At 34.8% G+C, this 288,358-nt stretch overlaps 3 protein-coding genes and 1 long non-coding RNA gene across 9 annotated transcripts; 2 read left to right on the top strand and 2 right to left on the bottom strand.

Annotated features, from left to right (window-relative positions):
• Window positions 1-9,524: 9,524 nt before the first annotated feature.
• Window positions 9,525-92,330, bottom strand: GCH1 (GTP cyclohydrolase 1). The gene is made up of 6 exons (XM_074290761.1): window positions 91,699-92,330; window positions 36,531-36,640; window positions 21,885-21,940; window positions 15,579-15,610; window positions 13,380-13,464; window positions 9,525-11,736 (listed from the first exon to the last, which is right to left on the bottom strand). The coding sequence occupies exons 1-6, from the start codon at window positions 92,117-92,119 to the stop codon at window positions 11,610-11,612; spliced, it is 831 nt and encodes a 276-aa protein (XP_074146862.1). The 5' UTR covers window positions 92,120-92,330; the 3' UTR covers window positions 9,525-11,609.
• Window positions 92,331-110,898: 18,568 nt separating this feature from the next.
• WDHD1 (WD repeat and HMG-box DNA binding protein 1) lies at window positions 110,899-226,721 on the bottom strand. 5 transcript variants are annotated; one of them, XM_074290754.1, is made up of 26 exons: window positions 226,529-226,678; window positions 225,369-225,484; window positions 207,347-207,458; window positions 206,419-206,570; window positions 205,072-205,183; window positions 204,811-204,861; window positions 203,651-203,746; window positions 202,726-202,818; window positions 197,270-197,376; window positions 196,999-197,140; window positions 195,944-196,160; window positions 192,990-193,165; window positions 172,039-172,223; window positions 171,398-171,639; window positions 170,104-170,241; window positions 159,437-159,593; window positions 149,123-149,237; window positions 148,427-148,558; window positions 129,418-129,629; window positions 129,213-129,328; window positions 128,530-128,592; window positions 127,672-127,709; window positions 126,753-126,920; window positions 115,594-115,721; window positions 113,066-113,204; window positions 110,899-112,725 (listed from the first exon to the last, which is right to left on the bottom strand). In XM_074290754.1, the coding sequence occupies exons 2-26, from the start codon at window positions 225,443-225,445 to the stop codon at window positions 112,531-112,533; spliced, it is 3,363 nt and encodes a 1,120-aa protein (XP_074146855.1). In that variant the 5' UTR covers window positions 225,446-225,484; window positions 226,529-226,678; the 3' UTR covers window positions 110,899-112,530. The 5 variants fall into 5 exon arrangements, with proteins under 5 accessions (XP_074146855.1, XP_074146854.1, XP_074146856.1 ...); XM_074290753.1 differs by having other exon boundaries at window positions 225,369-225,488; window positions 226,529-226,670; XM_074290755.1 differs by having other exon boundaries at window positions 129,213-129,325; window positions 225,369-225,488; window positions 226,529-226,669.
• A 37-nt stretch (window positions 226,722-226,758) lies between these two features.
• On the top strand, window positions 226,759-249,097 carry SOCS4 (suppressor of cytokine signaling 4). 2 transcript variants are annotated; one of them, XM_074290759.1, is made up of 3 exons: window positions 226,832-227,065; window positions 236,029-236,161; window positions 246,357-249,097. In XM_074290759.1, the coding sequence occupies exon 3, from the start codon at window positions 246,452-246,454 to the stop codon at window positions 247,757-247,759; it is 1,308 nt and encodes a 435-aa protein (XP_074146860.1). In that variant the 5' UTR covers window positions 226,832-227,065; window positions 236,029-236,161; window positions 246,357-246,451; the 3' UTR covers window positions 247,760-249,097. The 2 variants fall into 2 exon arrangements, with proteins under 2 accessions (XP_074146861.1, XP_074146860.1); XM_074290760.1 differs by lacking the exon at window positions 236,029-236,161 and having other exon boundaries at window positions 226,759-227,065.
• A 15,152-nt stretch (window positions 249,098-264,249) lies between these two features.
• On the top strand, window positions 264,250-275,086 carry LOC141556529 (uncharacterized). The gene is made up of 2 exons (XR_012486551.1): window positions 264,250-270,432; window positions 274,640-275,086. It is a non-coding gene; the product is annotated as an uncharacterized LOC141556529 (long non-coding RNA).
• Window positions 275,087-288,358: the final 13,272 nt, after the last annotated feature.

Below are 288,358 nucleotides of genomic sequence, written 5' to 3'. Positions count from 1 at the left end.
ATTAAAAAATAAATTTTGAAAACTACACATGTACTTAAGGAAATAGCATTCTATTAAAAATTTTTTAAAAATTAATTCCATCCTTACACAACAATTATTATATAATTATATAACACACAATTATTATTCAGGATAACCTGGGTCTCCCAGCAAATGGGCCCAAGTATATGGGAGATGTCCCAGTCTAGAAAATTAGAGATTCCCCAATGAGTGTAACAGAAAACTGAGGACTTCCCAAAACTAATCACTTGATAATTCCAGACCCAATTTCAAAAGTCATTAAGATGTTGGGAAGAAGAACAAAGACTTGCTCTTCTGCAAGAAATATCTGATTCCTGAATCTTAATGACCTGGGGACATTCCAAGAGGTCTATAAACTAGGTAAACTCTATTTGTTGAGGAAGCCTGAGGTAAACTAAATCTCCTTGGCTGCAGGGATTCCAAGGGAAGGACTCACTGACTCACCAAAACCACTGGCAAAGAGTGATCTTTGCCAAGAGATTGGAGCAGGAGTACAATCCTCTTTGATCATGGGGAAAGTGCAGTCGAAGTCCCCAAGCCAGGAACCAGGTAAGGAAGAACCAGCCATTAGTCCATTAGGGAATTGGTTGCAGAATTGGAATAAATTGCCAAGATATGGAAAGAAAAAGAAAATGATAAAGTATTTTGTTTTGTTTGGGATGGACAAAATTTAGGTGGAGGAATAATTTGGCCAAAATTCTATTCCTCTAATAATTGGACATGTCAACAACTAAATTAGTATGTTAACGGGAAAAGTCCCTTCAATCTAGAGGAATCAGCCTATGCAAACCTCTGTCTTTCAGAGATTAAAAAAAAAAAAAAAAAACCCAAAAATTTGTTTCTAAGCCAGGCAAAAGAGGTGGAAGAAGGGCCAGAGACTGAGAAGATCCCATCTCACTCCTGGGATCCACCGTGTATGCCCCCTCCTCAGCCAGTGGTACCACAAGTACCCCCAGCTGTGGAGGCAGAACCAAAAAGGCACAGCCACCCTTGGGGCTAACCAAGGGGCAGCAGGGAACTAGTATATAGATGTTTGGAAAGAGAATTAGAACAGCTGAGGAGAGAATTGTATATCTTAGCCACTCTGTTCACTCCAAAAGAAAAATCAGCTATTAGAAAGTCAGCTATGGAAGAGTGGGAGGAACATCATCCCCTTTCAGAAGGAGTGAAGGCTGCAGAACAAAAGTATCCTCTAGTAAATCCAGAATAGGATAATAATATTCAAGCATGCAGGCAGAATATGCAAGATTTAAGGGATCTAATTATTACTGGACTAAGAATTCCTTTCCCAAAAGACAAAATATTAACAAGGCCTTAGAGGTTAGACAGAGAAAGGACGAATCACCTTTCAGATTCCTAGAACGTCTCAAAGAGAAGATTCAAAAATATTCGAGATTAAACTTTAAAAATCCAGCAATAGGAAGTATGTTGAAATACAAAGTATGTTTGTCTTCAATTCATAAATAAGAAATTGCAAAAATTGGAAGGATGGAATAATGTCAATTGGGGAATTACTGAAAAAAGCAATGAAGGTAAGTAAGGAGAGATTGGGAAAGAAAAAAAGAGAGAGTCAAAGACTCAAAATGCTAATTCAGACTCTACAAGCTGCCCAAGAACAGGGAAAAGAGTGGAGTAAGTAAGTAAGTAGAGCAAAAGGGGTCAACAGCCAAACACAGGACCCTCTGACCTGTTGGATTTGTGGGAAAACTAGGCATGTTTTTAAAAATTGTTCCAGGAGAAGAAAGAAAAATTATTAGCAAGTTTGCTCTCATGGAATTAGAGAACAGAGAAGTTAAAGAGGGCTAAACTCGGGAGGGAGAATTGGTAATTAATTGTTTGTCTGCAACATTTGATTAAGAATTTGGGGAAGTTAATTTATTAACTTTATTATTATAATAATACATAATAAACTTTATTATTATAATAATATATAATAAAATATAATAATAAACTTTATTATTATAATCAAAGAGGTAGTATAATTTTAAAATTGGGGAAACTAATTTTACTGTTGCCTTGCACATGCTAGATTTATTCTGAGTATAAAATCTTAGTTGTTTGAAAATTGAGGCCTTTTATAAATGAAGAGAAAAACTTTTTTTTTTTTTTTTTTTTTGCTATATTTGGCTGGACTTCAAATTGAAATATAGACTATTAAACAAAATGCCAGTAGCTTACCTTAGGGGAGTTTGTGTTTGTATCTTAGATAGTATGTTACTTTCTAGAAGTATTGGGTAATTTGTGGAAAAAATTCTGTCAGCTCTGCTGAGCATGTATATGGCTTTTATGGAGTTATTTAGCTATTCATTGTGCTGTGAATCTTTAAAGTTTTGGGAAAAAAGGAAAATGAAGGTGATTTAAAAAGGATTGATTAGTAGGAGCAAATTGAAAGCTTGAATGATTTCAAGAAGGAATCAGTTGGAAAAAGAAAGAAGAAATTGGTTGGGAAGAGCAGTCATAGAAATACAGAGATGGGATGTGTTTTGGGGGAAGAGAAACAGAAAGAAAAGTATGTAGCAAGAGAGAAAAAGAAAGTTGGGAAGGTGGTGGACTTGGAAAGATACTTGATTGTAATATTCTTCTCTAAAATATGATGTTCTCTGGGAGCAGGTTTCTTGGGGGACTTCTGGAGAGGCAGCCTTCGTTTCAGTCCAAATCCTTTATTGTCTCCTTCAAAGTCTTGTCTCTTTTCTTGAGGCCCAGTTAGCTTTCTTAGAGGCCTATCTCTCTACTTGGTTCTGAGAGCTCCTGCCACTAGTCCTCTGTCAGCTTTTGCCTCTAGCTCCCTCCGAATGTCTCTTGTGGAAGCTCTTTTTGTAGTGGCTAGAAACTGGAAAATGAATGGATGCCCATCAATTGGAGAATGGTTGGGTAAATTATGGTATATGAATGTTATGGAATATTATTGTTCTGAAAGAAATGACGAACAGGAGGAATACAGAGAGACTTGGAGAGACTTACATCAACTGATGCTGAGTGAAATGAGCAGAACCAGGAGATCATTATACACTTCAACAATGATACTGTATGAGGATGTATTCTGATGGAAGTGGATATCTTCGACATAGAGAAGAGCTAATCAATCCAATTCCAATTGATCAATGATGGACAGAATCAGCTACATCCAGAAAAGGAACACTGAGAAATGAGTGTAAATTGTGAGCATTGTTTTTTTTAGTTTTGTTTTGTTTTTCTTCCCAGATTATTTTTACCTTCTGAATACAATCCTTTCTTTCCAACAGCAACAACAAAATTCGGTTCTGCACATATATATATTGTACCTATAAGATATTTAATATGTATGGGAATGCCTGCCATCTAGGGGAAGGGGTGCAGGGAAGGAAGGGAAAAATTCGGAACAGAAGGGAGTACAAGGGGTAATGTTGTAAAAAAAAAAAAAACAAAACCTATGCATATGTACTGTCAAAGAAAATGTTATAATTATAAAAATTAATTTAAAAGAAGAAAAAAAATAATGATTTATTCTCTCATATTTAATAAAAAAAATAAAAAATTACTTTTCTTTAAACCATAATGAATTGTGGGGAAAAAAATTTGGTGAGGGTGGACGTGAGAATTCCCCATGGATCTGGGCATGCAATCTGACCCCTTTCTGTGATGCATGTACTTTGGTCTTTTGCTGAAGGACATTTGTGAAACATTAACTTCTGATTGGTCTCTGTGCTGTGGGTCAAAAACAATTTGCAACCAAGCCAGGAAAAGTCACCTACTTGCTACACTACAAAAGAAACAAGGAGAACATTTCTATTTTATACACATTGTTTCCTGCTTTTTTTTTCCCTGAGGCAATTGGGGTTAAGTGAGTTGCCCAGGGTCACACAGCTAGGAAGTGTTAAGTGTCTAAGGACAGATTTGAACTCAGGTCCTCCTGACTTCAACTGGTGCTCTAGCCACTGTGCCACTTAGCTGCCCCTTCCCTGCTCTCAAAAGCAATGATGGCCTATAACTCAAGCACATGATCATGAAAGCACATATTTGCCAATTGGTCCTGAGTCCATAACTGCTTTTGCCTTTGTGTTCCTTCCTTGAGCACAGGTCTTTAACCAGCAATCAATGATCTAGAAAGATGGATATTTTCAGTTTAGCATGGATTTGGGCTAGGTCTCAGAGAACATAATTACCTGTATCACTTCTAAGCCTATATCCTGCTGAGAGAAAATTGGTTCCTTGTTCTCACACTTGTTGGCTCATTAAATTCTTACCCTGGCATCCTGGGGATGATTTGTTTATAGCTCTCAACTAATGTTTCTTTAAAAAGGCAAGAGTCACAAAAATGGTGAGGATACTCTACAAATCAGGCATGAGATAGGAAACTTATTTCTGTATGGAAAGCTATCATAGACATAAAGAGAATTAATATCAACCAAACAATAGAAATAGAAGTGAATTATAAGGTACTAGTACAATCTGCTGGTTTTGTAAGAATGTTAAAATGGGCATTTTACCTTTCACTTCAGCATTAGACAAAGTGCACTTAAATAGACACCTTTGGAAATTTTTCCAGTGGCCTCTGTCTAATCTAGATACTTCTACTGTCAGTTAGTTCCATTCTAGGGATACCAAAGCCAGTGGCACTGAGAGGCCTCCCAGTTCTTCATTATCTTTCAGAACTCCCAAGCATTTTGAAGTTAGTTTTGAGGTTGCAACTTGGTAACTTCAATAATAGAAACACAGAAAACAGGTGTTTTGCCATCCCAGGAGCAGGCTTTGCCAGGCCACATATATGTTTATGGCCCTAAAAACTCAGGTACAGGAATGAATCCAACTGTCCTCCCCACTCATATATTGGAAAGACTTTCAAAACAGTTGTCACATTTTAAAGCCAAAGGGAAGAAACTAGTTAGAGGGGTGGGATTTCAAGATTAGCTGTTAATTGGAGAAGTTTTCATCACAAGTCCCTAAGCCATAAATGGCTGCAAGTAGACTCCCTTCATATTTCCATATAGTTATAAGGAGCGGCAATTGAGCCTTCTTCAAAGAGAGAAAAGTAACTACTATACAGTCCTTGTGGTGAAGGGACCCCAAAACTCTAAAACTCCTTGAAGGAGAGATTCTCTTTGAACCCTGTGTTTGTAGGTCCTCACCCGAGGGAAACATGATAAACAGTTTCATTCTGTTCTCTAAGTGGGGCTAGTTGAGTCTGGAGCTGGAGTATTCCAACCCTATTGAATTTAAAATTAGTTTTTTAACTCAATTTAACTCAATTTTCAATTCTATTCAATTCCAGCTCAAAATCTACCTATCAGCCCCCACTGGGAATTGCCCTCGGCTTGTAGCCAAGGCTTCTATTATAAGAACCAATCTTAAACCCTCTCCTTGCAGAGGACCTAACATGCCATGCCATGCCAAGGAAACCTCTGCCCCACTGGGATGATATTCTCTTTCAGTGTTACCCTCTCTTTATCCTCACCTAAGACTTTATATCTCTCTCTCGGGATTTCTCTACTAGAAACTTTACTTCTCTGTGGAGACTTTGCCACTAAGGTATTCAGCCTTTCTATTCATGCATAGCAAAGGCTGACTTCCCAGTGCCTATAATAAACTTCTTTTTATTAGTCTAGCTTTTCGGGTTCATAAATTCCTTTACGAAGGACCTCTGCACCACCAGAAGAGGGGGTATTCCCAAACTCCCTACCCATGTACCAAATCCCAAGGGTCTTTAGGGGAGCCAAACCTCTTCCCTGAATCCTGAACTTATCACTAATCTCATCATTTAAACTCTCTGACCACCAGGAACACTAATCTCATCATTTTGGTTACCTGAATCAAATCTCATCATTTGGTTCCCTGACCAGGAATCAAGGGGAGACTACTCTGAATCTAAGCTCATTACTTGGGCCTATTTCACAAGAGTTTCTGGGAACTTGAGTCAACAGCAGCTACCCACTAGGATATTTCCTGTCACTACTCCATTGCTTGGAAGAGAACTTTGTTAGGGACATAGACTGCCATGAAAGTGGTAGTGAAATTGATAAATTTATTCACCAAAACGTGCTTTTGCCTTTTAGGGAGATTATCTTTTTTCCCCTCTGTTTTTGATGTAGGCAAGTTTGCCCTTTTTTAAAAAAAATTATTTATTTTAATACATATTGATTTATGAAACATGTTGGGAAAGAAAAATCAGAGCAAAAGGGAAAAAACATAGAAGGGGAAAAAAAAAAAAAAAACAGAAAAAAAGAAGTGAACATAACATGTGTTGATTTACATTCAAGCTCCATAATTCTTTTTCTGGGAGCACATGGCATTTTCTGTCCAAAGTCTATTGGGATTGCTTTGAATCACTGAACCAACTGAAAAGAACCAAATCTTTTACAATTGATCATTGCATATTTTTGTTGTTATTGTGTATAATGTATTCCTGGTTCTGCTTTTTCTCTCAGCATAAGTTCATGTAAATCTTTCCAGATCTTTCTAAAGTCAGTTTGTTTGTCATTAAAAAAAAAAAATAGAACAAGAATATTACATTATCTTTACATATCACAGCTTATTCAGCCATTTGGGGAGATTATCTTAATGGTAATGGGTTATTGTTTTATATTCTCAATATTTATTAATGCATGGTTATAAGTCTTCTATGTTTGGTTGAGGTAGAAAAATGGTATGATAGATAGAATGTAAGACTTGAAGCCCTGAGTTCAAATCTGTCCTCAAACACTTAATAGCTGTGTGACCCCACAACAAGAAAGACCCTAACCTCTCTCAGATTCAATATCCTTGTGTAAAAAAGTGAGAATAATAGCACCTACTTCACAATGTTGCTGTGAGGATCAGATGAATATGTAAATAGTTTGGTAAATCTTAATGCTATACAAAACTCTGATTATTATTATTATGTTAAGGAAATAAATACCTACATTAACTTTCTGGAAAGGTATCTCTTAATCCCTTTTTTTGGAGACCCTAGACATGAGCCATTGGAGTTCTTTTCTGAGATGAGGGACATTGTGGGGAATAGAGGGAAAGAATGACAAGACAGAGAGTGAAAGAAAAATCTGATTTCCCTTTCTGAGATTAGAGCATACTCAGAATGAATCTGAGTTTCATGGTAAGCAAAGGTCAAAGGTCTTTTGTGTGAGGTAGTTTCCTGATCCACAGAAAACACAGATAATCAGATATAATCCATGCTTCAAGTTTCTCCCCATTCAGCTCATCCTCCATTCAATTGTCAAACTGAATTTACTAAGGTAGAAAGGTCTAAACATGTCACATATTATCTCTCATTCCATAAACTTCAGTAGTTCCCCATTATCTCCAGAATCAACTAAAGTTTCCCTTTTGGCTTTTAAAGTTTTCATAACTTTGCCCCTTCTTACATCTTACTCTATAAAACTGCCCTCTGAAATAAACTTTCCTCACATATCACTCCATCTTAAAGCTTCAGGTATTTTCATTGCCTCCCCCAATACTATGATCTTTTCGCCTCTCTCTTTCCTGGCTTTCTTGAATTCTTTCAAGTGCCTACTTAAATCTCATCTTCTACAAGAAGCCCTTCTAAATTCCCCTTAATGCTCGTACCTTCCTGTGGACTCTCCATCTAGTAACAACTGACCTCTTGGCACCCACAAACCGGAAACTCCATCTCTCCTCCAGGCATGTTCTCTGGCTATCCCCCTTCTCCTCTCCACTAGTGACTTCCCTGGCTTCCTTTAAGTCCCAACTAAAGCCTCACCTTCTTCAGGAAGCCTTTTCTAACCTCTCAATTCCAGTGCTTTCCCTCTTTTAATTATTTCCTATTTATCCTATATATAGTTTACTTTGTACATATTTGTTTGCATGTTTTCTCCTGTAAATTCCTCAAGGGCAGGGACTGTCTTTTGTGGGTTTTTTTTTTTTGTTTTTTTGTTTTTTGTTTTTTTTTGTATACCAGTACTTAGCATATGTAGGGGACTTAATGTTTATTAAATGAATTATTATATTTGTTTTAAATATTGTCTCTCCCCTTAGACTATGAACTCCATGAAAACAGAAAATGTTTGCTTTGGGTTTGGGTAGGGCATTTTTAAAAAATATATATTCCCAGAATTTAATCCAGTGCCTGGTACTTAGTAAGAACTTAATAAATGCTTCCTGACTTGAAGTAAAGAAATATTAGTTGAAAGTGTGGATTAATTTAGTTTCTCTTCCCCAATTATTTAAGTTTTTTAAAAAATGTTTTTGCTGATTTCATGCTTTAGCCTCAGGAGTTCTTAACTCAGGATTTATTAATTTTTATATATACAAATACAAACAAGTTTCAATGCAGTTTTAAACTTTAATAATTGTAGAAGTATAAATGCTACAGACTTAGAAAAACAACATTTGAAAGGTTGTTTAAAATTTTAAAATATTGATGTTAAGAAACAAAATATAACTATCTTGTGGTATACATGATTCTAGTTCATTTTCAAACTTTATAATTTCATGAGTTTAGTGACTAAAATGATTGTATTTGTAATCCTAATTTGTAATCAGAGAACAAGATTTTGATCCATATATAAAGGTTTTGACATGACTTTACAAGAAAAGGTCTAATTGAGAGATCAAGTGACAGAAAGTTGGTCACAAATTCACTAGTCATCTAAAGACTATCACAAACAGCATAATTACAGCTTGTTGTCTTGTTGACAACTGTCCTTGTTGAGATTACAATTTAAAATGTATTATCAAAAATTCAAAAAAGCAAAATTAACTGCAAAAGAAATTTAATTACCTTTTCAAATGATTTTTATAAGTTTGTAGCATTATTCTTCTGAAGTTGCTAAAGTTTAAAACACCACATATATGTGACTATTTCAATATAATTGGTTTCCTTTCATAATTCTTTTTATTTTATGCATTTGAAGATCTTATTCTGAGAACAATTCCATAGGTTTCACTAGACTATCAAAAGGGTAGCCAAGACACGCAAAAAGTTAAAAACAATGTCTCAAAGTTACTGCTTTGAATTTAAATTTTCACTATACAATACCATGGATCCATGGAAATGAGAAAAACAATAAACTACTCAATTCAACCAATATTAGGATGAATCTGCTGACCCAGGACATTCTCTAGAAGCTTGTTTTTACCTATAACATTTGCACTGAAGCTTGTTATCTAAGTCACCAGGGAGGGTGAAGCTGAGGAAGTCTTGAGTTTAGGAGTGGGCTGTGTCTATTTAATGTCCATACTAAGGTCAACATCATAATGAATCCCCAGAGGAGAGATGGGGGAGAATCCACAAAGTTATATAAGGATCAGCAAACTCATTTAGATTAAAAAAAAAAAAATCTACTCTTATGTGGGATCAAGCAGTGAATAAACACCATATTTACAGCTTTAGCTAGATGGAAAGACCTAGTTTCATTAAAAAGCAAATCAATCAATGCTTTGCAATTTGCATATTTGCACAGTGATGATTCTGACAAAACAGAAGTGGTTCAGATAGACTCAGAACTTTACTACTTAGCTATTTCCTTCACTGTCAATTCTTATTACATTTACAAAAGCACCCAAGCAGCAAGTGAATAGCAATACTTTAATATTTTAAATAGAACCAACTTTAAATAGACACAACATATAAACAAATACATAAAATTTAAACAAGTTTCATTTGAATCAAATATATAATATAGTAAATGCATCAAGTTCTAAAACCCTAACAATAAACACAATTTAAGGCCAAGGAAATTAAGAGGTATATTCGAAGGAAGGTTAATAGGAAAAAACAAACAGATAATCATTTTGACAGTACCACTGAGAGACAGGAATAGCCTGTGGCTTTTTTTTTCCCCCTATGGTCCTTCAGGAAAACTCTGAGAGGACATAAACAAAAAGAAAAATGGAGTTCAAATTATTACAGCAAGAAAATTTTGCTGCTAAAGATTTCTTTGGTCTTCCAATTCATATGGTATTTGCTTTAAAATAGTATCAAACAATTCAGACTTGGCTTTTGAGGCTTTGATATCCTGCTTTTAAAAGTTAGATCAAAACACTGAGTGAAATAACTAAGAAATAATTGTGTGAGTTTATGGGAGAGATACAGAGGTACACTAATTGAAACAACTGATTTGGGGGAGCCTAGGATTTTTATTTCAATTTGGCTACTAAAATCAGGGGAAAGAAAAATTTTATTACTAGAAGTAGAGATTTTTTTTAAGTCTTTCCTCTTACCTTTCAAAAGTAAAATGGGATGAAGAACAGAATAGCCAGAATCTGGCTATGCAAGAATAGACTAATAGTTCAATATATAACTAAATACTTGGTTTTAGATTATGAAAACAATTTTTTTTCTTAGTAATGGGATGTATTTGAAGAACAAATATTTAAGTTTAAAAAAGAAGACAAAAACCTATAATTTTTAAAACCATAATACGTTAATGACATCAACAAATGAATCTTTTTCAATTTGTGCCCCTTCTGCCCCTGTAATATCAAATTCAAGTTGTCCATTAATAAAGAAATACTTACTTTTCTAAGCTAAAATAACCTCCACCAAACAGTGAACAAAGGTTTGCTTGGCTCATCTTAGCCATACTGAAGACAAAATATTACTACCATACATAAACAGGAGTAGTTCTGACAGTGCTTTTACAATGACCATTGACAGGTTTTCATTAGAACATTGGCTATTGACTGATTCTATAGACTTGGAAAATAAAAAGATAATTCAAGTTTCCTGGAAATATTTATAAAAATATTTTGTGAAACTAATGACTTGTAGACAAAGAAAAGTTTTCAGTGTCCTACATGCAACAAACTAGTTAAATCCTAAAGAGGTTTCAAAAGATAAATCAGTGTAAACTATTATTTACAGTCTCAATAACACTACATCTCTTTCTAAAAGTTGTTTAAAAATCAATATTACTACAAAGTAAATAATGTGATATTCTCATCAAGGCACAGAGAGTTAAATGTATAAATCCCTGCATGTTGTCATGAGAATATATTAGTAAACAATTCTAGGAAACAATTCCCAGCAATTGAATAAGAGAAGTTAGATATCAATGTGTTTTTATAACTAATTCATAATAAAATCCAACATATGGATCTTTTAAGAATTTATGACCAAAAGCACAATTTGGCCAAAAATAAGTAAACACAGGAAAATGTTTTAAAATTATTATAAATGATAAATTAATTGATACAATAAAGTCAGCATTGCTGAGCTGTCAATTAGTACAGCAGTGCCATAGCATATTTAGAATTTTTTAAAGCACTTTGAGAACTGGCATCATTTTAACTTACTACAATCAATATAATTTCCCCCAATACTCCCTACCTGGTGCTCACATTTATTGTGTCATAAATAATCAGGCTATTCTGATAAAATAAATTCTCAACTGTGTCCTAATATCTTCAGTTTTTCTGAGTGATGATTTTATGAATTTTAAACTTAATGGGCAATTTTCTTTCCCATTACTGCTAAAAAGATAGCAATGACATAAACCACAGAGCTCCTCTATTATTTTTTATTTCCTATAAGTAATTTTCAGTGACAGTTAATGACCAAAAAAAAAAAAAAAATCATCTCACTATTGCAACAATATGTACAAATAGACAATGCCAATAGCATACAATCTTCAGATCATGTTTTACATGCTTTCAATTCAATTCTTAATGAGTGCTAAGAATTCCTCCCGGGTCTTTGGATCTTCCCGGAATACGCCCAACATTGTGCTGGTGACCGTTTTGCTGTTCATTTTCTGTACCCCTCTCATTACCATACACATATGTCTGAAAAATAAAATGACAAAAATGGTTTATAAGAAAAGGTAGTAGTTTGTCTTTAAAATAGAGTGTGCCCAAATATTAAAAAAACAAAAACAGAAACTAGATAATGTTATTTCCTTCTCAGGCAAATTCTGCCTGAAAGGATAATTTAAAAAAAGAAAACAAAAAAACAAAACACTTTCATATTAATTGTGATTATTCTGAAATTTCACAAATCAGAAGAAAAAAAACTTATCAGGATGCATTTTGTAAGAAAGGAAAAAAAGATTTTAAGTAAAAGTAGTATAAATGACTTATGGACTAACTAACTTACATACAACTTAGAAATTAAGTCAGGGGGGCAGCTAGGTGGTGCAGTGGATAGAACACCAGCCCTGAATTCAGGAGGACCCAAGTTCAAATCTGGTCTTAACACTTAACACTTAACACTTCCTAGCTGTGTGACGCTGGGCAAGTCACTTAACCCCAGCCTCAGAAAAAAAGAAAAAAAAGAAATAAAGTCAGATTTCTCAGGGAGATTTGAATACTTAATCTGGAGTCAAAGGATTTGGATTCAAATCCTATTTCTGTTACTTAACAATCTTTGTGACCTTAGAAAAATCATTTATCAAAAAGCAAATCTCAATTTTTTCATCTGAAACATAAGATATTGGAACTAAAAAACCTGTATGGTTCCATCTAATTCTAAATCTATGTTCCTGAGACCTTTGCTTCCAAAGTACAGGTAATATTATACATTGTCAAATGCTCAGAGTATTTAATAGTATGTCTGTATCAAGTGCATCATGTTCATAGTCAAATAGTTAATATAAATCATGAGAGCATCTCAGGAAATATCTGTGAAGCACATTATTATAATTATTTGTTATTATCAGATGCACTGATTGGAATACATGCTTATAGAATATTCTGAAACCATATTGGTAAAATCTTAAACTCTGCTCTAACTTGTAAGAAAAATGTATAAATGGCAGCTAAAGAAAGCAAAAACAGAAAAATGATAGTAGTGTATATAATGCAACAGCTTAGTAACATAGAATAAAATATTCACTATCGCATAATTGAATACTAGATGCAAGAAAATACTGTCCTTGAGAATATGAGTATTCTCCCTAGTTACATAAAAGTAAACAAATAATTTAACAACTTATATGCTTTCTAAAAATGAGGATTACTCCTACCTGTTATTGATTACCATAGAAAAAAATTAAAAATATTAGTAAAATTAAAGATTAAACATTAAGAATCATGCTTTTGTGCATAAATACAACTATATGTAAATATTTAAAATGATATTATCAATGTGTGTTGAGTATTCACTCAGCTCAGAAAAGGAGTCAGTATTGGCATTAAAAATAAAGCTGAACGATAATTGTATAAATATGGATGCATATATTGGATTTAACATATATTTCTACAATATTTAACATGTATTGGTCTACTTGCCACCTAGGAGAGGGTGTGGGAGAAGGGAGGGAAAACTGGAAGGAAAGGTTTTGCGAGGGTTAATGTTGAAGAATTGTCCATGCATATGTTTTGAAAAATAAAAAACTTTAATAAAGGGGGAAAAAAGCAGATGCTGTTGTAGTCAAGGCAACAATCTTTTAGCAGATTATGACATCATAAAAGAACAGATATTAACTTACGTTGCTTCAACAACCACTCCAACTCCAGCTGGCTGCAGGGCTTCTGTGACTGCTACCGCAATTTGTTTTGTAAGTCTCTCTTGAACTGCAAATGTGACAGGGAATTCAATTTAGGGGGTGGATACGAACATTTTATTCCTGGCTATAGTGATTCATAAAATGCTCTAGGTAGGAACACTGTAGATAATTTTCTGATCTTAAAAACACATGAGATACCTGTTAAGATTTATTTTTAGGGGTGTTTTATTGAGATACACAGCAATTTTTTAGAAGTTTTTTTTGATTTATAAGTCTGAGGCAATTACACAAAGAAGCAATACAGCATTTACAAAGGTTTTAGAAGTGTTTGTTCAAAGAACAAAATTTGGTACCTTTATCTATGCTTAGCCTTCTTCATCTTTAAAGCATTTATTTGTAAAAACCTTCAACTTGAGTTTGCTGAGATTTACCATGGCAAAATACAAAGTCCAGTACTTTACATCATAAATTGATTTCAGTTTAGAAACAGATTTGGAACTTTAAAAAGCCTTTAAAGTTAAAAGTCAATGTCCCTTGGTTTATTTAGAGATGAAAACATTCTCCCCAGTAGCACCAATGGTACTTAGTCATGGTGCCAGGGGGAACTGGTAGAAACATGCCACAAACTCAATATGCTGGGGCACAGCCAGCTACATGGCTCCTTAGATCCCACTGCATCTAAGAAGACACTGTGGGGAATCAATCATCAAACATTTATCAAATGTTCACTACATAGCATTGTGCTATAGAAGTGGCTACAGCATTAACACATTATATTAACATATTATGAGTTCTGATCTTCTACCTCCCATATGCTTTGGATCCTTTAGGAATCTGAGATTGTTTCTGCTTTCTACCCCAAAAAGGGGCTGGATGAATATTCTTTCTCAGGAGTGATCATTGGTACCTGAACCAAGTGTCAATTTTAGAATTCACAAGTATCTATATTAAGAGGGTTGGGAAACAATCTGTGAGTCTTCTGCCTGGTTTAGAGGTGATGGAGTTGGATCAATCATGATGAATTTGGACTTGATACGTATTTGTCTTAATTGGCAAGAACCATTTCCACAACATGGTACACAAGAAGAAAAAAATTAGAGTCTGAAGTCCCAAAAGATATTATATTATACTTAAGGCACTGACAATAAACAACAAATGGTTATGAAGCACCTACAACAATCAAAGCACTGTAGTAGATACTAGAGATACATAATAAAAGCAAAATAATCCCTGCCATTAAGAAGCTTTGATTATACTGTATGCTTAATAATATAATCTTTATCATAGTTTCACTAAATTACCCAAGTCAACATTAAGACATTTATAAATACGATTAATTAAGCAGCTAAAGCAGTGTTTATGTTCCATATTCATCTACACTCATCAGATTTTTACATAGACATATATAATAAACAAATATACATTCATGTACATCCATATATTTTATATATAGTTCTATAATGTATGTATAAGTATAGAAATTGTAGAGATATGTATACATATCTATATATATGTATTCAAAAATATTCATTGTAAATATATTTTTATTTATGGGTACATAAATCTATATGTAGATTATTTTGTATTAAATATATTTATGTGTACATTTATTTATATATTTATATATTTGTATAAATATACATGTAGGAATAATAGATATAAAATGCAGATCTATGTATGCATATGTAGATACACACATGTATATATCTGTGCAATGTACATATGTACACACATACATATATAGATTTGGACATTTTCTAGGCATGGAGGTAAATAGGAATCTACACATACATATATATGTGGGTATATATAGATATAGTTGGGCATATATGGTATTTTTATGCTATGTTTAGATATATATATATATAGGAATCGATGCCATAGATACAGAAGATCCTTACTAAGGGGCTCAATTATAAGTGCTACACAGTCTCACCATAAATATAAGGAGGCAAGGGTGCACTTAATAGATTGAAAAAAATTTCATAATACAAACCTATTGCCTATCACCCTAATATTATTGAAAAAAAATCTATTGTAAATATATTACTGAATATCTAGTATCTTTCTCACATGTCATTAATACAAATCTGTGATATAAAAATAGAAAATCTTGACATACTTTAATTCAGGTAATTAATATTTCAATTCATGTAAAGAAGAAAAAATTAGACAGTTTACCTTGTAATCTTCTACTATAGATTTCCACAATCCTAAAAAATAAAGATTCATCTTGATGATTCTCAAAAAGTTTGAATGAAAATCTTATATCATAAGATAGAGATCTCTTTATATGATAAAACTCTCTGAGACAATGAATGAACACTGAACAGACAGTACTGTGGGAAAATGTAATCCTTAGGGGCTTATGAAGTGGCGGATATTGTAAGCAGACCAGAGGAGATTAGTTAAACTAATAAAAATTATGAAAAAAAACCCTCAAGTGTTTTATTCATTAGGTACAAATATATTTATTTATTTCAATTTTTTTTTCAAGGAAAGTTTCTGATGGTAAAAATTAGTAGGCATAAATAAAAGTTAAATGATAATCAAAACTGAAAGCTTCCCAATAAGCTTGAAAGTAAGATCCAAGCATTATAATTAATAATGATATGTAACAACTCCAGCTATAAGTTAAAAATTTAAAAATGGTTTGTTTACTAATTAATAGCAGCCTATTCTCAAGCAAACCAACTAAACCTATTAATACAATCGATTTGAGCCAATTATACTTGATGAGGAGAGCTCTGAAACACTCTCCTTCTCTGACTTTGGGGGAAATGTTAAGCTCTCCCCTGAGAGACCCGCCCCAGGGAATCAAGATAAAGTGGTTTCATACTGTTATCTGGGTGGGACTAGTTAAGTCCAGGACCACTTCTATTTAGCCTGAGTTGGAGATGAGATTTCTATCCAACTCTACTGATTGCAAATTAGCCCAGAGACACTCATTCAATTCCAAGATTCTCTATTCTGATTCTAGCTCAAACTGCTCCCAACCCCCATTAAGAGCTACTCCCAGCTTGTAGCCAAGAAAACAGCTGGGTGCACTCCTTTGTAGCAGAGGACCTAACATGCCATGCCAAGAAACCTCTCTCTCTCTCTCTCTGTGTCTCTCTCTCTCTCTCTCCTTGGCATAACTGCGACTTAATGACCACTTTCTCACCTTTTCCCTAACTAGACCTTATTTACCTCTCTGCTGGGATTTCTCTGCTAGAATTAACCTTCTCTGCTAGAGGATTTCTCTGCTAGATCTTTAATAATAAACTTCTTTTGCCAGTTTGACTTTTCAAGTTCATAAATTAATTTATGAAGGACCTGTGCTGAACAGAAGGGAATTCCTACAACTCTCTGACCTGTGCCAAACCTCATCATACTCTCTCATTGACATCTCTTTTATAAGAAAGATTTATAAAAACACTTTTAATTTTTCACAAGCTTTATGATATTAGATTATGTCATGAATTCCTCAAGTCAACTCCAAAAAATGGGTGTGAAAAAAGCTATGAAAGCTCTATAGAAGAAACATCAAGACATAAATACATCTTTTACAATGAGAAATATGACAAAATACTGTATAGTAAATAAACAGTTTTGATGTTGGGTTTTTTTTTCTTAGTTGTTTTTCTTTATCACAATCAAGACAATGACAAATAAAAGGCATCAGTAAAACATTTTGTAAAAAAAAAATATGGTCAGAGTAAACAAATTTAGGGAAAGCTAAGGTCTTAGGTTCATGATACTATATGAAATATCATGGGTACATTTGGGAGTTCTTTTGTTACCAAGTACTAAGTTAAGATATTATCTAAAACAATTATTTTTAATATTTTTTTTGCATGTGTCATGAATTCCTTTGGTAGCCTAAGGAAGTCCCTTATAATGTTTTTAATGCATACAATAATATCCTAATTACAAAGGAAAATAATTATACTAAAATAGTTATCAATTAAAAAAAAAATTCAGAGCTTCCCAAGTTAAAAGCTTCTAGTTTAGCCTTTAGAAATATAAAAGGATATAGTTATATTTGTTTTGAAAATACAGAAAAAGAAAGTTGGAATTTGAGACTGAACATTGGAGACAACAATAAAAACTGTAAAACAAATAAATATATACCCTTTTGCAAAGTTACACTGATGATCTGTCAATTAGAAAACATCTTGAATTATAGAAATAAAAATATTGTATTTAAGAATAGTATTGATGAGGTAAATATGAACGAAATGATGAGGTAACATGATGAGGTAAATACCTAATAAAGAGGTATATACTTCAATAGGATTAATTGAGGTCTAGTGGCAGGATTCGGGGCACAGGGAGTCACAAGGAGCTCCCTTGCAACCCCCTTAGGATTGGCAGCAAGAATCCCCTGTAAATGAATTTACAGGCCAAAAACCTAGATGGGCAAAAGATGTTTATTGCCAGGTTTAGAAGCAAGGTTAAGGTCTTGTTAGTAAAAGGCATTAGATAGAGGAAGATATACGCAGAAAGAGGCAGCGGGGACAGAGAATCTCTGATGCAAGCATCTTGGCTGGCATCTTTAAAATCTCTGACCAAAGATGATTCTAGCTTTGCTCTTTTTATCTGCTTGAAGAAGTAATGGGCGGATTCCTGATTTTTGGCAGGCTTTTCAGATAGTTGGGGGTTGGGTTATCCAAGCCAGTTCAGATCTGGTGGGGGGGCTGGGTACAAGCCCAAACTAGTTTGACCAGATCTTGTATCAAAGGTAGATCAGACAAGGAATCTTAGAGGGGCTACACCCGCAACAGTATGCCTAGTCATTAAAAACTCCCCATTTAAAATGCCCTTAATTCAACATATTTTGTTTTATCTTCTTTGCTTTGAAGATAAAAAAATAAATACAACAACACTTTCAAGTATGTTTTCTTGGTCTTGTAAATCCTTACACATGGAAGGTTCTTTCCAATAAGAGTAGTCTTTTCTTCTTAAAGTTGGCTACAATCTACCTTTCAAGCTTTACTTAACACAACTTTCCTACATGAATGCCGTCTTCATTGTTCAAGTAACTCACTGCCTACTGCCCCCAAACAGCTTTTTGCTGACTCCAAGCCTTTGTTCATAAAATGTCCCTTACCTGAAATATATCTCTTTTGTTTACTGTTTTTGAAATCATTCCAGACTAGTGTTTTCCCTCCTCCTAACTCTGAGAGTAGCTATTTCTTCTATCTTGTCCATCCTCAATTAGATCGTGAACTCCCTAACTTTGAGAACTGCTTCATAATAATCTGAATTATGCCCCCTCCTTCAAAATAGGTGCTCAAATAGTGATTAATAATGCTGACTGGAGGCACTACAATATTCTAAATCAAAGGAAGAATCAGAAATGAGACTTATGAAGACAAAAACAAACCACTTAGCCCTCTATGGTTTGCAAAGTTTATTCACAAAGATTTATTTAGAACCATCTTTGTAATTAGAATTGCAGATATAATTGTTTCCTTTTTACAGATAAAGTAGTTAAGATTTAATGATGTTTACTGGGCCAATATATAGTAAATCCAGCTGCACCTGAAACGAGGTTTCTATTCTAGTCTATGATTCTTTTCCACTACCATCATATTGATTCTCTGATAAAGAAGCTGAAAATAGTATTTCACATTTTTGTTCATCTAATCTCATTCCTTGTAAGTAGCAAGAACTGGATACATTTAACTGTAAGCACTACTTTTTAAAAAATTACTTTTAAAAATACTTTCTATTACTGCACATGTTTAACCTATATTGGATTACTTGACCAGGAGCAGTTGGGGGAAAAGAAGGGAGTAAAATTTGGAACACAAGCCTTTTCAAGAGTTAATGCTGAAAACTATTTTTGTGTGTATTTTGAAAAAGAAAAGGCATTACTTTAAAAAAAAATAAAATTTATGCAGCATTAAAAATTACTTTCTATTAATGAGAACATAAACTATTGTGTTGATCAGCTTCTCCTTTAATCTTTTAAAAGCTTTTCTCCTCTAAATAACAAAGTGGATTATCCCATCTTAACCCAGAATTAACATTTACTATTTATTTACTCTTTGATGGAACATAAGAGTTTCTAGATCTTTCTATCTAAAAATTTTCCCTTGTAAATATTCCTCCTACAATATAACAAGTTTTGATTGTTTTGGTTTTGGTTTTTTTTTTTTTTTTTTTTTTTTAATTAGAGAATGTTTAATTAGAGAATGATCAAGGGAAAACTATAAATACTTATTACATTCTGTTTCATTGAATGTGAGATTTATCCCTAGGAACTATTATTAGGCATTTATTTATTCTATGCCTACCATGTCCTAAGAATAAAGTATATAGACTCCTCTGCAGGTCATTAACCTAAGTTTAGGATGGTTTTTTTTTTTTTGAAGATTTACTAAGGAGATTGCAATTCTTATACTATCTAAACTCAATGACAATAAATAGAATACTATGAAGCTATATTGACCTGAATGACTGAACAAGGTCTTTTGAAAGGGAAAGGAATTGAAATGATTCTCCCTTCTTAATTCATTCTCTTCTACTTCTGAAGAAGAAGAAGAAAAGTAAAGCAGAGGTAGCTGGAGAGAATGGTCAAGAATGGTTTCTACCCCCATTCATGAAAAATAGAATTAAATTATAGTATCTTTTTAAAACAGACCAATCCAATTAACCAGAAGATCCCTGTCTCCTGAGTATTCTGAGTAAAAGAACATCTTTTCTTCAGTAATCCTCTTCTAAATCCCTGAATTGATATTAACAAATGGAAAGGGTTTGTTCACAAAGTAGTCTTATAGAGAAACTGTACTGCCCTACTTAGATGGTACTGGGAATGAAGTCAGGAAAAACTTGAGTTTAAATCCAACATTGGATAGTTAATTGGATATCTGTTAACATGTTAACTATGTTACCCAACTGACTCTACCTTTAATTATAAAATGGAGACAATAATAGCATCTACAATTTAGGGTTGACATAAGAATTAAATGAAGTTGATGAGGTTTAGGTTTTGGGGTTCCCTTCTGTCAGGGAACCAAATGATGAGGTCTAGTAGCAGGTTCGGGGTTCAGTGAACCAATGAGGTTAGTCCCCCTTGGGATCTGGCGCATGGGTTGTGTCCCCTTCTGGCGGCACAGAGATTCTTCGTAAAGGAATTTACAAACCTGAAAAAGATAGACTGAGAAAAAAGGTTTATTATTGGCATTGGGAAGTCAGCCTTTGCTATGCAAGAATAGAAAGGCTGAGTTCCTTAGTGGCAAAGTCTGACAGAGAAGTAAAGTTTCTAGTAGAGAGATCCCAACAAAGGGGCATAAGTCTTGTTAGGGACATAAATGAGAATATAGAGAGGATAGCGCTGGAAGAGAATATCATCCCAGCAGGTAGAGGTTTCCTTGGCATAGCATAGCGTAGCCCTAGCATGGCATAGCATGGTCCTCTGCAAAGAAGTGAGTTCCAAGTTACAGTATTTATAAGGAAATCTGAGATAGAAGTTTCAATTGAATGAGTTTCCTCAAAGCCGTCACTATCCCCAAACCTAGATGAGATTATTTACTGGGAGTGGTTGAGTCAACAGTAGGGGTAGAAAATCTTGGTATTGTATGCTTCAACTAACTAGTCCCACCAAGATAACAGAATGAAGCTGTTTCCCTCGGGCGGGGTTCCACAGACACAGGGTTCAAGGAGAATCTCTCCTTCAAGGAGTTTTAGAGTTTCGGGGTCCCTTCAAGGTGATATTTGTAAACTTAGTAATATAATAATGGCTTAATAAAAGCTTATTTCCTTCTGAATTAAATAAGGTTGTCTGTTCTGATTGTCACTATTGCTCTGTGACCTCATCTCTCTATATGCTTCTTTATTGGTTCATAAAAACCAATTTTTTTTTTTTTTTGAGGCTGGGGTTAAGTGAGTCTGAGTGCTCTATCAACTGAGCCACCTAGCTGCCCCCATGTTTAGTTTTTGACATTTACTTGCTGTGTGAAGTTGGGCAAGCCATTTTGTCTTTTAGGCACTCTAAGGAATTCTCTCAGATTATATGTTGTGGAGAAGGTGCTGAACCACACTGATAGAAGTTTCTTCAGACAGAACTGTCTTATATCAATGAAATTAGTCCTAGGCCCTATTATAATCCTACTACTTGAATTTGGCTTAAAAATGTAATGAAAAATAGGGGCAGCTAGGTGGCACAGTGGATAGAGCACCAGCCTTGAATTCAGGAGGACCAGAGTTCAAATCTGATCTCAGACACTTAACACTTCCTAGCTGTGTGACCTTGGGCAAGTCACTTAATCCCAGCCTCAGGGGAAAAAATGTAATGAAAAATAATGTTTTATTTATTTTAATAAATTTGTAATAATAAATTGAGATTTAACTCTAAATTTAAAAATTAATGTGATAACTATTGCAAAAAATATTATTCAAATATGACTCACCAAATGATAATTATTAAAAGGTAAAAATTCTGTAAATATTATAAATATAAATATTAATAAGTATCATTTCCAAAACATAAGTACTTACCTGGCAAGTTTACTGAGGCCAAGAAGTTGTTTGTTAGGAAGATAACCTATATGAACCTGTTGAGTAGAAAATCATTAATTAAATACAAATATGCAAATAATGAACTAGTTATTATAAAGTATAAATGCATGAAAATACTTAAAATTAAACTAAGACTAAAAATCTAGATTACCTAGGAAGCCATGTAGTTTTGCAAATACCAAAAAAATTAGGATGGGGGAAGGAAAGAAATGAGAAGAACAAAAAATAAAATCAAGAATTCAAGTCTTTCCCTCTTCAAATATGATGATCCTATCTTTGCCTTGATGTTAGAATTATAGGGCATTTTCCAAAGAGTATTTTATATCCATAAAACTAATATTTTTATATATTTGGGAACAACATAAGTAACAACAAACAGTAAGTCCCTTTCTTTTAAAAAATATTAACTATATCCATTCTGTTTAATACAGTAATCTGTGACTAGACAAAGCTATTCTTTCACTGAATGCTACCATATAATGTAAATAGGGGATTTGCTTCCCATTTTGCCATCTCTCCTGGTATAATCACAGAATATTGTCACTGCTTTTATGTTATTCTTTTGCCCCCCCCCCAAAAAAAAAATACCTTTTTCTGAATTAGAAGTCAGCAATATCATTAGGCCAGCAACAAAATTAGCCACAAAACTATAAGGCTTTAGAGAGGTGATCTGTGCAGTTTGGCCATTCAGGATAGCCTAAGATATAACCACCTGTCAAGGAAGAAGCCTGTCACCTATTGATTTGGGGCAGGAAAAAACGGGATTTTCTTTCATTCGCCCTCCCTCCTAAGAGCCATAGTAACAAAAAAAAAAAAAAAATAGCACTATTTGTCTAGAGACACCTTACCTAGGAGTTGGAAAATCATTTCTAAAGAGTTTGAGGCACAATTGAGGAAGAAGAGATACATGCTGCTCCAGAAAATCATCCCAGACTTGGAACTATAGCTTCAAAGAGCTGGACCTCTTCAAGAGGATCCTATCCCTAGCAATCAAGAGTCACTCTTTAAAGAGGAACAGACTCTGGGAGCCCACAGATGAGTTATTTGCCTATTAGAAATATGTTTACTAAGGAGAGTGTTGTGTCCAGGCTAGTCAGGATAAGCAAAAATCCTTCCCCAACTTGGGGGCCTGTTGTCTCTCAGTTGTAATTCTTCTCTGGGAGGAGGTTTCTTAGGATGCTTCTGGAGCCTCCAGCCAAGGCGAAGGTAGAAGTGGGAATGAATCAGACTCTGCCTCCAAGAGGGTGGGATTGTGGGTTTCCCAGAATTCAATCCTAGATGTGAATCTCCCAGAAGTCCATGAGCAGGCTTTTCCTTTAGACTTGTGAATCTGCTCTTGTCCAAGTGTCCCCAGTCAGCACCACAGTAGAATCTCAAATCCTCCTCTTCCTGAATCCTGGCTCCTTAAATTCTCCCAGAGAATGGACTTGTGGGAACTCTTTAAGGGGCCAATGAGCAAACTCCTTTTAAAGGTGTGAATTAAAGGTGTGAATTCTGAACTAGAGAATTGTTAAGTACCTACACCACCTGTTAAGGAACCTAACAGGAGAGGTACATTAGGACTCCAAAAAGAGAGAAAGAAGCAATGAGCATCATTTTCTATCTATATTCCCTACATATATGATTCACTTGGTATATATATACATATATATATATGAGAAATGCAGAGTAGTTGAAAGGTGAGCTTAGAGGATAAGTCTTAAGGGATTATGGAGTAGGGAAGGACTTATAAAGACAGGGATACTTGAACTGTACCTTTAAAAAAGTTAGTGATGTCAAGAGCCAGAAGTAAGAAAGGAAAGCATTTCAGGGATGGAAAATAGTACAAAGGCAAAAAGAAAAGAGTTGAATGTCATACAAAACAACAGTAGGCCTACAATGTAGCTGGCTTACAGTGTACACAGAGGATATTTAATGTGATTGACAGAAAGGGAGGAAGGAACCAAGTTATAAAGAGTCTTAAATACCACAAAGAGGACTTAAATTTGATCTTGGAATAGGGAACCACCAAAATTTTTTGAGGTTTACTGAGGAGGGTGGGGAGTAGTAACATGGTCAGATTTATACCTCAGAAAATCCATTCTGACAGATGAACAAAGTATATAGTTGGGTGGGAAAATTTTGAGTCAGTGACAAATGAAAAAGTTATAGTAATAGCTTAGGGGAGAAATGATGGGAGTTTGTAATACAGTTGTGCATAGAGAGAAGGGAACATATGTGAGGGATATTGAAAATGATAAGATTTGGCATTGGATTGGCAATGTGGGAATAGGATAGTGGTGTCCTCAACAGTAATGAGAAAGTCTGGAAGAGAAGGAAAGGGAGACATGAGTTCATTTTAAACATATTTAGTAAGAGATATCAATGGGACATTAATTTGGAACTGCCCAGTTTGGTGATTGGAACTTAAAAGAAAGACAATGGCTAGATTGCAAGATTGTGAATCATCTGCATAAAAATGAGAACTTATCCCATCTATGGAAGCTGATGAGATTATTAAAGGTGATAGAATAGAAGGAAAGGGACACTTAATAGCTATGTGATTATGTCTCAATTAATTCACCTTTTCTGGACTTTCATTTCCTCATCTATGACCTCTAAGTCCCTTTCATCTCTAAAACTTGGATTTCTGTGACTATGAAAAGAGAATGTAGGACAGAACCACAGGAAATGAAGAAAACCAAGAAGCAGTGTCACAAAAATACACACAAAAAAAGGGACCTAAATGAGAAGGTGATCAACACTGTTCCTTCTCCCCTCTGTGGGTATTGTGGAAGAATACTTCAGGTTTATGGTGGGAATGTTTTACAGCTATATTCCTATGTCAGATTAGTCAATTTCCTTTTCTAGGAGCTGATTGCATCTAGGAGCTGATAAGGGGAAGGACAACAGTAAAGATTTCTGAGTGATAGGTTTTTTTTGTTTGTTTTTTTTCTTTTGCTGAGGCAATTGGGGTTAAGTGACTTGCTAGGAAGTGTTAAATGTCTGAAGTCACATTTGAACTGAGATCCTCTTAACTTTAGGGCTGATGCTTTATCCACTGCACCAACTAGCTGCCCCAAGTGATAGGTTTAGAAGTGAGCACCCAAAGGTTTCCCCATAACCTGACAGTAGTAACCACAGTTACAGTTAAAGTTTTGTGGCCTTCTTTTGAATTAAGAAAGCAAGATTAACTTTTAACTACTCTTTATGAATACAAGTTCTATCCCATGTTTAAATTTTTACAGGAGCTGGCAGGGGAGGGAGAAGTGTGATGTACTGGTTAATGTGCTCAGCTTGGAGTCAGGAAGACTTTGCTTCTTACCTCTACCACATAGTTAAACTCTGGGAGAACCACTAAACCTGCAAAAATCCATAGGTATATTTGATTATGTACTTAGTAAAATTTATTTTTATGTTTGGTATTAAAACAAGTCAGTTAGATCAGGCTTCTTTTATTGGGTAGAAGAGAGAAGGAGGGAGAGAAATTTGCAGATAGTCAATTAGAGAGAATGAATAAGTATATTAGCCCCTGACTTCAATTATGTTGATTTTCATACTTAGCATTATCTGCTTAATCTAATATTAATACTCTTGGGAAAGGTATATACTACTGGCTGCAGCAGCCCTTGGTATAAAATCCCAAGAACCTCTAACATAGAAGATTCATTCAAAGGCAGTCATTTGGCTAAAGAGGGTTAATCCTAGGATTCAGCTAACTATATAGTCTAGTTCACTTCTCACTTACCGGCTCAAAGTGGAATCCCAATTCCTTTAATGTGATAGAGAATCACATCTTAATAATCTTTTTGGAAAAGAGTGTGTAATCTATTTATTAAATCAGTGTGCAAACTATCAGTAACCACTCTGGTTAGCTCAATGACTTGTGGCTTTACCTACATTCCTCACAATCTTGAACCTAACCATTCTCTGAATGATCCCTCTCATAGAGTTAAAGAAAACACTATTTTGCTGTTCATGTAAAGGATAATTAGTTGACCCAAGAGGTTAACTGAGCTTTTTTATTCCATAGATATGTTCACAGAAATAATAGACATATCTGATTACATCCTGCACGATATCTTAAAGATCACCTAGTCCAAATTCTTCCTTTTACAATTCCAGAAAATGAGGATTTCAAAGGTTAAATGACTTACTTGCTCAAGGACATACAAACAGTAAATAATGAAGATAATATTCAAATTCAGAACATTTAATAGCCAATTAAATGCTCTATTCATCCCACCATTTTGCCTCTCAATATAAATGTGCTCAGAGAAGATTAAGATCCATTCATTCACTTACCCAATATTTTATGGTGTAATTTAGGTCTAGTCTAGTTTGATCTCTATTTTATTCAATCCTCAAAGTGTTAGATATATCCCTACTTAAATATTCATTACTACTGCCCTTTTTCATTCAGACAACCAACTAACTGAAAATTAAAAAGACCCAAATTACTAAGGAAAACAAAATGTTAATATTGTTGTTGTTTGTTTTTGAAGGAGACCAATGACATCATAATGGAGTCACAATGTAATGTACTCAACTGTGGCTCATCAGTTCAAAATGAGTTTGGAACTACCACAACCAGGTGATCTTCAGGATCTTCCTGAGACAATTCCAGTGAAAGCAGTTCCGTTTCCTGATATGGCATTGAAAGACAGTACAGGTTTCACAAGGAAACAACAATGTAGCATCATGATTCTGTACACTTTCAATCTGGCATGCAGCTCTCCTACACGTTGTTTTGGAACCTCCCAAGCTCTGAACAAGCTTGGTCAACTCATGCCTCAACCTCATCACTTTATGTGGATAGTCCCAGAGAGTATACTGACAAGGTATATGAACTTAACCACAGCATTTAGATTTTCTCTATTTATAATGGTTCTAAAAATGACTGGTGGAAGATTCCTGTTTTCTTGATGTTGATTGTCAACCCAAAATTAGTATAAGCACCAGAAAATCAATCCATACTCTGTTACATTTGGGCCTTAGAGGCTATATTGAATACACAATCATCTACAAATAAAATCATGTACCAACTCTCTCTGTAATTTGGCCTGCTCTTGGCTTATAAGCATGTTCAAGTTAAATAGTTCACCATCAGTGCAGAAGTTAATTTTCATCTTTTTTGAAGGTGTCTGATGACATCATGGAGGGCATCATGCCAAGTAGCATGGGAGCAATCACCCAGCCTCCACTAACCCAACAACAACCCAATTCTGTCATGATTTTTCCACAGGCCCTCATGACTGACAACTTCAAAGGCTTGGGTCAGGTTGACAAACATTGTATACAGACCCTTGTTCTACTCCTGGCATTTCTCCTATAATTGCATGGCAAATAATATGGTAACTGCTCCACAGTCCTTCCTGAAGCCACACTAGCTTTCAGATGTAAACTTCCAGATGATTAATCAGCCTAAGGATTACTGGCCTGAATACTGCTGTCAATGAGTAAAGAATAGAGAAAGGTCACTCTGTGATTGCCACAGGTCAGCCTATTTCTTTTTCCTTTCTAAAGATGAACCATGGGGGCAGACTTAAGCTCCTGGGGTATAACTTCCTCTTGCCATATAATGCAAAAAATTTGTCAGTTTCCACATACACACAATTGGACTCTTTGCCTTGTAGATCTCTGCTGGGAGGGAATCAGCACCAGGTACTTTTGTCACACAAGACAATGATGGCTTTCAGTATCTCTTCTTCAGTTGGAGGTTCATCTAAAGAAAAATGTTTCAGCTTCAATTTAATTTAATTTAATCAGTGGCTTCAGAATTGGTTGATGATGATTTGTTAAAAAACAACAACAACAAAACACTATGGAAGTGTTTGACCCATGTCTCCAAGATCTTATCTTTGTCCTTGATCGATAAGTGCAATACACCAGAGTCTTGGCCCATATTCTTCAGGGTGTCATAGAAGTACTTGGGATTACTTCTGTAACATAGAGATGAATCTCATCTTCCTTTTTGTAAAAGCAAGAATCCTGGACGTCTCAAGTTTCACTTGCATTTTTTTAATGGAATTAAATGCTGTCAAACTTGTTGATAAACTCTGTGGACTTCATGTTTTTCATTTCTCTTTTAGCAGCTTCTAAATTTCCCCATAATTTTCATCTATCAATTCTGAGGTTCATGGATGTTTTGACCCAAATGAGCAAATGCCATGCTATACATAAGTCTCTGAAAGCTACCTACATTTATTCTGTTCCACTATTGCTGACTCAGATTTCTTTCCACTTCAGCAATTTAATGTTCATGTACAGAAGAATGCTCTAGCTTATTATTGTTGAGTCTCCTGGCAGTCATCTTCTCTTGGGACTTCTATTTTTCATTGAATATGAATGTTTAGTGTGGAGAAGATGCATCTGTGGTTGGTCCAGCACTCTGCACCACTTATCACCTTTATCACTCTCACATAACAATGTGTAATTAGGGTGTGAGGAGTATTCAGAGAAGACCAGAACTTCTGATGAGAGTTTGCTGAGCCCTTTCAGGGCTTCTCATCTACTTTAGGTGTCCATCTGTCACCTAACACTCACTTGTGACTCTAAGAAGCTGTAACATGCGCAGTGGTCACATCTCCATAAAACTCTCTAAGCAATAGGTCAGACCAGGCTGAGGGTAATCACCAGGTTTCAAATCTGTCTGTGAATTTGGGGGATATCCATCCAAGTAAGACTTCTCCAAAAGGAATGGATGAACTAAATTAATTTTGTCCCAGTGGCCACAGTGACTAAAGCAGACACTGTGGAGCACTTAAGAGTTTGGTCAGACATAGAAGACACCATGGTCATCCACTACATTCCAGGCAATCATGAGTTATCTTGACTTCTGTCTTGCCACTGGACATCCATCAATAATGTCCAAAAGAGAGTGAGCCTCAAGACTTGGTGCATCTCTGCCTCATTTAAATCAAATTCATGTACGAGTAAAGATATCATCATCTACTGTTTCATCCACTTTGAAGTACTGTGGCAACGGCCAAATTCTGAGCTGCTTACCTTAGCAGAAGGGGATCTCACCATGAAATTGAAACAAAAGCTTTTATGAAGATGATTCCATTCATCCTTGGTACATGGAAAGTGTGCACACTTATAGGCACATGAAATCTAGTAGACCTAAGAGACAAACAGTTCTAGTTGCTAGAGAAGTCATCAAGTATTGTATTCAATTAGCAGCCCTGAATGGAATAAAGCTGGCAGATGAAGACTAGCTTAATGAAGCTGGAGGTAGATACACATTTTTCTAGAGTGACTGCAGCGGTGAAGAACACTGTGAAGCCAGCATAGACTTCACAATCATATCCAATTTAATCAGCAATATTGCATACCTCCCAAAAAGAGTCAATGAGAAATAAGCCCATGAGAATGCAATTGCCACTTGCAGTAAAGAATCATCAGTGCATATGCTCCCACCATGACTCCTCCTTTAGCTGGCTTTTAACACCTTTCCCTTTTTTTTCAGGAAGCAGATTAAATCCCACCTCCTGAAGATCTTTTCCTGTCCCTCATATAACTAGTACCTTCTCTCTGAGGTTACCTTCTATTTGTATTATATGTATATATATTTATAGTTACTTAGTTTTTTTTCAGGTTATCTTATTCATTTGAATATCAATTCTTTTAGGGTGTTTCTTTAACTTTCTTCAGATAATTTTTTTTTTTAATTTCTTATCTTTGGTACTTAGTATCAACCCCAGCACATAGCAGACATTGAATAGATGCTTATTTACTGATTTGTTAATAAATAAAATGAAAACAACCCCCTGAAGGAGCTGATATTACACTAGGGAACATTTATAGACAGAGCTTCAATTCATTCTTCTGTTTATTTGATTTTATGGGACATTACTCTTATTAAAAAAAAAATCATTATTTTATAGATTCAATTCAATGGGTAGTGGTTGAAAAGAGACATATTTAGGCTTGATTTCAGGAAAAAGTTCCTAAATATTAAAGCTATCCACCCCCTCAAAAGGTGGTATTCTCTTCGTGTTGAAGATTTTCAAGTAAAGTCTCACTGCCTACTTGTATGGTGGTCCAGTATGTTAAGGGGGGACTCCCTTTTGTGTATGAATTAGACCAGATGTCTGCTAATGTCCCTGCCAACTCTCAAATTCTGCAGTTCTGTAAAGCTAATTAGCTAATTGATCATTTCAAACATTATACCTTAGCTATATAAAATATTTTAAGTGCACAAAATTAGTATAATTAGTATAATAACAGTGAAACATAGGAAAAAATTGAAATTAAACAAAAATGATAGAATAGAAAGTACTGTAAAATGAGAGTAAGGAGATAGAGTCAAATACTGATTCTGCCATGAACTTCCTATATAATTGATATAATATGATTTCTTGGTCCCCTGATTTTGTCGGGGGTAGGGGGAGAGGGGTAGATTTTGGAAAAATTTTATGGATGGGACAGCTAGGTGGCACAGTGGATAGAGCACCAGCCTTGAATTCAGGAGGACCCAAGTTCAAATGTGATCTCAGATACTTCCTAGCTGTGTGACCCTGGGCAAGTCACTTAACCCCCAGCTTCAGACACAAAAAAAAAAAAAAAAAAAAAAAAAAAAATTATGGCTTTTGACAAAGATGGGACTCTTTCTTATCATTTTGTCTGTGTCTACATCTCTGTGCAGAATGTGTCATGTTTGTTCTGTGAGCTAGATTTTGTTATGTGAAAAGATTTAAAATGCAACGAGTAAGAAAAAAACCTCTATGCTGTAGTTAGAATGCTGGAATAAGTTTTTAAAAGCCTAACTTTTTCTCTGTTAGACTTCAGCTCTGGCCAAGTTGGGGGCTACATAAAAAAAAAAAGTTAGTTAATTAAAATTAAAATAATACGTTAGTAGATTTTCAAAATTTTGAAAGCAACAATTAGAAGTTTGGCAATTAAATATTAGAGATAATTCCAGGAATTTACCTAATTCTGAAAGAAAAAAAAAGAAAAAACAAACTAGGTAAATAGCAACTTTTTGCTAACCCTTCCTTGACTCCTATCTTATCCAGAGTCCCACTCTGCTTCTTTGAGAAAGCACCCCAGAAGGTATTAAGGGACCCTTTCCACTCCACTTCCCAGTAAATTTAGAGTGGTCCTGAATGTACCTGAATGTATTTAAGCTATGGGGCTTGATAACAAGATCAATATATCAAGATCCTCATCTTAGATCAGATTAAAACTCAAATTCTGCCTCACCTGTAGAAATAGGGGAAGTAGCCATGGGAACCCCACATAATCTTGCCCAAACAACTCCCCAATCCAGCTTTGGGGAATGGGGATGGATTGGGGGCCAAGCTCCATAGTCAGCATTCCCTGAGCCCTGGCATCTGAAACTACCATATCCTAGCACCTGGGATCTGCTTGGGAAGAATTAGAGTATCTCTAACAACACCCAGCATAGTAGTGTAATGTGAGAAAGCCAGTTTGCCCCTACATTTGGTAAGGCCACCATTCTCTGTTTCAATTGTGGATTTGTTTTAGCTATGTAATTTGTAGCAAATAATTTTATCTCTGCCCAGTTTTCTGATTTGTAAAGAGAAATAATAGTTGTAAAAACCACATGACTGCAAAAGTGCTTAGCATAAAACATGCTATATGAATATTAACTGCTTTATTGGATATAATTGCTTCATATTTGATACCTTTATAGGCTTTTTTTTGATGTGAACAACAGATAAATGATTTCTATATGTGTGTAAAGTAATTTGGAAATTTGTCTGATGTGATAGTGTTAACAGAAAAGTTTTGGAACTTTAAGAAAACAGAAAAGTAGTTTGCCACTACTTTAAAAACTCTAGAGTGACGCTTCTGAGAGCCCTGTCAGTAAAAACCGGTACCTTAACCCTTTTTCCTGGCTCACAAAAAAGAGATGATTTTCATATATTGAAAAATAACCAAATTGCAACTCAGTTTATCCAGGACATTTAATCAGAATCTAGAGAATCTCATTAACTAAAGTTAAGTCAATTTTAAAAATCTGTTCTATCTCAATTTTAAGAATGTCTTGTTTTCTCCCTAAAACAAAAGGGAAACTCATTTAAGGCAACAGAAATTACATCTAAGATTATTTGGTTATTACTTAGGAAATTCTAAAATTGTTAACTAAGTTGCTTGGAGTTATTGTCATCATGTTAAACCTATCAGTTCATCTCCAAATATGAGGTATGCAATACCTTTTCCTCCTTAAGAATGTCTTGTTTTCTCCCTAAAACAAAAGGGAAACTCATTTAAGGCAACAGAAATTACATCTAAGATTATTTGGTTATTACTTAGGAAATTCTAAAATTGTTAACTAAGTTGCTTGGAGTTATTGTCATCATGTTAAACCTATCAGTTCATCTCCAAATATGAGGTATGCAATACCTTTTCCTCCTTCACATAGTCGGGGGAGTTATAAAACAGCACAACTCATGAAAACACTAAGAAGAGCTGGGGTGGGTAACAGCAAGCTCGTCTCCTTCCCTAAGGTCTCTGTCAACTCCCCTTAATGTGTAAACTTTCTAGTTTTATTGACACCACCAGGATAAACAAGGTCATCAACCCTAAGAATTGAACCTATTTAGGATTTATAATTTCTAAACAAAGGAATATGTTTACTAAGAATCTATAAGGTTGTTAAATAAATGATCTTTTACACCAGGATAAGTTTAAACATATAAAACATGTTAAACAAAATCTCCGATGTGTGTAAGTCATGATAAACTTTTTAAAAATTATTTTTAATTTTTTATTAATTTTTAAAAGTTAATTTTATAATTATAACATTTTTGACAGTACATATGCATAAGTAATTTTTTACAACATTATACCTTGTACTCTTCTGTTCTGAATTTTCCCTTCCTTCCCTCCATCCCCTCCCCTATAGATGGCAGGCATTCCCATACATTCCCATACATATTAAATATGTTATAGTATATCCATGATACAATATATGCAGAACCGAATTTTTTTGTTGTTGTTGTTGCAAAGCAAGAATTAGATTCTGAAAGTAAAAATAACCTGGGAAGAAAAACAAAAAAAGCAACCAGTTTACACTCATTTCCCAGTATTCCTTCTCTGGGTATAGCTGATTCTGTCCATCATTGATCAATTGGAACTGGATTAGATCTTCTCTATGTTGAAGATATCCACTTCCATCAGAATACATCCTCATATAGTATTGTTGTTAAAGTGTATAATGATCTCCTAGTTCTACTTATTTCACTCAGCATCAGTTAATGTAAGTCTCTCCAAGCCTCTCTGTATTCATCCTGCTGGTCATTTCTTACAGAACAATAATATTCCATAACATTCATATACCATAATTTACCCAACCATTCTCCAATTGATGGGCATCCATTCATTTTCCAGTTTCTAGCCACTACAAAAAGAGCTGCCACAAACATTTTGGCACATACAGGTCCCTTTCCCTTCTTTAGTATTTCCTTGGGATATAAGCCCAGTAGTAGCACTGATGGATCAAAGGGTATGCACAGTTTGATAATTTCTGGGGCATAATTCCAGAAGTCCTGATAAACTTTTAAAATAAGCTGTGAGTGGTAGAATTTGCTATTAAAGATAAAATTTTTTGGGACTATGACTGATACTCTTTTGAGTTCTAAATTTGATTGCTTGATCATTAAAAAAGTAGTAGCCCACTATTCAAGAGAGAAATGCCACAAATTACTTAGAGAATGCCTTCCTGAAATATGTAGGTGAATAATTTATCTGGGCAAAAGCTGGGAGGACACAACCTCAGCCTTTGCTTAAATTACATGACTCCTTCTGACTGTTTCCCAGTTCTCTTTCTTTATTTCCCACCTGATTATTTCTGAGTCTGGCTACTTATTACTGCTTTATTTGTCAAACAGCTCTAAGGATGTTTTATCCTCTCATATATGTGCTCTCAGGCTGAGGCCTGAAGGACCTGTTTTGATGCCATTATAACTGCATCCCTGCTTTTTCCTCTTATAGCAAATTCCTATAATTAGAGCAAATGGTCAGTAGAAGTCAGGAGCCCTATACAAGTATCCCAAGGGACAAAATGAATTTCCTTTTTCTCCTTGAAAGGGCAAATCCAGGAGAACTTTTTTTTGGTCTGCCCAGCTCTTTGTAGAGTGATGATGACCCAGCCTTCACTTCTCAAATAAGGTTAGCTTTCTTTCTTTCTTGTTATTTTCCACTTTTTTCAGGTATTCCTTTAACAACACTATGAGGATGAGAGCTTTGCTCCTAGTATTTTATCTAGCTGTCCTGGTGTCATTCTCTGGGTCCCCACCCACCCCACCCCCACCCCACCACTCTCTGTGGTCCTCAAGTGGGGAGATAACTCCTCAGTCCTTAGTTAGGGGAACTCTGTGAGCAGGGGGGGCATTCAGGATTTTTGGGTGGGCCATCAGCATCTTCAAGATAGCCCCAGATGGAACCTGATGCATTATTTGCAAAGGCCCCATTTTCCCAAATGTCACCATCTTCATCCTGGATGCCACCCCATTTGTACTAGCTAAGGGAACTAGCTAACCTGACTAAAGGATCTCTTGCCCACATAATTGTAGGATATTCATTCCAAGATCATCCTGGAAAACTCACTCATAATGCTTCTACACCATCTTCCTTGAAGCTTCTTCATAACCTCCTGAGAACTAAAATTCTGATTGATATTGTAATTATCATTATCCTTGGGGACAACTAACTAGGAAGATACTACAAAACTTGATCTCAGGTACCATATGTACACCTAAGGGTTATGATTTTCTTTGTAAAATGGGTTTTAGATTTTACTTTGATGTTTCTGAGGGACCTGTTATGGTGCTTGCACCCCAAGTCATCTGAGTGTCCTTTCACTGTATATAATACCATTGTTTCAGACACAACTCCCACCCCTTTAAGGAGACAAAAGTGGGGATTTGGGGAAAATGTTCTTTGGTATTTATCCTAAGAAAATCTGTTTAGATTCATGATAGCCTCATTTCCCCCCACCTACCCCTACCCCAGCCTTCCTCTGGATGGGGTTCCTGGCTATATTATCTCCACTAACCCCTATACTAACTCTACTTTAAATTAATTCTTTTTTTTTTTTTTTTTTTTTGCTCATATTTGGACCCTGCATTCCCACCCCACCCCCACTGAAGCTGGGGTTAAGTGACTTGCCCAGGGTCACACAACTAGGAAGTGTTAAGTGTCTGAGACCAGATCCAAACTCAGGTCCTCCTGAATTCAGGGTTGGTGCTCTATCCACTGCGCCACCTAGCTGCCCCTTGGCCCCTGTATTTTTAACCTACTTGTGAGATTTGTTCCTTTGTTTACTTTGAATACCATTGGCTAACTGATCCTGACACCCAGCACCATCCTAAATGCTGCTGCCACCATCTTGCCTCCCCTCCCTGGTCTGGACCCCACCAGGCAGGGACAGTTCTATGCCACTTATTAGCATGAAGCAGCTTCAGAAGATGAGATCTCCATCTCTTTGTCCCAAATGAATTTGGGGTACAAACTGCTTGAGAGGGAAAAATTATGTAATATGATTTTGTGGTCCCCTGATTTGGGGGAAGGGGCTTCTGTTCTAACAATAAGTCAGTAAATCTAAATCTGGTTTTGGAGTCTGCCTCAGAGACTTCCCAAACTCCCTATCTACGAATAACAATATGTCTGATTCTAAATATATCATTCCTCAATTCACTCCTGATTGATAACCTTTTCAGTAAGAACCAAATTCTGGAGACCACTTCTCTCTTATCTCTGGCTCATAGAATTAGCATGACAATGATAGAAAGCTGGATAAATGTGTCTCTTTGCTTATATTTCCCTGCTAATTTGTTTTGGAATTAGCCTGCTTGTTAATGGCATTACAATTACAATAAATTTTGCCCTCTGACTTGCAATGGGTTTAAGCCTGCAAATTCTTTTGAGATACCTCACGTGACCCCAAATTCTCAAATTCTCAAAACAAAAACCATTCTCAGATTAAACATATTTGGGATGTGGAATTCAAAGGAAGCTTATATCTCAACTGATCACTGAAGTTGTCTTAGATTCAAGTTGTTTATGTTAGATTAGAACATTGTATATGTTTTCTTATGAGAAATAACATAAATGTGTTGTGAACTATTTTAATCAGAATATGAAATTCTAGTAATAAATATGAAATTCTGCGTCAACTCTAATGCTGCGTTTAAAGTTAATACTGCTCTCACCAATGACCTTAGAATGCAGTATTAAACATTCACTTTGGATCATCCATCGATTAACCAGAATAAAGAGCAGAAATTCACTGAGTCACTGCAGTTACCTTGATTAAAGTCCCAATGTAGCCTTTTCAAATCTTTGTTATAAATAGCAAGACTACTAATGAAGATGCTCTGATTTAATACCAAATGTCTGTGCTGGAGATTTTTTGCTATTCTATGAAGTGCTTTGAAATCAAATGTCAGAAACTATTAGATTCATTAGTTGATAAAGGGAGAAGAAAGGATACTTTCTAAATATCATATATATGTATATATGAACATACACACACATACATAAAGGGAACTTTTATTCTAAAAAAAAAAGAGAGAGATGAACTTAAAAGAAAAATTTACTTTAAAAATTGCTAACTCCAGAAATAAACAAAGATAATAAAAATGACAATCTCCTTCGAGTAAGAATCAACATTACCTTTCCAACAAATGGCACTAAGTGATGTTCACACATTGAAAACATGTCTATGTCCTTTACAATCACCATCTCATCATGGTCTTCATCAAATATAGCATCATTCAGGATATCTGAAATTAAATGTTTGTTTTAGTAATCTTCCAACTTTGTAAAAACATTGTTAATGTCAATTTATCATGTTTTAATTAGCATTCCTATGACAGAGACAGAGTTTTATTATTAACCCCTCCAAGCCATGGTTTTTCTACAGACATTTTAATATTACGGCTTCAGACCTTCATTCTAACCAAGAGTCAAATTTCCCCTTGAATATAGTTTTGAAGAACTACATTGAAAACTGGTTTGCACTGTCTCTATCTAGAATGCTAGATACACTGCCAAGATGCCTGGTCCCTACTTAGAGAAGCCAAAAGGAAGTTTCAGGGATAGGTAAGAGTCTACTGGAACCATCTCTAACCAGTTTTCAGAACAAGTTATTAAATCATCAGTAAAATATATAAATATATTGTATGATATATTAAATATATCATATGAGGTTATTAAATTTATCAATATAATTAAATTATCATATTCTAGAAATAATTAATTGCTACAAATTAAGATTTAATTATTTGTTTTATGGATTGTCTAGACTTGAGAAGATAATGTACATACTCCTTCTTCAAATCCCAGTTGTTAAATATTTATTACCATACCCCTTTCTTATTCTATAAACATTACTTGCGCTCAAAAGGTGTTCTGTATAGGCAGCTTAAATCTCTGAAATGAACTCATTACCAGACTGGTTGAACACAGGATAAATATGATGATGGTGAGTATTATGTAGTATTTCAAAATTAGCAAAGTGCTTTATATTCATTATTTTATTTGAGGTAGAATAGAAGATGGGAGTAACTGTCCTCTTGAAGACAGGATATTTGTTAAGTCACCAAGAAGATGATTCCCTTAGTCAAGCTCCCCACTGGAACCTTGGCTCTAGAAAAGATTAATGACTTCTAGGCACTGAATAAGAATTAAGTGAAGGGTGTTATCCCTACAGCCAAATTTAAATATGTTATCTCAATTCATTAATGTGATTGTCAGGATAATTAAAGTTGTAGTGTTAAGATTGCTCACTAAAAACCAGAAAAGAGAAAACTGCATGAAAAGTCAAGCTTTCTTTTGTAAGGAATTAGATTTTTCCATTCTAAGTATTCTACCATAATTTTTTTTTTTAAGTCTAGAGAGAAACATCCTCCAAAATATATTCTGGATTTAATACTTTTTAAAATAATCATGACCTAAAAAAACTTTAATCAATTTGAGAATCTTCTGAATATAGAAATAAAAGAACAAGTTCTTAAATAACAAGAAAAGGACTTAACTTGTCAAATAAAATCAAAGCTACAAAAAGTTTTAATTTTATCTTTTCAGGAACAGAGAATCTCTAGCATTAGTTCCGGCAAAAAAAATCTACTACTTTAGTTAGGAAGAAGTCTCAGTAAGTGACATATACAATGAGGATAAAAAAGGGGACATGACCCACATGTGCAAAAACATTTGTGGTGGTAAGGAATTGGAAACTGAGTGGATGCCAATCAATTAGGGAATGGCTGAATAAATTATATATGAAGATAATGGAATATTATTATTTTATTTAAAAAAACAAACAGGCTGATGTCAGAAAAGCCTGAAAAAAATTAACATGAACTAATGCTGAATGGAATGAACAGAACAGAACACTGTACATAGTAACAGGAAGATTAAGTGATAATCAACTATGTATGATGAACTTAGCTCTTCTCAGCAAAACCGTAATCCAAAACAATTTCAATAGACTTGGGATGGAAAATGACATCTGCATCAAGAGAGAAAACTATGAATGCGGATTGAAGCATACTATTTTCACCTTTTTGTTTGTTTTTTCTTTCTTGTGGTTTTTCCCTTTTGTTTCACAATGAATATAGAAATATGTTTAGAATGATTGTACATGTACAACCTATATCAGATTGCTTACTGTCTTGGGAAGGGGGAGACAAGGATGGGAGGGAAAAAAATTTAGAACTCAAAATCTTACAAAAATGAATGTTAAAAACTATGTAATTTACATATAATTGGAAAAGCAAAATATTATTAAAAAACAATGAATACTATTGCTATTCAAACAATCAACCATTTATTATGTGCCTACTATATACACTGCCCTAAAAGGGCATACAAAAAGATACAAAGACAAAAAAATAAAGAGTTCCTACCCTCAAGAAGTTTATATCATATCAGAAATGAATACATATACAGAAAGACACATATATATCTATACATATATGTACTTTTGTGTATATGTATATATAGACATAGAGAAAAAGAGAGAGATGGATGAATGGATGGATGGACAGATAGATAATATACTTATCTCCAAAATAAATAAAAGGGCTACTGGGGAAAGACATCAGGTAGATCATATAAGGCTTCATTTAAAACTGGTATTTAAGCAATCTTTGAAAGAAAGAATTCTCTGTGGCAGCCCTCTTTGTAGTGGCCAGAAACTAGAAACTGAGTGGATGCCCATCAATTGGAGGATGGCTGAATAAACTGTGGTATATGAATATTATGGAATATTATTGTTCTGTAAGAAATGACCAGCAGGATGATTTCAGAAAGGCCTGGAGAAATTTACATGAACTGATGCTGAGTGAAATGAGCAGGACCAAGAGATTATTATATACTTCAACAACAATACTATATGATGATCAATTCTGATGGACAGGGCCACCAATAGAGTAATAATGAATTGAACCAGCTAACCCAGCGAAAGAATTCTGGGAGATGAGTATGAACTACAAAGAATTCCCAATCCCTCTATTTTTGTCCACCTGCATTTTTTATTTCCTTCACAGGCTAATTGTACAATATTTCAAAGTCCGATTGTTTTTGTACAGCAAAACAACTGTTTGGAAATGTATACATATATTGTATTTAACTTATACTTTAACATATTTAACATGTATTGGTCAACCTGCCATCTGGGGGAAGGAGTAGGGAGAAGGAGGGGAAAAGTTGGAACAAAAGGTTTTGCAATTGTCAATGCTGAAAAATTACCCATGCATATATCTTGTAAATAAAAAAACTATAATAAAAAATAAAAAAGAAAAAGAATTCTCAGAAGTGCAAATGAGGAGAAAATGCATTTCAGATTTAGGGGACAGTAAATACAAAAATGGAAGATGGAATGTTGAGTATGAGAAACAAGAAAGAAATTCATTTGTTTGGACCAAAGAATAAATGAGGGAGAGTGATCTACAAGATAGGTGGGAAGGGAAATTGGTACCAAATTGCAAAAGGCTTTAAATGTTAAAAAGATAAAAAAACTTCTATTTGATCCCAAAGACAATGGGGAATCACTGAAGTTTACTGAGTAGAGTCATGATATAGTATCACCTGCATCCTAGGAAAATGTCTTTGTGGAAGATGAATTAGAAAGGGGAAAGACTTAAGGGATATAATTAGGTTTCCGGAGAATTGGAGGTTATTGCAATAGTTTCAGGTTAGAGGTGATGAAGACCTGAATAGAACAGTATCTATGTGAGTAGAAAAAAGGGGAAATTTTTCTGTGAGAGAGAATGTGGAAGTAGAAATGAGTGGGAGAAGTCAAATACCAAAGTTGCAAAACCTTGGTAATTAGAAGGATGTGGATAATTACTCTGAACAGAAACAGTTTTCTATTTCTCAGAAGTAAGGTCGTTTTCTGGAGAAACACAATGAACTTTATGTTGTAAATACTGAATTGGAGATGCCTATAGGAAAACAAGTTTGAAATATCCAGTAGACAGTTGGTAATGTGGGACTGGGATTCAGGAGAGAAAATAGGGCTGAATATATTAATCTGAGATGATATTTAAAACTCATGGATGGAGTAAGAGAGTTGGTTACTCATATCAAAACCATTTATGTATAATGACATAGCAGTAACTTTTAGCAACTAGCTCAATGTTAATGGGATCCCAATTTTTTCATGAAGTTTCATTTCATTGATCCCAATTTCAATATCTAATTAGGTTCATTTATTCAAGTTATTATTCTTTAGCAGTGAAGTTTTCCATGCCATATTTACTTACATTTTACTCTAACATATATATACAAAAGCTGCCATCTGTAACTAATAAAAACAAAACAAGATCACAGATTGTTTTAATTTCCTGCCTGCTACCAGCACTGAGTAGGTAACCCTGGAAACCAGGATTTGAGATATCATTTCTTATTATTGATTATAACCAACAAAGGCCACAGAAGTCATCCAGAGCACTCTCCAAGTTAAGGGTTTGTTCAAAATAATTCAAATACATCATCTCCAAGTTGTATATTTTTAATTGTCATTTGTTGTCATTATCTTAAGGAGGAAAACAAGCAAAAACCTATGATATATTTTGCTATCCCTTATTGTTTTATTTTAAAGTCTCCTTTTGAACATGCAGTATAAATTATGGGTCCTTAGGGATTACCAGACCCTGAACTGTGAAGTAGTATTCATCAAAGTCATTCGGTAATTGCTAAAAAAACAGAAAAGGAAATCAGTGGAATATTCCTGGTAAGAAAAAAAAAAAAAAAAAAAAACTAAAAACAGTAATTCAGTATCTTATAAAGACAAATATATAAATTACTGTGAGAACTATTCTTTTTAAATAACTACTTCAAAAACTAGAAGGCAGTCTTGCTGAAATTAGGTTTAAAATAACATCTTACTCATTATAACCATAGTAAGCTCAATTGTATGCCATATCTGTCCTCAATACAAAGGATTATACCATTTAAAATAAAATAAAAGTGAGATCAGGTACCTTTCATAATTATTGGTCTTCCTAAATCTTGACCCCATATTTAACCGGTTCCACATTTTGATTATCTTATACTCATGAATCCCTTGCCCGACCCAACTCTGAATTATTCACACTTTCTATCGTCTCTGTTCCCACTAATACAGTACATAATGATACTAAAAGAAGGCAGGAAACTGAATACAAATTTTATATCTAAGCTCAACTGGTCCCTCAGTGAATCAATACAAACTTTTTCTTCTCCCTTCTACCAAATAGATTTTCTATTCCACTTCCCAGACTGGTAGTTCTTAACTTTTTCAGTCTCTTCTCTGGACTCCCATACAATACTCCCCTGACTCCTTCAATTGAGAAAAACAGAGCTCACTCCCTGTGAGTGCCCTCTTCTCCCCATCTTTACAATTTCAGTGCTCTTGATATCACCACTCTTCTCACTTTTACTCTGGTTTCTTTATTTTTAATTTTTTGTTATAAGTGGGCATCAATATAAATAAGTACTGGAATTGATCAATGTCCATTTCAGGAAGTTTCTTCTCAGAATCTGGGGAAGTATTTGGATTTATAGTCTTTGCAATGTCCTTCTATTGAGTCATTCTGTTCATCTTTATTAAGACAAACTCCTAGACATCCTTCCATATCCTCCCATCTCTTTCAACAAATTACCCCCATAATCATCCCTTCTTGTTCTCTAACTTTTAAATTTTCTTTCCTACTGTCTCCTTTCCTTCCACCTTAAATATGTATTATAGTCTCTTTCATTTTTAAAAATCATTTGGCCCTACCATTTTCTTTAGCTTTTTGAACTATTTTTCTCTAATCCTTCTAAGCTGCTCATCCAGAAAACACTATCATCATTGTCTCCATTCTCACTCTTCAAAATTATCAATGATTTCCTTATTGTTTAATCCAAAACCTAATCTTAATCTTCATTTGACACTGTTGTCTCAACTCTCCTCCAAAATACTTTGTCTTCTCTGTGATTTCATAACACTGCTCTCTCTGTTTTAGCCATCTTACTGACTTGGGTAGGCCCAAGATTCTGTCCTGGGATCTTTTCTTTCTCTATATTCTCCATCTTGGTGATCTCATCAATCTCCATGGATTCAATTATCAGCTCTATGTAAACACCTTCAAGATCTATAGATCAAATTTTTCTCCCCATCACAAGTAGATTATTAGACATTTTGAATGTCCCATTTGCATCTCAAACTCAACATGTCTAAAACAACTAATCCTCCAAACCTATCCTTTTCCTTCAGTACTTCTGATGTGGCCATGATCAGTTTCACAACTTTGGAATCAACTTCATAGATCATTTACCAAACCTTCTTGATTCTGCTTCTACAGAATCCCTCCCATTTAGTACCTTTATTCACACATCTTTCACTTCTCTCCACTCACATAGCCATCATCCTAGTTCAGGACTTCATTACTTTTGGACTAGACTATTGAGCTATGGTCTATGACTTAAATCTTATCTCCAATTTATTCTCCACTTAGTTGTCAAAATGATATATCTAAAATATGGGTTTGGCCATATCATCATCTTGATCAATAAACTCCAGAGCTCCCTGTAATCTTTAGTATCAAATACAAACTCTTCTGTTTGGCATTTTAAGCTCTTCACAATCTGACATAACCCTCATTTCCAGAATTATTATGCATTTTATAGTTCAGTCAAATTGGTTGTCTAGTTATTACTGACTAGTGAAACTCCATTTCATGTAAACAATGACTACAAAGTCATTAAAAGGAAGTAGAATTCAGAATAATGGAAAAAACAATAAAGGTCCCAGAGTACAGATGATTAAAAACTTCTCTTTCCTTCTTGGCAGAGTCTTAAATAAAGAATGTACATACATCATCAAACATAACAAAGTGAAAATTTTTGCTTATTTTTTCTTTTTAACAAAGTAATTTTCCGTCTATAAGAAAGTGGGAAATAACTGAGGTAAGGACAAAAGGTGTCACTAAAAAAATTTTTTTAAGGAAATATAGGGGCAGCTATGTAGCACAATAGATAGAGCAGTAGCCCTGAAGTCAGGAGGACTTGAGTTCAAATCTGTCTTCAGACACTTAATATTTCCTATCTGTGTGACCCTGGGCAAGTCACTTAACCCCAATTGTCTAAGTTAAAAAACAAAACAAAACATATATATGTATATATAGAACAACAGGGTACCATAGTAGCATACTACTAGTGGCCCATTTATAATACCTATGCAAAGATTCTATTAAGCATCCATCCTATTCTAAGCTGAAAAAGAAAAAAATGGTATGTGGTATTTGTCTGACTTTAAAAAACTTGGATTCTAAATGATAACATGCAAACATTAATTTTTTTTAAAAGTACTGACAAGTATTTTGAGAAGAAATTAGGTAAATTAGGTAGTGTTCAGGCACTTTCTATGGGAAAAGAAAAGAAGAAAGAATTTTGTTTTGGAGATGTGATTGCAGGAACAATATTATTGCTTAATGATTATGATTATTTCCAAAATAGAGACCTAAGAGGAAACTAATCACCTTCCTTTGGTTGTCATCTCCTTCAGGGATAAACTGACATCTAAAAAGAGAACACAAGGCACTCAACATGATGTTGCTTCCTTATGATGCAAAGTGATTTTGAAACAACTCTGTTCACAAGTTAATACGAATTATAATGACCATTCACAGGTTATCTGTTTCAATGACTAATCAAATAGACTGTTGAAATCCTCTTTGAGCACCTGACTTCCAGGTGTCAAATGAAACATCTCTATGGAGCTACATGTACATGTATGTACATCCATCATAAAGCTTCTCTTCTCATTGTAATTTAATTATGTAAAATATTTTAATCACTCTAATTTATTGAAAAATACTTCAGAACATACAAACCCAACATTTACTTTTTGAGCTTGCCCTATGATAATTTAAACATTGATACATTTCCTGGCAATAGCTTTTTTTCCTTCCTGCTTCATCTATGCAATCAGAGAACCAGAAAATATGAAAGTTTGGAGGGATCATAGAGGCCATGAAATCATACCCATTGTAAAAGGGAATCTATACTACTCCAAAATATAAGTGACAAATGATAGTCCAACTTCTGACTAAAGACTCTTATGCTGGAAGAACTTAGCACCTAACCAACTTTCAGAAAAGTCTAATTTTTAGAAATTTTTTTCTGCCATTCACCCTAAATTTGTTTATTTGCCATATCCTTCCATTGCTACTGGTTTAGCCCTTAGAGGCCATGTTACAACCCTTCAAATACTTACACATGACTACTAGTATTCTCTTTCTTCCCATCCTTCTTTTCTCCAAGCAAAATATGTCCAATTCCTTCAATCAAACTTCATTATGATGAACTTTGAATCCTTCATTATCTTGATTGCTCTTCCTTGGACATTCTACAATGTATTCTGGATTTATTTTTTAACCATTCCACTTAATTCCAGATGAGGGCTAACAAAAGCAGAGTTTAATGAGACTATCACTACCCTACTTCCCTGATGCTTTATTTGTCCCTAAGTCAGTAGCAATTTATTGCTTGGTATAGTGGGCTCAGTAGTCAAGACAACTTGTATTCAAATTTAGCCAGTTTCCTCATTTGTAATCAAATTCCTATTTTTTTCCCCCCATCCCAGCCTCACCCTCTGAAACTATTCCAGTTCTGGCTATGGAGTCATTTGGATGAGCAAACCAAAATGAGTTACCATGTCTACCCAGGTTCCATTTTTCCCCCCAAAGCATTTCTATTACATGTCATCACAACTCTCCCAGGAGAACCTCCACCCTCTTCCACATGAGAGATTTGTATCAGTCAAGCAAATTGATGTACTTCATCCATGCACCACACAAAACACTCTCTCTCTAGACTCTGTGCTGACTGTGTTTCATTCCTTAAATGTTCTCTCTCTTCCCCTCTGCTTCCTAGCTTCCCTTGGCTTTCTTTTAGACAGTTCAAATTCTACCTTCTGCAAGAAAACATTTCCAATTCTCCCAAGTATTTATGCTTTCTCCTTTGGAATTAATTGAAACTGGAGCACAATTTTTGCTGTTAAAAAAAAAAAAATGTATTCCTTCATTTTCAAGAAACCTAAGATCTTTCTATCTGGAAGAAGAACAGAAGCTAAAAATATCACTACAAATGTTAAGAAAGTATGAATATCCCAAATAACCTTGAACTATACTTGAACTTGTGACCACAAATAGCAACAAATTCCTTAGCCACATGGAGGTGGGGCTGAACTATTCTGTTTGAACACATTCACTATCATCATTCACACATATGGGGTCATGGCAAGCTGAAGATTTTTCAACCCCCATCAAATTTCCTGAATCCTTTCCTCCTCGGCTCCTGATTTATCCTCAGTATCCAATATCTGTTGCTTTAAAAAAGAAATAGAAATAAAATAAAATAGATGGCTGTTCATTTTAACTAAAATATTTTTGAGTACTTTATATGTGCTTAATAATGCAGGCTATCCTCCATTCCTAGAAAACCTTTCCTCCTCCTCTTAGATTCCTTAGCTTGCTTTAAAGCTCAGCTTGATTATTCATATTCGTTATAAAGGTTTTGTTTTTCCTTTCACCCAATGAGATGAGGGGAATGGGAAGGGAAAAAAGAATCAGGGATAAGATTGTTAAGAAAAAAAAAGTATGTGGGGAGGAATCAAAGATTAGCCTGAGTACTACTTTCTACATGAAGTCTTTCCTAACTGTTCCCCATACTTTCCTCAAATTACTTTTAAATTTTATCATTTATATACTTTGTACTCACTTGTGCATACTGTTTCTCTAACAAGGACTATTTTGTCTTTACATGCTATCACCCAGCATGATTTATTAAATATGTTTTGGGGCAGTTGGAAGGTACAGTGGATAGGGTGCAGGGCCTGGAGTCTGAAAGACTCTTCTTCCTGAGTTCAGATCTGGCCTCTGACACTAACTGGATGACACCCAGGCAAGTCATTTAACTCTGCCTCAGTTTCCTCATCTGTAAAAATAGCTGGAAGAAGAAATGGCAAACCATTTCATTGCCTTTGCCAAGAAAACCTCAAATGTGGTCATGAAGAATTAAGCACAACTAAAACACCTTAACAAAAACAAACAACAAAAATATTTGTTATCTACTTCATAGTTGACTAATCACTCTGCTGGGTGAGAGGAAAATGCAAAAGGAATGATACAATCTTTGACTTCAAAGAACATGATAACTTGGGGACATGAGAGTTATCCATTAACATTTTAAAATGTGACAAAGATAATAATAATAGCTAGCATTGACATAGGGCTTTAAGATTAGCAAAATCCCTTTATAAATATCATTTTAGTTCATTCTCACAATATCCCTGCAAAGTAGGCACTATTATTAATTTCTTTTTGCACATGAGATAACTGAGGCAGAGGTTAAGTGTCTTTCCAGGGTCACATATCCAGTAAGTATCTGGGGCTACATTTGAACTTGGTCTTTCTGACTCCAGGCCCAGTGTTCTATCTGCTGGGCTCTCTAACTGTCTCTTACACACACAGGTATATGTATATGTTTATATGAAATAACATGTGAAAGACATTCACACAGCATAAGAATTTGTTCCATTTATAGAGGGAGCTTCGTGCAGACACTTAAAAGGGACCACAGAAAGTATCTAGTCCAAGCAAGATCTGTGGAAGTACATTAAGATCCCTATTACCCTGTTTTTAAAATATTAAGAAAACATTTTTCTCCATATCCTGGTCTAAAGCTTTGGACTAATCTGAGTGAGAAACTACATCAATCTTTAAGTATCAATTTGCTGAACTGAAATCGGTTTTTGCACCACTCTTATCAAAGATCTAACCCATTCCTAAGACTCTAATAAGCATGCCTTCCCTGCTAAATGATTAGGGAGGAAGTCTGAACATTTCAGTTAATAGAAGTATGAATTCACCTTTGATCAAGTAGAAAGACAAATCTTTGGAGAAAGTAATAGAAAGAAGCATTAAATGGTTTTAGGAAAATTATTCCCTTGGTTGGCATAGTGACATTTTAAGTCACTTTTATACTGAAACTATTATCTAAACTGAATCCTTCCTTAATCTTTACTCTGTAATTTTGTCTATTATTTAAGAATATTATAAATTAAAATAATAAATATCATGAATAACTTTAAAAAGCTTGTTAGAGTTGAAAAACATTAGAATACTCTGAGATTTTTTTGTATCCCTCTCGAAGCAAGAAATATTTACAATTAGTTTAATTTAATTAGTAAAAATTATTTATGGAAGTTTAATATCTAAAACCTAGAGCAGGTTTTTTTCTTCAATAACCCCAACCTAATGTATCACCTAATATATCTATACCTAATATATATCTAATAATATCACCTAATGTAGCCCATTCTACTTTCAGATAGTTCTAATTTGAGGGAAATTTTTCCCACCATTGACCCTAAACAGGAGTCTGCAACTTCTATCTATGTCCTAGTTCTGCCCTCTGGAGTTAAGCAGAACAAATCAATCATTTCCTCATTCATTAAGCACTTACCAAGTATTTATAATATATGAGTCAAGAAGAGGCAGGATGGCAGAACTGTTAGAAATCAGCCTTGGAGTCAGGACATTTTGGTTTCAAGTCTGACTCTGATACATAGCCTTTATATGACTTTGGTCAAATCTTTTAACTTCTCAGTGCTCTAACTATTTGTATTGCAAAAGAGCTGGCCTCCTTGCTTCCCTAAACCAATAAATCACAAATTTGGTAATACTGCTCTCCTCACCTCAAAATGTGCTATGGCTGTGAAAGGAACTGAGGATGCAGAGTGAAAAATTAAAGTCCTTATCCTCAAAGAAGTTTACTTTCCAGGGGAAAATAATATGTATATCCCTGAATAAAGAGAAACACATACAAAGCAAATGTAATGTAATGGAGGTTTGATGCAAAATAATAATAAAACAAAAATGAAATAATAAGGTTTGAAAGGAGATCAGGAAAGGTCTCATACATTGTTGTATTTGGTTGTATATGAGTCAAGGTTTGAAGGGAATTAAGGTTCCTAAGAAATGAAAATGAGGAAGGAATTTTATATGAATTATATGAATTCCAAATTGATACTTAAAGATTGATATAGTTTCTCACTCAGATTAGTCCAAAGCTTTAGAAGGATATGGATAAAAATGTTTTCTTAATATTTTAAAAATAGGGTTTCTTAATATTTTAAAAATAGGGTAGTAGGGATCTTAGTGTACTTCCACAGATCTTGCTTGGACTAGATACTTTCTGTGGTCCCTTTTAAGTGTCTGCACGAAGCTCCCTCTATAAATGGAACAAATTCTTATGCTGTGTGAATGTCTTTCACATGTTATTTCATATAAACATATAAATTATATGAATTCCAGGAATGGAGAAAGCCTGCACTGAGCTAAAAAGATGAGAGATTGACAAGAAAATAATGCAATTTGTCTTTAAGATAGAATGTGTAAAGAATAGTAATGTATTATAAACCTTGAGTTGGAATGTTTTGCAAGTCAAAATAGTTTCCTTTTTTAGCCTAGAAAGCCATTATAGTTTTTTTAGTAGAGAATTGACCTAATCAGATCCATACTTTTAGGAATTACACTTTGGCAGCTGCATAGAGGATGAATTGAAAAGCCATTATAATAGTCAAGGCAAAAAGTTAATAAAAATCCAAGCTGCTATAGTATATAGTAGTATATAGTAGTCCAAGATTGGAAAGCAGAAGATGTATCCAAGAAATGTTATAGAGATAGAATTAACAAGACTTAGTAACTGACTGTATATGAAAGGTGAGAGAAAAGAAAACATCAAAAGATTGCTCCATGGCTCCATGCTTGGATGATGGGAAAGATAATAGTGTTCTTGACATTGACAGGGAAGTTAGGAAAATAAGTTGGATTTGGGGAAATATCATGAGTTCTGAATAATCCTTTTCTCCACATGACAGCTCTTCAGAGATGCAAAGATAGTTACAACATTGTCCCTAAATCTCATTTCCTAAAGACAAACTGAAAATTTCCAAAGATATCCTAAACAACCACCTTTCATATGACATAATCTCATCATTCTATCATCCTCTTTGCCTTTTTCTAGATACTCTTGATGTCTTTTTTTAAAATGTGGTACCTAATAATGAACACAATGCAAATTGACCAAGGCAAATTAAAGTAAATGGAGATTATAGAAGGTGGTATCTTATTGTAATGAATTATCTTTGTTTTATTGGAACTAAAGTTTAAAATGACAATGCTTAATGAATTTGAGAATCCCCCATAAAAATGATTTGATCCCTCCAGTATCAAATGCTAACAGCTTGGGAGCTACTAATAAAGACTGACTATTATGGTCAGGGATAGAAGACTTTAAAATTGGTGTCATGAAGAGTAATGACTCCAAGGAAAAAAAAAAAGAAATCTGAGACAGGCCTTTGAAAAAAATCACAGAACAATGGGAAAAGTAATAAATGAAGTTAGACAATTTGGGTTTGAATCTTGAGCCTCAGAGCTTCTGCAAAATGGACATAATATTTGCACTCCCTTCCCACCAAGATAATTGGGAGAAAAAATGCTTTGCACATTCTAAAATGCTACATAAACATGACTTTTTATTCAATTTTTATGAAGCGGTACTAGATATTCACAAAAAAAAGTCTGGGAAGGAAAACACAAATGTAGGTGTAATTGAGTAAATTGTTCAAGTCACCCCATCTCACTTAAAGTAAGTGATAAAATGTTCAATAATGCACTGAACTCAATCTTGGTTTTTACATTAAGCATGGAATTGGGATGATATGACAACTCCAATCTGAACTAGTTTAGAAAGTCATTGAGATTAGAGCAAAAGTGGTGTTCCAGTAAATTTCCTAAAAGAGTTGCTGGGGAAAGAGGAAGAAGTAGAAGCCTTGGTTTAAGCCTTGTCCTAGATTTCCTCCCTTCCCAACTATCTTGGCCAAAGGAGAAGTCTAGAAAGGTCTGGAGGATTTTGGACTTGCCACCTTCCTTCCATGTCCTAGCGTGGATCAGCTGTATATACATTGTTGAAGGACAAACAAGACAAATTCATGACTCCATACAAAGTCCAAAAAAGAAATTAAACTATATTTTACTTTGATACTTATGACTTTGTGAGCAAGGTCCTGACCTAATGAAAAGTCCCTGAGTACCTCAAAAATGGAAGGAAAGTACATCCTGAAACTATGAGTTACTTCTTTGTTACATGTGCTCTCAAAGTTTGAGTTCACTTTCCACTGGATTCTGGATTCTGGATTCTGTATATAACATGGAAAGCATGTTATATAATTTTTGAAGGATTTTTAAAAATATATATCAGTTTTGGGTAAACATTTTTACAGTCAAAGGTTCTGATAAAGGCCTTATTTCCAAAATATATAGAGAATTGACTCTAATTTATAAGAAATCAAGCCATTCTCCAATTGATAAATGGTCAAAGAATATGAACAGATGATTCTCAGATGAAGAAATTGAAACTATTTCAAGCCATATGAAAAGATACTCCAAGTCATTATTAATCAGAGAAATGCAAATTAAGACAACTCTGAGATACCACTACACACCTGTCAGATTGGCTGGAATGACAGGGAAAAATAATGTGCAATGTTGGAGGGGATGTTGGAAAACAGGGACACTGATGCATTGTTGGTGGAATTGTGAATACATCCAGCCATTCTGGAGAGTGATTTGGAACTGTACTCAAGAAGTTGTCAAACTGTGTTCCTGCTGGGCTTATATCCCAAAGAGATCTTGAAGAAGGAAAGGGGACCTGTATGTGCGAGAATGTTTGTGGCAACCCACTTTGTGGTGTCTGGAGTCTAGAAACTGAGTGGATGCCCATCAATTGGAGATTGGCTGAATAAATTGTGGTATATGAATATTATGGAATATTATTGTTCTGTAAGAAATGACCAACAGGATGATTTCAGAAAAGCCTGGAGCGACTTACATGAACTGATGCTGAGTGAAATGAGCAGGACCAGGAGATCAACAACAATACTATGATGATCAATTCTGATGGATGTGGTCATCTTCAACAATGAGATGAACCAAATCAGTTCCAAGAGAGCAATAATGAACTGAACCAGCTACACCCAGGGAAAGAACTCTTGGAGATGACTATGAACTACTACATAGAATTCCCAATCCCTCTAATTTTGTCCACCTGCATTTTGGATTTCCTTCACAGGCTAATGGTACACCGTTTCAAGTCCGATTCTTTTTGTACAGCAAAACAACTGTTTGGAAATGTATACATATATTGTATTTAATTTATACTCTAACATATTTAACATGTATTGGTCAACCTGACATCGGGAGGGAAGGGGGGGGGAAAGAGGGAAAATATTAGAACAAAAGGTTTGACAATTGTCAATGTTGTAAAATTACCCATGCATGTATCTGGTAAATAAAAACTATTTTAAAAAAATTTTTTAAATAAAAATAAATATACCAGTTTTTCCACTACATCACCTTAGTGAATAATGATTTAATACAAGCTGACTAAATAACTTTTCTACTAATAATTTTGAAGAAAAGCAAACCAGTGGGGAAATGGCCTTACAGTATTACTTCTGACTTCTCAGAGGTGCTCCTAGAAATGTGAAGGGGAGATGTAGCCTTGCTGTGGAATCTGATACTCATTTCTTGACAGCAGTTGGGATAAGATTCCTAGAGCATATTGGGGTTACATTAGGAAGTTAAGTCTCAATATGAATATAGGAAGCAAAATCCTTCCAGAAAGCCTTCCTCATAATATGCAATTTAGCATCCTGACAAATCACTTCCAGTAAAAATTATCTTGGAATTTCATTGGGGCTTAAAATAAAAAGAACAAGTACATAATTTAGAGACTAAAGGTACAAACAAGAAAAACCCATACTCAGTGTAAACAACAAAGTAAGGAAGTACATGTAACTTCTGGTCAAAACAATTGTTATTTGAAAAAAAAAACACTAATTGCATGGAAAAAGCAAATACTCCTCAAAAATATAAATACATACATGTTAATTATATTTCATTCTATTGAAATAAATTCACATGCAAAGATGGTACTCCTAATACCATTAGTATTAACACTATTGATAAGCCCTGTCCTTGAAGTTTTTCTTTTTTTTTTATTTTAGTCATCATATTAATATACAATGTATATTATACATATACAATATATATCATACTAATATATACATATACAATATACATCATACTAATATACTATGATAATATACAATGTCAATTTTACAACTAATACATTTGTGAGGCATATTAGTGATTATGCAATGACACCAACAATAATATGCAAGTTTTGTAAGGAAATGGTACTAATTTATAAATAGGTTACAGTGGGTTACAAAAATTGAGCACTTATCAAATGCCTCAAAGAACATGATTAGATGGCCAGAATCATATACCACTAATGTGACATACAGGTTCTAACCTTTCTATTAGCACTGGTTAGTTGTATGCCCAGAACAAAGCTACAAATTCTCCTCTCAGGTTTTTAAGGGTACCACTGAAAGATTAGGAAAATTTTCTCTTAATATGATCACTAACAATATTCTATCCAGTGTATTTCTTCCAAATCCACATCAGTTAAAGTCTCTTCTGTATCATTTCACCAGTGATTCACCAATATCAACTAACTCATTAATATCAATTAACCAATTAATAACAATAAACTTTTTTTTTCAAATGGATATTATTTGAGAAAAGTAGTAAAAACCTCCCAACCACCTCCTTACCTAGAGAAAGTGGCTTCAAATTTAGAGTAACTGATGCTAACATTCCCTCCACCAAGTTCCTTTTGAAGTATGGTATCGTCAATAGATAAGTGATTCCCTTTTTTCCTTTTTGCAGGATATATCTTGGCTTCCAAGTCAATACACTGCTGTGTTGAGTCAAGCAAGCTGATCCCCAGGGCTGCTCTGGCTGTTCCTGTTAGTAGCAGACAGTTGCTAGACCTCTGAAGATACTTATGACTTTGTGAGCAAGATCCTGACCTAATCTATTTCAGCTCCTTCATCTAAGACCAGGAAAGAACAGACACAAGAAGAAAAAGGTGCCAAATGTTCATTGACAACGGCACAGAAGCTAGTTAAAAATAACTCTTTCCTTACCCAGTAGCTAACAAACAGCATTTCTTACTCTTCACTCAAAAGGGAAAGAGAGATTTAGCTTGTCTATGAATTTTTTTTAAATGTATAGTCAGTTCTGGGTCATAATTTTTTTAATTTTTTAAGAAAATACATTTAAGAATGACATAATAGATGTTGCCATATCAAATTACTCATACTTCCTAAACTACATGGAATTAAAAGACTCATAATGTACATACACCTTCTGGTAAAGAATGAAATTAAATATCATGTAGGAACCAGACAAAATGTATGTGTGTGTTTGTGTTATGTGTGTATATATGTGTTATGTGCTGCATAGCTATTAGAATCATCTTGAAGATAATCAGTGTACCCACAGAAGACGAGCTTTCCTTGCAGCATTTATTAAATTACAAAAACCAATCCCTTATGCAGTATTGTCCATAAAACAACAATTAGAAGATAATGTCTTTTCCCAGGCCAGTTGCTAATAGATTTCTAACAAATATAAGATAACAGGAAAAAATGAGAGTAAATAGTCGACATTCATCAAGTACTTTATGGTGCCTTTTAAAGAAGCCTTTTAGCCTTTAAAGAAGATTTCTAAGCTGTTGTTTCCATTATATAGATGAGGAAACTGAGGCTAAAAAATTGTTCACACAGTATGGATTAGAAGAAGAATTTGAATCCAGGTTATTCTTGACTCTCCATGTTCTATTTTGGCAGGCTATTCCTCCTAAAGAGTGTTTCTGTGTGGAATTAAATGATTCAGAGATAGTTTTCAATACACAGCGATTAACACTCAAAATGCAAAACTTACCATTTTTAAATACAAATAATTCTCTTCCCCAGATCTAGGAGAATCTGGTATCATCACTGTTTCTTTTTGATATTTCTAACATTTTTTAACTTTTAAAAATATCTATTTTCTTTATTTTCACATAAATCAATCAAAAAGCATTTATCATATGGCCAGTATGTGCTGGTCACTGTAACAGGAATTGAGAATGCAAAAATAAAAATAAAACAGTCCCTATTCTCAACAAGCTTATATCTATGGGCTAGAATCCCAAAAGTTATTCCTGGAGACCATTCATTGTGACACTGATGTGAAACCCAGTCTAAACTTGCGTTTCCCAGATGACTGAGACTCAATCTACTAAACTTTCAAAATTTCCAAAGTCAACAATCCCTTGATTTAAGGAGTCACCAAATGAAGCCACAGAGAATGAAGCAAAAGAGGAAAGAGTTCATGTTAACAGACCTGAAGATAAGCAAAAAAATACCTCCTTTTCAACAAGTGGTTAGTCAACCAGAACCAATTACACAATGTCTCTATAGCCTCTAATCTACTCCAAAGCACTCCCCTAATTTTCATCATGATTCTCACAGACACAGGCATCCCAGATTCTCTACAAGAAGAAACACCATCCCATGCACTAGACAGTGCATATTCATATTACATTCCATGTTCTTTTGCTAGTTCGGCTTACTTCAGTCTATATTAATTCATATATTTTCCTCTGCTTCTCTGAATTCTCTGAATATAGGTATCTTTTCTCTACATATAAATAGAAGAAAGCAGCTAGATAGCTCAATGGAAAGAGCCTGGAATCAGTAAGACCTGAGTTCAAATCTTGTCTTAGACATTTACCAGCTATGTGACTCTGGGCAAGTCACTGAGCCCTATTTAGCCTAATCCACTGGAGAAGGAAATGGCAAACCACTTTTGTATCTATAGTATCTTTGCCAAAAAACTCTATATGCAGTGATAGAGAGTCAGACACAACTGAACAACACATTTGCTTATATAGAGAGATCTATCTATTTCTATATGAGGAGGTTCAGCTCCGCTCAATTCCCAGTCAGGGAGCCAAAAATGATAGGTTTGGCACAGGGCAGGGAGTTGTAGGAACCTCCTTCTGGTCAGCACAGGTCATTCATAAATGAATCTACGAACCTGAAAAGTTAAACTGGCAAAAGAAGTTTATTATTAGAATTTTGAAGTCAGCTTTTGCACCAGCACATTCTTAGCCAAATCCATTTTTAAGGGGATGATTTCTACTATACACACACACACACACACACACACACACACATACATAAAAGCAAACAAGCACATCTACTTGTACAAGCTTTGGAGAGTTTATAAAGCACTTTCCCTATAATATCCATGTCTGAATAATTTGGAAATTTTCATTTTTAAAAATAGAAGGTATTGAAGAAACTGATTTTTCACCTCATAACAGCAGCAGGCTATTCCTAGAAGAAATAGTACCTAATATACTTGACTACCAACAAAATCTTTAAATAGGAAAAATAGCTATGGGCCAAAATTTCATATGCAGTCTTCTTTTTTCTACCTTATATATGGAAATGTTTATATTTATTGATGCTTGTGAAATTTATATGTAGGTATATACATATATAGACACATATATACATATATATGTGAATAGATTCATAGACATACACACAAATTTTTTAGAGACATTGTCCCTACTAGAGCCTAGATTGGTCATTTGCTGATAAGTAAACTGTATGGATATAGATAGATGTGTCATAATATATGTGTGTGTGTGTGTGTGTGTGTGTGTGTGTGTGTGTGTGTGTGTGTGTGATATGTGTGTCACAATGAATCACAACATATTAATAAGAAACCTTTACTTTCCTTTGACAAAATTCTGAAAAGACCTGTTGCTATAGAAACTATTTGTGCAGCTTTAATCTTTGAAGGAAAAGCAGAGTGTACCTTTGGTAACAAGACATACTGGATCTTGTGTGGATTTGCTTTCCCTGACAAAGTTTGTTGATATAATAAAGGGCTGGGTTTTGGGGGGCTAGGTGGAGGGGACATAGAGTTGAAAGGGAAATGGAAATTAATAATAGTGATACCAATAAAAAGAAAGAAAATGAGTATCAGTGAAACAGTTTTTAAAACACACTAAAGTGAATAGAAAGCAAGAAGAAGCATAGATGATCACATAGCTTCAGAATTAAGATTTTAAATTTGTTATATGTTTTGTTAAAAAAAAACTACATACTTTCTCTAATATAAATTCATGATTTCATATGCAGTCTTCTCTTTTCTACCTTATATATGGAAATGTTTATATTTATTGATGCTTGTGAAGTTTATATGTAGGTATATACATATATAGACACATATATACATATATATGTGAATAGATTATAGACATACACACAAATTTTTTAGAGACATTGTCCCTACTAGAGCCTAGATTGGTCAGCTTCTGATAAGTAAACTGTATTATGAGACATTATTGTTCTTGTTCAATCATTTTGGTCATATATGACTTCATTACTCCATCTGGAGTTTTCTTGGCAAAGATGATGAGACACATTTTTACTTAGGGAGTTTAAATACTACATTTCTTTTTCAGTTATAGAAAGTTTAGAGCATTCTATCTAGAATATCAGAATATCTAGAATATCAGATACCCAATCTAAGCCCCTCACTCTCAGATTTAGGAAAGTAAATAGACAGAGATAGTGGCTTTACTTTTCTCATATAATAAGAAATTGGCAAAGCTAGATTTCCTTGTCCAACACAGATGTTTCTTCCACTATACCATACTGACATATATCATATGTTATTCAAGGTATTTAGAAAAAGATTCTCAAAAAAGGTCTAAATCTTAAAAAAAAAAAAAAAAAAAAAAACCCAGACATCTATTAAATATCTGCTATATGCAACTTAACAGAAATAGGAAGGAAATAAAAGGAATTATACCTGACATTCAAATGAGTTGAATTTCTGGTTAAATTATCCAATTCTCAAATATGGAATACCTTTTAAGTTTTAAATTCAATATGTACTAAAAGAGTAAATTGAGTTTTAATCAAAAGTATACCCAAGAAAATTATTGTTAATGTTAGTAGAGTTGCCAACATATAACTTCATTCTCTGAAAGAGAATATATGTGTGTGTATTTACATACATACATATATATATGTATATACACACACACACACGTATAAATACTGAATCATGATATACAAATAAGAAATCTTTTCTTTCCCGGGACAAAATCCTGAAAATATGTGTTGCTATAGAAACCATTTGGCATATATGCATATATGTTTCAAGGAAAAGAAGAACATCTTCCAAGATTAGCATTTGTTTATAATGTACAATGAGCATGGAAGAAATTAAAAGTTATTACCTAATCCTCTTCCATGTAAGTTATGTCTCTTTCTCTTTTGTAGAAGGCTATAAGGAACTTCAAGAGAGTTAAATAACTTAAACCTTCTCTGAGAATTCTAGGATTTGGGAATTTTTCCTTATCTTTGTAGCCAAGAGATGATCAAGAAGCTTGGACTGAATTGTTTAAGTGGAATGTTAAAAGTAGAGTCTACCAAAAAGATATAATAATGACAGGTCTTCAACAGCATACATAATGATAGCTCTCCAAGAAGCATGGATATGGTGCCATCCTTTCTGGATATAAGCAAGTCCATCAACTGCTGGGACTGGAAATAGTTAGATCTCCAATCATAACTACATATAACATAATCAAAACATAACTTTAGAAAAGAGGAAGGAGGAATGAAAGAGTAGCATGGTGCACTGAGACAGAGTCTTCACTCCTACCTCAAAGTACTAAAATGGTAGAATTAAAAACTTATCAACTCTTAGCAACATTATAGCACATCTAGCTTTCTGCCAAAATTCAAGGGTAACCAAAGTTATTCACCATACTGCATGGAAAGTAGTGTGTTCTCTGGAGTTAATGTCTATAGCATCATGTTCTTTGAATTCACAGGCTGAGGGAAGTCCCAAGACAAATTTGTCTCTCTCCAACTTAGATTCCTAAAGCCTGTCATCCAAAAATTTTAATATAATTTGGGTTTCATTACTCAAATGTTGTCCACAAACTGAATTTTAACTCAATCTCAAAAAGGCTAGGCACTAAGATATAAGTACAAGGTTAGATATTAGTTCAAACTGTGACTTGATTCAGAGCTTTTCACCTAAAATAAATTCCCTTAAGTCAAAGAGAAGGCAATTAGCAAACATTGTTCTTTGACCTGTTTTCTAAGTCAACTGTTTATGTTGTTTCACTCTTTTGATTTATTCCCCACATAATTATTTTCATGTTTCTTTCCAACTAGATTGTGAGCTCCTCAAGGAGAGGGATCATCTTTTGGCTTTTTGTGTATCTCCAGCACTTATCACAGTGTCTGGTACATAGTGGGTGCTTAATAAATGTTAATTGATATATTTTGTCTCACTGAATTATTGATTTCTGTTAAGAACAATATAATTTTCAAAGGGAGTTTATTACTTGGATAAGATTTTGTGCTTCCTATATTATGCTGTTTATTCTCCTTTCAAGTCTTCCTCTAATATTCTCATTTCATTTCCTATGCTTTCCAGCAATGTTCTCATAGATTATTTTTCAAGTCTTGCTTTATTTGTTTCATTAAGGAATTAAGACAGACCTAGCCAAGTATACTTTTATTTGAAGCTTTTTTTTTGTCAATTGTGTAAAGTTACTCTCTCTCTGGGTTCATGTTTTGGGTGCTCTTGACTCTGCAATATTTTTGTGTGTGTCTTATTTTGTTTCTTCATTGTTCCATTCTTACTTCTGTAACCTGGACTTTGTGTTAGGGCATACCTCTATGCCATTCTGAAAAGAAAAGTGGTCCTTGTTTGCTCCTTAATTTTATTAGGGTCCTGCTGCTTTATTCCCTCCAAATCTGGGTACTATGTTCTTCAAAAGGTCTTGGGAGCAGCTCAGGCCAGCAAGTTGTACAGAGTAATGTGATCCAGGAGCAAACTTAACTCTTTCCCTGTTGATATAAGCCTCACAAATTCCAGATCCCCAAATCTGAATCAGAACAAGATAACCAAAGTCTCCAGGTGTCCACACTTCTATTTCCCTACCCCTAGGTACTCAAATGATAATAATAATGATCATGATCATGCTTTAAAATATTATCTTATTGGGTCACAATAACAAACCTAAAGAGTAGGTGCTATTATTATCCCCACTTTACAGATGAAGAAACTGAGGTAGAAGTTAAATGACTTTCCCAAGAGATTTAAACTTCTTCCTAACTACAAGTTTAACACACTATCTCTTGTGTCATCTTGTTACTTCAAGATGCAAATTCTAATGCAAATTAAGACATGGAAGAAATTAAAGATGGAAGAAATTCTGAGATACCACTAAATACTCCTCAGATTGGCTAAGATGACAGGAAAAGATAATGATGAATGTTGGAGGGAATGTGGAAAAACTGGGACACTGATACATTGCTGGTGGAATTGTGAATGGATCCAGCCGTTCTGAGAACAATTTGGAACTCTATGACCAAAGGGCTATCAAACTGAGTATATTCTTTGATCCAGCCGTGTTTCTATTGGGCTTATATCCCAAAGAGATCTTAAAGGAGGGAAAGGGATCTACGTGTGCAAAAATGTTTATGGCAGCCCTTGGTGTAGTGGCAAAAAACTGGAAACTGAGTGGATGCCCATCAATTGGAGAATGGCTAAATAAGTTAGGTATATGAATGTTATGGAATATTATTGTTCTGTAAGAAACAATCAACAAAATGGTTTCAGAGAGGCCTAGTGAGACTTACATGAACTAGGACTAAGTAAAGTGAATAGATCCAAGAAAATATTTTATATAGCAACAAGACTACTCGATGATCAATTCTGATGGACATGACTCTCTTCAACAATGAGATGATTCAGACCAGTTCCAATGATCTTGTGATGAAGAGAGCCATCTACACCCCAAGAGAGGACTGTGGGAACTGAGTGTGGATCATAACATAATATTCTCACTCTTTTTGCTGTTGTTTGCTTGCATTTTGTTTTCTTACTCATTTTCTTTCTTTTTTTATCTGTTTTTCTTATACAGCAAGATAACCATATAAATATATATATATAGATAGATAGATATAGATAGATAGATATATGTGTGTGTTAGATTTAACATATTTTAACATGTATAACCATATATTGGATTGCTTGCCATCTAAGGGAGGGATGGGGGGAGGGGAAAATTTGGAACACAAGGTTATGCAAGGATCAATGTTAAAAAATTAGCTGGCCATTTGTTTGAAAATAAAAAGTTTTAATTAAAAATATATATATTTTTAAATATGTAGATTCTAAGTTTGCCTGCCCTATCCCTGATCCAGTAGCCTTCTATGCATTATGTTCTAGATGTTTTAGAAAATGAAGAGAAGGCTGTTCTGAGGAGTCTCTTTAAATGGAGGCTTTGGAAAGACTCTGTGCCCCTCCAAGTAAGGAAGGAGTCCCAGGAGCAGAGATACTGAACAAGTGTAAGTTCCAGGACTGAAATGACCTTCCAGGATGAAAAGGTTCTTGAGGTTTGATGATGTCCAGAGGGGGTTGAGTTGTTGTGCTTTCAATCACTCAGTCATCTTAAGATCTGGTGTAATTTAAAGATCTCTGTCTGCAGTGAGATTTGTGATATTGCATTGGAAGTAGGAAAGTACTGAAGGAGGGACCCGGAAACTCTAAAAATCCTTGAAGGAGAAAATCTTCAACTCTGCCTCAGTGAGGGACCCCACCCAAGGGAAACAAGACAGTTTCATTCTGTTATCTAGAAAGAAACTCATTCAATTCAAATTCTAGCTCAAGCTAAAACCCAGCTAGTAGATGAATCAACCTGGAACTCCACCCAACTTTGCCTTCAGCTGGTAGGCAAAGCTCCTATTATAAAAGAGGCAATCTAAAATCCTCTCTTTGGGATTCTAAACATGCCAGCTATGCTATGCTTGCTATGCCAAGGGCCTCTGTCCACTGGAATATTCTTTTCCAGTGCCACTCTCTTTACCCTCACTTATTTCCCTACCGAGACTTTATGCCTCTCTGTCAGGATTTCTAACCTTACTTTCCAATCCCTATAAATAAACCTCTTTTATTAATCTAGGTTTTCAGGTCTGTAAATTCCTTTACAGAGAATCTTTGCTCCACCAGAAGGGAGTTCCCCAAAACTTCCTATCCTTGCACCAAATCCCAAGAGGGTGTGGGCGAGCCAAACCTCTCCATTTGGTTCCCTGTACACAAAACCTGCTACTAGACCTTATCATTTAACTCCCTGATCACCAGAAACCCTAATCCCATTTTGGTTATCTAAATCTAGATCTTATTATTTGGTTTTCTCACTAGGAACCCCAAAACCTAAACCTCATCAGTACCACTAAAATTTAGCCACTATGGCTAATTTTTTGTTGGTTTTTAGAATTTTTAGGTGACCTTGGGCAATTCATTTATAATCTCCTTGGATCACAGCTTCCTTATATGTAAAATGAGACAGCTTGTCCGACTATAAATCAGTCAACAAATAAATATATCTAAAGTCCCTTCCAAAGCTAGCTCTATGATCCTATGTTATGTCTCACCATTCACATAGCTAACATACTGAATTAGATCTTTGTCATCTCTCATGTGGACTACTATAAGAACCTCCCCAACTGGTCTTTCTAACTCCTATCTCTCTTGTTTCCAATCCTCTCTCATCCATTACCAAATTGTTATTGTTAAAGCAAAGGTCTGACCCTAACATTCCCCAGATCAAGAAGCTCTTGATATTACCAGGAAAAAAATAAATAAAAATATGTTTAGCATTTAAAGGTCCCCAGAAAATTCAGCTCTACCCTTCCTTTTCAGGCTTATTGAAAGTTTGTCTCTTTGGTGTACTCTAATTTCCACAACTATCTAGATTTGTAAACTGCACACCATATACAACATTTTAGCACTCATCTCTGTGTCTTTCCTTAAATTATCCATCCCATATGTCAGTATTGCACTCTCCCCTTATACCTCCCCCTCAGGATCTCAAACTACTTTTAAATCTCAAGTACCACCTTCCCTAAGAAACCTAGTCTGAGCCCCTAGTTTCTAGTGATTGTCCCCAGGGGAAACGAGTTTTTATATATTTCATTTTTCATTTCCTATGTAGACATTTCTCCCTAAAGGATAAGGAGGAAAAGTTTCATTTTGATAATTGTAGGCCCAGTAAATAACATAGTGACTAACACATTATATGAACTTAATGATGTTTGAAATATAAATAGGAAGGGCAATAACAACAAAAACCTAAACTGTGAATAATTATGGCTCAGAAAAAGAAAGAAAATGTTCCTCCTGCCTTTGCAGAAGCAAGGAACTATGGGTATGAAAATTAGCATATATGTTCGAATTCAGTTTTATGTCTTGGTTAGTTTTGCTGATATGATTTTTTTTTTCCTTATTCTCTGTTACAAGAGATGCTCTCTGGATAAAGAAGGTAGAAAGGGAAACATGGAAATAAAAGTGATGAGAAACAAAATGGACAAGTCATTATAAAATCAGGAAATTGGAGCCAATGATTCTATAAAACCAACAAAAAATAAAGTAAAATTAAAAAGAAATGATTGTTGAATAGAAGAGTATTTAGCAGAACTGAAACTGAGTAAGGTAAATAGGTTGTTTCTGTAAGACAACCCATTCTCCTGAGAAAGTATAACAAATTACTTTTTAATGTTTTCTTTTCTTTTTTTTTAAACAAAAGCATATTTGGACTGCCAAAAGCCAGTTAAATCCAAATCACAGTGAAGGATAAAAACCACTGTTAAACAATATTCAAGGAGTATAATTTTGGTATCTTGTTGATAAGGTATAAAAGTCACAATACTAGTGTTCAGTGTTCAAAACTTTTGTTTTGTTTTGTTATCCTGGAGAAGATTGATAGATTAAAAGCAAACTGACTGCAGAGTTTATTGATTGTAGATGTCATGCTTAGATAATACAGCTAAAAGTTACATATTACAAAGAAGAAAAATTTTTTAAAGTAAATGTTAATGTTAGTAAGTGAAAATAAAGACAAAAACCAAATTTATACAGCTTCTATGATATATATTGAGGATAAGGATATGCCTAAATATGTAGTTCTTTTTTAACTAAGAATTATTATTTACTATGATACAAATAATTCTCAGACATATACAGAATTTTTTAAAATTGTAAAAGTTAGAGTTTATATTTAGAATTAAGGTAAAGTTTAAGAACTTACAAAATAGTTCTTGGTTATAAAATTTCAATTTTTTATTTTTATTTATTTTTACAATAGTTTTTATTTACCAGATATATGCATGGGTAATTTTACAACATTGACAATTGCCAAACCTTTTGTCCTAATTTTTCCCCTCCTTCCCCCTCCCCCTGCCAGATGGCAGGTAGACCAATACATGTTCAATATGTTAAAGTATAAATTACTTACAATATATGCATACACGTCCAAACAGTTGTTTTGTTGTACAAAAAGAATCGGACTTTGAAATAGTATACAATTAGCCTGTGAAGGAAAACCGAAATGCAAACGGACAAAATTAGAGGGATTGGAAATTCTATATAGTGGTTCATGGTCATCTCCCAGAGTTCTTTCACTGGGTGTAGCTGGTTCAGTTCATTACTGCTCTATTGGAATTGATTTGGTTCATCTCATTGTTGAAAATGGCCACATCTATCAGAATTGATCATCATAGTATTGTTGTTGATCTCCTGGTCCTGCTCATTTCACTCAGCATCAGTTCATGTAAGTCTCTCCAGGCCTTTCTGAAATCATCCTGTTGGTCATTTCTTACAGAACAATAATATTCCATAATATTCATATACCACAATTTATTCAGCTAATCTCCAATTGAGGGGCATCCACGTAGTTTCCAGTTTCTGGCCACTACAAAAAAGGGCTGCCACAAACATTCTTGTACATATAGGTCTCTTTTCCCTTCTTTAAGATCTCTTTGTGATAAAAGGAGTAACACTGCTGGATCAAAGGGTATGCACAATTTGATAACTTTTTAAGCAAACTGCTCTCCAGAATGGCTGGATGTATTCACAATTCCACCAACAAAATTTCAAATTTTTAAAAAGTAAAAAGGCATGAATAAATGGAAATTTAAAATCAATAAGAATGTATTTTTTTCTACATCTCTTAAGATGCCAAGTGGAGAGAAGGAGGGAAGGAAGGAAGGAGGGAAGGAGAGAAGGAGGGAAGGAAGGAAGGAAGGAGGGAAGGAGAGAAGGAGGGAAGGAAGGAAGAAGGGAAGGAGGGAAGGAAGGAAGGAAGGAAGGAAGGAAGGAAGAAGGGAAGGAGGGAAGGAAGGAAGGAAGGAAGGGAGGAAGGAAGGAAGGAAGGAAGGAAGGAAGGAAGGAAGGAAGGAAGGAAGGAAGGAAGGAAGGAAGGAAGGAAGGAAGGAAGGAAAGAAGGAAGGAAGGAAGGAAGGAAGGAAGGAAGGAAGGAAGGAGGAAAGAAAGGAAGGAAGGAAGGAGGAAAGGAAGGTAAGTAAGTAGGTAATTGGTAACTATGTCCAAAAAGTGACTCAAGTGTGTATGCCCTCTAATACAGAAATAACAATTTTAGGCCTTGAAGAGACAGCAGGTACATAAAGTACCCAGGTATTAGGTGGAGGGAGAATGGTTTACAATATAAGGAATTCACCTTAGCCATTTATCACAATCACAGAGGATGATCTTTATTGACATGAAAGGGCTCACAAGTTAAATCAAAATGATTAAGCAACATGCTTTGAGTGAAATGACTTTCTAAGAGTTCAAAGTAAAGAGAGTCAAACAGTAAGGCGGGATCCAGGAAGTTAAGGAAGAGTTTAGGGAGGAGTTAGGATGGACTCTTGTAGAGAACTACTTGTTGCTGAAGTCCACACCATCAAAAGAATTTTCTATACAGAAATTTGTCACTGCTACCTCTCTCATGGCTGACTTCTCTAATGTAAAAATGCTAAAGAATCTCACTGATGCTTACTTACTTCAAGAAGAGCTAAGTAAATCTAAACAACAAAAAGAACTCTTCCATGTAGAAAGAGAGAAATATGAAGTCACATAAGGCCAATCAAAACAGCAGATCCATAGATATTGTCCCCAAAGCAATGAAGTTTCTCAACTACATTTTTACACATGACCTGAGTGACTTGTGATTGGTAATGTAGCAGACATTGGCTGGGGATTATCAGCCAGCCAAGATGGGCTATTATTTGTTTTCTATTTGCTATTTATCCCTTGAAAGTGAAAAGTTAACACCTCCTTGTCTAGTTCAGTGGTGCTGAGAGTAGTAAAAGAGCTTGTCTCTCTTCTATCTACTGTGTACTATTTTGAAAATGTTTCCTGATGGGCCACAAATTGAAACAACTTTTTTGATTCAAAATCATGGATCCCAAAGGGGCAGCTGCATTCCTCATGTAATAGGAATTAAATTTCTTTCAATATGAATAAAAAATAAGAATTCTATTACCTCTAAGAAGGAGGGACTGAGAGAGAAAATGTAACAATACAGTTCGACAGGATGTACTAGGCAGAACTAATAGAGTTTGAGCCTTTGCAAATCCTTCATGATGTTCTCTTTCTTGAAGGCCAAAAAAGGAGTACAGAAACCTATTTTTATACACTCCTCGCTTCCTCCTCAGACAGGTTCACATGGACACAGTCCACAAATGCCAAAATAGGCCCAAGAAAAGGAAGCTAATGCCATTCTTTTTTTTTTTACAGGAATAGTTTTGTGCCTTGCATTACTAAAATTATAAAGAAATATATTTTTACTAAACGGTACTTTTTATTGACAGAATTGTTTGCTGTTGAGCTAATGAATACTCTAATGCACCATGGGTCCATGTGGTTATTGGTTCAAATTATATAACATTGGATATTCATTATCAGGATACATCCTATGCCCTAAAAATCCCCATTAAATACTTACTTCTAGAATATAACCAAGTAGTTAATTCATTAATTTGTGGATGTACAAGCCTAAAACCAAAATATCCTTTAAGTCCAAGCACTGCAATAGATACAGATATACAATAGACCTAATCACTGATTGGTAAATGGGAGTTGCCTCCCAGTCCCCAGCCTTATTAACACTTTGGCTTCCCCTATATAAGATTCTCTTTCTCTAGTGTGTATCCTTCCAAATTTGTGTTTTTCAAATGAATTTCAAATAACATTTACTAAAATATTTGGAATAAGAAAAAGTAATTTAGATGATAATAATTTTTCTAATACTTTCATGTACCCTTATCGTGATTACCTGAATTTATATTGGTAATTTCTCTGTACCAACAATGTCTAGGACCTAAACTCAAGCTAACCTTCAAAATAGTTGAGAATAAAAGCCTGGGCTAATAAATTAATAAACTAATAAGGGTAGTGATAATCAGTGGTTTTTAATCTATTGGTGGTAGCTGCTCAAATTACAGATTAGTTATAATGTAGTGAGATAGTAGGGAATTAATTTATTTTACATAACCTGAAGCCTCAAATTTATAGAATTTTTAGGATTGAATATACTCTGGAATCTGTTGAACCTGGCTGTTGAAATTTTATTATATAACGTAGATATTTTAAATACCAAAAATGTTCCCCTAAAAGTTTTTACTTTCGAGCTCTGAAAAATCATACAAGTCTTAGAACTAAGACCCCATCAACAGTTCATAAGATATCAACAAATTTCAGCCTGCATTTCAAATTAAACCCACTAAGTGTTTCAGTACATTTTTATTATTCCAATGATCTAGATCACAAATCATCCAGAGCTTCCCATTCTATGCAACTTTTGTTCATGTCCTCCCATGAACTTTCCACAGGAAAGTCCATCCAATATTAGGGGTGGATCTTTATGTCTCTGGACATTGCATGGCTGCCAATTTAACACTTAGACTTCTCACTGGACACCTCTCTTAGTGATTGTCCCACCTTCTTTTTCAGGCATATATCCTTTTAATATTATCACTTCATTGCTTCTTGTGCTCAATTCCTTTTTCATGATCATATCTCTCCATTGTTTTTTAAGTGGCCTAAAATACTGACTCTGTTATGATAATTATATTATTACAACATTTAAAGCAGTAATATTGGGGCTAGGAGAAGATGGGTCTTTGTTTTATGTGTAGATTATAAAGTCACTAACACTAACTGGCTGTTTCCCCCCTAATTATCAGGCACCTAACCAGCATTCCCCATTCTCAGTAATGATAAGTTATAGCTTTGTAAGAACTTCAACCAATTCTATTAGTTGCAAATGTAATAGATGCCATTAAGTGCTAAAGATATTAGTATACTTTACTTAAATATTTCAAAGATATACAGTTTCATCTACATAGGTATCCCCATCCACTTTTATTAATCATAATTTCTTATCAGATGGTACTCTAGACTTTCTTTACTTTGCTCCAGTTCTTCATCCTGCAACTTCATTCTGGCTCTAAGATTTGGAAAGTATAAGTACCCTTCCTATGTCCCTGTGGCATCTTTCTTATTGATGGTTATTGTTTTACAAGTGAATATTATAAGTTAGTATAGGGAGCTCTACATCTCCTATGTAAATGAAATTAAGGGGAAAAAACACTTGTATAAATTATATGATGTGAGAATTCACTTGTAAAATTAAAACATACATAAAGCCACATGTGTAAAAGTTGAAGGGCTGATTAAAGTCCTGAGGATGCTAAATCAACCTTTATTGAATAATAAAGGTAGCAAAAGGTCCAAACGATAAGAGCATATTTCTGCCACCTAAAATATACAGATGAAGCCACAACTACTGCAGAATAAATCCAATATCCAGGATTTACCCCTTAAACCATTACAGTATTGCAACTCCCAATTAACATCAAATGAGCAGGTCACAAATTTCCACTGCCTTAAGTTCTCTAATCAAAAAAAAAAAAAAAAAAAAAAAGGAATATAACAATGAGCCTTCTTTACTCTAAGATAAAAACTTACAAATGGGATAACAAGGATGTTTAAAATTAGTAAAAAGCTAGACATTTTTGGAATTAGAATATTCTATAATATAGCCAATTCTATAGTTGACTGTACAGAAACAGTTAGTTTTTGGACATGAGATAGTAGGTTCCTCATGAAAAGATTTCAGCTCCCTATGACACATCCATGCAGTTTTCAAATCTTGTATTCCTTCCCCAGAGGATGTGATCAAACTCTGGGTTTGGAAACCTAACAATAATAACAGAGTGTTGACATATTCCAATACTGAGGCTAAGTTGAAATTTTTACTTTGGTGTGTGTCAGAATTTCTATGAAGCTTAAGTTTTGTTTAGACATTGTACACAAGGATTTTGGAGAACTAGTGATAAATCATATCTTTTATATACCCAAAGTAAAAGAGGATTTTTTACCTACTTTGTAAGAAAAGATGTTCCCTTTCATATAATAAAGAAGGGCAGTGACAAATATTTAGGAAAGCATCAATAAATAATAAATAAAATCAGTCTCTCCCCTTCCTCGTCCCTTAAAAAAAATCATTTTTCTAAATTCAGGATAAAATCCTCTGTTTGGCTTTAAAAGAGCTTCATAAATTGGCCCCTTCCTACCTTTCCAGTTCTCTTCAATTTCTATGTCCTTGCTATCCCTCCCACAAAACATTCCCAATCTTGTAACCTTGAGTATTTTTGCATTTTGTTCCCTATGCCTGGAATTCTCTCTCTCTTCATCTCTCACTTCTTTGTTTCTTTGACTTCCTTCAAATCTTATCTAAAAATCCCACCTTTGTACAAAGTTTTTCTGATCATCTCTTGATGATCTCTCTGCAATTATCCCCACTTGCAGATGGCATCTCTTCTGGAATTTATTGTCTTAGGGGAAAGTAGTCTGTAGGTCTAAGAGTTACCCAGAATCACAGAGTAAGGTAGTGTCAAAGGAAGGATTTGAAACCAAAAAGACTGACAATAGTTCTTTTCACTTCCTTGTTCCTTCTGTATAGACATTTATTTGTAGGAAATCAATTGTGGTAGATTGATGAATCTAATGATTAAATAAAACTTAAATCCAATGAAAAAAATCTAAAAAAAACCCTTCACAAATCTTTGATGGCTTGTTTTGATGTATTTGTTTGTTTCTTTTTTAAAAAGAATGGGTAGATTTCAGATCAAGCAAAAGCAAAAATTGATCTAATTAAAAGAGATAAGGAAGGAAACTATATCTTCCTAAAGGGTACTATATATAATGAAGCAATATCAATAATAAACATATATGCACCAAGTGGTATAGCATCTAAATTCCTAAAGAAATTATGAGAGCTACAAGAAAAAATAGTAAAACTATAATAGTGGAAGATCTCAACTTTGTTCTCTCAGAACTAGATAAATTGAATCACAAAATAAATAAGTTAATAGAATACTAGAAAAGTTAAGTATGATCTTTGGAGAAAATTGAATGGATTTAGAAAAGAGTACACTTCCTTCTCAGCAGTTCATGGAACCTATACAAAAATTGACCATATATTAATACATAAAGACCTCAAAATTAAATGAAGAAAGGCAGAAATAGTAAAAGCATTTTTTTCAGATCATGATGCAATAAAAATTATATTCAATAAAAGGCCAGGGGAAAATAGACCAAAAAATAATTGGAAACTAAATAATCTTGTAGCGGGCATAGCCCCTTTAAGATTCCTTGTCTGATCTACCTTTGGGCCAAGATATTCCTAGGGGAAAAGATCCGTATCTGAGCCAGTTTGGGTTGTACCCAGCCCCCCACCGGATCTGAGCTGACTTAGATAAACCCCACCGAAAATCTGGCCTTCAAAGAATTAACCTGAGCTCCGCCCATTGCTTCTTCAAGCAGATAAAAAAGAGCAAACATAGAATCATCTTGGGTCAGAGATTTGAAAGATGCCAGCTAAGATGCTTGCATCAGAGATTCTCTGTCCCCGCTTTCAGCGTGTATCTTCCTCTATCTAATGCCTTTTACTAACCAGACCTTAACCTTGCTTCCAAACCTGGCAATAAACATCTTTTTACCCACCTAGGTTTTCGGCCTCTAAATTCATTTACAGGGGACTCTCGCCGCCACTAGACTTGATTCAACTTTGTATCCTTGCACCGAATCCTAAAGGGGTTGCAGGGGAGCTCCATATGACTCCCTGTACCCCGAATCCTGCCACTAGACCTCAATTAATTGGGTTCATGTTACCTCATCATTTTGAGGTTCCCTATTACCTCATCAATCTCATCCTAGAAAATGAGTGAGTAAAATAGCAAATCTTAGACACAATAATTTCATCCAAGAAAATGACAATGAGACAACATATCAAGATTTGTGGGATACAGCCAAAGTGGTAATAAGGGAAATTTTTATATCTCTAGAGGCCTCCTTGCATAAAATAGAGAAAGAGAAAATCAATGAACTGAGCTTGCAACTAAAAAAGCTAGAAAAAGAACACATTTTTTAAAAAGAATGGGTAGGGTGGGGAAAGAAAAAGGCTGCAATTAATTGATTCCCTAGCTAACTGTGTCTTAAAAGGTAAAATGAATTTGGATGGAAACAAATTTATATTTTATCTTTTATGTGACAATAAATACCTATGATTTCAGAAAATGCTTTGACTTTTCCTATAATAAGATATGGTAATATCTGAGATTTCTTTTTAAAAATGATTGACTTAAGATATACTGACATTTGGAGAATGTTTTAGAGGCAATTTGTTTAAAATTACTATGAAGTTATCCCAAATACAAAATAGTGTATGCTTTTAAGTGTTTTTTTTCATTTTCACTATTTTCCCAATTACACATAAAATCTTTAACATTCATTTTTTTTTTAATTTTGAGTTCCCATATCCAAAGAGCAAACTGTACATAATCTTTGATCCAGTTAGACACCGCTAGATCTGTATCCCAAAGAAATCATAAAAAAGGGAAAAAAGACTAAATGAACAAAAATATTTATATTAGTTCTTTTTGTGGTGGCAAAAAATGAAAACTGAGGGTATGTCCATGATTGGGGGGGGGGGGAAGCTGAATAAGCTGGGGTATATGAATGTAATAGAATATTACTGAATGAGATGAGGTGAGATCTTATAAGACAGTTGTGAAAATCGAGTAAGGCTTCCTCTACTTCAGAGTTTGAGTAGGCCTAAAGGACTCTGAACATCCGAGTCAAGGGCATAATTGCATTCCCCTCTCATGATATCTCCTCCCTATTTCAGCCAAATATGAGCAACTATGTACTTATTGGTCAAGTTCAATTTCATGGGTAGATCTTGCGTTTAGAATGTAAGATTCTCAGCCAATGAGGATGAGAGTCAGTGGTGGGAGGGGGTGTTTTGCATTAGGGATTAAAGGTGCTGTCCTGCCCACAGGAGGCGCTTCCTCTCTTCGATGGTCTGCTCGAAGGGTGGGACGCCCTTCTCCCAAGAATGTACAATAAACTTTGATTTTCTCTAGAGCTCTTTCCAGCTTTTTTTTTTTTTTTTTATTAAATGGTGACCCCTCACCATTTCCATACCACACAGTTTTGGGGGCTTGTCTGGGATCCTTTACTCGTTGAGTAAGTGAACTCCTGGGTGCTGGTAGGGAGGCGCCATGCCCTGGTTTAGGCAGCCCGCCAGCGTCCAGGGGCTTCTCCTTGCTCTCCATTGTAAAATGGGCCCGAAGTGGAGAAACTCAGAGAAAATCAGTGAGAAACTCCGGGGTAAAAATCCCAACCGGTTGGTGGAGGACAAGATCAGTCAAGTAATTTGCTTTGCAGCAACCCAGAGGTAAGTATCCTGTGAACCCTTGAGTCTAGTTATAGATTCTGGAGGGATGTTCTGGACAGGAAGACAGGCTAGGCCTTTCTGGGTGACTGGAGTTAACCGGTGACGGTTAGCGTGTTTGGGCGTTTAGGAGTTTATTAAACTCCTTCCAAATTCAATGGGTCTGGCCTAGTCCCAGCCAGCCCTCCCAGAGAGAAATGAGGAAAAATATCAGAAAATACCGGTAGATAGTCCCTTGGGAGATAAATTAAGTAATTGGAACAAACTGCCAAAATATGAGGGGGAAAAAAAAAAAAAGGCAAGAAAAAGATGATAAGATATTGTTGTTTTGTTGCAGACTGGGAGTGCCTAAAGGATTAAACGGTGTACCTGAGAGGATTAATTCCATTAGCCCTTCTAGGAGCCTTAGGGTGGGGAGGAGAAATATGTCTATTTTGAAGCAGGGGTAGTCTCAGCTGACCAGAAATACCCCTTAGTAGATCCCATTTGGGATCAATATCCCTGTACATCGGGAAGTATGTGGGATTGAGCCAGTGAAGATGGTGGCTTCTTTCCTTTTCCTCCCACGTGTCCTGACTGCAGCAAGGCCACGTGGGCCAGGGGAAAGTAACTGCTATTTAGTGAAATTCATTGTTTTAAATATGATGGCAAAGTAGTTTTATATTATTGGGAATTTAAAGCTGTGTACAGGATTTTAAATTAAAATATAGGTCATTAAAACAAAATGCCGGTAGCTTACTTAGGGGAGGGTTGTGGTTGTATCTCCCTACTTAGATGATATGTTATTTTCTAGAGGTATTGGGTAATTTGTACCTGAGCTCTGCCTTAAGTATTTGTCAGCTCTGTTAGGCATGTGAAGTTTTATGAAATTTGGGTCACTTACTTTTGAACATTGAAGTGTAAAGTTTAAAAATATATACATATATATTTACTTAAAGACGGGACAAGAAAGATTGATTTGCAAAAGTAATTAATAGTTTAAATGGAGCTATGATATATTGGGTCGGGAAGCATGGTAGTGTGGGGGAAGGGTGACCATGTGGAGAGGGAACATGTCAGGTGTTCTAATCCCTCCTCCCATTAAGTACAGTGTGTTTTTTTTTTTTTAAATAACTACACCTCCTTGCTGATTTAGATATTAATTATTTCTATTGTTTAAAGGAACAGCCTACATTTATATGGTGTTAATAACTGAATATTTTATTTTTATTTTTCAAGTCTATAGCTGTTCTAAGGAGTTGGAACTGTAAGTTTTCTGAAAGCAATTCATTTCTACTAAGATCTCATCTGACTAAAGCAAATTATTTAATGTTTATTTACCTGTGTGATAGTCTCCTTGTTTAAAGATTATTTTAATCTGATCTGATAATTTGATAGGATTATTTGCAAAAATTTTAATCCTTTTCAGAATGAAGAGAGTATTAATGTTAAATCTGAAAGATCTGAAAGTTTCTTTTCTGTGGAAACGGGATGGACAACATGAGATTTAGAATTTTTCTTTGTATTGAGTATTTTGAAGGCAAAATAATCTGTAATGTTAAACCTAGAACCATCTACTTTATGAAAGATAAACTGTATAATCTGTGAACTTTCTAGGATGAATCTTTACTGTGATTCTTGAGAACTAGATTCACCTGAAGCCTTGATTAATGATAATTGCTGTAGGAGATAAAATCTTTTGGGACTGTAGCTAATATTTACTTGGAGTTTTGAATTCAGGTATAACTATTTGCATAGGTCGTTAAACTCTACCATCTGGAGGTGGGATGGTTAAAAATTAGGACAGCTACCTGAAGTAAAATTGCCTTAAATAAATCATGCCCCTGGTTTTTCCTCTTATGTTTGTAATCAGAGCCAAGTGGTCAGTGAGATATACAGTACTAGGACCGCTCCCACTTTGCCTTTTTGAGACAAAGCTGGCAATCTCTGGAACCCCAATCCTAGACTCCTCACTATAGATCTCTATTCAGATGCATTTTTCATGTTTTGCATGATCATGGTGGGGGGCTACATGGAAAGAACTTTTGATACTCAAACAATCCCCTATTAAATATGCAGAGAAAATGAAATGAAGGGGTATTCAAGTTAGAACAATATTAAATCAAGAGGACTGGGAGATGGCTCACAGATTCCAGAATGCTGAAACATGAGGCAATACTATTAGAAAAGAATGATCTATAATCCAAGATCATAATCTTAATCCTGCTTCCTTTTTGTCCCCTGGAGAACAGAACTATTGCTATTTCGGGAAATTTACTAGTCTGTTATGTATAATCTGATAATTTCTGTAAACTGGGGGGGAGGGAAAGGAAACTGAGAGTTCAACTGGTCAGAAAATTGGGAAAAACTGATGTCTTATTTCAGTTCAGGCCGAATTGGAAACTATTTACTCTTTGCTTACCTCCCTGACTCAGTTTCCCTAATTATCCTGACTCAGTCCTGCCTCAGTTCTCCTGCCTCTTAGTTCTGCAAAAAAAAAACCTGCATCTTTATCAGAATACTTGATAAGATCTTATGTTTCAGAATAGCAGAATGCCTCTCCCATTACAAGTTAATGGGAATCTCTTATCAAAACTCTTTGCATTGGGTGTTTTTAAAAACAAACTGATTTGCATGAATAATGTTCACTTATGAAAGACCTACTTGGATATAAATTCATTGGGACAAATTCCTTATTGTTATCAACACAAGGTTATGATAAATATTTGTTTAGAATTTATGTATGGTTCTTCTAGGATGGTAAATGGGAAAAAGAAATGGGTTTGCTAGAACTTCCACTGTTACCAAGGGCAGTCTACCTGCCCATTGGTCGGCTCAAACTTGTGAATTGTATGCTTTAAATCAAGGGTTGAAATTATTGCGGGACCAGGATGGGACTAGATATATACATACACACACATTGATTTGAGATATGCCTGGGGTGTGATGCATGGATTTGGGAGAAAAGAGGTACTGGAAAACATTCTGGAATGTAGCAGTAACATGTAAAGGGACATGAGATGGGAAGTTCTTTTGAGGTAAAGGGAAATAGATTAGCAGATGAGGAGGCCAAGGGAGCTGGAGACCAGGAGATTTCTCATATAATGGCCTTGATAACTGTACTTCCCCCAGTCTACCCTCTCCCAGTTTTACTCAGAAGGAAAAGAGAAGGCCTCAACTCTTGAAGCAGTTGAGAACTCGGAAGGTTTATGGAAATGTCATTATGTCATCTTTGTGGGGGGGAGGCCCCCTAGGGATGGGAGACCCTTTTACATATTTTCAAGGGAACAAATTGCTCTAAAGGGTGATTATTGGATCTGTGGTTTAACTGTCTATACTCACCTACCTCTTAATTGGACAGGGATTTGTTATATTGGACCAAGGCCAAATGACATGGAAATCTAGTAAGAGAGATCACTAAGAACATTAGGAAACTTGCTTGTGTTTCCTGTACAGATGTGGACCTCACTGTTCAATACTTCTTGGTGGTCCTTGTTTGAGAAGCTGGTGGAAGCAGCTCCTTTGGCTTGGCCTTCTAGCCCTTAGTGGTGTTATATTACTCCCTATCTGCATCCCTTGTTTGATCAGATTAATAACCAGAATTGTCCAAAACTCATTATCTGGAATGATCAGGTTGGAAGAGAAAGCTGAAGGGTCTGTTAGATGGATGTTATTAAAAGGGCAAGGGTGGAGCCAGTGGCCCAAGGCCAATAGGAACCAGAAGGAAGTGAGGAATTCATAGGGAATGTGAGATTATGTTACAAAAATTTGAAGAGATTTCAGTGTACAAAATAAGAGGAGGGACTGAATGAGATGAGGTGAGATCTTTCAAGACAGTTGTGAAAATCGAGTAAGGCTTCCTCTACTTCAGAGTTTGAGTAGGCCTGAAGGACTCTGAACATCCGAGTCAAGGGCATAATTGCGTTCCCCTCTCATGATATCTCCTCCTTATTTCAGCCAAATATGGACAACTATGTACTTATTGGTCAAGTTCAATTCATGGGTAGATCTCGAGTTTAGAATGTAAGACTCTCAGTCAATGAGAGTCAGTGGTGGGAGGGGGTGTTTTGCATTAGGGATTAAAGGTGCTGTCCTGCCCACAGGAGGCGCTTCCTCTCTTCAATTGTCTGCTTGAAGGGTGGGATGCCCTTCCCCCGAGATTGTAAAATAAACTTTGATTTTCTCTAGAGCTCTTTCCAGTTTTTTTATTAAATGGTGACCCCTCACCATTTCCTAAACTGAGGTTCTAAACCGAGATAGGTCAATTCCTTTTGGGATGTCTAATTATCTCTCTCCTTCCCAAAGTCCCAAAGGGCGGGGTCCTTTAGCAAATGAATTTCTCTACTCAATGCAGTGTGGAAACAAAGTTTTTATTGATTAGAATGGAAACACCTAAGGGTCAGCGGGCAAAATGGCTGCAAAGTACAAGGCCAATTTTGCAAAGAATAGATTTTTGAGGACTCTGTATTAAACATGAGCACAGTCATTCAGATGCAGTGATATAAGGAGGTTCCAGGGAGTTTTGTAAATAAGACAGGAATTCTCTGTTGTTATCTCCTTCCCCCTCTCCCAATAAGGAATTTCCTGCTGGTATTTGGCCTATCTCTTTTGATCTTAAACTATCTCCTTTCCAGACTTTATCATAAGGACAACACTATAAACAGCATCAACACTGAATGGCTATGACATTCAACTATAAATGACTTAGCAATACAATAATCCAAGATAATTCCAAAAATCACATGATGGAAAATTTTCATCTACATTTAGAGAAAGAAATGATGGAGTCTTGAATCTGAATGCAGATTAATTTATTTGAAAATATTGATAATATTTTCACTTTCCTCATTTTTTCCCTTTAATTTTCCCTAATTTAAAAATGTTTTTAGGGATTTTTTTTATTCTTAATGGTATTTTATTTTTTTATTTTTACAAATACATGCAAAGATAATTTTCAACATTCACCTTTGCAAAACCTTGTTTTCCCAAATTTTTCCCTCTCCTCCCCAACATCCCTTCCCCAAGACAATCTGATATAGGTTAAACATGCAATTCTTCCAAACATAATAAAATAAATGTTTAAAAAATTGTCTTTATATGCAACTGGAAAGAATAAAATACTAAAATTTTCTCCCTTCTTCCCTCACTTCTCCTCTCCCTTAAACAGTAAGAAATTTAATATAAGTTACATAATCATGCACATAATTCCGTATTATTCATGTGGTACAAGACACAGACCAAAAAAAAAAAAAATTCTTTAAAATAATTTGATCCAACTACAAAGTTTGTTTTAACTGATAGTTAAATAAAGCTTAAACTCTTTTGAATTACTGCTCAGAAGTACAGATAATGGATTTTTTCTTAAACTATGCATTTCTCAATCACTTATTGAAGAAGTAACCCCAAAAATCTCTAAAACTCCTTGAAGGAGAAAATCTTCAACTCTGCCTCAGAGAGGGACCCCACCCAAGGGAAACAAACAGCTTCATTCAGTTATCTAGATGGGGTTGGTTCAGTTCTGAACTAAAAGAATTCCAATCCTATTCAATTAAAGATATTCTATTCAATTCAACTCCACCCACCAGCTTCTTTGGGAGGGGGAGCAGGCCTCACTAGCTGCCAAAGACCTCCTTATAAAAATGGCAATTAAAAACTCATTTCTTTGCAGAGGTTCTAAACATACTATGCTATACCAAGGAGGCCTCTGTCCACTGGAATAATCTTCTTTTCTAATGCTCTACCCTCTCTTTACCCTCACCCATTTCCCTAAGGAAACTTTATGCCTCTCTGTCAAGATTTCTAACCTTACTTCCCAATCCCTATAATAAACCTCTTTTATCAATCTAGGTTTTGGGGTTTGTAAATTCCTTTACAGAGAATCCCTGTGTCCCCAGAAGGGGGTTCCCCAAACTCCCTACATTTGCACCAACTCCCAAGGGGGTGCAGGGGAGCCGAACCTCTCCATTTGGTTCCCTGAACCCTGAACTTGCCATTAGACCTTATCATATCATATCCCTGACCACCAGAAATGCTAATCTCATTTTGGTTCCCTAAATCTAAACCTTATCATCTGATTCCCTACTAAAGGGAACCCCAAAAGCTAAACCTCATCATTATCACCTCAGAGAACACAAAGCATATCAGAGAAATCAAACACCCAGATCACAGCATACAATCTAAAATACTCTCAAGTGGTATGCTTATCAAATTAAAATGTAATTTAGAAATTTTTTTAAAAATACAATTATATATACTACTACATTTAAATGTATATTAACATGTAGCCCATGGGAATCCTTGTAATGGCCCACATTTCTATTTGAGTTTGACACCACTAATCAAGAAGGAAAGCAAAAAGGAAAGTCCTCATGACTTAAAATGACCTAGTCAAACAATGGCTCAAAAATAAATGTGATCCTTCCTGCTAGCTTTATTATCACAGGCAGATAAAAATAAGAAGGCTCTTGGATTAAGCTATGCTGAAAGCTCTGTGAAAAATAAATGACAAAGGTCAGAAGGAGATCTTGATCTGGAATTCACTTAAGTAAAAATTAACATAAGACATTCTAGCCAAAGAAAATACATTAAAAACAGAGAAGCTGGGAAAAGTAAATAAAAAACATGAAAATGTAATCTCTAATATAGGTCTACATCATACATAAAGCAGTTCCATATAATATGAATGGCTAGTGTCTTAATGAAAATTTTTAAAAGTAAGCAGAAAGATTGGATTTTGGATACTGGATTTTGATACTTTTTTTAAATGTTAGTACAATCCAAAACTTTCTAAATAAATCTTCTAAAGTACATTTCCATTACCACATCATCCATGAAGTCTTTCCTGCAATACTTTCCTCTCCATTATAAACTTTCTCATACTTACTCTGTTTGAATCTTTCTTAGGTAGTTTGTAATAAAATGTCATTTTAATTAATGCCAAAATTCCACAAAAGCAGAGTAGACATCTGTCCACATGATGTCATTTAAGGAAGCTTCCCAAGCCACTCCCCACAAAAAAGGCCTTCAATGGTGTCTTACATTTTATCTTTAATGATCTCCTCTTAAAATATAAAGACAAATAGAGGAAGGTAACTCAATAAGTCCCTACTACTTTAGTACAAGGAATCTTTACTTATACCTCTGACTAGTGGATGAATAGAAATTTGGATGGGGAAAGTTACATAATAACTTCAATATAAATATTGGTTTCCTTTTTAATCTTGCATATTTTATTTACTTGAAAACATTTTTGTGAGAAACCCATTGTGCAAATGAGTTCTCCCGTCCTATGCATTTCTGTGATAATGGATAAGTTTTTGTCCTAATGATTCTAGCTTCCTTAGACTGGCCTTGTCTTGAACCAGGTCACAAAGCCACAGCTTGGTTAGACTCACAAGCCTTTATCTGTATACAATTGGAAGTGAAGGAAAGCAATTTGCTTGGGACCATAGGTACTAAGGATGCTTGCTGATGACTTCACAATATTTTCTATTTTAAGTAAATTACTGTTTTTACTATGATGGCATCATGAAATCGATCATAATAATAATGGAAAATATTCTTATAATGCTTTAAGACTTGCAAAGCACTTTATATATATTATTGCATTTGATCCTCATATGATCCATATACCTTGTGAGGTAAGTGAAAAATAATATGCTTCAATCTGTATTCAAACTTCATCAGTTCTTCCTTGGGAAGTAGATGACTTATTCATTGCTTCCATGACACTATCTATCTTAGCTTCTACCATCCTCTCCCCCATGTGCCTTCAGTCTTTCACAACATCAGGATCTTGTGTCCTGATGAGACAGTCTCTGTCTTCTCATTATGTGGCCAAAGTATTTAAGCTTCAGTTGTCTGAAGGGCAATGTAGTGCATACAGTGCCAAATCTAGAGTTAGTCAGACTTATCCTAGTGAGTTCAAATTTGACCTCATTAGCTATGTAATCCTGATTACTTCAGTTAGAGCTGGAGAAGGAAATGACCAATGACTCTAGTATCAGCCAAGAAAATCCCAAAGAGTCAGGCACTAAACAATCAACAAAAACAGTATGTAATCTTCCAATGAATAGTCTGAATTAATCTATTTAAATGTTGACTGATTTGATCTCCACGTTTTCCAAAGGGATTCTCAAAAGCCTTTTCTACTACCACAACTTTAAAGAATTGATTCCACAGCACTCAGCTTACCTTATAATTCATATGCAAACAATTATGGGCATAGAAGACATGATAATATATACCCCATTATAAATTAATTTAATTGGCATATTTATAATATTAATAATAATCGGATTTACATAGCTTTTTAACATTTGCAAAGTGCTTCTTTACATATATTAATTTGATCTTTACAAAAACTGTGGGAAGTAGGGACTATTATTACCTTCATTTTATGTGATTATCTAGGATCACACAACCAGTAAATATCTAATGCAGTACTTAACTTGGTTTTTGTTTTATTCACAGTACCACTTATGCAACTACACAATGAACATAAATGGATGGTAATCTCAGAAGAAATGCACAAAGAGGGGGATTTTACCTGCCTCTCTATAGAAACAAACAAAAACTTGACCTATACTAATCTTAAAGAATAGGATGAAAGAGCCAACTCAAGAACAGTTATAGTCATAAGACATATTCAAATGAGAAATTTAAGAAGTAACTTCCACATGCTTCCTACAAACATCAGTGTGATTGGCATTGTGGAATACAAAGATAAATACAGTCCTTTCCCTAAAAGAGCATAAAAGCTAGTAAGAATCCAGAACAATAAACTTAAGTATTCAAAAGATAGTGGAGATATTAGAGCCCAGACAGAGAAGGTAGAGATCACAAATGGTGGGATGAATAAATGTAGTATAAAGAAAAGCAGAGTTGAAGTTTAAACTAGGTTTGAATTTGGGCTCCAGGTTATCCTGTCTGAGTCATTTAATATCTCTGGGCATCGGTTTCTTATGAAAAAAAACTTATGAAAGAAAACTAGAAGTTATTTAAGGTTTCTTCTTGTTTCTTGTTTTCATCTTTTTATATCCTTTCCTTGGTTTCTATGATATTAAACATCACTATTTCATATTTTAATCATAAAATCATCAAATGTTTCTGAAAGATCCAGGAGAATAAGAACAAGGCCACTGGATATAGCATTTAGGAAGTCATTATGACCTTTGAGAGAATAGTTTTAACAGAGTTATAGGAATCAAAGCCAGATTGAAAGGAGGTTAAAGGGGCACAAGGATAATAAAGGCATCCAGCATAGACTTTTTTTCCCCTGAGGCAACTGGGGTTAAGTGACTTGCCCAGGGTTACACAGCCAGGAAGGGATAAGTGTCTGAGGCCATTTGAACTCAGGTCCTCCTGACTGCAGGGCTGGTGCTCTATCCACTATGCCACTTAACTGTCCCTTAGCATAAACTTTTCAAAAAATTTAGCAGTGAAAGTAAAGAATTATGAGAAGATATCCAAAGGATAGAAAGAAGAAAGTTTTTGAAAAGAAAATTTTAATATTAGACATGATCATGCTGAAGGAGTGAAGAGAATTGTACAAAACAAACAGAAGAACAAAGAAACAAAGATTTAGAATAGGTGACAGGAGATGAGGTTAATTACATGGGTGAAGTAATTAGTTTTACAAAAGAATAAGGGAACCACTTCTGGGAAAGAGAAACAGCCTTAGCTTTGATGGGAAGGGGGATGGAGGAAGAGAAAGAACTGAGGCTGACAGTTGATGGTCTCAGTTTTCTCAGTGAAAGGTCATTTATCTCTGTATTTGGGGAATGATTAGTGAAATATGTGAGAAAAGCACAAATGTTTGGAACAGTCTGGATGAAAGATGCAATAAGAATTAATTGGTATCAATAGTTTAAGGTGGAAGAGTCACCTGGTGTAAAGCATGTATTAAATTAAGGGTAAAATCAACCATTCTCCAATTGATAAGTGGTCAAAGGATATGAACAGACAATTTTGAGATGAAGAAATTAAAACCATTTCTAATCATATGAAAAGGTACTCTAAATCACTTTGATCAGAGAAATGAAAATTAAGACAACACACCCCTCTCAAATTGGCTAAGATGACCGAAAAGATAATGATGAATGTTGGAGGGAATATGGGAAAACTGGCACACTAATGCATTGTTGGCAGAACTGTAAATGGATTCAAATATTCTGGAGAGCAATTTGGAACTATGCTCAAAGAGCTATCAAACTGTGCATACCCTTTGACCCAGCAGTGTTACTACTGGGCTTATATCCCAAAGAGATCTTAAAGGAGGGAAAGGGACCCCCACCTGTGCAAAAATGTTTGTGCCAACCCTTTTATAGTGGCAAATAACTGGAAACTGAGTGGATGCCTGTTAGTTGGAGAATGGCTAAATAATGGTATATGAGTATTATGGAACAGCGTTTTGTTCTGTAAGAAATGACCAGCAGGATGATTTCAGAGAGGCCTGGAGAGACATACATGAACTGATGCTGAGTGAAATGAACAGAACCAGGAGAACACTGTAGATCACTGTACACTGCAACAGCAAGATTATATGATGATCAATTCTGATGGATGTGGCTCTTCTCAACAATGAGATGATTGAGGTCAATTCCAATGATCTTGTGATGAAGAGAGCCATCTACACCTAAGAGAGAGAGGACTGCGGGAACTGAATGTGAATCACAACAAAGCATTTTTCATTTCTTTTGTTGTTGTTTGCTTCAATTTATTTTCTTTCACATTTTTTCTCCTTTTTGATTTGATTTTTCTTGTGTAGCAAAATAATTGTATAAATACGTATGCCTATATTGGATTAACATATATTTTTACCATGTTTAACATATATTAGATTACTTGCCATCTAGGGCAGGGCTTGGGGGAATGAAGGGAAAAATTGGAACACAAGGTTTTGCAAGGGTCAATTTGAAAAATTATCCTTGCATATGTTTTGAAAATAAAAAGCCTCAATAAAAATTTTAAAATAAAAAAATAAACCATGAAAAAGTAAAGTAAAAAGTAAAGTTGAATCCATAGACTTCTAATGATATATGAAAGCAAGAATTCATTCTCTTATGTTTAATAGTAACTGATCAGAATAATAAAATAAGCAATCTACATAGACTTATATCCTAGTTAAGTGTTTTGAGATATTTGGAGTTTTTTCTACCAATGGTATAATGAGAATGGATGGGTATGTGGTCCATTGAATTTCCTCCATTTAAGATTTTTAATCTGCCCTTAGTTCTATGGAAATGTGAAATCTAAAATTCTAGGGGCAAATCCAAGGTTTGCTTTATGCTCCCTAGGTAACTTTATTTTGAAGGGAAGGGAAGAAGAACTGAGGCAAACAGGATCAAATGACTAGTCATACAACTAGTAAGTATCTGAGGTCAGATTTAAACTCATGTCCTCCAACACTAGAGTTAATGCTCTATCCACCGGGCTGCCTAGGTGTCCCATCCCACATATGTGACTTCAGACAAGGCACTTAACCTTTCTACAATTTCCTAATCAGAAAAATAAAAATCAGATAATCTATTATGTCCTTTTCAGTACAAAATTTATACTATTATGAGACGGTAATCATAAGTTCTGATATAACTCAACATATACCTTAAAACCATTGTCTTCTCTTTTCTTCTGATACCATTCTAAGATAAGTTAGCTAGATAGTGGAGTAGAATGTCAATCCTGAACGCAGGAAGACATCTACCAGAGTTCAAATTTGGGCTTACACACTTATTAGCTATGTGATCTTGGACAAGTCACTTAACCTTGTCTGCCTCAGTTTCCTCATCTGTAAAATGAGCTAGAGAAGGAAATGGCAAATCACTTCACTATCTTTGCCAAGAAAATCCCAAATGGGGTCAGAAAAGTTGTATAAGAGTAAAATAACTGAACAACAAAAATTTGACTAAGAGGGGACTCAAGCAGCCCTGAGATACTTTGATTTGACTGTAGATCAACAATATTAAAATTCAACAGATATTTATTAGGTTTTTGAATAGGTCCACAGCAGTGTATGAGATGTGAACATGACAAATTACCATATTGGTATTCTGAGTTACATCACTCTTCTGTGAGTTTGATTACCATTAGACAAGTTCCCCAAAGTTTAATCAAAGAGCTCTAATGAATTCTTTCAGCCCAAAATCAAGTTTATCTAATTGTATAAGTCTCTAGTCCACATTTCTTCATCTTTTCTAAAAAAAAATAGGCTGTTTAAGATTTCATTGATAAATAGAACTCTCAGCTAAGGAAACTCTCTACCAATACAGGTCAGCAGTTTTTCTATTAACTTAGTCTTAGAAGAGGTTGTACTATGGGATGGGGTAACTGTTCATATTTGATTTTGTACAGCCCAAGAGCTAAGAATAGCAAAAAGGCTGAATTTGGCCCTTAGGCCTATAGTGCCTAGTAGACTGAAAAATCTAGGATCATACAACTCCTATATGTTATAGAGACACAAGATAGGTTAAGCTAATTTATCATGATTTTGCTAAAATCTAGGTAAATTATATACATAATATACAAAATATATACATGATCTACTAGTTTAGTTACCACTGTCCAAAAAAAAATTAGTCTAGTATGACTTATCCTTAAGGAAGTCTTTCTCACTTTTTGTAATTGGTGCTTTCTTTGCTAGATGTTTGCTTTCTCTTTCATTATTGGCAAAATTTTGGTCAAGTTCACTAAGCAAACTATGGTTTGTAGATTCTGCTCTTTTCCTAAAAAAATTAGGATTACAAGATAAAAAAAAATTTAAGGTTTCTTTTGCCATTAGTTACCACTCCTATTTTATATAATCTTTTAAATATTACTGTTGTGGTAATCCCATTTGCTAATTTTCTTAGTACTCAAGGATGTAATTTATTTGGGCAAGATGGCTTGATTTCATTAAGAAAAGTGCGTATTTATTTTTATATTTTTTGTATTTAAAATATTCGGATTTATTTTGGATACCAACCACTCCTCACACATATTTATTTTGTCATTTCAAAAACAGAGATCATCCTCTTTGGCAGAGAAAACAAAATAAACAAAATAAAAATTGATTAGCTCTGCCTTCTCTTGATGTGTATTGTTCCATCCACCCCAAGCAGCAGACCTATCCTTTATTTGATTGTTGTCTTTCCTTTTTGGTTTTCAGTTTATATCAATAGCATCAATTCATTCTGAGTTTTACCATTCCTGAAATTAATGTGCAGAACATACCATGTTTCGTTTTCTTTGTGTGTGTGTATACATATATATATATATATATATGTATACACACACACATGTGTGTATATGTATGTAGATGTATATAAACTAATATGGCTGATGATTGACCATATCATCTAATTGGTCTTTTTAGGCAAAATTCATTTTTCCTATTCATTTTAATAGGGTTTTTTTGTGCCTTTAGAATTTCAACCTTGAGATTTCTCTCCCGGGGCTTATATCCTTGATAGAATTTTAGTCCAGGAAATGCTACCTATCTTTCTCTGAATCTTTAAAATCTGCTTTTCTCAACTCTAGGGGGCATATCAGTCTACATTCAGTTTTCCTTTGTTTTTTTCTATCACAAATTTTAAGAGGTAATGATCCCTTTCCCACAAAGTACCCATCATTTCCACCTTCAAAATCAATTTCTATTAATTACAATCAAAACTTGATAGAGAATTTTTACTTTCTTAGTCCTCTATCTTTTGAAATATAAGATTATCATTAAGCCATCCCTCCTAGATTTGCTATCTGCAAATCTCATAAACATGCCCTTATCTGAGTTACTTATGAAAACACAAGGCAAGATCCATTCAGTGGAACAAATTAGGTACAGAAAACAGAAGCAGACAAAGAGTAACAGTATTTGATAATCCCAACACTCCAGCTGCTGGAGTAAGGATTCACTAGCTGTGAAATCTCTTAGAAAAGTAGGAAAGTAATCTGGAAGAAATTAGATGTAGAACAATATTCTTTCATTCCAAATATAATTTAAATTCTGAATTAAAAAAAAAATTAAATAGTAAACAGAACAGAGCCTATTACTGAGTTCTAGCTCCTTCTATGACTTACTTACCAAGTTGAGACTGAAAAGAGCTAATTTTTCTTTTTCTGTCCAGTGGTGTACACCACTGACAAAATTGCTATTTCTTCTTCCACTATCTTTTTTTTTTTGCTGAGACAATTGGGGTTAAGTGACTTGCTCAGGGTCACACAGCTAGGAAGTGTTAAATAACTAAGTCAAATTTGAAATCAGGTCCTCCTGACTTCAAGGCTGATGCTCTCTATCCACTACCACCTAGCTGCCTCTCTTTCTATTATCTTTATGCAAATGTTTTCAGCCATGCTTCCTTTGGTCCCTGGATTTCTTCATATAAGTACATAATGCTTATCCACAACACCCACATATACCTTTAAACTTACCCTGCTTCTTTTGAATAAGGTACACTGATACCAAAGTTATAATCCATTCAGCTGCTATTCTTTCTTCATTGCAGCTATTCTCCATGATGCTTAGGCCAATTTCTGTTTCCCATTTTACTGACAAGGTGGAAAGAATTTTAGAGATAAAGGGCTTGTAACATTTCTAACACTAACATTTCACACCTATGTAAAGTTGGGTAATCACTTAAGATCTTAGTTTCCTTTCTGTAAAATACAGACTAGTTGGACTATATAACTTCTGAGGTCCCTTGCAGCTTTAACTCAGTGATCCCTTTTGATTAAATTTACAAAACACTCAACATATACATTCTTTTCATTTTTTAATCTTAATTTTTTTTAATGAATAAAAATCTGTTTTTTTCTTCCCACTTCCCTTCCTATAATTAAAAATAAGAGAAGGGACAGCTAGGTGATACAATAGATAAAATACTGACCCTGGAGTCAGGAGGACCCAAGTTCAAAACAGACCTCAGACACTTTATACTGTGTGATCCTGTGCAAATCACTTAATTCCAATTGCCTCATTGCCAAAATTAAAATTAAAATAAAAAAAAGAAAAGAAAAAGAAAATCTTTGTGACATATAGGCCATGATCAAAAATATGTATCATGCTGCATCCTAGGTCTATCACTTTTCTTTCAGATGGTAGATAGCATGATTAATAATTAAACTTCTGGAAACATGATTGCTTATTTTCTTGATCATTAATGTGATCAATTTATTGATGAATTTTATCTTATAATGTTGTTATTGTAGCAATTTTCTTCTCACTAATTCTGTATCAATTATTCACCCAAGCTTTTTTGTATTTCTATGGTACAATAATATATCTTTACATTATACTCCATATCTATTACATTCATATACCATATTTATTCATCATACCCCAATTAATGGGCACCTCCTTAGTTTCTAGTTCTTTGACATCACAAAAAGAAATGATATAAATATTTTTGTAAATATGAGTCCTTTTCCTCTTTCTTTGATCATTCTGGAGTCAATTACTTTGATCTCCCTGGGTCAAAGGATATGCACAATTTAATAAATTTGGTGTGATTTTTCTAAACTGCCTTCTAGAATGACTGGACTAACTCATAACTCCACCTAGTACAATAATGTAGCTCTTTTCCTATAGTCCCCCTTTCCATATCTGTAATTTTATGTTTTTGTCACCTATGTCAATTTGATAAATGTGAAGTAGATCCTCAGAATGGCTTTAATTTACCAGCCAATACATTCTTAAGAGTTCTCAGGAATGCTCCACCCTACTTATGAGATTTCATATATTTTAAGCCATATCCCAGAAATCAAAATCCCATTCTCAGATACCATTTCTTATTTTTTTTCCTCTTTTGCATCCCTTACATTTAATAAGCAGTAGCAAGGAAAAAATAACACATGCTCTATTGTTGAGGGCGGTAGCCCCTTTGTTATTCCTTGTTTGATCTCCAACTTCCTTTGGGACTTGGACTTTGATACAAGATCTGGTCAAACTAGTCTGGGCTTGTACCCAGCCCCCCACTGGATCTGAGCTGGCTTGGATAAAGCCCGCCAAAAATCTGGCCTTCTAGGAATTAACCTGAGCTCCGCCCATTACTTCTTCAAGCAGATAAAAAGAGCAAAGCTAGAACCATCTTTGGTTCAGAGATTTGAAAGATGCCAGCCAAGATGCTTGCATCAGAGATTCTCTGTCCCCGCCGCTTTCGGTGTATATCTACCTCTATCTAATGCCTTTTACTAACCAGACCTTAACTTTGCTTTCAAACCCTGCAATAAACATCTTTTACCCATCTAGGTTTTCGGGCCTGTAAATTCATTTACAGGGGACTCTCGCCGCCACTAGACCTGATTTAACTTTGTATCCTTGCACTGAATCCTAAGGGGGTTGCAGGGGAGCTCCATGTGACTCCATGTACCCCGAATCCTGCCACTAGACCTCACTTAATCCTATTGAGATATAGACCTCATTATTAGGTATTTATCTCATGATTTGGTTCAAGTTACCTCATCATTTTGAGGTTCCCTATTACCTCATCACTATGGTCTTCATTTTGTTACTGGAGATTTCATAAATCTTTTAGAGTGTTTTTGAGGTTCTTTTTTAGAAATACTCTTTGGACCCCATCAATCAGCAGAAGTGAGAATTAGTCAATCTTTTTGATGGCATGAAAAGTTCTCTTTTAAGTCTAGGATAAATTCCCCACTAACTTAAAACTTCTCTCCATTGTTGTTAATAGGTCAACAATTAGCTCAATATCTTTGAATAGGGAATCACTAATCACTTCTACTCTTTGCTACTTCCCCTAATTAATATGGATGAGATCCCACCTGCTAGCTTTAGAAACTCTATCATATCATTTCTTAAAGTGTGGCAAGCAGATGCTTCCTCAAATCAGTTCCCTCTTCTTCAGGAAGAGCCTCAGATTTGTTTGTCTGTTTCTGGTTTTTTAGCTCCAAGTGTATACCAGTCCTTTCCCCTCCCTTTCTCTGATACCTTCCATTCTCCTCCCCTTGATTAGCATCAGTTTTTCCACCAAGTCAGATCTTTTTTCCTCCCTCTGAAAAACTGAAACAGAAGAGACTAGTCACAAGGTCTTCAAAGAAAACTACTTCATTAAAAGATAGGATTGAAGCCATACACATATATCCCATTTAATTAGGGTATGGAATTTTCAGGTAAGGAAATTCTCTCTACTAATGGAAATCAGTAACTCTTGGGCAATAGTCTTTGAGAATTATCTTTAGTGACATAAAGTTAAATGATTTGCCAAAGATAACACAAGCAAGCACATGTCAGAAACTAGAATTCAGGTATTCCTGATTCTTAGGGTAGCTCTCAATTTACTATGTGATACCTCCCCCTCTTTTCAATTTAAATAATTGAAATATTCCCTGTGAATAGACACCACATTGAGCTACATTTGTCACAAACTATTCTTCCTTCAATTTCTGAATTTTGCAGCTCTCAATTTTCTTAGGGGAGAAATAGAAGATGATACCTGTAAAGGGCCAGAATTTTGGAGAAATATACTTTAGGCAAGGATTCTTACAACAAAGTGTTAACTTAGTGGAACTGATAAGACAATGGTTATCTAGTTTAGCATGGTGATTAACAGTTCTCTAGTTCAGTATGATTAATTTAATCTTTTTTTTTTTTTTTTTCCCTGAGGCTGGGGTTAAGTGACTTGCCCAGGGTCACACAGCTAGGTAGTGTTAAATGTCTGAGGCCACATTTGAACTCGGGTCCTCCTGAATTCAGGGCTGGTGCTCTATCCACTGAGCCACCTAGCTGCCCCCAATTAATTTAATCTTACAACAAATAATGGTTCCCTAGTGATATAATGATTGGCTTATACTCAGTATGATGAATTGATTTAATTGTAACAGATTATACAAACTGGGGACAAACTCAACCACAGGAGAGAAGACTTGACCATCCTCATGGTGGCTCTCCTGCCTTCATCACTTTCCACCAACTCCAAGGACTAAGGCTGGTCCCAAAATCCTCCAGAGAGCTACTCTGGATACTATATTTTAATCCATCACTGTATGGGGACTCTAGAAAGCAACAGTACGTTTTGTCACCCCAACTTGGGGGCTGTAGAAGCAGGATATTACATTGAGATGTGCAGACTGCTTACTGTCTGGCTGACTGGAAAAGAATAGAGACGGACTGAGACTGCTGGCTCAGACTGGGAGACTGAACGAGACAATAAAGACTTCGGACTTTATCCCTGATTATTCTTGTGGTGATTATTCTGCTGAGACCAAGGCTGATCCGAAGGCCCTCCAGAAAGCTAGTCAGAACATTACAGATACCAGGCACTAAAGTAAGGCAATAAAGTTACACTTGAAATAGAACCAAAATTGCATGTCTTTAGGAAATAGTAGCATTTTCCTTTTAGGTTTACTATTTCCTTTTGGGTGTGGAGAAGTTATATAAGTCAACTAAATATTGCAATTTCTTAAAGTCTCTTCTGGATGAACTCTATCAATATTGCTTCAGAGTTAAAAGAAAGAACAAATGAGCCAGAGAAGGTACCCAGAGAAACAGCAACCCATTTGAGAGAAAAGAAGACAAATAGATAAGACTAGTTAGGCACACTAAGTTTCATGGACTTTCAAGGGCCTTCTAGGCAAAAATCAGCAGCTCTGAACTGCTTCAACAGTTTTCTCTTCACCCGTCTCCTTTTTTTTCCCTGCCAATTATGACTGCTCTCCTATAATATGCACAGGAGACAGTAAGAAGTAACAACACTTTTTAAACATTATTTACTTCAGCAAAGCTTCTACATTGTCTCTTTAAATTTCTAGTTAGAATAAATAATAAAGTTATTGAGCAACTGACCTTCTACCAGGAAGTCAACAAATTATTTGTAGTGATTTCAAAAGACATCTTAGGTCTGTGTATATTCATGCATCCTAACATCACCAGCCCAGATTCCTACATAAAATCCAAGGTTTCTCTATTGAGGTAAAAGAAAAGGAGTGGAAGAAGGACGGTTGAAGAGTTAAGAACCCTTAGAGATTTTATTTTTGGCTGATTTCTGGGTTCCAATCAGCCTGATCTTCATTTACAAGTGTGTAGATTCAGACCCGTGGATCTATTAGGTTCCAGCCAAGTTACCTGCTCCTTAGTTGGTTGCCAAGACAGTTTATGGCTCTTGGTGGTAAGCCACAGTTTCCTCATCCAATATGGAAAATGAATCGAGTGCCCCTTTCAAAAAGTGCTATTAACACCTAAAAGATCCTAAAGAAAGCAAAGGAGGCAACAGGCGAGGGGCCAAGATTGAGAACTGAATAAAGAGTGGACCCATGCATCTCAAAGTTCATTGCTTAGCCGAAGATTTCCTTGGAAGTACTCTGAGCCCAGGACAAAGGGATAATATTTAAAATAAGAGAATTATGACATTGGAAAGCATCGTTCCCCCCAACTTACAGAGAACGAAATTAAAGTTCAAGGAGATTAAAGTGACTTGCTTAAGTAGCCAAGGTCATAATACTGGGAAAACTTGAGATTCGAAATCTTCTGATTCTAAATTCAGTTTTTTCCCACGCTCTACACTTCTTCGACCCATCAAAACACAGAACTCACTTAAATAGCCCTTCCTAGGAGTTTCCTCCAGTTCATTAGTACTTAACCAGAACGGCAGACAATCGAGAACCTAGAGAAGTATGATTCACTGGGCCAGCTTTGGCTCGGCAAAGGCAGGTATGTCTATGTAGGAGGACTTGGCAGTTCCCCAAATGGGAGACATTTACCTATGAATTCTCCCAGGGTATGACTAAGACAGCCTAGCAGAATCTCACTGACCTGCAATGGTCTCCTGGTAACCCTTAGTGAAGAACTGCATGGCTGTTGCCGCCCTCCACGGGGTCTTGAGCAGTCCCTGCCGTTCCGGATCCTCACCCAGGGAGCGCAGAATGGTGGAGTAAGCGCCCGCCAGACTGGGCAGGTTCAGCTCGTTATCCTCCGCGCTGCGAGTCCGCTCAGTCTTCCAATAGTCCACCTGCTGGGCGGTCTTTTCCTCCTGACCCCGGGGCTTTTTCTCTAATTCTTTCCGCTCTGGCCGGGATTGTTCCTTAGCAGAATACCCATTGCATTGGGCACCCCGCTTCTTCTCCCCTGCTGTGCGAGCAGTATTGGCCTTCTCCATCTGCCTGGAGGGCAGAAGAGGAACTGGAGTCCGCAGCGGCGGACGTTCCGTTCTAGGGGAAGTTGGAACTCCTTCCATAGCCAGTTACTGGGAGTGTAGCCACCGAATTTGTCTGGAGGATTTTCGGCACCTTTAGGATTTCTAGGGTTTGAATACTTGACCCGAGTGCGCGCCTGTGTGTTTGTGTGCGCGCCCGTGTGTGTCCGAGAAGTGTTCCTTCTCTGTCACAGCCAGCTTGCTACGTCCACCTCCTTTATACAGTCCGAGGAGGGCATAGTTCCCATTAGCCAGAGCTTGCCCGTGCGTCATCGGCTTCCAGCCTGGCCTCCACCCACTCTTCTAAGCGGACAGCTGGGCGTGGGGTGAGACACAAAACGAAAGGGGCTTCCCCTCGATGGGTGTTTGGTTAAAGACTACGTGCCGGTGGCCAATGCGTTTGTTTGTTGGCTTTGGCAGGAACCACTAGGAAGAACTGGGTTGAGTTCTTACAAGAGGACTCAAGGATGAGGTAAATCAGATCAGAAAGCAGTCAGCGAGCCACAATCAGAGAGGAGGAAACAGGCAGTCCCTTAGTTTGGCCTTTCCCCCATTTCTGTCTGGATTAATTGAGGTTGGGGAAAGAATAGGTCAATGTAAGAATTGTAAAACTGCCTCGCATGGCTGACGCCACCAGGGCGACCTTTTCTCCAGGCAGTGGATTCTGTTAGAATTAGCGTTATGACCGATTAACTGTAAATACACTTCAAATTGAAGCTTTATGTTACCCATCGATCAAGCACCTAAAATACTAAAGCACATTTATTAGCCATCAGGCAGAGTGCTGTCAACATTTTCTTAAAGCACTTATTCCTTGGCCTTCAACAACTGGGCTGCCCCGCAAGAAAAGTATTTCACAATAGTGCTTTGATTTCAAACAAACACAAAGTGTTTTCTGGTTTCTAGAAGTTTCAGAGAAGGTTAATGCAAAACTGTGAGAGATTATTGATCAAATAAACTTTGTCCAGATTAATAAGTGCTTTGATTACATTCTCAGATATCAATAGAAGTTTTCTTCCCTTTCAGTATAGGTCTTTTTTAAAATTAGCATCAAATTAATAAAATCTTATATTTTCTTCAGAGTTCTAAATACTTTATAATCTTATTCATTCATGCTGTATTAATTCATTCTTATTGTATTGTGTAGCCTCACGTAAGTATCACAGTAAAATTCAGGCCTATTTTATCCCATCCATAATACTGTAATGACTAAAGATGGAACATCACAATCACCAATAATTTATTTTGTACTGTGTGCATAATAGTTTACTAAACATTCATTTAAAGTACAACCACCTTCTCTGGCTCTCTGGAAGCCAATGGAGTGGATATTAATTCATTTTTTCATTTAAGATATTTTAATTCCTCACACCAAGTGATATGAACAATGAAGTATTTAAATCCACATTACATTATTTCTCACAATAGAAAGAAAGTGGTTAACGGGGTTAGTTCATAACCTTTATAAATTAGAGCTATTCCCTGAATCTCCCTGGATTCAGGCAGAATGCAAAAAAATTCAACAGGGATAGCTTTGCAATAAATAAATACGATAGAAAAAAAGCAACATACTTTAAAGGAGTGGAGATTTATGTAGAGGTTTCCTCAATATAGCTTAAATAGCACGCATTCCTCAAAAATTTTGTGAACATTTTTCAGAGTACAGTAAAAGAATATTTTTGAAAATTAGTTTTTTAACTCCTGAAATCTAAAAGCTTCCCCTGACCCACCAATGATGTCATTACACTTCTGAGATAGCATTTGTGGTCACATGATTTATACAATTAACTTTCTCTCTAGTACTGCATATATGTTTATATCTATTTTCTCTACATATGGGATGATAGTTGGTCTCAAATCCAGGAAGATCTGTGTTCTAGTCCTGCCTCTGAAATATAAGGGCTGTGTTATCCTCTACAAGTTACTTGATCTCTCAGGGCAATCTAGATAACTCTCAAAAGCTCTGAGTTTTAGAGAAGACGCCTACCTTTATTGGTACATATCGTGTTCCCCACTGGAAAATTCTTTACATCAATGAAATCACAGATCCAGTCTCAGTCACACTTGCTCCAATCTGTTAACTTCGGTTCTGAACAAGTTTGAAATTTTGTAGAGTTCCTCTGGGACATGACTCCTCTACTCATCCAAACCCTTCTTCCTATGCAACATCATTCCAGTTCCTAGTACTTTTTAAACAATTTAAAGCCTATATTTGATATTGATTGATGAGGTAATTTCTCACTTTAAATAAAGTGGGGTAACTGGAATGATTTGCTCAATCACCTAACTCTTACACTTATTTTATCTAGATTCATGTTTTTCTCTCTTGGCTTTTGGAAAGTTTTGAAAATATGAATCAATAAATTCTCTCTTTAGCTTGAAGACCCACACATTGTGCCAGGATAGATCCCTTTAGCTATAAAACATTCTCTGTCTCCCTCTCTCTCTCCCTTCTACACTTTGTCTCGCTTTGTGTCTCTCTCTGTATCTCTGTCTCTGTCTCTCTCTGTTTCTCTCTCCCGTTTCCCCTCATATGAATTCTATATGGCTCTCAAGTGGCTCCAATAGTTAAATATTGCAGAATTTCCTTCATGCTAACAGTTTGAAATCACAAATGTTATGATGTCTTTTTGCCAAAGATCTCAAAATATAGTGAAAAGGACTTTTCAGCTCTAATTACTGACAAAATAGTTGTCAGAGAGTAGCTACAGGGAAAAATGAGTGAGAGGGATGGAGACCCAGAAAGGAAAAATAAAGAAGAAATTGGGGCTCCAATATGGTTAGAGAAAACTATCTCCATTGCAGACATCAGTAACTAAAATCACTAAAGTGACAAAGTGATAAAGTAGAGAGTTTTATAGCAATTTGGTATTGTCTGGAATCAATATTTTTGAGTTTTTTGTTGTTTTTTTTTTTTTTTTTAAGTTGAGATATCAGCACAAAAGGTTACAGAATTTTAGGGTATTATCAAAGAGAAAAAATGTTTTCCATGTTACTATTTTTGTTCTATATACTTCATTTTATGGATTATTTAATGGTTACGGTATTGAGAAAATGCATCAGAATTACTGTTTAGTTATAAAGAATTGCATGTAGAAAAAGTGTATTTTCAGCAATCTCTAGCAAAAAAAGATTATAGTTTTTGGTGGCCATGGTAACCTAACTCCCATTTCAATTAGGTTCAGTGTATCAACATGTAAGTGTTTTGCTTTCACATCATTTTCTAGGAATGTTATCTCCATAAAAGTTGAGGACTAACTAACTAATATTCAATTACCTATACTTCAGTTATAGTTTATGTTCAGTATCAACTTGGGTTGTATACTGTGTATGTCTCCCATTCCATCTGGCTTTGTTCTTGCCAGAAAATGTGATTGCCCAACTTTAAAGAACTGGGAAATCCCTATTCTTTATTTGAGCAGACATCAGAATTTTGAAGCTCAGAATAAACCAGTCTTTAGAATGAGAGAAGTCAAGTAGTGAAACCATTTGTGCCATTGCTTTTCCTAAGAGCCCAATTCCCTCAAAATTTCTCAATTTCTGAGAGTAATTCTGGTGTCAAGGCCTTTTGATTAGTTTTTGAAAATGGTGATTTGACTTCTATTATAATAATTATGATATGTAATGTAACTTAATATATAAATTATGATAATTAAACCTCTTCATTACTCTGAGAGAGTTCTATAGACACTATGAAAAATAGAACCCATATATATTTCATATATATTTCATAATTGCATTGATTGGTAAACTATATGATGTAGTCATATAAATTTTTTTTAATTCTAGAAAAATCTTATTATTTTATATATTTTTTTCAAACTTTTATAAGCTTCATATCCACTTTAAAAATGTTTTCTATGTTGAGAATATGTATGAACTTATAAAATGGAGTGATGATAAATATTTGTTATAAAATGTTTTATATTTTAAACAATAAAATTTGAAAAGTAAAAAGAATTTGCTACTTAAGAAAGCATAAAGTAGAGATTAATTTGAACATAAAGCAATCAGAAATGAAGATAAAGTATTTTTGAAGTCATTTAAAAATTTATTGAAAAACAAAATCTATAATACTATGTTCAAATTTGCAGAAATAGATCTATTGCATAAAATAGGTCCTGCTACATTCTAAATATTACTAGTTAGGATTGGAAGACTAAAAAAGTCTTTTTTTATGTAGAACATACACTCGACTTCTGGTTAATAGAACATTATTCTTTTGTAATGATATATGTGTGTGTGTGTGTCTGTGTGTGTGTGTGTGTGTGTGTGTGTGTGTGTGTGTAAAATGTAATTTTTATTCTGATATAAACACACCAGAAAAGACATTTTAAAATAATATTTATTGTGCCCCTATAAGCAGGGGTGTTTATCCATCATAGAACCTTAGAACTGGAAGAGAACTCAGAAACCATTTAATCTAACCTGAACAAGAATGTTCTCTACAAAATAACTGATAACTGATCTTTAAAGACCTTAAATTAAGGGAGAAAATAGGAGTGAGGTAGGATATAGAGCCCATCATACTCCAAAGCAACTCAGTTGACTTTTTAATTGTTAGGAAGTTTTGATGATAAAAACCTAAATTTGGCTCTTTGCAACTTTACCCACTGGTCTCAATTCTTCCTTTAGAGATCAAACAGAGCAAGTCTTAATTCCTTTACTTTAAGCTTGAAGATTGTTATCATACTCAGATTATCTGAAAGCATCATTTCACACTAAACATCCCAAATCATTCCCTCTGTTTTTTTTAAATGGGATATTTTAAAATTTTTAATTGAATAAAACAATTTAATAACATTATTAAATTAACTAATAAGTTAATCATTGATTTAGGTCCTTGTGACCACCAAAAAAACCTTTCACTACAGCATATCATTTTTAAAATAATTTTTAACATTTTAATTAAAGTTTTTCATTAATTTTTTTTTTAAGATCACTCTCTCCTGGTTATGCTCTTTGGGTTGCAAGCTATTGAGCAAACTATCATTGTTAACACAATTTTTTTTTGTTGCTGTGTTACATCATTAGCTCATACCCCATTATGAAACCCTTGAAAACAGGGTTTGTCTGGCTTTTCTACTGATTATTTGTAAAGTTTAACACAGTGCTTTGAATTTAGTAAGCACTTAGTAAATGCATTTTAATTCATTCACATCAAGCATACAAACCACTAAAACACTCAGGTCTTTTTCATAAGACACAGCAGTCTAGTCACATGTCTGTCAAATGTATTTTTTGGTTTTTGTACTTCCACAACATGCTATTAATAGTCCAAATAGAAAGTTTGATAGTTTAGGGAAGCACTGCTGTTAGCATCAAAGATAAATGCAAAGAGGTGTGAAAAATAATACACAATATTGTGTCAGTTGCTTTTAATACCAACTTCTCTGTCACAGATCAAATATTTTCCCTGTTTTCAGTGGTCTATTACACTGAACTATTCCATTCAGGTCTCTGGTTCACTTATCATTCAGGTCTGTATATGACCATTTTAAATTAAAATTGAGTTACACATAGTAAAATCTTATTGCTCAGGCAATCTATTCCTACAGCCTGCTTTCTGGTCATTTAGAATAAATATCACATGGATGAATACAATTCTGTCAATCTAATAATATACTAAGCGTATTTTTGTAATCTATAAAGAAGGAAATTTAAAATGTTAATAATTTTTGTCTTATCAGACTGACCTTTTTTGGTAACAATGCCATCACCACTTACACATGACATTATTCTTTGTTTAAGTGGCACAGAGAAAACAAAGAAATAATTAGGAACAGGCTCTCATTTTTGGTCTGTTTTATAAGGCTATCAATGATTTTGGAATTCCATAAAAAGATATTCAATCTGTATCACATATCGGCACAAATGAAAAGTATGAGGCATTATTACTTAGAGAATACTTTTACTTAAAGCATTGTTAGAAAGCAAAGCAAAACAAAAAGAGGAATCTTTTTCATAATCTTGTTTTCATTTCAGATTTTTCTTTACGTATATTTTCCTTACTAAATAAATCATGTTTAGCGATGTATTTTCCCTTTTTTTTTCATTTTGCAATCCAGATTTTCCTGATCGGTTCTTCATAACAGCTCAGAATCAATATGAAGCACAACATATTAAAAATTAGAATGGAAGTCATTGTAGAATAATGCCTTTGTCCAGTACATGCATAATGTTATAATAGGTGCTTAAAAAACATTTACCAACAGACTGACACATGTGATTCAAGTCATAAAATTCACAAAATCCTAAGGTTAGAGTTGTGAGAGGCTCCAAGTACTTTTTTTAACTGATAAGCAATCTGAAACCCAGAAAAGTTAAATCATTCTTTTGAGGTTAGCACAGGTTTCTTGGGAGTAGGGATTATCTCATTTTTGCCTTCAGATTGCCAATATCTAGCACAGTGACTTGCCTGTAGTTTAACAAATGCTTAATGACTAGTTTTCCCAAACCTATCCCACAAGAGAACATTTCAACACCACTGGTGTAAAACAGTTTTTGTTTTAATATTTCTTCCCAATTTGCATTGAGAGACAAAGATAAAAAAGCTTGACTGATTTTGTTTTTGTTTTTTAACTATCAATTGGAGAATGGCTGAATAAATTATAATATATGAATGTTATAGAATATTATTGTTCTGTAAGAAATGACCAATAGGATGATTTGAGACGCCTGGAGAGACTTAACATGAACTGATGCTAAATGAAATGAGCAGAACCAGGAGATCATTATACACAGCAACAAGACTATACTATGATCAATTCTAATCGACTTGAATCTCTTCAACAATGAGATGATTCAAACCAGTTCCAATAGTGCAGTAATGAAGAGAGCCATCTACATCCAGAGAGAGGACTGTGGGAACTGAGTGTAGACCACAGAATAGCATTTTCACTCTTTCTGTTGTGATTGCTTGCATTTTTTGTTTTCTTTCTCAGATTTTTTTTTTCCTTCTTGATCTGATTTTTCTTGTGTAGCAAGATAACTGTATAAATATGTATACATATATTGGGTTTAATATCTATTTTAACATATTTAACATGTATTGGACTATCTGTCATCTAGAGGAAGAATGGGATGAAGAAGGGGAAAATTTGGAACAAAGTTTTGCAAGGGTCAGTGTTGAAAAATTCCCCATGCATATGTTTTGTAAATAAAAAGCTATAATAAATTTTTTAAAAAAAGAAAAAAAAGAGGGGGTCGAATAAGACTAGATTGTTACAAAGTGAGCTAAATCTTATCTGCGTTTTGTGGAATACAAGGAGTCGGGGAATGACTGGTCGTTAGTACAGAGAATAAGATTATCTAAAATAAAACAAATATCTTGTACAAATAAAATGGAAAAAATAATAAAACATAATGCAGGAAAAATCAAGCCTAGCAACTATCATCTTACATATTAATGGACTGAATTAACCAGTCAAAATGAAGCAAATTATAGGATGGATTAGAAAATTTCTAGTAATTTCCCATTTGTAACAAACACATGGAAAGCATAGGGATTTAACTAGTTGTCATTTGGAAGGCTTAAATAAAATCTATAATGATTCAGCAGAATAAAAAAAAAAAAAAAAGGCAGGAGCTACAATCCCAATTTCAGATAAAGCAATAGTGCAAGACTTAATGCAGATGGGAAAAGGATTCTGGGCAGAGTAGGTTGGTAAATTTCAAGCTCTCCAGATTTCCCTCATAAGTAGAACAAATTTGCACCTCAAAACAAATATAGATTGGTGAAAAATCAAGATTTGGGGCAGAACAGGAGCCCTCCAGATACAATTCTAGAAGATCAGAAGAAAGACCCCCTACTGGGAATTAGCCCATGTGAAGTATAAACACTTCCAGGCTAGCTATTGCCAAATTTCAAAACCCCCAGATCAAATTTGCTAGAAACAAGAAAAAAGGAATTCATATATGCTTGGAGGTACAATTAGAATATTACAGGACTTAGTAGCAGCCACAATAAAAGACCACATATATACTGGCAGTCAAATAACTAGACCTAGAGCCAAAAATTGATATTTTGATATCCAGCAAAATTATGCATGATATTGAATGAAAAAAAAAAAAAGACATTCAATGAACTTGCAGATTTTCAGCCCTTCACATATCTCCACTTTCTTTTGTTTTAGAACATAGGTGGCCACGCCCTTCCTGACTTCTCAGGAAGGGAAGTGAAAGCACTAAAAAGAAGGTGATCACGTCCTCCCTGACATCTCAGGAAGGGAAAGCACCAAAGGGAAGTGGGGATTGCTAGTGGGTTTCTGGGCTGAAAGATCTTATTAGAAACAGGTATGCACAAACCCACCAGCATGGGAGGTATTACACAAGCACATAAGCAATAATACTAGGCTATTAGTGATGACTCTTCCACAGGCAGTGCAGGCTCAATGTGGTGTAACAAACATGAATTGTACATGCAAGTAGTGATATAACAAATAATATGAATCAACATGGTCTTGTAAAAGATTTCCAGAAGTCCTAGAAGGAGGGCATGTAAATAACAATCACACATACACTTTCTTCAGCAGCTAAGAGATAGTCCAAAACCAATCTATTGTCCATTGCTTCACGTGTCAGGGAATCCAATGATCCCCATAAGTTTTTGAAATCCTGCAAGAGTCTTTTTTTATGTGTTAGGGAATCCAATTATTCCTGCAGATTTTGAAGTCCTGCAAAAGTCTTATGATGCCTCACAGAATCCTACAGCAGTCTTATCATGTCTCAGAGAATGCAATGATTCCTGAGGATTTAGAAGTCCAACAACAATCTTTTCATGTCTCAGGGATTCCAATGATTCCTGAGGATTTTGAAGTCCAACAATTCTTGATGTCCATGAGTCAAATGCCATAACTGCCATATTCTTTCAGTGGTGGGCACAGTCAGCAATGGAACCACCTGATATTTCTTGGGTCTTCTCCTTTGTTTCAAGGATCTGCTCCATCTCTCTCCAATGGGCAAGGCGAATACAGCTTGTTGGCACCCATCTGATTCCTTCTCTATCTGTACAGATACAAGCAAACCCTCTCCCCCAAGCAGTTAACCTATCTGGTCCCTTCCATTCACTACTTTCTGGATCTCTCCACATCACCTGGCGATTATCTAAAGATAATGGAGTTGCTTGCACTGAACACTGCCCTTCTGGTGGGTTATAAATAAAACCTGTCTGCCGGAGCTAGTGCATCTTTGTCAGAAATCAAGAAGTTAATAATATAAAGAGCTAGATTTAGAAGTTCTCTAGAGTTGCCTGTGGCTCCCCCTTTTGTTTTTGAAGGAGCGTCTTAATGTCTGTTTCTCCTCTCTACTATTGGCTGTCCTTGAGTATTAAAAAGTATGCCAGTGGTGTGTAAAATCTTATACTGTGCACAAAAGTGTGCAAAATGTTTAGAAGTATATGCAGGTCCATTGTCTGTTTTTATTGCTTGTGGTACCCATGATTGCAAATGCTTGTATAAGGAATCCAGTGACCACTCGGGCTGTCTCTTTTGCTACTGGCATTGCAAATGTGAATCCTGAAAAGGTGTCTACCATAATATGGATAAAAGACAGATTTATAATGGGTCACATCCATTTGCCAGATTTTATTAGGTCTCAAACCACGAGGTTTTCCCATGGAGGGAGTGTAGAAGCTTGGAAAGGAAGGCAAGCTGGACAGGCTTTTACTATGCTCCTAGCTTCCTCTCTTATTCCAAATTGTAAACGTAAAACTTGAGCAGCTTGATGATATTTAAAATGAGATTTTTGGTTTTCCTGAAACAAAGGAGTAGTGGGCAACATGGTTAGAAGGCTATCTGCCTTTGAATTACCATAAAAAATAGGACCTGGAAGTCCACTATGAGAGTGGACATGTAAGATATAAATCTTACCTGGATGCTTTCTCACTTGATCTTGAAGTTCCTTAAAGAGCTGATATATATTAGAGGCTACAAATTTTATTTGGGCTGTGACAATTCTTTGCACCACACTTACTGAATAGGCCAAATCAGATATTATATTTATATCTCCTGAATAATAGATAAGAGATAGAATGATTGCATACAATTCATTCTGCTGAGTGGACTGAAAAGAAGTTCTGACTACTCTCTTTATAGTTAAGTCATGAGAGTATATAGCGCAAATATTATATTTGGATGCATCTGTAAAGATAATTGGTCCTTTAAGAGGAAATTTAGAAACCTTTTCTTCAAGAATCTATAGCCAATTATGTAATAGTTGGGTTTTCTTTAATGGAGACACATATGTAAAATTTGGAGCCATGGCTAATAAAATTTGACACTCTGGGATGGTTTCACAGCATACATTAATTTGTGCATTAGTATAAAAGATATATATCAGGGGTTCTCAAAGTACGGCCCATGGACCAAATGTGGCCCGCTAGGACGTTTATGTGGCCCACTGGGTTATAGCAAATGGACTGAGGGGCACAGACAGAGTGTGAGCTTTTCTTTTTACTATAGTCCCACCCTCCAACAGTCTGAGGGACAGTGAACTGGCCCCCTATTTAAAAAGTTTGAGGACCACTGCTGTATATCTTGTCAGATCTTATCCCAGATAATTGTACTGCTCGCTTAATGGCCTTTAATAAAATTCTAGCCACAAGCATTGGGTAAGGAGTAAGGCTGTGTTCTGGTTGTGCTAGGAAGTTCACCCACTCTATCACACTGTCTCCTTGATGATGGACTGCTATGGGTGCCTCTTGTGTAGCAAAAACTGATATTTCCAAGGCTTTTTGAGTGACTCTTTCAACCACATTGGATAAAGCCAGTTCAATTTCTCTCAAAGTCTCTTGAGCTTTTTTGTAAGCTGACATGGTGAGTTTAAAGCACTGTTCCCCCTTAAAATTTCATATAAGGGTTGCAAATGACAGGTAGTCAAGCCTAGCACGGGACGCATCCATTGGATATCTCCTATCAATTTCAGAAAGTTATTTAATGTGCTTAGCTTTTCTGTTCTTAAGGAAAGTTTTTGTACTGTACATACCTTAGGGTATACTTCATATCCTAAATATTGAAAAGGAGCATGTCTTTGAATTTTTTCTGGAGCTATATGCAATTTGTAGTTCCTTAGTGTTTCCATGGTCTTCTGTAGATATGCTTCTAATATTTGTTCCTCAGGTGCACATCCCAATATATTATCCATGTAATGTAATAACATTACTTTTGGAAATGCTTTTTCTTATTGGTATAAGAGCAGCAGCAACATACATTTGGCACATAGTAGAGCTGTTTTTCATTCCCTATAGCAAAACTGTCCATTCATATCTTTTATAAGGCTCATCTAAGTTAATGCTGGGCACTGAAAAGGCAAATATTTTCATATCCTTCTTATCTAGAGGGATAGAATAGAAACAATCCTTAATGTCTATAACCCAAAGAGGCCATTCTCTAGGCAACTGAGTAGGAGTTGGAAGTCCAGGTTGAAGAGTTCCCATAATTTCCATCTATTCATTTACCTTTCTTAAATCAGTCAACATCCTCCATTTTCCAGATTTCTTTCTTACAACAAATACTGGAGAATTCCAAGGGCTTAGAGAAGGTTCTAAGTGTCCTTAGTCAAGTTGCTCCTGTACTATATCTAATAAGGCCTGAATTTTATTGCTACCTAAAGGCCACTGTTCTATCCACACTGGTGTATCAGTTTTCCATTGGATAGGAAAAGGTGAAAGTGTTGGCAGGTCTCCAACAGCAGCTCTGCCTAAAAAACTGAAGTACTCATTTTTAATCCTAATTGTTGTAGAATGTCTCTTCCCCACAGATTGATAGGGATTTTTTCAACTATAAAAGGAATAAAAACTCCTATTTCACTTTCAAATATCCATCTCAAAGGGGTAGCACTAACTTCAGCTACTATTGATCCTCCTATGCCAGACATGTAGGTATCTGCCTTAATCTTTGGCCAGTGACAGGGCCAGTTGGCACCTCTAATGACTGTACAATCTGTACCAGTATCTATCAATCCTTCTAATGGTATACCATTTATATAGATAGTGATCATAGGTCAGTCAGCTGTCACAGCTGCTGTCCAATATATTCCTGGATTTTGTTTCTTGGAGTAAGAATCTGGGCAACTATCAATCACCAGATTGCCCATTAGAAGTCTGTATCAGTAAACCTGATGCTACTACTTCTCCTTGTTGATAAGTCACACATTGTCTAACTGTATTAGTGACTGAGATATTATTTACTATTCCCCAGTTTCCCATATCCCTGTATGAATGGACACTGTTTTGTAAGCACACTCATGAGGTGAAATGGTCAAGTCTACTGTGCCTGGAGGCAAGGGATCCATAGGCTGGAGAGGAACAGATTTCACCTCTCCAGAGGGTATCTCAGTAGTCCCAGCTGCATGTAACTCTATTCTCCCCAATTGTAATCCCATCAGGTTGCTTCCTGGCTGATTGGTCATGTCTGGGTACTGAACTTCTAGGCACTCTCTGGGTATAGCATCCGCTGTCATCATGCCCCAAGTATTTTTTGCCTTGGGCCCTGGGGCTGGGCCCCTCATCCCGTTTCCTTGAATCAGTCTACATTCTGATGCCCAATGGAAGTCTCTGTTGCATTTTGGACATGGGGCATTGAGTCTTGTTCTCCCACCCTGTTTTTTCATTCTGTTTCTATGCCAACATTGAGCTTTCAGATGCCCTATTTTACCACACTGAAAGCATTGACGAGTCTCTCTAGAAGTCCCTTGCTAAAAGGGACCCTGTCTTCCCATGTTCAGATCTTGGCAAGTCTGCCTGGCTATAAAAGGTATTTGTGCCCACTGTGGCACAGCGTCTTATGATCTCCTCTAAAGGAGCATCCTTGTGTAGTCCTAATATAATCCTTCTACAAACCTCATTAGCATTTTCTTTAGCAAGTTGCCTTATCATAATATCTATAACTGTTCATATGACAGCTATCTGCAAATGTCCCACAAAAATCAGCAAAGGGTTCATTTGGTTCTTGTGCAATTTTTGTGAAGGCCTCACCCTTGTTGTTTTTACTGGGGAGAAAAGCCCCAGGATTTGATAGCAGCAGCAGCAATTTGCTCATATATGCTGCTAAGAGGTAATTAATCTGTACTGAAATGTCTGCATAAGAACCTACAGCTGTTAGTTGGTCATAGGTGATTGGAGAATTAACTCCACTATGACTATTTTGTTGGGCTTGTATTTTACAGAGCTCACTATATTCAGAAAGCCACAACAAGTTTTGTCCAGTTTCTAAGCATGTCCTTGCTAGATTTCCAGTCTCTAAGGGCTAAGACTTCAAAAGCCAAATTCTGTAATAACATCTTAACATAAGCTGATGTAGCCCCCTAAAGAGAGCAAACCTTTTTCAGGTCTTTGAGGATTTCCATATCAAAAGGAGTGTATCTTCTACTTTCTTGACCTGAAGAGTTAAACTGTTGAATCACAGGATACATATTGATTTTCAAATCAGCCAAATCTTGGCCTTCCTCAGAGGCTTTAATTAGTGCCTTTTGCAATCTAGTCATAGGAGGGGGTGTGGGAAGTGCTGGTGATATCACTGCCCCTCCCACTTCTCTTCCTCCCTTCATCCTGGAAGGTGAAGTTGATGGGGGCGTGTTAAGAACCAGTTCAGGTTTAGGCAGGGTTGAAGCTGTCTGGTCAGAGGGAGAATCATCACGCCCTTCACCATGCCCTTCATCCTCACTTAACTCCATATGCCCTCTAGTGATATTGATATTAATCCATTCATTGTCTTCCTCTTTTTCCTCACACTTCCTCATCTGGCTGTTCTTAAAATTTTTCTTTTTTTCTATAACTTGCAGGATTCTTTAAGGCCAATTGTATTTTGTTGTATGTATAGAATGTTTCCTTGGAAATTGAATCTGAACCATTATCATTATAATATTCACAGTTGATCTCCTACTAGTTTCCAATTATCTAGCCCTATTTCTTTTTCACTGAAGAACCAAGGGGACATATTGTAAAGGGCTAGAACTGAGCAAATACACTTGGATAATGGAGCATGTGAGACTAATTGCCAATTGGACAATTCTCTATTAAGATATTTGAAGGATGACCCTCCCCAACTGTTCTGTGCTGATTTGATTGGTGAGACAAAGAAGGGGAAGTGACGTAGGTGAGTGGAGTAGGAGGAGTTAATTGAGGCATTCTCCTGTTGGTGGAGAGAGAGGAAGTTGGTGTGGAGATTGCTAGATCTAATCCCCTGACCTCAACTGCAAAAGACCAAGAATAAAGACTCGATTATCCTGACTCTGGCTGATTTCTGGGAAGACAGAGTTCCAGCAACGTATGTTCTAATATATCCACGAATCCATCAATCTGCTCCCAAGTCATAATTAAACCCTGTCTCTTTATCAATCTGAGTATGCTTCCTGTAGATCTCCTTAGGGGTAGGGGAGAATTTTTCCTAATATCTGCCCCACTTCAGCTAGAAAAGGTTATTAGTTTAGCCCTTAACAAAGTAAATTCCCTGTTTGTATATTAAAACACTCACCCTATTTCATGGTCCCCAAGGGCTTCTTCAGCGAAATTATGGTCCTTGGACCCACCTTGGGCACCAAATGTGGTGACAGAGTTAGCACCCTGGATGCCTTAGAATCAGCTGGAGTCAGGATAAGCAAAAGCCTTTATTCTAGGTCTTTAGTGATAGAAATGAAGAGAGCCGACACCTAGGAACTCTGTGACCTCACCACCTTGTCTCTCTCACTGAAATGACCCTGGCTAGTCTCCCTGCACCTCCTAGTCCCTCCCACAATTCTCTATAACACCAAACGATTGGACCAGCACAGGATAGTGGGAAGGGCCATTTTCCAAGCATATTCTTATATTGCCCAATCAGTAATTAGCCTCAAGTGCTAGATTGTCCAACCCCAGTGCAGAGTTTCAGCCCTTCACAAATTTCAAGGAACTCAACATGGACAAATTATTTGTTTTTTACCATATGTATTTTTTTTCAGTGAAGCAATTTTTTTTTAATTAAAGCTTTTTATTTACAAAACATATACATGGGTAATTTTTCTATACCATTATGTTTAAGATTGACATCAGTAAAGCTCAAAAGAAAGATTAGAGCAGAGTTGAGGATGATCTGATTCAATAAAAGCAAAACTGTCTAGGAAAAGGTAAAAAATAATTATGTTTATGCAAATGAAGTGCAAAGAATAGATACAGGGTTAATAGAGGGAGGAGATCTCATAACTCTGAAAACCTATTCACATCGGAAATGGATTAAATAGGCAACACTACATATAAACTATGAAGGACATAGCACCTCCAAAATCTATAAAGAAATATGGGAAGAGGATGGGCAGAGGAGGAGACAAAGTATGGGGGAAGAAGACAAGAGAAGGATCCATGGATGGGGAGAAGTTTAAGTAATAGCAACACAAGTAAGGAGCAAAATTAAAAGTAGAGTTAGCAGGGATAGGAATACAATAAGGATCAGAAATAAAGTTTATTAGGAAAAAAAATTAAAATATTTAATCAACATAGAATTATATGTCAGCCATATTAAGATTTTTAGATGCATGTTTACATATGTATGCTTACATATATGTGGATATGAGTATATGTAGATATGCATGTAGCTTTACGGGTGTATATGTAGACATACATATGTGGAACTGAGAGTGAATGTGAATGTAGATGTGTGTGTTTGTATAAATCTACATATGCATATATTAATATATCTGTGTTTAGCTATAGCCTGTTAGGGAGATGTGGGGGATGAAAGGGAAAAAAAGAATAAAGTAAAAAAAGTACATAGAAGAGAACAAAAGAACCTACAAGGAAGCAAAGAAAAGATGGACACTCATGAATATAATTTCTTATACTATTATATATCATTTCTTGAAATGGAAATTTAATATATATATATATATACATATATATATGTATATATATGTATATAGAATTCTCTCTGATGTTCTGCTGGGCACATGACAATGTTCTGTTTTGCTTTTTGTAATGTTCTCTGGTTGGGTTTTCTTGGAGTCTCTGGAGCAGCCTTTGTTTCAGTTCAGTAATCACCACATCAGTAGCCAGGAGTTAAAGTCCAAATCCTTTATCTCTTTCAAAGTCTTGTCTCCTTTCCTGGGGCATGGTTAGCTTTCTTAGAAGCCTTCTGGAGTCTTGGTTTCAGTGGAGAGCCCTGCCACTAAGGTGGTATGAGATGAGATGAATGAATCTAAATCCAAGGGCTTGTGCTCCAGCCTCCAGCCTTCTGTCCACTTGTCTTCTCTGGCTCTGTGAATCTGGCTGAGTTTGTCCGAGCTTATATGCTCTCTTATCATAGGTGTGAATCTTGTAGAACTACATTAAGTACTAAGTACATGTACTGAATTAGAAAACTATTAAGCACTATGCTAAACAACCATTGTCTTTATCAATTCCACTGAGTTAGCACCTTGTAAGAATCCTTGTTTCAAGTTCAGTGTTCTGACTCATAACAGTTTTTGTTTTCCTTTTTCTTTCTTTTTTCTATTACTTTTTTTTCTGATTTAACAAAATAAATGGAATAAAAAATACAAATGCAAAAAAAAAAAATCTGTTGTGGAATAGGATATATTGCCAAAAATTTAATTTCTGCCTGACTACTTTGCAGTTTTCCTTTCAATTGTTTTTGTATTATTGAATTTTTTTGTCAATTCCATTGATCTACTCTATTTTAAAATTCATATCAAATAGTTTTGATTGTTACTTTATACTAAAGTATAAAGTCACACTTTCATTCCTGCGTTTTCCAATTAGTTCATATCTTTTCTTTCTCCAAATGAATTTTATTTTATTGAATTTTATAAAGTATCCCTTTGTTAAATTGGTACAGCACCAAAAATATAAATAAATTTTATTACTTTTGTGATATGGCATGCTTCACCAATGGGCACTGAATATTTCTCTGGATCTTTAAGTTGTTCTTTATTTCTTTAAGGAGCACTTTGCAACTTAAACTATACTTTGTGTACTCTTCTACCTTGCCTCAGCTACAAACACTATCTCCCAATTCTGGGCAATTTCATTCACTCTCCTTCATGCAGGTAATATTCACCCTCCTCATGTTTTGGCTATAATTTCATCTTATAAAGAAAGCATTCTCAAACTCTTTTTATTCTGTGCTTTTTTATGTTGACGCCTTCTCATTTATCCTTTACAAAGCTTAATTGTATATTATTTATATATTGGTCTATTAGACTGTGATCTCTGAGAGCAGGCACTAAGTTTGCCTTTCTTTATATCTCCAGAGTTTAGCACTGTTAATAAATGCAAATTGGCTAATTGACTAAAAAAGAAACTTTTTGTTCAATATAATCTCTCATTTAATATTACATTCTTCTTTAATTTTTTTTTTTTTTTTTTTTTGGCTGAGGCAATTGGAGTTAAGTAACTTGCCCAGGGTCACACACCTAGGAAAGTGTCTGAGGCCACATTTGAACTCAGGTCCTCCTGGCTTCATAGAGCTGGTGCTCTATCCACTGTACCAACTAACTGCCCCATAAAAAGCTACTATTAAAAAAAAATCCAGGCTTAGTCACATGACTTTGGTAAGTCACTTAATTTCGGTTTTTGTTTATTTAGGTTTGATATACCTTCCAAATAGTTTGGAGTTGGCTTAAAAAATTCAAAGAAATTCTCTTATAGTCACAAAGCTTTATTAACACAAAAGAAAAGCAAGATAGACTCAGAGGAAGGTCCAACTGGGATCTAACAAAATAGTTGAGGGGTAGAGCTTATAAGGCAGATTTTTGAAGGGCAGCCAAGACAACTGACAGATGGTCTGGATAGGGAATGAGAATGTGAGTCTATGTCTACTTTCAAGAGTGAGGTATATAATAAGGTCAAAGGAGCATTAGCATTTGTGGGGCCAGGGTGCATGAAAATAGCCTGCTGATGGGGATATTTCCTTGCATCCTGAGGTGTTGCAGGAGTATGTCATAAGGCCCAAGTTAGTTCACAAAGGGGCTCTTGAGTAAAGGGCCCTGTCTGATCATCTCTGGGATCCATCATTTCTCTTGTTTTCTTACTACAGAGGTAGTGGCCTACCACAATGGTCTCAAATCTTCTGAAGTCACTTCTTACTGGAAAAGGCCCTAGAGTTGAGCCTACTAGGAAAGGCCATAAGATTACAAGTCCATCAGGGATGGGGATCAAGGATGCCTACAAGTGTTATATGCAAAGTCTAACCCAGCTAACCCAATGAAAAGTTCACATAGGAGCTCTGAGTTAGGGTCACCCACTACTGGTCTCTGAGACATCAAGTTTCCTCAAAAATAAGGATGATAATAGCACCAATCTTCCAGGATTATTTAAAGAATCAAATGAGATATTTGTGAAATGTTTACTTAACTTTTATATAAATATGTGCAAGGGACATTTGCTAGAATGCCAATACTTGAATCTGGTAGGACATGAAGAGCTAAGATGCAAAGGCATTTTATGAAAGCAAAGGCTCGCTGTTGAGAAACCTGTTTTCTGCGTTTGGTCAGCATAACATCAAGACATTGAAAGAAATTTCAACATTCTCATTAGTAGTAGAACTTCATAGGATCAATATTTAGAACATCACCTTGGCCAGAAAGAATGTGGAAAGCAGTATGAACACAATGAAGACACTCTCGGTAGCTTAGTTCACCAGACTCTATGAGAGTATGCAGAACGACTAATAAGTCATCAAAAAACTCCATATTTATGAGATGTGCAAACTTGGCAAGACCTTTTAGGACTGCTGGCAGAAGAGGTGACCTCTGGGCTTTCTTCAGTATTCTAAAGTAGATAACAAACACCATGTTCAGCGTCTCTGTGTGCAGTTTATTTATACATACTATAAAAAAAGAGTCCATGAATACAATTTGGTTTAACTCTCAATTTATATGTAGTAAATTCATTTGGAGGGCGGCTAAATGTTGCAGTAAATAGAACAAAATAGAAGTCAGAAACACAAGTTCAAATCTAGGTTTAGACACTTATTAGCTGTTATGCTAAGCGAGTCACTTAACCCTGTTTGCCTCAGTTTTATCATCTGCAAAATGAATTGGGAAAAGCCAATCACTCCAGAGTCTTTGACAAGAAAATCCCAAATGAGATCACAAAGAATCATTCACAACTGAACAACAATTTATTTGGCTGAGAATAATAATAATTAAAAAAAAAAAAGCAAACCCCTACAATCATCTTTTTACTTCTGATTATACAGACTTCAATGATTCTGCTAAGAAAAGCAGTGCTATTACTGCAGAGATATTAAACTCATAGTCCATGGGTTCTAAACTCAGTCTACTCTGAACGAGACCAGAACCAGATTAAAATGTATTTGAGAAATGTTTAAGAAAATAAATGTAACACCACATGGTAATGTAGATGTGGTATTCTAAGTCCATTAAGTGGCCTATAGGAATTCATTCCTATTTGAGCTTGATACTAAGAGTGTATTAGGAAGCAAAGAACTTGGCTTCAGATTTTGCCTCTGTCACTATCTATGAATCCCCAGACAATTCATCAATTTCTCTTGGGTCTCAGTTTCTTCAATTTTAAAATGAGAAGCTTACTCTAGATGATCTATATGCAATTCTAAATCTATGATCTCATATAAATTTAATTCACATCTACTCAATTATTTATTCTCAGCCTTATCACAGTGAATAGAACACAGAAGGAACTTAATGTTGATTAAATGACTGATTGAGAGAGACTTTGATCAAGCTATACAAAAGGAAATTATGCTCTGTGCCACAGTTGCTGTCAAAGCAGTATCACTATAAAACTTTTTCTCCCTACAGTTTCTTAATATTCAAAAGTCTAAGAAAAAAGAGAATTACGATAGTAAAAATAAATTTTACTTTAATTTCAGTATTAAAATACCAGTTTAATCATAGAAATGGTGTTTTATTCTTTGGCTATAGAAACCACCCATAAAAAGTTAGAAATGAAAAATTTTCTTAAAGACAAAACCTTATTATATACATAGAAACCCATATTCTCATAAAAATATCTCTTTGAAAATGACCAAAGAAGTCCTGGACAAACAAAGAAAGTCATTTTACGTCAACATATTTTGAAAGAGGACAATGAATAGGCCAAATGTCAAATCAGTATTGATCTATGATACCTGTTATTTGTGATTACAATAAACATAGTTTGCTAGAGGGTATTTCTGAGACATTTAGATTCTGATAAAGACTTTAAAAGGCAGAAAAACAAATTAGAACTAATTTCTAGTTGAGTAAAGAGTGGTTCATTCTACTTATCTTGATCAATACCAGGAGTCATAATGGTTCTAAGTGGCTCTCCACACTGGGCAGAGTAAACAGTAAATAGGAACATTTGTTACATTTGAAAAAAATACAGATAGAATCACAGTATTTTAAAAGGACAGGGTTTTTTAGTCACTGTCTGCACAAATACTTAAACACATGTAGTTTAGCTTTAATCAAAACTGATAATGAAAAAAATTAGTTTTTAAAGGCCTGTTAATTTTTTTATGTTAGTCTTTCTTAAACGCAAAAGCTAATAGTTTCTGGTTGATAGAGATATCTAGATGTTTTCGTTTTTTAGACAATTTCAGATTCTCCTTTGGTTTTTCTTGTTCTCTCTGTTTTGTATTATCATTGCTGGGGTGTTTTCGCTTTTTTGTTTCAGCTTCATTTGTAGCTCCTCCTTTGGCCTTATTGGTCCATGCCTGATAAAACAATGGAAACAAAAAGTGAAAATTAATGCTATTTAAAAGTATGACTAAATATTTATGGTTCATAGTAAAGTGCCTAGAATAGCTAACCATCTATACTGGCAGAAGAAGTTTGTAAAGAGGGAGTTAACTTATAGTAATGAAATAAAACCTAGAAAACACACACACACACACACACACACACACACACACACACACACACCACCTTACAAAGTACATTAAGATTCATTTCCTGTCCTTCTATAGAATACCTAATCTATTAAATTCCCAAATACCTAAAGGATTTCTAAAAATAGATATTTACCTTTCAGGATTTTTCTACAGCTTTTCTTACCTTCCTTTCTTCATCTGACAACATTCTGAATCTATTCATTCCTTCTTTTATTATATCTGGTTCCTGTGATAAATGAGGATGATCAGTCAAAATATCACTTCTGTTTTCTTCCAGCCACATCTGGAATCCAGTCTTTGGCCTAAAAATATTAATACCAAAAAAGCTATTTCAATTGCTAATTATACTTGGAAAATTATTTTTATATTTGAAGCTACATGATGCCTTTACCTTTTCATAACTGAAGGGCATTTTTTCCCTTGGTCATTTTTCAAAATGGTAATTAATCAATAATTTCATAAACTCTATATGTGATTCACAATTACCTGGCCAAAAGTCCAGAATAAATTACTTATAATTATCATGGTACTACAATTTATTTTAAACAAGCAAACATAACTTTATATATAATTAAATTTAAAAGAAAAAAAAAAGATAACTTTTCACTTTCTCAGAAATATTTATAAATTAAACATGTATTAATATTAAATTCAGAAAGGACTGAATTTGAGGGTAATGCCAATTATATTTTTTAATTAAAATGTTCCCAAGGCCTTCTTTCTACCACTTTATGTTTTTATAATATTGTTATATTTTAAAAAAAATTTTTATATATTTTTTATTTTTAAAGTAAAAATTTTTATTTATATATATATATATATCGTCCCCCCCCCCCCCCCCCCCCCCCCGAGGCTGGGGTTAAGGGACACACAGCTAGGAAGTGTTAAGTGTCTGAGACCAGATTTGAACTCAGGTCCTCCTGAATTCAAGGCTGGTACTCTATCCACTGTGCCACCTAGCTGGCCCCCCCTTTATTTTATATTTTAAAAAAAATTTAAGAAAGAAAGAAATCTTGCTAATTTCTTGCCTTCATATACTTAAGTGACAAAATATAGCCATAATATGAAATCTGGATTTCATTTCATTAACCACTTAAAATAAATTTAATGAAATAACATGACCTTTCTCCTTTGATGAATATTTTAGACCCATCATTTTTCCATTATCATTATTATTATGTTATATTTAATTTACAAAAATTTAATATGCATCAACCAAAAAACCTCACAAAGAACAAAGTCTTATATAAAAAACACCATCATTAACAAAGCAAATTTGAACAAACCAACAGAAAACCAAAGAAAGCCAAACAATTTGCTGTGTCTCTTTCCAAGTTGGTTTCAGATTTTGCAATCTTTTTTTTTAAATGAAGAAATAATTAATGTGTACATACTATTCTGATTTTGCTTCATATTTCCATATTTCTCTCATTTTACAGCAACATAAAATTCAATTATACTTATACTATAATTTACTCAGCCACTTTCTATGTGTTAGAACTTAATGGCTATTTTTTTTCTATTGCCAGTTAATGCCAAAGCTATTAATATAGCTTTTTAAAGTTCTTTTTAAAAGATAAACTGCCAATTGGATTCCTGAGACAGAATTGTATGATTCTTACTGTGTATTTTGCATTATTGCTTTTAATTGTGTCCCTTTGTCCTAATAACAATGAAGTATATGGGAAGAGAAAGGAAATAGGTATTTAAATAGAACCTACTATAGCTAGGTAGTGTGCTTAATACTATTTCATTTGATAATATTATCTCAGTTTATAGGTTGTTTTTTTCCCCCATTTTAGCAGATGTCATAGTTTAAGATGTTTAGATTAACACAAATCTAATTAGGAAATATGTGCATCTTTTCACATGATCAAGAACATTAAAGCAATAGTTTATATTTTCTTCTTCAAAAATTGTCTCTATGTTTGTTTTATTTTTTTTTTTTTTTACCACTGTACCACCAAGTAACTATTATAATAGATAAACTGATAACTCTAATGCTATAGTTATAGAGCATATATCTACATTGGTAGAGGGATTTTTCATTAAAAGTTCCCCATACCCATGAAATCTTAGATCTGGTTAAAAACACACACACAAATGAAATGTTTGAACCTCTATGTTATTTTTGCAAATATTTTCCCAATAAATCTTTTAATTGCAAAGTATTGTTTTGTGCTGTGTAGCATATTTTTAATTTTATATAATTAAACCCTGCGATTATGTTTTCTAATAATTTCTTCCATTTGTTTGGTTCTTTTCCATAGTTGGGACAAATACACTATTACTTCTTCCTTTTTAAAAAAATGATTAAAAAAATTAGACTATAGTTATGAGTTTGTCATATTTAAATAACTATATTTATTTAAAATTTATATAAAATATATATTATAAATATGACAGTGATATATTAAAATCTCCTAGTATTACTGAGAGTGAAAAGATTGTTTTATGAATCCAGTTTTCTATTGATTCAGTTAATATAGAAGATAGTCAAATCTTTATAATTTATGAACAGAAATCTTAACAGAAGGATAAAATCAGTTAGACACCCTTTCCCATCTGAAAAGATAAAATATAATTTTAATCATATCACTTTAAATGATAGTTTAAAAAATTATATGCTAAAGCTTTAAAGAACTATAATGAACTATTTTGAGAAGACAATACAATTTTATGTAACATGACCTTTCATTTTCAATATTTTGAGCAGATGGAGCTGGGCTTTCAGATAATGTATTTTCAGGATTTTCTTTCTCTTCCACTATTTTATCTGTTTGAGAGGTACAAGCCTGAAAAAAATTTGTTGCTGGTACCTATAAAAGAATTACAAAAATTGTCACAGCTTAGAATGGTTAATAATTTTATATATCATAAGTATACTTGAAAATAACATTTTCAAATAATATTTCAAAATAGCTTAACACAACCATGTCAAAATCATACGCAAATAATTCTCACTTTCTGGTAGGTCTGTGATTCCCAGAACTTAGTTCCCTCATAATAACAAGACTGTCCTCAAGTATTTCAGCCTTGCTTTCTCAGGGTGCAAACAGGAGGTTTTGCTTCTCAATTCCTCTCTTTCCAAACAATTAAGGCTCTTAGTATTAGATAAGTAAACTGATGAAACAATCATAAATCCTCAAGATAAAAAATGTGATCTGGTTCTGAATAGTTACAAGACTTTTCCTATGATGATTTATAATACTTTCTTATTGTATGTACTCTTCTTATAATTTCATTCTAGAACTGTACATTCTTAGATGATTTTAAAAAATGTTTTCCTATTTTTTCATGACCAAAGATCAAATAAGTCATAAAGACAAAAATAATCTGAGAATGAGAAAAAAAAACCCCAAAACAATATAATTGGAATAAAAAGCGTTATCCAGAGGGTAGGAAGGATGTAGGAATTATAAACAATGTAATAAAATTCCGATTTTATGTATGTATGTGTGTGTGTGTAGTAACGCATGCGCATATTTGGAATGGACACAAATATATGACTGAGGTCCATTCCCCCCCATAGAAATAGTCAAAGGATTAGAACATTTTTCAAAAGAAATGCAAACTATCTAAAACTCTATGCTGTGAATCACTAATAAAAATAATACAAATTCAACCACTTTTATTTCACACCCAGCAAATTGGTAAGGATGAAAAAATAGGGAAATTGGCAAAAGCTGGAGAGGTTGTAAAAAATGGGAATATTATTATACTGTGCTTGTACAGCAATTTAGAAAATAATTTAGAATTATACAAAGTTTATATTCTGACCCAAAAATTCCACCAAAAATCCTTAAAGTATTTTTTATTAGAAACAAGTTAGATATAATAGAAAGTATGTGGAGAATACAAGGAATTAAGGAAAATCTTACATGAATTGAATTACATGAATATTGAAATATCTTACATGAATTTAATGCAGAATGAAATAAGCATAACCAGGAAGACAAAATACACACAGAGACTGCCAAACTTGGTCCCAAAGAAGAGATTTGAAAATGTACCATCTTCCCTTTAGATAAGTGGGGACTATAATTATGAATATTATAGAATATTATTACAACATATATAATAAAAAGAGACAGTTTCAGAGAAACCTGGGAAGAATAACGAACTAATACAGAGTAAAGTGAATAGAGCTAGGGAGAACAATTTATTCAATAACATCAACATTATAGAGCTAATCAACCCTGAAGATTTCTATTCAGACTAACTGTATTTTGCAAAGACCAATAATGAAGAACTACCCATCTCTTGATAACTGACAAGATATATCAACTGAAACATCTATTTTGAGCTCTTCAGTTTTGCTTATTACTGAAGTGTTTTTTTTTTCTTTCCCCTCCCAATATGTGAGGGAAGGAAGAGTAAGAATAGACAAAGGAAGAAGGAAAAGAAAAAGAGTCTGTTAAGTGAAAAAAAAATCAAAGATAGAAAAAAAGGACAGTTTAAATCCCAATGTCAGCAAATTGCCTGGGGATAGTGGGAGGTAAGAGGGAACAGCATGTACCCTCCCCTTATTAACCCTGCTGTTTATATCTTTTCTCCTTCATTAACCTTGAGAATAAAGGTTGTTTTTGATCTCTCCCCCCCCCCCTCAATTCTTAGCACAGTGCGTAGTATATAGTAAGTGCTTAAAAATTACTGATTGGCTAATTGCATTATTAGACTCAGTTAACATACATCAACAGTAAACACATGTACGTATTGCTTCTTTTTGCCATAAGGGATGGTTTTGAAGTAGTGGGGTTTTGAAGTAATTATTTTTAAAGAAAAGTGATATAAAAACAAAAGATATCAATAAAAATCATTTTTAAAAAAATTAATTTTTTTAACATGAAAGAATGTTTCAAATTAAGAAAGAAAAATTAAAAATTTCCTCTCATTTCCATTAAATTGTCAAAAATGATAAAAAGACAAAAATAGTTAATGCTGGAGAAGCTATAGCAAGTCAGATCCACTTGGTGGAACTGTGAATTAGTCTAATTGCAAAGTAACTTAAAATTATATAAGAAAAGCTATTAAATTACATGAGAAATTATATCACTACCTTCTTTGCAGAGGTTGGAGACTAAAAATATAAAACAATGAATTAGTTTTTCAGAGACACAGAGGAAAGGAGAAAAAAGAAAGAGGGAAGAGAAAGGAAAGGAAGAAGAGGGAAAACAAATAACAAATGTGAGGAATTCAAAGAAAATTTAACCAAGAAACAATATACCTAGCTACACACTCACAAACACTACTAAACATGTCAGAAGTCAAATTAAATAATTCCTTGTGATTCCACAGATTTGATATTGAAATATACTTTTATTTCCTTGGTAGGGAGGTGGTAGCCTACGGACATATATTCTGCATATACTACCAAACACTGTTCTTTTGTATCAATTGGTCTAAGAGTTCCAGAGATTATTAAGGATTATTAAGAACTAAATAACAAAAAGCTTCCATAAAAATTTTTGAAACAACTAAAGATTTTCAAAACAGACAAAAAATTAAATTCATTCTGAATTTCAGTGATTTTTCTCTGGCATGTTATGGGTAAAAAAAAGCCCCATCAGGTGAGCTTCTCTCTTCAGTTGTTCTTTTTGTCAGCGACCATAGTCATGAGGTACTATAGAATTTTTTGCTCCAGAGCAGTAATTTTCTTTTTGTTCTGGAATGTTATAGTATTCTAGTACTTACATTCTAATTGGTCCTCAAGGAACAAACAACTGAGACTTCATGAAAGCAGATGGACCTGACAATGGCATAAAGCTTCATCAATCAAAAATCTCTGATGTTTTGTCGCTTATTTTTAAGTGTACTTGTTAGTATGAAGGAGACTTTAAGGAGAAATGTTCATCTCTTTCCAAGGCTCATTCCTTCCCCTTAATCTTTATCATCAGTATAGTACCTAGTTCCCCACTTACTGCAATGTCTAAAAGTATCTCATTATTCAGCCTCATCTGCTAATTCTTTATTCATTTCAGACCAAGACAGGGACACTTAAAAATTATTGGGTCTTCTTTTTTCCCCACTATGTTATATTACTTGTTGATCACATCAGCTTTCATGTCTATGCAAATCTTATCATATATCTTATCAAGCTTCCTTGAGCTCTAGTCCCCATATTGCCTTTTGGCCATTTCTAATCTGATATCTTGCATCTATCCTTTGGTCATTTCTAATTTCTAATCTGATACAGGCATCTCAATCAGCATATCCAAAACAAATCTTTATCCTTCCACTTAATTCCCCCTCATTTTACCAAATTTCTATGGTTGGGTAAGGACACCACTAATCTTCCCAGGTTCACGTTCTTTCTTTTTTTTTTTTTTTAATTATAACATTTTCTTTGTCAGTACATATGCATAGGTAAATTTTTTTTTTTTTAAACAACATTATCCCTTGTATTCCCTTCTGTTCCGAATTTTTCCCCTTCTTCCCTCCACCCATACATATTTAAGTATCTTATACAGGCATTCCCATACATATTAAGTATCTTATAGTATATCCTAGGTACAATATATATGTGCAGAACCGAATTTTGTTGTTGTTGTTGTTGCAAAGGAAGGATTGTATTCAGGAAGGTAAAAATAATCTGGGAAGAAAAACAAAACAAAACAAAACAAAACAAAAAACAACAATGCTCACAGTTTATACTCATTTCCCAGTGTTCCTTTTCTGGATGTAGCTGATTCTGTCCATCATTGATCAATTGGAATTGGATTAGCTCTTCTCTATGTTGAAGATATCCACTTCCATCAGAATACATCCTCATACAGTATCATTGTTGAAGTGTATAATGATCTCCTAGTTCTGCTCGTTTCACTCAGCATCAGTTGATGTCTCTCCAACCCTCTTGTTAATCCTACTGTTGGTCATTTCTTACAGAACAATAATATTCCATAATATTCATATAACCATAATTTACCCAACCATTCTCCAATTGATGGATATCCATTCATTTTCCAGTTTCTAGCCACTACAAAAAGGGCTGCCATAAACATTTTGGCACATACAGGTCCCTTTCCCTTCTTTAGTATTTCCTTGGGATATAAGCCCAGTAGTAGCACTGCTGGGTCAAAGGGTATTCACATTTTGATAACTTTTTGAGCATAATTCCAGATTGCTCTCCAGAATGGTTGGATTCTTTCACAACTCCACCAACAATGCATCAGTGTTCCAGTTTTCCCACAGCCCCTCCAACATTCATCGTTATTTGTTCCTGTCATCTTAGCCAATCTGACAGGTGTGTAATGATATCTCAGAGTGGTCTTAATTTGCATTTCTCTGATCAATAGTGATTTGGAACACTTTCATATGAGTGGAAATAGTTTTAATTTCATCATCTGAAAATTGTCTGTTCATATCCTTTGACCATTTATCAATTAGAGAATGTCTTGATTTCTTATAAATTAAAGTCAATTCTCTGTATATTTTGAAGATGAGGCCTTTATCAGAACCTTTAACTGTAAAAATGTTTTCCCAATTTGTTACTTCCCTTCTAATCTTGTTTGCATTAGTTTTGTTTGTGCAGAAACTTTTTAATTTGGTGTAATCAAAATTTTCTATTTTGTGATCAATAATGGTCTCTAGTTCTCCCTTGGATACAAACTCCTTCCTCCTCCACAAGTCTGAAAGGTAAACCATCCCATGTTCCTCCAATTTATTTATGATTTCGTTCTTTATGGCTAAATCTTGGACCCATTTTGATCTTATCTTAGTATGTGGTGTTAAATGTGGGTCCATGCCTAGTTTCTGCCATGTTCACATTCTTGTGAATCAATCCAAATCAATCCAAAATCAAATCTTGTCAAATTTTGTCTACTATAGACCATCATTTCTCACCTAGTCTCCTCCTTCCAGCAGTCTCAAGTCTCTCCTCACTCTAATCTCTCTCCAGATGCCAACCTGGTTTTTCTGAAGTGAAGATATGACTATGTCACTTCTACTCAATGAGATCCAGTGGTTTCCTGTTGGCTCCCAGAATCAAATATAATCCTTTGTTTGGCATTTAAAATTCTTCATAACTCCCCCCTAAGAAGGTAATAACTTTTCCAATATTTGTATTTTACTCCCCTTTATGTCCTCCACAAACTAGAACAGCAGTCTACCTTCTCTTCCTGACATGTGATCTTCCATGTTCTGTCTCCATGCCTTTGAACTGATTGTCCCCCATGTCTGGAATGCTCACCTCTGTCTCTTAGTTTCCCTGGATTGCTTCAAGACTCAACTTATATTCTACCTACTCCAGAAGGGATTTACTGCTGCCTCTAGAAACTAATGTCTTCTAAGTGTTTCCATCTACTCTGTATGTGTCTTATCCTATTAAGCTTTTTCTTTTTACCTCCATTATTTAGCATGGTGCTAGACACATAGCAAGTACTGAGTGCTTGTTGATTAATTGAATAATTTTTAAGTGTTAAAATAAGCTTACATTCTGGAAAGTAATTTGAAACTATGCATAAAGAGCTATAAAACTGTGCATACCCTTTGATCCAGCAATATCACTACTGGGTTTGTATCCTAAAGCGATCATAAAAGCAGTGATGGCAAGGAAATTGGAAAGTGAACAGATGCTCATCAATTGGGGAAATGGATGAATAAGTTATGGTATATAAATGTAATGAGATATTATTGTTCTATAAGAAATGATGAATAGGCTCACTTCAGAAAAGCCTGATGCTGACGCTAAGTGAAGTGAGCAGAACCAGGAGAACACTGCATACAATAACAGCAAGATTATGTAAAGATCAACTATGATAGACTTAGCTTTTTTCAACAATATGGTGATACAATACAATTTCAATAGACTTGAGAAGGAAAATGCTATCTACATACAGAAAGGTGGAGTGAAGCACTGTATTTTCAAACTGTTTGTCTGTTTGCTTGTCTCTTTCTTGTGGTTTTTCCCTTTTGCTCTGATTTTTCTTTTACAACACGACAAATATGGAAATAAGTTTAAAATGATTTATATGTATAGCCGATATGCTTGCTTTCTTGGGGAGAGGGAGATAAAAGGAAGGAGAAAAATTACTCAAAGTAATTTTAAAAAATGAATGTTGAAAATTATCTTTACATGTAATTAGAAAATAAAATAGTATTGTGAAAAAAAAAAAGTGGCACAATGAGTTCAAATTGTACTGTAAATTCTACAGTTCTAGAAAAATCAGCTTCGAGTACCTAGCTATAAAACATCTTCTCAAGTGTGGGCTAAAGAAACATATCAAGGGAATCACACTGATAATGTAGATTTAAAAAGAAAACTTACAGAGAACTTGCAGAATCAACTTGTTTGTAAAAATGAAAGTAAAGGGAATATAATATAATATAAAACCAACACCAGTGCATTATCTACATTACAAGGAAAGCAAATCTTCATTACAACAGTGGTCTTGATGAACATGTGAGTAATAAGCATGCGACTCTGGTGTGCAAGAATTACTTCAGGGGACCCTCTAGGATGACTTGGCTCTATGCCCATTCCCAGCAAAAAGTAATTTCAGAAGATGAGATCATCACTCCATACCCCAAATTACATTACATTGGGCACTATTTGTAGAGGGGGAAACTGACTGTTGGGGTGAATAGATCCCAGCAAAATGCTACCCAGTATCTAAGTAGGCTCCCAGACTACTGGATCTTTGAATCCCTTTGACGTCACCAAACTTTGGCCTCCCCTCCACAGGCCACTCTATTTCACTCCTGTCTTCTATATTTGTTAAGAACAACTGTCTTTGGATTTAACCTCAAATATTTTAGCATTGCTTCCTAACTCCCCTTCTATTTAGGAATGACTTCCCTCTCCCCCATTTTTTGAAAGATTTCTTTAGCAAATCAAAGAGTGGGGAATGATGTAAACTTTGAGCTTATTCGCTTCCCATATTAGGAAAAAACCCATCTGTCTATTATCAGGCATAACACAGTCCCAGACAATTCAGTTTATATAAAGTGATTGTAAGACTGGAACTCTTTATCAGCCTTCATTGTCTATCCCTCTATTGTGAGAATCTTTAAACAGCCCTTAAGATATTGACTGGCATATCTTTACATAGGTCTGGGACCTGATCTGCCAGGTACATTCCTTCTGGGTCTTCCTTGACTCTTACCTCTGAGCTACCAAATTCTTCCCTGATACTTCCCCTTCTCCCTTGGGAAACCCCCAAGATTAAATTTTCCCTATAAAAGATGTGCTCATGATGAAGATTTTTGTTAAATACTTTTCAGCATTAAATCCACTCCTTCCTTCCCATAGTAGCTTCCCTTTACCTTCTCCCTATTATACCTAACTGGTTAGTCTGCTATATTCCTCTATGGTTTTAGCTTATCAGTTAATGGCATACTTGCATCTCATAACATATTCCTTTAATGGATTCTTCCAAACTTCTTTCCTTAGTGACCCTATTGCTCTCCCAAATCTATTTCATATTTACTTCTCCTGCTGCCTAATTTATCTCTTCATTTTGTTTGAACCTCTTCTCCTAAAAAAAATGTCCCTTTGGGGGAAAAAAAAAGAACTAGTCTTAGGAAATGAAGAAGGGGTCAGAGATCAAGTCCACCCTAGACCTCAAAAAGAGTAAGTAAAACCTTATTTTATCAGTGCAATTACAACTTGATACAGTACTGTCAGTCAACACAAACTAAATATGCCTGGCACTGTGTTAAACACTAAAAATAAGAAAAAAAGAAAAAAAGTCCCTGCTCATATTCTAATGGGAGGTTCAACATACAAATAACCATGTACAGACAAAAAAGGATTTAAAATGTCAAATAAGTTGATATCTAACCCTGGAGGTAATAAAGGAGTCTCTGAAATTTATTGAGCAGAGGGGCAACTTAGTCAGACCTGCACAATAGGAAAATCACTGGCAGCTTGTAAAGATGAAGTATAGAGAGACTTGAAGCAGGGAAACTATATCTTATACATTCCCCAATTCAAGGCATGCAAAATAATTATATCAATAATAATAATAATAACCACCATTTATATCACACTTAAAGGTTTTTAAAGAGCTTTACAAATATTATAACATTTTATCCTCATAACAACTTTGGGAAGTAGGAACTGAGGTAGTAGAGATTTGCTCAAGGACACAGTTAATGTAAATATCTGAATTTAGGAACTCCGGTCTTGCTGATCCAGATCCAGTGCTCTATTACATTGCAGGACTATTCTCCACTATAAATGTAAATGAGATGGCTATAAATAAAGTCAAGTATACTTAAAAGGAAAACTGATTCATGGGAAACTGATGATGATAAGAACTGACATGATAGAACTTTACTAAAACATTTTTGTGTTCAAAAAACATTGAACAAATTTAAAGAAACTAAACAAAGACTTGGTAACCAGACAGAAAAGTGTGAATGTGAGGTATAACAATTAGAGAAGAAAATAGGAAGTGAAAAAGAAGAAAAGCATACAAGATATTAATATTATAGATACAAAGACAGAACCTTGAAACCATCACCTTAACTCAAAAGCATTTCAAAAGCTCAAATAGCAACTCATAAATTTCGTCGAATCCGAGCTTTCTTAACAGACAGACCAGAGAAAAACCTACAGAGGGGCTATCTTAGACTAAGGAGAAATTGAATCAGAAAAAGAAAGGCCAAACCTAGAAGCAATGCTTTTCCTGCCTACAGCTTTGACAGTAGAATCCCCTAGGACAAAGAGACAAGTAACAAAGTTCAGGAATACTGGTAGTGACCCTATACCATCAATCAAGTACATCTAATCATTAATACTGTTTGTACTACAATACTTTTTTTCTCTTTCCATGTACAGCTGAAATGTGTAATTAATTGTTTGATGTTCTATGTGTGTATATATATATATATATATATATATATATATATATATAAGGCAGTTAGCCTGTTAAGGAATACTTTGCATTTATAAATTTATTGTAAATATTATAAAAGTTGGTTGGATATACTACAAATGCTTTTTCTGGTAATTAAAAATTTTTTAACCGTGAGAAAATATTAACACCCAATTACCTAGTCCCAGAGGGACTATGGAAATTTAATTATTTTTTTTATCATAGCAAAAATGTGGACATTAAGTGATTGCTCATCAACTGGATGTTCAAACTGTGGAATCAGAATATAAGGAATACTTATATTCTGCCTGTAAGAAATGACAAATATAATAGCTTCAGAGAAACCTGGGAACACTTATATGAACTGATAAAAAATGAAGTACACAGAACCAGAACAATTTACATGAAGATTACCAAAACATAAAAGAAAACAATTGAGAGACTTTTGAGCTCTGAATCATTATACTGATTCAAAGGTTGATGATAAAGTATTTTTCCCATATCTTGGCTGAGAAATGACAGACCAGAAGCAGACATAAATGTACAAACAACCTAACGATTTGTTTTATTTGGTGACTTACTGCTTACAAGAGGGTTTCTATATAAGAATAGTGACAGATGGGAGTTAGTGGGTAATGAAAGAGAAACAAACAAGAAGATAATATCAATAAAACATTGAAAAAGTTCATAGAAGAAAGCAGAAGAGAGTACAGAGACAGGCAGATAGGTTTTGCTAATAGGATATTAAATTTCATATATAGTGGTTGTAATTGTATGGAATTTCTTTTCCTCTTATTTGATGTTGATTTTGACTTCTTCTTTGATAAGCTGATGATTATACTGAATCAGTTGATTCTGATATGGTTTCTACAACAGTAACTAGTAAGTTACCTGTATGTTAAATTATAACCAATTTTATCTGTTTGAAGTATTTATAATTGAATTATAATTCAATTACATTGAATGATATTCAAAAATTTTGAATAATTTTCAAATTATTTGAATTGAGTTATTCTGAATTATATTTAGATTTGAATATCTAATGATTTCTGGAAACAGAATGAAATATAGGCACGAAGCTTAAGAAATAATCTAAAATCTTTTCATCACTATTTTCTCAAACCTGAGAAACTTAGTATTCAACATACTTTTTGCCACCCACTCATTGCTTTTACTTGTCACCAAATATCAAGTATTTGTTGATTTAAGATAAAATTTATTATCAAGTTCTTCATAGAATTCTCTACTTCTACTTTCTTCAATAGATATTGTTATTATCTTCAAAGTGATCTTTTTATTTATGATTGTCACAAGATTAGAGGACAAAGTGTCCACGAAAATATGGTTCTTTTTTTTGGTCTTAACTATATTCGCTTATTTATTCATTTATTTATTTATTTATTTATTTATTTGGTTTATTCATTCATTCATTTATATTAATTTTATAATTATACAAATTTTTTGACAGCATGAGTAATTTTTTTTTTATAACATTATCCCTTGTATTCATTTTTCCAAATTTACCCTCCCTCTCTCTACTCTCTCCTCTAGATGACAAGCAATCCTATACATATTAAATGTGTTACAGTATAACCTAAAGAAAATATGTTTCTTATTGCCTTTGGGTACATTGCCATATGCCACAAAACAAAGAAAAACTTTAAAATGAACTTCAATTTCCATGATTATAGATACACCCTTCATGACTTTAATGGATAATTTTATGACATAGTGTTATCAAAAAAATTCATCATGTTGTGATGAACTTTTTGGTGATGAGCTCCTTTGACTAGTCATCTGACAAAAGATAATTTGCTACTGGACCCATAGTTAACATAAAACCTTTCAGTTTGGTTAGATCTGCCAGAACACACACTCTAATGATAGACTTCTAAAGTCTAAGATTCCCTCCATATCATGATCCAGTATTGTTGCTTGGCATCAGTGGAAGTTGCCAGAATTACTAAAGAAATTTAAAGTAAGGCAAAGAGACAAGGTGTTATTATTCACAAATGATAATGGAAATAATACCTGCTTAGACTTTGGTTTTGGAATCAGAGGCTTTAAAACCGGGGATTTTTCCTTATTTGCAATTCGATTAGGCTCAGCAGATTTCTTGGATAATTTCTTCATATTATCTAAAATGTTACTTGCTGTTGAATTTATTGAAATAGTTGATTCTTTTGAACTATCTGATACCTAAATAAGACATAATATTAAAATTTCACATAAAAAAAATCACTGTTTTCCTTTCAAAGTTCAATGAAAATCTTTATTAGTAAAACTGATGAATATAGTTGGCAAAACCTAAATTCAAAAATGTGTCCACTGCAAAGGTAAACACCTGGCCCCAACTAACCAAATCACTACATAAGAAGCAATATTTAGAGCTATTAAAAACTATTACTACTGGCTATGCCAAAGATGAGCAAATCTAAACTATTCCTGCCAGAGGCCTTATTCTCTCTTCCTCTTACAACTATTTAGTCATTAAAACCACAGTATGTCATGCCACTCCCTGAGGCTGGGGTTAAATGGCTTGCCCAGGGTCACACAGCTAGAAAGTGCTAAGTGTCTAAGAGCAGATCCGAACTTGGGTCCTCCTGAATTCAGGGCTGGTGCTCTATCCACTGTGCCACCTAGCTGCCCCTTGTCATGCCACTTTTAAAGAGGACTATTATGAACTAAACACTCTATTTCTGACTTTGGTAAACCATATAAATAAAACAAAATCCTATAGGAAGCCGAATTTGCAATACCTGACTGGCTCAGATGTGCTTTCAAAAGAATTTTTTTTGTTTACATTCCTTATTAAAAGAAAAATCAGAAATAGTTTGGCATTTCTACAGCTTTTAATGATGCCCAAAAGTTCTTTAATTTTGAGCACATCTGATCATTTGTCCCATACATTTTTAAATTATAGAAAATATATTATTTGAAAAATTCTTACCTTAAAGGGATTCACTCGTCCTTGGTGGCTAGATGGAACTGCACCATTTATAATAAAGAGAAAGAAACTCGATTGTGTGTCTTATTTACAATTAAATATTTTATCTAAAACTACACATATGTATATTTCATTTATTTTCAAAAAACATATAGAAACTTACATAATTTCATAAATTTATGACTTTAACAAAAGGCTTATGGTAAACATAAGATAAGATAAGCAAAATTTTCTTAAGAGAAATTATGGGGAGCATGTCTTGGTTTGCCAGTCTAAACTAGAAAGTGACCATTTGGAATTTCTTCAGATAACAAATGAATTTTAATTAAATTTCGATAGATTCAAAGAACTATTTCATATTTAGAAGGACAGACCAAGGAAGAAACTCTTAGCTTCCTTATCAAATAGAAATTGAGTCATTAACTCTAGATAAAAAGAAAGGACTAGAAGCTATAGAAGAGTAAGTGAATGAAGGAGAGATACCAAAAAAGACAAGACCAAGATCCATTTATATTTTCATTAAGACCAGGGTTAGATTTAAGACTTTTAAATTTCCCTTTTTATTTTCTATTTTAACCCCTATATTTCTTTGTGAATAATAAAAAGAAGGGGAAAAATAAAGAGCTGTAAGCTTATTTTAGAGCCATTAAGACAGGAAAAAGTTGGAAATTTTCAAAGTGATCTGGGAAAGAGGAGTTCAGGTAAAATGAAAAATGGTGAGAAGGATTTCAAGGGCAGTAATGGAACAAGTCCTGGACTCAAATGTAGAAGAAAGCAGGGCAGAATAGACTCATGTCTATTAGTCCAGGTTTTAACACTAGGAAAAAAATGCCTCAGGAAAAACTTAAAATTGTTTCTCACCTGATTTGATAGCTGGTCCATCAGCTGAATTTTCATTTTTACAAAATGGATTCTGTCTGAATCCTACAGAGCAATTAAAATGAAAAGAGTATTGCTTAAATTTTAGCATAAAGCTCCACTTCTAACAAAAATATTCAATAAAGAGCTGACTCTCTTCACTCATCTCAGAAATTAGCTTTCATTTCTCAGAATCATTTTTGCTTATAACATATTCACCAGAGTTCACTTGAGTTATTTTATTGTATATTCATCATTTCTCCCCAGGAGACCATTAAGGAAGATTCATGTCTTAATTTGTTGGATCAGCATTTTAGCTGAGATAGACCATTTGAGATCTTCTAGTATTCATTTTACTTTCTTCTATGGAAAGGCAATAGGCATCGTACCCTGTTATTACTTAATAAATCAAAATGGAGGGAGAGGACAGCCTTTTCAAATACATTTCCCTTACCTGATATCCATAACTCACTAGGCTTACCATAAAAACAATTACTATTATGGAAAATTATTTTCATGCCATCATCCTACTCAATATACAGTTTTAACTTTTTATTTTCTTTCTATTTTTGAATTGCCTAAAACTTCCTATTGTTCTATATATGACATAATTTCATCATAATATATTGTAAACATGCAATATGAATGTCACGAGAGAAAAATATCTGTCCCCAAATGTATCTTACTATTCTTGTGTAGATCTGCCTTTACTTCTATTTCATTAGCTTCTTCACTGTCCTCTGAATTATTTTCTTCAATTTTATGATTTACAATTCTATGTTGACTCCAATCTGTAGTGCTACTGTAATTAAAAGGAAATAATGGTATTCATTATAACCATCAATATAACATTAAAAAAAATTAACATTATCACCAAAAATTTAGTTTTACCTTGTCTTCAGCTTATTTCTGAAATCTTCCTCTTCCTCATTTAAGGATGCTGCCAATTCTGTTGCCTTCTCTACAGCCAGCTCACTAAGCTTTTGGGCTAATACTAATCTCCTTGAGCGAGAAGCATATTTAATGGCTAAATTCACAGCATTTTGAGTCATTAGCTCAGCAAGCTCCATACAACGAAAGTCTCGTTCCAGTTTACAAGAAAGCTAAACCAAAGAAAAAACAAAGACATTTTGGTCTTGGGGCAGCTAGGTGGCGCAGTGGATAGAGCACTAGCCTTGAATTCAGGAGGACCCGAGTTCAAATGTGGCCTCAGACACTTAACACTTCCTAGCTGTGTGACCCTGACCAGGCAAGTCACTTAACCCCCGCCTCAGGGAAAAAAAAAACCCAAAACATTTTGGTCTTTTATCAGACAATGAAAATTAAGTTTCTATAAATAATGAGATGTTAACTTACAAACAAAAACCCCCAAATATCCAAGAGGGATCAACACTTTAAGTACCCAGACCAGCCAAACTCATTCCTTCATTTTTTCCAGGTCCATTTCAGACTCTTTTAGATCTTTTTTTCCACTGTCCTCAAGTGAGTGACTTCTTCCTTTGCTCCTATTTTTTGTTATTTTAAATGTTGTTTTCTTCCACTACAGTGAAATCTTTTTGAGGACAAGAACTTTCTTTTTGCATATATTTGTATTTCCAGTGCTTAGCACAGCATCTAATACATATTAAATGCATTTATTAATTTCTAAAAGCAAGGATAAAAATCAATATCAAATCAGAAAAAAATAAAAATAAGATATGACAGAGAACTCTCACTTTTAAAGCAAAAGTAACCTGATATGCTTAAATGTAGTACTGACATTAAAAAGTGAGGAATGGATGAAAGAATGCTAAGTATTTCCATTTCTAAGTACTTTTAAAAGTCCTTTTTTGTCTGACTTGACAATGACCACATAGGTAGTACATGTTTTAAATTTCCCTAACTTTAAGGCTATTTTTCTATTTTGATCTACTATCCCATTCTAAACAAGGAAGATTAACTGATATAAAGCAACAAAATCATGTTTAATATAAGGCTCAAATGGGGAGGGGGAATGAATAGATAAAAAATGAAAAAGATATAGAAAAATTCTGATATAATTTTTTCAAAAATAGTGGACCTTTGTACATTAAATCCTAGACAGTGGTATACTTATGTGAGAAAAAAGATGTGACTTTAAAAAAATTTTATATTATAAATATATAGGAAAAGCAACTAGATACATGGAGCAATTGTGTGCTAAAAATAATTTGTGCTGAAGATAATTTCTCAAAGTATCTTAAAGAAAAGAGGATACTTAAGATTCTTGAAAAAAAATTTTTTAAGAGCTCACTATTATCTTTTCATCCTCCTCCCCAAACTGACTATTAGAATATAAACAACTGTATCATAAGCCATGTCTAAAAATGTTTAATAAGCTATATATCTATATATGCACCATCTTTACCATAACATACAGAATGCCACTGTGGTTACATGTAGACTATAAAAAAAGTATTTGATTTGGTAGAGCAAAACTTTACTTTAAGGTGAGCTCTCCTCCAAAGAAGTGGCACTAATAGACATATCAAAATTAGATAATATTTCATAAAGGACAGGTGTAATTTTGTCTGATTTAATTCTAATCATTAATATCGAGAGATATAAAACCAAGACATATAATCTTGACAAGGGTATTTGCCATTGTCAAAGAAGAAATCCAGTTTAAAATCTATAGGAAAGAGGAAGAATTCTCTATAGAACTGAAGTTTTTACTCTGGGGTACATGATCTTAAAAAACATACATTTTGATATCTGTTTTTCAAATGACTGGTTTCTTCATAATGGTCATATTGTCATAGTCAATTGTACTATAATGGGACATGGTCCTAAAAATCACCATAGTAAGCAAAATCTCAAAATAAAAACCATAGAACTTATGGGGAAAATGGGGTTAGGGGTATAATACTCAAACTTAACTCCAGAGAAAGTCACAGTGGCCAAGACCAAGTGACCAAGAACTGTCCACCATAGGTTATGGGGAACTGATGCATTTCTCATCTCCCAATAGTGAGTGATAGATCCACTTTCAGAAGCAGTATGTAGTAACCATCTTAGGTTGGGTTTTCACTGGGCAGATGGCTAGAGATGGTGTGGGTTATAGGGGCTGGGTTATCCTTCCATCTGCTTTGGGACAGAAGTGGCACATTATAGAATTCCATCTTCCCTTCCATGACTGGAGAGATAGGCTCCCATCTCTTGCTCGCATCAATGTTAGTATTCTGTTCCCTGGAACAAACTCTTAGCTCTCAAAGCATCTAAGTGGAGGAAGATGATCACCACAGTGCTTTCTCCCAATTGCAACCTGATATCTCCTCTTCCTATCCCAATGCATGCTGGTGGTGCCCCCTCAACTGATCTATACTGGTCACATCCTTCCCATGGATACCCCACCACTGTGATACATTATGTTCAGACTATTCCTTAATATATCAATCACCACATAGCAAATTTGCATTTTCTAAACAAGCATTATAACAAAACTTTTATTTTATGCATTTAAAGAAACTATTTTGAGAAGAGATCCACAGGCTTCATCAGACTGCCATGAATGTTTCAAAACACAAAGCAGATCAAGAAATTCTGATATAAAGGTGGAGTCACGATGGTGGAAAAGCAGCAGCAATTTAGCTAACTTCTCCCAACATGCCCTCCAATAGCTTTAAAATAATTCCTCAAATTGAATCCTGGAGTGGCAGAGTCAAGAAAAGATTGGTGTGAGACATTTTTACAATTCAAGACAACTTGGAAGGTTGGCAGGAGGGATATGTGACACCACAGTCGGGGCTAGTCTGGAGTGGCCCTGAGTACATGAGAACTCCAGCAGAAAGCTTTGGAGGCAGTTGTGATGGCAATAACAACAGCTTCAGGGAGTTCTCACTTCAGAGATGGTAAGGAGGTCAGATAACTAATCAGAAAGAGATTAAAGAGGATCTGGCACTGAGTGTAGGTCCCTGTTACATTGTTCATATGCAGTTACAGATCACAGTTCCAAGGTGAAAAGGAGGACTACTAGTACTTGTGGTTTCAGGGCAATAGTGTCCCTAGACACAATTCCAAAGCAGAGAGGAGCACTAACATTTGTGACCACAGAAGAACAGGAGACCTTGTCACAGTTCCAAGACCAAGAAGAGCACTAGCATTTTCAGCCCCTCCTGAATAAAGCACAAGCCAGGAGAGCAGTATCCACACATTTCTTGGAAGCAATGAAAACTTAGATTCCCCAGAACTGGGTCAAAAAACATCATAAAAACCCTGAAGCTTGGGTGAAATGCTCTGGGAGCCTAATCCTGGGAGCAGAATCCAGCTTTAACATAAAATTAAAAGTCAAGAAATAGTAGAGGAAAATAAGCAAAGAATAAGATAAGCAAAGAAAAAAGTAAGTAAAAAAAAAGCCTAACTATAAAAATCTATTATGGTGATAGGGACAATGAAGATACAAAGTAAAAAAAAAAAAAAAAAAAAAAAAAAAAAAAATTCAAGTAAAACCTCAAAGGAAAAAAAAAAAGTGAATTAAACACATCACAATCTCTCCTTTAGTTTTCAGGAGAGATTGTAGAATTTAACTGGGGATAAAAAAAAAAAAAAAAAAAAAAAGGTGGTGCTGGAGATAGGAATGAAGACAAATTAAGGGAGGCAGGGGTCAGAAGCAAAATAGACTTTTGAGGAAAGACAGGGTAAAAAGAGAGAGAGAAGGATAACCAAGAAAACAAATAGGATGGAAAGAAATACACAATTGATTATTCTAACTGTGGATATGAATGGAATGAACTCATTCATAAAATGACAGTAGGTAGCAGAATGGATTAGAACCACAATCCAATAGTATGTTGTTTGAGGGTTAGGGTTAGTATGAGGACATCCATGGTGGGCCATCCTATGCCAATGCTTCCATTCTAAAGTTCTTTTTTTTTTTTTTTTTTTAATTTTTTTATTTTATTTTATAATTATAACATTTTTTGACAGTACATATGCATGGGTAATTTTTTACAACATTATCCCTTGCACTTACTTCTATTCAGATTTTTTCCCTTCCTCCCCCAACCCCCTCCCCCAGATGGCAAGCAGTCTTATACATGTTAAATATATTACAGTATAATTTAGATACAATATATGTGTGTAGAACCGAATTTTTTGTTGCACAGGAAGAATTGGATTCAGAAGGTAAAAATAACAGTTTACATTCATTTCCCAGTGTTCCTTTTCTGGATGTAGCTGGTTCTGTCCATCATTAATCAATTGGAATTGGATTAGTTCTTCTCTATGTTGAAGAAATCCACTTCCATCAGCATACATCCTCGTACAGTATCATTGTTGAAGTGTATAATGATCTTCTGGTTCTGCTCGTTTCACTCAGCACATTCTAAAGTTCTTAAGACATACCTTGAGAATATCCTTGTACCTGACCATCTTGTAAGCACTTGCCTTGTTTGGGTTTTTCATAATTTTTTTTTGGCAAGAGTACATTTGGCATTAGAACAATGTGGACAATCCAAGCTCTCTGTGGTAGAGTTGGAATGCTTTACAGTTTAGTTTGAGAAATGACTTTGGTCTGATATTTTATTCTGCCAAAGTGATTTTCAGAATCTTCCTAGGACAATTCAAATGGAAGTGATTCAGTTTCTTGGCATGGCTCTGGTAGATTGTCCAAGTTTCACAGACATACAAAAATGAGGTCAGCACAATGGCTCTGTAGACCTTCAGTTTGGTAGTCAGTCCTCTCCTCTCCCACACTTTCCTTCAGAGCCTCCCAAACCCTGAGCTAGCTCTGGCAATGCATATGTTAATCTCATTCAATGTGGATACTAGATAGATGTGTAGTATACTAGAAAGTATACTGCCAAGATAAGAGAACTTATCCACCGCATTCAAAACCACCATTTACAGTAACTAATAATTCTACATATGGATGTTATGGAGCTGGCTGATGGAGGATCTGTGTTTTCTTGGTGCTAATTGTTGGGCCAAAATTAGTAGAAGCAATGGAGAATCAATTCATACTTTGTTGCATCTCAACTTCAAAGACTGCATTGAGCGTACAATCTATGAACTCCTTTTCAAAATAACATTCTTAAATTTATAAAATACATAAGATTGTAAAGGAAACTAATTATACTGAAATAAAAATGTAATTTTTTTCCCATCCAAATTTACAGGCTCCTTGAAATCTAGCCAATGAACCTTTTAGGGGAGGAATCTAAATTTATGAGAATAGGAATTAGAATTCTCACAGAAGTGAGTATAGTACTCTGGTCAGATTGTAGGGCTGGCTCAGTCTCTATGGAATGAATCAGTTTAAAGGGTGTCAGTGATGGAATTAAGGAAATATAATTTCCAAAATAACAGGGTGATGATGAGTATGCTAAGAAGCAGGACACAAGCTTCTCACTCAGGTGAGTTTCTGAGGTTGGAAGTTAGAGCCCTTCGAGTGGACAAAGGAAATAGTCAAAGAGGCTATCACCCCTTACATAAGACTTCTTTGAGAAGTAAAAGTCACCCAGGTAGTCATGAAAAATAACAGTAAGGATAGGCTATTCTGGAAAATTCAAGCACAGCCTCCATTCAACTCATCACAGCACTCTCCAACACCCTGGACAACTTCCACAGGGAGACGATAACAAAAACAGCAAAAATCACATGATTATCTCAATAGGTACAGGAAAAGCTTTTAACAAAACACAACACTACTTCCTATTAAAAACAATGAAAAGCTAGGAATAAAGGGAGTTTTCCTTAATATGATAAGTAACACATATCTATCTAAAACCATCAGTAAACACTATCTGTAATTTGGACAAGCTAGAAGTCTTCTGGACTAGGGTGAAACAAGAATTCAATTATCACCATTATTATTCAGTATTGTACTAGACATGCTAGCTATAGCAAAAAGACAGGGAAAAAGATATTGAAGAAATTAGGATAGTCAGTGAGGAAACAAAACTATTACTCTTTGCAGAGTAATTGGTATATTTAGAAAATCCTAGAGGATCAAATAAAAAACTAGTGGAAAACAATTAACAACTTTAGTGAATTTTCAGGATATAAAATAAGCCCAATCAGAATTTCTATATATTACCAACAGAATCCAGCAGAAGAGAAATTTTATTTAAAATAAGTGCAAACAATATAAAATACTTGGAAGTCTACCCACCAAGACAAATCCAAGAACATAATTACAAAATACTTTTTCATACAAATAAAAACATATTAGAATAATCAGAAAGAATCAGAAGACTAAGAAAGAAATTAATTTTTATATTTATTGATAGTGGAAGAGTGGGCTGAGAGGACCACAGATATAAACAATTTTGAGTTGATAAAATTAAAAAGTTAAAAAATAAAAAAGCAAAGTTAATGCAGAAAAAATTAGAAATGAAAAAATTATCAGGACAATTTTTAATAGAAAGTTTCTTTGAGAAGGGTCTCATATGCAAAAATATTGTAAACAGATTCACATTAATTTTTTTTTTTAAAAAAGAGATATTCCCTAAAAGATAAATTAATCAAAGGGTATGAATGGATAACTCTCAAAGGAAGAAATTCAAGCTATCAATAAACATGTAAATGTTGTTCTAAATCACTATTAAACACAAGAAAAGAACTTTAGGTTTCTATCTCACTGTCCAAGACAGTGGAAAAAGATGACAAAAAAAAGCAAAATGCCAAATTTTGGAGAGGTGAAGGAAAAATGACAGGAAAAGCTTTTAGTGAAGCTGTGAAATGGTCTAGCTATTCTAGAAATAAACTGGGAGCTATAACCTAGAGTCACTTAACTATGTTTACCTTTTTTAACTAGGCCTAAATCATAAAGAAATCAAAGGGAAGAAATAGGACCTACATGTAAAAAAGTATTTTGAACAGTTCTTTTTGTAGTATCTGGAAAAGAAGAGGAAGTCAATCAGTTAAAGAATGAATATTTTGAGCAGTTCTTTTCATAGTAGCAAAGATCTGGAAATGAAGAGGGAGCCAACCAACTAGAGAATTGAAGAGGGGACCCTGAAACTCCGAAAATCCTTGAAGGAGAAAATCTCCTTCAACTCTGCCTCAGTGAGGGACCTTGCCCCAAGGGACAAACATGTTTCATCCTTGTTATCTGGGTGGGGTTGGCTCAGTCCAGAAACCCATTGAATTCAATTCAAATTCCCCACTCAAGCTGAAACCCAGCGATAAGCCAACTTGGGACTCCACCCACTAGACCTCTTCAACTTGTAACCAAAGCTCCCATCATAAAAAAGCCAAACTAAAACCCTCTCTTTACAGAGGTTCTAAACATGCCATGATCTGTCCACTGGAATACTCTTTCCAGTGCCATCCTCTCTTTACCTATTTCCCTAACCAGCCTCTCTGTCAGGATTTCTAACCTTACTTCCAATCCTTATAATAAACCTCTTTTATCAATCTAGGTTTTCGGGTCTGTAAATTCTTTTACAGAGAACTTCTGCACTGCCAGAAGAGAGTCCCCAAAATTCCCTATCCTTGCGCCAAATCCTAAGGTGTAGAGGAGCCAAACCTCTCCATTTGGTTCCCTGAACCCCGAACCTGCCACTAGACCTTATCATTTAACTCTCTGACCACCAGAAACCCTAATTTGATTTTGGTTCCCTAAATCTAAACCTCATCATTTGGTTCCCTGAGCAGGAACCCCCAAAAACTAGACATTATTTGGTGACTGAACAGAACCCCAAAACTCTGGACTCTCAGAACCAATTTGGTTTTGAGCTGTTGGTGCACTATTCTTCCAGGAAGAATACCTGCGTTCTCTGACAAAAGGCCTTCTTTTGTTTCACTCTATCTCTAAAGATAGTAGGCACCCAGACAGGGTCTGGGCTGTGGGCAATATTCTCCTGGGGAAAATATTTGCATTTTTTGGCAAAAAAGCCTCTTTTTGTCATACTCTATTTTTAGAGATAGTGGGACCAGGAAATCCAGAACTCTGGACAAGGTAAAAGACCTTTTTTTTTTTTTCTTTCCCTATTCTGTAGTGGACACTGAAGCCACCCGGGTCAGACTTGGGTCGTTGTTAGAGCTCTTCGCTTGTGAACAATTCTTTACGACAAAAGGCCTCCTTTTGTCTCACTCATTTTCTTCTAGAGAGATGCTGCAAGAATTTGGGAAAACTAAAAGCTTTTTATCTTTCCACAATCTAGAAACACCTCTGCCTCTAAAAATCCTTCCTAGAGCAGAGACACTGGGCTTGAGGAAACTCCCTTGGCCCAGCCCCTCCAAAGACAAAGGACCTTCCTTTGCATCTCAAGATCTCACCAGAAAACCCTGCCTTCAGGCAGGAGACGTGAGAGGAAATGTCTCTTTAACACCCCTCCCTAAGTCCAAGGAGACACAAGGCAGTTCTGGGGACCCCTCTAGGGGGTCCAAGGCCAGCACTCTCTTTGACCTGTTCTGGGGAGATAAATGGAGAAACTTAAGAGAAGTAGTGTCTGAGCCCTTCTCCTGCTTCACTGTTAAATACAATGGAGTCTCTAATGGTCAAGGCTATAGCCACGAGGAGAAAGGTCACTGAATTGGGGCAAGCTTGGAGAACATCTCTCTATTCTTATTTGCTACTTCCTGGACAGGGGAGGAACGGACCGTCTCCTTCAGGTCTTGCTGTCCCAGCACAATTTTGGGGTTTGATGGGCTACCTCTCCCTCAAGTTCCAACGTAGAATCAATGGGGTAAGATTGCATTTCTTTCTCTCCCATTCTCATTGGGCATCTCTGGCCTTTCCTCCCTCTTCCCCACAGAGGACCTCAAGGCCTAATTTCATTTTGGTTCCCTAAGTCTAAACCACATCATAATGACTAAACAAATTGGTACATGGTATAAAAATTCTTATCTCAACATAATGGGACATTATTGTTATATAAGAAATCACGAAAGGCAGTTTCAAACAAATTTGGAAAGCCTTGAATGACTTGCTGCAGTGTACAATAGAAAAAACAAACAAACAGGAGAACAATTTATAAAGCAATATTAGAAATAAAAACTTTGAAATTCTTAAGAATTGATATACATGAAGTGACCAACAGCATTCCAGAGAAATGATAAAACAAGCTATCCTCCTCTTGACAGAGATGATTGACTTAATAGGAGAGCTCATCATTTTCACCTGAAATAAATAGAAGTATTGAATACAGAGTTTCATATATAGAAATACATTAAATTCAGTAGGAAAAAAAGGAGTATAGGAAGAGGGGAGGAGGTTTCAAGAGCTAGAAGGATCCAGAAATGATTAAACAGAAGTAAAACAAATTTTAATATGAGTATAAAAAAAGCAGTGATCAGGGTAGGGTACGGGAAGAGAAGTGGGGCAGGTATGCAGAAACAGATGGTTTCATTTACAAATAACTAGCTATATATATGCTAGTTATACAGCTAGCATATGAGTGTTTTAAAGATTTATAAAACACTGTCCATGGCATCTCATTTGATCCTCACAACATTAAATTTTCAAACATTTCCAAAATATCTGATTTAACTGGTATGGATCCTCTTCCCACCTATACATCCTTTCTATCTATAAGTAGAGTTTTCATCACATTAAAAACATTACATCACTTTGGTGTGTTTTAACTATATAAGCTTAATTCAGTTACATAAGCAATTTAACAGAACACTGTTCTATTTAATAGAACACTAAGTGTTATAATTTAGGTTTCACTAAGCAAGGAGATACAATTAAGACAACGATTCAAAATGTTCTCTATTTTATTTATCAAAACCTATTGATATTCAAGTTCTCTGAGTAGTTTCTTAAGTTTACTTTTTAAAAAATGGAAAAAATTAAGTATAGTTGACCTATAGATATTATACCTAATTAAATTACACAGAAATAAGCAGATACATATTTTAAATTTTAGAGCTCTAACAGATTCTTTTGTCCTGCCAGTCTCATTTTCTATGATCCTATCAGAAGTTGCCTTAGAATTAGCCAAAAGCATGGTGTTAAGGAGATATGCAGAAAAAAATAGAGGGAGTACTTTAGACTAGAAACGGCTTTCCAAAGTTCCTTCTTATGTACATAACAAGTAGAAGAAGTCCTACAGTGATGCAAATGCCAAAGGGTGAATAGCCTAATGAATTTTGGCAGGACTCTCATTTATTAAGGTAGTTCTGACTCACTCCCAAAAGTTTAGCTTGGCAAGGAGAAGGGTTCAGATATGTTCTAATCAATTTGGGAGTGGACCTGGAAGGAAATCTGGTGCAGTGGAAGATCTTCAAAGCCTAAGGTTTGAAAGCCAAACATTTCTTGGTTTCTTAGGCACTCTCAAACTGGGTTGGTTAGTCATCTAGACTGAGATTGACCCCACTAATCCTCTACAGCCCAGATGATTTCAATGCAGAATCAGAATGAAGAACATGAACATGAAGAAGCACTAGCCTCATCCTTCTTTGATTCTTTTGATCAATCCACCTCTCTACTCTCTGGATTTTCATAACACTACTCTTTCTTTGTTCTCTTCCTATATGTTTTGCTGCTACTACTCAATCTTTCTGTTTGATCATCAACTGTTTTCCATCTTAAACTGTGGGTATATTTCAAGGTTCTGTCCTAAGCATTCTGCTCTTCTCTCTCTACAATCTGGAAGATCTCATCAATTCAACAATTATCTCTATGAATATAAGATACAGATCTATAAATCCAGCCCTTGTTTCTCTATTGTATTTCAGTCCCATATCAGCAACTGCTTAAGGAACATTTCAAAGTGGATGTTTTGTTTGAAACATTTTTGGCACATGGAATTCATTATCTTTCCAACAAAACCCACCCCTCTTCTGAATCTCCCATTTCTACAAAATTATTCTTACATTCATTCAGGCTTACAAATTCAGAGACATCTTCAACTCTTCACTCTTCTTCACACATACATCAGCTGTCCAATCTTATCAAATCTTTCTACAAAGTATCTAGCATGTGTCCCCTTCTCTACACTGCTGGCTTCTTCACTTTTCACCATGACTACTGAAACGGCTTCCTAATGTGGATCCCTGCTATAAGGTTTTCAAATTACACTATGTAAGTAATATTACTAAAGCAGTTTTGAACAGTTTGAACAAAGGCATTTTCTTGGATGCTTCAGAATGGTCACTATTGATAAGATTTGCCCACTTGTATCTCTTCATCATCTTTCAGATTCTTGATGATTTTGTGATGTCTTTCTTCAAGAAATACTAGTAGCTGTCGGTAACTTCAAGAAACAAACACTACAAACTCCTTTGGTATGTAAATGACTTCTACGACTTGATTCCAGCCTACTTTTAAGTTTCTTAAACTTTATTTCTCTGGGCAGAGCCAAAATGGCAGAGAAGACACACGGTTTTCTGAGCTTTTTTGTTTCCCTCACACTATTTACAAAATTCAGCCTCTGAATTAGTACTCAACTATCAGAACCCAAGAATATTGGGAATATAAAACATTACCAACAGAAGATAATCTCAAAATTTACCAGAAAAGGTCTGTTTTTGCTCACAGGTGGGGATGGAACAAGCTAGGCTCAGGCAGACAGGTAGTGAGAACAGCTCATGATGAACAGACTGCAGAGGGGTGGGATGTGGACTTCACCCATGGAAAATATGCAGGTAGACCTCTACCACATCGGTTACTGTGCCCTGGCAGCAAGCCAGTAGATGAGAAGAGAAGCTATAAACACAGAGAGTGAAGGTTATAACACCAAAATTCTAGAGTCTCTCAGGACTCTACACCCACCCAGTATCTGGAGGGTCTCAGCATGAGTGCAACCACTAATCTCAGCCAGGGCACAGCTATCCCACTGCTGCTTAAGTGACACTTCCTGTTGTCTGTAGAGGCAGCTTGGAAATACCCTATAGCACCATAAGCAGACCACAGCATTTTTTGGTTTTTGTTTTTAAAATGAGTAAAAAGGCAAAGCAGGCTCTAACTATAAATAACTTCTAGACTGAAAGAGCATATTTCAAACCCTGAGGAGACTAAAAACAGTTTGTCTCTAGAAGAAAAATAGGGAAAGTAAAGGGAAGTTTTGCAACTAGGTCTGGATAAGGGTCTGAATAAGACATGTAACTTATTAAAAAATAGAATGGAAAAAGAAAACAGCTCCCTGAAAAACAGAATTTGTGAACTGGAAAAAGACAATAACTCTTTAAAAAATAAAATTGGCAAAATGAAGAAAAATTCCATAGAACAAAATAACTAATTAAAAAACCCAATTGGACAATTACACCAAGAAATAAAAACAGTAAATGAAGAAAATAATTCATTAAAAATCAGAACTGAATAAATGGAAATGAATGACTCAAGGAGACACCAAGAATCAGTCAAGCAAAACCAAAAAAAGAAAAGAAAAGAAAAAAATAGAAAAAATGTTAAATACCTAACTGGGAAAACAACCTCTACCACATCGGTTACTGTGCCCTGGCAGCAAGCCAGTAGATGAGAAGAGAAGCTATAAACACAGAGAGTGAAGGTTATAACACCAAAATGCTAGAGTCTCTCAGGACTCTACACCCACCCAGTATCTGGAGGGTCTCAGCATGAGTGCAACCACTAATCTCAGCCAGGGCACAGCTATCCCACTGCTGCTTAAGTGACACTTCCTGTTGTCTGTAGAGGCAGCTTGGAAATACCCTATAGCACCATAAGCAGACCACAGCATTTTTTGGTTTTTGTTTTTAAAATGAGTAAAAAGGCAAAGCAGGCTCTAACTATAAATAACTTCTAGACTGAAAGAGCATATTTCAAACCCTGAGGAGACTAAAAACAGTTTGTCTCTAGAAGAAAAATAGGGAAAGTAAAGGGAAGTTTTGCAACTAGGTCTGGATAAGGGTCTGAATAAGACATGTAACTTATTAAAAAATAGAATGGAAAAAGAAAACAGCTCTAGAAAATAGATCTAGGAGAGATAATCTGAGGATTATTGGATTTCCTGAAAATCATGATGAAAAAAAGAGTCTAGACACTATTTTTAAGGAAATCATCAAAGAGAACTGCTGAAATGTCATAGAATCAGAAGATATTGAAAGAATTCATTAATCACCTATGGAAAGAGATCCCAAAATTAAAACTCCAAAAAATATTGTGGCTAAATTCCAGAACTATCAATTCAAGGGAAAAATACGACAAGCAGCCAGGAAAGAAACAATACAAATACCAAGGAGCCACAATAAGGATTATTCAGGATCTAGCAGTGTCCACATTAAAAGATCAAAGGGCCTGGAATCTGATATTCCAAAAGGCTAAGGAACTTGATATGCAGCCAAGAATAACTTACCCAGCCAAAACGAACATTTTCTTCCAGGGAAGAAGACGGACATTCAATGGAATAGGTGAATTCCATTTATTTCTGATGAAAAAACCAGAGCTAAACAAAAAGTTTGACCTCCAAATATAGGACTCAAGAGGGAGCTATATTTCTGCTATGAGTATACATAAAGAGTACATGTATAATTTAGTTTTATTGTTGTAATATAAAAAAAAAAAGGTTGAAAGAGGGAAAGAAGACAGGGGGATGAATATAGTGTGAATCTTACTCTCATCAGAATTGGCTAAAAGAGAAAATATGAGACATTTTCGATTTAGAGAGAAACTTCTCCCACCTCATAGATAATGAAGCAATATCAATACTATATATATACACCAAGTACTATAGCATCTAAATTCCTAAAGGAAAAGTTAAGAGAGCTGCAAGAAGAAAAAGACTACAAAACTATAATAGTGGGAGATCTCAACCTTGCACTCTTAGGACTAGATAAATCAAACTACAAAATAAGAAAGAAGTTAAAGAGGTAAATAGAACACTAGAAAAGTATGATAGATCTTTGGAGAAAATTAAATGGAGACAGAAAAGAGTACACTCTTCTCAGCAGTTCATGGAACCTATACAAAAACTGACCAAAATTTAGGACATAAAGACCTCAAATTCAAATGCAGAAAGGCAGAAATAGTAAATGCATCCTTTTTAGATCACAATGCAATAAAAATTACATTCAATAAAAAGGCAGAGGAAAACAGACCAAAAAGTAATTGGAAACTAAATAATCTCATCCTAAAGAATGAATGGGTGAAACAGAAAATCATAGACACAATGAATAATTTCATTTAAGAAAATGAGAATAATTAGATGACATAGCAAAATGTGTGGGATGCAGCCAAAGCGGTAATAAGGGGAAATTTTATATCTTTAGAGACTTACTTGCATAAAATAGAGAAAGAGAAACTCAATGAATTAGGCTTGCAACTAAAAAAGCTAGAGAAAGAGCAAATTAAAAACCCCCAATCAAACAATAAACATGAAATTCTAAAAAAAAAAAAAAAAAAAAAAAAAAAAAAAAGAATTAATAAAATTGAAAGTAAAAAAAACCTATTGAATAAATAAAACTAAGAGTTGGTTCTATGAAAAAACCAACAAAATAGATAAACCCTTGGTAAATTTGATTAGAAAAAGGAAAGAGGAAAAGCAAATTGTTAATCTTAAAAATGAAAAGGGAGAACTTTCCACTAATGAAAAGGAAATTAGAACAATAACCAGGAGTTACTTTCACCCAACTTTATGCCAATAAATTTGATAATTTAAATGAAATGGATGAATACCTTCAAAAATATAGGTTGCCTAGATTAACAGAGGGAGAAGTAAATTGGTTAAATGGTTCCATTTTAGAAAAAGAAATAGAATAAGCTATTAATCAACTCTCTAAGAAAATAATGCCCAGGAACAGATTGATTTACATGTGAATTCTACCAAACATTTAAAGAACAATTAACTCCAATACTATATAAACTATTTGAAAAAACATGGTACTGATATCTAAACCAGGTAGGACGAAAACAAATAAAGATTGGTCTATCTCCCTAATGAACATTACTGCAAAAATCTTAAATAAAATAGTAGCAAAAACATTACAAAAAAATCTTCCCCAGGATAATACACCATGACCAAGTAGGATTTATACCAGAAATGCAGGGCTGGTTCAATATTAGGATAACTATTAGCATAATTGACTATATCAGTAACCAACTTAACAAAAAAACATAATAAATAATCTCAATATCTCAATAACAAAAATATCTCAATAAATGCAGAAAAAGCATTTTATAAAATCTAACACCCATTCCTATTAAATGCACTAAAGAACAGCAATTGTAATGTTCTGGTGAGCTTTCTGAAGGTCTTGGAACCAGCCTTCATTTCAGCTTAGTAATCACCACAAAAATAGCTAGCGATAAAGTCCAAATTCTTTATTGTTTCCTTGCCTGGGGCCCGGGCTATCTTGGTCTCAGTGGAGGAAATGCAGGAGGACAGGCCAGCTACCACTGTGGTGTGAGATGGAAAGAATCTCTTTCCTTTCCTCCAAGAGCTTGAGTTCCCACCTCCAGTCCTCTACCTTCTCTGAGTTTGACCCCGGCTGAGTTTGTCCCAGCTTATATGCTCTATTATAATTAGATCATTTACAGTATAGTAAGTATAAACCAATCATTATATCACTAGGGAACCATTATTTGTTGTAAGATTAAATAAATCATGTAAATCAATCATGCTGAACTATTAATCACCATGCTAAACTAGACAACCATTGTCTTATGTCATGTTTCAAGTACAGAGTTCTGGCCCTTAACAAGGAATAAATGGAATCATCAGCAAGCATCATATGTAATGGGGATAAATTAGAACCATTCCCAATAAGATCAGGGGTAAAAAAGTTGCCCACTATCACCATTACTATTCAATATTGTATTAGAAATGCTAGCTTCGGGAATAAGAGATGAAAGAAATTAGAGTAAGTAATGAGGAAACAAAATTATCACTCTTTGCAGATGATATGATGGTATACTTAGAATACCCCAGAGATTCTACTAAAAAGGTATTAAAAAAAAATCCACAACTTTAGCAAACTTGCAGGATACAAAATAAATCCATACAAATCATCATATTTTTATATATCACTAACAAAATCCAACAGCAAGAGATACGAAGAGAAAGTCCATTTAAAATAGCTGTTGATACTATAAAATATTTGGGAATCTATCTACCAAGGGAAAGTCAAGAACTATATGAGCAGAACTACAAAACACTTTCCATACAAATAAAGTCAGATCTAAACAACTGGAAAAATATTAAGTGCTCCTGGACAGGTTGAATAAATATAATAAAAATGACAATACTACCTAAACGAATCTATTTATTTAGTGCTCTACCAATCAGACTCCCAAGAAACTATTTTAATGACCTAGAAAAAATACCAACAAAATTTGAACAAAAGGTCAAAAATTTCAAGGGAATTAATGAAAAAAAAAAAATCAAATGACGGTGGCCTAGCTGTACCTGATCTAAAACTATATTATAAAGCAGCAGTCACTAAAACCATTTAGTATTGGTAAGAAATAGATTAATTGACCAGTGAAATAAGTTAGGATCACAGGACAAAATAGTCAATTACTATAACAATCTAGTGTTTGACAAAACCAAAGATCCCAGCCTTTGGGATATTCTGACAAAAATTTCTGGGAAAATTGGAAATTAGTACGGCAGAAACTAGGCTTTGACCCATACTTAACACCATACAGTAAGATAAGATCAAAATGGGTTCATGATCTAGGCATAAAAAATGAGATTATAAATAAATTAGAAGAACATAAGATCATTTACCTCTTAGACTTGTAGAGGAGGAAGGGATTTGTTACCAAAGAAGACCTAGAGGTCATTATTGATCACAAAATATAAAATTTTGATTATATTAAAAGTTTTTGTACAAATAAAAGTAATGTGGACAGGATTATAAGGGAAGCAATAAACTGGGAAAACATTTTTACAGCTAAAGGTTCTGATAAAGTCCTCATCTCCAAAATATATAGAGAATTGACTCTAAATTATAAGAAATCAAGCCAATCTCCAATTGATAAATGGTCAAAGAATATGAACAGACAATTCTTAGATGAAGAAATTGAAACTTTCTAGTCATATGAAAAGGTGTTCCACATCATTACTGATCAGGGAAATGCAAATTAAGACAACTCTGATGAAGAGATAATGACAAAAGTTGGAGGGGATGTGGGAAAACTGGGACACAGATGCATTGTTGGTGAAGTTGGTGAACTTTCTGAATATAGTTCCATATTGCTCTCCAGAATGTGTTCACATTCTGGAGAGCAATATGGAACTATATTCAGAAAGTTATCAAACTATACATACCATTTAATCCAGCAGTATTACTGGGCTTATATCCCAAAGATATATTAAAGAAGGGAAGGGACCTGTATGTGCAAAAATGTTTGTAACAACCCTTTTTGTAGTGGCTAGAAACTGGAAATTGAATGGATGCCCATCAATTGGGGAATGGCTGAGTAAATTGTGTTATATAAATGTTATGGAATATTATTGTTCTGTAAGAAACGACCAGCAGGATGAATTCAGAGAGGCTTGGAAAGACTTACATGAACTGATGCTAAATTAAATCAGCAGAACCAGGAGATCATTATACACTTCAACAATACTATATCAGGATCAATTCTGATGGAAGTGGCTATCTTCCATAATGAGAGGATCCAAATCAGTTCTAACTGATCAGTAATGAACAGAACCAGCTACACTCAGCAAAAGAACACTGGGAAATGAGTGTGGATCACAACATAGCATTTACAATCTTTTCTGTTATTGTTTGCTTGCATTTTTGTTTTTCTTCCCAGGTTATTTTTACCTTCTTTCTAAATCCAATTTTTCTTGTATAGCAAGACAACTGTATGCATATATTGTATTTAACGTATATTTTAACATATTTAACTTGTATGGGACTGCCTGCCATCTAGGAGAGGGAGTTGGAGGGAAGGAGGGGAAAAGTCGGAACAGAAGTTTTTGCAAGGGTCAATGTTGAAAAATTACTCATGCATATGTTTTGTCAATAAAAAGCTATAATAAAAATAAACAAACAAAAAATTACTTCTCTTCATATATTCACAGTCTAGCCAAATGAGCCTTCTTGTTGTAACTTACAAATGACATTCCATAACTTGCCTCTACTCCTCATGGCCTACTCATCATGTCTGGAATCTAATTCTTCTTCCCTTCAGCCTCTTGGTGTTCCTAGCTATGCATCGTCTTCTACAATGATTTTCTTGCTCCCTCAAAGCTACTCATTTACTTTCCTTTTCTCATATATGTCATACTGTTTCCCCCAGTAAAATGTACTCTTTCCAGAGACTGTTTTATTTTTGCTGCTAAGTTACCAATATCTAGCATAGAGTCTGGCCCAAGAATAGGTGCTTAATTAATAATTGTTAATCAAAAGGAAAGAAACTTAATGTGACTAGAACTAATCTGTACTTCTATATTAAATATAAATTAGAGAAAATTCTTGCTCAAAAACTTTAATTTCTTATATTTATTTCATGTTCACTGATATATAGAAAAAAACCATAAATCATAAAATCATCAAGAATCTGAAAGTTGATGAGATACAAATGGGCAAAACTTGTTATCCCCATTGGTTTGTTTAACAAATAGTCCATTCTGTTCTTTAACACTGAAGCATCCAGGAAAATAACATCTGAGCCATTCACAAAAACAAAGTCCAAGATGGTGAAGACCAAAGCTAACAGGGCAGCTCCTGCTCCTTCCTTAATGCCACTATTCACCATTATTGCACCCATAAGTAAAGGGCTGCAGAGCCTACTTTGTACCTTCTAGGGACAGGATTGGGTCCTCTTCCATATAGAACTTACTGCATATCCTGATATATACTCTCTATTCATTTGTTTATCAGGATGCACAAAAAGTGAAAAGACCCATTCTTTATTACACTGGGCAGATATCCTATAGGATTATCTGTGACACAAGAATTCCACCAGGGAGATGGAATGGATTAGTGGCAATTTGTACTGATAGGAAAATTAATCACCTCCACAGATCTGTGATTTCAAACTATTTCAAGATTTTACATAATTATTTGCTTTACTCACCGCAAACATTTTCATTAATAATTCTTGTTGTTCTTTTATTGCCTGATTTTTAGTGCTTTCTTCATATTCATAGCTATTTTCAGCTAAGTAATCAAGGTGATTATGAAAAATAACTGAACGCCAAAATTGTTCCTTAAAAGAAAAATAAAAGAAATATTTGTAAATTACTGATTTGTTTCATCACTTTCTAGGAATATCTCAATTATCTGTCTTCACATATAAATCTTTAGTATATGTTTTCTTGATATAGCCCTTCTTCTAAATAAACTGCAGGACAAAAAAAAAAAAAAAAAAAAAATTCTGGAAAAGTTACTTCACTATATCTTTATTTTATTTCTCCAACTAGATTATAGTTTCATGATGCAAACATTTGGATAGTATCTTCTTTTAAGTCTTTATCTTCTAAAAGTCTATCATCATATCTATATGAAAGAGCCTCTAAATCAATACTTAGTAGCCTTACTTGAACTTCACTATGAATTCTTGAGACATCAATGTAACAAGATAATTTTGCTTGATACATCTGTAAATCAAACTTCTTAGAAGGGATCCAAGACTGAATCATTTTATCTTCCAAATCCATATTAAACCACATCAGAGAACCCACTGTATTAAATCAGTGCTGTTCTGAAGACGATTAATCAGTATTTAACAAACATTTCTCAAATTCAATGCAGATGCTTTATTTTCACATACCTCCATTTGTCCTTTTTCAGTTGCAAGCTGACAATAAGGAAGCTGAAATGATAATATAGCTACAGCAGGTCGAGGAAGAGTAGGAGGAAAACGAGATCCTTTACAAGGAATGCACCTGTTGACAAGGGAAAAACGTTTTACATTGCTAAAACCACTAAAATATAAGTTCCCCTTTATGCCTTTAACAATGAATATTTGATAAGTAAAAGTTTCTGACATGAATTAAATTTAAGTATTATTAATATTTTACACAGGAACTTGTCTGCTTTACATACAGTAAGATAAACAGCAAATCTGCTAATAAACTCTTAAGTGAAATTAGCTTTCTTAATATTTGCCCAAACAAATTGTCATAGGCATTTGGGGATTAAAATTAAAAAGCATGAAAATTATAGACTTTTACAAGACTCATTAGCATTAGGTTAATTGAGAGTGTGCCTTTTCTCTGGACACATTCCTTCTTGCTCTTTCCTGGAAACATGCATACTGTATGCTTTCAAACCCCCTTCTCAGAAAATAATCTAGCATCTCTCTGCTTAAAATACCATTTACTGGTAGGATAAAACAAATGTACCTTAATGAAACTTCATATTCTTCCTAAAAAACCCATGACTTTTGATGGTTTCAGTGAACTGAACTAGTGTAGATAAGTCTTGGATATCTCTCACACTGACTTAAGAGAACAAACACAGAACTTGGAAAAATTTGGATATAGCAAATGTCAGGCAACAATAATACAACATATCAGCAGAAGGTGCAATATGTTTTCCATTGGTTTGGACTTTTAATCAATTAAGCTGTCATGTGCTTTCTTAAGTGCCAGAGATATAAAGCTAAAAGTTAAAACAATTTCTTATTAGATTAGAGAGGTTTATATTCTAACCCTATTTATATAGAAGTGCCTCTTAAAAGTGAAATTTAAGACAGTGTACTCTTGAAGGGGGAAAAGTCAAATATAGTAAAAGCTACTGAGATACCACTACACCTACTATACACCTGTCAGATTGGCTAGAATGACAGGGAAAGATAATGCGCAGTGTTGGAGGGGGTGTGGGAAAACAGGGACACTGATACATTGTTGGTGGAATTGTGAGTACATCCAGCCATTCTGGAGAGCAATTTGGAACTATGCTCATAAAAGTTATCAAACTTTTTGCATGCCCTTTGAACCAGCAGTGTTACTACTGGGGTTATATCCCAAAGAGATTTTAAAGAAGGGAAAGAGACCTGTATGTGCAAAATTATGTTTGTGGCAGTCCTCTTTGTAGTGGCCAGAAACTGGAAACTACGTGGATGCCCATCGATTGGAGAATGGCTGAATAAATTGTAGTATATGAAATTATTGTTCTGTAAGAAATGACCAGCAGGATGATTTCAGAAAGGCCTGGAGAGACTTACATGAACTGATGCTGAGTGAAATGAGCAGGACCAGAAGATCATTATATACTTCAACAACAATATTATATGATGATCAATTCTGATGGACATGGCCCTCTTCAACAATGAGATGAACCAAATCAGTTCCAATAAAGCAGTAATGAACTGGACCAGTTACATCCAAGGAAAGAACTCTGGGAGATGACTATGAACCACTACATAGAATTCCCAATCCCTCTATTTTTGTCTGCCTGCATTTTTGATTTCCTTCACAGCAAATTGTACACTATTTCAAAGTCCAATTCTTTTTGTACAGCAAAATAATTGTTTGGACATGTATACATTGGACATATATATTGTATTTAACTTATACTTTAACATATTTAACATGTATTGATCAACCTGCCATCTGGGGGAAGGGGTGGGGGGAAAGAGGGGAAAAGTTGGAACAAAAGGTTTTGCAATTGTCAATGCTGAAAAACTACCTATGCATATATCTTGTAAATAAAAAGCTATAATAATTTTTTTTAAATATAGTAAGAGCTAGTCTTTAAACTATTACTATCTTCTCTATTTTAAAATTTTCTTCACAAATAACTTTAAGCCCAACTGTCAGTCAACAAACATGTATTAAGTGCCAAGCAGTGAGGATAAAAGAAAGTCAAAAAATAACAAACAAAATGCAAAAAACTAGACCCTGCTTTTAAAAAGTTCATAATAAAATCAGAGAGAAAACATGTAAAAAAGCAAATATAGGATAAATCTGAGAAGGAAGAGACTAGCAAGATCAGAAAAGGTTTATAAATAAATCTTAGGGTGCTACATAAATGCTAGTTATCATTATTATCTCTCTGTAACCTGGTAATACATAACAGCAATCAAAAACTATTCACAACATTTAAAATGGTATTCACTCTGTATTTCAAGAAAATGACTCAAAATAAGTAACAAAATTGAAGGAAAAAAAAGAAAAATAAGAAAACAAACAACAAAAACACAAAAAAGATTGCACAAAAGATCTAATTATAATTGGAAAAAAAAGATATATGTTTTAGCCAGCTGTGATACTGATATAGCTAGAATATTTTATTTAATCCATTGAAATGTATTTTAAAATATAAATTACAAAAAGATAATAAGATAGCTTTAGTTTACTATGTACATCATATTTTAAAATGTAAAAATATGTGTACTAAAGAGAAAGGAATTTTAAGCAATGTAAATAGCTTAATGTTTAATTTTTTATAAAGTTACTTAAATTCCTAATTAAAAACAAATAAACGTTTAAAAGAAATGCTTAATTTAAATACTCTTATAACAACAAAAATTATTTCTTCCAACAGATGTTCACAAACACCTATTTTAAATCAATGTGCTACAATGACTCACATTACAGTAGATTTTTAGACATGAAAAGCACTCTAAGATCATCTAATATAACCAAACCTCCTATTTCTTTAATAAGTGACAAAATAGGCTAGGAAAAGCAAAATGAGTTGCCTCAGTAGATAAATATAAACCTTCTTTCATAAGGGTTTGATGAATAATAATAAAGAATATTTGATAACATTTCTTTCTTGAAATAGCAAGAGGGAAAAGAAAGCCATGTTATTACTAATACATTTTGGGATGAAAGAATAATGTGAAGAAATGAAATGAGATTTAATAAACACAAAATTACTTCAAATATCTCCTGATTAAATGCGTAATACACTACCTACAGTTATGGGTTTAGCCTCTTGGGCTTCATGTATTAATCAAGGAAGAGACATGAAATTATGGATGAAAAAAGTTTTTGTTAACGTTCACAGAGAATTATTAATATTACATTAGAATTTTCAAGAAATTTCAAGAAATAACAAATACCAAATAATCTTTAAGTAAGGCCTAAGATTAGAGAATGATTTATTGAAATTAGGATTTCATTTCTATAGGAAACTTTTCAGGTAAGAAAATAAGCTAACCAATGTAAATCAGCTCCTTCTCTGCAAAGTCTTAGAGAACTTTCTAGATACTAAGAGGTTAAATGAGTTACCTAGGATCATACATCCAATAATAAAAACTACAATGAAACTAGTAGCAATATGCATCAGAGGCAGCTGACCAGCTAGCTCTCCCCATTGACTGTTCACTGTGCTGACTATCTACCTTTCAGATATTGAGCTTAAAAAAAGTACACATTTCTATTTCAAAAGAGACAACAGTAAAACTAGTCAATATCAATAAACTGCTATAACTGTAAGTTATAAAGTGACCAATAGTAATTACTAAAAATTTTAAAAGGCAAAGAATACAGGCAAGAAAAGTGTGTTTAAATTATGGCAAAGATTTAGCTTAAATGTAAGGAAGAAATCTTTAATAACAAAGATAGCTCATGTTAGATTTACATAAAATCAGGCTGGCTATTGCAAAAGAACATGGAATTCTTTTTCCTATTAAAAAAAAAAAAAGCCACAGGAAGTCACTGTATGAAGAAAAAGGAGTGTTTAAAGTACAATAAGGATTTAGGCACTGCACTGTTTTTATTTTAATTGTTTTTCACAAAGAAGAGATCAATCCAATCTGGATTAGGGAGGTGTCAGAAATGAATGAGATAGATAAAAGGCATCAATAAAAAAGAATTTAAATAATAAAAACAAATTTCCCCTCCACCAAAAAAAAAAAAAAAAAAAAAAAAATCAAATCTTTCCCAAGAAAAATGGAACTAAATGAAATAATCTAAATTCTAAATAATCTAAAGTCTAAGTAAAAACAAGGGATATCTACCTCTTGGATTTGTGGAGAAGGAAGGAAATTTATGGCCAAAAAGGAACTAGAGAATATTATGAAATGCAAAATGGATTTTTTAAAATGATAACTTTTTATTGACAGAACATATGCATGGGTAATTTTTTTACAACATTATCCCTTGCACTCACTTCTGTTCTGACTTTTCCCTTCCCTCCCTTTACCCCCTACCCTAGATGACAGGCAGTCTCATACATGTTAAATGTTATAGTATATCAGAACCGTACAGTTTTCTTGTTGCACAAGAACAATTGGATTCAGAAGGTAAAAATAACCTGGGAAGAAAAACAAAAATGCAAGTAGTCCACATTCATTTCCCAGCGTTCCTTCTCTGGCTGTAGCTGATTCTGTCCATCGTGGATTAATTGGATCTGAATTAGATCTTCTCTTTGTTGAAGATATTCACTTCCATCAGAATACATCCTCATACAGTATTGTTGTTGAAGTGTATAATGATCTCCTGGTTCTGCTCATTTCATTCAGCATCAGTTCATGAAAGTCTTTCCAAGCCTGCTGGTCATTTCTTACAGAACAATTCATATAACACAATTATATATATTCCGTAACATTCATATAACACAATTTACCCAACCATTCTCCAAATGATGGGCATTCATTTTCCAGTTTCTAGCCACTACAAAAAGGGCTGCCACAAACATTTTGGCACATACAGGTCCCTTTGCCTTCTTTAGTATCTCAGTAGTAACAATCCTGGATCAAAGGATATGCACAGTTTGATAACTTTTGGGGTATAATTCCAAATTGCTCTTCAGAATGGTTGGATTCATTCACAACTCCACCAACAATGCATCAGTGTCCCAGTTTTTCCACATCCCCTCCAACATTCATCATTATTTTTTCCTGTCATCTTAGCCAATCTGAGAGATATGTAGTGTATTCGGAGTTGTCTTAATTTGCATTTCTCTGATCAATAGTGATCTGGAACACCCTTTCATATGAGTAGAAATAGTTTCAATTTCATCATCTGAAAATTATCTGTTCATATCCTTTGACCAAAATGGCTAATTTTGATTAAATTAAAAAGGTTTTGTACAAACAAAACCAATGCAAGCAAGACTAGAAGGAAAACAAAAACTGGAGGGAATTTTTTTTTTTTAACCTCTAAGCGCTCTGATAAAAGCCTCATTTCTAAAATATATAGAGAATTGACTCAAATTTATAAGAAGTGACAAATGTTCAAAGGATATGAACAATTTTCAGATGAAAAAATACCATTTCTAGTCATATGAAAAAATGCTTTAAATTTCTATTAATTAGAGAAATGAAAATTGCAACAACTCTGAGGTGCACCTCTCAGACTGGCTAAGATGACAGAAGATAATGATAAATGTTGGAGGGAATGTGGGAAACTGAGACACTAATACATTGTTGGCGGAGTTTGAGCTAATCCAAACATTCTGGAGAATAATTTGGAATTATGCCCAAAGGGCTATCAAACTGTGCATACTCCTTGACTCAGCAGGGTCTGTATCCCAAAGAGATCATAAAAAAAGAGGAAAGGACCCACATGTGCAAAAATGTTTGTAGCAACCCTTTTTATAATGGGAAGAAACTGGAAAATGATTGTATGCTCATCAGTTGGGAAATGACAATTATGATATATGAATGTTATGGAATATCATTATTTTTTAAGAAACTATCACCAGGATGATTTCAAAAAGGCCTGGAAAGACTTACATTAAGCTGATGTATATAAAGTGAGCAGAACCAAGAGAACAGTGCACATAGCAAGAACAAAATTATGTAATGATCAATTATGATGGACTTCGTTCTTTTCAACAATGAGGTGAATCAGGCCAATTTCAATAGACTTGTGATGGAGAGAGCCATCTGTATCCAGAAAGAAGACTGAATATGGATCCTAATATAGTATTTTCACCTTTTTTGTTGTTGTTTACTTGCTTTCTTTCTCATTTTATTTTCTTTTTGATCTAATTTTTCTCATGTAGCATAATAAATGTGGAAATATGTTTAGAAGAATTGCACATGTCCAACCTATATTGAATCACATGCTATCTAGGGAAAGAAGTTAAGGGGAAAGGAAGGAGAAAAATTTAGAACACAAGGATTTTTTTTCTTTTTCTTTTTTTTCAAATTTCTTTTTTTAAAAAATAATTTTATAACTATGCATTTTTGACAGTATATATGCATGAGTAATTTTTTATAACATTATCCCTTGTATTCATTTTTCCAGATTTCCCCCTCTCCCTCTACTCCCTCCCCTAGATGACAGGCAATCTCATGCATTTTACATATGTTACAGTATAACCTAGATATAATATATGGAACACAAGGATTTTCAAGGGTGAATGTTGAAAACTATCTTTGCATATACTTAGAAAATAAAAAGCTATTAAAAAAATGTAATAATACAGTCTGAATAAAATACAAAGCTTGGTGTGTTTTAATGGAACAAAATTACAAATATGAATCCAACTTCTTATATATTTTTAAAAAAGAAAATAAACTCTAACATCAACAGTGGGAAAGGCTAGTATGGTACTATAACAATAGATTCCTATCACTAAAAAGAAGTAACTGATTCTTAACAAATCAAATCTTTTAATTCTGAAAAGGGGTGAGAAAATGTGAAGACAAAGAATTAAAAATCTCTTTAAATAATCTATCCCCAAACACTAAACATTCCAAATATCTTTAAAAAATTAAATTAAATTTTTTAAAAATAGCCTTTCTGGGCACTCAGTTAGTACTCAGAATGGTGTTATTTCCTATTTGTTCCCATCTCCAAATACTGAATAAACATTTTGGATCACAGATTTATTGTTAAAAGGACTTTAGAATTTGTCTAGTTCGATTTCTTTATTTTTAAATATTAAGAAACTGAGATCTAGAAAATCTAACTGGCTTGCCCAAAGTTTCAAAGATATTAAGGCTCTTTCTTTGACTTCAAATCCAGAATTCTGTTCTAATATAGCTCTTTATGTAGCATCATGAGGACTAAAGTGATGAATGCAAATGTGGTGATTCCTCTGTCACTGACAATGATGGAATACATTTTGAAAGCCATTTCGATAGCCTATTTGTAAAGACCTGCAATCAATGTTATTTTCTTCAACCAATCTCTCTCCAAGATTAATTTGTTTATTTTGTTATATATATATTGTTTTATATATTCTATAGATAAGACCTCTACAGAAGCAGAGCACATGCCAGTATTTATTGGCAGAAAACATTCTTCAGTGGTCGCATCAATCCTTGTAGCAATGAGATCACAAATTTGGTGTATACATTTTTTTTTGCACATATATTTTTTGGTGACTTTTTTTTTTAAACTTATTCTCTTTTACTCCTCATTCTCCAATTCGTTGCCAAATTCTGATGATTTTATCTTTGTAAGATCTGCCACCTTTTCTTGTCTGATAACTGCTACTACTCTGATCCAGGCCCTCAACAATTCATATATTAGCTATTCTGCAACAGCCTCTAATGAGTCTGCCTACTTCAACTCTCTTCCAATTTATTTCATTCTCCAACACAGCTATGAAAGTAATTTTCTTAAAGTTCAGATTTGACCACGGCACACATCTTATTTTTATTAACTTTGGTGTACTCTTATTGAAGAGGGGACCCCAAAACTTTAAAAATCCTTGAAGGAGAAAATCTTCAACTCTGACTCAGTAAAGGACCCCATCCAAGGGAAAGCAAACAAGACAGTTTCATTGGGTTATCTAGCAAAGGAATTCCAATCCTATAGAATTGAAGAAACTCACTGAATTCCGGCTCAAGCTGAAACCCAGCTTGCATGCAGATGGACCTTGGCAGCTCCCTTTGCTGCCAAGACTTTCTGTCCACTGAGAACTGCATTCTTAGTGCAAAACTCCATTTTCCATAGATCTGCCCACTGGAATAAAATTCATTTCCAATATTATTCTCTCTTAATCCACACCTATTTCCCTAACCAGACTTTATGCCTCTCTGTCAGGATTTCTTACCTTACTTCCCAATCCCCATAATAAAATCTCTTTTATCAATCTAGGTTTTCGAGTTTGTAAATTCCTTTACAGATAATCTCTGCACCGCCAGAAGGAAGTTCCCCAAAACTCCCTATCCTTTGTGCTGAATTCCAAGGGGGTGCTGGGGAGCCAAACCCTCTCCATTTGGTTCCCTGAAACCGGAACCTGCCACTAGACCTTATCATTTAACTCTCTGACCACCAGAAATTCTATTATCACTTTGGTTCCCTAACTCTAGACCTTATCACTATCACCTTCAAGAACAAATATAAAATCTTTGGCATTCAAAGCCCTTCATGGCTTACCTCATTACCCCCACTAGTGATCCAATAACAGTGGCCTCCTTGCTGTTCTTCAAACAAGAGACTCTCACGACTATGAGTATTTTCACTTGTTCCTCAACTCTGAAATGCTTGCCCTCCTCTCATCTTCACTTCTTCACTTCCCTAGTTTCCTTCTAGTTTCAGATAAAATCTTAACCTCTAAAGGAAGCCTTTCTTATTCTATCTTCATTCTAGTGTCTTTAACTTGTTGATTATTTATCCTGCATTTTAATTTGTTTATAAATAATTGTTTGCATAATGTCTCCCCAAATAGAGTGTGAGCTCCTTGAGGGCAGAAGCTACTTTTCTCTTTTCTTTGAATCCTCAAGACATAGTCTGCACCTGGCATTTAAATATTTACTGACAGATTTGATATTGATAAAATGTAAAAATAGTCCACTAAGAGTAGAGAGATTTTATTTATTTATATGTGAAATACCAAATACAGTGCCTGGATAAGTTCACAACCTAGTTTCTTTGCAAAATAGGAGGTAAGCCTGTCATGCCAAAAATCAAGGATGCCTAATAGAATGAGAATATCTTGTTCTCTCTTGTCTGCTGAAAATTAACAAAGAAAAATGGCACTCATTAGGCCATTCTCTGTGAATAAAAGTTAAATGATACACAAAAGTAAAACTATACTGAGGTGATATTTGGTTGGGAAGACAAGGGAAAGAAAGGAAAGGAAGAAAAGGTAGTAATATAAATAAGATATTTAGAACTATTGCTCTAAATCACAAAGGGATTTTAGAACCTTCTGTGCTGAGTTTAGGAGAAATAAAATTGGAAAGTCTATTTTCTTTTTTTTTTTTTTTTCCTTTTCAGGTTTTCTCAGAATTTTATTCAGAGCAAGCACTTAAAATGGGATATCAGAAAGAAAGGATGTATATCAGAGATATTTTGCCTCATTGTGCCCAGGAGGAAGAGAGATAAAATGGGGATAACAGAAAAGCAGGAGTATAAGGACCAAGCCATGATTCTAACAGACTATTCCTACCTGGAGTAGGTAATGAAATTACTTTGTGAGGCTGTTTCTTGGGATTCCTATCATGTTTGTAGATAAATGTGGGGAAGGAAAATCCAGAGGTGGGGAGGGGGATGGGGAAGAATAGTGGGTATCCATATAGGTAGGGAAATGAGGATGGACATATTTTAAGCCTAGATTCCGGGGTAGCATTCTTAGATCCATGGATGCTGGGTAATAGATGTTGGGGTGTTAGAGATCTTCTGTGGAGTATAATCTCCTAAAGTCTATTTTATTCTCCCTTTCAGCAGCAACATTAGGGAGGAATCCCAACTCAAGTCAATATTTAGTATTTATTAGCACCTTTATTAAAAAAAAAACAAAACAAAAACTGATAGGGCAAAACTTTTGAACTAATAGCTATAAAGAAGCTTAGGGAATCATCTATACATTTCAATCATTTGTGTTAACTATAGCTCCTCATAATGACAGATAATCAAGTAATCTATCTAATCAACAATTCATGATTTTTGAAAAAAAATTACCAGAACTAAGGAACTCTGTTCATCATAGCATAAATGGAAGACCATGATGAGCAAAGAGTCTCTTACTTCATGACTGAATTAACATTGCACAATGATGCTATTGTCATACCTTGCGAAATTAATATACTTCCATTCAACTTTCAAACCATCTGTAGAAAATGTTAAACAAGAAAAGTAATGAATTCTAATTTGGAATAAGGAGGGCAAGTACAGTGATTGAATTAGCAAGAATAAATGACAATAAATACTTATGTATTATTTCAAAGTAATTTTCATCAAAGGAAAAAGAAAAGATTAGTTTGTAATATTATCTAATATTTCACCTTAGCTGCTGAGGGTTTTCATGGATGCCAACTACCCAGTAATGATCAGATTTTCCTTTGCAATGCTCTTTGGTATTACATATGGGAGTCCATGTATTGCCAAGTTTTCTGTTTAACATTCGCACGATGCCCTCTGAATCCACATAACAAGGAGAACCTATTTACAAATTAAAAAATAATTTTGTAATAGATGAAATATAGATGTAGCTATTTACTAGGCAATCAATACATACTTAAGAAACAGCTTCATATTTGAAACTTAAAGAATAAAAGAGGCTAAAGAGCAAATGATTAAATCTTGTTATTTAAAAAGTCACACTTAATTATAGATGGTAGTTATTTTCCTATAACAATGACACACAATGATATATTCCCTAATATCTATCATATACAATGAAAATAAAAACACAGAGGAAAAAACAATAGTTTTGGTAAAAATTATGCCACCTGCTGGAAGATAATACACTTGATTGTGAAAAAAAAGTGCTTTACAAACTTCAAAGCATTAAATGTATTATTTTCCAATAGGCGGCATAATTTTGAGGTCCAAAGTGCAACTAGAGGCTAATAAATAGTGTAACAACTCAACAGTTACTGAGAAAGAAACTGAGGCTTACAGAAGTTAAGGTAAATTGCTCACTATCATACATCTAGGAAACAGCACAAATGGAACCCGGAGTCACACCTTCTGTCTCTGAGTTTTTTGTTTTTTTTTTATTAAAGTATATGAAATATGAAAAGTCTCTTGTTAAAAATCTAACAACAAAAATAATTTGTATTTAACTAGTACTTTCTTTAAAATTATCACACAGGTAATCTTAGAGAAATTCCCAGAGTCAAACCTTAGAATTACCTCGTTCTCTACCCAGATCTACACTCCTTATATAAAACCCAAAATTATCTCTTCTCCCAAAAAATTCTCATACCTTTGCTATCTGAATTCAATTAGGATCTAATAAACTCTTGTTAAGTTAAAAGTATACAAATTCAAAGTATCATTAGTTCAATTAAGTGATAATTAGTGTGTGTATGTGTATATATGTATATATGTAGTATAGTATAGTATAGTATAGTATAGTATAGTATAGTATAGTATAGTATAGTATAGTATAGTATAGTATAGATCTATTCAGAAAGCTAGCCCTGAAATTGACTACATTTTCTGCTGAAAGTCCTGTAAAACTAACAATTCTAATAATCATTCTAATGTATGTTGTGTTTCAGCAGTTTCTGAGATCAGGACTTTCAGGTAAAAAAGTATTGCTCATCTTTGTATTTCTATATTTGATCACTCAAAAACTGATAATAATAACTGAATAATCCCTGAAACATTTTTTTTAATTCATCAAGATTCTATTAAGGGAAAAATAGCATTTCAATCAAGTAAGAGTATTAAAATGAAGGAATTCTGGACCAGCAAAGATAAATGAGTAGGAAGCCATAGGACAATCCAAATCTCTGCCAAAACAAAGACATGCACAACAACAAACTATGTAGTGATCTGAAAATCCAGGAAGAAACCTAAGTGGCTCAGGCCTGGTCAGATAAACAGTCTGAAACTTACAGGAACTAGGAAAAGAGATTTCAGCCAGGAAGACTTGCATAGAACCTTCAGCAAAGGAAGGTCTTAGACACAGCTTAGCTGGGGGCTGAAACTAAATAGCAGGCAAAGAGTAAAAACAAAAGCCAAGAACAGACAGTTCCACAGTTCCCAAAACAGGGTCACTGATTCACCTACAAACTTGAAATAAACAAGAGTAAGTAATCAAGAACAAGATTATACTTCTGTCATTGTACTTGCAAAAATTTCAAGCTAACTGATCAGTAGAAACTGGAGCTTACCATCAATGACAAGATTTCCTCAACTAAAAGTTACACCTTGGCTAAAAAGTCAACAAAGATGTCTGGAAGAGCTTTCTAAAAATCATACCATAAAGTAAATGAGATCACCAAAGGAAATAATTAGGAGAGAGAACTCTAGGAAAAAAAAAAACAAACCTTGGAAAGAGATTAATAGCTTATAACAAGAGATACAAAATTTTACCCAATTAACAAACTATCTGAAAATCAGAATGGATCAAGAATCAGAAAAAATATATTAGGCCTGGGAAAAAGGAAGAAAATCTCAAGCACAAGAGTTGAGAGAAATATTAACAGTAAGTATGGTTGAGCAAATGAAAGGGACTATAATTCATATACTTTGTATATGCAAGTAGAAAATTATGCAAGTAAGGAAGAAGGGGTGAAAGAATCTCACTTTCATTTAAACTGGTCAAGGAGGGCTTAAAAACTTTGGGCATAGGACAGCTAGGTGGCACAGTGGATAGAGCACCAGCCCTAAAGTCAGGAGGACCTGAGTTCAAATGTGGCCTCAGACACTTAACATTTCCTAGTTGTGTGACCCTGAGCAAGTCACTTAACCCAATTGCCTCAGCAAAAAAAAAAAAACAAACAAAACAAAACAAAACTTGGGGATAGAAATACTTTGAACTCAACAAAGAAGTAGGAAAAGGGAAAAGGTGAAGGAGAAATAAGATGGAAGATAGACTTCAGAGAGTCAGGCTTTATGTAATAATAACCAATCCAAATTCCAATCTTAGAGGGTGGAACATTAAGGGCTTTTTAAAAGAAAAAAAAAAAGGATAAGAAGCTGTGTGTAAATGAGAAAAGAACAGGGGTAGATTTTATCAAGCACAGATCACTGGTACTAACTATACTAGTCCTAACCCTCACTATTGTCTTCATCTTAGTAAAGAAGTTAACTGGAAACAAAGAGAAGGAAAAGTATAACCAAATTAGATACAAGGAAATAAACAATGATAATAAATGTGAACATGAATAGAAAAGATAATAGCAGGAAGGCCTAGAAGTAGAATCTAACAATATATTCTTTATAAGAAAAAAAAAACTTAAAACAAAAGATTCATATAAAGTTCAAATAAAAGGCTAGAGCAAATGTATTATGCTTCAACTTAACTTGAAAAAGGAAATAGCAATCATGATAACAAATAAGGAAAAAGCAAAAAGTGACTTGGATAAAAGAAATAAAGAGAAAAATTATTATGCTGCCAAGTATCATACACACTGCATTAAATGCTAATACTGTATCTATACACATACCACAGAATGGCAAAATATATTTTTGTTTCTTTGCTAATTAATGTATTTTCCCCAATTACATTCAAAACAAAAAAAAATTTTTTTACATGTTTCAAAACTTTGAGTTCTAGATTATCTCCCTTATCCCCCCACACAATTAAGAAACCACTTATGAGGTTATGCAAAACATTTATATAAAAGTCAAATTGTCAAAAAAAAAAAAAAAAAAAAAAAAGATCTTCCACTCTAATAAAAATAAAAATCTGAAGAAAAAATGACTTTTTTAAAAAAAGGAGAATGCTTCAATCTATATTCAGAGACAATCAATCAGTTCCTTCTCTGAGAATGGATAAGATTCTTCATCATAAGTCCTTCAGAATAGTCATGGATGACTGTACTACTAAGAATAGCAAAGTCATTCACAGCTGATCATCCCAGAATATTGCTATTAAACTGTACATTTCATTTTGCTTGAGTTCATGGAGGGCTTTTCAAGGTTTTTTTGCTTCCTGGGAGCATACTGTTTATCATTTCCCATAGAACAATAATATTCTGTGTTCCCACAGAACAATAATATTTCTTTCTTTTTTTTTTTTTTTTTTTTGAGGCTGGGGTTAAGTGACTTGCCCAGGGTCACACAGCTAGGAAGTTAAGTGTCTGAGACCATATTTGAACTTGGGTCCTCCTGAATTCAAGGCTGGTGCTCTATCCACTGCGCCACTTAGCTGCCCCTGAACAATAATATTTCTAAACATACATCACAGTTTATTGAGCTATTCCCTAATTGATGGGCATTCCCTTAATTTCAAGGGTGTTTTTTTTTTTTGCCCTGAGAGCTATGAATAGTGTTTGTATATTCCTTTTTTTCCCCGAATCAATTTGAGTATTCATGTCAACTATTTGTGTTGTTAGGTCAAAGGATATATATGAATTTATACTCCTTTGAATTTATATCTCCTTTTGAGATCGTATCTTTTGATCATTTATCAACTGGGGCATGGTTATTATGTTTGAGAAATGAGGCCTTATCAGAAAAACTTGCTTCCAAATTATTTTTACAATTGTTATTGCTAACTATATTTTCCCCCATTTATTCTTTCCTTTCACTCAGTCTCTCCTCAAAAGTGACCACTCCTTCCCCCAACATGCCCTCTCTTTTATCATCCTTTCTTGCTTCCCACATCCCATCTCTCCTATTTTCCTGCAGGGTAAGATAGATTTCTATACCCCTTTTGAATATGTTTATGTTATATCCTTTGAGCCTCTCTTTCTTTCTTTCTTTCTCTCTCTCTCTCGTTCTCTCTCTTTTAAATGGCAGATAATGGCAAAATATCTTAAAGAAAAAGTTAAACTAATTACCAGAATGAAAAATAAAACTAATAGGTAGGGACCTCAAAGTACCCCTTTCAGACATAAACAAATATAACTTAAAAAAAAAAAAAAAAAGAAGAAGAAAGAAATCAAGGTCCTAAAAAGAATTTTAAAGTTAAATTTATAAAGTTAAATGCTAGTTTTCCAGTTTCTCTACTGGATGGAAATGAAAGTAAAATATGTATTTTTCAATGGTACCTAGCATCTTTACAAAAACTATGTATTACAGCATTAAAAATTCACAAAGATGGACAGAAAAACAGAAATATTTACACTGTCTTTTACTTGGCCACAATGCAATAAAAATGGTAGGCAGTAAAGGAATAGTGATAGGACTTAATTAGAGGGGACTCTCAGCAATAGTGGCCTTCTGATTGGGAGACAGATCACACATCTCCCACATACCAATCCAGAAAAATCATGAAGTTTACATCAAACTGAATAAAAATGAAGAAATCCAATGAAAAATTAAAGTAAACAATTTATTACTTCCCAGAAATGCACAAAAGATCAATCAGAAGCCCAAGAGCAAAAGCAAAATGGCCACCAGCAAATCAGTGCTAACAAAACATAATATCACAACATGACTAGAGGCGGACCAAGAACAGAGATAGCTTGCAAATGTCTATGTCAAGAGAATACAAGAATAAAAAGCTCCACCAAGAAAGTCAAAGGATGGGAAAGTTGAAAACTCCAGGGTACAACAAAGGGCAACATGTAGCAATTTGCAAGACTTTACAGCATTTGAATAATGCTGTATCCAATAGCACATCAGATAGATAGGCTTGAAAGTCTTTGAGGTCTGACCTGAGAAAACTGAGAACTTTAAAGATCCAATGCTCTGAACCTTGGTGGTATAGAAAGTGATTAATCCCGGGAGGTACCTCAGTTCAGAACCTAGACAATTAAAGGCTCTATCAATGCCTTTTACTAACCAGACTTTAACCTTGCAATAAACCTTGTTTTTACCCTTCTAGGTTTTCAAGCCTGTAAAATTCATTTACAGGGGACTCTCAGCACCGGATTTTGATTTAACTTTGTATCCTTGCGCAGAATCCTAAGGAGTTGCAGGGGAGCTCCATGTGACTCCCTGTACCCCAATCCTGCCACTAGACCTCAATTAATCCTATTGAGGTATATACGTCACCATTAGGTATTTATCTCATCAGAAGGAACTAGAAGAATAATAAAAAGCTTAGAAGAAAGTATGGCAAAATTACCCAAAAGATGAATTTCCTGAAAAGTAGAATGGAAATCAATGTTTTCAAGAAATATTAGAACAAAATAAAAAATATATATATAAGTGATATTTCCTAAAAGCAAAATTTAAAAGTTTAAGGTGAAATAATTTAAGAATCATTGGTCTACCTAAAAATAATGACCTTATAAAACAACATGGACACTATGTTTCAAGAAATCATTAAAGAAAATCCTCCAATTCTATTTGAACCAGAGGGCAAATTAAAGATAAAATGAATTTATTAGTTGCTGCCTGAAAGACAGTCCAAAAGGAAAAGTCTCAGAAATATCATAGCCCAAACCCAAAACACCAAAGAAAAAAATACTACAAACATTCATCAGTTTACTACAGTCACAATCACACAGATCTGGCAACTATAGTATAGCATAAACAGGGGCTGTTTTTAGAATAAAATATTCCAAAAAGCAAAAGATACAGGCTTAAAATGAAAAATAACTTAAGTGCAATACTAACTATAATCCTACAGAGAGAAAAACAACAACAACAAACCTTTAATGGAAAAGAATACTTCAAAGCATTTCTGGGGGAAAAAAAAAAAAAAAGACAAAAGCAACACAAGAACTATGAAATAAAAATATAAAATCCAGAGAAACTCAAAAAAGTAAATATATTTGGGCAATGAGAAGGAGCTGTAAGGGGGAAACAACCAGGATTAGTAAAGGGGAAAAGGGGAGTGGTGGTACTTAAGAAGAGAATAAGAAATAAGCAAAACAAAACTTCCAAATTATAAACAGGTGATTAAAAAGGGAAAAAAGAATTAGAATCTAAGTGTCTTACATAACTTCTTAGACAACTAGGGAATGGCTTGTGGCATATGAATGTAATAAACTATATTATCATGTCATAAGAGATAAAAGACAATTTCAGAGGTTCTTAATGTGAACTGACACAGTAGAGTAAGATAGACCAGAAAAACAATTTATAAAAGGACAGCAACATTGTAAAGAAAATTAATTTTGAAAGATTTAACAATTCTGATCAATGTAATAACTAGCCATGTCTCAAGAAGAACTATGATAAAGGTGAAAGAGTTGATGAAGACAAAAAGAAAAAAAGAGATATGTATTTTTGTAAAAAGCCATAATGTGGATTGATTTTACTTTACTCTGCACATTTGTTACAAAGGTCTTTAAAAATTTCTCTCACTTTTTGATCAGATGTGTGGACTAATAAACTAGTGATTTAAAGAAAGAGGAAAGCCAAAGCACCAGTACCAAAAGTGAAAAATGAGCAATCATAACAAGTGAATAAAGAAAATTAGAAACTATTTTGCCTAAGTAAAAATAAAACCAAGAGCTAAAATAAATGTTTACATAATTTATAAAAATGTCTAGATTACTGTAACAAGAAATAGATAATATAAATAATAATTTCAGAAAAATAAAATGAACAAGGCATAAATGAAACTACCAGAGTAGTTCTAATATTAATTCTAATATTAAATAAACCATTCTAATATTAAATAAAATGATAACAAAATTAGAAAAAGATAGGATTTAACCAAATTCTTTCCATGATAGAAACAGGGAGAGTCAAAACAGAGAAAACCATAGAATATAGAACAGAAAAACATAGGAAATAGAATCGATAATGAACATTAACACAAAATTTTAAAATAAAGTATTAACAAAGAGACTACAACAATCTATCACAAAGATCACATAGTAGGCCCAAGCTAGATTTAAACTGGGAATATAGGAATAATACAAAATAATAAAAAACTATGCACATAATAGACCATATTAATAACAACAAAAATAATTATTATATCAATAGATGCAGAAAAGAGCTTTTGAAAAAATGCAATACTAATTTTCATTAAATATACTGGAAAATTATTTTTCTTAATAAGTGGTATCCATTTAAAACCCAGAACCAGCATTTTTAAGAATTGTGGATAACTTGGAGACCTCTCCAATAAAATAAAGGTAATGCAAAAATAATCATTATCACAATTATTATTTGATATATTGCTAGAAATGTTAGCTTTATACATAGGAATTATATAAAAATACAATTACAAAAATTTTTTAAAAGACAATCATAAACAGTGGGAGAAATATTAATTAATCATGGGTAGGCAGAGACCTAAACTAATTTATTTACTCAATGCCATCACTTATGAAACTGCCAAAAAACTAAAAGTGCTAAAAATAATAATAATAATAATAAAATAGTTCAAAAAAAACTAGAAAGCAATCAGGCAGAATTTAGGTTTAAATCAATATCTCCCATCACATAACAAAACAAATTGCAAATGGATACATAACTTCAATATATAAATTCATAAACAAATTAGAGCAAGGAAAAATTACCTTTCAGATCTATTGATAGGAGAATTGTTCATGACCCCACCAGAGGAAAGAGGGAAGGAAGTGAATAATCATTTATAAAATACCTATTGTGTACCCTCAGGAATTGTGCTAAACATTTTTTTTATAAATATTAACTCATTTGATCCTCACAACAACGTTGAAAATGAATTATTTATTTCCATTTATAGTTGAGGAAACTGAGGCAAATAGAGGTTACATTCTAAGAGTTAGAGAGATAGTAAGTGAGGCTAAACTGGAAACTCAGGTCTTCCTGACTCTAGGTCTAGGCCTGAATCCACTATGCCACTAGCTACCTCAACAAGTAACAGATTTACAAAACTAACAAAGCTAAAATTTCAAGAAACAGTTAACTGGAAAAAATATTTGTAAAACATTTTCAAGTGAAGGCCTTATTTCTGATGAATAAGAACCATTTAACAACTGATAAATGGTCAAGGGCTATGAATAGGTACTTTTTAAAGGAAAAACTTCAAGCTATCAAGTCATATAAAAAAAATGCAACTAATAACTAGAGAAATGCAAATTAAACTTGTCTTTGACTTCACATCTATCAAATTAGCAAAAATGAAAAATTTTGATGAGGACATGGGAAAATGGGTACATTAATGTGCTGCTGTCAAAACTGTGAATTAGTCCAATTATTCTGGAAAGCAATTGGAATTATATGTCCAAAGTTACTAAACTGTGTATATTCCTTGACCCTGTGATTCCTCTATTAATTCTATACTTCAAAGAAAAGAAAAAGTATTCATATATACAAAAACATTTATAGTAGTTCTTTTTGAAGTGGTAAAGGACCAGAAACCATAGGGTGCTTATATATGAGGCTAACCAAATTATGATATAATCATATAAAACATGGTTTAAAATAATTATGAAAGCTTTATGTAATCAATTTAACGATAAATCACAATCCCTAAGAAATGATGAATGGACATGTTATCCAAAATAAGCTGATGGAATTAGGATGCAGAACATGCATTTTTGAACACAGCTAAAATAGGAATTAATTTTGTTTAATTATATATATTTGTTAGAAGAGTTTTATTTTATTTTTTTTTTTCTGAAATGAAACATGGGAGAGAGTTGAAGGGAAAGAAAATTCATGCTTGTTAATTGAAAAAAATAAAGGGCAGTTAAAATGTTTAATTAATTATGATATTTTTAAATAATAGAATATTATTTTACCATAAGGAATAATAAAAGGGAGTATTTTAGAGAAACCTAGAAGTCCTATATGAACAATTGCAAAGTGAAATTAAAAAATATATATATCAAAAGAATAATTTATACTAATTGGCATCATCTTTTCCATGAACCCTTTCCTAATCTCAATTGCTAATACCCTCCCTCAAAAATACATTTGCATTTGCTTACTTTGTATTAATACAGCACATATTTTATGTTGTCTATCCCAATTAAAAGGTAAGCAAATAGAGATTATTTCATTCTTTTTAGTTTTATAGCCAACTGTGTGTGACACATATTATTGCTTGAGAAATAATAGATTTATTTAACTGATGAACAATTTTGAAAGACTTCAGAACTCTTGATTAATGCAGAGAAAAATTATGACTCCAGATAAAGCATGCCATCCTATTCCCCAAAGAGAAATAAAGGACTCAAGATGTAGAGTGATAATAACTATCACTTTTTACACAGTATTTTTAAGATTTCCAGAGCACCTGTAAGAAATGACCAGCAGGAGGAATACAGAGAGGCTTGGAGAGACTTACATCAACTGATGCTGAGTGAAAAGAACAGAACCAGAAGATCGCTGTACACTTCAATGCTGTATTCTGATGGAATTCTGATGGTATTCTGATGGAAGTGGATATCTTCAACATAAAGAAGATCCAACTCACTTCCAGTTGATCAATGATGGACAGAAATAACTACACCCAGAGAAGGAACACTGGGAAGTGAATGTAAATTGTTAGCACTACTGTCTATCTACCCAGGTTACTTATACCTTTGGAAGCTAATTCTTAATGTGCAACAAGAAAATGGTATTTACACACATATATTGTATCTAGGTTATATTGTAACACATGTAAAATGTATGGGATTACCTGTCATCGGGGGGAGGGAGTGGAGGGAGGGAGGGGATAATTTGGAAAAATGAATACAAGGGATAATATTATAAAAAAAAATAAATTAAAAAAAAAAAAGATTAAAAATTAATTAATTAATTAAAAAAAAAAAAAAAAAAAAAAAAAAAAAAAGATTTCCAGAGCACTTCCCAAATCTTATTTTTATTCTCACAATAACCCTAGGAGATAGATTAATTAATAATTCTCATTGTATATATAAGGAAATTGAAACAGACAGAAGTTAAATGACTTGCCCAGGGTCAATATCCAGCTAGTCAGTATCTGAGGTTGGATTCTTACTCAGGTCTTCCTCAGGTCCACTGATATTTCTGAATATGAATAACATGGGAATTTGTTTCACTTTGATACTATCTATTTATATAAGAGCTTTATCATTCTATTTTTTTTCTTCTATGTTGGGGGCTGACAGATGCCGGAAAGAAGAGAAAATAAATGCTTGACATTTGACAATAAAAGGTCAAGGAAAATTCAGTAAATTTATCTTGCCTTCAGCTGAAAACCCCACCCAAGTGAGATAAGACTTCCTCGTAAGAGGAAGAGGGTCTCCATGCAATATCTGCTTTTTCTTTTTCCCCAACTCAAGCAGATGTATTCCAAGGCATTGATCTCCATCAAATCCAGTACCTATCAAGAAAAAGTACACATTACAATTACACAAAGATTATCATACCATAACAAATAATCTAAATAGTAATTTGTGACACAGTTTCATGCTTCGAGTGATTCTTATAACAATAACATTTAAGATTCATATCAGGTTTGTTATTTAATATCAAACCCATATATGACACTATTTAGCTCTTAATCATAAGATTATATATCAAATTCACATATAAAATATACATATAGCATGTCATATACATTACAACTGCGATTTTTACAAAGTATATAAGATGTTTTTATGTTTTTTCATTTCTTCAACCAACATCAAATAATACAAGTACCCAGTATGTACAAATCAGCTCATTAATCAACTTTAACAAGCAAAATCCCAAACCTCAAACACTATGTATTAAGAAGAGATCACATCTATTACAGGAAGGTCAAAAAACTTTCTTCAATAAGTTTTATGAATGTTTGGCTTCCTATATTAGATACTGATTTTTGATATGATAATTTACAACAGAGGTGTCAAACATGCGTTCCACAACATTCCCAAGTATGGCTTGAACCAGATTAAAACACAACTAGGAAATATTTAACAAAATAAATCAAAACAACAAAACATAGATAATATTACATTTTAAAACTAAGTTGATATGTGATCCTCAGAAATCTTTATCTATGGTTTAGTGATCCCCTTTTTTATTTGAGTTTGGACAACATTGGTTAAAAATACTTAAATTTTCACTTTTTACTTAACAAAATACAAACTGAAAAAAAGACATGGAAACAAAATCCCAACATGGAACGCTTTTGCTAATTCTAATAACCCTAAAATTAGAGTGTACTTTCACTGGTGATAGTGAATATAAGAATATGTTTTTTATTTACAGTCTAAAATTCCAGTTCCCTCTATTCAAAGATTACTGTGTACAAAGTACAAAGAAAAAAATTGTACTATATATGACTACAACAATGTAAATAAGATGAATACTAAGAGACAATTCTGATATATCAAAACAAAATGTATCAATAATTTTTTTAAAGATTATAGCTGAATAAGGGTAAAAGAACAGTGAAATAAAGGGAAAAGCAAAAAGAAAATGTTTAGTTTTTTCTGTATTCAATACCACATAACAGAGAAAGTATAAAAAAAGTTTAAAAAAAAAAAAGCTACCTCTGTGGAAAGCAATCAAAAGTTGCTCTCCATGTCCAGCCATTGACACAACAGGGCCAGGAAGACTGAAGACCTCTTTCTGAACACCTCCTATAGAAAATATACGAAGGAGCAAGGCACTGGTGGCAGAAGCAGCCCATCCTTGACCAAGACAAATGGCTACAATATCTTCATTTGGTGGCATATCTACTGTCCACTCTTTACTTGAATCCCATGAACTAAAATGCAGGCAATGAAGCTTGCTTAAAATTGGAAAAGAAAAAAGAATAAAGAAATGTTAAAACCTTCATATTTTATATTTAAACAGGTTGTTGCTACATAAAATTCACTAAATCAAACTAAAAATTCAGTGGCTAACACATGTGAATCTACATAAATACATATAGTCTTCATTGTTTTTTTTAAAACTAAAAATCTTGATATGATTCAGTCATTATCTCTATATGGAAACAGAAAACATTTTCTAAAATTCAAGAATTTTAAAATAATTTAAAAATTGTATTTAAGAACTATTAAGTTAAAAGTAAATTAGCTCAAAGAAAATTTTAGTAGGTTACTGGAGGTCAATGTAATGCAAGAATTTATAAGGCATAAGTGTACATATTTGTTCACAGTACAGATTCTTCACTTATTAATTTTACCTTGCAAGTTCTGTGGTACTCTCACAGGCAAACAAAACAGCTTCATGGGAAAGATCTGCTATTGTGTAATTCAAAGTGTTTGACAAATGTGTTGCATGATGTATGGATGTATCATGAAATTCTACATCTATAGCACTGTCTTGATCATCATTATAGCATCGAATAATTCCAATAGAATTCCAAACCTGCAAAAAGATCATTAAGATTAAATTATCAGTCTTAATGAAACATAAGTACCTAAAATCAGCTAGCTATTCTAACTATTCTAATTATTTCACAATTAACTGAAAGATGTAGAAATTATTTCAATGCATGTACTTTGGGGGCTCAATTACAAGCTGTTTTATACTAAAGTATCTTCCATACATATATCAGCTTTCAAACTTTGTCCTGAACCACAATATTGTAAATATACTAAAGTTTACAGGTTCCCAATCTGTCCTCCAGATCCTTGATAAAAAACATTTAATAGCCAAGAAAGCATCAATGAGATTAGTATAGATCTTTGCTCCAAAAGTGTGGAAAGCTCCAGAGTCAATGTTTTAGGTCAAATCTGAAGTCAGAACAAAAGCTGGAATAAAGAGCAATGAAAACAGAATTCCACTCTAATGAATGTTATAGAAACGATGTTCAAGGAACAAATGTGAAAGAAAAAAACAACTCCAAAACATCTACAAGCAATGCTTCAAAGAAAGACACAGCTTGAGCAGAAACCCAACTAAAATTCTTGGAAGGCCCGAAAGCTTTTTTTCCTTTTATTTTATTTTATTTTTAAAATTTTATTTATTTTACTTTTTTTCCTTTTATTTTAAAGAGTTATAAAAAAAAAAAATTTTTAAATAAAGAAATCGAAGTTCTTGAGTTAAAAAAAAAAAAAAAAGGAAAAGAAATGAGAGTTACAGAAGAAAGAGTTAGAAAGGAAATTAATAGCTTGATACAAGAGTTACAAAATCTTGCCCAAAAATCAAACTCCTTGAAAATTAAAATGGATCAAACAGAAGCTTATAACCTTGGAAGAAAACAAAAAAGATTAAAATAAGAAAAGACAGAAACACCCTATCAGCCTCAGTAGACTCCAGACACAAGCATTAGTGATGTAAGAGGACTCTGTGTCCTGGATCTTTGGGGGGTTGGGCCTGCATTGGAAAAATTCTGAATCTCAACCTATCCAAGGCCTCTGGAAGCATTTCCAGCCTCCTACCTGGTTCCCACAGGAAACTGCCACCTCCAATTCATCTGGAAATCACTTTGGTTTGGGAAACAATCACTACCTTTTTTGATTTGGGAATTAGTCCCTCATTTGCTCCCTAGCCCCTTGCCACAGAAGGCTAAATAAAATCAAAACTCTGTACTCCAACCTTTGCTAATTTCCTAACCAGGAACTAGCTCACTAAAACTTCTCAGTGAAACTAAACTTGCCAAAACCTTGCTTGGAGATTGGGACTGTGAATTCGTTTGCAAAACCTGCCATATCGGCCTGGGGATCGCATTGCTGTTAGGGTATCACACCCCTAAACACTAGGAATCCAGATTACCACCAGGGGCTGCTAGATTCTTACTGCCTCCAGCAGCACCAGCCACTCCCCTCACCCTAAATCTTCATCAAAGCACCAGACAAAAGTGTCTCCCAAGACCCTCAGAGCAACATCAGTGCAACAACAGGTAAACAAGCAAGGTCTACTGCCCCCCACAAGAAATCTGACATTAACCCTTTCACCCTGAGAACATAGCTGAAATTTAAAAGAAAGGAAAAAGACCTCCCCTCACCAAAAAAAAAAAAAAAAAAGGAAGAAGAAGAAGAAGAGGGGGAGGAGGAGGAGGAGATGGATGGATGGGATTGATTGGATGAAGTATTTTTCAGTAATGAGTCACATGTTCCCTGTCCAGAACTGAGACTCTGAAGGAATGAACTTTGAACTTAAGATACAGGAAGTTGCAGGAAGTGACATGACCTGTGAGAGGCAGCCAGCATTAGTGATAATTGGTCAAGGATGGTTATGTCTATCCAATGAGAAGGCTTGAGGCCTTTGCCTTTTAAACCCTAGACAAGCCATAAGCAGGTCAGGTTCCAAGTGTACATGGCGGGAGTTTGGATGGCTCTCAGGCAGGGATTAAATAAATGTTTTCTCTTTGTATCTGATGATTTCTCTGATTAGTTAATTGGATTGGGAAGGGGGTCTTGCACCCTACCCATCCTATACAAAGAGAAAAAAAAAGAAAGAACAAGAAGGAGGAGGAAGAGGAAGAGAGGAAAAAAGCTGACCATAGAAAGTACAATTGATTAAGTAGAAAAAAAAAAAAAAAAGCACAAAAATTAGTTGAGAAAAACAACTGGAAACTAATGATTCTATGAGACATCAAAAATCGATCAAAAAAATTCAAAAGAATGAGAAAAAAAACAAGTGACCTAGAAAAGAGATGTAAGGCAGAAAATATCAGCATCAGTGGATAATCTCAAAGCCTTAATTAAAAGGAATATCAGGACACCATCTTTCAAAAGATTATCAAGGAGAGCTTCCCCAATATATTACAATCAGAGGGCAAAAATGCACTCAAAGAATCCATCTCAGGAAAGAGATCCAAAAATAAAAATTCCAAGAAACATTATAGCCAAATTTCAGAACTATCAAGTCACGGAAAAATTACTGCAAGTGGACAGAAAGAAACAATTCAAATATTGGAGGCTCACAATCAGGATTACGTAGGATTTAGCAGCTGCATCATTAAAGGATTGGAGATTATGGAACATGATGTTCTAAAAGGCAAAAGAGCTAAGACAACAATCACTTACTTAGCAAAATTAAGCATAATACTCCAATGATCATTTTTTTTTGTTCATTCAATGAAGTAGAATTGCAAGCTTTTTAAAGACTAGAACAAAAATATGATCTTCAAAATTAATACCAAAACAAGCATAAATAGGTTTAAAAAGAAAAGAAAACATAAGGGATTCAATAAAACTAAACTATTTACACTCCTACATGGGAAGAGAATACTTATAATACTTAAAAATTGTACCACTAATAGTATGATCAGAAGGGATATACATAGGTGGAGGACACAATTTTAAGGTGAATTTGAGGGAATGATTTAAAAAAATAATTAAGGGATGAGAAAGGGTGAGAACACTGGATGCAGAAGGAAGGAAGTAGAATGAAGTAAATCATTTCACAGAAAGATGCACAAAAGACCTAATACAGTGCAAGGGAAGGTGGGAGGGTGAATGATAGGAGTCGCTTAAATCTTACTCATCAGTATTGACTCAAAGAAGGAATAATATATATAATCAGTTGAATATAGAAATCTATCTTAGTCAACAGGGAAGTAGGAGAGGATGAGACAAGGGAGGACTGAAAGACAGAATGGAGGGCAATAAAGGGGAAGAGGTAGACAGAAGCAAAAACTGTTGGGAAGGGAAAGAATAAAAAGAGAGAGAGGGCAAATAGGGAGAAAAATAGAATGAAGGAATATACACAGGTAGTAACCATAACTGTGAATATGAATGGCATGAACTCTCCCATAAAACAGAAGTAGTTAACAAAGTAGACCAAAACCCAGAATCCTACAATATATCCTTTAGAAGAAACACACAACTTCTGGGGGCAGAGGCAAGTTAACACACATTTCTCAATGATCTTCTCCTACTACCCTCACACTAATTACGAAATCCAGCCTCAGAATTAAATCTGGACTGGCAGAACCCATAAATATTTGGAGTGCAACAAATTACTAGCAAAATATAATTTAGAAGACGTGAAGTCCGAGTTAGTATCCTGGATACCTTAGAATCAGCCAGAGTCAGGATAAGCAAAAGTCCTTAGTTTTTATTCTTTGTCTTTAGGGGTAGAAGGGAATGGACACAGGACCTCTGTGACCCTCTTTTTCCTCTTCTACAAAATAGCTCTGGCTTGTCTTACTCCACCCCCTAATCCTTTCCACAATTCTCTGTATATACTAAAAGATTGAACCAGCATAGAATAGTGGAAAGGGCCATTTTTCCAAGCATATGCTAATAGAGTATTGTCCAATTGGTAATTAGCCTTAAGTGCTTGGATCAACCTCAGAGCATCAACTCAGAGTTTCAGCCCTTTATAAGAAGATCGCCAGAAAAGGTCTGTTTCAATTGGAAACAGGAAGGAGGCAGCCAAGCACAAGAAGCTAAGCACAAAAGCTAGCACAGACAGTGCAGAGTCCCAGAATGATGCAGACTCTGAGTGGCAGAAAAATCTACAGGGAGGATTCTACAGCAGTGTTGGCCACTCTGCCCTAGTTGCAAGCCAGTAGATCAGCAGAGAAATTAGAAAACATCTAACAAAAACACAAACGGTAAATAGTGAACCCCAAAATGCCAGAATTTCACAGGACCTGGCCATGCCAACCCAGCACTGGGAGTGAGTCAGCACTGACCCCTGCAGCCTCTGTCACTTATAAAAAAAGCTGCTGCTTCCAGAGGAAGCTTGGAAAACTTTCCCTGCCCTAAAAGCAGGCCTTAGCTTTTTTTTTTTTTTTTTTTTTTAAATGAGTAAAAAAGTAATGAGGACTCTGATGATAGACAGCTTTTATGGTAAAAGAGAATAGATTTCAAACGCTGAGGAGACTAATGGCAGATCATCTCCAGATGAATTCCCCAAAGATAATATAACCTGGTCCCCACACAAGACTCTCCTAGAAGAAATTTAAAAGGATTTTAAAAGAGAGCTAAAAGAAAAATGGGGAAAGGAAATAAAAAACTTTGCAAGAGGATTTGGAAAAGGCCTATAACTTATTAAAAGATTTGATAAAATGGAAAAAGACAACAACTTCCAGAAAAACAGAATTTGTGAAACAGAAAAAGAAAATAACTCCTTAAAAAATGGAAAAAAATTTCACAGAATAAAACAACTCATTCAAAAATTCAATTGGGGGCAGCTAGGTAGTGCAGTGGATAAAGCACCAGCCCTGAAGTCAGGAAGAGCCGAGTTCAAAGCTGACCTCAGACAATTAACACTTCCTAACTGTGTGACCCTAGACAAGTCACTTAATCTCAATTGCCTCAGCAAAATAAATAAGTAAAAATCCAATTGGACAAATACAAAAAGAAAAAAAAAAAAAAGCAAATGAAGAAAACAATTCACTAAAATTCACAAGGGAACAAATGGAAACAAATGACTTGATGAGACAACAAGAATCAGTCAAGCAAAACCAAAAAAATGAAAAATTTTTTTTTAAAAATGTAAAATAACTAATTGGGAAAACAACCAACCTGGAAAACTGATCTAGGAGAAACAATCTAAAGACTCCCTTAGTCCCTTATTGTGTCCCTAGACACTATTTTTCAGGAAATCATCAAAGAGAACGGCCCAGATGTCATAGAATCAGAAGATAAAATGACCATTAAAAGAATTCACCAAACATCTGAAAAAGATCACAAAATTAAAACCCCAAAGAGTATCATGGCTTAATTTCAGAAATATCAGATCAAGGAAAAAATATTACAAACTGCCAGAAAGAAACAATTCAGATACCAAGGAGCCACAATAAGGATTACTCAAGACGTAGCAACTTCCACTTTAAAGGATGAAAGGGCCTGGAATCTGATATTCTGAAAGCTGGGAACTTGGAATGCACCCAGGAATAAATTATCCTGCAAAACTGAGCATACTCTTTCAGGGAAGAAGATGGACATTCAATGAAACTGGTGAATTCCATTTACTTTTGATAAAAAGACCAGTGCTAAACAAAAACTCTGACCTCCAAATATAGAACCCAAGAGAAGCATAAAAAGGTAAAAAGAAGAAACACACTTGAAACAGAAAGAAAGGTAAGGAAGAATCTATTATGTTTCACCTGAAGTTAAAAAAAAAAAAAAAAAAGGCAGAGGTAGCAATCCAAATCTCAAAGTAAAAGCAAAAATAGACCTAATTAAAAGAGAAAAAGAAGGAAATTAGATCTTACTAAAAGGTATCACAGATAATGAATTAACATCAATATTAAACATATATATTAAACATATATATAATACATATACATAATATAGCATCCAAATTCTTAGGGGAAAAATTAAGTAAGTTACAGGAAGAAATAGTAAAACCATACTAGTGCAAGACCTCAACTGTCCTTCAGAACTCAATAAATCTAAGCAAAAAATAAAGAAGAAATAAACTAGAGGTAAACAGAATATTATAAGAGTTAAATATGACAGATTTTGTCATCTAATGACAAATGACAGATTTATCTCTATGTCAGAGATTTGAAGAAATCTAAACGGAAACAAAAGAATATGCCTTTTTCTCAAAAGCACATAAAACCTTCACAAAAAATGATTATTTATTATGGTATAAAAACTTCAAAATCAAATACAGAAAGTCAGAAAAATTAATTATCTTCTTTTTGGATATAATGCAATAAAATTTGTTCAACAAAGAGTGGAAAGACAAATATTAACTGGAAACCAAATGATCTAATCTTAAAAAATAAATAGGTCATACATGTGTGAAAATGTTTGTAGCATCCCTTTTTATAATGGCAAGGAACTGGCTACTGAGTGGATGCCCATTAGTTGGAGAATGGCTGAATAAGTTATGGTATATGAATGTTATGGAATATTATTGTTCCATAAGAAATGATCTGCAAAATGATTTCAGAAAGTGAATTGCTGATAAGTGAAGTAAGTAGAACCAGAAGAACATTATATAAAGCAACAAGAAGATTATGTGATGATCAACTGTAATGGACTTGGCTCTTTGCAACAATGAGGTGATACAGGCCAGTTCCAATAGATTTGTGATGGAAAGAGTCATCTGCCTACAGAAAGAGGACTATGGGGACTGAATGAATCACAATATACTATTTTCACTTCAATGAACAACTAAGCAAAATGAGTAGAACCAAGAGAACATTGTACATAGGCAACAAGACTGTATAATGATCAAGAGTGATGGACTTGGTTCTTTTCCACAATAAGGTGATTCAAGGCAGTTCCAATAGAGTTGTGATAAAAGAGGCATCTGCATTCAGAGAGAAAATTCTGGAGACTAAACGTGGATGGCATAGAATTTTCACCTTTTTTTAATGGTGGTAGTATTAGTTTGCTTATTTTTCCCCCCCTTTTAATCTAATTTTTTAAATGCAGCTAATGAATATGGAAATATGTTTAAAAGAACTATACATGTTTAACCTACAGTGTCAAGGAGTTAAGAGAGGAGGACAGGAAGGAAGAAGAAATTGGAACACAAGGTATTGCAAAAATAAATGTTGAAAACTGTCTTTGCATGTATTTGGAAAAATAAAAAGCTATTAAAAAAAAAAGAACCAATGAATAAATCATAGAAATAATAATTTCATTAAACAAAATGACAATTAAACAACACACCAAAATTTATGGGATGTAGTCAAAGTAGTACTCAAAGGAAAATTTATTTGCCTAAATTCTTATATTAACAGAATGAAAAATTGGACATGCAAACTAAAAAACTTGAAAAAGAACAAAATAAAAATCCCTAATCAAGCACCAAGTTGGAAATCCTGAAAATCAAATATGACATTAATAAGATTGAAAGTAAAAAAACTACTGAGCTAATAAATAAAGCTAAGAACTGGTTTTATGAAAAAAAAAAAAATCAATAAGGTAAGATAGGCCATTGGTTAATCTACTTTTTTTAAAAAAGAAAGCAGAAAATCAAATATCAAAAACGAAAAGGATAAAATCACCACCAATGAAGAAGAAATTATAGCATCCATTAGGAAATACTTTGCCTGATTATATGTGCCAACAAATCTGAAAAACTTAGTGAAATCAACGAATATTTACAATAAATAGAATGCCTAAATAAATTCATCTTAAAATAAGAAATTAAATAAGCCATTAATGAACTCCCTAAGAAAAAAAATCCAACAGTCAGATAGGTTCACAAGTGAATTCTAAAAACTTTCAAAAACTAATTCGCACAGTATATAAACTATTTGAAAAAACGGGCAAAAAAATCCAATCAAACTACATTTATAGTTCAAATATAGTGCTCAAAATTAATCATAAAAAGCTAAAACACAGAAAGAAAATTGTAGAGACCAATTTCCCTAAAGAATATAGATTCAAAAACTGAACAAAATACTAGTATGAACTGAGGGGATTCCTGTCAACTAGGGAATGGCTAAACAAGCTTGTAGCATATAAATGTAATAGAATACTACTGTTCTATAAGAAATGATAAGTAGGCAAATTTCTGAAAAGCCTCGAATTGATGCTGACGGAAGTAAGCAGAACCAGAAGAACAATATAAACAATAATAACATTATGCAATGATCAATAATGACAGATTTAGTTCTTGATAATATCCAAGAAAATTCCAAAAGACTCACGATGTAAAATACTATCCACATTCAAAGAAAGAACTATGGAATTTGAATTCAAATAGAATACTACTAATTTTTAAGGTTTTTGTTTTTGTTTTTTTCTTTTTTGTGGTTTTTCCCATTTGTTCTGATTATACTTTCACAACTTGAAATAATTAATGTTAGCAAAGTTACAGGATATAAAATAAATCACATAAATAGCATTTCTTTAAATAACTAAAGCAAAAGAAAGAGAAATTCCAATTAAAATAACTGTAAACAATATAAATATTTGAGAGTCTACCTGCCAAGACAAACCCAGAAACTATATATACACAATTACAAAACACTTTTCATGCAAATAGTCAGATTGAAACAACTAGAAAAAACATCAACTGCTCATGGGTAAGCTGAGCCAAAATAATAAAAATTACAATTCTGCCCAAAGCAATTTACTTATTCAGTGCCATACCAATCAAACTACCAAAAAATAATTTAATAAAGCTAGAAAAAATAATAAAAAAATTCATCTGGAAGAACAAAAGTTCAATTCTATCAAGGAAATAGGGAAAAAAAAATACAAAGGAAAGGGACCTAGCAGTACAAGATCTCAAGCTATATTATAAAGTAGTAATCATCAAAATTATCTGGTACTGGTTAAGAAATAGAGCAGTACATTAATGGAACAGATTAGGTAGACAAGACATAATCTTCAATAACTAAAATAACTAGTGCTTAATGAACCCAAAGATCTCAGCCTTTGATGCCTTTGAGATAGATAAGAACTCACTATCTGACAAAAAATGCTGGGAAATCAAAAAAACAACAGAACACGAATTAGGTCTAAACCAACATCTCACACCATATATTAAAATAAGATCAAAATGGGTGCATGATTCAGACATAAAGACATTTATAAACAAATTAAAATATATTAACAAATTAAACATATTAAAACAAATTAAACAAATCAAAACATATTAAACAAAAGAGCAATCTATCAGATCTATGGGGAAGGGAAGAATTGATGACCAAATGAGATAGCATGATGAAATGCAAAACAAATAATTTTGATTATATTAAAATAAAAAGCTTTTGTTCAAACAAAATTAATACAACCATGATTAGAAGGAAAGCAGAAATCTGGGAAACAATCTTTACAGCAAGCAACTCAGATAAAGGCCTCATTTCTCAAATATATAGAGAACTGAATCAAATTTACAAGAATACAAGCCATTCCCCAGTTGATAAATGATCAAAGAATATAAATGATCAAAGCCAGTTTTCAGATGAAGAAATCAAAGCTATCTATAGGTAAATGAAGAAGTGCTCTACATCACTTCTGATTGCAGAAATGCAAATGAAACCAATTCTGACTTACCACCTCACACCTATCAGATTGGATGTGACCAAAAAAAAAAAAAAAAAAAAAAGGAAAATTATAATTGCTGGAGAGGATGTGGGGAAAACTGGAACACTAATGCACTGTTGGTAGAACTGTGAACTGAGTCAAACCATTCTGGAGAGCAATTTGGACCTATGCCCAAAGGACAACCAAACTGTGCACATACTCTGTGATCCCGAAATACCACTACTAATTTGTAAACCAAAGAGATCATAAAAAAGGGGAAAATGTCTATATGTGCAAAAATATTTATAGTAGTCCTCTTTATGGTGACAAAATATTGTAAACCCGAGGGGATGACCATCAATTGGGGCTGTGGTATATGATTGTAATGGAACACTACTGTGCAATAAGAAATGATTAATAGGCAGATTTCAGAAAAACATGGAAAGATTTATGTGAAAAGATGCAAAGTAAAATGAGCAGAACCAGGAAAGCATTGTTCAGTTTCAGCAACATTATATGATCAATCATGAATGATTCGGTTCTTCTCAGTAACACAATGATTGAAGACAAAGATAAAGGATTCACAAAGGAAATAGCTATCTACATCCAAATAAAGAATTAATGGATTCTCAATATTTATTTTCATTTATTTTATTCTTTTTCATGTTTTTTTCCTTTTGATCTGTTTTTTCACACTATGACTGATATGGAAATATGTTTTACATGATAGTACATATTATAACGTATATCAAATTTTATTATTTTAGAAAGAGAGAAGAAGTGGGGAAAAAAAAATTTGGAACTCAAAATCTTGTAAAACCGAATGCTACAAATTGTCTTGATATGTAATTGGGGGGGGAAAACCTATTAAATCAAAACAAACAAATAAAAACTGCCTAACATCTTAGAATACAAAGTGGAAATAGAAAGAACGCAGTCACCTCCTAAAATAAATCCCCAAATGAAAACTCCCCAGACTGCAATAGTCAAAATACAGAATTTCCACATTAAAATAAATAAATAAATAAATAAATAAAAAATTCAAGTGCTGAGGCCACAGAATCACCCATAATTTAGCAGCCACTACTATAAAGGAACAGGGAACTTGGTATATGATTGTCTATACAGCAAAAAATATGGACTTTTAGTCAAAATTAACTTATCTGGCAAAACCAAGTATAATGATATGGGTCGGGGGGGAGGGGGAAGAAATGAACTGTTAATGAAACAGGAATTCCAAACATTCTTTACAAAATGATTAGAGCTCTTTAGAAACTTTGAAATAGGCATTAAGAGAAACACAAAAAAGCAATCATGAACAATGATAATTGATTAAACATGGATAAATTGTTTATATTCTATCCCATTTAAACCCTTATATCACATTAATTCATTAATGATGATTACATTTAGGAATAATAGTTTAATCAGACAATGCCTGGGAATGGTTCTATTTTACATCCTAATGATTTTAAAGAGCAGGAAAGAGAGGGGAAGAGAAATACACTGGAGTTATGAGGCAGGATAGCAAAAGTCGGAAAAAAAAAAATTGGGAAAAAGTGTCTCCTATAATTAGGGTGTACAAATAGACATCTATACAAAGGGGATGGAGAACCAATTAAAATTTCAATTTCTCTCTAATCTGAACTAGTAAAATAAAGAATACACCTACACATATACAAAGTTGGGTAGAGAAATATATTTTATTAAACAAGAAAACAAGAGGGAAAGAAAAGAACAGGAAGATACATAGAGGAGAGGGGAGTAAAAGAAGGTATAGTCTTAAACAAAACAAACTTTAAGCATGTACAAAATGGCAAAGAATGAGAATCTGAGGAGCTGGCCATAAACTGGGAAATGGTCAAACAACTTACAGCATATAAATGTGATGGAATACTACTTTGTTGTAAGAAATACTAAAAAGAATGTTTTCTTAAAAACCTAAGAAGAGGGACTTCCGGCCAAGATGGAGGCATGGAGGCAGATAGCTGCTTGAGCTCCGTGTTTTCTCTCAGGACTTACTTCATGACAAGCCTCGGAATTAATGCTTGACCAGAAAAAAAACCCACAAATAATCATCAACAGAAGACATCCTTGAAATTCGCCAAAGAAGGTCTGTGTTTGCTCAGGGGAGGGGACAAACAGACTGGGAAAAGACTGAGGGCAAGCAGCCAGAGCAAGACAGGCAGCTCACACTGTAGACCAAAGGGGGGAGGGGTACAATCTCTTCCTTTTCTGCAAAAAGACTTTTAACCTAGTGTGGATACTCGGTCTTGGCAGCAAGCCAGGAGCAGCGGAGAGGGTATAAACACCAGAGGTGAAGAATAAAACCCCAGAAAGTTAGCATCTCCCGGAATGGCCACCCCCACCCGGAATGACTCAGCACGTTCTTAGACCCTCAGAGCCCAGACATAGCACAGCCATCACTGTCCTGTTAGTGCCTCACTGCTGTCTCCTTCAGTCTGTAGAGATAGCCCAGTAACACCATCCAGCCCCATCCCCCTCCCGAAAACAGACCAATTGTTTCTCTTGTCAATTTGTTTTCTTTGAGTCCTGTTCTGACAAAATGAATAAAAAATTTAAAAGGGCTCTAACCATTGACAGCTTCTATATGGAAAGAAAGCAGACTTCAAACTCCGAGGTGACTAAAAGAAGATTGTCTCCAGAGGAATCCCCTAATAGGGATATGATCTGCTCCTCAATACATAAGACTCGCATTGAGGAAATCAAAAAGGCTCTCACAAGAGAGCTAGAAGAGAAATGGGAAAAGGAAAGGGAAGCTTGGAAATAGAGTCTGGAGAAGTCATCCCAGGAATTTAAAGACAGAATGGATAAAGAAAACAAATTGGGGCAGCTACATGGTGCAGCGGATAGAGCACCAGCCCTGAATTCAGGAGGACATGAGTTCAAATGTAGTCCCAGACACTTAATACTTCCTAGCTGTGTGACCCTGGGCAAGTCACTTAACCCCAGCCTCAGGAAAAAAACAAACAACAAACAAATCATTGAGAAATAAAATTACTGAGTTGGAAAAAGAAAACAGCTCTCTAAAAAATGAAATAGATGAAATGGAAAAAATTCCATAGAAGAAAAAAACCCGCTTAAAAACTCAATTGGACAATTACAAAAAGATATAAAAAAAGTGAGTGAAGAAAATACATCATTGAAAATTAGACTCGAACAAGTAGAAACTCAAGGAGAAACCAAGAATTAGTCAAGCAAAACCAGAAAAACAAAACAATTGAAAAGAATGTCAAGTATCTTATTGGAAAGACAACAGACCTGGAAAACAGATCTAGAAGAGACAATTTGAGAATAAGTGGACCCCTGAAAAATATGAGGGAAAAAAGAGCCTGGACACAATTTTCCAGGAAATTATCAAAGAGAAATGGCCAGACATTTTGGAAAGAGAGGGTCAAATAGATATTGAAAAAAATTCATTGATCACCTACTGAAAGGGACCCTAAAATCAAAACGCCAAGAAATATAGTGCCAAGTTCAAAAACCATCAGATGAAGGAAAAAATATTGGAAGCTGCTAGAAAAAAGCAATTCAGATATGGAGGAGCCACAATAAGGATGACCCAGGATCTAGCAGCATCCATATTAAAAGAACGAAGGGCCTGGAATATGATATTCTGAAAGGCTAAGGAACTTGGTATGCAGCCAAGAATAACTTACCCAGAAAAAATGAGCATCCTTTTCTGGGGAAGAAGATGGACATTTAACGAAATAAATGAATTCCATCTATTCTTGATGAAAAAACCAGACCTACACAAATGTTTGATCTTCAAATACAGAACTCAAGAGATTTCTAAAAAGGTAAAAAGAAATCTTGAGAACTATACTTCTGCCAAAAAAATATGTAAAGAACATATCTACAATTTGTCTTAGAAACTAGAGGTGGAAAGGAAATTATATCATAAAAAAGTGTAAAGTGGTGGTACTACATCTCATGAAGAGGCAAAGGTAACCTATTATATCTGAGAGAAAGAAAGGAGGGAGATGAACATAGCGTGTATCAATAGACATATTCGATTTATGGTGAAACTTCTTCCACTTCATTGAAAAGTGAAAGGGAAGGAGTAAGCTAAGGGGAAGGGAATACAGAAATTGTGAAGAAAAGGGGTAAAATAAGGGGAGGATCTTTAAGGTGGGGGAGGGATCCTAAAAAGGGAGAGCTGTGAAAAGCAAGTGGTGTTCACAAGTTTAATACTGGGTAGGGGGGTAAGAGGGAAGGAAAGGGGAAAAGCATAAGCAGGGGTTAATAGGATGGCAAGCAATATAGAATTAGTCCTTCTAACCATAAATGTGAATGGGGCAAACTGCCTCATAAAGAGGAAGCAGTTAGCAGACTGGATTAAAAGTCAGAATCCTACTATATGTTGTTTACAGGAAACACACCTGAAACCGGGTGATACATTCAACTAAAAGTAAAAGGGTGGAGCAGAATCTATTATGCTTCAGGCAAAACCAAAAAAGCAGGAGTACTTCTGCCATAAAAATATGTAAAGAACATATGTATAATTTGTCCTGGAAACTAGAAGTGGAAAGGAAATTATATCATAAAAAAGAGTAAAGTGGTGATACTACATCACATGAAGAAGCAAAGGTAACCTGAGAGAAAGAAAGGAGGGGGATAAACATAGTGTGTATCAATAGACATATTCGATTTATGGTGAAACTTCCACTTCATTGAAAAGTGAGAGGGAAGGAGTAAGCTAAGGGGAAGGGAATAAAGAAATTGTGAAAAAAAAGGAGTAAAATAGGAAGAGGAACTTTAAGGTGGGGGAGGGATACTAAAAAGGGAGGGCTGTGAAAAGCAAGTGGTGTTCACAAGTTTAATATTGGGTAGGGGAGTAAGAGGGAAAGAAAGGAGAAAAGCATAAGCAGGGGTTAACAGGATGGCAAGCAATATAGAATTAGTCCTTCTAACCCTAAATGTGAATGGGGTTAACTCCTCCATAAAGAGGAAGCAGTTAGCAAACTGGATTAAAAGTCAGAATCTTACTATATGTTGTTTACAGGAAACACACCTGAAATACATTCAAAATAAAACTAAAAGGGTGGAGCAGAATCTATTATGCTTCAGGCAAAACCAAAAAAGCAGGAGTAGCCATCCTCATCTCAGATCAAGCAAAAACAAAAATTGATCTAATTAAAAGAGATAAGAAAGGGCATTATATCTTGCTAAAGGATAGCATAGATAATGAAGCAGTATCAATATTAAACATATACACACCAAGTGGTGCAGCATCTAAATTCTTAAAAGAGAAATTAAGAGAGCTGCAAAAAGACAAAAAGACAGCAAAACTATAATAGTGGGAGATCTCAACCTTGCACTCTCAGAATTAGATAAATCAAACCACAAAATAAATAAGAAAGAAGTGAAAGAGGTAAATAGAATACTAGAAAAGTATGATATGATAGATCTTTGGTGAAAACTAAATGGAGACAGAAAAGAGTACACTTTCTTCTCAGCAGTTCATGGAACCTATACAAAAACTGATCATATACTAGGACATAAAAACCTCAAAATCAAATGCAGCAAAGCAGAAATAGTAAATGCATCCTTTTCAGACTACAATGCAATGAAAATTACATTCAATAAAAAGCCAGGGGAAAATAGACCAAAAAATAATTGGAAACTAAATAATCTTATACTAAAGAATGATTGGGTAAAACAGCAAATCATAGACATAATTAATAACTTCACCCAAGAAAATTACAATAATGAGACATCATACCAAAAGGTGTGGGATACAGCCAAAGAAGTAATAAGGGGAAGTTTTATATCTCTACAGGCCTACTTGCATAAAATAGAGAAAGAGAAGGTCAATGAATTGGGCTTACAACTAAAAATGGCTAGAAAAGGAGCAAATTAAAAAACCCCAAACATGAAACTTAAAATTCTAAAAATAAAAGGTGAGATTAATAAAATTGAAAGTAAAAAAAACTACTGAATTAATTAATAAAACTAAGAGTTCGTTCTATGAAAAAACCAACAAAATAGACAAACCCTTAGTAAATCTGATTAAAAAAGGGGGAAGAGGAAAAGGAAATTGTTAGTCTTGAAAATGAAAAGGGTGAACTCACCACTAATGAAGAGGAAATTAGAACAATAGTTAGGAGCTACTTTGCTCAACTTTATGCCAGTAAATTTGATAACTTAAATGAAATAGAAGAATACCTTCAAAAATATAGCTTGCCCAGATTAACAGAGGAAGAAGTAAATAGTCTAAATAGTCCCATTTCAGAAAAAGAAATAGAACAAGCTATTAACCAACTCCCTAAGAAAAAATCCCCAGGACCAGATGGATTTACATGTGAATTCTACCAAACATTTAAAGAACAACTAACTCCAATGTGGAAAAAAAATAGAGATTGAAGTAATCCTACCAAATTCCTTTTATGACACAGACATGGTACTGATATCTAAACCAGGTAGGCTGAAAATAGAGAAAGAAAATTATAGCCCAATCTCCCTAATGAATATTGATGCTAAAATCTTAAGTAAAATATTAGCAAAAAGGCTACAGAAAATCATCGCCAGGATAATACACTATGACCAAGTGGGATTTATATCAGGAATGCAGGGCTGGTTCAATATTAGGAAAACTATTAGTATAATTGACTATATCAATAACCAAATTAACAAGAACCATATGATCATCTCAATAGATGCAGAAAAAGCATTTGATAAAATTCAACATCCATTCCTACTAAAAACACTTGAGAGTATAAGAATATATGGATTATTCCTTAAAATAATAAGGAGCATATATTTAAAACCGTCAGTAAACATCATATGTAATGGCAATAAACTGGAACCTTTCTCAGTAAGATCAGGAGTGAAACAAGGTTGCCCACTATCACCATTACTACTCAGCAATAAGAGCCAAGAAAGAGATTCAAGGAATTAGAGTAGGTAATAAGGAAATCAAACTATCATTCTTTGCGAATGACATAATGGTATACTTAGAGAACCCCAAAGACTCTGCTAAAAAGCTATTAGAAATAATTCATAACTTTAGCAAAGTTGCAGGATACAAAATAGATCCACATAAATCCTCAGCATTTTTATACATTACCAACACATCCAACAGCAAGAGATACAAAGAGAAATTCCATTCAAAATAATGGTCAATAGTATAAAATACTTAGGAATATATCTACCAAAGGAAAGTCAGGAATTATATAAGCAATATTACAAAACACTTGCCACAAAAATCAAGTGAGATTTAAATAACTGGAAAGACATTAAGTGCTCTTGGATAGGGGGAGCGAGTATAATCAAGATGACAATACTCCCTAAACTAATCTATTTATTTAGAGCTCTACCAATCAGACTCCCAAGAAACTATTTTAATGACCTAGAAAAAATAACAACAAAATTCCTATGGAAGAATAAAAGGTTGAGAATTTCAAGGGAACTAATGAAAAAAAAGTCAGAGAAAGGTGGTCTAGGTGTACCTGATCTAGAACTATATTATAAAGCAGCAGTCACCAAAACCATTTGGTATTGGCTAAGAAATAGACTAGTTGATCAGTGGAATAGGTTAGGTTCACAGGGCAAGATAGTGAATAAAAATAGTAATCTAGTGTTTGTCAAACCCAAGGATCCCAACTTTTGGGATAAGAATTCATTATTTGACAAAAACTGCTGGGAAAACTGGAAATTAATATGGCAGAAACTAGGCATGGACCCACATTTAACACCACATACTAAGATAAGATCAAAATGGGCCCAAGATTTAGGCATAAAGAACAAGATCACAAATAAATTAAGAGGAACATAGGATAGTTTACTTTTCAGACTTGTGTGGAGGAGGAAGGAATTTGTGACCAAAGGAGAATTAAAGATCATTATTGATCACAAAATAGAAAATTTTGATTATATCAAATGAAAAAGCTTTTGTACAAACAAAACTAATGCAAACAAGATTAGAAGGGAAGTAACAAATTGGGAAAACATTTTTACAGTTAAAGGTTCTGATAAAGGCCTCATCTCCAAAATATACAGAAAATTGACTCTAATTTATAAGAAATCAAGCCATTCTCCAATTGATAAATGGTCAAAGGATGTGAACAGACAATTTTCAGATGATGAAATTGAAACTATTTCCACTCATATGAAAGAGTATTCCAAATCACTATTGATCAGAGAAATGCAAATTAAGACAACTGAGATACTACTACACACCTGTCAGATTGGCTAAGATGACAGGAACAAATAATGATGAATGTTGGAGGGGATGTGAGAAAACTGGGACACTGATGCATTGTTGGTGGAGTTGTGAAAGAATCCAAACATTCTGGAGAGCAATCTGGAATTATGCCCAAAAAGTTATCAAACTGCATACCCTTTGATCCAGCAGTGCTACTACTGGGCTTATATCCCAAGGAAATACTAAAGAAGAGAAAGGGACCTGTATGTGCCAAAATGTTTGTGGCAACCCTTTTTGTAGTGGCTAGAAACTGGAAAATGAATGGATGCCCATCAACTGGAGAATGGTTGGGTAAATTATGGTATATGAATGTTATGGAATATTATTGTTCTGTAAGAAATGACCAACAGGATGAATACAGAGAGGTTTGGAGAGACTTACATCAATTGATGCTGAGTGAAATAAGTAGAACTACGAGTTCATTATACACTTCAACAACAATACTATATGAAGATGTATTCTGATGGAAGTGTATATCTTCAACATAGAGAAGAGCTAATCCAATTCTGATTGATCAATGATGGACAGAAACAGCTACACCCAAAGAAGAAACACTGGGAAATGAGTATAAATTGTTAGCATTTTTTTTGTTTTTCTCCCCAGGTTATTTTTACCTTCCGAATCCAATTCTTCTTTTGCAACAACAACAACACCAAAATTCAGTTCTGCACATATACTATAACATATTTAATATGTATGGGAATGCCTGCCATCAAGGGGAGGGGGTGGAGGGAAGGAGGGGAAAATTTCGGAACAGAAGGGAGTACAAGAGATACTGTAAAAAATTACCTATGCATATGTATGGTTAAATAAAAAGTTATAATTAAAAATTAATAATAATAATAATAATTAAGTTTTTTTAAAAAAAAAAAAAACCTAAGAAGATACAAAACCAATGCCAAATGAAGTGAACAGAAACTGGAGAATGATTTATACAACGATAGCAATATGGCAAAGGCAAATAGCCCTGGAAGAATTAGGAGTGAGCAACCATAATTCTAGCAGACTTATGATGAAACATGCTATCCTAGAATAAGATATAGAACTTGAATGAAGCACGAGACAAATTTTTTTTACTCATCTTTGTTTGTAAAAGGGTTTATTCGTCTTAATTTGTAAAGTAGGGAAGGGAGATGTTTGAGGCTGAAGGATGAGAAGTCAGATTTTTGCTGTTTGAAAAAAATGAAATAGGTTTTTCTAAATCATAAAAGTTATAAATGACTATGCATTTTCTCCTTAATTTAGCTTTGTGATACAGGATACAAAAACAAATGTTTAACTTGGGATTAGGAAGAATGAGGTATCTATACTCCTTATAGAATGACAAAGCATTAAGTATTGATAACAACATAAATATGCTAAATATAGGATTTGCCAATCAAAGCAAGAAAAAGTCTTTGATATCAAGATGCTTACATTCTAAAGGAGAAGACAACACATAAAGGGAAACTGGAAAGGAAGGGAAGGAGGTATTACATGATACTAACATGACAGAAGATATCCATTTATTGCCGTAGAGACCTGGAACTAAATCATTTAAGGTCAAAGCTTGCCTGAAGACTGGAAATTTTCAACAATGAAGGATCTGGAATAGGAGATAGCTTTTATCTTCTATCAAGAAACATTACTGGCTTATTGCAAGACATTTAGCCGTCAAACCATACATATTTATCAAGCAACTTCTATGCACCAGACCACTGAGGATGAAGACAATTTTATTAGGAAGATATTAAATAGAGACAATCCTATCTTCATGGAGCTTGCATTGTGTTATGCTACATGTGACATGCGTGCACATAACATGTGCATATATGAAATGATTACAAAACATACAATAAATACTAGAAGATAGTAGTAATTGGTGGTGCGTAGCTACATTTTGAAAGAAGTCAGGGATACTAAGATGCAGAGGTAAAAAAAAGTGCACTTCAGACATGGAAAACAGCAAGCATAAGGTCATGGGAATATGCCTTTTCTACAACCATACCTTTTTCAAAAGTCAAAATCCTCATATTATATAGTACAGGAGATAAAAGTCTCCTGAGTAAGGACAATTACACAAAAGTTTCAAAAAATTTTCAAAATAAAATGTTGTCTCTAATTTTAAAAAATAATTCTTTGCAGATGTATTCATCTAAAAGAACCATAAACTACATGCACTGTTCGGATGCCAATTGTCTGGACCTACTCACAGGAGGACTTTGGTACCAGCCTGAGTCCTGATTCTTGGGTGAGGAGTGATGAGGCAGAACTCATAAAGATGGTCATAAAGGATTCTTTTTTTTTTTTTTTTTTTTTTCCAAAAATCCTCAGTCTTATATATCCTATGTTTACATGCTACACTTACATATGCAGGACCACATAAACAACTTGCTACTGTGTACAAATGTCTCCTTGCCACTTTAGTATAATTCTGCAACAACATAAATTGTCATGTCCTCTGAATTCTCAGGAACGCTGAGATCTCCCTGGGGAGGATGGGGAGCCAAACCAGACACGTCAGCAGGGTTCCTTTTACTGGACTAAAGGGTTTTATACCTCACTCAAGGTTCCCCACTATCTGTGGCCCTGTACAATGCACTAAAACCTTGATTACTGAGAATTCATTTTTTTGAAATGCTCGATTAATTTTTTTCTGAACTCTACGTTGAGAGAAAATAGGGAAATATAAATATAGCAGGAATTTATTCAAAAGGCTAATCTTTAAAAAAGCCTGAGGTCAAGACAAATACAATTTCTTTTTCCTTTTACAGCCATATTTCCTATTTATAGTCATACAATGAAAAAATTCTAAATGAAAAATGATGCATTGAGAGAGATAAAATCATTCACATAAGATGCAATTACATTTAGTATACTACATTCTATAAGATAAAAAAAGTAGTCATACATATTAGAATAATCTCTAACAAGATTTTAAGACTTTAATTAACCAGAAACTTAACTACAATAATCTACTTCAAGTAATCAAGGTTTTCTATTGTCTCGTAACAGTAAGGATAACTGCTAAACATAATTGAAATATTTTTGATCCTCAAATACAAACCTCCTGATGAGACCTACCATGAATCGATGGGTGAGGTATAAGGGAGTAGAACCAGATTGGAATGGCTTTTGCTGGGGAGATGGCATTGGGCCATCATAATTTGGCCTTTGCGAAACTGTAAGTGGCAGAGCATGAATGCTTTCATCTTTTTCTTCTTTTTCTCCATGAGTATGTTTTCCTGTCAATGCAATCTCTAAAACAGAAAATATTGTAATCAGAGAATCATAAATACCAAGAAAACAAAGAGCACAAGCTAAGAAGTTGTTGTGAAAATAAAGACCAATCTCTGATTATCTCATACAAATTGTGAAAAATCTAACTTGCCAATCAGCCAGCCAGGAGATAGTCTCTTGGTAATAGTATCTCTCTGACCATAGAACACTGGACATTTATACACCAGTCAAAATAGAAAAGGGATTATCTTGCAAAAGGACTCACTATGCCAATGGAGCACCTGGTGATTGCTAAAGCAAAAGTTAAAAAGAATCAATTGCATAGGCAAAAGCAGTCCTATATAATCTCTGGCTCTCTTAATGAAATACATTTGTTAATATGAAACTAAATTTAACTCTATAATTTACTAACCTAAAGACAGATGAAATCATTTTTCTTGTATTGCTACCCATCTGGAAACCAAACTACATACAACAAGGAATTTTCTAAGATTTATTTTTAAAATGTAGCCTATATATATAGTAACTCTACTTGTGGAATTTCACTTTGAATATTCAAACATGTATTTTTTTTAGGCTGCAAAAATAATAGAATCATAGAACTGTTGATAAACTAGTACAATCTACAATGCAATTCTATAAAATTCCTAAAAGGCAATTGTCTTCCAATTATTTACAAAAAATGTGACCAGTGATTCATAAAAATTCATTGTATTTTTGAACAGTTCTAAATGTTGAAAGTTCTTCCTTACATTGAAGAAAAATCTGTTTTCTTAAATTTCCATCTGTTGGAACTAACTCTATCCTTTGGAGAACACAAAATAAATTTTGTCCCTTGTTCCAATCTCTGTCACTATGTTAAGCTAAATTTATCAAATCAAACAAAGAGTTCTAAAATGTTAAGAATGGAAGGGACCATGGAAATAATCTTATTCATCAAATTCATTTTGGTGACAGTTGGATTCAAGGCCAAGCCACTTATTGTGGGAATTTAAAGAAATCACAGACTCATTAAGCCTGTAAAATGGGGGTAATACTAGTAATGAAAATGCTTTTTAAGTCCCAAAATTAAACATTTAATTTCATGGATGAGAAAAATAAAAACTCCAAAGGTGAAAAGACTTATTACAAAAAGTCCCTTGTTGCTTTATCTGACCTTCGCATTGCAGGCTCACTACCCTTATCACTATGCTCTGAAATTTTGTCAGTCAATGTCTTTCAAAAACAGTGCCCAATAATTAATCATATATTTATTATTTTTATATTATATTATATTCATTATATGTTATTAATTCCATTTAGGGAATTACTCAATACTTCATGCTGTAGTATTTCAACTAGAGTACTAGTTGTACCAGGAAGTATAACTTAGTAAGTCAACAACTAGAGTACTAGTAAGATGTAAGAATGATAAGGAATATAACATGAAAAGGTCTGTACAAAATAATACAAAATTTTTTAAAAATCAAAAAGGACAATTAACATTCCACAGCAATTTAATTTTTTTCAAGTATACACTTGTAAATATGTGTATAACTTTGTTGTTGTTTTGCTGTTGTAAATCTGATTTCATTGGTGTATATATAGAGAATTATCAAGGAAGAAAATAACTTTTAACATAGGTGAGAAATTGTTGCAACTTGGAATCTTCCTGAGTGAGGTGGGGTACTAAGAGCTTAAGGACCACAGAATCAGCGTGTCAGAGGTTGATTTGAAGCCAAGTTTCCTTGACACTAATACCACCAATTCTTTTACTACACCACTCTACCTCTCCCATATATAATACCAGTAGAGAAGAGATTTAGAATGAATTATCTACAAGTTGATATCCTTACTTGTTTAACTATATTTTGAAATAGGAAAAAGTTTGTGGTTTAATATATAATAGGTTCTTTTTTTCTATAAAGCTATATGAATTTATGAGGGAGCTAATTCAGTCCATTAATTTCACTGGTATGGGGATCTCCTGATGGAAACTCCTTCCACCAATGAAAATCAACAAATAATTCATAACTTTCAATCTTAAAGCATTTCAATGATATTGAGAACTTAAATGAATTGTCCACAGTACCAACATATAACAGAGGAAGAACTTAAATCCAGACCTATCTATATGACTCCAAGATGGTGCTCTATCCTCTACATTTCTTTGATTTAGAGAAACCTTTTTGGCAACTACTATCACACTTTAACTTGTATTGAACCTACCATAAAGAAAGCCCCCCTAACATTTTCACATAAATTTCATAAAGCCAAATAGACCCCAAACTATACCAACAAAGACTTGTAAAAAAATTTTTTTAATGCTGTATGTACTAAAGTTATTCTTATGAAATGTAGTACATTATTCTAACTAGCTGAAAATAGATTCCATCATTTAACACATGACATTCCCTGCTTTTTATACTGTCATACACAAATAAGAAAATAGATATTCATTCAAGTCTTCATATAAATGAAAAATAGGACAGATCCCTATTTCCTGCCTCTACAGACCTCTCTAAAAACTGGATAAAAAAAAATTTGACTGCCAGTACTGTAATTGATATTCTTTATATCTGGCAAATCATTAGTTATGAATATAATTATAATATCACATCTTTTGACATTTCTCCATCTTGTCTACAAGGACATCAAAGCAGACTGTCCAATGCTATCCTGAAATTGATAGGCACTGTCTCTGATACATTCTTGATCTGACATTAAGAAATTTTCATGAATTTCTTAATATTTCAACTGAAAATTAAAATAATTTATCAGCCACCCAGCCTATCATATATACATTGTTAGACTCTTACCAGTTGAATTGTCATCATCTTCTAGGATGTGATTTCTGTGTCTAGAATAACCTGAAGCCAACATAAGATCATCTTCATCATCTTCATAATTTGTTCTTCCTTTTGGAGTTAATTGGAACTCCGTATTTTTATTTAAAAAATCATCACTGTCATCATTGTCACTATCATCATCTCCATCAAAAAGATCAGTGTAAACTTTGTTTCTCATGCCAGAAACCTTGAAAGAAAATTAGTTAATCTCAGGAATTGTTTAGGGAAAGTTAATTAAACAGAAGTTAATTAATAATCAGTTGAAATATATCTGTTCCCTTCTACAATACTAGTTGTCTATACCATGGCTTTTTAAATTTTTCACTCCAACTCCTTTTCACCTGAGAAATATTTATGTGATCCAAGTATACGGGTATATAAAACATAGAAATCAAACGTTTACTGATAATATATCACAATTTTTCAATCCCTACCTTTAATTACAAGACCTCTTATGGGACCACAAGCCACAATTCATTAGGCCATCAAAAATTACTGCCTTATATGATAAATTATCTTTTGTGTACATAAATATTTCTCAAATTAGATAGCAAGTTCCTTTAGGGTTAGGGCATGAACTCTGTTTTTATTTCCCACAGTACACTATACATAGTAAGCATGATATAAACATTTAACTGATATTTTTTAAAAGAAATGTGTTACAAACTGTACACTATGGACTATTGTCATGGCAGATAAAAATAAGATACTTTTGAATTGGGATTCTATCATAAGAATTAATCACTGATTATGTCTTTCAAGTATCACCACAAGATCATTCTATGAAAATGTAAGATTATAAAATTCAAACAACTGTTGAAATTAAAAACATTTTCATTTACTTATTCATTCTAATAATATTGGTAGAAAGTCAAGTAAAGGACCACAACTGACAAATGAGGTATAAGCAGAGGCCTAATTTACAAATTTGTCAAATGTTTTTCCTTAGAATTTATATTAACCATATTTTAGGTATAATATGCATGCGTGATCACCATTAAAGAATCAAATTTCTATAGTATTACTTTACTATTTGACTTTGTTCCATTTGTATCACAAACATTCTCCAGGAGCCCCAAGTTTCCTTCAGCATCTGTATATGCTATTTGTCTTGAAGTAGGATGCCACGCTAGACCACAAATTGTATAACCTTTCTCATGTTTCACCCTGAAAAAAAGAAAATAGAACTTGAATTTAAAACGTAATACAGAAATTTTAAAGAAATCTTTCAGTAAATTCCAGTGAATTTTTCAAAACCAAAGAAAACTATAATAAACAATGTATATTCAACTCTACCTTTCCATGCAGTCTCTGGTTTCCACATTCCAAACTACAATATAACCATTTAGACTCCCTGCTGCCAAATATTTTTCACAAGGAGACCAGGTCACTACATTGAGGGGCTATCAAGAAAAATGGATAATAAAACAAAGCCAATTTTAGTTAAGCTGGAATTGTATATAAATTCTGATTTAGTAATAGCTAACACAGTGGATAATGCTGGAGTAGGAGTCAAGAAAAATCTATATTCATATCCTGTATATCTGCAAGCTGTACAAACACGGTCACGTCATTTAACCTCTCTGCTTTAGAATTCTCATCTTTAAAATGAAATTAATAACAGCACTCACCTGATAGAGTTATTGTGTAAAATGATAACATATATAGAGCACTTGGCAAGCCTTAAAAGTACTATATAAATGTTAGCTGTTATTATTCTTTAAATGTCATTATCCTAGGTTTCAGAAAATTCTAACTAGACTTTATTACACAAAGGGATACAGTAGAAATACAATAAACATTCAATTATTCTTTGAAATGCTGAACCAAACAATTTTTTTTAGGTTTTTTAGTTTGCTCACCTCATGCTGCAACTATTAACTGAATTTTTTCTAGTTTCCTCAAAACTATCCATTTTATCATTTCTTATAATTATTCATTATTTATTAAGTGCCAACCATGTGCATTGAAAAAAAAGAAAAAGATAGTTCTTCCCCTCAAGAAGCTTACAATGCAAGCTAAATACAAGATACATAGGAAATGATTAAAAGAGGGAAGACATTTGAATTTAAAAGGGCTTGGAGAAGATTTCCTAAATGAGATAAAATTTTACTTGGGACTTAAAAGGAAATCTTGGAAGGCCAGCAGTCCTAGTACAGGTGGGAAAGTACTCTAGGAATGGGAATAGCCAAAGAGAATGTCCAGTGAAGAATGATGGAGTGTCTTGTTTGTGGAATAGCTAGGAAGCCAATATCACTGGAACTAAAAATATGTGTAATGAATAAGGTATAAGTAGACTGGAAAGGTAAGAAGAGGCTAGGTTAAAAAGGAATTTGATAGTCAAATAGGGAATTTTTTATTTTTTCCTGAAGGTAACAGGAAACCACTGAAATTTACTTGATGTGTATATGGAGAAGGGAGGTAAAAGGTAGGGGATAAAATGCATTTCAGGAAAATAAATGAATAGAGGATTGGAGTGAAGCAGACTTACCAGCAGGCTACTATAATAGTCTAGTTGTAAGGTGATGAGAGATTGCATTAGAGTGGTAACAGTATCAAAAAGAGAGAAGACGATATATTTGAGAAAAGTGGCAAAAGTGCTATCAACAGATCTCAGAAACAGATTGGATATGTAGAATGAGAGAAGTCAAGAATCCAGGAGTTATATAATAATATTCTATTAATTCAAATACCATAATCTTTTTTAAACTATACCCCAGTAAAAGTCTAGAATTTTTGGCAACTACAAAAAGACCTACTATAACCATTTTTGGTACCATTTTTGATCTCTCTTTGCAGAATTCTGGTCATTGGAATTGCTAGGTCAAAGGGATTCACAAAGCTTTGTTATTTTGGGGGCATGGTCCCAAACTCCTTTCCAGAATGGCTGGCAATTCCTAGAAACAGAATTACCTATATTCAATCCTGGTATCAGGCTAAACTCAAGTATTTCCTAATTCTGAGACCGTAGGTAAGTTATGCTCTAAATCTCCATTTGCCTCAGTTTCCTCCACTATAAAATAGGAATAATTGTTGAATTATTTCAATCATGTCCAAATCTCCATGACCCTATTTGGGGTTTTCCTGGTGAAGACACTGAAATGGTACCATTTCCTTCTCTAGCTCATTTTACAGATGAGGAAACAAGATTAAGTGATTTGCCCAGGGTAACACAGCTAGTGAGTATTTGAGGCTGGATTTGTATTCAAGTCTTCCTAATTCCAGGACTGGTACTCTAACCACTTTGCAACCTAGCTGCCCAGAGTTAATAATAGCACCTGCCTTCTAGACTTGCTATGAGAATCAAATTAAACATTTGTAAAGGACATAGCACAATGCCTAGAAAAAAGGAAGTGTTTTACTTCCTTTCTTCCAATTTATATACATATTTTTTCAATTACCTATTTCCCCTTCTTTTTTTGAGGGGGAGAGAGGTTTAAGTGACTTGTTCACAGTCACACAGCTAGTATGTGTTTTAGGCCACATTTGAACTCAAGTCTTCCGGGCTAATGCTCTATATCCATTGGCCACTTAGTTGCTCCAACTAATATTTAATATTTATTAAATCTCTCTCTACACACATACACTTACACACAAGTTTCTGTTTATGGTCAGATAGTGGGATTTCAGCAAGAAATCTTTCTCACTCAAAATCTACCTTTTCTCATTAATTGTAACCTTCATAGAAATATCAAAGATTAGGGGAGAAAAAGAGGGGAAAGCAGGCCTTTACAGATAATTTTTTCTTTTTTTTCTATTAAAATATATTTGTTTATTTTAAATTTATGGACTATGGTCTCAGACACTTAACACTTCCTAGCTGTGTGACCCTGGGCAAGTCACTTAACCCCAGCCTCAGAAAAAAAATAATAAATAAATGAATGAATTTATGGACTAAAACAAGCATTTCCATAATATAGTGAAATAAGAGATAATTTTGCAAACACTGTAAACTTAATACATACAACTTGCTATTCCTTTTAAATATATAATAAAGTTGGCATGTAAACTTATTTTTCCCCTTTTTAAAAAATATTCCTGTACCTGTCAAAATGAAACATTAAACAAATTCCTAATGGAATCAAATTCACCTTTTGCTTTGTCCATGACCATTTGTTGGCAATTAACACAATTCAGAGGGTTATATTACAATTCATAGAAGCATGGGACTTTGTAGTAGGTCATCTTAATGTCACCTACTTCAAACTCCTCATTTTCTTTTATTTTTTTCAAAATATATGCATAGTTTTCAACATTAACTCTTGCAAAACATTTTTTCCCAAATTGTTTCTCCCTCTCTTCTCCTTACACCCTTCCTTAGACAGCATGTAATCCAATATATGTTAAACATGTGCAATTTTTCTATACATATTTCCACAATTATGCTGCACAAGGAAAATCAGATCAAAAAAGAAAATAAGAAAACAAAAAGCATGCAAATAAAAACAAACAAACAAAAAAAAGTGAAAATATTATTTTGGATGCATATCCAGTGTCCACAGTGCTCTTTCTGGATGCATATGGCTCTTCCATCACAAGTCTATTGGAATTGGCTACAAATAATTTTCTAAAGCAAATGTTAACTACATTAGATTTGTTTGTGCAAAAACTTAAATTGTATAAAATCAAAATTGTTCATTTTACCTTGTGTAGTCTCTCTATTGCTTGTTTAGTCTTTCCCTATTCAACAGATCTAAAAAGCAATTTCTTCTTTGTTCCTTTAATTTGTGATGTTACTTTTTCAATTCAGATTAACTTGGTATATCCTGTGAGTATTGGACTAAACCTAACTTTTATTATACTGCTATGAAGCTTTCCCAGAAATTTTTTGTCACATAGTGAGTCTTTCTTATATAAGACAGAGATTTTTGAGTTAATCAAACATTATGCTACTGTTTATTTTCTTTTGTATGCTGTGTACTAATCTGTTCAACTGATTCATCTCTTTTTTTAAACTAGAACCAAAACTGTTTTGATGCTTATTGCTTTATACTACAGCTAAAAATCTGGTACTGATAGAACCTTTTCCTTTCCACTTTTTACATTATGATTTTTGAACTTTTATTCTTTGGTATGAATTTCATTATTATTCTTTCTAGAAATAAAAAATTTTTATGATAGTACAATGGATATATCATTGAATATTTAAACTAACTTGCCATTTTTATTATATTGACTCAATCAACCCTTAAGCAAAGAATGTTTCTCTAATTCTTTAGTTATGTCTTCCTGATGGGTTTTTGTTCATGCCATACAAGAATACTGATTATTTACATGGACTTATATTCTGCAGTCCTGCCAAATTTAGTAATTATTTGAATTAATTTTTGATGAATTTTTAAGGGTTTTCTAAATATATCATCTGCAAAAATTAATAATTGTTTTCTTTTGCTAATGACTATTACCATAATTTTTCTTTGATGATTATGGCTAGCATTTCTACCATTATATTAAATAACATAGTAATATTATAAATAAGTAATATAACAGGCTTCTCTGACTGACCCTTGATCTTACTGGAAAGGCCTCGAGTTTTCTATTACATAGAATGTTTGCTTGGTTAATTTGCTTATCTCTGCTTTGTAGGATTAAAAGAAATGAATACTGGATTTTATCAAAAGATGTTTCAGCACATACTGATATCATATGATTTTTAAAATATTTATATTATTAATATGATTTATTATATTTATGTTCTTCTTCATGCCTAAATTAACTATATATTCCTACCAGAAACCCAATCAGACCAATATAAATTTTCTAATATATTGTTAAAGTCTGCTTGCTAATATTTTATGTAAAATTTTTCAATAGAGCCAGCTAAACGGTACAGTGGATAGAGCACCAGCCCTGAAGTCAGAAGGACCTGAGTTCAAATTTGACACTTAACACAACCTAGCTGTGTGATTCTAGGCAAGTCACTTAACCCCAATTGCCCCATCAAAAAAAAAAATTTTTTTCCCCAATATTCATTAAGGATGTTGGTTTATAGTTTCTTTTTTCTGCTCTATCTCTCCTTGGTTTAGGCATCAAAATCATATTACTGTGATAGAAAGTAAAAGGCTACCATCTTTTCTTATTATTACAAATGTTTTACATAAAATTAGACTTGTTCTTTAATGTTTAATAATATTCACTTAGAAATCCATCAGGTCCTGTAATTTATTTCTTTGGAATTTTATTTTTGTTTTTTTCAATTTCTAATTCTGATACTGAGTTATTTAAATAATGAATTTCTTTTGAAAATCTGGGAATTTTATATTATCATAAATAACCACCCATTCTTCTAAATTGTCATAAAAACTAGGCAAAATCATTTCTGATAATTTCCTCTATTTTCTCATCAATTATTATAAATTCTTTTTTTAATATGAATTATTTGGTTTTTCTTTTTTTTTTTAAAAAAAGTTGATAGTTAACTATTAGATATTCTTTTTAACCTTTATTTAGCTTTGCTTTGTTACTAAGTTTCACTGAAAAGAATATACTGGGAAATGACTAGTGTTTTTTTTAAAAAGTATCTATTTTTAAATGAAAACTGCATTTTAGCATGGTATATGTACTTTTAAATATATTACAACATTGTGCTATGCGATCTATGATTACTGTATAATAATCATAACTACAAAAGATTAGGCAAGAAAAACACATTATGGAAGCAACAGAAAGACAACTGAGTTTATCCTCTTAAGTTAGGCAAAATAAATATTAACCATTCTCTCTCTCTTAAAACAGTATGCAACAAAACCTACCAAAGTGATGAAATTATCTGAAAGATCCAATTCATTTCTCCAAGTTTCTCTTCTGTATAGTTTGATAGTGTTTCCTACTGGAATTGCCAATAACTATTAGGAAGACAAATATTTTAAATCCAGTTAAACAACTTTGGGCTTAGTTTAATTTAGGAAGAAAAAGAAAATTAAAGTTTTAATGTAATGTCATTGAAGCATTAAATATATTGAGGAAAAAAAAGCTATTTCTTATTAACTAAACATTTTTAATATAATACTACGAAGAGTTTATCCTATTCTCCTCAACTTATTACTTTGGTATATGATACTATTACTTAAAAATTGCAACTACTATTTAAAAATGGATATCCAAATACTAGGTATGTGGAAGTTGTATAATTTGTCTCTTTTGAAGAGGATTAGCTGTGAGAAGGAAATGTAGGGATGGAAGTGCCAAAGAAGACAATTAGTCATCTTCAAAAAAATCCTAGAATTATTTCAACATTTTGAAAGTAGTTTTTGCTTTTTAAATCTTACCAGAAAAATTTCTTTACACATTTCCAATAGTGAACATACTGACGGTGAATAATATGAAATTCTAATGCTAATTCTAAAATCCAAAACAAAAATTTACATAAACAGCACATCAACTTTTATCATTCCAATGTGACAAAAAAATTTATTTAGGGAACAAAAAGTTTTTTTTTTTTTTTTTAAGAAAAGAGGAATAAAAATTGTGGATTTTTTTTAAAGATGTAGAATGTATAACTCTTAAAGTGCCATTTTAAATCTTAAACACTCCAATAGAAAAAAGGTCTTAAATTATTTCCATATTAACTTTAATTTAGAATCTGAAGTTTCTGAGTATATTGAAGGTCTCACAATTAAAAGTTGATAGATTTGAGCAAAAAATTTAAAGGTTAAAATGCTTGAAAGTTTTACTTACCTTCCCACTTTTTGGCTGCCAAGCAAGTCTGCATATCGATTTTGCATTAACCACATCATTACATTTTTGTAGCAATGGCCAACTGATAGCACATGTCTGATTTTTAAAATTAAAAAATTATTTCCCTTTGTGAAAATCTCAGAAAATTATACAGATTTCAAATATACAGGTTTTAAAGGAATATAATATTAGCTTTTCAGTTAATATTTTATTTTTAAATAATCAAAACTTCTCACAAAATGAAAAAGCAGCAAATCTGTTTTATTTATATTCAAGTTAAATTTTTAAAATTTATAAATGTAAAACGTTTAATATTCTGAGTACTTTCGAAAGCAGATAGGGTATAAATTTTAAATTGTTGTTATTACAAACCAATAATGTATATGCTACAAATGCACTCATTCATTCCACAAGTATTTGTTGTTTATATTCTATTGGGGAAATACAAATATACCTATAAATGTAAGTACCTTGAGAAATGACACTTGTTTTATTTTTAACCTTGTACTCCCTGTGCTTAGTGCAATTCCTGGTACATGACAGGCATTTAATACATGCTAGTTAATTCATTTATAGGAAAATATAAAGTAGAAAAATGTAATTAAGCACTAGGTTGGGCTATGAAGGAAAATGAAAATCAAGAAAGGCCTCATGAAGAAGGTCTGAAACTTGAAGAAAAATTAGGGATTCTAAGAGACAGGAGGAGACAATGTTTCAAACAGGAAGGACAGAGATGGATTATTATGTAAGAAAAACAAACAATTTATTTAGGCAGGACATTAGTGTGTGTCCAGATACAAGTAACATTCAAGACAGTTGAAAAAGTAAGTGGGACCAGAATTTGAAAGACTTTAAATAACTAGAAGGGTTTATATTTTATCCTTGAGGAAATAAGAAGTCTCTGGAGGTTTTATAAACATAATGCCAGGTCTTTATAGCTTATTTGTATGTCTCTTTGACCCATATAACATACAAATGTGTAAACTGACAAAAAGTCCATCTAATGTCACTCAAAGATGAGGAGAAAAGACAAAAAGTTATTCACCCAAGCAATTGTTAGGCTATTCAGATTAATGATATTATGCAATATAATAAACAGTATATATCTAGGCTAATCAGGAAATACACACAAATATTTAAATTGAAATGGCTGAGTTTACCTGATCTGAAATTTGCCATACTTTAACTGAACCATCACAACTCGCAGATGCCTAAATGGGTAAACAAAAGTTAAAGATATATTTCTATTCATAAACCTCATCCAAGTGATAAAAGAAATATCAAATTATCAAATGTATCAAGCTTTTATCAAATCAAGTTTCTCAAATTGCATATATAAGTTCTATTTCAATTATTCTCCTATAAATCTAAAACACACACATTTATAGTGGGAAATAAAGGAAAACGATTAAAAAAACTACCAAAAAGATGTCCTTCGGATCAAAGGAAACGCTTAACACAGGAGCATCATGTCCTCGAAATGATTTCTGTTGACTACTATCCATCACATCCACAACCTTCACCATAAAATCACTGAAATAATGAAATATGTGAATAAAATTTTAAAATGGAAAACGTTTTTAAAAACCATGATTCAAATGTAAAATAGTTTAGCAACATCTGATTTTGACTTTATCTAACTTAAATTTCTGCTCACAAATGTAATCTGAAATTGCATTTCTAAAATCCTAATAATTTAATAAATATATGCACTGACTTTAAGCTTTTCTATATTTTCTACACTTCCAGTTTAAATATTGTTTTAAACTTCCTAGCTATCACTCAAGCTGCAACCTTGTTTAGCCTTTACCAAAAGCATTTTTAATGATTTTACATCAAAAAGTCACCCTTTGTTCCCTTATTTTTCAATTAAAAACATACTGAGAATCACTTATGAATATGCTAAAATTCAGTATAAAGTTACAAATAATTCCTGCCTTCAAGGAGTTTACAATCCTAAAATTATTTTTGAAATCCAGAATTTCATGACATACTAACAGATTATAACAAGACCAAGTAAGTCAAAATCGTAGTATCATAAATCTAGAGGAGGAAAGTGAGGCCACCTAAGTAAATCCTTCACTTCATAAATGAGGAAAAAGTTTAAATAACTTGCTCTGAGTTATCTCACAGGATCAGACATAGAATTTCCAAATCCTCTGATTCAGATGTCTGTCTTTTTTTTTTTTTTTTTTGCTGTCTGTCTTTTTGGGAACAATACTAAGTTTTCAATTATTTAGAATTTAATTTTGTTTTAATGATTTTTTTTTTTCATTTACATTGTGATAGTTGTATATACTGCTTTCCTGATTCTACTTACTTCACTCTATAGTGGTTTATACAAATCTTCCCTTTCTCTAAACATCTGAAGCATTTCATACTCTACATTAGTATTTCTATACTAATTCTAATTCTATACTAATTACTAATAATATACTAATTCTATTCACATATTCTAGTTTTTTTAGGTTTTCCCACTTGGACAACCACTTTTGTTTTGCTAACACAAAAACTAATTCTACAAGTATTTTGACAAATATTGTTTCTCTTATATATCACTGACATGTTTGGAGTTTATGCTCAGTGTGGACTACCAACTTGCTTTTCTTGCCTAATTAGGTCAAACTAAAATCCAAAATAACTGAACTAGTACAAATATAATACATACTGTCCCTGTCCTTCTACATTCACTCCAACACTAACTGTTCACAACTTGTGTCAAAATCATTTTGTACTACATGGTTAGCTTTTTCAATATCAAATATTACCCGGATCCAGCAGCAATTTTGGTACCATCTCTATTAAAGACCACATGGTTTGCATTTGTAGTGAATCGAGTCAATATGCCATCTGGAACTCCGTTAGGGAATGTATGAACTTGAATAGTATTATTAGATACTGAGGTAACCAATTTTCCTTTCTAAAAAAAAATACAGAGAAGAATTTATTAATTACAAAATTGAAAATGAAAAATTGACCTGAAAAATCTACCTTCAGAATTTTAAAGAATTATCAAATCTACTAAATATCAATTGAATAGCCTTTGGAATACATGATAGTTTGTAAAACATACTCTGAAAATGTTTCCATTTCTCTAATATTGATAAATCATTAGCTTAATTATATACCAAAGGACATTAGGAAATACTTGAAAGATATATATAGTATATAAAAATACTTATAAGTGACATTTAAAAATTTTATTTCTCATTCTTCATCCCAACATTTAAGAAAAGCAGGGATATGATAAAAATCATCTTAAAAGGGAAAAAAATGCCTTTGTCTTTTATTATTTTAATTTGCTTGATTCTTATACAAGAAATATTATTTAATGTTTAAGAATTATATATAATCTTTATTTCTTTGCAAGAGATGTGAAGTTATAAGTGGAAAATATAGAATATTAGTATTAGACTTGATGCTTTGGTTGATTTTGCTAAATTGTTTTTCTTTAACAAAATAAAGGATACAGGGGAAAGGAAGGGGAAATATTCAGAAATGAAGGCAATATAGAAACAAAAAATCAACAGAAAAGTTTGAAAATTGACTCAAAAATTGACTTTTCCCCCCACTCCTTGATATTTTTCTTTTTTAAGAGTAGAGAAAAGATTACATATGCTTCTGAAAGAGCAAAAATATGAGATTCAGATTACTCAGCCAGTATCATTTAACTAAAAAAAACATCATTTTTAATACCTTTAAAGCACATGAATAAGCCCTTTCTCCAACATTAATAGATTTAGGATCATCATCATTCAGGTCTTTCCAAATTCTCACATCTCCATCACTTCCACAAGTTACAATACAACTGTTTAAAAAACAAACAAAAAAAACAACCTACATATATATATACATATATATATATGCAAATACACAACCTCCCCCACATTACAATACTCATCTGTGTTTGTGGTCCTATTAAATAATTTTTTAAATTATCACACATTTTGATAACACATTTTTATTCATGTATTAAAACTGCCATTTGATCAAATTTATTCACATTTCTCACATTTAAATGAACGGTACCATTAACTTCCTTCAATTGGCAAAATTAAACAAACAAACAAATAAATAAATAAATAGAAAGGAGGGGCAAGATGAGATTTCTAAGGACTACTTTATTCTTAGTTAAAATGCTGTAGTTATTTATGATCTCTGAAAGAAAAGTATCAAGCAACAAATAGCATAAAAAACTATGAGCTCAATTATTCACAGTTTATATGCATTGTGGCATATAATATACAGTTTACACCTACTTCTTCCAAAAGACCTATTTCCATTTGCTAACATTCTACTTGGATTTATTCACCTTCCCCACCCTCATCACACTTCCCAACACCAACTTCTGTTTTTATTCTCATCCACCTTAACCCTATCCTACTCCAAATCTACCCAACCATCCCATCATTCTGAAATACTTGCTTCTAATTAACAAACATCCTATTATCTTAAACCTCTTCCTTTCTCCCTCTTATCTTCTGACATTCACTGAGACACCTAGCTCCTTCCTGACGACACAGCTTCATTGGCCACCTTTTCTAGCATTGACTACATTTTTTCCATACCATTCCTCACTGATGAAAGAGTTTCTTCTTACTGTCATTTTCAAACTTTTCCTTTACTCTCATCACTTAAAAAGCTCTCTCTTTTTTTTTAAGGTTCATCATATCTAAATTTTTCATCCATTTCAGATACTGATCCTACTTGCATTCAAAGAACCTTGCCTCCTTCTTTGATGAGTTCAGTAATTGTTTCTCTCTATCCCAAATCCTACTATTAATAATAGCAGATTTCAATATATATATTTCCAAGTTCACCAATATAATCAATTCCCATGATTTATTAATCTACTCTATGTATATCACAACTATAAATAAAGATAGTAAAACACTTGATAATTTCATCAACTTCTATATATCACTTCTATATTCAAGAATTTAGAAATTCTTTTATCTGATTCATAATATTTTTTCATTCCAGATTTTCCTATGCCATACTTCTCACAACTCTATTCTTTATCCTCAATACTGGTTTTAATCTTTCTCATTCTCAAAACTTTCCCCATGCTACCCTGGTAATAGTTACAGACACTCTTGTCTCTTCCCAAACTTAACCCCTTGGTGAACCAGTTCAACTCTATATTATGCTCTTCTCTCAAACCCCTTGCTACTTTGTCCTATTACCAACCACATATCTTGCTCAATTACAATCTTTGATTTACTCCCATTCTATACTTTTTTCAGTTTTAGTTATATGCTGCTACATCAGTGTGGAAGAAGCCATGAAAGTGCTAACTGGTTCAAAATCATTATAAATTTATTATCCAATAACAAATGTGCCCTCAGAGAAGCAAGGCAATCATCCTACTCCTTAAAATGCTTCTCTAACAAGAGCAGCTCTTCTGAATCTTCTTTCTTACATCAAGCCTCTTGCTATCCTCCTCTCCAAACTTCTCAGCAGAGTTCACCTCATATTTCACTGAAAAAAATTGAAACCATTCACCAAGAGTTCCTTTTTCTCACATCAATCCCCATTATTTCTTTCTTCCCCACAGTATCTAAAGTAATAGTCCTTGTCAACCCTAAACCCTCTATAAGTATCTTCATTTCATCCTCTGGTCTTCTCCAGAAGATTGCCCTCACACATAATTTTTATTCTTTCCCTATACACTTGTTCCTTTCTGTCTACAAATATGTCCATGTTTCCCATAGTTTAAAACAACAACAACAACAATAACCAAAACTTCTAATTTTATTCTACTAACCCTACACAGTTCTTCTCCCCTTCTCAGCTAAACTCCTTGAAAATTTCAGGTACTCGATTTTCTATCTTCTCACTATCTTCAAAAACTCTATCTGGTTTCTGACCTCAGCATTCAACTGAAATTAATAATAATAATCAATATATAATAATAATCAATAATCTCTTAACTAATAATAATTAGTAACTTTTCAATCCTCACCCTTCTTGACCTCTCTGGAGAATCTGAAATGTTGACTAGGCTGCTATAAATTGCAGTGGATAGAATACCAGGATTCAAGTCAAGAAGGCTTCAGTCTTTAAAATCCTACCTCAGACACTTATTGTGTAAACCTGTGTACTCTCAATTGATTTCAACTGTTCCAATGAAGTGGTAGATTCCAAAGCAGATTCCCAAATTTACATATCTAGTCTTGTCTCTCTCCTGATCCAGTCCCATGTCACCAATTGTCTGTTGGACACTTAAACTGAATGTTCTATTATGAGCATCAAATTCAAGATGTCTCAAACTAAACTCATCTCTTCACTCAACTACTGTATTTTTCTGTACTTCCCTAATATCACTATTGAACTCACTCTTATCCTCTCAACCACCTAGATTTACCACATTAATGCCATCCCTCAAATCCTAATTTTCACTCACTTCGTAGATCCAGACAGTTGCCAAACTTTGTGGTTTCTATTTTCCCAGTATCTCTCATCCCTTTTTCTTTACTTATGCAGCTGCTTGCCAAAGTCCCAGGGCCTCATCATTTCTCACTTAGACTATTTTAACAACCTTTTAATTAGTCTTGTAGTCTTAATTCTTTCTTTACTCCAATTCATCCCACACATAATTGTCAAAAGTGATTTTCCTAAATTATCTGGTTGTGTCATTGCTCAATAAACTTCAGCAATTCCCTATTCTCTCCAGCTGAATGATACAGTAGATAAAGAGTGTTGGGCTTGGAGTTATAAAGATCTGAATTCAAATTCAGTCTCAGAAAAGTATTAACTGTGTCTAGGCAAATTACCTGATCTCAGTCAGCCTCAGATAATAACAGCATCTTCTACTCTGGTTGTTTGTGAAGTTCAAATGAGATAACTTTTAAAGTACTTAGTACTTTAGTAAGTATTTAGTAAGTAAGTATTAGTAAGCACTAATACAAGTTATTATCAAATATAGAGTTTTTAGGTATTTAATATTCTTTACAACTTGGACCCTTTCTCCTTTTCCATTCTTCTTACACAATACTCCAGGGTATACTTGTTCAGAGAAAACTAGTACTGCTGATGTGAGGGCTCCCAAGCTTTCCACCTTGGTATTTACTCTCACCCATGGCTCCAAAAAGTTGCATCATCAACAGCAGTCACATTCCACTGTTTCAACAGATGGCCAAAACAGGTTGAGGCTAACTGAGGATTCTCAAATCCATTGGTGAGTTAAGGCAATATGTATTCCAAGTGCATGAAGACTTCACTTGGCAGAATGGGCATATAGAAACAATTTGTTCCAAGGACCATGAAAGCAACGAAAGCAAGTACTGTAGAACATTTAAGAGTAGTGCACTTGGAGCTTTGTTGGACACTGGAGATGCCAAGATCATTCATTATATCCCAAGCCATCACCAATTGTCTTGACTTCTTTCTTGCCACTAGGCTGCATTGACTAAAAGAAAAACTAAGTCCAACAACTAACTTCGTACATCTCTGCCTCATTTAAATCCAATTTATGAATAAGTCAAAAGACAATATCCATACCATTTTACCATTTTTACCTACCTCAGAATTCTATGGAAACAAGTGACAAAATAGCAGGAAACAGGTGACAAAATATACTTGGAGCTGTAGTAACAACCCTGCACACAGGTGGCCCAGGCTACAGGGCTGTCTTCTCAAAGAACTGAAGCAGCAGAGGGATTTGGCAACTCCCTGGCTATCTGAATAGCCCTTTTCAGGGATTGAACTGCTCATCTCCTGGCATAAGGAAAAGGCTAAAAAACGTACCCTAAAAATTGTTTGCTTCATCTAAACTAACTCTGACCTGCTTAGTACTGAAGGCGTATTTTGTGCTCAAAAATGTACATGTATGCCAGTTCCACAATAGCATTATTACACAAGTTCTATTTAATGAACAATGATCTTGTGCTTTCTTTATCACCAATGGAATGAAGCAGGGCTGTGTGCTTGCTCCCCTGCTTTTTAGAATGATGTTTTCATTCACCATTGGTACATAAAATGTGCACACATTTATAGATAATGTAAAATCTAATAAATCTGAAAAATGATTAATTCTTGTTGAGAGAATTCAGCAGGTATCACAGCCCTAAATGAAACAAGGCTGAAGCCAGCTTACTGAAATCAGAGATGGATACATTTCTGCAATGGTCATAAATATAGAAGCAATATGAAGTTGGTATAGATTTTGCGACCAAAACCAATCCAATAAACAAGTTTGTATACCTCCCAAAAGGAGTGAATAATACTCATGAAACCGCAATTGCCATTTGCAAGAAAACATGACACCATCATCATCGACACATAAGCTCTCATGAAGTCAAAAATTATGAAGACCTGGAGACTCTCACCATCAATATGCTAAAAGAGAACAAGTTTGTCTTTCTGGTGACTTTAATGCTAGAGTAAGCACAAACTACTAGATGTGGCAGGGAGTCCTTGAGAAGAATGGAGTCAGAAATAAGAATGGTCACTTACTACTGAAGACTTATGTGCCCTATGACACTCTCATCAACCCTGACTCCATTTACCTAAACACAATAAAACTTAATGGATGTACGTACCCTCACAGCAAACACTGGCATTTAACAGACTATGCCATTATAAAGAAAAGAGACAGGCTGTCAAAGTGAGGAAGATGATATGACACAGAATGCTGAGCTGAACATTTATATTCAATAAACATAGTGCCCCAAGGCAAGATGACTAAGAGAAGATTTAATGTCAACAAATTACAGCAGTTCTCAGTGTGAAGTATGTTGCTAACTTGGAGGAAAAGCAGAGCCAATGCACCTCTGGCAACAGTGAAGCAAAAAAGGAGTGGGGAGCTTTTGGAGATTTAATATACAACACATTACATTTACTCATCTGGGCCAGAACATTCAAAAACATCAAGACTGACTTGATAAAAAGGAAAGGGAAATTCAGAACTTGCTAAGTTAAACAAGAAAAGTTCATAAGGACAATATATAACTCCATCAGAAATAAAATGTCATCATAGCTTAGAGAGATGTAGGACTCTTGGCTCAATAAGAAGGCAGATAAAATTCAATTTTATACCAAAAGTAACAATCCAAAATGTTTCAATAATACCCTAAAGGCTATTCATAAGCCAAAGACAGACCAATGATACATCTCAACAATGGGTGCATCAGTGTGGATGGAGTCAAATTGATAAATGAGATGGACATTATTCTGAAGAAACGGACTGAACATTTCCATAGCATTCTCAAAAGACCATCAATCAACCAAGATGACTTGTTTTCAGTGGGAGAAGTGCAGGAGGCCAACCACCACTGTGGTATGAGATGAAATGAATGAATCTGGCTCTGATCCTGGCTGAGTCTACCCCACCTTATGTGCTCTACACTGAGTATAAACTAATCATTATATCACTAGGAAATCATTTTTTGTTGTAAGATTAAATCAATCATAAAAAATTTAGGGACTTCTGGCCAAGATGGCGGCGTGGAGGCAGACAGCTACTTGAGCTCCTCATTTTCTCTCAGAACTTACTTCATGACAAGCCTCAGACTTAATGCTTGACCCAGAAAGAAATCCACAAATAATCACCAAGAGAAGGCATCCTTGAAAGTCGCCAGAAAAGGTCTGTGTTTGCTCGGGGGAGGGTCAATCAGACTGGGTGCAGACTGAGGGCAGGCAAGCCAGAGTGAGACAGGCAGCTCACACAGCTCAGACCGGAGGGGGAGGGGTACGATCTCTGCCGTTTCTGCAAAAAGACTTTTTCCCCAGTGTGAATACTCCGTCTTGGCAGCAAGCCAGGACCAGCGGAGAGGGTGTAAACACCGGAGGTGAAGATTAAAACCCCAGAAAGCCAGCGTCTCTCAGAACCCGGCCACCCCCACCCCCACCTGGACTGACTCAGCGAGTTCTCAGAGCCTCAGAGCTCAGACTCAGTACAAACATTTCTGTTTTGTTAGTGGCTCTCTGCTGCCCTACCTCCAGTCTGTAGAGGAAGCCCATTAATACCATCCAGCCCCATCCCCCCCAAAACAGACCAATTGTTTCTCTTGTCAATTTGTTTTCTTCGATTCCTACTCTGACAAAATGAACAAAAAATTCAAAAGAGCTCTAACCATTGACAGCTTTTGTATGGAGAGAGAGCAGACTTCAAACACTGAGGAGATTAAAAACAGACTGTCCCCAGAGGAATCCCCTAAGGGGGATATGAGCTGCTCCTCAATACAAAAGAATCTCATAGAGGAAATCAAAAAGGCTCTCACAAGAGAGCTGGAAGAGAAATGGGAAAAGGAAAGGGAAGCTTGGCAAGAGAACCTGGAGAAGTCATCCCATGCATTCAAAGACAGAGTGGATAAAGAAATCAAATCATTGAGAAACAAGATTAGTGAGCTGGAAAAGGTAAACAACTCCAAGGAAAACAAGATTAGTGAGCTGGAAAAAGAAAACAGCTCTCTAAAAAATAAAATGGATAAAATGGAAAAAAATTCCATAGAAGATAAAAACTCAATTGGACAATTACAAAGAGATATAAAAAAAGTGAGTGAAGAAAATACATCATTGAAAATTAGACTGGAACAAGTAGAAATGAATGACTCAAGGAGAAACCAAGAGGTAGTCAAGCAATGAAACAATTGAAAAGAATGTCAAGTACCTTACTAGAAAGACAACAGACCTGGAAAACAGATCCAGGAGAGACAATTTGAGAATAATCGGACTCCCTGAAAAATGTGAGGAAAAAAAGAGCTTGGACACTATTTTCGAGGAAATTATCAAAGAGAACTGCCCAGATGTTCTGGAAACAGAGGGTAAAATAGATGTTGAAAAAATTCATCGATCACCTACTGAAAGGGACCCTAAAATCAAAACGCCAAGAAATATAGTGGCCAAGTTCAAGAACCATCAGACAAAGGAAAAGATATTGGAAGCTGCTAGAAAAAATCAATTCAGATATGGAGGATCCACAATAAGGATGACCCAGAATCTAGCAGCGTCCACATTAAAAGAACGAAGGGCCTGGAACATGATATTCCGAAAGGCTAAGGAACTTGGTATGCAGCCAAGAATAACTTACCCAGCAAGAATGAGCATCGTTTTCCAGGGAAGAAGATGGACATTTAACGAAATAAATGAATTCCATCTATTCTTGATGAAAAAACCAGACCTACATAAAAGGTTTGATCTTCAAATACAGAACTCAAGAGATTTCTAAAAAGGTAAAAAGAAATCTTGAGAACTATACTTCTGCCAAAAAAATATGTAAAGAACATATGTACAATTTGTCTTAGAAACTAGAGGTGGAAAGGAAATTATATCATAAAAAAGTGTAAAGTGGTGGTACTACATCTCATGAAGAGGCAAAGGTAACCTATTGTATCTGAGAGAAAGAAAGGAGGGAGATGAACATAGTGTGTATCAATACACATATTCGATTTATGGTGAAACTTCTTCCACTTCATTGAAAAGTGAAAGGGAAGGAGTAAACTAAGGGGAAAGGAATATAGAAATTTGGAGGAAAAGGGGTAAAATAAGGGGAGGAACTTTAAGGTGGGGAAGGGATACTGAAAAGGGAGGGCTGTTCACAAGTTTAATACTGGGTAGGGGGGTAAGAGGGAAGGAAAGGAGAAAAGCATAAGCAGGGGTTAATAGGATGGCAAGCAATATAGAATTAGTCCTTCTAACCATAAATGTGAATGGGGCAAACTGCCTCATAAAGAGGAAGCATTTAGCAGACTGGATTAAAAGTCAGAACCCTACTATATGTTGTTTACAGGAAACACACCTGAAACAGGGTGAGACATTCAAACTAAAAGTAAAAGGGTGGAGCAGAATCTATTATGCTTCAGGCAAAACCAAAAAAGCAGGAGTAGCCATCCTCATCTCAGATCAAGCAAAAACAAAAATTGATCTAATTAAAAGAGATAAGGAAGGGCATTATATCCTGCTAAAGGGCAGCATCAATAATGAAGCAGTATCAATATTAAACTTATTTTATCAATAATGAAGCAGTATCAATATTAAAATTATTTATTATATTAAAATATGCACCAAGTGGTGCAGCATCTAAATTCTTAAAAGAGAAATTAAGAGAGCTGCAAAAAGACAAAAAGACAGCAAAACTATAATAGTGGGAGATCTCAACCTTGCACTCTCAGAATTAGATAAATCAAACCACAAAATAAATAAGAAAGAAGTCAAAGAGGTAAATAGAATACTAGAAAAGTTTGATATGATAGATCTTTGGCGAAAGCTAAATGGAGACAGAAAGGAGTATACTTTCTTCTCAGCAGTTCATGGAACCTATACAAAAATTGATCATATACTAGGGCATAAAAACCTCAAAATCAAATGCAGTAAGGAAGAAATAGTAAATGCATCCTTTTTCAGACCATAATGCAATCAAAATTACACTTAATAAAAAGCCAGGGGAAAATAGACCAAAAAATAATTGGAAACTAAATAATCTTATACTAAAGAATGATTGGGTAAAACAGCAAATCATAGACATAATTAATAACTTCACCCAAGAGAATGACAATAATTAGACATCATACCAAAATGTGTGGGATACAGCCAAAGCAGTAATAAGGGGAAGTTTTATATCTCTACAGGCCTACTTGCATAAAATAGAGAAAGAGAGGACCAACGAATTGGGCTTACAACTAAAATTGCTAGAAAAGGAACAAATTAAAAACCCCCAAACACAAAACTTGAAATTCAAAAAATAAAAGGTGAGATTAATAAAATTGAAAGTAAAAAAACTACTGAATTAATTAATAAAACTAAGAGTTGGTTCTATGAAAAAACCAACAAAATAGACAAACCCTTAGTAAACCTGATTAAAAAAAGTAAACAGCAAAAGCAAATTGTTAGTCTTGAAAATGAAAAGGGTGAACTCATCACTAATGAAGAGGAAATTAGAACAATAGTTAAGAGCTACTTTGCTCAACTTTATGCCGATAAATTCGATAACTTAAATGAAATGGAAGAATACCTTCAAAAATATAGCTTGCCCAAATTAACAGAGGAAGAAGTAAGTAGTCTAAATAGTCCCATTTCAGAAAAAGAAATAGAACAAGCTATTAACCAACTTCCTAAGAAAAAGTCCCCAGGACCAGATGGATTTACATGTGAATTCTACCAAACATTTAAAGAACAACTAACTCCAATGCTATGTAAACTGTTTGAAAAAATAGGGATTGAAGGAGTCCTACCAAATTCCTTAATAATTAAGATGACAATACTCCCTAAACTAATCTATTTATTTAGTGCTATACCAATCAGACTCCCAAGAAACTATTTTAATGACCTAGAAAAAATAACAACAGAATTCATATGGAACAACAAAAGGTCGAGAATTTCAAGGGAAGTAATGAAAAAAAAATTAAGTGAAGGTGGTCTATCTGTACCTGATCTAGAACTGTATTATAAAGCAACAGTCACCAAAACCATTTGGTATTGGCTAAGAAATAGACTAGTTGATCAGTGGCATAGGTTAGGTTCACAGGGCAAGATAGTAAATAAAAATAGCAATGTAGTGTTTGACAAACCCAAAGATCCCAACTTTTGGGATAAGAATTCATTATTTGACAAAAACTGCTGGGAAAAATGGAAATTAGTATGGCAGAAACTAGGCATGGACCCACATTTAACACCACATACTAAGATTAGATCAAAATGGGTCCAAGATTTAGGCATAAAGAACGAAATCATAAATAAATTGGAGGAACATGGGATGGTTTACCTCTCAGACTTGTGGAGGAGGAGTTTGTGTCCAAGGGAGAACTAGAGACCATTATTGATCACAAAATAGAACATTTTGATTACACCAAATTAAAAAGTTTCTGCACAAACAAAACTAATGCAAACAAGATTAGAAGGGAAGTAACAAATTGGGAAAACATTTTTACAGTTAAAGTTTCTGATAAAGGCCTCATCTCCAAAATATACAGAGAATTGACTTTAATTTATAAGAAATCAAAGCCATTCTCCAATTGATAAATGGTCAAAGGATATGAACAGACAATTCTCAGATGATGAAATTGAAACTATATCCACTCATATGAAAGTGTTCCAAATCACTATTGATCAGAGAAATGCAAATTAAGACAACTCTGAGATATCATTACACACCTGTCAGATTGGCTAAGATGGCAGGAACAAATAACGATGAATGTTGGAGGGGCTGTGGGAAAACTGGGACACTGATGCACTGTTGGTGGAGTTGTGAAAGAATCCAACCATTCTGGAGAGCTATCTGGAATTATGCCCAAAAAGTTATCAAAATGTGCATACCCTTTGACCCAGCCATACTACTACTGGGCTTATATCCCAAGGAAATACTAAAGAAGGGAAAGGGACCTGTATGTGCCAAAATGTTTGTGGCAGCCCTTTTCATAGTGGCTAGAAGCTGGAAGATGAATGGATGTCCATCAATTGGAGAATGGTTGGGTAAATTATGGTATATGAATGTTATGGAATATTATTGTTCTGTAAGAAATGACCAACAGGAGAAATACAGAGAGGCTTGGAGAGACTTACATGAACTGATGCTGAGTGAAATGAGCAGAACCAGAAGATCATTATACACTTCAACAAGTTTACTGTATGAGGATGTATTTTGATGGAAGTGGATTATCTTCAACATAGAGAAGAGCTAATCCAATTCCAATTGATTAATGATGGACAGAATCAGCTACATCCAGAAAAGGAACACTGGGAAATGAGTGTAAACTGTTATTTTTACCTTCTGAATCCAATTCTTCCTGTGCAACAAGAAATTTGGTTCTACACACATATATTGTATCTAGAATATATTGTAATATATTTAACATGTATAAGACTGCCTGCCATCTGGGGGAGGGGGTTGAGGGAGGAACGGAAAAAATCTGAACAGAAGTAAGTGCAAGGGATAATGTTATAAAAAATTACCCATGCATATGTAATGTCAAAAAAAAAAAAGTTATAATTATAAAATAAAATAAAAATTAAATTAAAAAAAAAATTTAGACAACTATTACTCACCATGCTAAATTAGGTAACCATTGTCTTATTAATTCTACTTAGCACCTTGTAAGAATCCTTGTTTCAAGTACAAGAGTTCTGGCCCATAACATCTCCCACTTTCTTTTGTTTTAGAACACAGGTGGTCATGACTTTTCTCACTTCTCAGGGAGGTGAGAACCCTAAAAAGGAAGTGATCATGCCTTCCCTGACTTCTCAGAAAAAGGGATGAGAACACCAAAAAAGTAGGTGAAACCAGATTAGCCGGTTTCTGAAGGGTATTATTTGAAATAGGTATACATAAATACATCAACATAGGAGGTATTACAAACAAACAACATGAATCAACATGAGGAATTATACATGTCCATAAGTCCTAGAAATAGTCTAAAACAAATGTATTGTCCATTACTTCATGTGTCAGGGAATTCATTGATTCCTGCAAGTTTTGAAGTCCTGCAATAGTCTCATCTTGTGTTAGGGAATCCAATGATTCCTTCAGATTTTGAAGTCCTATATCAGTCTTATCATGTCTCAGAGAATCCAATGATTCTTGCAGGTTTTAAAGTTCTGTAGCAGTCTCATTATCAACCATGCTCTTTCATGTAGATTTCATGTAGGGAAATGAGAAGCAGAGCCCAGCTCCAAGAACTCAAATGTCAGATGTTTCTTAGATCTTCTCTTTTGTTTCGAGGTTTTTCTCTTTTTCTGTCTCTCTGAAGGTGCTCTTTGGAACTCATTTGATTTCTTCTCCATCTGTAAAAATACAAGCAAACCCTTTCTCCCAAGCAGTTAACCTATCTAGTCCGTTCTATTCACCGCTTTCTGGATCTCTCCTCATCACCTGGCAATTACATTGGAGCTGCTCAAACTACACACTGTTCTATTGTAGTCTCCCCAATTGTAATCCCTTTTTCCAATCTGATTGCTTCTCTGCTAATTGATCATGTAATCCCTTTCTCCCATTTGATTGCTTTTTGGCTGATATCAGAGTATTGAAGTTCTAAAAACTCTCTGGGTGTAACCTCATCATGCCCCACCTGTTTTTTATTTGAGGTCTTGAAGCTGGACTCTACCTCTCACTTCCCTGAGTCAATCTACATTCTAAGGCCCAGTGGAAGCCCTTGTTGCATTGTGGAAGCAAGGTTTTGGGTTTTGTTCTCTCACCCTGTCCTTTCACTCTATCTCTTTGCCGACATTGAGCTTTCAGATGCCCACTTTACCATGCTGAAAGCATTGACGAGTTTCTCTGGAAGTCCCTTGCCAAGAGGAACCCTGTCTTCCCATGTTCTGCATAATAGCCTGGGTATAAAATATATTTGTGCCCACTGTGGCACAGCATCTTATGATCTCTTCTGAATGTGTAGTCCCAGAATAATTCTTCTACAAACTTCATTAGCATTTTCTTTAGCAAGCTGTTTGATCATTATTCTTGTAGCTGCATTTTCTCCAATCGTTCATATGACAGCTTTTTGGATACATCCCACAAAATCAGCAAAGGGTTCATTTGGACCTTGCTCTATTTTTGCGGTGTGAGATGAAGTGAATCTGGCTCTGAACTTGGCTGAATATGTCCCAGCTTATATGCTCTACACTGAGTAAACCAATCATTATATCACTAGGAAACCATTATTTGTTGTAAGATTAAATCAATCATACTGAACTTAGAGAACTATCACCATGCTAAAGTAGATAACCATTGTCTTATTAATTCCACTTACAAGGTGCTGGTAAAAATCTTTGTTTCTTGAATTACATGAACTGATGCTAAGTGAAATGAGCAGAACTAGGAGATCATTATGTACTTCAACAACAATACTGTATGAGGATTTCTGATGGAAGTGGTTATCTTCAACAAAGAGAAGATCTAATTCAGTTCCAATTGATCAGTGATGGACAGAATCGGCTACACCCAGAAAAGGAACACTGGGAAATGAGTGTGAACTGTTTGCATTCTTGTTTTTCTTCCCAGGTTATTTGTTATTTTTACCTTCTGAATCCAATTCTTCCTGTACAAGAGAACTGTTCAGTTCTACACATATATGTTGTATCTAATATGTACTATAATATATTTAACATGTGTAAGACTACCTGATATCTAGGGGAGGGGGTGGAGAGAGGGAAGGGAAAAGTCGGAACAGAAGTGAGTGCATGGGATAATGTTGTAAAAAATTACCAATGCATATGTACTGTCAATAAAAACTTATAATAAAATAAAATTAAAAAAAAAAAAAAAAAAAAAGAATCCTTGTTTCTAGTACAAGAATTCTGGCCCATAATAGTCTAAAAAGTACCATGCCAGAAAACTGAATTACTTCCATTTAAATTGGCTTAGGAAGATTCTGAAGATCACCTGGAAAGATGATCTGACACTGAGGTACTTTCTCAAAGTGAACTGCCAAAGTTGAAACTTGAAACACTTCTGCAGAGAAAGCAACTCCAATGTTGTCTGAATGCCAAACATATATTTTTCCAAAAGATTATTTTTAAGGAGATCTCACACAAGCTCTCTCCTTATAAAGAGGTCAGAAAAAGCAATAAAGACACTCGAGTTCTTTCTGAAGAACTCTGGAATCAACTGTGAAACAAGATAGGCACTGGCACAGGACCATCCAGCACTGTCATATTCACATAAAAGAAGGTGTGCTCTATGACCAAAGCAGAATTACACTAACTCAAAAGAAATATGAGATGTGCAAACTGAAAAACATTCCCCCTCCAAATGTTCATATGGGCTATTTGTGCCCAATCCATGGTAAAATCTTTTGATTTTGTATTTTTCTGATCACTCATAGTCAGATGAATTGTATTTTCATTCACCCTAACACAGTATTGTATCAACCAGCACAAATACTTACAAAAATATAGATTGTCCCGATTAACAGCAGAGGAAATAAATTACTAAAGTCCCATTTTAGACAAAAAAATTGAACAAGCTATTAATGAACATCCTAATTAATATTCTCCAGGGCCAGATGGATTTACAAGTGAATTCTACCAAACATTTAAAGAACAACTACTTTTCAACACTATACAAATTGAAAAAACAGGGGGGAAAAGTTCTACCAAATTCCATTTATAACACAGATATGGTGCTGATACCTAAACCAGGAAGGGCCAAAACAGAGAAATAATATTATAGACCAATTATTGAATATTGATGAATGTCGATGCAAAAATCTTCAATAAAATATTAGCAAAGATATTACAACAACATATCACTAAGACCAAGGAGAATTTATACCAGGAATGCAGGGCTGGTTCAATATCAGGAAAACTAATAATATAATTGACTATATCAATTAGTCAAACTAACAAATCATATGATAATTTTTATAAATGCAGAAAAAAGTTTTGACAAAATATAACACCCATTCCTATTAAAAATAGTAGAGAGTATAGAAATAAATGGAGTTTTCCTTAAAATGATAAGCAGCATCTATCTAAAACCATCAGCAAACATTTATTATGGGGAGAAGTTAGACACATTCCCAGTAAGATCAGGGGTGAAATAAGGATGCTAGTATTCAATATTTTACTAGAAATGTTGGCTTTAGCAATAAAAAAAAAAAAAAAAAAAAAATTTAAAGGAATTAGAATATGCAATAAGGAAAGAAAATTATCACTCTTTGCAGATGGCATGATGATATATTTAGAGAAACCTAAAGAATCAACTAAAAAACTACTTAAAACAATTAACAACTTTACCAACGTTGCAGGATATAAAATAAATCCACATAAATCATCGGCATTTCTATGTGTTACCAATAAAGTCTAGCAGCAAGAGATAAAAAGAGAAATTCCACTTAAAATAACTAGATAATATAAAATATCTGAAAGTCTGAAACTATATGAACACAATTACAAAACACTTTTCACACAAATAAATTTGGATCTAAACAATTAGAAGAATATCAAGTGCTCATGAGTAGGCCAAGCTAATATAATAAAAATGACAATTCTCCCTAAAGTAATCTACTTATTCACTGCCTAACCAATCTAACTGCCAAGAAGAAAAAAATAACAAAATTCTGGAAGAACAAATGATCAAGAATTCCAAGGGAATTAATAAAAATAATAATAATAATAATAATAAATGCAAAGATAGACTAGCTATACTAGATTTAAAACTATATTATAAAGTAGCAGTCATCAAAACCATTTGGTACTAAGAAACAGACTAATGGTTAGGTTGGGTGGTTAGGTTTACAAGACACAATTGTCAAAAATTATAGTAATCTAGTGTTTAATAAATCCAAAGACCGCAACTTCTAGGATAAGATAAAATGACAGGAAAAGATAATGATAAATATTGGAGGGGATGTGGGAAAACTGGACACTAATGCATTGTTGTGGAGTTGTTGAAATGATCCAACTATTCTGGAGTGCAATTTGGAATTATGCCCAAAGAGCCATCAAACTCTATATTGGTTTACTTTCTGTCTAGGGAAGGTAGAGATGGGGTGGGAGAAAAATTTGAAATTCAAAATTTTGCAATGGTGAATGTTGAAAACTATCTTTGCATGTATTTTGAAAAATAAAGTTATTATTATAAAAAATAAAAAAGAATGCCTAGTTTCTTTCAAAACAGCTCAAATCCCACCTTGTGACACAGCCATTCCAGAAACTACCAGTTAGCCTTCTAACATTAATTTTCATTTTCAAAGTATCTTGTATTTATCTACTTATGTTATCTCTTCCATTAGAATAAAAGCTTCTTGAGGGAAGGTACTGTTTTTTTATTTACTTAATAAACACTTTATAAATGCTTTCAATTAATGTTTCCCTTTCAGAAATTATAGGATTATACATTTAGGAAGAAACTTAGAGGTCACTTAGCCCAACCCCTTCATTTTACAGATGAGAAAGAATTGCCAGAGAGGTAAAATGATTTCCCCAAAGGAGCAGCACTGGGATTTGAATCAAAGTTTTGACTCCAAATCCAACACTTCTTTCACCATACTATACTGCTAGGTATGAATACTTGTAGATGTTTGCTGGGTAGCAATATTAATATCTCTGTTTTACATATCAGAGCATTTAAGTAAATTGTTCCCATAGGTATTAAAGCAATGATGTAAGGCAGATGCAGCTATTGGATCTACCTATTTGAATACACTGGTGACCTCTGAGAGAGCAATTCCAGTACAGTAAGGAAAAAAAGTTAAATTACAAAGAATTGAGAAATAAGTAAGGAATAAAGAAAGAGAAGCAGACTATCATTTCTAGAAGTACAGCAACATTTATTTTAATCTTTGTTATATAATATGTAGATATCTAGGGAAAAAGGTAATATAAAAACAGAAGTTATATAGAAAAATATCATTTTAAAGTAAGAAGGCTTTTTGCTAATATTTAGTAAAGAAAAACCTTGGTATATATTTGTAAGCCAAGGGAAAGAAAACAGAGAAAAATGAAAGAAAAAAGAAAAATAGTATTTGACATTTAGATAGCATTTGGTTTACAAAATAACTTTATATACATTTAATCATTTGACTCTTACAACAATTCTGTGAGGTGAGAAAAGGAAATCAATCTATATTGATTACTTTGATTTCTTTTTAGTTTGATTATAAAATTAACCTCCTTTCCCTAGGAAGGGCTAACCCTAAAAACTAAGCCATACTAACAGTTTAAGTCTAAGTTACCTTTAGATTTAGTGAATAAATAGATTGATAAGAACTTGTTTAGTAGTAAATAATTTAGAGGAAAGAAATAATCATAGAAATGTAAGGCTTTGGCTTTTAAAAAAATAAATAAATAAAGGGGGGAAGGAAGGGGCAGACCAAAAACTAGGTTATCATTTCTGGAAGAAAGTGGAGTTGACCAGAGGATAAGTTCTCCTTCCTGGCAGATAAGTTAGCTAGAGGCTAACTTCCTCTTATTGGATAAGCTTTCTTTTTTTCTTGAGTTACAGTCTATATCGAGTAATAGAATAATCTAAAGAAGAAACTGAGGGGAGAAGGAAGGAGAATGAGGTATAATTACTAAAAATTTCTCTCTCCCAATATGCTTTCTAGTTACAAAAAATATCACCTGAAAGACAAGGACTTCTGGGGAATGATTAAAAAACCTAGAAGAAACAAACCAGTCAGGTAGCCTGCCTTGAAGTCCAATTGAATTATAATCCAAATGAATTCTATTCCAAACAAGTTTCTGTCATTTTTAAAAGAAAGTTTCTGTAAACTTAAAATTTTTGTTATAAATCATAAATCACTTGGGTCTTGAACATGAGGAGTCAGACAACCTGATTTGCTATGCAAATACTAGCTTTGCAAATTAAATCAGATACTCTTGGAACTTTGTCCTCACTTTTCTTTTATTTCAAATAATTTAATTTTAATAAAGGCACAAATATGATTATCCCTATTTTAGAGGTGAAAAACCAACAGTCTTCCTGACTCTAAAACCATTTCCAAACCTATGACTCTACAATATGAATTTCAGATTATTTATTACATTATTCCTCCTTTAAATAATTGTGGGCCTATTGCATATTTAACACACAACAAAAGTACATTTTAAGGACAGCTAGATAGCACATAGAGAGTACTGGCCTTGGTGTTAGGAGAATCTGAGTTCTAATCTAGCCTCAGACACTTAAAAGTTACTAGCTGTATGATCCTGGGCAAGTCACCTAACCCCAATTGCCTCCTGCAAAAATTTAAAAAAAAAAAAAAAAATTACATTTCTCAAAGCTTTTTCTTTACTACACAAATATTTCTAAACTGCATAAAATATTAGGAAAATACATTACCTCCCAAAATCATCAAAACAAACATCTGTATGTCCCTCTGGATGTCCATATCTCATGGGCATTTGTGTGGCAGGCATCTTCTCCTTTTGCTATCCAAAACAGGTTTTCCTAAAAACCTACCTTAAATTGTAAAATATAGTAAATTTAGATTAGCTAATAAAAACTAGATGATAAAGAACACAGACCAATGCAAGTATCAATCTTGACCCTAGAGAGCTGATGAAACTATTACCGCCTACTAGAGGCAAGCAATGAAGCATATATGCTTTCATCTATGGTCAAAGTGTAAGTTTGATTTTGCTTTTTTGTACATCTTTGCTATAAGGAAGAGTTCTGTAGAGAACTGATTATTGGGGAAATGACAGCTATGTTTAAAAAGATCAATATATTTAAACATTTAACCTATATTGCATTGCTTGATGCCTAGGGGACAAGGGGAAAGCAGAAGGTAGGGAGAAAAAATTCGAACACAAGGTTTTGCCCGGGTGAATGTTGAAAATTATCTATGCGTATATTTTGAAAAATAAAAAACTTTTTAAAATTATTTTTTATAAGTTGGTTGAGAACCAGAAAGTAGCTCTTCTGATTTGCAATCTATACCTACACACACACACACACACACACACACACACACACACACACACACACACACACACACACACACACACCTTTTCTTTAATTAAATAAATACTAGCCCTACACCTGTTGAATATAAACTGACAGATAATAAGGGGAAACACTTAAGAGGAAATTAGTAATTTAAAATTGAATTTCCTCGAATGCTCCTTCAAGAAGCAACAAAAACATTTCATGAGGGGAAGGAGAGGGGGAGAGGGAGAGGGAAAGGAAAAGAGAGAGGGAGAAGAGAAAAGGAGGAAAGGGAGGGAGGAAGAGAAAGAGAGGGAGGAAGAAAAGTGGGAGGAAGGGAAGGAAGGAGGAAGAGGGAAGACTCAAGAGACAGAGTGTATTCTTTACAGAATTTGGCTGTGGGGCCCGGGGGACAGTGGCGAAAGTTGTTTCACCCGCGCAAGAGTTCCTTCTCTCGGATAAAAGGGCTCTCAGTTCCCGGCAGTGTGACAAGAATGGAGCTGGAGACGAGATAATAATTCTAACCAAGGACAAAAAGGCGGAAAACTACAATTTCCATGGTTGCTACTCACCCAATGTAATCTAACAGAAGAGGAGAGAAGCACCGCGGATAAAAAAATAATTAATTTCAATTTTATCGAGAGTTCATCAGTTTCTAGTTGGTTTGGAAAATATGCAGCAGCCATTCAATCTCCTGACACTTTCCCGCGCTCTGCTGTCGCTCAGATGACTACTTCAGCACGCCAGCGGCGTCCCCAGGCGCGCTGAGGCTCGAGGAACTAGGTCGTGGGATGATTCCGTCACAATCTTCAGGTGGCCGAGAAGGCGGGGAGCGGCTGAGAAAGGAAGAGAAAGAGTCGAACTCGGAAGTGGCGGTGTCGACTTCCGAGCAGGCGGGCGGAAGAGGAGACAGCTCCAGCGGAAACCAAGCGACCTCCCTAGTCTAAGGAGGTGAAGGAGGAGGGGTGCAGTCTGGGCGGGGCTGCACGAGGAGCCCAAGCTGCGGGCCTCACTCTTGTCATCCCCCACCTTCAGTGGGCCGCGGGGTGAAGAGTTTTGGCTATGGAGGTGTCTCCTTGGACAGCTCGGGTCAAGCTACGTTGTGGCAGGTAAGCGAGTGAAGGGAGGACTAGCGTCATCCTCTGGCTTCAGCTTCAGCTCCTAGGGCTTTCTTTCTCTCCACACCCAGCTTGGGACCTCTGCGACTGCCCCCTGGCCTCTGGAGGAGAAGAAAGAAGTTCCCTCACACACTCCCCACTGCTGAAGTACAGCCCAGAAGGATAAAAGATGAAAATTATTTTAAAAATATTTTCCCAAGCTAGAGTTTCGATTATGTTTGATGTTAAACCTCTTTCTTTGCTCTATTCAGATGTTACTGACTGAAGGGTAACATTTCTTCGCTTCCGCACCACAAAGACCGAGAGTATCTGTGCTCATCCCTAACGCCAGCGCTGCCCCACAACTTGGGCACCAACCCCGAGCCGGCTGTTTAATATTTTACACTCTTCAGCTTGAGCTTTTAACCATTTGGTTCAGACATTTCCCTAATGATTTGCCCTACATTCTCTCAGACAGGAAACACTACTTTTCCTTTATTATAGGACCTTACCTTCCAGTCTTAGCATAACTAGCTTTTACTATAGCCCTCTAAGGTTTACATATGCTATCTCTGGTGATTTTCACAAACTTGTGGGCAATTATTTAGTGAATATTACCTGCTTCTGATGCAGTTCCTACGCATAGTTAACTTTCTTTTTAATCGTGAGATGATTAAAAACAAATAATTTATATCGTTCACTATGATTTTTTTCTTTTTTAAGAAATCCATTTGACAAAAGTGACAATGAGTAGTAGGGCTTTTATACATCTAAAGCCTCAATGACTGTGGTTGGCAAGCAACTATGGTTAATTGTTCCTGACGCTGCTGAGATTGTTAGAAAAATAGCCTCGTGAGTTTCCGACGAAGTAGAGCTAACAAACAGTTCTGGAATTACTTAGGAACCACTAATATCTTGAATTTCTCTTCATATTAAATTACCTTGTAATTGGTCCATTTTGTACTTCAGTAACTAAGCTGAGGTCTAAGAACCTTTCTTGTATGGTTCCATAAAATTACTATGCTAGTCTTTGGAAAAAACTAAACTTTGTACAAGAGTTTGCATATTGGAAAACAATATAGTTGGGAATTTTCCCACTAATTAAGTGGATCAGATCTCTTTGTGCTTTAAAATTGTTCTTTTTTGTCCCCAGCTGTATCTCTGTTAATCCTTGACAGATTCTTAAAAAGTAGGATTCACACTTTTTTTTTTTAAATTGTTCTCATTCATTATGATTTTTCAATTTCATTAGATAATAAATTTTAAAGTAATGCTCCATTTAGCCCTTTTTGCAGATTTTGCAGATACTGCAATAGCCTAATTTATCTATTTGTATGTAGGTTTGGATTGGTTTGGATTTGTTTTAATAATTTTGGTTAGATGTTATTTTATGAGTGTAGGGGAACTCCCAGAAACTCCTCCTTGGTACAGTTGGACAGCTTGTTCTGCAACATGTAGTTAATAGAGAACAGCTGAAGCTACATGTGTTTTTTTTGTCCAACTTGTTCAACTTGAACCAAAGACTTCTAGTCTAGTAAACCATCCACTATGCCATGATGGCTTCAGGGATTTGATTATTTGTTTGAATGAACTATGATAAATAAAATCATGTGAAATTATTCACAGATAAGCCATTTTTAGCAAGTTAGCAATCATATGTTAAGTTTTTATTTTGTGCCAGGAGGATGAAAAGTTGAAAACTAAACAACCTCTACAGGGAGCTTACATATTACTTAGGGAAACAATACATACATATACAAATAAATAGAAAATATATGCAAAATAAATAATTTCAGAATACAACACTGGATTTAAAGCTGAACAGGATCTTAGAGTCCCACAAATCCAACCTCTTAGGCACAGAGAGGTTAAGTGGTTTATTTATAGTCTCACAGCTAATAAGTATCTAAGGTAGGATTTGAACCCACATTTTTCTGATAGTTCAGTGCCCTATCCATTCTACCAAACAACTTCCTAATTTTAGAGATGAGGAAACCTATGCCCAGGTAGGGTGAATGACTTGTCCAAGGTCACACAGATAATATCAGAGATAGGGTTTGAACCCAAATTCTGTGACTCCCCAGCTAGTTTTCCTTATAGTACACTAAGGCTATCCTTTGCCAAAGAAAAAGCTTAATTTACAAGAATTGAGTTGAATTGTGAAAGAAACTAAGGCAGAGGTGAGAAGAGGTCCATACCTGGACATGGAAGACAACTTGCCAGAAGGCACAGAGATGGAAACATGTAATGTCTTGTGTGAAGGAATACAAGTATCCAGTTTAGATACATCAAAGATAGAGTAAAAGGAATTAATGTGTAATAAGCAAGGTTGTGAAGGGCTTTGATAACCAAAAATTGAGGTTTGTGTTTTATTCTAGCTGCAATGAGATCAATCAGAGCTTCCTGAATAGAGAAGTGACAGGATCAGGCCTGTGCTTTAAGAATACCACAACAAATGTTTTGTACAAGCTGTTCTTACTATATCACCTTAGTAAATGAACGGGAAGAGTGTCATTTTGGTTGCTGTGTAAAAAATAGAGTTTAGAAGCAAGAAGATTAATAAGGGTTTTATTGCAGTAATACAAGTAAAAAATGATGAGCCACATTGTTGTGGTCTAAGCTTAGAGAAAGGATATGCAGGTAGAATTGACAAATTTTGGCTACTGAGAGAAGGAGGGTAAAAAGTGGTTGTTAAAAATATGAACATGGGTGATGATTGAAGAACACTACCATATATTTCAATTTTTTTAATTTGATTACTAGAATTGGTCCAAAGAAATCTTTTTTTCTCCACTTAGAGGAAAAGATATTGTTTGGTGTATAGTTTTCTTAGTTGAACACTTCAGTTAAATTCAAGTACTGATTTGACTTCTCCAGTGCATTAGCATATTCTTAGCATAAGAGAAAATTCTTTCCTTGAATTTATCCCTTATTTATATTTATTTATATATATATTATATAAAGGATAAAATAATTTGTCCTTTCCCTGAAGTATATTATAGTTAATATTATAAATGTTTCCTTTTTAACAGCTAAGCATTCATCTTACTATTTCATATAAGGAAATCAGCTGGTTATATTTATAAATTATAAATAATAGGTTTATAAGCAAATATTATAAATAAATAAAATGTTTATAAAATAGTTAAATTGATCTAAAATGTATTGTATAAAATAATATGTAAAGGAACTGTGATTTCATATGCATGGGAACTCTATATACTGAAGCAGATCTAAGATGACAACCCCTATAACTTATTTATTCTGTGACCTTAGCTTGCATCCTAAAGCTCATTTACGTGTGCCACAAGGGCAACAGTATATGAAGAGAATATGTTTGAAAACTACAACTATAATCCATTGCTTTAAAAAAACAAATAAACAAACCTCTACATGGTAGAACAGCATCATCTTAATATTACAAAGATCATTGAGAAATTTTTCAATATGAAGTGGCCTATCTATGGGCATGTGAATGTGAGCTTCTTGAGGCCAAGAATGGTATTTTTTTCTCTTTTTTTTTTGTATTCTCAGTGTTTAGGATAGTGCTTAGAACATAATAATTACTTAATAAAGATTTGTTGATTAATCTTTAGGAACAAATAGGTCAGTTCATTGTCATGGTCACCTGATCAATAGCTCCTCATAGCTAGAGCAGAAAAAGAAGAGTGAAAAATAACCCTGAACCCTAATGTTCAGGTTTCATTATCTCTTAACCGCCACAACAGATGGTCTTTTCTCAATGTTCATTCTTTTTGACTTTTCTATTGCAATTGATCCTAGTGACTACCTTCTCTTCCTGGTTTCTCTATCTTCTCTGAATTTTCTTTCTGCCTGCCCTGCTTTTACTATTACCTGTTTTACTATTACCGAGGCTCCTTTGCCATATCACTCTCAATAATTATGGATTTTTCTACATTATTAGATTATGAGCTACTTGATGGCAGGGATTATCTTTTGTATCCCCAGCCTGGACACCTCCTCAAAGTGGAGATTCTAAGAGGAATTGACCAATCAGAGGAAGAAACCATTGAGTCAGGAATCTTTTGGAGTGAGAAGAGTTCTAGAAGATTGGAGAGAACATCCAGAGTGGGAAGCAGAACCCAAAAAAGGAATGATTATTTCCTTTGTAGGACTCCATGGTCCTACATTCTCTGGCATTCTCTGTCTTCCATCTAACATTCTATCTCATCATTCTAGACCATGACTTTGCACTGGTTTAAATCAGACCTTACAGCTCAAGCCCCTCTTTTCACATAAAGATTTTCTTGATCCCTCCCATTCTTAATGTTCTTCCTATCTATCTTGTATTTTTGAAAATGTGTTCTTTTTACAGTTATTTTATACGTACATATAAACTTGTTTTCTCTCCTTGAGAGCAGGGAGTATTTTGTTCTTTTGTGTCCCTAACACCTACCACATTGCCTGGCTGACAGTAGATGCTTCATAAATGTTTATTAATTGACTGATAACATTACTTACACAACTTCAGATTTGTGGAGAGGAAGAGAGAAGATATTTTAGTATTAGATTTCTTGTACTGTAGTGTTTTCCACTGGGTAGTTGTTTAGCTTAGTTAAAGTGTTTTTAGCTTTAGGGAAACTATATACTGATAATAGAGCTATTGAGATATAGATACCACTTATACCAGGGAGAGGGAGAGACTATACCGAGTGTAGTCTGCAGTACCTTTTTTTTTTTCCTTTTCTTTTCTTGTCTTTATTTTATTTGTTTGCTTGTTTGTTTGTTTTTTGCTTTATACTTAAAAGCCAATAAAGATATTCCACAGTAATATCTTTAATTACTTAAGAGAGATAAGAAAATTGCTCAAGTAAATATATTTTCTTAGTTGTCTTTGATGTTCAAACATTAAATGTCTTCTGTGTACAAAAGGATTATGTCCTTCATCACAGTAAAGAATCCATCATTATAAATATTTCCTAGATACAATTATGTGTTTTGGTGAAAAAATTCTGAAATAACAATGATCTTTCCTCAATTTTTTTCTTTTACTTCCCCTAGAATTTATCTAAAGAAAATAATCTTTTGGGCATAGTGATTTCTTCAGAGTAAACAGAAACCGAGAAATGGTTAAAATGCAGTATAATGATAGCTAGTAGGTATGAATATGCATTACATTATAGTTAGACTTCTGAATATACCTAATACTTTTAAATTTTATTTCCAGAATATGTGTATCATAGAATACTTATGCCAAATATTCTCAGCAACCAATATGCTTAAATTTTAATAAAAAATTTATTAAAAGTTTTTACCCTTGTTAGAAAAAGTTAACTCATGTGTGATCCAGATACAGAATTCCAATAGATACCTATCACTACGATCTGATTGGGCAATATATTTGGATAGAATAGACCTCAAAGAAAGAGAAGTTAGTTACTGAGTAATGGTGACAGAGGGAGTAGCAATGATGTATCAGGAAATAGAGAAAAATGCAATCACTGACAAAAGCCAAGTTTCTGTGAAGGCAAGACAAAGAGGAATGAAATGAGGGGACATTTAACAATAGAATGGTGATCTCATCACACACAGTGGAAAGAGTAGAATAGTGCTGAATTGAGACTTAGGAGGAAGGTTTTAGAGAGACTGGGGTGCTAGGTGAATAGGAATAAAAAAAGGGAAGCAGTATCAGGGGAGATGGAAGGCTTTTGCTTATGCATCCAGGAATTCTTTATCATCAGAATTGCTTCCATGTTCTTCTTGTCTACTTAAGACCTCACTGGTTTTCCTCTAGTTCTCTGGACATTACATAGTTGGAGCATAGTGTTCCTTCCTTTTGTTTCATGAATAACCTTTTCTAGTTATACTTTGTCTTGTGTGCATATTTGCCGATCAAAAGTCTCTCTCTTGAATCTTTCTTGGCATCTTTTGTGACTTTAGCATAGACATGAAAGACAACTTGTTTGTTGACAGCTTTTAAGGCAGCATTTTGCTCAGTGAGATCAAGTTTTTATAGTCCAACTGGGAAGAACAGTGAAATCTTGTATTCATTATGGTGCAAGTGTAGAATCAGAAGCTATGGGTATTCAGATCTCAGATCTGCTACTTAATATTTGTGTAACCTTGGGCAAGTCATTTGACAACTCTTGACCTCAGTTTCCTCACCTGTAAAATGAAGGGGTTGAATTAAATGATTCTCTGAGATTTTCCAGGCCTATACATTTCAGTCAGTTTTGTGCCTAAAAAGATGTGATCTATTAGGAAAAGCTTTTTGACAAGATGCAATCCATGGCAATAAACAGGGATTTCCTTAAAATAATAGGTAGTTTCTATCTAAAATCAAGAATTAATATTATCTCTGAGGAATGAATTAGAGTAAAATCTTTTCAGTAAAATCAGGTATAGAAAGTGTCTCTTATCATCCATACTATCCATTATAATGTTTAGAAATGCTAGCAATAGCAATGACAAAATAAATTGAAAGAACAAACAAAGCAGAAAGGAAACAATTATCACTTTTTGCAGAGAACATAGTTATGGAGAGAATCCTAGAAGCAAGAAGAAGCAAAAATAACTAGCAAAGTTGCAGGATATGAAATAAAATTACATTGATTACAAACATTTCTGTATATTACCCCCAAAATCTAGCAGGAAAAATTAGAAAGAAAATTCCACTTATAATAATTACAGAGTAAAAAATACTTATATGCAGGAACTGTGTCAACATAATTATAAAACATTCTTTTCATAAAGACAAAACCAAATAAGTAGAGAAATAGTTTTTGCTCCAGGGTAGGCCAAACCAATATAATACATAATGACAATCCTACCTAAATTAATACAGTACTATATCAGTCATATTAGTAAAAGTTTCCTTTATAGAGCTAGAGGTGAAAAATATTTATCTAGAGAAGCAAAAAGTCAAGATCAAGGCAATTCATGGGGAAAATATGAAGGAAAGGGGTTTGGCAGTACCAGATCATACTATCTTACAAAGTGATTATCATCAAAACAGGATAAGAAATACAAAGGTTAATCTGTGAGTCACATTAAGTACATAATATACAAAAGCAAATGAGTTCAGTAATTCCAATACTAAGACTAACTCTATATGGATAACTGAATATACATAAAAGATAACATCATAAACAAGAGAAACAAGGAAGAAGAAATTATTAGATAAATAGATAAAGAAAGAAAAGACAGATTTACAGGAGATAAAATGGACAATTGTGGATATAAAAAATGTGCATAAAATTTAAAAAGGAGTGCTGGTAATAGACTTCAGAAAGCCAAGATGACAAAGTACTAAATTGCTATAACTTACTTTAACCTCCAAACAGCAATAATGTAGTGCCCCCCAAAATTCTGGAATGGCAGAACTAGCAAGAAAATGAGGTGAAACAATCTTTTAGCCCAAGAAACTTGGAAGGTGGCCATAAAAGGCTCTTACTATAACATAGTCCAAGATTGAAGCACCCCAACAAACCAGCTAAAGATGCTGAGGCCCAGTACAGTGGATTAAATAAACACCATCACCAGGAACAAGGAACAACACTTCCCAACACCCCCTGTACCTCAGCATGGCCAGGGAAACACAGATTCCACCTCTAAGAACTACCACATGCTTCAGAATATCCATAAGCAAACAGGAAGCCCAGACTACCCAATTGGATTTAGTACATGTTAGACATGAGCACTGCAATTCCAGTTCAGCACCAATAAGGTATCAAATCCGTACTGCCTCCAGCAATGCTAGTCATCCCCATCCTCCCCCCTGAGCGCCAGGCAAAAGTTTCCCCCATGGGCACCAAGTAAGCAGCCAAGGTCTACAACCCTTTGCACAAGATGCCAAGGACTGTTCCACCCTGAAAACAATTCAAATTTAAAAGAAAGGATCCCCCCCAAAATATAAATATGTTAAAAGGAAAAAAATTATTATAGTTACAGATCTACATATCAAATCAGAAGAGAACAATGTCAAAATACTTATGGGCAAACCCCCCCCCCTCCAAAAAAAAAAGGCGGGAAGGAGTGATTTCAAGCCTAGAAGCTTAAAAACTATGTAAGAGAAGTAATAGAAAAACTAGGAAAAGAAATGAGAGTGATGCAAGACACCATAATCAATGACTATAGTAACCTAGTGTTTGATAAAGCCAAAGATTCTAGCTTCTGGGATAAGAACTCACTATTTGACAGAAATTGCTGGGAAAACTGGAAAACAGTGTGGCAGAAACTAGGCTTTGAAACCAACATCTAAAGTCAAAATGGGTTCATGATTTAGACATGAAGGGTGATACCATAAGCAAATTAGGAGAACAAGGGATAGTCTGCCTCTCAGATCTGTGGAGAAGGGAGGAATTTATGGTCAAAGATTTAGAAAACATGAAATGCAAAATGGATTTTGATTACTTTAAACTAAAAAGATTTTATACAAACAAAACCAATACAGCCAACATTAGGAGGGAAGCAGAAAACTGGGGGGAAATTTTTACATCCAAGGGTTCTGATAAAGGCTTCATTTCTAAAATACATAGAGAATTGATTCAAATGTATAAAAATACAAGTCATTCTCCAATTGATAATAGATCAAAAGATATGAACAATTTTCAGATAAAGGAATTAAAGTCATCTATAGTCATATAGTCCAAAAGTGCTCTAAATCATTGTTGGTTAAAAAAATGAAAAATAAGACAACTCTTAGGTACTGCTCAGATTGGTTAACAATGACAGGAAAAGATAATGACAAATGTTGGAAGGGATGTGGGAAGACTGGTAACACTAATGCATAATTGTGAACTGTACTAAGATTTTTCACGTGAAATAATTCTATTGTTTCCTTCCTTCGATACCCAGTATACTCCTCTTTCTCATCCCTTTATTTTTTTATGCTAATCCCTCAAATTCCCCTTATAACTGTACCCTCTATGTAATGAAAGAACAAATATTATCTTCCTACATAGAGATGTAAACATATCAGCTTTACTGAATCTCTTATTCTTTTCCCTTTCTAGGATTCTCTTGGATCTTGATATTAGAGATCAAATTTTTGATTCAATTCTGGTCTTCTACTTATGAAAGCTTGAAATCCTTCAATTATATTGAATGACCATTTCCCACCTTGGAATACTATGCTAATTTTGCTAGGTAAGTCATTCTTGGTGTAGCCCTAGATCCTTTACTTTCAAAATACCATGTTTCATGACCTCTGATCTTTCAATGCTGCAAATCTTAAATCTTGTGTAATCCTAATTGTAACCCCCCAATATTTGAATTGTTTCTTTCTGGCCATTTGTACTAATTTTTTTCCTTGACCTTATAGTTCTGAAATATGGTTATAATATCCCTTAGAGTTTTTCTTTTAGGATTTCTTTCCTAAGGTGATCAGCGAATTCTTTCAATGCCTATTTTGTCCTTTGGTTCTAGGATATCAGGGAAGTTTTCCTGGATAATTTTGTCAAAGATGCTGTCCAGGTCTTCCACTTGATTGCTCTGAAGTAATCCAGTGATTCTGATATTATCTCTCCTAAATCTATTTTCAGATCAACTGTTTTCCTAATGGGATATTTTGTATTTTCTTCTATTTTTGAATTTATTTAATTGATTCCTGATGTCTCATAGAATCATTAGCTTTCACTTACTCAATTCAAAATTTTAAAATTAAAGCTTTTTATTTTCAAAATTGATAATTTTTCAACATTAACTCTTGCAAAACCTCATGTTCCAATTTCCTTCCCATTCCCTTCCTTTCTCTAGATGGCCAAGTAATCCAATATAGGTTAAACATGGTAGAAATATATGTTAAATCCAATATATGCACACATATTTATACAATTACTCTCATCATTACTGAATCAAAGGGAATAGCATATACAATCAGGTGGATATAGAAGTCTTTCTGGATAGGAAAGTAGAAGTGGAGAAGAGAAAGTAAAGGGAAGGCTGAAAAGAGGGCTAACTAGGGAAGACTGACAAGTAAAAAAGGTGAAAAGAGAAGAGACAACAGGAGGAAAAGATAAGATGGAAAGAAATACCCAATAAACATAACTGGGAGTGGGATGAACTCTCCTATAAATTAGAAATGGATATCAGAGAAAATTAAAAACCAGAATTTTACAATATGTTATTTATAAGAAATACCCTTGAAGCAGAGACATACACACATTAGAGTAAAGATAAAGGGCTGGTGTAGAATCTAATGTTGCAGTTGAAGTTTAAAAAAAAAAAAAAAAAAAAGCAAGAGTAACAATCTTGATCTCAAAACAGAGCAAAAGTAAAAATAGACCAAATTTAAAGAGAGAGAGAAGGAAACTACATCTTGCTAAATATAAGGTACGATAGATAATGAGGTGGTATCAATATTAAACATATATGCATTGAGTGGTAACAATACCAGATTTCAAATTGTATTATAAATTCGTAATCATTAAAACTTTCTGGTCCTGGATAAGAAAGAAAGTGATAAATCATTGGAGTCCATTAGATATATAAACACAAAATCGCTAGTAATCTCATATTTGATAAACCCAAAGACCCCCCAGCCTTTGGGATAAGAATTCATTATTTCACAAAAACTGCTGGGAAAACTAAACAGTAGGGCACAAGCAAGGCAGAGACCATTTCATACTATATACCAAGATGCAACAAGAATCTGTACATGATTTAGATATAAAGGGTGATATAAGCAAATTAGAAGAACAAGGAAATTGAATAACAAATAAATTAATTAATAAATAAGAATAAAAGAACAGTCTGTTGAGCCTATGGAGAATTTATGACCAAACAAAAAACTATATAATTGATACTTTTGATTACATTAAGTTAAAAAGCCCTAGCACAAACAAAACCAATGCATTCAAGAATAGAAGAAAAGCAGAAAGCTGGGAAACAATCTTTACGGTAAGTTTCTCTGATAAAGGCCTCATTTCTCAATTATGTAAAGAACTGAGTTCAGTTTATAAGAATACAAACCATTTTCCAAGTGATAGTCAAAGGATATAAACAGTTTTCAGATGAAAAAGTCAAAGCTGTCTCGTTATATAAAGAAGTGCTTGTGATCAGAGAAATGCAAATTAAAACAATTTTGAGATTTGGGGATCAGATTGGCTAATATGATAAAAAAGGAAAATTTCAAAGTTAGGATATGGAAAAATTGGAACAGGAAAGCACTTGTTGGTGGAGTTGTGAACTGATCTAACCATTCTGGAAAGCAATTTGGAATTATGCCCAAAAGGCAACCAAATTCTGCATATCCTTTGATCCAGCAATGCCACCATGTGGTACTTTCATGCTCATCATTAATTGGTTCAAGAAGGCACAATGAGTAGTAAACAATGAGTACCTGAACCAATTTTTTCCTATAAGGAATACCTCATCTATAAGAAATCTACAGCCTAACCATCCCTCTCCATTTAGTTCCCCAAAGGGGCACTTGACTCTTCCAGCTACAGAGAAATAAGCCAAGCCAGCCCAGCCAGACTCTTCCCTTCCCTAACTCATTTTCTGAAAGGAACTTTTATGCTTTTTCCCCATCCTATGTCAGCCAACCTTCCTTGTGAAGGAACCCTGAATGTGAAAGTGGAAGCTATGGTCTCACTCTAGGACTTGGGGCTTCCAAAAGTCGCAGGCTCTGCACCTGGGCTTGGGCCGCTGCTGCTTGCAGACTATCACTTCTGCTTCTACTATTTCTCCTGCTGAGCATACCAGGGGTCCATGTCCCATCCATCCAGTATTATTGTATTGGGAATCAGGAGACTATATGCTGCGGCTGCATTATCCTGCAGAAACTGCTCAACAACTTGCTCACCAATATGCACAACCTTTACATGATAGACTCCAAACTGAGAGTCCTACACACTATCACCTTCATTGGGAAGGAGTACCCACACTGAGGACAATAGCAGATCATCAGGAATTGGACACACTTGGTCAACCTCACACCCTTACTGCTCAACCTAGATGATAACCAACTATAAGGAGTGCCAATTTCTGAAAAAGCTGAAGTATTTTTTCTTCTTAAATTAGCCAAATAACTAATTTGAAGAGTTTCAAAGTAAACAAATGCCAAGGTACCCCTGTATTAGGTATGTATTCAAAAGAGATCATAAAAAGGGAAAAGGACCTATATGTGTATAAATATTTATAGTAGCCCTTTTCATGATGACAAAATATTTAAAACTGAGGAGATGCCCATCAACTGGGCAATGACTGAGCAAGCTGTGATATGTGCAATAAGAAATGGACAGGCAGATTTCAGAAAATCCTGGAAAGATTTCTAGGAACTGATGCAAAGTGAAATTGACAGAACCAAGAAAACATTGTACACAGTATCAACACCTGACCAGCTTGACTCAGCCGCCTCAGCCACACTGTGATCCAATACCAGTACAAAGGACTGTAGAAAGAAAATCCTATCAACATCTAGATAAAGTGCAGATCAAAGCATACTTTTTTTACAAATTGTATTGTTTGTGTTTTTGTTTTCCTTTTGGATGTTTTTTGGATGACATGGGGTAGGAAAAAAGCATAGTCACATATCAAATTATCTACTATTTTAGGAACGGGAGGGAAGGGCAGGACAAAGAAAAATTTGAACTCAAAATCTTGTAAAAATGAATTTAACATTCATATAATTGGGGAGGATACTACATTTTTCTTTAAAAAAAGGCAATAAAACACATTCTAGCTGTGTGACCTTGGGAAAGTCAATTATCCCCAATTGCCTCAGCAAAAAAAAAAAAAATAATTCAGAAAGACAATAAAATAAAAAGATAGTACACAGGCAAAAACTAATGCTTCCAAAATTGGAAGAAAAACAGGAAATGGAGAAGGGGAATCTTTACAAGTTTCTCTGGTAAAGATCTCATTTACAAAATTTTAATGAACTGAATCAAATATATAAGGACTAAGACATTGTCATATTGATAAAGTTAAAGGATACAAATAGGCAGTGTTCAGAAGATGAAATCCATTCTATCAAGAGCCATATAAAATGCTATATATCACTAACTGAGAGATGCAAATTAAAACTCTGAAGTTTTACATCAAAGATGGTAAAGTTGACCAAAAAAGTTAAATGACAAATGCCAGAGGTACTGTTGGAAAACAAGTATATTGATGCACTATTGGTGAAACTTAAGAGGTCCAGGGTGGAGCCAAAATGGCGGAGAAGATACACGCGATTTTGTGAGTTCCCTTCTTCCCTCATTACCAATTAGTTAAATCAGCCTCAAAAATAACGCTGGACTGATAGAAACCACAAGGACTGGAAGCACAACTTACCAGCTGAAAAGAATCTGGAGTTTCAATAGAAAAGGTCGGTTCCCAGGGGAGGAAAAAAAAAAAGGCCAGCACAGACAGGGTGAGGTACTAGCACACTGCGCCGATCGAGCTGGGGAGAGCTCTGGGATCAGAGAAGCCACTGAGATAGAGGAATCTGGCAAAGCTGTTAGCTCTTCTCTGCTTATAAAACAGCAGCTCAGAAGAGAAATCAAGCCACTTTAAAATATAAAGCCAGATACTAGAACCACCCCAATCTGGAAGTGACCTAACAGATCTCGGCAAGGTTGTAAAGCTACCTTCTGCTGTCCAGGGCGTCACCTTGGGGCAGTTAAGACCTTGAAAAGCGGGGACATGGCACAAGGCAACATATAATTCACATAGTGCCTGGCTTGGCTGGAGGCTGTGGAACTCAAGCCACGGAAGTCCCAGAGAAGCGGAACCTTTGAAATAGGGACCACGGTTTCTGGGCAGACACTTCCAGTTTGAGCACAAGGGCTTTTCACGTCATCTGCTGCTGATATCCACGCCCCACTGGGACGCATTGGCTGGGCTTTGTGTCGCCTTTACTGTTCAGTCTTAAATCTCAGGGAAGTCTCTAGGACACACAGCGGGGTCCTTCACTGTGGGCAACCCTCACAGTGCGCAGCCGAACTAATCACCCTTGAGGCACTTCCAGGGAGGGGGAGGGGAACTCTCTCCCAGAGCTCTCTCTTAGCTCAGGCGCAGGAGCCGCTGCATTCATCTGGTCTGGGAGAAAGCTGGCAAAGAGATAAATAATTTCTTACCCCAAAAACTGACCCCAAAAGATTTTTTAAATAAGAATAAAAAGCTAAAGAGAACTATTGATTCCTTCTACACAGAGAAAGAGCAGGTATCTAACCCCGAGGAAGTTAATAGCAGAGAGTCAGCAGATAACAGCCTAAAGGGGAATGATACTTGCCCCCCATCACATAACTCTCTCCTAGAAGAGACTATTAAAAAGTTAAGAGAGTTTGAAGAAAAATGGGGAAAGGAAAGAGAAGCTATGATAGAGAATAACAACATCCTGAAATTTGAGTTGGAAAAAATAAAGAATTCACAGGAGATTCAGGGAAACAAAATTTGCGAATTAGAAAAGGTTAAAAAAATCACAGGAAAGTAGGATTTCTGAATTGGAAAAAATAAAAAAGTCTCAAGAAAGTAGGATTTCTGAATTGGAAAAAGAAACTTAAGTGGTCCAGACATTCTCAAAAACAATTTGATACTGTGCCCAAAAAGCTATTAAAAAGTGAATAATAGCTTTTAATATTGCTACTGAAACTTTACTCCCAAAGAGATCAGGAAAAAAAACCAACCCATGTGTAGAAAAATATTTTTAGCTGATCTTTTCATGGTGGCAGAAAATTGGAAACTAAATGGATCCCCATCAGTTCTGGAATGGCTGAACAAGTTGTGAAATATAAATATGATGCAATATTATGCTATAAGAAATGATGAAAGATTTTATTTCAGGGAATCCTGGGTAGGCCTCTATGAATCCATGTACAGTGAAGTGATCAGAACTAGGATAGCAACAATATTGTTAATGACAAAAACTTTGAAAGATTTAGGATCTCTGATCAAAGTAATACCAGCTACAATACCAGAGGTCTTATGACAGTGGATTCAGAGTGTAGATTTCAGCTTCCTGTTCGGAAATGGTTAATGAAGGGATTTTTTTTTTGCACTTGACTATAAATATTTGTAACACATTTTGTTTTTCTTGTTTTTTGCATTGGGGGAGAGAAAATGGGAAGAGAATTTGGAGTTTATAATAAAATTATTTTTTTTAAAAAGTCAACATTAGTAAAGATGTTATCCTAGGGAATAAACCAGCAAAATCAGAGCATAAGCTCTTTTCTTAAAAACATATTTAATTTAGTGAATTTTCTTAATATTTCAATACTTCAGTTGACCTCTGATCAATGTCCATATTTCTTTCATTGTTAGAGATCCCAACCCTTGTTTACTTTCATATTCTACACAATTCTTGTTCATCTTCTGTCAATCCTACAAGAATCTACCCAGATTGCTGGAGATTTTTTTTTTTTTTTTTTTTTTTTTTTTTTTTGTTGAGGCAATTGGAATTAAGTGACTTGCCCAGGATTACCCAGCTAGGAAGTGTTAAGTGTCTGAGTCTGAGACCAGATATGAACTCAAGTCCAGTTGACTTCAGGACTGGTGCTCTAGCCATTATGCCAGCCAGCTGCCTCTCTATAGGTCTTTTTATATTTTGTGGCTAACAGTGAAGATCTTGAGGTATCCTTATCCTAATTCTCACCATATAACAAGCCTTCCTCCTTTTGTTGATGTCATTGGGTTCATTTCTTTCAATACCATGGTGGTTTGGATATTTTACATACTCACTGGACAGAGATTAAGCTTTGATATCCTCTGTCCCTTTTTTGACTGTTGTCATATCTTGAAGAGGAAGATGGTGGTATATTACTAATGGTCCTTTAAAAATCATTATTGCATGTATTGGTCAACCTGCCATCTGGGGGGGGAGGGGAAGGAGTGGAAAAATTAGAACAAAAGGTTTGGCAATTGTCAATGTTGTAAAATTACCCATGCATATGAATAAAAACTATTAAAAAAATTTTTTTAAAGCATTATTGTTTTCATGGGTTGTCATGGCCAACGAATTTATCACCTCACGGCCAGGATCTTAAAGATAGTTTCTCCATAGTTGAGTCTGCTTTTTCCCACAAGATAGAATTTAGCAGTGCTTTGTATTAGTAGCATAACACCTAACATGCCATGATGAGTAATCTCAGTAAGGCTTTGGAAAGGAAATTTTTTTCTCATTAAAAGTGATTTTTTTTTTCTCCTACTGTTAAGAGTTTTAAATAATAAGTAGTAAGAGTTTTATATATTTTGACCCATTTTCTAGTAAGAAAAATGACAGATATTTCATCCCCAGAATATCATGAAAAACAACCATTTTAGAAAAAATATATAAGCTAGGAGCTTCAACTAGGATTGACTTTGGGAGATTCACAAATCAGATGCCCACAAACCCACTTTCTCAGAGGTAGAGTCAGATTCATTCCACATTCCACCTTTATGCTGGCTGGAGACTGGGAGGAGGAGAGGCTGAAGCTGAAAGAGACAAAGAACTAGCAGGAAGAGCTCTCGAAACCAAGGAGAGAGATAGGCCTCTAAGAAAGCTAACAGAATTATTTTGAAGGAGAAAATAAAGGATCTGAACTTTTAGCTCCTGGCTGCATTTTGGGTGATTATTACTCTGAACTGAAACTAAGGTTGCTCCCAGAAGCCCCCCAAGAACCTGCTCCCAGAGAATATTACATTTAGAGAAGAGAACACTACAATTAGCTATAATTTTTCTCTTAACTCATAAGCAAAGTAGAAATACCTAATTTCCTAAATTACATTTACTGGTTTAATGAACTCTGAACTGAAACTAAGGCTGCTCCCAGAAGCTCCCCAAGAACCTGCTCCCAGAGAACATTACATTTAGAGAAGAGAACACTACAATTAGCTATAATTTTTCTCTTAACTCATAAGCAAAGTAGAAATACCTAATTTCCTAAATTACATTTACTGGTTTAATGAGGCTGATAAACTTTACACAACCTTTTAAGTTTTTCAGTTTATATTCTAATTATATTCAGTTTATTGGATAACAAACTAAGTCTGGGTTCTAAAATCTCAGAAAGAATCCATTACTTACTGAGTCTCATCATTCAGTAATGGATTCAAGTGTTAGAATTTTCTTACCCTAAGCTATTACATCACTGGGAGTTTTCCCCCCTCTTTTATCTTAAACAAGTTTCCCTTTTAGTTAAGGAAGAAAACAAAGACAATTCTTAAAATTCACATAGAACAAAATCTATCACAAAAATGGATAGAAGTCTCATATGATATATAATTAAGTTTCTACTTTTAACGCATACATCAGTTTAAATACTATTTTTAAATTAACCAGTACTTTAGTTTGTGAGATCCCCTAAATTCTAACTAGATGTTCCACTCAAACTCAATCACTTCTTGTCTTCCCAAGTCACACAAACCTTTTATCTTTGTAAAGCCAGAAAAGTGCCAGTTTTTGTTTCAGATGGACTTTTACCTTGAGTTTCTTCCTGGCATGGTTCCACAAGCCTGAGTTCTGATAAGGAAGTTACAGGCTCCTTGCTGACCAGAGTTTTTCTGCTTTTCCCTTTTTCTAAAAATTCCTAAGTTCTCTACATGTTTAAACTTTCTCACTTAACCTTTCTATTTATATATCCCTTTAGTGGACTTTGAATTAAGTTTCTTTAAAACTTCATGTTTCGTTTCTTTCTTACTTTGATCTGTTATTTCTCCTACTCTTTTCCACTTGCTTTTATCATCTTCACTGAATTGAATATATTTTCTTTCTCTTTCCATCCCATTTGTCTATCCTTGTAGTAGGTAGTGGGGATGAGAAAAGATGAGATAAAAGAAAAAGACTTTCTTTCCTTGGAAATCTTCAATCTTATCAATTGCTTTAAAAAAAAAAAACTTTTAAACTTTCTATAAAATAGTCATTTTTCCTTAAATTCTGCAGAGTAGTACCTTAGACTAATTGCTAAACAACTTAATAATTAATCTCACACACCACTATTTCTCCCCCCCCTCCACCAACTAGTTCCCAGAGATAAGGGACCCTTCCACTCCTAAGGCCGATATGTTGACTCATTCTGAGAGAACCCTGGATCAACAAAAACAACACTTTCTGCCAATAATTTTCTTGCCTTTGCTCAGTATATCAACTCACATGATCCTTAGCCATTCATTCACTTTCTTATCATTTGCTGATTCAGGTTTTTGGAATGTTGAATTTCTTAGTTCTTTCTTCTCAGTCAGAATGGAGAAGCTACTGCACAAACAATAAAGCCTCCAAACTCATGTGGGGTGCCTGCTCTGTTCTTTGGGGGTGTGGCCAAACTCAATTCAATGATGTCATTCCTGATGAGCCCCCCTCTTGTTATAAATAACTTTCTGAATCCAAAAAAAGGGGTGCAGTAAATGAACAACTTTAGAATGAGTGAAATAGTTTAAACTTTTGATACGTTCCTGAAAAAAATGGGTGTAAAATCTCCATATGAGTTCACATGCTTTTCTAGAATGGAGAACAAACTTTTTATACTCTAAAGTTAGTCCTACTCCTCCCTTCAGAGTTCTGGTTTGTCAGAACCTTTCCGATTTACAGGCTTCCTCATCCACCTCTTATATCTTGCTCCTAGACATGTTCCTCCTCCCCGGTCATGCCTCCCATATTCAAAGATGGCAACTAATCTCACCCCTAGGGTGTGTGTGTCAGGTAATATGCAATGAGCCTTAATAAGCAAGTGAAATGAATAAAAGCTTTCTCCTGGTCATTGACCCTGGCCTATTCAAGCCAGTTTCTAGCCTACCCCCTTTATCAGGACTTTGTGGTTAGTCTAGTTCCTTCTTCTGAAAGCTAATTGGTCAATAGTGATAGTTTTCTTATATTACCTTGAAACTTGCAACATCTTGTGGAAATTTAGCTTTGAGTATTTCTCATAAAGATATTTGGACTTCACTAAATAGACCACAGGAAGAGCTACTCAAGACTTTTGAGCAGAGGAATGATATGACCAGACCACTGCATAAAAAAGATGCCTCTTACTACCTTTTCAGAGTTCCCTAAGTTTTAAATGGAGAAACACTGAATATACATAGTATATAAGTAGAAAATATTTGAATTTTCATCATTTACATTGTGGCTGAAAATAGAAGAATTTGGCTATTGCTCAGCTACATCATTCTCTGAAGTTAAGTTTGTGATAAAAACCAGTTTGTATATTGGCAAGAGCAAAAAGATCTTGGAACTGCCTTCACATTAATTCCCCATTCTATATCTATCTTTATGTATAAATGATTAATTTAATTCAATAACTTATTGTTCCTGTTGAACCTGCTATGTTCAAGTTACATAACTGTGTTTTTCACAACTTTTTTTCACCAGAAATTGGAATATAATATGAACTCTGATAAATGAATAATAGTTGATAAACATTTTTATTTGTTTTTCTAGATACTTCCATAAAGGGCTTAGAAGAAACTTCCTCCTTGAAAGCCTGAAAAATCAGCATATATAACACCTGGACTTGTGGATATTAGCCTAAAAAAATGGGAGAAAATATTAAAAATGTAGATGTGAGACCCAAAACCAGTCGGAGTAGAAGTGCAGACAGAAAAGATGGTTATGTGTGGAGTGGGAAAAAGCTCTCTTGGTCCAAAAAGAATGAGCACTCTTCTGATATTGACACACCAGATGCCACTGAGAAAGTTAACATTGCTGTAGGGAGCCCAGAAAGGAAGCACAGCTGTTCGTCCATTGAGTTGGATTTAGATCATTCATGTGGGCACAGATTCTTGGGCCGGTCTCTTAAGCAAAAATTGCAAGATGCTATGGGGCAGTGCTTTCCCATAAAAAATTGCAGCAGTCGACTCTCTTCAGTGCTCCCATCAAAAAGAAAAATTCTTATCAGCGAACTCATATTAGATAAGTGTCCTTTCCCACCTCAGTCAGAGCTGGCCTTTCGTTGGCATTTAATTAAACAACACACTGCCCCTCTAACTCCAAAATCAGATAACTGCAGAAGCATAGACTTATCTGAAAGTGATATGAGGGATATCCAACTGAAGGAAAGAACTATCAGGGAAGAAAGTGAAAACTCTTTTTCATATACTCAGGTTCAGCCATGTGACACAACTACTGACAACCAATCACATCATTATGCTCCAAAGACAGCTTCTGTAATGAACCTGGCATCTAATAACAGTGTAGAAGATAGTGACATGGATTCAGATGATGAAATTTTAACATTTTGCACAAGTTCTAGGAAAAGAAACAAACCGAAATGGGAAACTGATGATGAAATGCTGCAATTGGAAACGCCTCCTAAATACCACACTCAGATAGATTATGTTCACTGTCTTGTTCCAGATCTCCTTCAGATCAATAACAATCCATGTTATTGGGGAGTAATGGACAAATATGCAGCTGAGGCATTACTGGAAGGAAAACCAGAGGGAACCTTTTTACTTCGTGACTCAGCACAAGAAGACTATTTATTCTCTGTTAGTTTTAGACGCTATAGTCGTTCTCTTCATGCTAGGATTGAACAATGGAATCACAACTTTAGCTTTGACGCACATGATCCTTGTGTATTCCATTCTCCTGATATCACTGGACTCCTAGAACATTATAAAGACCCAAGCTCTTGTATGTTCTTTGAACCACTTTTATCTACGCCTTTAAATCGGACTTTCCCCTTTTCCCTTCAGCACATATGCAGGACAGTTATTTGTAACTGTACAACCTATGATGGCATTGATACCCTCCCAATTCCTTCATCTGTGAAATTATATCTGAAGGAATATCATTATAAATCAAAAGTTAGAGTACTCAGGATTGATGTACCAGAACAATAATGCCAGGGAGGATTATTGGTATTTGACTGACTGATTACATAAAAGGTCTTTCATGGCTTTTCTAAGTTTTCTTTTTACCATTTTGAAACTTTTTGTGAGGCAAAATTCAAATTAACTTGTACCCTAACCTTTATTTTCAGATACTTTTTTGGGAGGGCTGGTGATAAATATTTATTTTAATGTTATCCACTAAGACTTCATGGACTTTATGAAAAATAGGTCCTCTGAGATACCTTGTAGCAGTTATTCTTTAGACTTTAAATTTTAATTATTTTAAAATTTTTATTTGACATTATTACAAAGCTGTTAAAATTATCCTATAAAATGACAAATTAAAAATTGAGTATTTTTATTTTACACATTAATATTAAATCAGTGCCCACCATAAAAAGTATAATTCTTTGTTAATCTAATCCTAACATGATTATTCCTTGGCGTAAAATAGTTTTTCTAGTCTCTTTTTAATTAGTGCTTCTTCATTCTTCCAGTAAGATGGACTACCCTTTTAATATTTAGACTATGTTTCAGACTAACATAGCAAACCTTCATAATTTATTAATAATGGTATTAAAGATGACAGAAAACTTACCTGTAGATTAAATGATATATCTGATAGCATAAAAAGCTTACACACCAAGTGTCTGCATAGTTTCCAGTCTGTCCTTTACTAAGAATTTCGTCATCAATTTTCTGTCTTTCTCACTCTGCCATAAGTTTCTAGATAGAAGCCTTTTATTTAAGAATAAAACTTATGCAGTATTTTAAAGGTTAATTTGAATTAACTGAGTATCAAAGATAGATTTAGCAAACAATAAGCTTTATTCTGCCAGTGAGGATGAAGCAAAAAAAAAAAAAGTTCTATTTTAGAGGTATTTTTTACTATTTTAGATATAATAGTACCATTTAGTGTACTTGAAGAGGTCATTTTCTAAGTGTTCTGAGTGAAGTAATAGAGATTATTACTTACTCATTAGAAAGCCTAATATCTATAGTCATATAGTACTGTAGTAATTTTACAATAAGTCCTCTGACTTTTAGCAGGTAATTTTTATTCTGTAACATCTAAGGTTTGGGACCACATTCATTTAGGAATTGTTCCTATACAGCCTCATTAGACAATACCATAGATTTATTATTTCTTGCTAGATTTTATTCACGTAACTGCCACAGATTTTCACTGGGGACCAAATAATGCATCAAATTCATTTTCCATTATTTTACGTTGGATTCAAGTCCAAGTTTTGATAATTAAGTAGCATCATGGTGCTATGTTGTTTGGTATTTTGAAAGAAAGAAAGTGATTTACACATTCCAAATAAAATTGTTCTTGTCTTCAAATTGACTTTAATGTAGCCTTGGACAAGGAAAGGGAACAAAAAGCATTTCTATAACCATAGTCACTAATTTTAGCCCAATCTAAAGCATAGTAAATCAGAACTATGATGGTATATGTTGATAATATTTTGAATCTATTATTCCAAGATTAGGAAGTAGTTTATATATAGCATTTGATTCAGAGTTGAAGAGAAATATTCTATCAAACAATATTCCACTTAAAGATTGAGAAATTGTTTTTATTTAGATTTCAATATGCACGTACATAATTCCTTATTTGTCTTCCAATTAGTTAACATTTTTCATTTATTGGTTTTGCTATGCTCATTCATGCACTATTTCCTTATTTGTGGCTTTAAAAAAATTTTTTTTTTTTATTGACTAACTCCTGAGGTCAAGAAGATTTATTCCAGAAATAACCAAAAAGTAATAAATATTGATCCATAATCAATGTGTTATTTATTTTTAGGAGTAACATTTCTTTATTTTACCCTTTTACTAGGAACACTAATAAATACTGCATGATACAGAATGATAGCTTCAAAATAAAAATCTTTGATTACCATAAAGTCAGAAACCAAAAAATTGGTTAACCTTTTAAGATACTAGTTTAAGATACAACTAGTGATCTTTAATTTGGGAAAATTCCCTGCGCAAAGATTTTGCCTTGAAATGAAGAATTACTTTTAAGGGCAGAAATCAATTTAAATACCGAAATATGTAAATTTGCTGTCAAGATAGAGCCATCCAAATGCAAATTGCTTTGGGTAAGTGTAGAAAAATATTGGACATCATATTATCTCTCTGTATTATGAATTTTATATCATCATACAAAAAACTGACCCTGTTTAACTAACACACTTCTAAATAGTCACTTTTGAGAAGGGAAAGGGAGGATGGGAAGCAAATGGCTGTTCATTTTTTATTACCAGGGAATAAGTCTCCTTACCATCCCCAATTTAATCAGAATTTGATAATGAAAACTTCTGTTTCTGTGAAACAATTGTTATTTTAAATACTTTTCTTTTAAAATTTTTTTATCAGAAGAGATTTACCTAATTGAAGAGTTTGCTAAAAGGGGAAAAAAAGCATGGATACTTTTGTAAGGAAACAGAATCTAATTCTGTCGACTCTTTTGTAATGAGTAAAAATTAGTGTTTTTAAAGAAGTCATCTTCTAAGTAGCCTCATAATATTTACACTATATTGTGATATGTTTTCTGTGACTTTCCTGTTCTTTCAGTATCTCTATGGTACTAATAAATGTAGAACATAAGTTTACAATCATATTAGTAGCCATGAAGGTCACCTGCAACAAAAAAGAACAAGAAAAAGACATCTATTCTGATACATTTTGTATTTTTCCCCTTATATGTACTTCAGGAAGAAGGAATTTAGTAAGTAGTAATAAAATGTCTTGATAATGGTGTAGTGAAAGAGTCTGGAATAGAGGAGGGATTTGATAGATTCAAAGAATGGAATATCAAAGGGAATCCTTTGACTTTGGTGAATGTACATTTAGCAGACTATCACCATTAGAATATAAAATCAAAGGAAGTTTGTAGATGCCTAAAATGAGATTAGAATGTTTTAGGGGAAAAGAAGCAGGAGTTAAATAATAATTTGATTAAAAAGTAACCTAAGCATGAAGCAGTTGTAGCTGACTATTAAAAGATACACTTAAGAAAGCATTTAGCATGGTGGAACTGAGTAGAGCTTATTTGGCAAGTGGATAAAGCTAATAGAAACAAGATAAAATATTTAAATTAAAAATTTAGGCATTACCTTAAGGAAATCTTGACAGTGAGAGTTACTTAATCACTAATAGCTCAGCTATTACACTTAACTCTGGTTTAGAAAGAATCTTTGCCGGAAATCAAACTTTGTCTTTCTATCAATTTTTCAGGACATCATAAGAGGGAAAAAAAACAATATGCTGCTGGTGCTTCATATGCTTTTGATAAAAGCTACTCTGGATTTCTAGTTTCTTTGACAAATTGTATGAAACAATCATATATGGTCTTCCTTTAACCACAATGTGCTCTTAAATAATTCAAAAAGAGAGTGCTTTAATTTAAAGAGAAACCTAATAGGAAGAGGGATGAAGGAAGCTTTTAGTCAGCTTTGGGGCTAGAATTATTGATTTGGTAATCAATCCTGTATTCTTTCCTGAATTTGAACTAAAAACTAGTCCAAATGAGTAGCTTTCATTTAAAGTTTGAACCCCCTTGCAAAATGTTTTACTAATTGGTTTAAAATTTTTATCTTTTCAAAATAGAACATAGGAGATATAGGACTTGATTTTTTTGTCATATAAATTCCTCTTTTATTTTTATCCCTATAAGTAAGACACATTATTCATGAGCCAAAGCCATTAAGAGGATAAATCAAATTATCAGCTTCCTCTGTCTCTTTAGTTTAAATCACTTTATAGATCCTATAATAGAAAGACAATTTCCTTCCTATGGGGAAAATTATGACCTATCTTTCATTTCCATTTTAAAATATATTCTGATGTTTTTCTTGTCATTCTTAGTTGTAACCAAAATCTAACAATCTTATATTGATATGATAGTGCAAATTTCATTGAATAATATTTTTAACTTAGGAAAAAAAAAACTTAAATAACAAGTAAATTTCAAAAAGGTGAAATTGCTACTAACTTTTAAAAATATTCAGAATCAAGATTTGCATCTAAGTTTCTTTTTTTCACTTGGAAAAAATATCCTTTTAAATTTCTGTCTTAACATATTCAAATAAAAACCATCTTATTCCTAAAAATAACTGAAAGCACAAGAACATATTTGTAGCTGGGCACATAGAAGAATGAGTACTGTATGTCATTGTACATGGAGCTAAAATTTTTTGTATGGTTGACTATGGTCATAGCCAATGAAAAGGTTGAAATTTCAACCTATGGGTAGATTTTTAATTGGGCAACCAATAGAAATCTTTAAAAAAAAAAAAACTGTTAAGAAGCTGTGCCAATTAGCATGAAAGTGGAGTTGGAGAAAATAAAATAAATCCTAGCCCCTACTCCATCGTTATTTTACTATGTAACCTTGGTAGGCTAAACTCTATAACCCCATATCCTAAACTACAGAATAAGTCAATACTTGCCACCTGGCTTCCTTTAATCTTTGGTGACACTTTGAATTTCTTAAAAGGTAAATACTGTGCAACTGTAAATTGTAATGGGTTAAGTGGTAATATCATAAAGGGTCAAAGTATTCCCTGCATGTTGAGCAAATGGAAAAAATCCTCCTCCTGTACTTCCAAACAAGGTTTATCTTAATTTGATGATACAAATTAGGACATTAATTTTAATTTGACCCTGAGAATCATTTTATTATCCCTAAAATAGCAGCTGGTTTTACTTAAATTCTGCATTTAAATGAACAAGTAGCAATGGGCTACCCCCATGAGATTTTATAAAAATTCAATTTTAGTTAAGAATTATGTCATAACCATCTGATATTTTGAAAATTAATTATTTATGGAAATAAAAATGATATTTACTCTAGTTGAATGAAACAGCCTTTAGACTTGAGCCACCGTGTAAAAATCAGTTTGTGTTTAAAATATACTGCCTTTTCTAGGATTGGAAGTGTAAAGAGGATAAATTGAGTGTTATATGTTTGATGAAGAATATTTAAATAGTTCTTTTAACTATTGTATAGTCTTGTTGACTGTAGACTATTTCTTTTCTGTCTTCTACCAAAAGAAATACACTGTATTCCCATTTTGTCTTCTATTCTTGAAGTTGGATGAATATTAGATCATTTTAATGTTTCCTCATAATGGACGTGTTAAAAGAAATTTAAGTAAATTTTAATTTCTTAATTAAAATTTGGTAAATTTAACCTTTGTATTGTTTGTATCAGAAAAAAACTTGCGTTCCTGGCACTGTACTGAGACAAAAGATAATTCTTACCTTCAAGGACTTTACTGTCTAAAGATTTGAATTTGAATTAAAAACCAACTAGTCCAAATAAGTGGCTTTCATTTAAAGTTTGAACCCCCTTGCAAAATGATGTTTTACTACTTAGTTTTAAATTTTTATCTTTTCAAAATAGAACATAGGAGATATAGGACTTGATTTTTTTGTCATATAAATTCCTCTTTTATTTTTATCCCTATAAGTAAGACACATTATTCTTGAGCCAAAGCCATTAAGAGGATAAATCAAATTATCAGCTTCCTGTCTCTCTTTAGTTTAAATCACTGTATAGATCCTACAAGCAAATTTATGCAAAGTAGGCTATCTACAGGATAAGTAGGAAATAACTGGGGAAGGCAGTAAAATTAAGAGATGTTTGGGGAAGACTTCTTGTAGAAAGTGGAAATTTATTTGGCACTTTAATCACTGTTTTCACTACATATTTAAGAAGATATAGTTAAAGTTATCTCACATGCTTTACATTATAATTTTGAGTTTTCTAAATATTTTAGTTTTCCATAGTGATAAAACTTTAAGAGGCATTCTAAAAAGCTGGTGACTTTAGAAGAATGGAGTACAAATCCTGTGCTACCACAACAACATTGTGAAGGTATGCCCTGAAATCCAAACCCATTTTCTCATCTCTAAAATGTGATATTTGTACCACTACCTACTTCATAGGATGCTTGTAAGGAAAGCTTTTTGCAACTGTAAAGTAGGATGCAAACCTAAGTTATAATTATTCTCCCAGAGAAATTCTAAAGTTCATAGAGATAGAATTACAGTACTATGACTCGAGCAAATTAAGCATGTGACTTTATCCAGGTGAAAAAAGAAAATCTGGATTTGAATCCAGACTCTTAATTTACTAGCTCTATGATCATAATGAACTTTGTTTTCCTCCTATGTACAATGGAGATAATATATTACTTTTTTCCCAGAAGTGTTAAAAAGATACTTTGGTAGCTTAATATAAATATGTTAAGTTCACATATTTTACTTGTGTTAGCTTTAGAACCCAAGGAGAGTTTGCACAAAGAACTTAGAATATTTTGACCTCTACCTCTATTGTTTAGCTTACCCTGTATTTTCAGCCCCACACCTCACAAGACAGCTACCAAAAAGTGGGCAAATATTTACTTTATATTATAGTCCTAGAGTTCTATCAAAGACAGTGGTTCTAGAGGCCAGTGGACAGTCCCAAGTTATTTCATGACCATGTTTATATAAGAAAATTACATATTTCAACATTTAAATCAATCCAACAAATATTTTTACATTGCCACTAAATTTCATAATAAGTATTTACTATGTGTAAAACATTGTGCTATGAATCATTTCCTGCCTTCAAGTATCTTAGATGGGGCAGTGTGAAGGTAGAAAATGATGGGGCAAAGACCAGAAATCTAGAGTGCTTCATGAATGTATGAGAGTATAATAATATACTCATATAAAAGAATATGTACTGTGAAGAAGGACTATAGTAGGCAACACAGTGAAGGTAAAGCTCCAAGATGAAAGTAGTACTGATCCTTGAAGAAAATGAAAGGCAATAAAAGAAATGTATCCAAGGCAAAGAACACGTATAACCTGTAAAAACAAAATGGCATGTCAAGTTTGGGGAACTGTTAACCATTTGCAACATGAAATAAGTTTGAAAAGGTTGGTAAAATCCAAATTGTTGAGGGCCTTTAAATGGAGGTAATATTAGAAAATTTCCTTTAGACCAGATGAAGGTGATGAACAACTAGGGAAGATGTAAGTGGAAAGAAGGTATGAATTCAAGATGGAATAGATTTTTTTTTTTTTAAATGCCAACGATGTATATACAGGAGTGAGAAGAATCAAAGTTGACTCAAAGGTTGCCTCCTGAATCATCTGTACTATAAGTGGAAAATGATGCTAGGACAATAGGACAATCCTAAAATGATCTCTGCCCTCTTAAAGTTCACAAAATTAAAATTTTATAAACCAAACATAGGCCTATCCCTACATAATTGCCCTATTGTCATTATCAAGAATGCTAATGTTAGCATTTAAATCCTACTATGCTCTTATACTAAAGGGCAAGCACAACTCCGTCCTGATGATCACATTTAGTTGGATTGTTAACTAAAGGTGTTCAAGTTTTTCTATTATAGATTCTTTAAATAGCTATTCCCTTGTCAGTAGTAGCCACATTCACAAAGGTATCCAGTTAATGATTTTGCTTTGCTGCTTCAAAAATGTGGGGGGGAAAAGCTAACTGGAGGACACAGTTTTAAATAATCCCCTAAAATGAAATGAAAACATCTTTGAAGTTTGAATTGTTCTGGGGTACTACAGATCAAATTATGCCATAACTTCCTGGCTGCCTCAGTAGAAATGCTCACTGATTATTCAGGGGGCTTCTCTCTGTTTACTGGACACCTCACAATAGCAAATGGCAGGTAGGAAAGCTGTGCCCAACTACATGTTCCTGCTATATTCTTCACATGCTATTAAACTTTTTTGATTAATGTGTTTCACTTCTGATCCCAGACCTGAACCTCTGAATTGACCTCTGTCAGATCTGTTCCAGAATTTTTTAGCATTATCAGAAGGATCAACTTGGGACTCCATATGGCTTTTAGAAAGTATTAAAAACTAATACATATTTTGTTTAATGAAAGAAAGGTATGTTAAGCCTCAAATCCCCCAATGAATTAAAAGGATTTGAATGGTGAATATCAAAGTAATATTAAAGATAAAACATAACGTGCTTACTAAGTACCATGCCCTTACAAATTTAACCAAGTCAGTCCCCACCTTCAAGGAACATTAATAGAAAATTACACATAGAGAACTGGAAAGTAGATACAGGGCCCTATAGTTTGAAGCTAGTCAACATGAGAGACTTGATTTCTGTCAAAGTTAGGCAAAAGTTCACCACGTCCAAGATTCTAGAGGCTTGATTGGTGCCAGAATAGTTTGGATCTGGTATCTTGAAAAAACATTCCCTAGTTGTTAATGATCCTAAAGAAGCTGAATTGCCACTCCTTTGATGGATGGAGAAAACTCTTCAGAAGGAACTTTGAGTATGATTTCTGAAACATGGGACTGATAGGGATGTAACTCTGAAAGGGTGTACTTGAATCTAAGACAACTGGGTGCTTGTAGTTAAGTACTACTCAGTGTGAGATAATAGTTCTTGATACTTGATGTAATGTAATGTAATAATGTGGCTAATGTAGTTGGCTTATACCTAGGGTAATTGGTGATGTGATGTTCTACAGCTTCTTATGCCCAGTGTGGTCGTGTGGGGTATTTTAAGGGAGTCCCAGAGACAGAGGGCTCTCTCTTAGCTGCGATGATAGTAGTCACAGAGAAGAATTCAGGCTCCAGACTCCATCTTTGACCAGCAAATGTCTACTCTCCTGCCTCCTTCACTTCATTCCCCAACTAAGCCCAAAGCCTCGCTCAGGCTGATCCCGAGGCCCACCAGAGAGCTTAGCTGGACATTACATAGGGAGACTATCAATTGACAGTCTAGTGACAATGCTAGTAAAAATATGAGGCTATGTAACAAGAGATAAGCCTTTTCAGTCCAACCCAAGCCTAAGGTTTTCTGCTCCATTTGGATAATCAAGTGCCAGACATTGGCAGCCAGAGTATTGTCATACCCAGAGACTTTCAATAAAATCATCAGTTTCCATAGGGAATTGTGGAGGATAGGCCATTGAGGCAAGAGACATGACCTCTTGGAGTTTGGTACCCATATGGGCCCTTTTTATCCATCTCTAGGGCAGTTATATAGCTCTATTATATAGAGCCAAAGAAAATTCTGTGTAGTTGCCTTCTCATAGATTATAGCCAAAAAAAGTGGGTAAGGAGAGAGGAAGGACTATGTGAAAGATTTCAATGATCATCAAATCTAGAATTCATTTATATCAACTCCCTGTTGGCAAATGGCAGCTGGAAGCTTAGAGTAAACAAAGGTGAATAAAGTTATCCTGTCTATAGCTGCAACTAATTATGACCGCATTAATATAATGAATGGGCTAGATAGTTTACTTCCATTGACTAAGAGGTTGTCAACCTTACTCATACCATTATTCTCTATTATTGTGGTTGGGATTAATCAGTACTAGTTCACCTTCACTTGGGAAAGGTCCAATATATCCTTATTTTTCTCTAAGCTATCTGAACTCTCATTTTGCCAGTTTGATAGGCAGACCTGAAAGAGGCTCAACTTCCTGAAATCAGTAAAAACATCAGTGATCTAATGCTGACCGGAGCCAGATGAGAACACAAAGATTGAAGCCCTATATGAGATGGTGGCCCATATAAGGAATGAGGAATGGGAGAACAACTAAAAAAATCCAGGGACTAGGCCCATTGGTCAAATTTGGAAGAATACATTGTATATATAGGGAGAACACAAATGATTGTTTATTTAAAATAAGTCACTGATATTCACTTCCCTAACTTCTAAAAACAAAAGCCTAGATGCTTACTAGGTACTGGGTTTTGGAAAACTCACATTCTCCATAAATATCCTCATGAGCCCCATTTACCAATTTACCCACAAGTATCTTTTTCTTCAAGGGGTGCCTAAAACAAGTTACAATTCTGGAAGACCAAAAGTGAGCCACTGGGCAGACTCTCTCTCTCTGAGCTCTTAGAACACAGTAGAGATTGTTTGGGAAGCTTTCTATCCATAGACACCAAATTAAGGAGTTTTTAATAGCCATTTGGGGGTGGCCAAACCATTTGGCTTCTAGAATTTAAAGTTCCCCAAGATAACATTAAGTCACTTTTGAAAAGGATCTGCCTACTTACTCAGTTATTGAACAGGTGAGATGAGGTCCATCCATCACCATCCATCTAGAATTATCTAATTACCTGTGTTCTTCTAGCACAGGGATAGGGAGCCTTTTTTTTTTTTTTTTTTTTTTTTGGACTACATAACTAATATTTTAGATATTTATAACATTCCATACAAAACTATTGACTTATAGAATTCAAGGTTGTACCTAACTCTTAGTTTTTTCTCTGGCCTTATATGGCCCTCAGTCAAGATGTTCCCCTACCCTTGCTCTAGCAAAATATTTAGCCCATAGGAGGCTTCAATTTTAAATGGATCTGGTATAGAAGACTTAAAAAAAGATCTTTCTACTAAATTCACAATCATTTTCTGGTACTATTCAGGATAATAATTGCAAGCTAGAATATTACTTTTCCTGATTTGTTAAGTCCAAGCTAGCTCCCTGGAGGCCTCAGGATTAGCCAGTCAGGATAAGTAAAAGTCCTTGGTCTTTAGGAGGAGGAGTGAAAGAAGCAGGCAAACTTGCAGGAGTTTTGCCAAAGATCTCTTCTCTGTTCTGGAGTCCAGAATCTCCACCTTTCTTCTCCTCAACCTGCCCCCAATTGAAGTCTCCCTTCTCTCACCCCACCTTCTAATCCTTTCCTACTATTATCTCAACATCAGACATTGAGTATTTTCCAAACATATGCTAATAGAGTCATTGTCTCATATCAAATAGGTAATTAGCCTTAAGTGCTCAGTTGTTTGATTCAAGTACACCTTTTCATGGTTTCAGCCTTTTCTTGCTTTCTTTTGTTTTAGAGCACCAGTATTTTGTTTTAGAACACAAGAATTTTCCTGACTTCTCAGGAAAGGAGGTGAAAACACCAAAAAGGAAGTGATCACACTCTTCCCCTGACTTCTCAGCAAGAGAGATGAAAAACACCAAAGGGAGGTAGAAAGTCAAACCAGATATAATTAGCAGTTTCTGGGCTCAAGGGTCTTACTAGAAACAGGTATGCACAAATCCATCAGCTTGGGAGGTATTACACAAGCATATAGCAATAAAGCACAGCTAGCAGTGATGACTCTTCCCCCCAGCTGGTGCAGGCTAATGTGGTGTAACAAACATGAATTGAACATGCAAGTAGTGATATAACAAACAATATGAATCAACATGTTGTGTAAAAGATTTCCTGAAGTCCTAGAAGGAGGGTATGTAAATAACAATCACACATATACCTCCTTCCACAACTAAGAGAGTCCAAAACCAAACTATTGTCCATTACTTTATGTGTCAGGGAATCCAATTATCCCTGCAAGTTTTTGAAGTCTTGCAACACTCTTATCATGTCTCAGAGATTCCAATGATTCCTGAGGTTTTGAAGTCCTGGATCAGTCTCAATAACAATTTTTATGTCCACTAGTCACTTGCCATAACTTCTATACTCTTTCAGGGGTGGGCACAGAGAGCGATGGAACCACCCGAATTTTCTTGGGTCTTCTCCTTCATTTCAAGGGTCTGCTCCATCTCTCTCCAATGGACAAGGCAAATACGACTCGTTGGCACCCATTTGATTCCTTCTCCATCTGTAGAGATACAAGCAAACCCTCTCCCCCAAGCAGTTAACCTATCTGATCCCTTCCATTCACCACTTTCTGGATCTCTCCACATCACCTAACAATTATTTAAAGATAGTGAAGCTGCTCGCACTGGACACTGCCTTTCTGGTGGGTTATAAAACTTGTCTGCTGGCGCCAGTGCATCTTTGTCAGAAATCAAGAAGTTAATAATATAAAGAGCTAAATTTAGAAGTTCTCTAGGGTTACGTGTGGCTCCCCCTTTGTTTTTGGAGGAGCATTTTAATGGCTCTGTTTCTCCTCTCTGCTATTGCCTGTCCTTGAGAATTAAAGAGTATGCCAGTGGTGTGTAAAATCTTATACTGTGCACAAAAAGTGTACAAAGTGTTTAGAAGTATATGCAGGTCCATTATCTATTTTTCTTGCTTGTGGCACAACCATAATTCCAAATGCTTATATAAGGAATTTAGTGACCATTTGGGCTGTCTCTTTTACTGCTGGTATTGAAAAAGTGAATCCTGAAAAGGTGTCTACACATGGATACTACTACATGGATAAAAGACAGACAACCAAAAGATTTATAATGGATCACATCCATTTGCCAAATTTCATTGGGTTGCAAACCATGAGGGTTCTTTCCTAGAGGGAGCGTAGGAGCATGGAAAGGAAGGCAAGCTGTACAGGCTTTTACTATGCTCCTAGCTTCCTCTTTTGTTATCCCAAATTGCAAATGTAAAGTTCAAGCAGCCTGATGATATTTAGAATGAGATTTTTGGGCTTCCTGAAATAAAACTGTATTGGCCAACATGGGTAGAAAGCTATTTGCCTTTAAATTACGTCAAAAATAGGACCTGGAAGTCCACTATGTGAGTGGACACGCAAGATATAAATCTTACAGGATGCTTTCTCACTTGCTCTTAAAGTTCTTTGGGCTATGGCAATTCTTTGTACCATACCTACTGAATAGGCCAAATAAGATATTATGTTTATATCTCCTGGATAATCAGCAAAAGCAAGAATGATTGCATACAATTCATTCTGCTGAGTGGACTGAAAAAGAGTTCTCTCTTTGTACTTAAGTCATGAGAGTATACAGCACAAATATTATATTTGGATGCATCTGTAAAAATAGTCCTTTAAAAGGAACTTTAGAAACCATTAGAAACCTTTTCTTCAAGAATCCATTGGCAATTATGTGATAGTCTGGTTATCTTTAATGGAGATCCGTGTGTAAAGTTTTGAGCTGTGGCCAATAAAATTTGCTATCTGGAATGGTTTCATAGCATACATTAATTTGTGCATTAATATAAAAGGTGTATATCCTGTCAGGCCTTAATTGTACTGCTTGCTTAATGGCCTTTAATAAAATTCTAGCCACAAGCACCGGGTAAGAAGTAAGGTTTTGGTCTGGTTGTGCTGGGAGGTTCACCCACTCTATCACACTCCTTGATGAACTGCTGTGGGTGCCTCTTTTGTAGCAAAAACTGATGTTTCCAAGGGTTTTTGAGTGAGTCAACCGCATTGGATAAAGCCAGTTCAACTTCTCTCAAAACCTTTTGACCTTTTGTAAGCTGGCATGGTGAGTTTAAAAGCACTGTCTCCCCTTAAAATGTTATACAATGGTTGCAATTGATAGATAGTTAAGCCTAACACTGGATGCATCATTGGATCTCTCCTATCAATTTCTGAAAGTCATTTAAGGTGTTTAGCTTCTTTGTTCTTAAGAAAAGTTTTTGTACTGAAGGAACCTTAGGGTATACTTCCTATCCTAAATATTGAAAAGGAGCATGTCTTTGATTTTTTTCTGGAGCTATGTGCCATTTGTAGTTCCTTAGTGTTTCCATGGTCTTTTGTAGACATGTTTCTAACATTTGTTTCTCAGATGCACATCCCAATACATCATCCATGTAATGTAATAACATTACTTTTGGAAATGCTTTTCTTACTGGAGTAGGAGTAGCAGTAGTAGCATTTGACACATAATAGGGCTGTTTTTCATTCCCTGAGGCAAAACTGTCCATTCATATCTTTTATAAGGCTCAGCTAAGTTAACGCTGGGCACTGAGAAGGCAAATCTTTTCATATCCTCTTTATCTAGAGGGATAGAATAAAAACAATCCTTAATGTCTTAAGGCCATTCTCTAGACAATTGAGTAGGAGATTGAAGTACAGGCTAAAGTGTTCCCATAGTTTCCATCTGTCCATTTACTTTTCTTAAATCAGTCAACATCCTCTATTTTCCAGATTTCTTTCTTATAACAAATACTGAGGAATTCCAAGGACTTAGAGAAGTTTGTAAATGTCCTTGGTCAAATTGCTCCTGTACTATATCTAATAAGACCTGAATTTTCTCGTTAGCTAAAGGCCACTGTTCTATCCACACTGGTGTATCAGTTTTCCATTGAATAGGAACAGGTGAGAGTGTTGGAAGGCCTTCAACAGCAGCCCTGCCTAAAAACCCAGAGTACTCATTTTTAATCCTAATGTTGTAAAATGTCTCTTCCCCACAGATTGATGGGGATTTTTTCAACTATAAAAGGAATAAAAACTTCTGTTTCACTTTCAAAAGGTCATCTCAAAGGAATAGCATTAACTGCAGCTGCTATTGATTCTCCTACGTCAGTGTCTGCCTTAATATTTGGCCAGTGACTGAGACATTGGTACCTCTAATGACTTTACAATCTGCACCTGTGTCTATCAATCCTCCTAATGGTATGCCATTTATATAGAAAATGAGCATAGGTTGGTCAGCTGTAACTGCTAAAGTCAAGAATATTACTTGATTCTGTTGCTCGGAGTCAGAATCTGGGCAACTATCACCAGATTTCTTATTAGGAGTCTGTATCAGTAAATCTGATGCTACTACTTCTCCTCGTTGATAAGTCACACATTGTCTATCTGTATTAGTGACTGGGATATTATCTACACATTCCTCAGTTTCCCATATCAGTTGGATGATTTACTTACTTTTGTAAGTACTCTCAGGAAGTGAAATGGTCAAGCTTACTCTGCCTGGAGGCAAGGGATCTATAGGCTGGAGAGGAACAGAATTCACTTCTCCAGGAGATATCTCAGTAGTCCCAGCTGCATACAACTCTATTCGCCCCAATTGTAATCCCTTTCTCCCATCAGATTGCTTCTTGACTGATTGGTTGTATAATCCCTTTCTCCCATCAGATGGTTTCCTGGCTGATTGGTCATGTCTGAGTACTGAAATTCTATATGCTCTCTGGGTGTAGCATCAGCTGCCATCATGCCCCAAGTATTTTTTGTTCTGGGACCCCCCCATCCCATTTCCCTGAATCAGTCTACATTCTGATGCCCAATGGAAGCCTCTGTTGCATTTTGAACATGGGGTTTTGGGTCTTATTCTCCCACCCTGTTTTCTCACTCTGTCTCTCTGTCAACATTGAGCTTTCAGATGCCCTACTTTACCACATTGAAAGCATTGATGAGTCTCTCTGGAAGTCCCTTGCCAAAAAGGACCCTGTGTTCCCATGTTCGGATCTTGGGAAATCAGCATCATAGCCTGGCTATAAAATATATTTATGCCTACTGTGGCATAGTGTCTTATGATCTCCTCTACAGGAGCATCCTTGTGTAGTTCTAGTATAATTCTTCTACAAACCTCATTAGCATTTTCTTTAGCAAGTTGCCTTATCATAATTTCTGTTGATGCATTTTCACTAATAGTTCGTATGACAGCTGTCTGCAGACATCCCACAAAATCAGCAAAGGGTTCATTTGGCTCTTGTGCTATTTTCGTGAAGGCCTCTCCTCTGTCCTGTTTACCTGGGATAAAACCCCATGCTTTGATAGCAGCAACAGCAATTTGCTCATATTCTGCTATGGGGTAATTAATCTGTGCTGAAATGTCTGCATAAGAGCCTACACCTGTTAGTTGGTCACAGGTGATTGGAGTATTAACTCCACTATGACTATTTTGTTGGGCCTGTATCCTACAGAGTTCACTATATTCAGAAAGCCACAACAAATTTTGTCCAAGTTCTAAGCATGTCCTTGCTATAGATTTCCAATCAGTAGGGGTTAAAATTTCATAAGCCAAATTGTGTAATAACATCTTAACATAAGATGATGAAGCCCTATAAAGAATGAAAGGCTTTTTCAGATCTTTGATAATTTCTAGGTCAAAAGGAATGTATCTTCTGCTTTCTTGACATGAAGAGTTAAGCTGTTCAATCACAGGATACATTTCTATTCTCAAATCAGCTGTATTCTTCCCTCCCTCTTTGGCTTTAAGTAATGCCCTTTGTAATCTAGGCATAGAAGGGGGTGATTGCTGGGAGGGGAGGTGATTGTGATATCACTGCTCCTCCCACTCCTCCTCCCTTCACCCAGGAAGGTGAAGTTGATGGGGGCAGGCCAACAGGCATCTCAGGTGTAGGCAAAGTTGAAGCTGGATTGTGAGAGTGAGAATCAGTATACCCTTCAAGTTCACTTGAATCCTCATTCCCTCTGTCAATATTTCCATTAATCTCTCCTTTCTTTTCCTCTTTCTCCTCATATTTCCTTATGTGGCTCTTCTTAAGACTTTTCTTTTTTCTGTAATTTGTGAAATTCTTTAAGGTCAATTGTATTAAGTTATACAAATAGAATGTTTCCTTAGAAATTGAATGAGGACCTTTATCATTATAATGTTCACATAGTTATATACTACTCTTTTCCAATTATCTGACTCTATTTCTTCTTCCTTGAAGAACCAAAGGGACATGCATTCTAATATATCCACAAGTCCATCAATCTGCTCCCAAGTTACAATCAAACCTTGCCTCTTAATTAGTCTAAGTATGCTTCCTTTAGATCTTCCTCTGGGTGGGGTTGGGGTTGGGGGTGGAGGAGAATCTTTTCCTAATATCTGCCCCATTTCAGCTAGAAAAGGAGAGTTACTAGTTCAGCTCTTAACAAAGTAAGTTCCCTGTTTGTCTGTTAAAATACTCACTCTATTTCCTGATCACCAGGACTTCTTCAGTGAAATTAGGGTCCTTAGTCCACATTGGGTGCCAAATTATTATATCCAAGCTAGCTCCCTGGAGGCCTCAGAATCAGCCAGAATCAAGATATGTAAAAGTCCTTGGTCTTTAGGGGGAGAAGTGAAAAAAGCAGGCAAACTTCCAGGAGTTTTGCCAAAGATCTCTTCTCCATTTTGGAGTCCAAAATCTCCATCTTTTCCTTCTTGTCCTGCTGCCAAGTGAAGTCTTCCCTCTCTCACCCCACCCTCTATCTTAACATCAAACATTGAGCCAGTAGCAATGGTGAAAAGAGCCATTTTTCCAAACATATGCTAATAGAGTCATTGTCTCATAGCAAATAAGTAATTAGCCTTAAGTGCTCAGTTGTCTGATTCAAGTACACTTTTTCATATTTTCAGCTCTTTACATTGATTGGCCCTGTGAAGCTAAGAAACAAAAACATGCAATGACTTCTTGGATTTCTGACATACCAATCCAGGACTTGGGCTTCTGGGTTTTTTTTTTGTTTGTTTGTTTTTTGTTTTTGTTTTTGTTTTTTGGTTTTGGTTTTGGTTTTTTATTATTATTAAAGATTTATATTTTCAAAACATATCCAGGGATAATTTTTCAGGATTAAGCCTTGCAAAACCTTGTATCTCAATTTTCCCCCTTTTCCCCCACCCCCTCTCTTAAATGGCAAAGTTATCCAATTCACATTATAATAAAAAGGGCTGCTATAAACATTTTTGCACATGTGGCTCCCTTTCTTTCTTTTATGATTTCTTTGGGCTATAAACCCAGCAGAAACATTGCTGGATCAAAGGTCATGCACATTTTGATAACCTGTAATGTTCTCTTCTCTAGATTGTAATCGTTCTCTTGGAGCAGATCTCTTGGGGAGCTTCTGGAGGCAGCCTTAGTTTCAGTTCAGTTCAGTTTCATTAATCATCTCAAATGCAGCCAGGAGTTAAAGTCCGAATTCTTTATTGTTTCTTCCAAAATCTTATCTCCTTCACTTAGGGCTCAGCTAGTTTTCTGGAGGCCTTCTCTTCTTGGTTCCCGAGAGCTCTTGTTCAAATGTCTCCAGCTAGCACAAACGTGGAAGTGGGAATGAATCTTGACTCTGAATCTCCTCCCTGAGAGTGGGCTTGTGGGTGGGCTTATGAATCTCCCGGAAGTCAATCCTAGAAATGAATCTCTTGGAACTCCTAGTGGGCTTGTCCTTTTATATTCTTTTTTAAAGGTGTGAATTCTGAACTAGAGAACTGTTAAGTACCATGCTAAATTAGACAACCGACTTAGCACCTTATAAGAATACTAACAATAACCCTTTAGGCATAGTTCCAAATTTTTCTCCAGAATGGTTGGATCAGTTCACAACTCTACTAACAATGTATTAGTGTCCCCTCCAATATCTTTTCCTGTCATCGTAGCAAATCTGAGGTGAGTAGTGTGATTTAGAGCACTTTTTCATATGACTAGAAATGGTTTTAATTTCTTCATCTGAAAATTATCTGTTTATATTCTTTGACTATCAATTGAAGAATGGCTTTAATTCTTATAAATTTGAGTCAATTCTCTATATATTTTAGAAATGAGACCTTTATCAGAACCTTTGAATATAAAAATCTTTTCCCAGTTTATTGCTTCCCTTTTAATCTTATCTGCACTAGTTTTATTTGTACAAAACCTTTAATTTAATATAATCAAAATTATCTATTTTATGTTCAATAATGAACTCCAGTTCTTCTTTGGCTACAAATTCCTTCCTTCTCCACAAATATGAGAGGCAAATTATCCTTTGTACTTCTAATAATATCACCCTTTATGTCTAAATCATGAATCCATTTCAACCTTATCTTGGTATATAGTTTCACATGTGGGTCAATGCCTACTTTCTGCCATGCTAGTTTCCAATTTTCTCAGCAGTTTTTGTCAAATAGTGAGTTCTAATCCCAAAAGCTGGGGTCTTTGGGTTTGTCAAACACTAGATTATTATAGTCATTGACTATTTTGTCCTGTGAATGTAACCTTATTCCACTGCTCAACTACTCTATTTCTTTGGGCTTCTGTTTTTTTGATAATTATCTTAATATAAGTTGAATAAGATTTGGCATACCAAGGTACAGTACACAGAAGGATAGAGCACTACAAGAAAATAAGTAGAGATAAAGTAAAGCAAATCAGCTTTATTGATAGGAAATAGAATAAAGAAGGGCAGTTAGAAATAATGGAAATAAAGTTAAATTTACTGAGATCTGGTGAAATGAAGCATCAACACTAACACTTATCTGGGTTGAGTAGGGCCTGGTATCAAGGAAAGAGAGCAAGAATCCCATATCTTGGCAATTGTGCCAATTAATTTTTAGGAGGAGATGCCTGGGGAATTGGTAGCTAGTAAATCATCAAACTCCCTGTAGTGGCTTTCAGCTATTATTACAGCCCTTCCTTTGATTTGCACTTTCCTGGGACTTCATTGTTTAGCTGGGTAAGGAGGCCATAAAAGCTCTTATATTCATATTCTCATATGTCATATTCTCTTACAGCAAAACTCTTCCTGCTTCCAGGTAGCTCTGACTGAGAAAACTACAGTAAAGATAAGTATGTCACCTTATCAAAAGCTTAGGTAGTCAATCAGAAATAAAACTTAATAATTTATAAATGTAAAACTCATCAGAGGCTAGCCATCAGACTACTGCTGATTTGCAATTACAGCAGTCTCCTACATTCTCCTCATTTGGAATTGTAAGTATCCCAGGTTTATTTGACTAATGGAATGGAATGTTCTTGAATTGTGAGGGTCCAGTCGTCTGCTCAATTATAATCCTTCTCTGGGAGGAGATCTGTAAAATCTTTTCCTCTGTGCGCAGGTTTCTTGGGAGCTCTGAATCTCCTCCAGCTCTTGTCCTTTCTCAAATCAGACTGGTCTCCTTTCAGCCTGCCTGGCGTCAAAACTCTATCCCAGAGTAGATTCTCTCAGACCCAATGCTGCCCTTCTTTTATCCTCCCAGAGAATAGGCAGGTGAGAACTCAATGGGGCGTGGGGAAATACTTCCACCAATGAACTTGCTCCTCTTAGAATTCCTAAGGTGTAAACTCCCTTTAAAGGCCTGAGCCAAAGGTCTGAGCCAGAGAACTGTCAAGTCAACCTGAGTTCTCACCTTGTAATTGTCCACACAACCTGAATTCTCACCTTGTCACTGTCCAGACAATCTAAGTTCTCATCTTGTCACTGTCCAGACAATCTGAGTTCTCACCTGGTAATCCTAACAATGGAAATTTGCCAAAACATAATCTTGGAGAGAAATACATGGCCTCTATCTTGGCAGAAAGGAAATCTTGTCATGAATACCAGTATGAGACACATTTACCAGCTGTTCAAGCATTTTTCAATCATATTTGCCTTTCCATTATTCCATTTGGGGTTTTCTTGACAAAGATACTGAAGTGGTCTGCAATTTCCTTCTTCAGCTTTTCAGACAAGCAACTGAGACAAACAGTTTTCCAAGATCACACAGGTAGTAAGTGCCTGTTGCCAGATTTGAACCAGGAAGATAAGTCTTTCTGACTTGGGGCCTGACACTCTATCCACTGCACCTCTCATTTACTGGTACTTTTGGGATTCAGCTCCAGGATTCCCAGAGGACTCATTTATATTAATAGTCACTGAAGTTTGTTTTCATGTATTGATAAATATAAATCCTGTTAGTGTATCAGGTAACAGCCTAGTCTGGTCCAATGTACTCCTGCCATCTACAAGCAATCCCAGTTTCCACAGGGATGGGAGATGCTACATTGACCCACCAGGTTCTTCCTCTGGTGCTGTAGGCATAGCTTGCTTTGAGCCAGGCTAGTACTCCATTGAAATGGAATGAAACTTATAGATCATCTAATCACCACAAGAATAGCCAGGTATTAAAGTCCAAATCCTTTATTATCTCCTTCACAATTTAGTTTCCTTGCCTGGGGCCCCTGGGGTGGAAAGCCCTGCCACCACAGTGGTGTGAGATGGGATGAATGAATCTTTCTGAGTCCAAGGGCTTGTGCTTCAGCCTCCAGCTGCCACAAAAGTGCACGATGGAATGAATCTGTCTCTCCTTGGCTCTACGAGCTTGAGCTCCCACCTCCAGTCCACTTGTCTTCTCTGGCTCTGACTCTGGCTGAGTTTGTCCCAGGTTATATGCTTTCTTATAATTACATTATCATAGGCATGAATCTTATAAAACTATATTAAGTACTAAGTACATGTACTGAACTAGAGAACTATTAAGCACCATGATAAACTAGATAACCATTGTCTCATCAATTCCACTGAGTTAGCATCTTTGTTTCAAGTTCAGAGTTCTGGCCTATAACAGCTAATGGTACAAAGAAAACATTTTTTCCTTGATGTAAACATAGAGAACAGTAAATTTCAGTAAGACTAAATTACTAAACTTAACTCGAGACAAACAAAATATGACTTGGAAAGTTATACAAAATGTTGGCAGAGATACAGAATGAAATAAATTATAAAACAAATGTGTAGAATCAATTTGATTTTCTCAATTTCTCATTGTTTATGTGTTGTCCTTTAGTCCTTCCCCATTAACCTTGTTAGAATGTAAGCACTGTGAGGCAGGAACTTTTTGCCTTTTTTTATAACTACGTACAAGGACAGTGCTTATCAAAAGTAAGAGTTTAAGGCACATTAATAAATTCTTGTTGATTTGACTTGACTCAGTTATTAGAAATGGGTCTGATTCAGGTCAGTATCTGTTAGTTCAGGTACTATGTTAAAAACCAAGTAAAAAAATGGAGTTGATTAGCCCTAACATCGAAAGGATATTCAACAAGGACAATAAGACTTTGTTAAAGTAGATACAATCTTTCCATAATTCCATATGAAAATTTTTGTTCAACTGAGACAAAGTATCCTGATATCTATTTTCTTGGGACACCTACTAAATTTGAAGGACTCAGTGGTGGGCCTTTTTATGCCCTTAGATGACCAGGATGCACTGATATAGTCAGAGAAACTGGGGTAAAAGGAGCCTTACTCCATCCCCAAGCCAATTAAGTCCTAGACATGTTTGCCTTTCTATATGGCTTTTATGGGGGGAAGGGATATCAGTGCTTTGAAAAAATAAAAATAAAAGAATACCAATTGATCATCTGAAAACAGCTGGAGAAATAAGAAGGAAGTTCAAAAAGGGGAACAGACAAGCTAAGCAATTTTGGAACTTCCAAGATAAATTTGAAATAAATGAATATATATGCACATATATATTTTCAAGCTATACCTATGTATAGAAATTCATGTGCAAGGATGTAATTCTCTTTTACTCTTCTTTGTATAAAAAATTGTTTATGTTGGTGCTTGTGAGGTGCTTGTGCTTGTAAACTCAGGAAAATCCTTATCCCACTTCCTACTGTCACAGATTAGTCAAGTATCTAAAACATGGCTACCTCTCCCTCAGGATTCTAAGGCTACCAATGAGGAGTTAGGGTGACTGCCATCAGCTTAAAACTTTATTCCAAGATTATTAGTTGAAAATTATCTAGTGCTGGAGCCCCTGCCCCACACCCCAAATACCAAAGAACTGATAAGCAATACAGTGAAGCATGAGAACATCCTGCCTTGAAGGTCATAAAGCCCAGGTGTGAGCAATAAAGCATTCTTTCATAGCCTGAGAGCATCCTGCCATAAAATATCACAAGGTCACACATATCTACCACCAGATGTTCCTTAATCATCAAACGTTCCCCTAGTCACATAGTCACAGAACTGTTTTTTCAAACCTATACTCTGGAAACATATATAAGCCTTGTACTTTCCTTCAATAAATGAGCTATTCTGCTTTGCACAGAGTTGTCTCTGCCTCTTGCTTTCTTCACCCATTCCCAGGTTGTAGCCTTACCAGCTTTGCTTACAGGTTGGCACGCGGCTTCAGACCCCCCTAGTTTGAGACCCGCAGGTCGGGTCAATTGGCGCCCTCGAACAGGGACCTGAAGATTCCTGGCAGCCCGGCAGATCGGCGAGGAGAAGGAACATACCCGTCTGGCCAGACCACCCTACTTCAGCAATCAAAAGACTGTGAACGGTGAGTATGCCATCTGCCGCATTCATGGGTTCCCAACTCTCTAAAGAATAAGCTTTTATAAAAGACCTTAAAGAAAGCTTTAGAGAAAGAGGCTTAAAAGTTAAGAAAAAGGATCTTATAAAATTCTTTATCTATATTGACAAAATTTGTCCCTGGTTTATAATAAACGGTCCAGAAATACACCCCGCTAAGTGGCAGAGAGTAGGTCGTGATCTGAATGAAGTTCTTAAACGAGAAGGACCTGATTCCGTCCCCATAAATGTTTTCCCTTATTGGACTTTAATCAATGAAGTTGTAGAAAGTGCCGCTTCTGACGGCGGAATAAGACAATTAATTATCAATGCAGAATCTTATCTACGGCCGCTGTCTCGTGCTGCCTCTATGCAATCCCTTCCCACACATTGCCTCTTAAAATTCCCTCTACAAAAATGAACAGAGAAAGACGCGCTCCTTGATTTTTAGAATCAAGAAGAGGCAAACAGCCTGACTGCTTAGATGCAGTTAGATGAGGCATGGGACAAAAAATAGTTAAAGCCCATATCAAGCCAACAGATTCAGGAGTATATGCTTCACAATTATATAAACTCTGTAAAAAGAATGGAGTGGATCTTAACTTAAAAGCATGCAGAGCCTGGATAGAAAAAATAGAGCTCTGTGTCTGTCTGTGTATGTTTGTCTGAATTTTTTGTTCTGTGTTAAAAGTTAGCAAGCTCATAAGAGATAAGAATTCAGCCTCTGTGTTACAGGCTTAGAAAAATAACAGGCTGAATTGTGGAAATTGGAATTCATTCAGAATAGTAATTCTTTCAGAGTGGTCTTAAATCATGGAATATCTAGGCATTCCCTGTGAAGACAGAGAAATGCAGTAAAATGGGCTTTGAAGTTTAGAGAAGCTCTGTTTGAATTCTGGGAGGGAAGAATGTTCAAGGTGAAACAAACTTCTCTCTGGCAGCGGGAGTCCTAGGAAAAGCCTCTAGTTTGTTTTAGTGATTTAAGAGCTTTGTTAAGTTTAAAAAAAAAAAAAAACAATGATTAAGAAATTTGGGAATTGATTATTTTAATGTTACTTAATATAAAAATTGTTTGTGATTTTAAACTTTTTAACCTGTTGTACCAATTTGTAAGTAAAACAAAAGAAAAAACTTGACTATTTTAAACTGGTGGGAAAGTTTTCTCTGAAAAGCAGATTTTCAAAGCCTGCTAAAGGGGAGTAACGGCATTACAATCTTATCTGCTTAATACCGCCTGGGAAGCTTCTTACTAGTGGCCTTGAAGCACTCAGGCAGAAGAAAAAAAGAAAAAAAAAAGAAAAACTATTTGGTTTGCTTCTGAAACATTGGGTAATTTGTTATCATTATGGGTTATGAATCTTAAAGTTTAAAGTTTAAAAAAAAGGTGATTAAAGAAAAGGGACAAGAGAGATTGATTTACAAAAGCAATTAATAGTTTAAATGAAGTCAGAAGAGTTATTGGTTTGGAAGTGTTAGGTTTAAGTAAGTAAGCATTGGGAAGAGAGAGACAGAGAGATGGGACAGGAGAATGAAGGTGATTTAAGAAGGATTGATTAGTGGGAGCAAAAGATTTCAAGAAGAAATCAGTGGGGAAAAGAAGGAACTGGTTGGAAAGGGGAGTCACGGAGAGATGACTGTGAGACAGGATGTGTTTTTGCAGGGGGAGAACAGCAGTAGGAAGCTGCAGCTGGTTTTGGTTGAAGAAAGCAAACTGATAAAGGGTCAAGCTGCTCTTACAAGATGTTAATTTATTGAACATTTGTTTCCTTAGATATATAATGTTTTTTGTGTTTAAAGAATATGATCAGAAATGTGATATATAGTCTGAAAGGGTTATTTATAAAAAAAAATGTTTAATTGATGTTTTTAAGAATTTTTCAGATTCCTTTATGTGAAAATAGAAGTTTTAATTAATTGATGCCAATTATTTACAGGGACTCCAAGTATAATAGTTCTTGCCTTTGTCCTTTTGAAAATGTTTTTGTTATGGCAATATGTAATTTGGGATTTTTCTGTGTATTGGGTATTTTAAAAACAAAATAATTGGTACAATATTCAACTTATAAAACATCTACTTGGGTATATAAGAATTGTGTGAACATTCTGGGATAAATTTCTTATTGTTAAAAGTCTTACAAAATGTAGATGATCTTTTTGTGACAGGAAGAAAAAAAGTGACCTTGTCCAAGTCACTATCAGTTTGTTAAATTATTTAGGAGCACAGGGATTGAGAATTTCTTAAGACAAATTGCAATTTGTGGAACATGAGGTAAAATATTTAGGCCATTTTATAAGCTTAGGAAAAAAGAAACTAGATCCTGTATAGGTGGAGGGGATTCTTCAAATTACTAAGCCTAGAACGAAAAAGAGTCTGCAGAGATGTCTAGGATTGGTGGAGTATTGTAGAACCTGGATTGATGAATATGCATTATTAACTAAGACTTTATTAAGTCATTTGTTGGAAGAGAAGCCTGATATAGTTCAATATGTAAATACAGTAAACAATGTGGTTTTAGGAGTATTATCACAATTAAAGCGAGGCCAGCCACAGCACTTTTGGTAGAAGAAAAGTGAGAAATTAACCTTTGGGGGAGTTTAATAGTGAATGTCCTGCACCAGGTTCAATCAATTCTGAATCAAAGAGGCCAGGAGGTGGCTAACTGATTCAAGGATTTTAAAATATGAAACAGTATTATTGGAAAGAGATGATTTGGCACTCTCACCAGACCCATAACTTTAATCCAGCCATATTCTTATCCGCTTCCTCTGGGGAACATGTGTCCCTTGAACATGATTGTCCAAATCTTAAACTAAGGTTAGGGAAGATTTGTAGGAAGTCCCTCTGTTGAAAGGCACTGAATAGTTCATAGATGGTTCTTCACAAATAGTTAATGGGAAAAGGAAAAATGGTTATGCTATTGTTAATGGGAAGATTTGACTCTGGTTCAAGCTGGATTCTTGCCAAAAGAATGGTCAGCTCAAAATTTGTCAATTATATGCAGTAAATCAAGCCCTAAAATTGCTTGAAGGACTGATTCAAAATATGCTTGGGGAATTGTTCATATATTTGGGAAATATGGGAAGAAAGGGGAATGGTAAACAGTAAAGGAAAGGGATTGCCACACAGGGCATTGGTCACTGAAATTTTGACTAATCTTATGTTACCTAAGAATGCTGCAGTGATTCATGTGCAGGGGCACCAAAGAGGAAATTCATTTGAGATAAGGAGAAACTGCTTTGCAGATGAGGAAGCAAAGCGGCCTGGAGAAGAGGAATCTGTAAGTACAGAGGAGATGATGGTGCTAATTCTGGCATTTCTGCCTCCAGTGCCTCCACCTTCCCTTACCCCAGAAGAGAAGCAGGAAATCTAAAAGTCTTGGTGCTCAGAAGGATAAAAGAGGGGCACTGGCTCCTCCCTAATGACAGAGAGGTACTGACCACAGCAGGTATGAGACATGTACCCCAACATTTACATCAGGGCAGTCATTGGGGTGTCCAAGACCTGTATGATGTGGTGCTGACTAGGTCTGTGGCACTGGCTTGTACACAATAGCAGGCAACTGGTCAGCAGGTGTCCTGTTTGTCAGAGGATGAATAGGACGGCCCAATGACAAACCTAAAAGGAAGAAGGCCTCCTGGTATCAGGCCTTTCTAAAGCATACAGGTGGACTTTACTGAGCTGCTGTCAGTGGGGTGTCTCAAATAGTTGTTGGTCATAGTGGACCATCTGACCTTATGGGTGGAGGCCATTCCCCTTGCCTGGGCAACAGCCTCAGTAATTGTAAAAGTACTTCTTGAGCATATCATTCCAGGGTATGAGATGGTGGAGCAGGTAGATTTAGGCCAAGGCACCTGTTTCACAGCTAAAATCCTCCAATCTGTGGCCCAAGCTATAGCATCCTCCCTCATCATGTAAAGTGGAAAGGGTGGATAAGGAAATTAAACAGCAACTGACTGAATTGGCATTAGAGACACAATTGCCCTGGACCAAGTGCCTTCCCCTTGCCTTATTAAGAATTAAAACAAAACCCCTGAAGAGATGTGGAATTGTCACCTTATGAATTATTGTATGGTCACCCTTATCCAAAAGGGATTCAAAATTCTTCCTTGTATCGAATATTTGAAACCAAGGATTTGTTTTTAAGGAAATATGTTATGTCTTTACTGTAACATCTGAAAACTTTACAACTAAACAGGCTTATTGCTCAGACTCCTCCTTAGGATTCACAGTGCATAAGTTCTAGCTTGGAGACGGGGTCCTGGCTCGGACATGGAAGGAGGACAAGCTGACCCCAAGCTGGAAAGGACTGATCCAGATCCAGATACAGCAGTGCTACACAGGAAAGAGAGTGGACCCAGCACATCAGAATTAAAGGACTGGTGGACTCCGAGAGTGTGGACTTCCCAACTGAATGCAGAGAAGAAACTGAGACAAACATTGAAAAGCAACTGATGAACTGTGCATGTAAAATCTTGATGGCGGTATTGAAACCTCACTATTAGATAAAATATCTATTACTGACACCTCCCCCTCCTACAAAACATCCTCCATCAATCATAAGAGTTCCTAAAACTTGTACCAATAATGTAACTTTTCCTCCTCTGATGAATTGTGTTAGAAAGAAAAGAACCTGGTATGATACCCTATTTGGTGGTGCTGGAACTGGTTTGGGTATAGTTAATTCAATAGACCTTGAGACCTTGGCCAGCAGACTGCACAGTGCTGGGCAAGATGTTTCTCAAGCTTTGACTGTAAATGCTCAATAGTTGCCCACAATGATCCTACCCTACCAAAATACGTTAAAATGTCAAGGCCAATTCTTACAAGTTTTTTAATGATAGTATTATTACTAGTTTGGGTTTTACTTGAAATATTAGTAAATTATTTAAGTGGACCAAATACCCTTTACAAAATATGTATACCTTGATACAAAAAGAAAATGCTCAAAGATTGTTGCAATGTGGGATCATATGTTTAATTTACCAGAAGCATGGAAAAAACAATGACCTGAAAATGCTATGTGTATTTCTTTTTGGTGTACTGGAACTATTGTGTATTGTCAAGTTAAGATATGGGCTGTTATGTGTTAATTTCATGTGTTACCTTTTGTCTTACCTAATTACTTTGCTTTACTTCATATATATGGATATCCTAAACAGATCTTTAGTTATAAAGAAACTATTAGAGTCTAATCAGCGCGCATTAAATGAACATTGAATACAGACTCTTATAGCTGCAGGACAACTTATCGAGGCCTCTCATTTAGTGACATCAGATACTAACCACCATTGGTATGATTTCTTATTTAGATCAGGTAGCGCTACCATTTATTTTAATAGTTTAGCCATACCCATATTATTATTGTTGTTCTTTTTGTAATACTGTATGTGTAATTGCTATATGTATCGGAAGATGAAAACAATTTATTCTAATTTTACTCCCTTAGCTCAGTCCTCTTATTATTTTCGTGATCTTAAGGCCAAATGATTAAGAAATTTAAAATTTCATATTAGGATTATAAGCTCACTCAAATCTAACAGGCCTCAGCTTCCAAATTATGGGAACTTGACCGTTCCATGAACTCTGTATATTTTTGACACTAGATGATAGGAACTAGCCATTCCTAGAGATGTTTGTGCTCCAGAGAAGAGTGGCTCCCTCCCTGGGCATAGACAATTAATAAAGAACTGTCAAGATACAGACAATACGGAACGAGTCAACTAAGAAAGCCCTTCCGTACCCCACACCTGCACAGATGTATGTGCCAAACCCTTAAATAATTTTTTGGTAAAAATCCTTCTTTGTCTATAGACATGATAAGAAAATTAACTAGAATGAAACGAGACAGTTCTTTTGATACAGCTATATCATTGGTTAATTTGGCTCTTAATGTGATAGAGGAAATGCAAATATATAAAAAACAACAGGAGATAGCTTTTTTAGCTGCGAGTCTACCACAATTTATGATAAAAAACAATGCTGCTTGGCGGCATCAAGAAAGTTTGGATCGGATAATGTTAAATAAAATCTCACAGTTATCTGATGTAATGCAAATTGTTGTACATCAATAGGCATTGGCCTTTACTCTCACAAAAATCTTTTTTCCCACCTTTGATAAGAGAGAAGGCAAAATGATATTCATAAGAATTAATCCCTCAAATTCTAACCTCTAATTGGCTGATAAGCCTTTATAAAAGGCCAGGCTTTCTCATACTCTTGCTAGGGGAGAGAAATACGGAGATGGAGATGCAAAACTCATAATGCACTGGCTGTTCCCTGAAAGGCAGAAAGGTACTGACCTCAGCAACACACGAGCACCGGAAGATCATCAGGACTGTATGCTTGATACCTGTCTCAAATCGGCCTGCAATACATATGGTCATTAGGAATTCTGCCTACCATAGAATAGACAGGACCACCTATGACTCAACGGCCTAACAAAGACAGACAAACTCAACAAAAATTGGTGTTCCCCATAGCTGTTGGTCGCAGTGGACCATCTGACCCTAGGGATAGAAGCCTCTGCTAATTCTCCGCTCTGTTCAGTGCTCTCCTCCCTATGCATAGAAATGAGAAAAACCATAACAACAGGATTATAATAATTAAAATTTCAAATTGGCTAGACGTGATTCTTCTGAGTCAAAATGCCTTCCCTCCTATTTTCTAATTGAAGAAGGGGGACATGCTGGAGCTCTGCCCCACACCCCAAATACCAAAGAACTGATAAGCAATACAGTGAAGCATGAGAACATCCTGCCTTGAAGGTCATAAAGCCCAGGTGTGGGCAATAAAGCATTCTTTCATAGCCTGAGAGCATCCTGCCATAAAATATCACAAGGTCACACATATCTACCACCAGATGTTCCTTAATCATCAAACGTTCCCCTAGTCACATAGTCACAGAACTGTTTTTTCAAACCTATACTCTGGAAACATATATAAGCCTTGTACTTTCCTTCAATAAATGAGCTATTCTGCTTTGCACAGAGTTGTCTCCGCCTCTTGCTTTCTTCACCCATTCCCAGGTTGTCGCCTTACTAGCTTTGCTTACAGGTTGGCACGCGGCTTCAGACCCCCCTAGTTCGAGACCCGCAGGTCGGGTCAATCTAGTGAGTCAGTCTTTTAGGAAAAGATATTTACTCAGGTGGTACAACAAATCCAATTGGTATGAAATATCTTCCCAAAGGTTTGTGATAGCCTTCCAACTGATGTTGAAAGTCCTTTTCTTTATTAGTGAAATTGCTGTTGAGCATGTTGAGTCTGTGTCTATCCTTAGTTCTTAACAGAGACGCTGCCACTAGCTCATCTGAAAATGCCTTTTCTGATAGGAAATCCAACAACTTTTGGACCAAGGAAATGGAAAGTCCTCCTTTGGTCAAACTGATTTTGAGGAGGGAAGGACACCTGGCCAAGGCAAAAAGCACAGATCTCTCCTTCCTCCTGTCTAAATCAGAACCTTATCAGAGCATACATTTTTTCCCCCTTGCTTCAATTTCTCAAAACCCCATTCCACCAAGCTTAATGCTTTTATACATGTCCAGAGGTCATCACAAAATCCCATAGTTAATTGTCACAGACCTCTTTAATTGGTATTATTTTGATTTATTGAACAGATTTCAGGCTTTTTCCATTTGGCTTTAAAGCTTATAATTAATTGATAGATGCAGATGTCTTCTTAATAAGCTAGGAAAGTTAAAATGGGGGCAAAGTAGATTCAATCCCACTCTTATTATTTAACATTATGTCAATTAATAATTTAATAAACAATTATTAAACATTAAATAATTAGCAATATGTTGAAATGATAACAATAATAATAATGATAAAGTATTTAATTGAGTTAGTATACAAATGAAACCAAAATAGATCAGTTTTTATGAGAAATACCCAAGAAGCAGTTACTTCCTCCCACCACTCCCACCTCCATGCTCCCTCTGCTGTTATGCACAGCTGCTTCCAGACCGGGTTGGACCAGTTATTATCCCACTGAAATGCTATAGACTGAATCAGATAAATAATTTAGTCCACTATATTTTTCACAGGATGCAGTCTCTCTAAAAGACAAGTTAATCTGTTGGACTCCTTATACTTGTTCTTTAGTGGTGTGTGGTACGGAAATGGTGAGGGGTCACCATTTAATAAAAAAGCTGGAGAGAGCTCTAGAGAAAAGCAAAGTTTATTATACATTCTCGGGAGAAGGGCGTCCCACCCTTTGAGCAGACCATCGAAGAGAGGAAGCGCCTCCTATGGGCAGGACAGCCCCTTTAATCCCTAATGCAAAACACCCCCTCCCACCACTGACCCTCATCCTCATTGGCTGAGAGTCTTACATTCTAAACTTGAGATCTGCCCATGAAATTGAACTTGACCAGTAAGTACATAGTTGCCCATATTTAGCTGAAATAGGGAGGAGGTATCATGAGAGGGGAACGCAATTATGCCCTTGACTCGGATGTTCAGAGTCCTTCAGGCCTACTCAAACTCTGAAGTAGAGGAAGCCTTAATCGATTTTCACAACTGTCTTGAAAGATCTCACCTCATCTCGTTCAGACCCTCTTCTTATTTTGTACACTGAGATCTCTTCAAATTTTTGTAACATAATCTCACATTCCCTATGAATTCCTCACTTCCTTCTGGTTCCTATTGGCCTTGGGCCACTGACTCCACCCTTGCCCTTTTAACAACATCCATCTAACAGACCCTTCAGCTTTCTCTTCCAAACCTGATCATTCCAGATAATGAGTTTTGGACAATTCTTGTTATTAATCTGATCAAACAAGGGATGCAGATAGGGAGTAATATAACACCACTAAGGGCTAGAAGGCCAAGCCAAAGGAGCTGCTTCCACCAGCTTCTCAAACAAGGACCACCAAGAAGTATTGAACAGTGAGGTCCGCATCTGTACAGGAAACACAAGCAAGTTTCCTAATGTTCTTAGTGATCTCTCTTACTAGATTTCCATGTCATTTGGCCTTGGTCCAATATAACAAATCCCTGTCCAATTAAGAGGTAGGTGAGTATAGACAGTTAAACCACAGATCCAATAATCACCCTTTAGAGCAATTTGTTCCCTTGAAAATATGTAAAAGGGTCTCCCATCCCTAGGGGGCCTCCCCCCCACAAAGATGACATAATGACATTTCCATAAACCTTCCGAGTTCTCAACTGCTTCAAGAGTTGAGGCCTTCTCTTTTCCTTCTGAGTAAAACTGGGAGAGGGTAGACTGGGGGAAATACAGTTATCAAGGCCATTATATGAGAAATCTCCTGGTCTCCAGCTCCCTTGGCCTCCTCATTTGCTAATCTAGTTCCCCTTACCCCAAAACAACTTCCCATCTCATGTCCCTTTACATGTATTACTGCTACATTCCAGAATGTTTTCCAGTCCCTCTTTTCTCCCAAATCCTTCCAAATCCATGCATCACACCCCAGGTATATCTCAAATCAGTGTATGTATATATATATACAGTCCCATCCTAGTCCCGCAATAATTTCAATCCTTGATTTAAAGCATACAATTCACAAGTTTGAGCCGACCAATGGGCAGGTAGACTGCCCTTGGTAACAGTGGAAGTTCTAGCAAACCCATTTCTTTTTCCCATTTACCATCCTAGAAGAACCATACATAAATTCTAAACAAATATTTATCATAACCTTGTGTTGATAACAATAAGGAATTTGTCCCAATGAGTTTATATCCAAGTAGATCTTTCATAAGTGAACATTATTCATACAAATCAGTTTGTTTTTAAAAACACCCAATGCAAATACAATCATACAATTCTGTATATATATACATTTGTCTAATTCCACACAAGAGAATTCAAGAAGTTTTGATAAGAGATTCCCATTAACTTGTAATGGGAGAGACATTCTGCTATTCTGAAACATAAGATAGAGGCGGGGGGGGGGGAGGTTTGCAGAACTAAGAGGCAGGGAAACTGAGGCAGGAGTGAGTCAGGATAATTAGGGAAACTGAGTCAGGACAATAATACAAAGTTAAAACATAAGCCAGCCAATCATAGTCTAGCAAATTTTCTGCTAGAGTCCCCTGTAAATGAATTTACAGGCTGAAAACCTAGATGAGTAAAAAGATGTTTTTTTTGCAAGGTTTGGAAGCAAGGTTAAGGTCTGGTTAGAAATTCCTTGAGATGCAAAAGGAGGCCTTTTGTCTCTGTAGCCTTCTCCAAACCCAGCATCTGCTAAAATCAGATGTGTCTAGATAGTGGACAGGTAAAAAGCCTTTTCAACTTTTTGCAGCCTCTCCCTTATCTGTAGAGACAAGAGAGCGAGACAAAAGGAGACCTTTCGTCAATCGCAGCAATTCTTAAAGAATTGTGCCCGAGCATAGAGCTCTAACAACGATCCAGGCCTGAAGCAGGTTGGATGTCCACTGCAAAAAAGAAAAAAATCTTTTACCTTTTCCAGAGTTCCTTCATCAGGGAACCAAAATGATAAAGTAAGCAAAGAGTAAAATAGTTTCCAATTCGGCCTGAACTGAAATAAGACATTAGTTTTTCCCAATTTTCTGACCAGTTGAAATCTGTTTCCTTCCCCCCCTGTTTACAGAAATTATCAGATTATACATAACAGACTAGTAAATTTCCCGAAATAGCAATAGTCAGACAGTTTTATATAGCAATAGTTCTGTTCTCCAGGGGACAAAAAGGAAGCAGGATTAAAATTATGATCTTGGATTATAGATCATTCTTTTCTAATAGTATTGCCTCATGTTTCAACATTCTGGAATCTGTGAGCCATCATCCAGCCCTCTTGATTTAACATTGTTCTAACTTGAATACCCCTTCATTTCATTTTCTCTGCATATTTAATAGGGGATTGAGTGTCAAAAGTTCTTTCCATATAAGTTCTTTCCCCACCATGATCATGCAAAACATGAAAAATGCATCTGAATATAGATCTATAGTCAGGAGTCTAGGATTGGGGTTCCAGAGATTGCCAGCTTTGTCTCAAAAAGAGAGGCAAAGTGGGAGCGGTCCTAGTACTGTATATTTCACTGACCACTTGGCTCTGATTACAAACATAAGAGGAAAAACTAGGGGCATGATTTATTTAAGGCAGTTTTACTTCAGGTAGCTGTCCTAATTTTTAACCATCCCATCCCAAGATGGAGTTTAACGACCTATGCAAGCAGTAATACCTGAATTCAAAACTCCAAATAAATATTAGCTACAGTCCCAAAAGATTTTATCTCCTACAGCAATTATCATTAATCAAGGCTTCAGGTGAATTTAGTTCAAGAATCACAGTAAAGATTCATCCTAGAAAGTTCACAGATTATACAGTTTATCTTTCATATCTAAGTAGATGGTTCTAGGTTTAACATTACAGATTATTTTGCCTTCAAAATACTCAATACAAAGAAAAATTCTAAACCTCATGTTGTCCATCCCATTTCCACAGAAAAGAAACTTTCAGATCTTTCAGATTTAACATTAATACTCTCTTCATTCTGAAAAGGATTAAAATTTTTGTAAATAACCCTATCAAATTATCAGATCAGATTAAAATAATCTTTAAACAAGAAGACTATCACGCAGGTAAATAAACATTAAATAATTTGCTTTAGTCAGATGAGATCTTAGTAGAAATGAATTGCTTTTAGAAAACTTACAGTTCCAACTCCTAAGGAGTTATACAGCTATAGACTTGAAAAATAAAAATAAAACATTCAGTTATTAATACCATATAAATGTAGGCTGTTTCTTTAAACGGTAGAAATAATTAATATCTAAATCAGCAAGGAGGTGTAGTTATTAAAAAAAAAAAAAAACCACTATACTTAATGGGAGGAGGGGGATTATAACACCTGATCAGGTCCCTCTCCACGTGGTCACCCTTCCCCCACACCACCATGCTTCCCGACCCAATATATCATAGCTCCATTTAAACTATTAATTACTTTTGCAAATCAATCTTTCTTGTCCCGTCTTTAAGTAAATATATATGTATATATTTTTAAACTTTACACTTCAATGTTCAAAAGTAAGTGACCCAAATTTCATAAAACTTAATACATGCCCAACAGAGCTGACAAATACTTAAGGCATAGCTCAGTTACAAATTACCCAATACCTCTAGCAAACATACCATCTAAGTAGGGAGATACAACCACAACCTCCCCTAAGTTAAGCTACCGGAATTTTGTTTTAATAACCTAAATTTTAACTTAAAATCCCAAACACAGCTTTAAATTCCCAATAATATAAAACTACTTTGCCATCACATTTAAAACAATGAACTTCACTAAATAGCAGTTTCTTTCCCCTGGCCCACGTGGCCCTGCTGCAGTCAGGACACGTGGGAAGAAAAGGAAGGAAGCCACCATCTTCACTGGCTCAATCCCACATACTTCCCCATGTATAGGGTTATTGATCCTAAATGGGATCTACTAACAGGTATTTCTGGTCAGCTGAAAGGCCCCTGCTTCAAAAGACATATATTTCTCCTCCCCGCCCTAAGGCCCCTAGAAGAGCTAATGGAATTAAATCCTCTCAGGTCCTTCCCTTCAGGTACGCCATTTAATCCTTTTGGCACACCCAGTCTGCAACAAAACAATACTTTATCATCTTTTTCTTGCTTTTTATTTTTTTCTTATATTTTGGCAGTTTGTTCCAATTACTTAATTTATCTCCCAAGGGACTATCTACCAGTATTTTCTGATATTTTTCTCATTTCTCTCCGTGAGGGCTGGCTGGGACTAGGCCACACCCATTGAATTTGGAAGGAGTTTAATAAACTCCCAAATGCCCAAACACGCTAACCGTCACCGATTAACTCCAGTCACCCAGAAGGCCTAGCTATCTTCCTGTCTAGAGCACCCCTCCAGAACTTATAACTAGACTCAAGGGTTCACAGGACGCTTACCTCTGGGTTGCTGCGCAGCAAATTACTTGACTGATCTGTCCTCCATCAACTGGTTGGGATTTTCACCGCGGAGTTTCTCACTTTGATTTTCTCTGAGTTTCTCCACTTCGGGCCCATTTTACATTGGGGAGCAAGGAGAAATCCCTGGATGCTGGCGGGCTGCCTAAACCAGGGCAGGGTGCCTCCCCGCCAGCACCCAGGAGTTCACTTACTCACCGAGTAAAGGATCCCAGACGAGCCCCCAAAACTGTGATAAAGAAATGGTGAGGGGTCACCATTTAATAAAAAAGCTGGAGAGAGCTCTAGAGAAAAGCAAAATTTATTGTACATTCTCGGGAGAAGGGCGTCCCACCCTTTGAGCAGACCATCGAAGAGAGGAAGCGCCTCCTATGGGCAGGACAGCCCCTTTAATCCCTAATGCAAAACACCCCCTCCCACCACTGACCCTCATCCTCATTGGCTGAGAGTCTTACATTCTAAACTTGAGATCTGCCCATGAAATTGAACTTGACCAGTAAGTACATAGTTGCCCATATTTAGCTGAAATAGGGAGGAGGTATCATGAGAGGGGAACGCAATTATGCCCTTGACTCGGATGTTCAGAGTCCTTCAGGCCTACTCAAACTGAAGTAGAGGAAGCCTTACTCAATTTTCACAACTGTCTTGAAAAATCTCACCTCATCTCATTCAGTGGGCATCTGAATTCTTTACCACCTCTACCCTCTGGTTTGGCTTTTTAGCAGTTCTACTTGGCTTTTTCATCAAAAATCAATTTACTCAGAGTTGTGGTTGACATTTAAGGAAGAGGTGATAGAAGTCTATGTCTAAAGTCTAAGTTTGATGGTGCAGAGATAGATAGATTTACTCTGTGAAGAATCTTCATTTTGAGGGGTGGGAAGGCTCAGCCCATTTAGATTTCCTTATCAAAAGATGCCTTATGCAAATAAGAGGCCAACAACAAAAGTATGTTGAATAGGGGGACCCAACACTCTAAAAATCCTTGAAGGAGAAAATCTCCTTCAACCCTGCCTCAGTGAGAAACCACCCCAGGGAATCAGATAAAGTGGTTTATCTAGGTGGGGCTAGTTGAGTCCTTAGCTAAAGAATTCCAACCTTATTCAAATAAAGATCTAGTATTCAATTCAACTCAAGCTGTACCCAGCTCCATGAAGAGCAACCCTCAGCTTGTTGCAACGGCTTATAAAAGAGCCAATCTAAAACCCTCTCTTTGCAGAGATCGTTATGCCATGCGTGCTATGCCAAGAAGCCTCTGTCCACTGGAATATTTTTTTCCAGTCCCACCCTATTTTTACCCTCACCTATTTCTCTAACCAGATTTTATGCTTTTCTGTCAGGATTTCTAACCTTACTTCCCAGTTTCTATAATTAAACCTCTTTTATCAATCTAGGTTTTCGGGTCTGTAAATTCCTTTACAAAGAATCTCAGCACTACTAGAAGGGAGTCCCTAAAATTCCCTATTCTTGTGCCAAATCCCAAGGGGCTGCAGGGGAGCCAAACCTCCCCATTTGGTTCCCTGAACCCCGAACCTGCCACTAGACGTTATCATTTAACTTCCCAACCACTAGAAACCCTGATCTCATTTTGGTTCCCTAAATCTAGATCTTATCAGTCTGTGTACTAGATTTAGATTTCGGCAGCCCGCCAGCATCCAGGGGCTTCTTTTTGCTCCCCAAGGTAAAGGCCCAAGGTGGGCCCAAAGTGGAGAAACTCAGGGCAAAGCAAAATGGAGAGAATCCACAGTAAAAATTCTGACCAGCTTGGTGTAAATGATGAGGGTTGAGGTCCCGTTAAGATTCCTAATTGCCCAACCCATGACTGACCTTGATTCACAAATCCTGGTCAAAGGTACCCTTTGAATATCCGGGCCCAGCCCCTCACTCTCAGCTCAGCTTCCCCCAAACCTCACCAGATATGGGCTAACTGAAAAGCCCACCAGAACTGGGTACTGCCATCATCTTCTAGATATAAAAGAAACAAGCTGGAAAGCCCTCTTTGCAGGAGCCCTTCCAGCCATGTAAGGGTCCCTGCCCGCCAACGGCCACCTTTGGCCCTGGTGTCTTTCTAACTGAGCTTTACTTCCAAATTCCTACAATAAACCTTTTATTTATCAATCTAGGTTTTCGGGCCTGTAAATTCATTTTACAGGGGACACTGCGTCTCATGGGATCTATGCGCCGACAAATGGGGTTCCCCCTTTCCTTTCCCTCATTATAAGGACAAATCAGTCAAGCAATTTGCTGTGTAGCAACCCAAAGGTAAGCCTTCTGTGAGCCCCTTGAGTCAAGTTATAGACTCTGGAGGGGTACTCTGGACAGGATAGGATAGGCCTTCTTGGTGACTAAAGTCAATTGACAACAATTGATGTGTTTGGGCATTCTGGAATTTAGATTCCATCCAAATTCAATGGGGTTGGCCCAGTCCCAGCCATCCCTCATGGAGAAAAATGAGAAAAAAAATGATAAGAAAATATCGGTAAACAGTCCCTTGGGAAATAAATTAAGTAATTGGAACAAACTGCCAAAATATAAAGGAAAAAGCAAGAAAAAGATGATAAGGTATTGTTGTTTTATCTGGGGTAACAATGATATTGGTGGAGGCACCATTTGGCCTACGAATGGCTCCCTTGAAAATTGAGTGTGCCAAAAACTAAATTTGTATGTTAATAGTAAAGAATCTGTTAATCCAGAGGAGGCCCTATATGCTGGATTACAGCTTTCAGGGGCCCCAATAATGTTGAGTAATAATCAAAGTGAAAAGAGAATAAAGGAGGAGACTTTGAAGACACAGCAATGGGACTCATTATTATCTCTCCCTTCTCCATACTTAGCCTCCACCTCAGGACTTAATTCAATCAGCTTCTCCAGGGGCCCTGAAGGCACAAGAGGACTTAATTAATTAATAAATGAACACCACCTGCAAAGGGCCATTTGCTTTACTAGCACCTATGAAGGAGTGGGACAGAAGATGCTCTCCAGTTGCAGAAGTAGTCCCAGCTCACCAAAAATTACCCTTTAGTAGATCCAAATTGGGATCACAATAACCCCATATATGGGGAAGTATGAGGGATCTTAGAGAACTGATAATTACGGGAATTTGAAATCCAGTGCCAAAGACACAGAACATGAAAAAGGCTTTTGATATGACTCGGAGGAAGGACAAGTCACCAGCTAAATATCTGAGTAGATTAAAAGTAGCATGAGGAGATACTCTGGATTTGATCCTGATGACCCAGGAGTAGTTGATACCCTGAAATTGCACTATATGATTCCCATGCATGGCCAGATATCAGTAGAAAGCCTTTGAAATGTTGGGGACGTAAAAAGTAGGGCATGTACAAAAAAATCTGCCCCCAGTAGAGGATGGAACAGCAGATATATTTAAGCTTGATGAAGATTAGGGGAGCCAGAGATTCTTGTAAGACTCCCACCCGGAACCCTTGGTAAATTTAAGGGTGGGACCTCACCAGAAAACTCTTGTGCTCTTAATAGACACCAGAGCATTGAGATTTTCAGTGACCTGTTTGCCTGAAGGGGTTAAATTATCTAAAGAGATCCTGGTGATTTCTGGGGTTAAAGGAGAACATTTTCTTATATATGGGAAAAAGGGAAATACTAGGCAGATATCTGCTTATCTCAGAAGCAGGAGTAAACTTTCTGGGGAGAGATTTAATAACTAAACTAGAAATTGTGTTGATTACATATAGACCCAGAATATACCCAGTAGAATGGTACTAATGAATGAAGAAGAGCAGACTAGGATAAACTCTGAGGTTTTGGGGGGACCTGGCAATCCAGGCAGAGCAGACATAGTCCAGACAAAACTCACATTGAAAGACCCTAGAGAGGTAGTAAGAGTCAAACAATGCCCAATTTCACTAGAAGGAAAGAGAGGTTTGCAGCCTGTGATACAAGACTTATTGAGAAATGGACTAATAGAACCCTGCATTTCATCCTTCAACACAGCCATTACTTCCATTCAAGAAGGATGAGAAATACAGGTTATTTCAGGATCTAAAGGAGATTAACAAAATCATGTTAGCTTCCCACCCTGTGGTTCTGGAGCCATATACCATTCTGGACTAGATTCCTAGTTCTGCAGAGTGGTTAAATATATTAGATCTGAAGGATGCATTGTGGAGCTGCCCTTTAGAGGAGAGTAGTAGGAACCTCTTTGCTTTCCAATGGGAAGATCCAGAAACTGGAAGGAAGCAACAAATGAAATGGTGCCTATTGCCCCAAAGCTATACTGAATCCCCAAATTTGTTTGTTAGAATCCTTGAAAATTGCTTGGGAGATTTTCAACCAGTAATGGGAACTTGGGTGTTACACTATGTAGATGATCTACTAGTAGTGGGGAATACAAGGGAACACACCGGTAGTTGTACCATTGATCTATTAAATTTCCTGGGAGGATTGGGGTTTAAGAATATAAAAAGAGGGGGCAAAAGAGGGGGCAGCTAGGTGGCGCAGTGCATAGAGCACCAGCCCTGAATTCAGGAGGACCCGAGTTCAAATCTGGTCTCAGACACTTAACTCCTAGCTGTGTGGCCGTGGGCAAGCTACTTAACCCCAGCCTCAGAAAAAAAAAAAAAAAAAAAAAAAAAAAGAATATAAAAAGAGAAATTGCAGTTTGTAAAGAGGGAGGTAAAATATTTAGGGCATTTTATTAGTGAAGGAAGCAAGAGATTGGACCCTGCCAGAATTGAGGGAATATTACACATATCCAAACCTAAAACAAAGAAAGAGCTATGCAAATTTCTGGGGTTAGTAGGATATTGTTGGGCATGCATAGATTCTTATGTTTCTATCACTAAACCCTTGTATAAGCACCTGCTGGAGGAAAATTCCAATTCTATCATGTGGGTCAAGAGAGTGATCAGAAGTTTGAGGACTTAAGGCTTTTGTTAATTTCACCACCTGTACTGGCTCTCCCCACCCTGGAAAAACCTTTCCATTTGTTTGTCAATGTTGAGGGAGGGGGTGGCTCTGGGAGTTCTTACTCAACT

Source organism: Sminthopsis crassicaudata, chromosome 2 (assembly GCF_048593235.1).
Source record: "Sminthopsis crassicaudata isolate SCR6 chromosome 2, ASM4859323v1, whole genome shotgun sequence".
In the NCBI taxonomy this organism is placed as follows: domain Eukaryota; kingdom Metazoa; phylum Chordata; class Mammalia; order Dasyuromorphia; family Dasyuridae; genus Sminthopsis; species Sminthopsis crassicaudata.
The sequence above is the reverse complement of the archived record's forward strand: the minus strand, read 5'-3'. Positions and strand labels throughout refer to the sequence as shown.

Coding starts and splice junctions, on each gene's coding strand:
- GCH1 (XM_074290761.1), bottom strand. CDS start 92,119: ATGGAAGGAGTTCCAACTTCCCCTAGAACGGAACGTCCGCCGCTGCGG. Junction 36,641..91,698: donor TTACCAGGAGACCATTGCAG/GTCAGTGAGATT, acceptor ATTTAATTTCAG/ATATCCTGAATGATGCTATA. Junction 13,465..15,578: donor CTATAGTAGAAGATTACAAG/GTAAACTGTCTA, acceptor TCACATTTGCAG/TTCAAGAGAGACTTACAAAA.
- WDHD1 (XM_074290754.1), bottom strand. CDS start 225,445: ATGCCTGCCACACAAATGCCCATGAGATATGGACATCCAGAGGGACAT. Junction 170,242..171,397: donor TTTGATTGCTTTCCACAGAG/GTAGCTTTTTTT, acceptor TTTTCTTGATAG/GTACTGGATTTGATGGAGAT. Junction 112,726..113,065: donor TGTCAGATGAAGAAAGGAAG/GTAAGAAAAGCT, acceptor TTGTTTTATCAG/GCATGGACCAATAAGGCCAA.
- SOCS4 (XM_074290760.1), top strand. CDS start 246,452: ATGGGAGAAAATATTAAAAATGTAGATGTGAGACCCAAAACCAGTCGG.